Source organism: Podarcis pityusensis, assembly GCF_964106645.2.
Source record: "Podarcis pityusensis genome assembly, chromosome: 3".
NCBI lineage: Eukaryota > Metazoa > Chordata > Lepidosauria > Squamata > Lacertidae > Podarcis > Podarcis pityusensis.
Genome location: NC_138026.1, coordinates 30445216 through 30733573, shown reverse-complemented (window position 1 = coordinate 30733573; position 288358 = coordinate 30445216). Strand labels below are relative to the sequence as shown.

The window sequence follows — 288358 nt, the reverse complement described above, 5'->3', positions numbered from 1 at the left end:
GAGATAGCGCCGGAACGGCCTCACAATTGTTAGTGATCAAGCTGATGGCTCGTTGGAGATCGTTCTGCTATTGTAATCACAGCTCGCCTGCCCTGGCAAAGCCTATCCAGCTGCATGCCTGACCTTGCCTCGAATGAACTTATTCATCTGGGCGGTTCATATTCATATCACTGCATTCTTTCTCAGTAGAATTTCAGATGATGGAATCCCTCTCCATTACACTGACTTTGTAGTCAGTTGGCAAAGACTACCCAGAAGTCTAGAAGATCAGTGAGTTGGTCTTCAGAGTCATGCAGATAAAGGTTACCAGTCTCTGAAACAACTGGAACATGAACGCATGTTTAATATATGTAGAAGCCTCATGTTTCCAATCTTTATATCATCCCTTGCTTTCTGTTAATAGTGTCTTCTAAAAACCTGTATTTGGAGGCCCGCTGGCTTGGCCCCAGGACCATGGGTGCTGACATTACATGTACACACCAGCAGGCATGCTGATGTCAGACGCCCGTCGCGGTGGGTTTGCTGGTTTCAGGCGCTGAAATTTGTGGGTGTCCGGCCCCTACATTGGGATTTTTGTGGGGGCTGGGGAACTCAGGACCTCAGGGATCTAGAGCCTATGTGTCGTGGGCACCTTCAGAGTATGGTCAGCATGTCAATGAGGAGCAGGACCTTTACTGTGGTAGCCCCCAAGAAGAGGGTGCCATACATCCAGAATCTTGGGAACTCTACCCAAGCTTGTAGAAAGCCTCTCAGAATAGGTTATAATGAGTCGCATCATTTCAGGCCTTAGGGCAAGGATTCAAAACCTGATTATCCGAGAAGGCATTTTCTTCAGTGAATGGGCATTTTGCATATGGCTATTGTAACCAATCTTTTGATTTGCTACTGTTGATCCTGATGTTCCATTTTAGTAGTCTCTCTCTCCCTCTTTACTGTTTTTGATAGTGTGTTTTAGTTTTGAAATAGCTGTAATCCACTTGAGACTATAGGAAAATGTGGTAAATACTCTTAAATATAAAAATTAAACAACAACGTGATCTAGGGAGTTATTGAAATTGTGGGGATGAGTAGCTCTGCTGACTATCCCCAAAGGACCTTGTTTCTGAATGACACACAGAATTTGATGATGTATTTTCTCCTTTCTGGTGTATTTACGAGGCACTGAGTGAGAACAGATACAGATCTGAATAACTGTAAGCTCTGTAATGAGGAATCATATCACTTCAAAGGTTTCTATGACACCTATGGTTTCCATCTTTGTGCCACTTCTCGCATCTTAGATGGCTTCTTCAGGTGTCTGTTTCACTGTACATGAAGTCTGAATTCTACAAACTTACATACTGATGCATCATTACTGGTACACTTGTAGGTGGGGGTCTCACAACTGGTTACAGCTGCATTCTAAGTATATGTGCAGTTACCAACTTGAGTTTGTCTCTGTGTAATATGAGAAATGGCCATAATTATACAAGGTTTTGTTAACATTATGGCTAATTAGGCCTTGAGATCAAACAATAGCACTTGTATCTGTGCACAAAGCTACATAAAGAGGACATATGGTGATTTATTGCTGATAATTTCACTTTCATAGAATTCTCTCACCTTGGAGTTTTGCCACAGTGTAAGACTGAACACTTTCTGCAACTATTGCCACTTGTCTTGCTGTACAGCCACACATGCAGAGGGTTCCTCATCTGTAAAAAGGAACATACAACGGGAAACACCTTTGTTCAGGAGCAATGTTCCCTTTAGAAGAAGAAAATGAGAAACTTTGCACCGTTATGTGTGGGATCAGAATATAAGGCATGGCAGGTTACTATAAAAAGCGAACTTTTGGGAAACACAGTAACTCCCTGGTATAAAAACCCAGGTTCTGTTCCCAACATCCCAAAGTAGGGCTTGGAGAGATCCCTGTCTGAAACCCCAGGGAACTGCTACTAAGACATGTAAGTTCTTAGGCATCTATGGTGGAGGAGGAAACTATCATTAGCCTTAGCACTCCTCTAAATAGAGAAGACCCTAAACAGAGACAGACCCTAGCTCCAAAGTTTTTCTAGCGCAAGTTTGAACTTGGGAAACAGCCATACTTGGTTGAAATCACAGTTTACCTATCTGAACACGTTTTTAAGACGAGCGTGGAATTGCTGTGGCTGCGTTTTTCCTTCCAGTCCAAAGAGTCCTATCGTGGAGGATTACATCAATTTATTTCATAATTGGTCTGTGTTTCCAAGGTAGAGTGAAACTCAGCCAGGAGAAGACGGAAATCCACTCTGTGTGGCCAAAGCTCTCGGGGGTGGATAGATTGGCCTTGTGGTTCAGAGTTTCGCAGGATGGGTACAGAGTTTGTGACACAGCTGTAGCAGAAATATGTTTCAGTTCCTGGGGGGAGAGTATCACATCTTTCCTTATGACCAGTGAATTGTGCGTTCTATCTGGGGATGCCTGAAAGATTCAATCTTTGCAAATTCCAACCTGATCTGTACTTCCAAACCAATGTGATGATCTGAATGTAACTTTTCATTGGAAATGTTGCAATGCCATTCTCAATTCAAACTGCATGTGAAATGCATTTTTTTATTTTAAACTATTTAAATGTGATTTCTGTTGTGTGTGTGTGTGTTGTTTTTTTTAAGGAGAGTGAAAACATGTGAAAGTGTCATGGAGTGGACATGGGCAGATTCATCCATCCTGACTTTTGTCATTCCCTCTAATGGTGAGCTGTAGTGACTGATTGCCTATTACATGGAAATGCACCAGGCACACTTAAAATAAAGGAATTAGTTCCTGCATATTCCTTAAGCATGCAGAAATATATTAGACTGCAAGTTAAAAGAAATATATTTTTAAACAAACAAACATGGGCAGGACAAAAAAAATAAATTATGAGCTCCCAGGCGGTATGGAATGCTGATGACTGTTTAGCATAAAGAGGAGTCACATCTTCACCTTACATTTAAAGCACTGAAATTAGGTTTGAAAGAAGCATTTTATTGTAATCAATAAAATAGGATGGGGTTGCCGTATTTCAGCGATTAGGGTTGGAATGTTTGGGTGGTTTTCCACCCGGATGCTGCTGCCGGATACGTCCGGGAAATTACGGATGTATGGAAACCCTGAAATAGGATGTGGTGTGTGCTTGGTGAGTGGCTGGGGAAACCCAGCCAGATGGGTGGGGTACAAATAAATTATTATTATTATTATTATTATTATTATTATTATTATTATTATTGGTTGTGGTTTGAAAAAGTGCACACACCTAAAACAGTTGGCACCCTTGGCCTATAAAACCCAGATTGCAGGCAGATCATAGCCTTCTTCAGGTGTTACTTCACAGCAGGCATCAACATGTGGCAGGGGCAATGGAGACGATTCCCTTGGTTCCACCTCCTTCACCATCATTTTGTTATTATTATTTATTGAATACCTGGCAGTATCAGGGTGGTTCACAGAATAAAATCAAAATATAAAATTACCAAATACATAATCAAAATAACAACAACAACAACTCAATAACTCCCCCCAACCCCCCCCCCAGTACATTTTAAAAGGGCATAGGATGTCAATTTTTAAGCAAAGGCCTGCTTCAAAATGACTGTTTTTGCCTGGCAAAAGGTATATAATGAGGGCTTCAGGCGAACTTCCCTGGGGAGAGCATTCCACAGACAGGGAGCCACTGCAGAGAAGGCCCGTTCTCGAGTTGCCAACCTCTGGACCTCTCGAGGAGAAGGCACATGAGGAAGGGCCTCAGAAGATGATCTCAGGGTCCAGGTAGGTTCACATGGAAAGAGGTGGTCCTTGAGGTATTATGGTCTTGAGCCTCTGCCTTCCATCTCATAGAAGTATCTGCGGAGGTCAGTCAGCATTTCCTGCAGAATGGGTGGTGGTGGTGGGGTTGGGATTGGGGATCCGTGGATACGGATGCTTCAGACTGGCAGCTTCCATGAGTGACGATGGAGGGAAGGAAAAGGAGCTAGTCATTATGCTCCCCTTGTTGCCCAGCTTACTGTTGCTGCTCAACCTGAAGAAGGCTTGTGGGAGTCTATTCCACAAGCCTACAGGTGCGAGCGCTTGAGTAATGGAATGTCAGAAAGCAATCTAGCACTGCTACTGAATCCCAGTTGCTGGGAACCACAAGCAGGCTTATGTCCTGCTTGCAAAGTTCACCCAGGCCCCTGTGAGAACAGGATGCTGGACTAGGTGGGCTTTAGGACTGCTCCAGCAGGCTCTGCTTATGTTCTTAAAGACCTCCCCCACCACCAGCGGCTCTTGTTTTCCTCCTTTCCTTCACTTGTTGTTGTTTTTTTATCAGAGGCATTTGCCCACTACCAACTGTGCAGTCAGCTGGCACTGAAAAATCTAGCTCGGTGTTTGACATACATACCATAAAAGCCTATGACAAAGCTCAAACAGAACAACCATTTATAGAGATCAACTAGTTTGTTGGATTGCCCTGCAAACTGCAGTTTAATGAGCTGGAAAGTCTCGTTTTTACAAATGCTAACATTTAAAAGGACTAAAGGAACAGAAGGCTATATTTTATTGATGTTTTCCTGAATAAAAAACATATATCTCATTGACAGCCAGCGTTAGCCTCCCAATTTATAACATGCCTACACACCAAATGGCCACTTAATTTGAACATCAGTCAAAGTTGTAATGTCAGGGCAGGCTTTGCAGCTTCCTTGTACTGTAGTCAAAATTTTAAACGTGAAAATTAATCTCTCAGTAGTGTGCATATATATATATTGCATTGCTGTATTTAGTGTAATATTTTGCCTTTTTAAAATGTAAATGTAAGTCACCATCTATTTTATTAAGAATGAAAGCACGTGCTCAGATTTAAATGTGATATGAGTTAATTGAGAAATAGCTCTGTTATTTGCGATGCTAATTAAGTGTCAGATTTGTCTGATGTGAGGAGTTGCCATTGCTGAGTTGACCTCAAATAGCCCCAGTGGGAGATGGATAGTTAGATGCCAATACAACTCCAGAAAGTGAGTCTTTTCATCACTTGTTTCTGTTCTGTTTTCTCATTCCAAAGAATGAATAAATTGTAATAACTCTCATGAAGCCATTACTGCACACGTCTGCGGTTGTGTCTGAGCAGCGGTGGAAAACCTGTGGCCCTCCAGAAGTTGCTGGTCTCCAATTTCCATCAGCTCAGCTCAGCATATAACCAATGGGAAGGGATGATGGGAGTTGTAGCCCAACAACAGTGGTATATTCTTTTATTCTTTAACCCACCTCAACCAACTGTTGTATCAATACTGGCAAACCAAAGTGAATTTGAATTCTATCTCATCATGATGAGATACAGAGATCCCTCTATTTAATGTTAAACTCCAAAGGTAAGCAATGTGTTTTAGGCACAATTGTTGTGCTTGCCTTTTTTGTGCTTTGAAATAATCAGAGATAAGTGCTAAGGAGGAATGATCACACACGGTATGAAACTGTCATCACCTGGGCATCTAGAGAGAGATCTGGGTCAAGAGGAACTCCCAGATTTGAACTTGCATTTTTAAGGGGAGTACAGTGCCACCCAGCACAGGTTGGAGGGAGGAAATAATGTGTGCAAACGCTGTAACCAAGCTCAAAGGAGGTTTAAGCTTGGTTTTTGCTGGGGTTGAAGTCTGAGAGGACAACCCAAAGACACACTCAAAAAATGTGGGTCTCGAGGAGGCACTTAAAAGAAAAGAGGCAGGTCACACCACATTCATTTGTCCAGTTTACACCACCACATTTCAAGAAGGACAACACTGACAAAGTGTTGTGTGTCTAGAGGACAACATCCAAATTTTACCTGGGTATATGTTTCACCCGGACAACCCATTTAAATTGGCCACCAATTTAAATGGCTTGTAATAGCAACTCCACAAGAGAGAGAATTCTGAGCACATTATGGGTGCATTCAGATGTTGGAAATATTGCATTATTATTGCTGATTATAATGTTGGCACTTTTGTCCCATTTTTTATTGTTCTTTTCACATTGCACTACCTGTTTCATTATGGAACTGTGGCGTTTGGACCAATATACTGGCTTATCTAGCTGAATGTCACATCGGTGGGTGTTGTGTTGCACAACAAACACATGTCATTGCTACTACCCCACCCTTTCTGCAGACATCTGCTTCTCTCCCCCCCCCCCCCCATGATTCCCCCATGAAAATAACAGGAATGAACTGTATGCTGCTATACTGCCCCAAATATTGTTCTTCACTCCTGTCATTTTCTGAGTCAAGGAGGGCTGCAGATAATTTTTTCCTGGCATCAAATCACATGGAAATGTGTGCTAGACATGTGTTATATTCCATTCTTCTGCCAAACTAGCAGTCTGAAAGCATACCAGTGTGAGTAGATAAATAGGTACCACTGCAGCAGGACAGTAAACAACGTGCGCTCACAGTGTTCTGTTGCGCCAGAAGCGGTTTCGTTATGCTGGCCACATGACCCGGAAAGCTGTCTGTGGACAAACACTGGATCCCTCAGCCTGAAAGCGAGATAAGCACCACACCCCATAGTTGAATTCAATTGGATTTAACTGTCCAGGGGTCCTTTACCTTTACCTTACCAATATTCCACTACTTTCCCAGGAGTGGAATTTGCGTTGTATGAAAGTTCAAAGATAATGCAAAAATTAACAGCCAGGGAAGCAGTTGGGGAAATGGAATAAACTGTCATGTGAATGCAACCTGTAATTATGGTCACATTCACACAATACATTTAAACCACTTACACCTCTTTTAACAATCATGACTTCCCCACAAAGAATCACAGGAACTGTAGTTTGTTAAGGGCGCTGACCTCACAGATCCACAGTTCCCAGCACTCTTAACAAATTACAGTTCCTATAATTCTTTCAGGAAGGCCATGACTGTTAAAGTGTGTTAAGAGTGCTTTAAAAGTTTGGCATAGATATTTTCTGCCTTTCTTTCTTTGAGGATTACAAGCAAGGGAGAGATGTATATAGGCAAAGGAAGTAAAAAGGCCCATTATCGCATAGAGGATTCAGACTTCCTAAAAACATTTTATTTTTCAAAGTCTGATTGTTGTGCTTGCCTTATTTGCATCTTCCAGTATTGCTTGTGATTCATTGCTCTTCCCTTGCTCCCATAAAGAATTCTGCTATGCATATCTCCAGCCATTTAAGTGTTATTAAATTGAGGAATTTATTTGTGGAGTGTACCATAATTATCAGTACTAATGGAACTGCACCTTCATTCTAAGTAAGGAATGTTTGCTCAGGCACATCAAGCATCCACTACAAAAGCAATTAAAGAGTTTGATGTTCACACAGTCGAGTATTAATATTAATGTGTGAAAAACCACATTCAAATCATTTAGAAGTGGTGATGAAAAGCCTCCGGAAAAGAAACAGATGAACAAAGCAGGGACAAGATTATGGCTTTGCTGAAAAATATTAGAAAAGGGAACTCTCTGAGCAGCCTCACCAGGGATAGAAGGTCCTAAAAATCTAAATGTATGAATATTATAAAAAAAGTAGTTTCTAGGTGTGATTTTTTCTGCTATAAAACATCAAATTATGTTGTGAAGTGTGTCAAGATCTAGCTCTAATATACACACTGATTTATTTTTAAGAAAGCTGTTGATGTCAAGAAGTCCCTTTACGGGTGATAAATGTAGTGCGGTATTTGAAACCATCCTGAATAATGAAATAGTTACTGACCACAAAGTGCAATAAGGCAGTAACAGGTGAAATAGTGGTTTGATGTCGGGTGTGAAGCCTTTCTGACAGAGACTGTGTAATGTTGGTGACCAGGGAATACAACTGTATACCAAGGGCTTATCCACACCTACCTCTCCTCCACTCTTGCCAGGCATGGTCCATGCATTAAAGCTCTGTGTCCAAGCACACACACCCCTTTTATTTTTTTGCTCCAGAGCTTCCCCCGCAAAAGCCCACTCTTTAAAGCTGAATTGGAGCAAACATCAATCTGCAGGAATCCCAAATTGCTGATTCTTCTGATTGAGTTTTCATGGGGAAAGCTCTGGGGCAAAAAACAAGAGCCCTCGGACACAGAGCTTTAAAGCCCAGAGTTGTCCCAGGATAGAGTGGGGCAAAAAGTAAGTGTGGACAAGCCCATACCCTCCAAAATTTATCCAGTGAAAATACGGACTTCCTATTTAATAATAATAATAATAATAATAATAATAATAATAATAATAATATTTATACCCCACCCAACTGACCAGGTTGCCCAAGCCACTCTGAGTGGCTTCAAACATATATAGCAACATAATTTAACATCAAAGGGAGACATTGTTCCCTGTCTCCAGTCCTATGTGCCACCCTTACACTTAGGCTAGGGGAAGGAACCTGTGACCTTCCAGATGTTCTCAAACTCTGGTTCCTATCAGCCTCAGCCAGTTTGGCCAATGATGATGGGAGCTGTAGCCTACCAAATATTTGGAGGGTTAGCCATCTCAGCTTTAAAGGTAAAGGGACCCCTGACCGTTAGGTCCAGTCGCAGATGACTCTGGGGTTGCAGCGCTCATCTCGCTTTATTGGCGGAGGGAGCCGGCATACAGCTTCCGGGTCATGTGGCCAGCATGACTAAGCCGCTTCTGGCAAAGCAGAGCAGCACACAGAAAAGCTGTTTACCTTCCTGCCGGAGCAGTACCTATTTATCTACTTGTACTTTGATGTGCTTTCGAACTGCTAGGTTGGCAGGAGCAGGGACCAAGCAACAGGAGCTCACCCCATTGTGGGGATTCGAACTGCCGACCTTCTGATCAGCAAGCCCTAGGCTCTGTGGTTTAGACCACAGCGCCACCCGTGTGCTTTAGCTCATGGCTATTTCACCAGAACTCTGAGTTGCCCGGCAGTATATATGCAACTTTGGGTGACTGATGACTGCTTACCATGCATAGACCAGGTGATTTTTTCTCCTCATGCGTTCTTAGCTGGGGTGTGTTTCATTATGTCCAAGTAGGGTCAACTATTATGTGTCTGGAGGCCCCTTTGTCCCTCTTATATTGGCTGACAAAAGGATTGATTTCGTATTGTTCAGCTAAAGAGATCCTGCTGACTTCGTTTATCGATCAGATCAATACACCTGCGGGCCATTTCTTTATTTGCTGCTTTGTATACCACAATGACACCAGTTCTAGTTTGAAATTACCCCCCTCCCCCCAAAAATTGTATCTTGTATCTGAATATTCTCTTTGTGCGTCGTGGCTTATCTTTCAGAGCTCCTGCACATTTAACAATCTGCTTTCCTTCAGTCCGTTTCATCCCACAAACATAAAGTGTGTGTGTAAAGGCAAGTCTAAATGCAGCCATGTTGGGCAAACCTGTAGCACAACAGAAGTGGGGAACATTGTTGCTAAGAGAATGATGGCATTCCCATAGCAACAGCACTGCAGCTCTGTGTTCATGTGAGATGGATATATTAGGTGAGAAAGTTTAATAGTCCAGGGCAGAATTGCATTCCCTTCCACCAAAGCATCTTTTCTTGTTAGCACCAAGCACATTTGTGCCTTATGCTATAAGCCAGTTGGTCAGCCCTGTGTCTTAGCATATCTTAACAAGTTGCATAAATTGTGACGTGACTTCTATAGTGTCTCCACAACGCTTGCAGTTAAGTAGCTTTCCCCCTTTGAAGCTTCAATATGGCAAGCTTGGGTGGGTCAGTGATGAGTTGTGGGTTCAGCCATTCATCAACTTATTACAGTGATATCTTAATGAACTCGCTTCAGAGCTTGCTTGGGGATAACAACACTGATGAATCAACACACAGAACGGGCTTTGACACATGGGCTGCATTTTTGCACTGTCAACTGAGATATTGTTGTGCTATGGCACTGTGGAATCCAGGGCCAAATTATGGTTCAAGTCACTTACTGGAGAAGTCAGGGAGAAATTGAAAAGACCTTGGCTTGTAATAGTTAAGTCATTGGGCTTGCAGAACATATTCAATGGAACTTCCGCTCCTTCTCCTCCTGGAGCCAGTGTTGTGTAGTGGTTAAGAGGGGTAGACTCGTAATCTGGGGAACCAGGTTCGCATCTCCGCTCCTCCACATTCAGCTGCTGGGTGACCTTGGGCTAGTCACACTTCTCTGAAGTCTCTCAGCCCCACTCACCTCACAGAGTGTTTGTTGTGGGGGAGGAAAGGAAAGGAGAATCTTAGCCGCTTTGAGACTCCTTCGGGTAGTGATAAAGTGGGATATCAAATCCAAACTACTCCTCCTCCTCCTCCTCTTCTTCTTCTTCTTCTTCTTCTTCTTCTTCATTTTCTTCTTCTTCATTTTCTTCATCTTCTTCGCCTCCTCCTCTGATACACCCCTCCATATCTATTCTCAGGGTTCCCCCAACCGCACACAGCAGATTCCAGAATGGGGGGGACACATGGGGGAGGGGAGTGAGGGAAGCTTATATTGTGCTTGTGAAAGTAAGTCCAGTCATGCAGTGATTTAATTGAATCCAACTAGTTGAGTGGGATTCAACCCCTTATATTGTGCTGTTCAAGAAATTAGTTGCAACATAAAATAACAGGGCCCATTTCAATTGTGCTTACCAGTGAGGAGAACACTATCTAGTGTACCTTCTAAGCAAGCAGTCAGGGCTGGAACACAGGTTAGATATCTCCATAAAGAGCGATCAACACTTAACCTGTAGTGTTTATGTGTATGCTTACCATATTGAGTTTGGCTATGATGTTATGAATCCCTATACCTCCACCCATGACTGCCAGGCTATGCTGAAGGGACCTCAGTTCTCACAATATGATGGCCAAGTTTGGAAGTATCCTAAATGCTACCTGGAACAGGCGAGGATAATGTTAACTCTTCCCAGGAAGGAAAACTTCATGGGGACTGCAATATGTGCTCCAACTTTGCCACTGAGCGCATGACCCATGCAGCTGAGAGAATCTTATGCAATATCAACACAACTAATAGACTTGCAGTGTTTATGACTGCTCCAAGAAAATCTAGGAGGATGCTCCAAGCTGATTCCAATCCTTTCTCTAAATTTGCCATCCATTCAGTTCCATGAAAAAAGAAATAAAAAGATTGCGATCTTTCCACTGCAGCTGGTAAAAAAGAAAAAGATTACACTTGAGACCTTTTAAATCTCATCTGACATGGTGGTGGTTGAAATGTCCTTCCAAATGCAGTTTGCATCCCCTGCCCCGTACAGAATATAGGCACACACATATATACAAACATACACACATATACTATATTTTCGCTCCATAAGACGCACCTAGTTTTTAGAGGAGGAAAACAAGAAAAAAAATATTCTGAACGAAACAGTGGATGTATGATTTTTGTGGTATCCATCTCACAAATGTCATGGACCTTCTGAGTATGTGTGACTCTCTGTCATCCACTTTAAGCAAATCACCTTCTATCCCTCTTGTTAAAACTTTCTTTCAAAAGAGGTTGAAGGTAAGCCAGTTGGTGGTTTAAATATTTTAAAGCTGCCAGTTAAAAAGATGCTTCAGTGCATAATCATTGCATGTCGTGCTCAATAAATTATAAGTCTGTATCTTATAATCCACAACAAGGAAAGGTTCATCTGCTCCACAGCTACATTGCAACCTTATGGTTTATTACTCATGCCCTTGGCTGTATCTTTTGAACTCCTCAGGAACCAGGGCTGTCATTGTTCCCTGGTTGAATTAAGAAATCACAAGATTGCCAACACACCCAAGAAGACTTGTGACAAGATAGAAACAGGTTGAATTCATTAAAATATAACAACCATAGAATCTGCAATCAGAATAATTGAAGCAAATTAACCAAAACCAATGAGGTTCTGGCGGTGAGGTGGATCGATGGGAGCATTTCAACTCTCCCATCTTCTGAACCAGCTGTCAGCCACATGCTGTGACCATGCAGCAAGGCCTGAGGAAACTCTTCCCCCTCACTTTGTGCTCTTTGGGTATATGAACTTGACATACTCACAATGGTCCCATGGGTCAATGTTCAACCCAATGCACCTGACAGGCCCAAACACCACCCCAGCTCTGATATTACTTTGATATTTTCCAAAATCCACTCATCCACCTGGGCCAAATGCCAATTAGCCAAAGTATTTTAAAATGTAACAGCAATGTATTAAAATAGCATGCAAGCAGCAGCCAATTTAAAATGCGAGTTATATTATGCTAGTAAATAGGTAAGTTTTCAGGTGGTGCTGAAAGGTGAACAACGATGGCACCGGTTGTATGTCAGGGTAAGCGAGATTCATAACCAAGACTCTATCCTGGTTCACTGCACAATGAACTTACCTGACTGACTCCAACTACAAAAGTTGAGGCTGCAGAACAGACTCTTGGGCTGGGTATTGCTTAGGGTTTTTGGTTGGGGTGGTGGTGATGGATGTTGTTGCTGTTATTGATATTATTATTTTTGTATCTTTATTGCAGATGCTATTTTTTATGTGGAAATTGTTCAGTTTGGTTGTGTACTTTTTATGGATGTCTCCTTTATTGTTTATGACTACTTTTGTTATGTCTGGAATTATGTAAATTTTAATATGTTGCAAGGCACCTTGATCATGGTTTTAACTTTGGAAAGGCGGCATACAAATAAAATGATTGGTTGAAGTAACCAAACCCCTAGTTCTTCAGGGTTTTATATTTTCAAGTCAACACCTTGTGTGGTACTTGGCAATATATAGACATCCATGGCAGTGCTTTCAACACTGGCATTATGTGATTCCAACTTACCGATGGCTGCATTTTACACCAGTTGGAGTTACCAGACTATCTTCAAGGGTTACCCCACATAGACACAGGTGGCACTGTGGTCTAAACCACTGAGCCCGTTGGGCTTGCCGATTGGAAGGTCGGCAGTTTTGATCCTCATAATGGAGTGAGCTCCTGTTGCTCTGTCCCAGCTCCTGCCAACCTAGCAGTTTGAAAGCACACCATCGCGAGTAGATAAATAGGTACTGCTGTGGTAGGAAGGCAAACAACGTTTCTGTGCACTCTGGCTTCAGTCACAGTATTCTGTTGCACCAGAAGCAGTTTAGTCATGTTGGTCACATGACCCGGAAAACTGTCTGTGGACAAACGCGGCTCCCTTGGCCTGAAAGCAAGATGAGCGCAGCAACCCCATAGTCGCCTTTGACTGGACTTAACCGTCCAGGTCCTTTACCTTTTTCATTTTTTACCCCACAAAGAGTGCAGTGCAGTAATCTAATGGATAAGGTTACCATGGATTACTGTGGCGTGTGTGTTTGTGTGAGGTCTATACAGTCGTATCTCCGCTTAGGTATCCCTCTGGTGACGTAAACTTCAGGATATGTAAGCGGCAAACCTGGAAGTATATTTCCAGGTTTTTGCCACACGCACATGCGCAGAAGCGCTCTACTGTCAAGCGTGCATGCGCATAAGCGGTCTCCCCGGTTGCAGAAGCCTCAGGATCCGACTGGAGCTCCGGAACAGATCCCGTCCGCAACCGGAGGTACCACTGTATGCATAAATAGTGTGAGCACACACAAACCTTTAAAAGCTCAAAAATATTTAGGACAGGCACCCCTAAATTCGGCCCTCCAGATGTTTTGGGACTACAACTCCCACCATCCCTGACCACTGGTCCTGTTAGCTAGGGATGATGGGAGTTGTAGTCCCAAAACATCTGGGGGGCCGAGTTTGGGGATGTCTGATTTAGGACAAAATGTACTCACGGGAAGAGTTCAGTGCATTGACAGCCACAATGAAGGTGGCATGCTTGCAACCAACTCAGCAGGGACTAGCAGTTGTAAGGCACTCCTGGATCATGGCAAATAAGCTGTTTAAAGCATGAAGTCCCCATAGGTTAACTCTTTCACAGTCAATAAGTTGCACGGGCCCTAGGCTTATTCCTTTGGACAGACAGTCACCACCCCCTACCCCGGAGCTGACAGAGTAGTCTCTCTTTTTAGATCTGACTCAGGCCCTTTTTCTGTGAGTCACTGCACATCATTTGTCACTGCCTCACCACTTCTGAGCATTTGCCTTTGGCACCGGGGAGATGGCTGGGTTGAAAAAAAAAATATGATGAAATAACTGCAAGACAAGTGAATTATTCAGGGATTTCCATCCCCTCCCTTTGTTCTAGACTTGCCTAGAATGTAATAAGACAGGAAAAGTTAGGTGTCTCCCTCCTTACGATAGAAAGACTTAGTTCTTTTTTTCATGGAAACATTTGAACCCGGGGCACCCACAATTTTCAGTGTGGCTACTGGGCAGAAATCTCTGCTGGGTCTGTATTCTGGCATGCTGCTTTGTAGGCATAGCATGTTCCCAAACAGGGCATGATGTGCTAAAGAGAACATGTGTGGACTTCAGCACATGGTGACCACAAGTACATGAGTACTTCAGTCTGTAATTGAAATGAAATGTGGGCTGACAAAAATACACAGCTGCTGTGGTTGTTAGAAAGTTCTCGAGTGATGGATTTCCTTCAAACTTGTGGTCTGAGCAATGACTACCTTTAGGTCTGCATAGGACTTTCCCCCAAGGTCAGGTTTACCAATGAACCTTTTGCTAGATATGAGGGAATCTGTCATTTTGGTTTATCTCCATTTCTCTTCTCTCCACCCTCAATCTCAAGTTCAGTTCTCCTCATGTCTACATCAGCTTGTGATTTTTAATTTTTTTTTTTATGTCTTCATAAAAATCACCAGCATTTTAGAGTGAATTTATTCACACACACACACACACACACACACACAGGTACCTTTGGTTAAGAACGTAATTTGTTATGGAGGTCCGTTCTTAACCTGAACTGTTCTTAACCTGAAGCACCACTTTAGCTAATGGGGCCTCCCGCCACCGTCATGCCACCGCCACACAATTTCTGTTCTCATCCTGAAGCAAATTTCTTAACCCGAGGTACTATTTCTGGGTTAGCGGAGTCTGAAGCGTCTGTAACCTGAAGCATCTGTAACCTGAGGTACCACTGTGTGTGTGTGTGTGTGTGTGTGTGTGTGAGAGAGTGTGTGTGTGCGTGTGTATATATATATATATATATATATATATATATATATATATATATATCCTAATATATACAACTTTGCAAAGAGTTGTTGTTGCTGCTGTATAACCCATGCTTCACCAGCAGATCCCAAGGTGGGTCACAACAATCCAAAATTCATTCTCAAAAAACTGAAAATAAATGACAAAACACAGGAATAGTATGAGTCCTGAAAACATGCATCTGAAGTATAAACGGGCAAAATGGGTAGCACGTGTACCTTCTGCATTCACTAATACACCTCTACTGTCCATCACAGCCTAGTGGAGAGGGAATTCCACAAATAATGCATTTTTGCAAGCTGTTTTTTACAAGTATATGCTCATCACAGACTAGGGCCAACTTGTGCATGAGAGCCCCTTCATGCTGAATGTCGTATGAGAGCTTGTAGCTCATCGTTAAGTGTATCTGTGACCCCCTTTCCTTGAAAAGGATTGTGTGTGAGGTGATGTATGATGGGCATAAAGAGGTGTGCTGTGTTTCATCCTTTTTGCTTCACCCAACCAAGCCATCCCTTGGTATTGCAAGACCCATAAGAAGAGCCAATGGCCCATCTAGTCCAGCACCCTGTTCTCACAGTGACCAACCAGATATCTATAGAAGCAGGACACGAGCACAAGAGCACTCTTCCACTCCTGTGGTTTCCAGCAATGGGTATTAAAGTCAAGGACATGAGGCAGGAGTTGATAATGCAGGTGAGCTGTGCACAGGTGAGCTGCAAGCAAGCTGCCGGCCAACTCTGTGGAGGCTCCTTTTATTGACACAATATGCAAACCCAGGCAGATACATTTTGGGCTGTGACCTTTACACATCTTCCAGTCCCGAGATCGTGGGGTGGTACAAAGTTATTTTGGCACCTGTTTCCACTGAGTCATTTCCCCCTTGTACAGTGTATGACGAAGGAGACAAAGGTCTCAGAGACAAAGGTCACAGACAGGGCACTGCAGACTACTGAGACCGCAAAAGGTTAGACAGAGGGCATGATGTTCAGACAGCTGTGGCTTTATCTGTGAGGGGGGAGTGTGCTCCGCACCCCAAGGTCATGCGTGCAGGCAGGCTGAGGCTGCTTGTGGTTGGGGAGTGTGCTCTGCACCCAGCGATCATTCCTACAGGGTATTTAGGAGCATATTGCTTCCAACCGTGGAGACAGAGCATAGCCATCATGTGTAGTAGCCACTGACAGCCTCCTCCTCCTTGAATTTGTCTCATCTTTTGGAGCCATCCTAGTTGGTGGCCATCGCAGCATCCCATAGGAGCGGATTCTGCTATGCACCGCATGCCTGTGTGTAATGAGCATGCATTTGTGACTCAGCCCTAAGCTGATCTGGTAATGTAGTCATTAGTGACTACATTATCACATGAGCACTGTTCCACAGCATTTGATTTTTTCATTTACATACATTCATTCGAAAACAGATGGGTTTATGAAGCAATTCTATATCCTCCCACCACGCTGACGAAGAATTCTACGAAACAGTAGTCAATATCCGGAATCACTGTTCAGTGTTGGACATAATATTTGCTGGATACACAAAGTTTCACAGCTTATCCTTCATTGTACAAAGTCTGGTACCTCACTTCATTTGAAAATTTTCAGAGACTTTGAGACTAAAGATTTCATTTTGTACTTGTTATGGTTTGAAGGAATTCTATAAAGAACATGGTCATCGTGTTGCCTAGACATTGCTGACTAAGCTGATCTGGAGTAGGGCAGAGGGAACCCGGTGATGATACTGCCAAAGCCTTATGAGTAATGGGAGAGAGGAGACTGAGAGGAGATATGGTATCCACCTTCAAATATTCATTCATTCATTCATTCATTCATTGAATTTATATACCGCCCTATACCTGGAGGTCTCAGGGCTGTTCACAATAAAATCTCAAGGGTTGCCACATGGAAGAAGGAACAAGCTTGTTTTCTCAAACCAGTGGCTTCAAGTTACAAGAAAGGAGATTCCGCCTAAACATCAGGAGGAACTTTGCGACAGTAGGAGCTGCTCAACAGTTGGTCTCCCTCTGGAGGTGGTGGACTCTCATTCCTTGGAGGCTTTGGAGCAGATGTTGAGTGGCCATCTGCCATGGATGCTTTAGCTGAGATTCCTGCATTGCAGGGGGTTGGACTTGGGGGTCCCTTCCAACTCTACAATTCTATGAAATAGCATTGGACTAGACAGTCTTTTTGTCCCTTGGAGCTGTGTGAATATGACCCTCTAAGACTGTGGCCTTCTACATCCCTGCTTGGGAGTTATATGGCCCATTAAAGTCAATGGGAGTTAGAAGACATACATAGAATTGCACTATGGTGCTATAAAAAAAACCTGCAGTAAAAGCTCTCAGAAGGTTCACTGTTGCATGAGAATTGAGGAAGTAGCAGAAGTGGGACACTCTCTCTCTCTCTCTCTCTCTCTCTCTCTCTCTCTCACACACACACACACACACACACACTTACCTTCCTGTCTTTATAGACAGCCAAGCAGAAAACAGTATCATATCTTCTGTTTTGGAGCAGTAGTTGTGAATTTGCTCCTTGGAGATGACAATGTGTAAAACTGAAAGTTGAAAGTAATTTATCTCCCTTTGCACTTATTTGAGCTAATACCTTGTTCTTGCTAACTTAGGTGGTTGGAAAAATAGAACAGAATAGAATGGCTGGATACACTTTTCACCATTTTTCTTAATATAGATTTTTTTCTCTCTCTCTCTCCTTCTAATGGAGCCTAGAAGACAAGGGAGGGAGGGAAGGAGAAAGAGAGAAAGATTTTCCTGGAATTAGAGAAAACTTTCCAGCTTAGTTGGGCCCTGCTGTAGAAAGGCATTTTGGGTAATACCACTTTTGCTAATGGAATTTGAAGACCATGTGGAACAATTTCTTTCTTTTTGCTGTCCTCTTGAGAGCAGAACTTGTCAAAGAAGTAAACCTGGTTTTGACAAACAGTTCCCATTTCAGTTATGCTTTCCTTGGGTTCATTTTTTGACCAAAGTTATGTACTGGTCATTTCCACAACTTTCTTACAATTTATCTTTGCCTTGCTGTTTTTCAACTTAACAATGGACACTTAACTCTTTCCCAATATCAATGGAGCTTAAAAGCACCCTGTTAGTTGTATCGTGCTTGGTATTAATTAATACATATTACAGTCCTGGGCTCAAAACTTCCACCAAACTATGTGGAGGAATTCAACTCTTGTCTTTAATCAAAACTGAGATGCATATTGCTCCTTTTGCTGAAGGGATCTTGAGTTAAGGGGCAGAGCAAGGTGGGTGTGGTGGATGCAGTCTGCCCTGGGTGTCACCTCACCTGGGTGACAAAATCTGTGCAGTGCTAAACATTTGTGAGAGACACTGTTGGTTTAGCACGCACTGGCTTTCCCCAAAAAATATGAAATAAAGTCAAACCATTAATAATTTCAATGTGGGGTGGGTAACAAGAAATTTTCCGCACCGGGTACCACCTAATTTTGCTTTGCCACTGCTTAAATCAATGCCAATGAAGAACTTTAACGGAAGGCTGTTTCAGTAATGAAGTTCTTCCTTGGCTAGCCATCTGCAGCATTTGAGTTCTGAAGTGCTTCCCTCTTCAGCAACCAAACAATAGCGCCAGCTACAACTGCAAATCAGTAGTGCAGGATAGGTTCACTCGATGACATAGAAGACAGGGAGGGATCCCATGATGTGTGGTGGGAGGGCATCCTGGTGGTGTTGGGGCATCAGATATTTTGGATCCTTCTCTCCTACGGCAGAGAGGAAGGTCATACCTTAGAGAGGGAGATATGACCTTGTAGGGCCCCAACCAGCCACTGTAGACCTCACAATGGCCTTCACTGTAATGACATTGGGGTTCAACGTTGGTGGGGAAATATGCATGTGCAGGAGCAGTTCGAGAGAACGCTTGGATCCTACCGACCTAGTGAATTCCCATTTCTCCAGCATTGCCTCCAAACAGGAGACAATATATACCAGCATGAGAAGTCATGCATGTATTTCCCCTTCTGGAAGCAGCTCCACATGAAACACCTCACTGGTCTCCCTGAAGTCTCTTCTCAAAATTCATGTTTTTCTCAGGAGGCCTTTGGATTACCTGTCTAGTCCAGGGATGGGGAACCACGTGGTCCTTTGGCCAATGTTGAGCTACAGCTCCCATTATCTGTGGTCATTGGCCATGGTGGCTTGGACCGATGTGATTTGGAGTCCAACATCATCTGGAGGACTTTAGGTCTCCAGCCCTGCCTTAATCCCTATATGTAGTTGTAACTAATACAAAGTACATATGGTTGAAATCATTACATATTCTTTTCCTGCCTGTCCTTGGCTCACTTTCTCGCTTCCTCTGCTGTTTATCTGTGTCTCTGTGTTTCAGATTCTAATTCCCTTGGAGTTTTAGATCTGTCATATCTCTTCTTTGTAAAAGCATCACAGTCAAAGATCAGCAAAGAGAGACAGTGTGGTGTAGTGGTTAGAGTGTTGGACCAAGACCTGAGACACCAGGGTTCGAAACCCCACTCTGCCAAGAAGCCTACATTGAGCCAGTCACTGCCTTTCAGCTTATGCTCTTTCACAGGGTAGTTGTGAGAATAAAGTGGGGAGGAGGAGGACTATGTATTGCCTACTTGAGCTACTTGGAAGAAAGGTGAAATAAAAATAAAACAATAAATATATTATTGTTGTTGTTAATGTCTCATGAATGGCATAATGTAGAATATGTTGTGAACTATTTACATTGTAAGGTGGGTGTTGCTTAGCAAATAGACAGTCAACATGCCAGTCCCATTTGCTTTCTAAGTAAGTTGCAGCTTCTCTCTGATTCTACTCCAGAGTAGCTTTTGATCTGAAAACTCTCAGCAAAAGAAGTTCACATGCATTTTAGAGGTCACTCATAAAGCCTGTGGAGGAGGAAACAAGCTTATGCTATCTGACAAGTATGCAGTGACTTTTCTTTCATATTCCCGCGGGGCTTAATCTTTACTTTTGAATCTTGAAAGCAAGTTGGGAACCAAACTCCACAACCCATCACAGAGCAATTATCCTTGGTACTCCAACTCCCTTGCCATTCTTTTCTTGAAAGCTTGACTGACTGCTCTCTACCTATGAATCAAGCTGAGTTCACCTTGAAGCCAGCCATTCATCGATGAGTTAGAAAATCAGCTTTGGAGACCGGCAGTTGTGGGCTTCAAATGACACATTTGAAAACAAACAAGTTGGGTTTCAGGTCACTGAGAATGGAAACTGCCATGGAACAAACGGCTTTATCAAAACCAAAAACGATTCCTTCTGCCCCAGATGATGAGTCTTCTTCAAAGACAAATTGGAAACAGAATTGCTTCAACCAAACAACTGCACTAAGGACTTGTCCACTCTTACTTCTCCTCTGCTCTTTCCAGGCACATCTCACAATTTATCATTCATCCAACTTCAGGACCTTCAACTGTTCATGCAGAAGAGGAAGATAAATCTGATACCATCTGGTCTGAATCTTTCAGGGGAGCTTCCTGCTGGTTATTTGTTGTGCTCCTCAGGCATGTTTTTATCAGCATCCTCAGGACATCATTGGGGATCAAAATACCCATCCCCATATTCTCCCTTTTTTAATCTGTATTTTTCTTTCCAGAGTAAACCCGATAGGGTCTTTTTTAAGCCTGTCGCAGTGCAAAGGAAACACAGTGCAAATGGGTGGGGGAAAGGGAGTCTGAATGAGCCCCCTTTCTCAGGGGTGGAGCAAGCTGGGGGCATTGGGGGTGGCCCACCCCATGTGTCCTCACTGAGGGGGGTGACATTCTGTGTGCCGCCCGCCCGCGATTCCCACCTACCCCGAGCCGTTGGGGGAAGGGGGTCAGTTATACCGGCGGCCTTCATCCCATCCCCCTTCCTTTTGACAGTCCTGCGCTCCCGTGTGACTGGAGGAGGCAGGAAGGGAAATGACGTGAAGGAGGCTGGTGAGCAAACAAGTGAAGGATGGAGGGAAGGAGAGAAGAAGAAGCTCCCTCAAGTCAGAACCCAAACCCTGTAACCCTAAAAAAGCTTAACAACTGTGGTCAATCCTTCCCTAGAAAAATCTCAACATCTCCAGGCAATAACAATGGGTAGATCACAGTCAGTATTTTTATATTGTGAGTAGATCGCAGTCTCTTGGGAGTCAAACTAGATTTCAATGTGTGGGGGGGATGACAAGAAATTTTCTGCACCGGGTACCACCTGGCCTTGCTACTCCACTGCCCTTTCTGTGCTCCTAACAACTCCTTGATGGGCAGCTCCCCTGCTAGCCTGAACCTCCTGATCTTGGACTCACAAGGTGGAATTTTAAGTCACATGGCAAGCCTGGCAGGAAGACGCAGACACAAAGTAGAATTATCCTGTTGCAGAAGATGTTCCCCATTGCTTCTCTGCATGAGTCATTGCCATGCCAGTATTGATACAGAAACAAACAGGCAGGTAATAATTCCTTCTGGCGGCACTCTGAAAGGGAACCTTTTGAAGCTGAAGTGTGCCTCCAGTTTGAGCACAGAAAATAAAACACACCTCAGCTGCGAGACATTTGGAAAACACCAACTTAGGCTAATACTTGCTAAGCATCCTGCCATAAAAGGTACGCTTAGGCATTAATTATGGCATCAATTATATATAATTAATCATCAGCATGACTGAATAATATTATGTTAAAAATTCTTCCAGGCAAAATAGCAGTAATGGTGCCACAGAAACTGGCATATTTATGGTGAAACTGAGATATATCATGAGCTTTAGAACCCAAGGCAACTTAGATTAGCATTTGAATGCAAAGTTGTGTGTGGACATGGATGTCGAACACTGGGAAGGAGCATGGCTATATTTTCAAAGGCAAGCCTGAATCTGTAAGAAACGAAAGTCCTCCAAAGTCTTAGTTATAAATATTTTAATTTATGCACATGAAACAACAGATGACCATATTTCATGCCCCCCTAGTCACGGGCATCTAGATCTGCAATTGAAATGCATAGATTGTACATTGTAATGCCACACTTTCTACCTCACACACTCAACTGCTATTGCCTTTGAATTAAATTACCAGCAAGAATATCAGTCTGAGCAATCTTACTGTAGAATTCCTGCAAGGAGTCAATCTGAACTGTCTAAAAGAGGAACTGGGTATAAAATGGTAAGAACTTGGCCGGATTAAAGTATATGGACATTATAAGATAAGACATATTCCCCTCTTTACACGATTCATGTAATCGCTCCCTGTTCCTGGTCTTAGCTTTTGTGAAAGTAGGAAGATGTGGTTTTGGTGCAGTGGACAGGGGTTGGGGAAAACTGAAGTCAGCATGTGAATAATTAATACTGTATCTCCTAAATACGGGATGTTATCATACTGACATGCAGGCAGTTCCTCCAGTTGGAACTGGAAGTGGAGAAGAAGAAGAAGAGTTTGGATTTGATATCCCGCTTTATCACTGCTCGAAGGAGTCTCAAATCGGCTAACATTCTCCTTTCCCTTCCTCCCTCACAACAAATACTCTGTGAGGTGCGTAGGGCTGAGAGACTTCAAAGAAGTGTGACTAGCCCAATGTCACCCAGCAGCTGCATGTGGAGGAGCAGAGACGCTAACCCGGTTCCCCAGATTACGAGACTACCACGAGTTAACCACTGTACCACACTGGCTCTTGAAGAGAGAAGAGAAATTTGGCAGGAGCGAGCAAAAATTAAGGGTCGAGAGTTGGAGCACTTTAAATGAGGAACTTACAATGCAAAAATGGGAGCAAGAAAAGAAATTGTTGCAGATCCAGGATATGTGGTTGAACACAGAACAAGAGAGAGAGGAGAGTTCCAGGAAGTCATTGGATTCAGACAATCTAATGAAAATATTCAGAAATGGTGTGGAAGATCACACCATTTGCAGAGTTTCCCAAACCTGGGTCTCCAGCTGTTTGGGGGCTTCAACTCCCATCATCTCTAGCTAGCTGGACCACAGGTCAAGGACGGTGGGAATCCCTGAGAACTGAAAGAGGCAAAGGAGCAACAAGCTTATTATGGAAGAAAAATTCCACAATGAACTAAATGCTCATAGTAAGAGCACACAAGAATAGGGTTGCCATATTTCAAAAAGTGAAAATCTGGCCACAAAAGTTAAGCTGGGGTGTGGTGTGGCAAAGTTGTTGCGCTTCTTTTAGTTTTGCTAAAAGTTGTTGAGCTATTTTTAATGAAATTAGTCAAAATCAACACTTCCAACATGGGTTGCCATACACCTGGATTTTCCCGGGCATTTTGGCAATTTCCACCAGGACACTGTTTCCAATGGCTGAATCCTGGACGTATGGCAACCCTACACAAGAAGAGCCTGTTAGATCAGGCCAATGGCCCATCTGGTCCAGCATCATGTTCTCACAGTGGCCAGCCAAGCATAACAACACTCTCCCCTTCTGTGGCTTCCAGCAATTGGTATCCAAAGCATGCTGCCTCTAACCACGGAAGCAAAACATAGCCTCCAACTTGGTTAGTAGCCATTGAGAGCTTTGCCCTCCATGAATTGAAAGCCACCCAAATTGGTAGACATCACTGCTTCCGGTGGGAGTAGCAGTATCAGGTTCATGCCTCCGAGTCACGGGCCTCGTGATGTTCTGCCATTGTAATGTGTGCAAGAGATGGATTGGAGTTGCAAAGCAAAGGGTCGATGCAAGCTGTAGAGAGACCTCTGAAAGGGGTGGACAAAGGTGACAAAGAAGCACAGGATTGTTTGGCTCAGACAGAGCTTTTTAAAATATTTCTAGGTAATCTCAAGAATTCTAAGGGTGGTTGATTACTGCCTCTTTTGGGAGCAAATTCCACAGTTTAACTATGCACTGTATGACAAAGAACTTTCTTTTGTTTGTCCTGAATCTTCCAATGTGCACCTTCATTGGATGTCCCCAAGGCAGGGGTGCCAACTTAAATAAAATATTGGGGGGCTCCAGGTAAGCCCTGTCTTGCTTAATTGATCATATGATATGGTGCATTCCCCACATTTGAATGGCAATACCTACCAACTTTGGGGAGGCCTAGCTTTGTCAGAGGCTGGTCTAGATCGGAAGATGGTGGAATGCAATTGCAGGGAGATCAGCTCCTAACAGAAGAGGAGGAGGAGGAATATTCCCCCCCTCCTTTTCCAGCGTATCCAGAAGCAGAGAGACAGGCAGACACAGAAGCTACACAGTTGAGAGATGAGCTACCCAGTTATGAGATAGTAGCTAAGCAACCAGAAGGGAGGGAGCAGCTGGGTGATACATCCAGATAAACCCCTCCCTCCCCCCTAACTTGGAGGTCCAAGCATGTCAGAGATCAAAAGAGACACGGAGGGGGGGGGACTTCCTGTTGGCACGCTTCTTGCTGCAGAAGTGGAGAGGAGTCAAAATAAGCAACTGATATCCTTGCGGAGGGTTGCCTGTTTGTGCTTGCAACTTAATGCTGTAGTAAGGTAAAGGTAAAGGGACCCGTGACCGTTAGGTCCAGTTGCTGATAACTCTGGGGTTGCAGCACTCATCTCGCTTTACTGGCCGAGGGAGCCGGCGTACAGCTTCCAGGTCATGTGGCCAGCATGACTATGCCACTTCTGGTGAACCAGAGCAGCAAATGGAAATGCCGTTTACCTTCCCACCAGAGAGGTACCTATTTATCTACTTGCACTTTGAAGTGCTTTCAAACTGCTAGGTTGGCAGGAGCAGGGACTGAGCAACGGGAGCTCACCCCATCGCAATGCTGTAGTAAAAGACTATAAATCTACCAAATGCTCATTAATTCTTATCATTGAGCTACCAGAAGGGAGAGAGGAACTCCCGTATTTGATAGCCTCCTCAAATATTTTATGGGGAGGTGAGGGGTCCTCAGCCCCAAGGAGTTGGCTCCTATGCCCCAAGGTCTAGTGTTATGAGTGATGGACAAACACGTTTCTCTATCCACATTCTCCATGCTATGTGTAATTTTATAAACTCCTATTGCGTCACCTCTTACCCATCTTCTCTCTAAACAAAAATCCCCAAACATTGTAACCTTTCTTCATGAGGGAGTCACTCCACTCCCTTGATTCCTTTGCTTGTTCTTTTCTGAACTTTTTCCATTTTTACAATATCCTTTTTGTTCTTATCTTGCTCCCTTTATGAAGTGGCATTAGGGCTAATATCCAGCTTAGTTTATATCACCTTGCTGGTAAACCCTAATATTCTGTTTATATTTTGTTGGCTGCGGCTCACCGGGTCGATGTCTTTGAGCGGGTGATTCAGAAAATCCAAGCGTTGTTGACTACAGGATGACAAAGATATGTGGGTGCACTATCCAATGCCATTTTCCATCAGACAGTGAAAACTGTGTGCTTTCTGTTTGGCTGGATCACTGCCAATTGCTCTCAGTATTTCTTTCTTGATGGTTAATAGCTAATTCAGAACCCACCATTGATTTCACCGACTGCATCAAATGACCTGTTAAGGTGAGTGGCTATTACTTAGCAACCACTGCGACAACTAATTAAGTCGTACAATATCTTCTGAAGTTCAGAGTCAGTGTTGGCAAAGTTCAGCCTTCCTCAAATGCTGAAGTGCCCTACCCACCTTTATATATATCCTGGTTAATTGTTGCCAACAGAAAATTACATGCTATGAACAAAAACATTTTAACTCACACACAAATTAGAAAAGTGATGTGTGGTTCAGGAGGGCTGAAATCTACTTAGTTTCCCCTCTCCCCATCAGCAAGACCCGTTCATGAAGGAGTTTGGCTCAGAGGACAGCAAGTGGCAGTGTGGGGTGGCCCACTTGTCCTCACCTGAAGGTCTCCAAAGCAGCAGGCGTTTGTGACAAGTGGAGCAGCGCAGATGGACTCCATTGCTCTCCTGGTTTCCTAACACCATGGGACATTGCAGAAAGTGTAAGGCAAGAGAGGGAATTCAAGGACTATTTGAATAAATATTGTAATATAAAAAATTAGAAATTACTTGAAAGAAACAAATAGGCCTAGAATTAAATTAAATTATAATTAAATAAATGGGATTTAGAATGTTAAGAAAAGTGAATAAGATGGACTATAACTGGAAATTGTTTTAGTTTAATAATGATATTGGAAAGCTGTTACCTTTAATTACAAGGAAACTCAGAAGGGAGGGATTTGAGGAAGTCAACCAAGATGTTTAAAAGGTTGGATTTGTGAAGAATTAAGTTTGTTGTTATTGTTTATCTGTTTATTGTTTCCCCCTTCCCCCCTTCTTTTTCTCTCTTTCTTTTCTTTTCTTTTTCTGTTTTTGTGTATCATTTTGCTTTGTGGTTTGTGTTATCACTGTGGAAAATCTAAGAAAAAAAATATTTTTTTTAAAAAAAGAAAGTGTAAGGGAAGAGGAGTGAGGAGGTTGGCATGGTGCTGTGGTATAAGTGTCAGGTTGACACAGCTATGCTGAGACCTTCCGCAGTGCCAGGTCCCTTTCCCTCTGTCTTACCACTCTGTCTTATTCCACCCTGATAAACTCATTAATCCAAGCAGTTTCTGGAAAGTTGGCTGGTGGATTTAGCAATGGATGCTGAGGTCTATTCTGCCAATGATCGGTTTACTTTATAGGGATGGAGAAATTTTGATGCTCCTCATTTTTAAAGTGAGCTGAGTTAATTCATCAGTCCCAGACTTAGTGGTACCTCGGGTTAAGAACTTAATTTGTTCTGGAGGTCCGTTCTTAACCTGAAACTGTTCTTAACCTGAAGCACCACTTTAGCTAATGGAGCCTCCCACTGCTGCCACACCGCTGCTGCACGATTTCTGTTCTCATCCTGAAGCAAAGTTCTTAACCGGAGGTAGTATTTCTGGGTTAGCGGAGTCTGTAACCTGTAGTGTCTGTAACCCAAGGTACCACTGTACAGTATGTGAATTGAAATGCTGTTATCATTGGGACAACCCACTTTTTGGAATCATGTGGTGCAGTTTCAGTTTCTTTCTTTATTTAAAAAACATACACGGAAACATATATTTTAAAGTAAAATGCATTGGTAAGTGTACAAAAATGCTTACTTCAGAGGAATACAAAATGTATACTTTAGAGGAAAGTGTGTATGAAGGTGTTCTGTGCATTTCTTTTTTAAAAAAATCATTAAATTATATCATGAGATGAACCTGCAATTGAGCAGATACAAAATTTGCATGGAATGGCTGATCTGCCTATCCATAGTCCTCAGCAACCAATACAGTGGTACCTCTAGTTGCGGACACAATCTGTTCCAGGTTGCCGTTCTCACCCCGAAAAGTCCACAACTAGAGTGGCGCTTCTGCACATGTGCGAAGTGCGCATAATGCTTCTGCACACGTGCACGGGGAGAAACTGTTTGCCACGTTCGCAACCCAAAAAGCCGCATCGTGAAGCAAATGCAACAAGAGGTATGACGGTAAATAGCTCTCTGGATCTCTCAGTTTTTATCTACAAAGTGCTCGGCCTCTACAAGGTAATGAAATCAACGGACAAGAAGCTGACGGCGGTATTGAAAAGCTGTTGTTCATATCGCTGGGTGGGTTATTTTCATAGATTGAGCCCCAAAATCTGATGCTTCCAAGAAGGGCAAGGAGCATTGGCAGTGGTTGGTAGCAATGTGAAAAATATTTGATATAGCACAAGAGATTAAAATGTGCTGCAGGAGAAGAAGAAAACAATGTATAAAACATTTCCCTCCATCCTTAGGGACTACTTCAGATGCACATAAACAGGGAGCACTCAGGAATGATTCAGATCTGTGCTTGACAACCCATTTAACATTGCTCAGGCGAAAGTGTCCCCATTACCTTTGAAGCCTGGGAAGCTGGAGATGATGTAAACATGAAATTATAACGAAGAGCATGGAGATGTTTGGGCATCTTTGCACCGGCACATATTAATGCCACAGCAGGGTCTGTTGAACCAATGTGACTATGTCTCTGTGTGGGTTCTTTTTCCAATATTTTTCAGTTTTTTCTCTTATTTGTTTCTCTTATTTCTCTTATTTGTTACCCTATTGGTAACAAATAAATCAGATTTTCAAGCAGAACTGAAATCATATTATTCTTAATAAGACAAATAATGCCAGACTATATCGGACTCGATTTCATTATTTGTGTGTTGGCAGATGTGTGTGAAAGTTCGCAAAGGGCCATTTTCACCAGCCTACTTCATCCCGCTTCGAGTCATCTGGATTTCAATAGGCGGCTCGTGTATGACAAAATGAAATTTAAAATACCCAGTGTTCGGTGGATGGAATAAACATCCCCTCTGCGCATGTACTGCATCCTCTGGGTATTTGAACACGAAAGATTAACTTCATACATAAATTAAATAGAGCCATTTGACATTTCAAACAATCCCCAGTTGTTGTGCCTTGTCACTTAGCGGGGCATGTGTAATAAAAAAAATAAACAAATCATTAACTTGTTAGCTGAATTAATTGAAATGCGAAATGTTATTTTGTAAAGTTCCTTCTAACTGCCCTGAGAATCTCTTTGTGTATTTGGCTACACTTTGAATGATTCATGAGAAAACTTATGCATTTGATGTGTGGGGGCGGAAAGACTCATTTCCTTCCTTATCATGTTCGTTTTATATGACTATAAGTGATGGCAACAGAGAGTTGCTTTCATTGATATTAAAAGCTGGAAGAAAGTTGCACTCAACCCCCAAATTTCCTCCCCCCCCACCCTAAAATGAGAAAATAGAAAGCCTTTAAGCTTCAAATACATTAAAATGCAACAAGCTGGATTTGTGAATGTGCGTGTCATTTACAAATTGGCTAGGCATTTCAAATAGACAAGATCCTTCTGAAGCTCATACTTAGCTTGGATTTGCGCAGCCCATTTTCTGCCTATTCCCTGAAGTTGTGGAGGACAAAGCATGATTCCCCTCCAAGGACTAGTTGAGATCTGTAGGTAGCATTATAGACTACATTGGGCTTAAATATAGTCCATAATCCCTGTGTTGCTCTTTTCATCTCTGTAAGGAAGTATAGATCTTTCCTGCCATTCAGTCATAGGTCTGGTGGTCAGAGTCAAAAGGGAAACAAAGAATGGAAAAAATGAAAGAAAATAAACAAAAACCCATGAAGAGGAACAAGAAACAGCTGGAGATCAATGCATAATTGCAGGGTGGAGGTGGGCAGCCCCTGCCCTGTCTCCATCTACTGGCTTAGCTTTGTGTAGCCCTCAGCCTAACTTCAAAAGTCTTCTGCTAGCCATGAGTTCAGACCTCTGGCTAAAGTAATCACTCGCTCCTCCTGAAGCCTTTGGGGAAAAGAGGGAGAGAAGAGGGTGATAGAAGGAGAAGGAGATGGGGGCAGGGGATGGCACTGCCCACTACTGCCTTGAGATGGGTGAATCTCTGGGTTTCAGTTTCTCAGATCAGCACTCCACATTTCCACATTAGTTTCCAGATTTTCTTTTTAAAGCCCTCATGAAAATTCATCAACATTTTAGCGCAAATTTCTCCCCATCTGCACTTTTCTGTAATCAGTTTTCTCTAATGTGCACATTTGTTTTTTTGTTTGCAAAGCAATTCCCCCTAATATAATGGATTTTTGTGTGCCGTTTTCAATAATGTATACATTTTAATGAAAAATGCATTTTTGCATATATTAATTGACTGGAGAACCACATTGCAAAATTCAGAGAAGTGCTGAAGCTCGTCGCTTTTCAAATGTTCAGTAAAACTGGGATCACAATCTCTCTATGGTGGGCCCTAGTTGTGTCACTAGAGAGCCAGTGTGGTGTAGTGGTTAAGAGCGGCAATCTCATAATCTGGTGAACCAGGTTCGCTTCCCCGCTCCTCCACATGCAGCTGCTGGGTGACCTTGGGCTAGTCACACTTCTTTGAAGTCTCTCAGCCTCACTCACCTCACAGAGTGTTTGTTGTGGGGGAGGAAGGGAAAGGAGATGGTTAGCCGCTTTGAGACTCCTTAGGGTAGTGATAAAGCGGGATATCAAATCCAAACTCTTCTTCTTCCTCCTCTTCACTGGCATGGCACGGTCTGGTTGGAACTAGCTGGCACCTGAATGGGCATATTTCCATGCCAAGACTTCTTAAAAGGGTCAATGACTACCCCTACCCAAAGGTTTATAATCTCAAGAAAAGGGCTTGGGGAATAAGAGGGTATGAAGAAATCAAATCATACACAGAAAGAATGGAAACCAGGAACATTCCTTTAGTATCTTTGGTCCTGCTCAACTTCTCCCTAGAGTGTCTTGCAGTTTAGCCAAAATATCCTTAGGCCATAGTGCATTTCCTTCCCTCTGTTAGGTGAGTTAGGATCTGTGAATATTTTCCATTTTGCCAGCAGAGCATCTAGCTGATTGGTTGTCCAACCAAACATTGAAATGTCAATGGATAATCCATTTCCCCAAGATATGGTCAGTGTGCTAATGCTGTGAAGGTCAGGCAGATAACCTGCCACAGATATTATTTTTGGTGCTTTACTTTACTGCTTTGTTTTATGATAACACAGCTCCTCAGCGTAGCTTCAAGGTTGAATACTGTTGCTTAATAGGAAATTGACAAGCAAAATGTGAGCAGCAGGTTCAGATTCTGAGAGCTGGCCATCCATGAAGTGATAAGTGAAATCTACAACATCCCTACAACTAATGCATGTGCGATCTGCTATGGTTCACTAGGCTTCCGGTTCAGAGTGCGATTATTTTCAAATGTATATTGATGGGCAAACACACAGGGCAGGGAATGGTTCAGTGATCTGTTTCTGGAATATAGGACAGGTTGTGTGGCTCTCATTTCAAATACAGATCATGGTTCAGAGATTCGGTGCCTGCCATCTATCTGTAGTACGACATGAAGACAAGTAGTCTATTCAGCTCTTCATGTTTTGCTCTTTACTTTGCAGTAGGCCATAATTAACACTACAGCCAGCTATTTTAGAAGAGCTTGAGAAAGTGTTACAAAAATATTATAATATTCAGGGGATCAGTCAGCCCTAGGTTTCTGGCTACAATGGATCACTCCTCTGAAACACCCACAGATCTAGCAAATTTCTGGCAAGGGTAACAAGGAATGAACTTGAACAAATGTCACTATATACATTTTGTTACAAAAATTGATCACCCTGCACCGACTCTCTGCTGAAATTCCAGGGAGTTCCAGGCTCTCACTCAGAATCTGTGTTCCTTTGAGGAAAAGGTGTGGTGGGGACTGTTGTAGCTTTAAGAAATATGATTTATCCACATATTTACACCTGTGTTTGGATGGAGAGAGTCTTGTAGCATGGTCCTATCAAGAGGGTCTTTCCCCCAACAACACTTCAGCACTGGAGTTCAAGGCATCTCTCCCAGCCTGCCTTCAGCCAGCCTGCCCAAGATGGATCTCTGTCTTTTTTCTCCTCCTTCATCTTCCCAGCACACCTTGCTAAAAACACTCTTTTATTGTCACACCCACACCTCACACCCAGTTACTTTGGCAACGTTCTGTCTGCCGGGGGCCCAAGATTCCTCTTAGATGGCCCATCAACACCTTTTGTCATGTTAACACCTCTATCTTAGGTGAGGCACTGCCTCGGAAAGGAAGCTTAGCCTGTACTTTTCCACTGGCCTGAAATCTTTCCCTTCAGTATTCCAAACAATCAAAATCCTACCATTTATTAATTTCCAGGGTTTAGTGGGTCCCATCCCCAAACCTATACCAATATTTTGTTGTGGCTGGGAATGAAGACAAAGAGAAGTGTTACATTAGGGCTGTAACCGGCTGCCTCCTGTTTTCCATGGGGGTCCATGCCATCATAAGTACTAAGAGTAGCAGATGGAAGCATCCTAACATTATGCAGAGCACCAGCAGTTTATGTAACTTCAGGACACATCTACATGGCACTGATTTTCAGGGATTGGGTGTGCACATGCCAGATGTCACAGAAGGGGAAGCGTGCAACATTTTGCATTTCACCTCCAGAAAGGTTTTACGCCTCTTTGCTTTTTTCAGACCAAAGAAGGCGGCAACAGAATGAATAATACTTTTCAAGAGACAAATTGCCATTGTAACGCCAGGCAGGATGAAGTGTTAATTATCACATACAAAAGGGCACAAGGCAACCTGTAATTAAAAAGGAGGAGAAAGAGGGCAGCTGCCATGTCAGTGCGGGCAAAAAGCAGAAGAGATGCTGGCCTTTGTGTCAGCGGGAGAATTTGTTTGCAGAAAGAGAAGAAGAAAGGAAGGAGGCGAAAAACACATATTAAAATGAAGTAAGGAAGAGAGAGAGAGAGATCCATTTGAAGTTTCATGTCTGAAGAAAGTTTCTAGAAAATACACATCATAGCTAAGAAAAGCAGACTACCACCTTTTTTCTGAACCCAACCCATTCACCAGAAACTGACAAAGAAATATTCACAGATGTACAACACATTTCTCCCTCCCCCCCCTCACACACACATTCACACATGTACCACATGCTACTCAAAATCGACATTAACACTTCTTCACATCTTGTTTACACACCCACGTCCAAAGCACCCCCCCAACAAAGCACCCCCATTGAATTTGCTCCTTTGAATTCTATTGAAGGAGAGGAATGGTGACTGTATACATAGCAGAGTGCTATGGCGCATGTGGGTCACAGCTCTGAGTGTGCTTTTGTGCACATTCATCCACACGTGAGCACTTTTAGTTGAATCTAAATGTTTCCCCTCCATGCTACTGGGTGGTGCTTGATGGAATTATTTGCATGATGTGCTGCTTTCCTCTCTCTTCAATTAGTCCTTGCTTACCTTCCCTGAGTTCCAGAAACCTGAGGTCCACTGTGGGCCTGTTTTTAACCTGTGTGTATGGCCAATTTATTTTCCTGCATATCAGGCTTGCACAAAAAAGCCAGCAGAGGGGTAGGGGAAGGAGATCTTCTGTCTCCTTGCTCCTTGCTCCACCCCTAACTGAGACCAGGGTGCCTCCTGTGCCCAGGATTACCACCTCTGCTCAACAGCCACCTTGTATGTCCTCCCCCACAGCCCTCATGGTGCCGGCTTAAGCCAAGCTTTGGAAAGGAGGCACAAAGTTGCATGCTAGAGCCCTTCTTCCTCCTTTCCAAAGCCCAGTAAGCATTTCCCCAGCTTTGGGAAGGAGGACTCTGACTCTGTTGCCACTCCAACGCCTGGTATTCAACATTTAAAAAATCAAGATGTGCTTGCTAATCACATTGTTAACCCAACATGCAGTTAGATTCTAAGTATAGTGGTACCTCTGGTTAAGAACTTAATTCGTTAAGAACTTAATTCGCTATTCTGGAAATTTGGCCATGGGTGATCATTCACCTTTGGGTGGTCTCTCTTCACATAACCTGTGTGCATTATTTCCTCGTACAGTGGTACCTTGGGTTAAGTACTTAATTCGTTCCGGAGGTCCATTCTTAACCTGAAACTGTTCTTAACCTGAAGCACCACTTTAGCTAATGGGGCCTCCCGCTGCTGCCGCCACACAATTTCTGTTCTCATCCTGAAGTAAAGTTCTTAACCCGAGGTACTACTTCCGGGTTAGCAGAGTCTGTAACCTGAAGCATTAGTAACCCAAAACGTTTGTAACCAGAGGTACCACTGTAACTGAGGGATGGAGCATCTGATTATTCTCCAGCAAATGTCTGCCTGAGCCGCAAAGGCTTCTCAGCAGAGTCACAGAATAACGACAGCAATGACGGTGCAGAAGATGGATTCTGGTCCATCACTGGGTGACACAGTAATGGCACTGGCAATTTTGACAGTAACTATTTAGTGCCTTAGTGGCCGTGCATCCTGGTAGACAGAAAGAAATTGGTGTGAATTGGGAGGGGGGGGGAGAGATCACAACAGATGAATGCCGGCAGCAACAAACCATTGAAGAGATTTGTAGATGGCGTAAGAAGCTATGTCCTCTAAAGTGACCAAAAGCTTTCGGAGGGTGCTACAACCAATGCAGGATGCACCTGGATGCCATATGATTTTGATTTTAAAAAAGAAATAAAAACAATCAAGTTGTGTATACATTTTATGAAATAAGTAAATAAATACGATGCCTTCAAAATCACACTGTTGCGCATCTTCCTCCTTCTTCTTTCTTTTCCAAAAAAGGGGAAATTGGATCCCCCCCCCCCCACTTTTCATGTTCCCCTAATAGACAGGTCCTCGTAACTGTTTTTTACAACACTCCCTGGAGGTACAGAACCAGTGAGCTAGCCAGATACAGGCACTGCTAAGGTATGAAAGACAGGGGGAAGGGGTCATCCATAAATCACATTCTGTAATAGGGATGCTTGAAGAATCCAATCTTTGAGAATTCTGTTGTGAATTGACACAAGCTGGGCAAATTCATGAATTAGAGTATCTATTCCTCCAGTTTTGCCCTTCTTCAAGCTGTCAACTTTTCCATTTTCTTGCAAGGAATCCTATTCGGAATAAGGGAATTTCCCTTAAAAAAAGGGAAATGTTGACAGCTATGAAGTGCTGTGATGCCGGTCTTAAAACATACCAAAACACCCACCCTCTATATTTTTGCTCCTTACAGGTAGAGGATGTTTTTGAGCTCCAGTGTAATCAGAGGGGAAAGAGCTAAGCTGCCTTTCTCCCTCCGGTATTCCTCCACCTTTATCCATGGTCTGTTTAGCCTTTATCTTTATTATTTTCACTTAAGAGCATACATGCAAGATTGGGAGGGAGACAAATCTAACTCCTTGGAATGCGTAGCTTGAGCTTTACATGCGGACTTTGCAATGTCAGGAGCTTCTAGACTCAAATCAGTATCCGTAAAACCCCGTTGCTCCAACCCAAAAGGGTGAGAGGAGAGAAACAGGTTCACATTGGGTCAAGAGATGAAAGGCGCAAAGAGCAAATAAATAGCTAATGATTCAGTACAATTTCCTTCTGCTGCTCCCGGTTCGGTTGTGCTGATGTGCAATCGAGCGCCATAAAACCAATGAACTGTCCACTGGTGGCCATTAAAGCTCTCCCCAAACAACATCTCGTGTCCGGCTAATGGCCAAACATACGTAATAACCCCCTTTGATTTTAAATTAAGCCTCTCTGCTCCTCCGGGTTCTGTACTTTGGGGATGCATTGCTGCCGTTGCCGCTGCTGCTGCTGCTGCCACCACCGGATAATCAGATAACAATTTCTCAACACTTAAATGGCTGTGCTTAATTAATTAAGAAAATTGTTTATACTGAGATGATGCATAAAGTGCAAATGAAACAACTGGCCTTGTAGGTTTCGGTAGTTCATTGGATTCCCCTCGGCTTTATTTAAAAACACATTTAAAGAGACATCACACAGCATTCGCCCTTCCCCACTGCGTCTGAAATTGACACCGAACATCAGGGAAACGTGGAACTCTGCTGAGCGCAGTTTTCCATTTAATGCAAATGGTTCCAAGTTAATTTCTAAGCCTACTTGGAAATGATGCCCTCCAAATTCAATGTCTATCAGCCCTCAGTTTTCAGATACTGGGGGGGGGGGGCTGTGCTTATCAGTGACACTTACCTATTTAATACTACATCACATATGCAAAGCCTGAGCTATGGCTTTCAAAAGAGGATCTGGGTTTGAGCTCTATCTCAGTAAGAACCCAGATCCATGGCTCCATCTGGGCCCAAGTTAAGGAACGTGCAGTCTGCTTACTCTGTGATGTTTTGCCAGGCTAAAGTCTGTAGTTTTTCAAGTATGTACTACTAGTATTCTGATTCAGATAGTCACTGGTTGGCAGTGAAATCCATATCCTAGAGGAGGCAGGCATGCTTCCCCCTTGCATCCCAAACATAACATTTATCTCTTTATTATTTTTCCTTAGATTTATACCCTATCTTTCTTCCAACATGGTACATGTGGTTCCCAAGAGATCTCCCATTCAGACAGAAACCAAACCCTTCCCTGGTCAGGTTCAGCAAGGTGGCCATTTCACGTACCTTCAGACAGTATTCTGTGCTCTACAGGCATTCCACACAGAGACCCATGCATGCAGAGACTAGATTTGCACAATTTCTCCATCTCTAGATGAGGCAAGAGATCTCAAAAATCATGTCCATGGGCCTCTGTGTGGAGCTGCCTTCCCCATATGTTATGGGGCATGGTTGTGTGGTGGGCTACATCCTGATTTTCCAGCATATTGATGCATTTTTATGTTGTTTTATGTTGTTTCCAGCACATGAATGCCTTATGAAGCTATTTTATCTGGTGTGCTGCTGGTAGGTTTATCTTTTCTAGTCTTGATTGCAATTTATTGGAGTTTTGCTTGCTGCATCATCATCATCGCCAATTGCATATGTATAATACACATCATATATTTTTATGTATTGTACATATGTATCTGTGAAAGGCCTTGAATCATTGCCAATAAACAAGTAGCAATCCTTCCCAGTGGGACCATTTAGGAAAGAGAGTGATTATCTTCCAATACAGTACATTGTCAGTGATCTCTCTTCAAAAACTCTATGCTGCCTTCTAGTCTTGGGGAACAAGAAAAGAGTCAACCCAACCCCCAAACAAAAGAACACGCAAAAACACAGTTTTATACAGTTATGCTTGCACAAGCCCAATCTCTTATCAATTTCTTCCCTACTAATTGCGTAGTAAAATGCTGCAAAGTTATAAAAGCTTGAAATAAGGTCAATCAACTTTCTTAATGGTGTAGAAAATATCTACTTTCCAGAGGGGGAAAGAAATGACCAGGTTTTTGCTATCGCTACATTTTCCTCATTTAGCTAAGTGATGCTCGTGCTAAGTCAAGTGCAACTACACACTTTTTATGGTCACCTGATATTGAAATGAAGCAGCCAAAAGGAAGCTGTGACCCAGAGGAACTTTCTTGCTGTATTCCATGCTACAAGCCCCTGCCCTTCTATTGAACACCAATGGGCTTGTTTCCAAGTCCATATGCTACTCATCTACGACGCCAACCATCCTTGCTGGCTAGGACTACTGGGAACAGGAGACCCATCATCTTCAGGGTCACTGGTTCCCCATCCCTGCTATAAGAGTTCGACTAATCTCATGTGGTGACATACCTTTGGTTGCTGAGTCCAGGGTCTAGAGAGCTGCTTTGCATTCTTTGACCAGAAAAGGGAGCCTGAGCTCTTGTGCTTCCTCCAGCATTTTGGCAGGTGCAGTTTGTCATGCAGTGATGGGAAAAAAGCTGCATCTGTTCATGTTTCCTCTTTTTCACATATTTTATATGCACAGGGGTCATGTATCTGCTTGCCCTCCTTAAAAAAGCCAGGTGTGGCTTTCCCCCCTCTCATCACAATTTTGCAATAATGAGAGAAAGCAGGACTATCCCTTCTGTGCAACACCTGTAAAGGGGAAAAGGCATTAGCTTGGGCTTTGGAAACCCTACAGTTTGTAAAAAAATTGTCACTGCAGAAGTTGTCAGATGATGTCACAGGGGAGTGAAGTGCAGATAAGAATATTAATATTAATTAATTATTTATTCCCCAGCCACTCTGGGCGGCTCCCAACAGAATATTAATATTATTAATAATAAAGTGATAAAACATCAAACATTAAAAACTTCCCTAAGCATAGCTTCCTTCAGATGTCTTCTAAAAGTCAGATAAGTCAGATACTTGTTTATTTCCTTAACATCTGATGGGAGGGTGTTCCACAGGGCGGGCGCCACTGCCGAGAAGGCCCTCTGCCTGGTTCCCTGTAGCTTTACTTCTTGCAGTGAGGGGACTGCCAGAAGGCCCTTTGTGCTGGACCTCAGTGTCTGGGCAGAACGATGGGGGTGGAGATGCTCCTTCTACTGGGCCGAGACCATTTAGGGCTTTAAAGGTCAGCACCAACACTTTGAATTGTGCCCAAATCCCAACCAACAGGATTGCAGTCACCCAATGGTGTCCATTCACGAGCTCCTGTTTTTCCAGAGGCAGATTTATGGCAGTGTGACCGTTTTTGTCACATGGGTACTGAGCCTTGGGGCCCTGCAAGACATCATAACTATGACATGGTGAATTGAGCAGAACAGAAAGTGAGAGGTGGTGGCGGGGCACATGCCAAATTTTGGCCTGTCCCTGGTTTGCCTTGTGGGAGATCTCCTTCCTATCGTTTCCCCTGCAGAGCCCCACCCTCAAAATCTCCAGAACGTTGGGAGACCTTCTAGAGCAGACTTGGGTGGGTGGGCAACTGGAGCATCGGGAGGAGAAGGTGGTGAAGGGACTGCTGCATTGCAAGCAGAGGCCTGCACACACAACACTGAATTCCACCTTTTGCTCCATATGTTGGTCTCAAAATGGCTGCTGTTTCAGGTTTCCATTCTTTGCTGCTGTCCCCCAGTACTGGTAACCACTAGTGTCTTCAACACTATGCTGATGCTGTCAAAAAGCAGCTAACTGATGTTATCTTTTGTTTTTGTGTTAAGTAAGAATTCAGTGCCAGAGCTCTCTCTCTCTCTCTCTCTCCGCCCCCCCATGTAACAAAGCCACTTCCACTTTACAGAGGAGATGGGGTTGCGGGTTTCATGGCTCCTCCACGTGCACGGTGGGTGGAGGCCAGCCCCGCGCAATTGAGGGGATTCCCGGCTGCATCTTTGCCACCCACCAGCTGTTCCTGATTTCCAACCCCCTCCATAAGGTTTTCATTCTTTGACCTTGCTATGGACCTTGGTTGGTCGCCGTTAAGGGGCCTGGTAGGAATTTTTCCACTTGGCAAATTGGCACCAGCCACTTGGTTTTCGCCTACCTCGTAGCAAATCACCACAACTTTCTGGGTATTGGCGGTTATGCATTGTATTGTTATGTAGATGGAAGAGGATGGGAGTGCCATCACTTGCCCCACATATTGAAGGGTAGTTCGTTAAAGGATTCTGGGGGGCATGGCCATGTTTGAAGCCTAGGGAGGTTAGGACCTAAGGCATGCCCCCTATTGGTGACCCCGGGGGAGTTCCTCCTTGATGTGCATCAGCAGGACTCCCCTTACTGGTGGTTAACCCTTCCTGGACTTTGAGCAGATGGGCTGGAGTCAGATATAGTGGGTTAGGACCAATGCCTAAGCCAATAAAGTTGTGGCCTTTTTTTAGCCCATTAACCTTAATAATTGCGTCATGTGTCATTATTTCCACCTGGGGGGGGGGGGGTCGGGAACTTGCCACGCAATAGAGGTCTTCCGAGTGACCTCTAGCTCTGAAATATTATGTAGCTTGTGCATAAAATGTGAGTTATTAGCACTGTTTCGGCACTGATGCTATGAACAAGAATGGTAACTGTTATCAAGTTATATAGAATCTTACAATGCTGACAGCGGGTATGAACTTGATTCTGTTGCATGGATAAACTGGTGTGAATCTAGTCAGTCTTACAATATTTTTGACATCTGTTGAACATCCAGGGAAAGAAACCGCCTCAATCATAAAGCACTCAGCCAGGATTTTTTTTCCTTTTAATTCCTCTCTCTTTCAGGAGAGCTTTCAATAGGAGACACATATTGCTTGGCTGCATTTCTTTTGTTTTTTAAGCTGTTAACAGGAAGAATTGTGAGTTGCAGCTGTTTAACTTTAAACAGAGATGAGGCAAACGCCTCCCCCAAAGTGGGAAAGAAAGAAAGAAAGAAAGAGAGAGAAAGAGGTGGTTGTGGTGGGGAAATCCAGTTATTTCCTCTGCTTCCGACCGCATTGCTGAGAAATTACAGGTGCAGCAAACAACCATATCAATCACTCTGATACTTGTGAAAAATTTAACAGCATCAAGCTTTTTAGGCACTGCTTTATGGTCGTAGCCTCACAGCAGTGTTGCAAAAGGGTAATTTGTCTTGGCTAGCAAACCGAAACTCTTCTGGAAATGTAAAGCTGAGAGAGAAAGAGAGGAGATCAGACAGTGAAAATAATGGGTGCACTATAAAATGCTGGGGCAAAGAACCCCGCCTTTTTGGTTTAGGAGATTAATTGCTGCTCATAAACTGGTCAGTAAGATGCACCCAGAAATGCATTGACACAACAGAGTACCGGCAAATGTGTGTGTGCTCAGGAAAATTCTCCTAAGTAAAGTCTGCTTACAAAAAAACACACCTTTCTATATACCTAACACACCTGCTGAATATTCCCGGTTACAGATGTTGCGTGCTTCCAGCTGTTTTGTGGGTAAGATTAAGGGGTGGAGGGGAGGGAATTTGAGTCAGTTCATATTTAAAGATGAACCCATGTACTTCACACTTTCTGATAAATTCGCGAACTGAAGCACAGTCATCCCATGAAATTTCCACTTCTCCGAATTCTGCAATGCAATTTTCCAGCTAATGCATACAAAAAAATGCATATATGAGGTGAAAGTGTTCATAGAAAGGGATAAATGCATGAAACTAACATACGAAAAATGCATTCTGTTGCACAAAATCGCCATACAAAAATGTGTGCATTAGGGAAAATTGCATACAAAAATGTGTATATCCACATAAAAATTCATTATTATTATTATTTTCAAAATTTGAATTCAGAAATATTAACAAATATTTTTTTTGGGGGGGGGGGGTTAATGCAACATTTCATTTCGGCACAACCCATGTGCTGGTTTGTTCCTGAATTTGAATGCTCACCTTTTGCTTGGCCTCTGAGGCTTGATTCCCAAGTTGTTTGGAGGGCGGGAGGAGAGAAGAAAGAGGAAAGAGGAGAGAAGAAAAAGAGGTGGGACAACAAGGGTAGGGTGTGGATCTGAAGAACGGAAATGTGGGATCCTGCAGATGTTGTTGGACTCCATCTCCCATCAGCCCCTGCAACATCTAGAGGGTCACATGCTTCCTATCCTTTGTTTAAATGGAAGGAGGTAATGAATCCTTCTCCTTAGGAATAAGTGACAAGCACATATGCACACCATAGGGATGCGGGTGGTGCTGTGGGTTAAACCACAGAGCCTAGGACTTGCCTATCAAAAGGTTGGCAGTTCGAATCCCCTGATGGGGTGAGCTCCCGTTGCTCGGTCCCTGCTCCTGCCAACCTAGCAGTTCGGAAGCATGTCAAAGTGCTAGTAGATAAATAGGTACCACTCCAGCGGGAAGGTAAACGGCGTTTCTGTGCGCTGCTCTGGTTCGCCAGAAGCGGTTTAGTCATGCTGGCCACATGACCCGGAAGCTGTACGCTGGCTCCATTGGCCAGTAAAGCGAGATGAGCGCCGCAACCCCAGAGTCGGTAACGACTGGACCTAATGGTCAGGGGTCCCTTTACCTTTACATATCCACACCAGGAACTGGAAGAGAGCTCATATGGGGATTAGGGGGGAAAGCAACATACATGGAATGTGAACTAGTATTTGCTCAGGCAGCTTTATAGCTATCCCAGGGTGATGTTGCAATTTGCCTGTGACTTCAGGGGCCTAATTTCAGTCAGATCTTTGTTCCTCACAGGATGTCACAAGGCTGAACTTTGACATGCATCAAGCCCAATTTCATGGGGGCAATGTTTGCGCTGTGTGTTTCCATACTATAACTGACAAGGTCATCTGGCCACCTGCTGGGAAGATTTGCCTGGCTTTATTGACTCTGACCAATCCAAGGATGATGCTTGCTTCTCTTTTATCAGCTCATATAGAGATGTCGGCCATGCCTTAAAGTTTCTAATTAAGTGTGTCCTAGAGTCATTTGTAGGTATTTATGGCTGATATAAATGACACTGAAAATGTCCAAGAGTTGCTACTTCCAAAAATAAAAATTTCCAGAATCAAGAAGTCAGCAGTGTGGTAATTGGCCCATCAGGACAAGGGAGTGGTGCTGCGTCAGACATAAAATATCATTTGGAAAGGAAGTGGCCAGTATTTTATGCTGATGTTATTTAAAGAGATTATTTTATGTTACTAGCGATGCTAGTGACCTGGGCCCCAGCAAGGATAATCCCATCTCTTACTTGAAATTGGCAATATTGATTCCATTCTCACAAATTCTGGAACTTTAACTCATCCCCTTCCCTTGAAGAGGTCAATTTTCTGAACAACCCAACCCAATGTGTATTTCCTTAGTCATGGCCATATGTTTATTTGTATGCAAAGGAAGTCCTCCTGCTTTCAATGGGGCTTTATTTATTTCCTAGCATGTGCAGATAATAGGTTTCCAGTTCAAATTTTGAACTAACTTTAGCACCGTCACAAATGTATGTTAATGGCTGAAATATGGCAGCCAGTTCCCATCATCCCTGGCCATTGGCTCATGCTGGTTGGGGCAGATGGGAGTTGAAGACCAGCAACATCTGAAGACCCCATGTTCCCCGTCCCTTGGCTAAGGGATCTCTGAAGGGTAATGGGTGCACCTCAGATTGTGAGGCAACATCTTTAAGCGACGTTAACTAGCGATTGCCATTAACAGAAGATTCTTGAATCCAGTGAGATTATTTGAATGAGGAAAAGATTATACGGCAGGAGGAGACGTAGAGTTACGCATAGGACACCATTGTTTGCTCATGAATTCTCAGTAGATTCACTACTGGTTAAACTTTCCCCTTAACCAAGCAATTAATATAACCACAGCAAGAAAATGAGGAAGTACAAAATCACCAAGCATGTTAGTACAGCAAATCTGATGTATATCTGATTTCATAATGTACATTTGAAAGTATGAATAAATTGCAGCAGCATAATAAGCATTTTATTCCCAGTCTACTTAATAAAGGGTTTCTCAGAAGAGAACATTGGGAAGCTAATTTTTAAGCTCTTGTTAGACCAAACACAATGCAGTGACCGCTGCTGTGTGAATGCAGTTAATGTAGGCATGTACTGTACACCGGTATCTCGGGTTAAGAACTTAATTTGTTCTGGAGGTCTCTGTTCTTAACCTGAATCTGTTCTTAACCTGAGGTACCACTTTAGCTAATGGGGCCTCCTGCTGCCACCGCGCCACTGGAGCACGATTTCTGTTCTCATCCTGAAGCAAAGTTCTTAACCCAAGGTACTATTTCTGGGTTAGCGGAGTCTGTAGCCTGAAGCGTCTGTAACCCGAGGTACCATTGTAATGAAAATAGGAGGTGGAGTGGGACCCTCAATTTTCATTGGGGGCCACAGCAGAGAAAAAGTAGATAAACTTCTCTCCATTCCTGTAGGAAAAATGCTGCGGGGGGGGGGGGAGAGCTGTGACTGCATAACCTGAAACCTTCAACAATTAAAGACCATTAGCACAGAGTAATCACTAGCACAATATACTTCTGTGCCATCTAGGGCTGTTTAATTAAGTCTAAGGCACTTTCAAGACACTACTAGGGTTGTCAAAAAGTAAAAACTGGGACAACCCAAAAGTTATGGAGCTTTTTTTAGACAACTCCCAGAGTTGTTGAGCATTTTCTTTTTTTACAAACACCAAAAGAAAGGTGATTTTTCAATTGACTTACCTAAAATCCAGGACAAAGCGCCACCTTTCAGAAGTTACCCTCGGACGTCAATTCTGCCTTTGAAATCCCGAAAACGTCCAGGGAAATCTGGACGTATGGCAGCCCTGAGTTAAAAATGCAGAGACACTGTTAATGCCTGCTTCCAGGGCATTGTTAACACAGAAGTATTTCAAAGAATATTTGTACTGAAAGGGTGAGAAAGAAGACATTGTATCATGGTGACCATCTTAAATCGTAACTGCCCTAGACCTCATACCTATTTTAATCCTGAACAGCACTTGTTTCTTCACATTTTCTATATCTACTTTATTATTGGGCTGCCAGGTCAATGCATGGGGTTGTCATGTGTTTGGATTTTTACCTCTTGAAATATGCCAACCCTATCAATGCACCCACATTGATTATTTTATGAAGATTGCTGTGAAATGCATATAAAGTGTAAAGATGCTGGAAGTATGTGCTATAACAGAGCAAACATTACTTTGCATGCAATATATGATTCTGGATAGGCAAAGAATTGTGAGTGGCAAACATTTCCGCAACAAGAAGTGCATCAAAACCATGAAACACAATGAACTTGAAAAAAGTTTAATCAGCTTAATAAATTTGCTGCAGCTCCAGCTGTTCTGCCTTCTCTGTCGTCTTCATTTCTTATTTTTTAATGCTTTTATTAAAGATTTTCTTGGATTACAAATTTGAACCCTTTCTCCTCCAGCCCATTTGACATACTATAGCATTTCTGGTTGATGTCTGGCTGCTTGACTCTTAAGAACCAACTTGCAACCACTGATTCATTTGATTGCAGGATATTTGCTGCTCTGGAAATATGCTAAACAGGAACATGTTTTCTTCTAATGCTACTTTTGCATTATTAATGTTGCTGGGCTGCAGTTTAATAAAGTAATTAATTGCCAATTAACCAGCAGATTTTTTTCCCCCCAGGAACATTCCACTCCCATCAAAATCAACGAGCTTCCTCTGTTAACTTAATAGCAAGCTGGAGGAACCTCCGTGCCCTCTTGTTCCCTTATGTCTCTAACTTCTGGATGTTTTCCAGAAAGTTCTTTTTCTTGTTCTAAGACTCAGTATATACTAAAGGTGGAGAAAAGTTTCAGTTCACATTAATTCACAGTTCACGGACATATACGCAGCTCAGAATGCAGTTCCCAATTGGACCGCACATTTCACTGAATTTTGTGGTGCAGTTTTGGCTCAAAAAACGCATACAAAATGTGTATTTTGTATTACCTTTGTTGCATTAAATATATTTATATATTAAGTGAAAAGCATAATAAATTGATTGAAATGCATATTTTGGAGGGAAATGCAAATAAAATTGTGTAAATAAAAATGTATTTTTCTCCCTGTGTGTGCAGTCTTGTTTTGTTTTTGTTTTTATTAAAAAGCACCCACAGAATATAAGACTGAATTGAGTCCATGCAAAATTGACACGGAGCAGAACTAAGATGATCTGTTCATCCATAGGACATAAGTGTTGACATTTCCATTCCACCTTAAGGAACAGGCATGAGATTGTTGCGTGTCACATGTCTGTTTACACTCCAGCACAGTATGCTGGGAACTTCCGTTTGTGTGTAGCTTTTGCTGTTCTCTCCAAGACGACATGAGAGAGAGACGACATGTTTCTTTGTTCTGATTTATGTTTAATAAATCTGTAGCTGTAGCATGACTTCACATGCCTCATGCCTACTTCTGTGTGCACAGTACACTCTGCTAACTGCGTGCCCTGGCTTTTAAAGTCTGGGTCGCTGATTTATGTTGGAGCACGGGCCGATGGAAGGAGACGTCCAAGCTGGGCTTGCCAGCTGGCCTCTCGCCCCTCTGCATGTTGACAATAAGTGGGTATGATTTTTACAGAAATGTGTGTGTGTATTCACATCTTAGTTAGAAAAGCATGGAACTATCACATGCAAGATCAAGTGTTTCAGTTTTGAAACCAGGAAAAAATGTATTCATACAGCCTCAGGGATCTATAAAACACACACCTGTTCAGGGTCCCCCCCCTTAATTTTATAGAAATTGCTTTGCCAATAATTCGCTTTCCTGTAAAACATTCATGCTTTTATTCCTGTTTACGGCACCCCTGACAACACAGCGACCATAATCACTTGTAAATTTCCCACCTAAACCAGCACACCTCAAAGAGCATTCAATCTTTCCTGTTTCCCATGGCAAAAGATGAACCATTCAGATTTTTGTCTATATTAGCTGATTATTTACCATCCTGTTCCACCCTGTTTCTTTTCTTTTTTTAAAAAGAATATTTTTATTAAAGATTTCTTCATTTACAAAAATGTGTGCATTGTCTCTTTTTTCAACGTGTTTCCAACACTCAAGGAAGGCAATGCTAAAAGCCACCATAAATCTAGGAGATAAAATATTTCTGAAGATATGATACATGAAAATACAAATGCAATTTACAATAACCCTGTATCAGATCAGACAACACCAAACAAAGGCACATACATTGATTAAAAAGTGGCTCCTAAATAAAGCAACGTGTTGTATTCTGCCATCAAAATTTTAGTACAGTTGGCACATCATAAGCAGTGGCTATGTTGAGACTTGATTGGTGTGAAGCATTGTACATGGAGCTGCCTCCCAAGAACATTCCAGAACTTCATCTGGTTCAACATGCAGCTGCGAGGTTTTTAACTGGATCCAGTTTTGTGGCGCACATAACTTCTCTTCTTTACCAACTTCAGTGGCTGCCCTGTTGTTGTTTTTTCTGGGTGCAATTCAAAGTGCTGGTTGTCACATTTAAAGTCCTAACAGGTTTTGGACCAGGATATTCAATGGCTACCTCCTCTAGCATGGTCCTTCCTGTAGGATTGATAATGCAAAGTTTGTGCAAAATCTGGAGGCTTTCGTTTTGTGAATCCTCGGTGGGAGAGCAGGCTTACCTTAATGCAGACACACTTGGTAAGGAAAAAAAATAACAAAGCAACTTGCCTCAGATAGGATATAACTTTCTCGTTCTAAACAAACTAGTCAAGACACAAAGAGCTGTACTTTTTGTGTGCAACAGGACTGGTGCTCCTGATACTGTAAATAATCATTTGTATGTTTGCTGAAGTATGTTTGCTTGCCAGAGCCAGCATCCGGCTCCACTTGGTGGACCTTGAGGTTCTGGTAGAAAGAAAAGTAGATCTCACATGCCTGAAGCCTGACTTAGACTATCTTGCTATCCCCCCCCCCCCATTGTTTATTGATTTACTTATTTATACACAACAATCTAAATTCAACAATCACACCCCCAGCAGAAGTGCCCAGTATGTATTAAACCTTTAAGTCATTTCCATTTTTAAACAAAGGTACCATTCTACAAGTTACCATGGGTTGTCAGAGGGCTGTTCTATAATCATGTTCTATCGATGTTGCTTATGTAATAAAACTATGTCATGTTGATTGACAAGTAGTGGTTTTCTTGTCTGCTCAACTCTCTTGGGTATGGGCTGTTAGTTTGTCCATTAATATTCAGTCCCAAAGTTGTAAGTTCCAGATCTCAAACATTATCTGTATTTTGAGTCTTCTAATACCTTGCAATCGTAAGCCATGCTCTTGCTATTTAAAATCAGCAAAAGGATTGACACAGATCAGCATATGGCCTAGAATCATAAAATTGTTGAGTTGGAAGGGATCACGAGGGTCATCCATTCCTACAGCTTGCAATGCAGGAATCTTTTGCCCAGCATGGGCTCAAACCCACAACCCAGAGATTAAGAGTCTCATGCTCTACTGACTGAGGTATCCCTGTCCAACACTAATAGCCTCCATCTGGAAGCAGTGTTAGTCCACTACCCACAAACCATCTATTCTGGAAACCTTGCTGCTGTCCTATGGATTTCAGTTTGGCATGAGAGAGACAGATCTGGAGGGAATGTGGTATGGATTACAGTTATAATGACCTTCTATCCAGCATGAAAAATTTAGTAGTAATTTTGGATCTTGCCAAAAGCTGAATGGCACTTTCCAGATGTGCTTAACGCTTCACAGGAGCCATTCACAGCTGAGCCATAATGTCATCTTTTTCGCACCTGGGATGACGTTCTGTTCTGAATAACTCACTTCAGCTAAAAAGCAGCCCTTGATGTTTCCTCACACAGTCTACTTATAAAAAGATTAAGCAAGATAACCATTATTCCCCCATTATCTCCCCCTATTTTCTACCTATTGCAGTGTTTATACGGAATGTCTCCTACTAATTTTGCTAGCATGTTATGCCCTCCAGCTCCACACAATGTCATCAGCAGCTCCAGAAATGACAGTACTTCACTTAATGAGGGTATGCTTTTTCGTTTTCGTTTTCTTTTGGGATGCAGGAGGTGGGTAATTTTCCACACCATTTATTGTTTTGCCTTTTGTATGGAATTTGTATGGAATTAATAGGAATGAACTGCCTGTACCAGTTTTGATACACAAGGTTCAGAATTAGTTATGACTGACTGGCAAGGAGGTGCCCTCACCACAAAAGCAGGAGGGCTTGCTGTGATTGCCGATACAACCATCACAGAAATGTTTTCCAGGATGATGTGATTAGTTGGGGATAAGAAAGTATGATGTGAACAGGTTGCTTCAATTGGTCGTTTTGGTGACGGACAGATCTAAGAACATAAAAACAAAGGAAGAACCTTCCTGGATCAGGCCAATGGTCCACTATCCTGTTCTCATAGCGGCCAATGAGATGGGAAGTCCAAAATAAGGACCCCTTTGGAGTCAATATATAATGATGATGTAGCTTTTGTTGCAGTAACTTAGCTTCCAAAGCCAAGCCATGTTTGCTGCCACCGCCACCACCAGTGAATCATAGTAACTGTTAAAAGACCCCACCGTATCACTGTGGTTCCTTGTATGATCCATAACATGTGTGACACCACCTCTCTTACTTCACTGAAGCCTCTTAGAACACACCTCTATCAACTGGCCTGGACCCTGAGAACATCATCTGAGGCCTTCCTTCCTGTGCCCTCACCAGAGAGTCCCAGAGGGTTGTGTCAGATGGCAATGGTGGTTGCTAGTGAGTAACCAGTCAGGACTCTGACCTGTCTTTTACAGGTTTTATTTTGGTGCAAAACTATTTACAGTGCAGCACCACAAGTTCATGTCTGCCTCATGTCTGCCTCATGTCTGTGAAATCGCTAGCAGAATTCAGGAGTGGTCCTTTCCGGGTCCTCCCCCAACATAAGAGCTTAGTCACCCCCAGCCTTTTCCTTCTGTCTTTGCCTTTTACACCTCTGCACAGGGTGGGTGACGGAAGAGGTGTGCTTCCCGGTGCTGAGGCTCCCAGCAGCATCCTCTGGTCCCTTCCCCTCTTCCCCACTGGAGGTGTGGCTTTCCCCACCACAGGAAGAGGAACTGCTTCACAAGAATTTCGGAGGCTCCCTGTAACCCAACTGCCCCCCTGCTTCTCTTCCCTGTTCCGATGGCAGTCCCCTGACAGGTTGCAACACGAGAATAGGCCTTTTCTGCAGCGACTCCTCGCTTGTGGAATGCTCTCCCCAGGGATGCTTGTCAGGTACCTTCTTTACATATCTTTAGGCACCAGGTGAAAACATTCTTCTTCTCCCAGGCCTTTGACTGATTAAACAATCTTTGGTCTTTGTGTCTATGGCGGAGGGGGTTGTTGTTGTTGTTGTTGTTGTGTTAGGCATTTTGTGTTTTCATACTGTAAATTGCCCTGTAATCTTTGGGTGAAGGGGGGGGGAAAGATGTTTGATTCAGTCCAACAAATAGATCCACTTGTGCATTTCATCTAATGCCCTATTTCATTACACCACACCGGTTCTCTAATTCAGCTTCAGTGGGTCTGCCCCGTAAGTAAGTAAACATTAGTTGATTCCATCCCGTGGTAAGTATGCAGCCTTCATTTCTCCTGCCCATTTCATACCCTGCATACCATGTTTCAGCAATGTGCAGGAAGCAGAAGAGCTCTGTTTCCTTCAGCAGTGCACAGAAAGGGTCTGTGAATGATTGATGCATCTTCAGGTCCAAAAATTTCCCAACTAGCCGCAGAGTTGCAAGTCTCACAGTATCAGCGTTTGATGTTCCATTTGTTAGCTAGATTGTGCTGTGAACTGGATAAACTTTTTTGATCCTTCTCCTCTCCTCCTATCTCTCGCGGACCCCTGCTTTCCCTGCATCGAACTTATGCATCAAATAGAAGCTAGAAATGAAATCCGCCTGCATTGAGCGGCTTTTGTTGTCAAGGGCGTGCCTACAATGTTGTGTGTGAAAGAGAGAGGGGTTGAGGAGAAGAATGTGCGGAGAAGTGGGAAGAAAAACATATACTTCTCTTTCTTTTCCTCCCCAAAAAGGCTGTTTCTTCCGAGTCTGCTGTTATTTGCATAATTTACCATGGCAGCCATTTCAGATGCTTTATTAATAACCTTTTAAGGGAGACAGAACCACTCGTTCTGCATAACTTTGGGTTAGAAATCCCTTGTCATGATTAAGTTGTTGAGGCTGAAAGCAAAGGGTGAGTCATTGCAAAATGGAGAATGCAGAGTAATCTGGTGGCGGAGGGGGGGGGATGGAAATTATGTGGTGGGAGGGAGGTTTAATAGAAAACGGTAGTTTTCAATTTTTGAGACAAGCTGACTGTCACAGTGGCTGGTAACATAGAATGGGGAGGATTATCCATCAAAATCTCTTTTAAAATGTTCTTCTTTTCTTGCGGCAAAGGCTCGCAAAAAAAAAAAAAAGGTATTGAGGCTAGAGCTAAGAATCATGTTTCCAAATATCATTCGGAATTGCTTTTTGCCTTGTTTTGACAAGCTTATCATTATAGCAGTGTGGTGTAACAGTTACAGGCATAAAACTCAATGGAGCTGCATACATATTATACCTTGAAAGCTAGGGTTGCCATATTGCAAAAAGTGAAAATACAGACAGAAAAGCTGTTGAGTTTTTTTTTGGGGGGGGGGGTTTGCAGAGTTGTTGAGCTTTAGTTGTGAAATCTCAAAATAATTTACCATAAGTTTTTGAGCTGTTTTTAAGGGAAGTCACCAAAAATGACATTGCCGACGTGTGTTGCCATACATCCAGATTTTCCTGGACATCACTGTGATTTCCACCTGGACATTGTTTCTGGACGTATGGCAACCCTACTTAGAGCACATTCAAAAGCACATTTCCCTCTCAAAGAATTCTGCTTACAGTGGTACCTCGGGTTAAGTACTTAATTCGTTCTGGAGGTCCGTACTTAACCTGAAACTGTTCTTAACCTGAAGCACCACTTTAGCTAATGGGGCCTCCCGCTGCCACCGTACCACCAGAGCACAATTTCTGTTCTCATCCTGAAGCAAAGTTCTTAACCTGAAGCACTATTTCTGGGTTAGCGGAGTCTTTAACCTGAAGCGTATGTAACCTGAAGCGTATGTAACCCGAAGTACCACTATATTGTTGTTTGTTAAGGGTTGCTGAGAATTGTAACCCCGTGAAAAGTGAAGTACAGGGCCCACACTCTTTGAGGGAAAATTAACATCAACAACAGTAACAACTCCTGTTCCACCAAAAACGCCCCCCCCAACAAAATCCTAACCCAATATTCTGTTCAGCCACTTCAGCTTTTGTAGCTGGAGTCAGTCAGGGCTCCACCCTCCCAGGCCAGGTGGAAAGAGGTTAGCAAGGCAGGGAGCAGGTCTTCCAGGGCTCACAACCAAGATGCTCTCTATAGGGTACCTCACCCCAGCTGTTTTTTTGTTTTCCACACAAGAAAACCTGAGTATCACAGGAAAGAAGAATGCAAGGAGTGGTTTTAACTAAAAAAATCCACAGGAGGGGAAAGATTTAAAAAGACTTACCCCTCTCATATACTATTTTTCCACTTGAGCTTGAAGCTTCCATGGCTGCGGTGAAAAGGAAAAATGGCAGGCGGGGGAAAACCTGGCCTGCTTCTTATTTCCGATAAATATTTTGGGCTCTCAAGTTAGTTAGCAAAATATTTATAGACATAGAATGTATGGTTTCCTCCAGTACCAACTGTTAGTATAATTAGAAATAGTCCTTTGAAGAATCTAGTACTTGCCCAGTAAGCCAATCTCTCATTTATTGATGCTCAAGGCTTGCACAACCACACACAAACGCATCACCGCAAACCCGAAAGTGGCACAAGAAGGGGTGTGAAAATGGCAAAAAATGGTGCAAAAGCAGTGTCTGCCAATCCCACGAGCCTTTGCAAGTGCAATTCCAAGAACCCTTGTACTGAACTTTGAGGACTGTGGAGAGTTGGAGTTTCAGCAAGAAGGGTTGGAGAGAGCGATTGTGTTGTTTGCAGGCTTTTTCAATGGCGTTCCCAATATATGCGACTTCACTTAAACGCATGGTACCTCGGAACGTAACCCCTGTGTAAATTGAGAGTTGCCTGTACTCATAATTCTCACAAAAGAAAGAAAGAAAGAAAGAAAGAAAGAAAGAAAGAAAGAAAGAAAGAAAGAAAAGTCAAACACAATTTTACCACACAAAGAAAAATGGTGACAAAGTACCAATTGTCTACCAACTTTCAGAAACCCAGAACTATTGGCTAGGGGCATGTTTCCTAGCTGTGTCTTTTATCAAACAGAGAATACTGTGTTTCCATCCATTACCCTTGTACTCAAATAACTAAAAATAGTAATAGCTGAACAGTTTTTACTGAAGCTTCCCAAACATTCTTCTTTCCTGCAGAGATCAAACACAGAACATCTATAAGGGTTAAACAGGAAATAGAAAAGGTGTATGTGACCGAGAGCAAATCCAGAGGGGAAAAACGTTTGTATTTTTTCCAAACAACAATTGCAAAATAATAAAATGTACTGGTTTATTCCCCCCCCCCCCAAAAAAAATCAGGATTGAAATTGTGTACTGAAGTTTGCCTGATTCTTCATTACTGATATTTAGTCTTCTAAATAATGTCTTTCGACAGGCTATGATTTGAAACTACACAGCAGTTTATGCCTCTCTCTTTTTTTAAAAAAGAAGTCTGCTGGCTGTTGTTTATTATGTATTATGTAGTTATGTATGGTTTTAATGTTCTTATTCTTCTTTTAAATGTGCTGCTATGGGTGCCGTAGGCAGATAACACAGCTTTCAGAGAACAGAGTTTTAAATAAATGATAAATCTGCATTCTATGAATGCTTTTTCTTTCTTTTTTTAGCTCCAAAGTGCTACAACAGTGCACTGGAAGGGAAATGCATTGAGCCAGCCTAAATTCGTAATCTTAGGGACTAGAAACATAATTCCCCCCACCCCAGAACAAAAGGTAAAATGTAAATTGTTGCCTAGAAGCAAGATGCTGTTAACTGTTACTCTGTAGTCTGAAAGTTTAGAAAGCTGATAGTGCACTTTGTGAATTTACTCTTTAATTAAAAGGCTTCAACACTTTTGTAATTTTGCAGAATGGATGATGCTTGTGAAAGATAGATTATAATAAGGTTCAGCAATTTACCTCCAAAGGCAGCGTATCAGTATTAATGAATATAGCACACTGGGGTATGAAAGTATTAATGTCTCCCATTTACAAGATGTGTTAGCTGAAGAACTGAGATGTTGTATTATTAGCTCTAAGGCACAAAGCAAATTATTGTAGCCATGAACAAAAGTAAAGGTTCAGAGGCAGGGTCCGTTTCTTCCCACAGTAAATGAGCAACAACGAGCAACCAGAGGAAGCAACATTTACCCCATAAGCCGAGGATTCCCCCAAAATGTTGATCTGCTCAACTTTCTTTCAGAGTTTAGCTGCTCTGTGAGCTTAATTGGCCTAGAGATACACTTATTTGTGTTCATTCCTTCATATTCATTGCTATGTCATCTATGTCTGGGCTACAAGTTTCTGGGCAGGAATAGCCTAACTTCCATTGTTAAGGTTCAGATAACTTCTAGGTTAGATTACTGCAATGTGTTACACTTGGGACTGCCCTTGAAGATACCGTATTTTTTGCTCTATAAGACTCACTTTTTCCCTCCTAAAAAGTAAGGGGAAATGTGTGTGCATCTTATGGAGCGAATGCAGGCTGCACAGCTATCCCAGAAGCCAGAACAGCAAGAGGGATTGCTGCTTTCATTGCGTAGCGATCCCTCTTGCTGTTCTGGCTTCTGAGATTCAGAATATTTTTTTTCTTGTTTTCCTCCTGCAAAAACTAGGTGCATCTTGTGATCTTATAGAGCGAAAAATACGGTAGTTTGGAAGCTGAAATTGCTGTAGAATTCAGTGGCTAGATTGCTGACCAGGGCAAGACGGTCTAAACATAGAACACCAAGCCTGCCATGACTGTGTTGGCTACCAGTTAGTTTCCAGGCCCGGTACAGGTTTTGACCTATAAAGCCAAATGCATCTCAGGACTCCAGTACCTCAAGGACCACATCTCCTCACAGGAACCCACCTAGGGCCCGAGTTCTTTATCAAAGGCACTTATTTGCATGCCCTCTCTTCTTAGTGATAGCTTCTCGTTTGTGGAATGCTGTCCCCAGGGAGCCATGCCTGGTGTCATTACTGTTACTAGGTGCCATTTTTATTCACCCAGGCCTTTGAGTCTTAATTTTATTATTGTAATAATAATAATAATAATAATAATAATAATAATAATAATTTATTATTTATACCCCACCAATCTGGCCAGGTCTCCCCAGCCACTCTGGGCGGCTCCCAACAGAATATTAAAATCATGGTAAAACATCAAACATTTAAAGCTTCCCTAAACAGGGCTGCCTTTAGATGTCTTCTAAAAGTCAGATAGTTGTTTATTTCCTTGACATCTGACGGGAGGACATTCCACAGGGCGGGCGCCACTACCGAGAAGGCCCTCCGTCTGGTTCCCTGTAACTTCACTTCTTGCAGTGAGGGAACCGCCAGAAGACCCTGAGAGCTGGACCTTGAGCTGAATGATGTGGGTGGAGACGCTCCTTTGGGTATTAATGTTATTATTATTATTATTCATTTCATTTCCATGCTGCTTTATATTGTTTAATGAATCTTATGTTATTATCTTCTTAGATAAGCCCCAGCCAAAGGCATTTTTGGCCAAAATGTGTAGGGCACATAGAACTCATCCCAGTTTTGGTATCTGTGAGATTCATTTTTTCTTTTCTTTTTTTGCATGTCATCCTCAGATGCTTGCTGGTTTTGGCACATATTTTTCTTCTTTTGGTTTCCTAAGAACTACAGTGGTACCTCGGGTTAAGTACTTAATTCGTTCCGGAGGTCCGTTCTTAACCTGAAACTGTTCTTAACCTTAAGCACCACTTCAGCTAATGGGGCCTCCTGCTGCTGCCACGCTGCCGGAGCACAATTTCTGTTCTCATCCTGAAGCAAAGTTCTTAACCCGAGGTACTATTTCTGGGTTAGAGGAGTCTGTAACCTGAAGCGTATATAACCTGAAGCATATGTAACCCGAGGTACCACTGTATCAATGAACTTATTTTCAGTCTGTTTGTGCCCATCGTTCCCCACTGACCAAGTCTGGGTCTGCCACAGGACTTATGTGGAGGAGCAATGCCTTGTGGACTTCGCCAAGAAAAATCCCAATTCATAAATAAAGACCGTAGCCTTCGCTTCAGGAGGTCCCATAGCATAATCTGCTGTGCATCCTACAACAGCGTGGGCCAATTTGCGGGGCTCAGTTGCTTTCTGATTTACAGTACATTTGCCTAGGATCATAGCCTTGATTAATCATCCATGATGATTGTTCCAACACTCTCAGACACTCTCAGCTTCTGCAGCTAATGATACTTGGCTGGCTTTGCTCCATCCCACTGATGGGTCTCCCTCACAATAACCTTCCTAATTTAGGAGCCAGTCCAATTCCCATTAAAGTCAATGAAAAGGCTGTAAATGACTCTTAATAAGAATTGGATTGGATCCTAAACGATGACCCTTTGTTCCGGGCTCTTCTGTGCTCATTCTCTTCAGATTCAGCAGCTCCTGAGATCTGTTGCTGTTAACTATAATATGCTAGCACCTCTTCCCTCTTATTTTCATAAAATGTTTACCACATAGGGCTTCCACTTGGCATGGCCCAGGGTTTCTCTCTCTCTCTCTGCATGAATCCATCCAACAAGCTCCTGGATGAACCGGCTTGTCAGTTCTCGATGAAATAAGAATGTGTGTGGTGCCAGCAGCAGATGTTAATGGGTTTGAAATGAGGAGAGGAACTCTGAAATCTGTAAAACCTTTTCACAAGGAGGACAAAATGCAACAAAATGTGACAGCAGGGTCCTCTCTGTTCAGCTGCTCCATTTCACTCTGTTTTCTGGTTTGGGGCTGTATTCTGGTTTCATTGGGCTGTTTGGGGTTTCATTTTTTTGTCGCTGTGGGTTAAACCACAGAGCCTAGGACTTTCCGATCAGAAGGTTGGCGGTTCGAATCCCCACGACGGGGTGAGCTCCCATTGCTCGGTCCCTGCTCCTGCCAACCTAGCAGTTCGAAAGCACGTCAAAGTGCAAGTAGATAAATAAGGTACCGCTCCAGCAGGAAGGTAAACGGCATTTCTGGGCGCTGCTCTGGTTCACCAGAAGCAGCTTAGTCATGCTGGCCACATGACCCGGAAGCTGTACGCCAGCTCCCTCGGCCAATAAAGCGAAATGAGCGCCGCAACCCCAGAGTCGGTCACGACTGGACCTTATGGTCAGGGGTCCCTTTACCTTTTTATGTTCCCCTGCACCCTAAGAATTTTGTACTGTTGAAAACCTTGTGATTCTCCCAAGCCTGCTGACATCTCCCTTTTATGCCTGGGGCTGTGTGCACTCCATACATTGAAAGCACATGCCTTCCCCAAAATAATCCTGGGAGTTGCAGTTTACCCCTCACTGTAGTTTCCCCTTCACCACTGGTGTAGTGGGGGGTGCAAAATTGTTAGGGGGCACAAAATGTCAACACCCGGTTCTGCCTCAATACAGTCACACACTTCCGTCACTGGGCTCTGTTGAAAATGGCTTCTCCAGGCAAACTAGGAGGTGACCCATCAGACAACAGAACAACTCTTCTTTTCTTATCTTATCTCTACAGCTGTGTTCTGCTGGGTGACACAGACACCACTAGACAGTTGAATGTGCATGTGTACTGTGTCTGTTTCCCTCCCTCCACGTGACCCTGGGCACTGGCAAGCCATGCTACGCCACTGTGCATCACCCTTAACAAACTACAGTCACCTCCAGCCAAAAAATGCATCACAGGTAGAAGGTCTGCCTAAACCCACAGCCTACCTAAACCTACAGTACTTTGAAACACGGTCCTGGAACTTCAGTTTGCTGAAAGAGAATAGGATATGATCCTTCTTTACCAGGAAGGACCCAAAAGCACTAGCAGACTGCACACATGCTCAGCCTAGGAAGAATGCTACTGGGAGACAATATTTGAGTTGGAGGTAAGAAACAAGTACAGTGGTACCTCGGGTTAAGTACTTAATTCACTCTGGAGATCTGTTCTTAACCTGAAACTGTTCTTAACCTGAAGCACCACTTTAGCTAATGGGGCCTCCTGCTGCCGCCGTGCCACCGGGGCACAATTTCTGTTCTCATCCTGAAGCAAAGTTCTTAACCCGAGGTACTATTTCTGGGTTAGCGGAGTCTGTAACCTGAAGCGTATGTAATCTGAAGCATATGTAACCTGAGGTACCACTGTACTTTCTCCATCTCTTGCCCTCCATGCCAGCAGTATTTTGGGATGGAAGAAAGCACCTGTTCGCACCGCAGCAGAGAAAAGTTTTACGGTGTACTGCTTCTAGCTTTTCAATCCAAGCAAACCTCCATTCTTATGCCTATCAGATCAATTAAACATCCCTGACTTCTTATATAACTTTTGGGTTGTTAAGACTGAAATGCTCATCGCTCACTGCAGTTTATCTACTGCAGAGCTGAAATTAAAGGGCCTATCTCAGACAGGCTCGTTAGTTAAAAGCAGGCGCAGTGACTTTGCTTGCCAACAGAATCTGGCAATAATCTTCTCATCCTGCTCTGCCTCTAAGGCTAAAAAAATATTGTAAGATTTACCATAAATCGGAAAGCTACTTACCTGATCTCATATGCCACAAAGACAGACTTGATCAGCCAATGCAGTCTAAAGCATTGGAAAGTTGCTTCTAGAAAAAAACTAGTCGCTAGTATGATCACAGCTGTGACACTATCTATAGTTTGTTTCAATAGATCAGGGACATGAAACTTCCTGCTATGGGGTCAATGTCACTGCATCTGAATTTCATCTCCTCCTCTCGTTTTTGTTGTTTTTTTTGCTTTGGCACCCCCTGCAGTGTGACGCCTAGTGCGACTGCACCGGTCACACTACTCTCAAACTACCTCTAGCATGATTCATTCTTGTGCAGAGATCAGCTGACATTTCCCTGCTTTCATTCATATATATACATTCATTTTTTCTAGAAATATTTTGACACAAATACAATTTCCCGACAAATGTATGTATTTTGATTTCACCTTACATTTTAAAATTTTATAGCCCTGCATTTCCTTCATTACTCCAATTAATAATGACTCCCTAGTTATCTTTTAACATTAATTTTAACGGTTTGGTTTAAGTTAATCCTGCTAGTGGATTTAAATATATACAATAACATTTCAGATAATCCACAAATCTTCCCCAGTCTTTTATAAGGGTTCCCCGCCCCCCCCCCCCCCTGGTTCCTGATTGCTTCTGTAAGTTTTGCCATTTTGGCATAATCCATTAATTTAGTCTGCCACTCCTCCTTGGTTGGTACAGAATCTTCTTTCCCTTGCTGAGCATAAATCATCCTGGCTGCGGTCATGGCAGATATAAACAGACATTTACCCGCTTTCCAGCTGGATCCATGAACCATACACCTATTATTATTGTTGTTGTTGTTGTTACTGTTATTATTTATATACTGTCCTATACCCAGAGGTCTCAGGGCAGAGCACTCTATTATTATGTATGGGAGTTGCATGTTTCCTTCCAGACCACTATTCCAGCATTTGCTGTTTGTTTACCCTGGTCCTTGCTCACAAATAACTTGAGTTCAGGTCTTGATTAGGCTGCAAGCTGGGATCCTGAAGAGCAAAGCAATGACCAATCAAATGCACAAGGCAGAAATGTGCTCAGACTTCCTTGCCCCTGTAGTGGTGAATGCATATATGTGTGGACAGCCAGATGGGACAACATTGGGGGAAGACTCCTGCGATGGATTGTGCCCTGACATTTTTTAAAATGGCCCTGTAATCTGAGGGTCCAGAGAATGGTTTGAAGGCACCTGTTGTTTTGCCATGTTTGAAAAGAAGCAAATCCGGACCTAGCCAGCATCTTTGGCTATATAGGAAATCCTATATAGTCCCATGTCTGGGAATCCCAAGTGACTTGTGCCCATCTCCTTCCTGGGTGTGGTGGGGGGAGGGGGGGACCAGATGCAATTATAACAAATAACCAGTGTGTCCCCCCCCTTGGGGTGCTCAAGGTTATGCTGTACCCCCAAAATGTTAAAAGTATAACAACCTCATGATAAATACTGGCGTTTTCTTCTTCTTCTTTTTCTTTTTAAAAAAGCATTGCAAATAACTGTAGCAACCCTAATATTTGCACAGTTAAATGCCACAAATCTAGGAGCAGATTTTAAAGCTTTTCCAATAGGTGGACCAAATTTGCCCTTAAAATTAATAATGATGCAGCTATCCCTGCAGAATCAGCAGAGGGAAGGCTGGTAAATTGCCTCTTTTAAAGAGGCCATGCATAATGTATCACCATGAAAGAAGGCAGAAACCTGGGAAATTTCATTCCCATATTAACCACGGTAAGGTCACTTACCTCATTACACCTTCCAAAGCCACAGCTGTCTTTTCTGGCTCAGACCTTTATATTTCCACATCTCCCAGTCTTCTAACTTCCACTTTCAGTACTTCGGACTGGTAGCAAAATGTGGTGGTTGTGTGTGTGTGTGTGTGTGTGTGTGTGTGTGGTGGTGGTGGTGTTGTTGGAGGGGAGTTTAAAAGGCCTGGGGCTGATGGGAAAATGAGGTTAGCAGTCCACTATACCAGTGCTGGCTATGCAAAGCAACATTACCATCCACTGGGATGAGGGGGAGGAAAGGCTAGAGTTGCATGAAGAAAGTCTTGCTACTGGTGATAACAGGGGGAAAGCTAGGGATTTATATTTTTGGGGGAGGTTTCCAGGGCAGATTGCATTTGCCAGTGATGTAGACTCCAGCAATGGAGGCTGGTGCATTGGGGCAAAGTATGCACTACCCCAACAACTCCAGCCTGCCTCCAACTGCCTGCTTTCTTCCTTACAATACATCAGGGCAGTGCCATTGTGTCCTTCTCTGGCACCCATGGAGTGAGCACATGGGCATGGGCGTGCGCACCAGGCAGGACCAGGGGCTGGGTGCAGAGGGTAAACAATACCTGCCACACCAGCCCAACCCTCACCAACAGCTGGGCATGGGGCATTGAAGGTTCACAGGGCCAGGCTGTACCACCTGCCTATGCAGGGGGGAGCCAGGCCAGCCAACGTATCCCCCCAAAGCTGGCCGGGTGGGGATTCACTGAGGGAGCTGGGGGGGGGGGGCGGCAAGGCCAGGCTAGGCTCCAGGGCCCAGAGACCCCTGGCGGCAGGCAGGGCGGGGATCCATTTGTGACACCCCCTCAAAATCATGCACCCGTGTCAGGGACTGGGCAGATGAGGGGGAGTGGTGGTGACTGCCCCCCTGAGAAGCTTCCAATCAGGGGGTGAATGAAGGGAGTATCGACCCAGGTTCATGGTGGTGGGAGACAGGACACACCCCAGAAGAAGAAAGGAGCTGGGGAATAATGGATAGTGAAGAACAGGCATGAGCTAGCAGGTTTCACTAGCCCTGAACAGAATCAGATGTGTTAGAAACAGTCCAGCAGCCAGTTGACATGATGTCTCTCGAGAGTCTGATAGTCCTTTCCCCAGGACCAGAAGTTTCATCCATGTCACAGAGCAGAAAGCCAAACAGTGACAGAAGGATTCCCTTAGCAGCCACCATCAACAGCAGGAGGGGTCTGAGAGCTAGAAAGTTAGGTGCAGGGGAGTGGAGTGGGCACTCTGGGCAACAGCTCAAGCTTCTATGGTCTCCGTGTATCTCTGTTTACTACTAATAATAGAGCTGAGAAGAAGCTCTCTGCATGTCTGCTCTCACTCAGCAGTCAGCCAAGTGAGCTGTCTGAAGTCTTCCTTGTGACAACCTGGGACTATGGTCCCCCTGGCCCACCCCCACACTTCGCCTCTGCATCAGGGAGTGGCTCTGTCTGTCATTGAATGTGACTTCACCTACTATTGCTTTCTCTAGCTTCTCCCTTACCAGTCCCAATGGCCACCAGCCATCATTGCACTTCAGTGCTGTGACAAGTATGAAAGCATAGCCGGTACTGGGGTGGGGTGGGGAAGAAGAGGAGAGAAAATCACATTCAAAACTTTGGAGTGGTCTGAGCAGCTAATTCAGACATAATCTCCATCCCACTAGTCCTCAATGCATATGTAGTATTTGGTTGCAGGACTTACTTTGCTGTTGAAAGGATACATGAAAAGCCCACCCTTCAATAATACAATTGCACACTTTAACATTTGTTTTTGTTGTTTTAGTTCAGTCTTTTAATCATGTCCGACATGTGAGAAACTTTTTGCCCTCCAGAGGTTGCAAAAATCCCTCAACTAGGTTAACTATAGTGAAGACTCTTAGAAATAACTAGATACGTATTTGTTGTTGTTTAGTCATTTAGTCGAGTCTGACTTTGTCAGACATGGACCAGAGCACGCCAGGCACTCCTGTCTTCCACTGCCTCCTGCAGTTTGGTCAAACTCATGCTGGTAGCTTCGAGAACACTGTCCAACCATCTCGTCCTCTGTTGTCCCCTTCTCCTTGTGCCCTTAGTCTTTCCCAACATCAGGGTCTTTTCCAGGGAGTCTACTCTTCTCATGAGGTAGCCAAAGTATTGGAGCCTCAGCTTCACCGTCTGTCCTTCCAGTGAGCACTCAGAGCTGATTTCCTTAAGAATGGATAGGTTTGATCTTCTTGCAGTCCATGGGACTCTCAAGAGTCTCCTCCAGCATCGTAATTCAAAAGCATCAATTCTAAATATACACAAATGGAACAATTGCAAAAGCTCCCCACTTTATGAGAAGGTGTGTGTTAGAATGCTAGCATCTCCTTTTACACGTTTATGGTAAAGTGGATAATATATATATTTTCCCCCTTTGTATTCATCTCTCTCTTTCTGCAATTAAAATAAATAAATAAGATGGTAGTCTGGAATGTGACATTCCTTGTTGTTCAGTCTCATCAGTCCCTTGAATAGGAATTTTATTCTCCCCCACCCCCACCCTAGCTTGTCGGGACAAAAAGAGAGGTTTCAAGAGATACTTTTCACTAGCAGTGGGATTTTATGTAAAGCATAAATCTTTGTATGCTGTTTTCCATAGACTTCTCTGCCCAATTCTTGCTCTCAGTCCCAGCTGGTTCTCAATTCAGTCAGTAGGCAGAGGGAAGAAAGGATTAAACAATGCTTTACTTTGCATTTTCTGACTCATTTGCTTAATGACTAATCCTTATGTGAAACCTAAAGCTATAATTTTGTTGAATGCACAGTCTCTCCTTCACATTATGCATACACCCTCCAGACCCAGAAGTTCATAACCAGAACCCTGTATGATTATTTTAAAACTTAAATCAGTATTGACCTCCAGGGACCAGGGGAAAAAACCAACCATTCCCCCATAGAATATTGTTCTGAGATTCCTTTTTCTTTCTTGGTGGCTCCGGAAAGATGTCAGCTGGGAGTCTGGGCAGGATGGGACTTTTGCCTACAAGCTAAGAGATATGTATCAAATCTCAAATTAGCAGCAATTTGCTAGTCGAGATTGGTATCTCTGTTTGTTAGATATTGTAGTGGATTCCAATACACGCTGTTGCATTTCTGGGGGCTGCCTTCCTGCTATTTGCAGCTGTGTGAATTGTGCCTGAGTGTTGACATTAGGGGAGGTAGGGGAAAGCCAGAATGTAGATAAGGATTCTGGAAAAAGAAAACCAAGTTAAAAATGGAAGAACTTTCCCATGTGTTTTCTGGGAAAACATTTCAGACATAGGGAGCTGTAGGAGAGCAAGAGCAAAACCTGTTTAAATCAGGCATGGCCAGTTTCTATTCACAGGGACCACACTCTTCTCCATAGAATAGTCCAGGGAAGACCTGGCATCAGCACACAACATGATGGGACAAATATTGTGGTCCTGTGTCTCATGACTAATGCTGGCCTCCCTTTAAAAGGAAAGTACAATTTTTAAAATGAATTTATTATTTAAAAACATATCCTTCTGTTCTGTTCTATATACTAATGCAGATATCCTCTTGTCTCACATATAATAAAATGTAAGCAATAGAACACAATTTAATCAATCGGACTGCATCCAGTACATCACATTACAATTGCTACTTTAAGAGTGATCCTGCTTTGAGGGTGGTCTTGCTCGCCTCCTTGAAGAAACATTCTATTTATGGTGAGATGGAGATCCAGGGCGATAGGAAGGGCATGAGGAATGTGTGCTTTCCATTTCCCACTGCAATATCATTATGTTAGAAGCTGCTGGGGGCAGCGTTGGGTTATCCAATCTACCATCCTTTTGAAAGCTCTTAGGTCTTTGTGACTGACAACAATATTTTGGAACCCTGCAGCTGAGAAGGATGGGGATATATATACACCCCCCCTTCTCACTTACACAGAACAAATACTCCTTGCGACTCACACTTTTAGTCATCTTTAATGTTGCTCTCTCTCTCTCTTTTTGTTCTCCACAGAGTTCAGAAACATTTGTGCAAGGATTCTATAGATGGAGCAGAAGGAAAAGGCGATTTTGGTTCTCCTCCTGCCACAATTTCTCCACCACCTGTTGTCTCCTTTTGAACATCCATCATTATTCGGTAGCAGCATTCGCTGATGAAATTAAAAGGAAACAACAACAACGACCCCTCCCCCGCTCCCCAAAGTGCACATTTAGCCAACGAATCCTGGATTAAAGGACAGATTAATTGTTTTATCGACGAGAACGTCTGGAATTGATATTAGCAGCTTGTGACATGGGAAACATACTCTGAAAATAAAAATATGAAGCACCTGAAGAAAATGGAATGCTTTCTCATATATATATGTGCAATCCATCAACTAAATAGATCATAGAATCATAGAGTTGGAAGGGACCCTGAGGATCATCTAGTCCAGCCCCCTGCAATGCAGGAATATGCAGCTGTCCCTTGCGGGGATCAAACCTGCAACCTTGGTGCTATCAGCACCACCCTCTAACCAACTGATCTATGCAGGTGCTGCCATTTATCAGTCATATTTACTATCCTGTACTAATTCCCCATCCCCCAGAAATTAAGAGCTATTTGCCTCACTTTAAAGGCAAATAAATGCATGTCACTCTAAGATTTCTAGAAAAAGTTTTCTAGAAAAACCTCTACCTAGTCCAAACTATTTGGCAAGGTCTGTTAAGTCAGATGTGGTTTTGGGAGATCTGTGATCAGATTTCACATGTCTTAAAAAGTTTAATAGCAGCTACAATGTGGTGGTGGGGGGATGTTTGTGTGTTCCCCACACACCATTTTCCTTCAGAGAATTAGCACCATTCCTTCTTGAAGCTGCAGTTGGTACATAAGGGGAATCATGCAGGTGTTGTTGTTGTTGTTTAGTCGGTTAGTCATGTCCGACTCTTCGTGACCCCATGGACCAGAGCATGCCAGGCACTCCTGTCTTCGACTGCCTCCCGTAATTTGGTCAAACTCATGCTGGTAGCTTCAAGAACACTATCCAACCATCTGGTCCTCTGTCGTCCCCTTCTCCTTGTGTCTTTAATCTTTCCCAACATCAGGGTCTTTTCCAGGGAGTCTTCTCTTCTCATGAGGTGGCAGGTACCACGGGTAAATTGCACTTTGTAGGGGATATTTCCATCAGGAACATGGTCTCAAGACAAAAGATAGATACTCTCCTTCTGACTCAGTAGAAGGAGTTCCTATGTGTGCGTGAGAGAGAGCACACTGCCCAAAAAACAGAGGGGAAACATGCCTCCTCAAAATGTAGTAGAGAGGCTATGGTTTTCTGGGAAACAGCTTGGGGATGTTCAGCACAATCCTAGCCAAGTCTACTCAGAAGTCTAGGATTGCAACCCAAGTTAATTTTGAGATCCAGTGACTGCTACTGTTTCATAATACCCCCAGCTCCTTTCCTTGCGCAATGTGTAACCCACTCTCTTGTGTTTTCTTGAGTGGGCCAGAGGGAGCATAATGGCTTTTCTCGCCATTGTCCTTTACTTTTGTCCTTGGGTTCATTTATTACCGTTAAGCACCCTCTTCATCAGGGGAATGTGGTGGCTTTTTGCCTTCCTTTCTCTGATAATGTGTTCATTTGCTTTTTAGTTGGAGAAATGTCACTATGTGGTGATGATTAAATCGGAGATTAAATCAACACAGTCAAAGATAGCAAGCTAGTCTAGGGAGATAAAAGCACACTGACGCTTTGTGTTCATGACTTTTGCGTAATGGATGTGTGGCCCAAGCCAAGCAATCAGAGAGCTGGGCAAAACGGTAAACACAATACCTTGCCTCTCCTGTCTGCAACACTTCACTCAGGAAATGAAGGCGGCTGGTGATTTTCTTTATTACTTGCATATAGCGGTGTACTGGAAGAATTTGGCAAGACAATATCAGCAAAAGAATTGGGGTCACCACCAGACACCACATTCCTAAGAAATTTCCACTGCTGAGACAGATGATGAGACGGGAGAGCCATCTCTACTTTGGGATGAGGCCTCTACAGCCCCCCTCAGTGTCCACTGGGATGGGACTCAGCGCCCCCTCCCAATCTTGAGGGGGCAGAGGAGGTCTGGCAGGATGTTGCCCCAGGCTGTGTGGCATCGGGAAACACTGTGCAGCCTGGTGGGATGCTGCCCAATGTGGCACAGCTTGGTGGCAGGAAGCATCAGGAGACGTCACTCAGACTAGCGTGGTCTGGTAGGCAAATGTCGTCTCAGGAGGAGTCTGAGGAGGCCTCTCCTGATGCGACAATTGCCACACACACACACAAAGCTCAATGTCTGTGATGTCACACTCACGCACACTGAGTGCACGATGTCAGCCCCCACCCCCAACATCAGTCACGAGTTTTGCCCAAGTTGTCCATGCACCAAAACAATATATGGCATATGAAGCAAAGAAGCAAGGTAGTGGAGACTGGTCCTTTAAGGCAAAAGGGGCACTGCCCCCACCAAACTCACTCTCGTACCAGTCATTCCCACCTGCTCGCCTTCTTATTTGCACTGAGTCCAGGGGGTGGCGCTGTGGGTTAAACAACAGAGCCTAGGACTTGCCAATCAGAAGGTTGGCGGTTTGAATCCCCGCGACGGGGTGAGCTCCTGTTGCTCGGTCCCTGATCCTGCCCACCTAGCAGCTTGAAAGCACATCAAGTGCAAGTAGATAAATAGGTACTGCTGAGGCAGGAAGGTAAACGGTGTTTCCGTGCGCTGCTCTGGTTCACCAGAAGCGGCTTAGTCATGCTGGCCACATGACCCGGAAGCTGTACGCCGGCTCCCTTGGCCAATAAAGCGAGATGAGCGCCACAACCCCAGAGTCGGTCACAACTGGACCTAATGGTCAGGGGTCCCTTTACCTTTACCAGGGGGTGGCACTGGCTGTCAGTGAGGAGGAGGATGTTGGGGGGAACTAGCATTAGTTGGCTCTGCCTGCCATTGGATCTGGTTCCACCAACTGTTTGCCTCACTGCCTCCTCTTCCCTCTCCCCATTTGGAGAAACCTTTAGTCATGCAATTCTTCCACATGCAGTTTGAAGCAGTATAATCCAGGAACTAAGAATCTTGAACTAAGCCTGTGAACTTTCCCCCTTCATTTGTTTGTACATATTTTGTGTGAGCAAAGAAGAGACAATATGTGTGTGAGAGAACCAATTTTAACCATCTGCAGGTAGAGTTATTTTGCTATAGTTTTCTGCTTGATGGTACATTCCAAAAAAAATCTTAACCATGGATGAGTGAAGAGGGAAAACTGTATGTTGCTGATCTTTGCAACCCTACCCAGAATTATTTTTGCATTTTCTGTTTAGCCAAATGTAACTAGTTTTCCCCAAACCAAGCCAGGTCCACCCCTCCCCTTTAAAAACTTTTGTTTGAAATGCTGCAGAAATCTTCTGTGAAGCTGCCACCCTAAAGGTTAATTTATTCACTTTTAGAAACAATCATTCTGGGTCAGTAATTGGCATGCCTACCTAGAGAATGATTAGCTCAATTAAAAACAAAACAAAACAGATTGCTTCTTCTTATAAATGAATGTTTCACAGTCTTCCTTCTTTCTCTGTGTCGGACCAATGAAAGATTTGGCTAAATAGCAAAATGGCTAATGAGGGATAATTCCTATGATCCCTGCCTTCCCCTTCTGCCTGAGTGATTATGAATTCAGCCATAACGTTTTCTCCAAATGTGCAAATGTGAATCTAGTTTTGGGTGCATTAAATGTTGCACTCAGAACTTGGGAATTGCAGCTGTTCAAGGGATCATTTGCTTCAAATGTGCTTCCAGTGTACAGTGTGATTGCAGCCTATGTTGCCCTCTACCCATTCCCAACAAAAATTTGATTGGAAGCTCCTTTGGACAGGGACCTGTGTTTTGCTAACATTCAAGCATAGCAATACATGCAAGTAAAGAAAATCAGTGTCCCATGATCAGGAGCAGAGAGAGAGAAAAGGCTTCTAACCCTTTTCTGCCCACTGTTTTCAAGCTCCAAACCAGAGGTTCCCAAACTTAGTTGGCCTACTGCCCCTTTTTCAAGAAAATAAACTACTCAGTGCCCCTTGGAAAGCTACCTTCTTTAAGTAAACAAACAGAAAGATGCACTAACAAATTGGCATGCTTTTATGTACAGTGGAACCTAGGTTTTCTAGCATCTCAGAAGCTGAATGTTTTGGTTTTTGAATGCCGAAAATCCAGAAGTAATTACTTCCATTTTCGAATGTGCCTCGGAAGTCGAACAGCTTCTGAAGAGAAAGAGGCAAGAGCTAAGTCAGAATGCTCCGAGTGTTTTATAAGTGAATAAACGTAGATTAGCCATAATGCTGAGTTGCTGAGGTCTGTTACGCAAGCTGTGAAGACTCTGTGGATCCCTAAGTGTGCTGATGTCTCCAAGGCATCGGTCGCTGTGATATTCAGGCAGAAGAAAGCATTTGAAGCTCCTGAACGATTGACCAGGAGGGAGAGAACATGCCAGTCGGGCATGTGTCTCTGCCAGGGTCCTACTCGAGAGTAGGACGGCTCCTGACACTGGGGTGCATTTTTCAATTTTCTCCATTGAAATTGCCAACTATGCATTGCACCTCAGTTGTTGAACGTTTCAGAAGTCAAACGGTGTTCCAGAACGAATTATGTTTGACAACCAAGGTTCCACTGTATCTATATTTCTACCAATGTCCTACAACATAGTAAAGAAGGATGTTGTAAACAGGCAGGCAAGCTGTGAGCCACTTCCTAGGCCTGGTTGAAGTAGAAAAGGGTTTACCCAAACCCGGGAAAACTCCTCACCTCCAGCATGACCGCCAGATCCAGGAGAGGCGTTGCCACTGTCCCACAATGACGCACAGCCTGGCAATAAGCATCATTACACAACAGATGAAATACGTAGGAACCATTTTTCAAATTTGTTTTCTCTTTTTTCCTTTCTTTATGCTTCCATCGCCCCCTTATTTTTATTCAACACCCCCCCAGTTGCACCTGAGGCGACTGCCACCCCCTGGATCATTCCAGCGCACACACCTGGGGGGTGGTATCACCCACTTTGAGATAGATTGCTCCAACCCTTCCCCGTGTTTGGCCGATGTGTGTGAACACACCCTAAGAGAGCCTGCAGCAAATTGTCCTGTCACAAGCAGTAAGAGTACTTGTCATGCCAATGGGTCCAGTATTTCTCCGATGAAAGCAGGGACACCTTATTCAGTAGTAGTAGTAGTAGTAGTAGTAGTAGTAGTAATAATAATAATAATTATTATTATTTTTATTATTTATACCCTGCCCATCTGACTAGGTTGCCCTTGCCACTCTGGTAGGGTTGTCATACTTCAAAAAGTGAAAATCTGTACAGAAAAGTAGTTGAGCAGGCTATGTCTGGGAAATTCCAGTACAGTGGTACCTCGGGTTAAGTATTTAATTCGTTCTGGAGGTCCGTTCTTAACCTGAAACTGTTCTTAACCTGAAGCACCACTTTAGCTAATGGGGCCTCCCGCTGCCACCACGCCACTGGAGCACGATTTCTGTTTTCATCCTGAAGCAAAGTTCTTAACCCAAGGTAATATTTCTGGGTTAGCGGAGTCTGTAACCTGAAGCGTATGTAACCTGAAGTGTATGTAACCTGAGGTACCACTGTATATATAAAAACAAAATAAAGCTATGTAGAGCTGCCTTCAGATATCTTCTAAAGGTTGTATAGTCCTTGGGTTGGGGGAGTTGCATAACTTCATACTCTCCAATGTTTCTCTGATGGAAATAGGGACATCCTAAGGAAAAGTGGGACATTCTGGAATGAAACTAGAAACTGGGAAGGCTTCTTTAAATCCGGCACTGTCCCTGGAGAAGAGGGTCTGCACTTGGATGGTCTGCGTTAAACCTTCTAGGACCTGAGAGACTCTCCCATGCTTTGGTGTCCTGGCAGGGCAGCAAAATATGTGTTTGGCAGCTCGCAGGGCATGGTCTAATGCTCACTTGCTCAATCAAGCAGACAATTAACTAGCATGTCGGCATGTCAGTCCTTTGTGGGACAAATAAAGGCACTTAGTGTGCACTGAGCCATCCCGATGGACAACCCTGCAATTAATAGTTGTTTTGCATATATTTGTAAGGTGCCCAGATGTGCCAGAAAGAACTCCCTGGGAGCCTCAGGAATGTTTCAGTGTATTCCGTACACACACACACACACACACACACACACACACACTGGGTTTTCTCTCTGTAATTACATTTTGCAGCCAAACAATACATGGTTTATTCGGCGCTTGTTTAATTATTTGCCGATCTCCTCCCACAAATGCATTTGGGGAAGTGGTGACACAAAGTGGTCGCCGGACCATTGGCACAAGCAAGCTTCAGCATTCCGTTTACGCCTACTTGGATTATTAGGCAGGCATGACGTGACTGATTGATAGAAGTGTGCAGCAATTTGGCTGTTGTTCTAATTAAAATTTTTCTTCTTCTCCCGAATAGCATGTGTGATGGACTCAGCTTTGAATGTGAGAAGAAAGGAAAAGGGCACATCTGGGAGCATTCAGAATCAGTTTACAGCCAGCATAGACTGGTCTGGGGCCATGTTTGATTTAAGATGGCCTCAGCGTGCCTCATTCCATGTGAACATAGGAATATAGGGAGCTGCCTTCCACTGAATCCGTGTAGCCAGGGGAGGAGGAAGGGGGGTGCGGTGGGGGCGGGCCACCACAGGTGTCACCACTGAGGGGGGTGACAAAATGCTGGGCAGCACTAACCGTGGGGCCTGCAATGTGCCCAAGCCATGCATCTCTCCTGGGAGTGACACGGTGGCTTGGGCACCCGCAGGCTCCTCGCTGCCCCAAATGGTCCACTTTCTAGGCATGCATCTGAGTGGCTTCCAACACATATAAAAACATAATAAAACATTAAACATTTTTTTTAAAAAAAACTTCCTTATACAGGGTTGCCTTCAGATGTCTTCTAAAGGTTGTATAGTTACTCATCTCTTTGGCTCTAGGGTCACATGCAGTCTAACACTTCTCTGATGAAAATAGGGACACCCTAAGCTAAGGAAAAGTGGGACCTTCCAAGATCAAATCAGAAACCAGGACAGCTTCTGTAAATCTGGGACTATCCCTAGAAAATAGGGACACTTGAATGGTCTACAGTTAAGGATATGTCCTTCCAGTCATCCAGGTCTGTACACCCCCAAGTTATCAAGACATGAATTTTTTGTGCTGGACTGGGCTAAACTCCCATCTCCCATTTCAGCTGGACTCCAGTGCTAGCTATCCAGATGCCCTGGGACAGCTCATCATTGAGTGAAGCTTCTTGCTAGTCCCCGGCATTGAGCAGTTGGACGCATGTGCTAATCAGAAGATTCCCAAAAATCTGATTCAGTTTGTCTCAGCAGTACATGGCTCTCAAAAGGGCATGAGACCGAGAAACTATGGAAATTTCAGCAGCGCATAGCTTGATTTTTCCATCACCCACACCCTCCCAGTACTTCAAATTCCTGCCTATAGCAAATCAGGCCATTATCAAGATAAACAGCCTCACTTTTGACTCTTGTCTGGTTGCCACAGAATAATAGAAATTTGTTACCGTGCTACAAAGACAAGGCCTTAAACATTATTGTTCCCTTTCTTTGGTACTTATTTGAATGTTAATAGCATTCTATATCCGGATGCAAATGCTCAGAAAGAGTAAAAACCAATATATTTGAATTTCATGAAGTTCATTTCTGCTCTCTGGCAGCTATCCATAAACTATAATCTCCCCACGTTGCCATCTCTTTGACTTCATTTTCAGGGTTCCCTTTATATATATGACTCTATACCTATCATTATGAGTATCAGAATGACACTCAAGACCCTAAGTACTTGAGTAGCATACAAATCACATGATAGTGATTTCTGTTTGCTTTGGAATATTACTATGGTCTCGTGGTGGGAGCAGAGAGAGAGGGAGTGAGAGCAGTGAGAGAGAAGACTACTCTCTAGTGGGATAGCACATGGCTTTCCCCAAAGAATCCTGGGGATTTAGTTTGGCCCTTGCAGAGCTACAGTTCACAGCGCCCAGGATTCTTTGGGAGAAGCCATGTGTTTTGAATGAGCCTCTGTCTCCATATTGCAGCAGAGGAATTATGCATCACTTCTTCGAATGTTGTTATTCTGTAATACTGTGCAGTATATGTGAATATCCAAGTTCCCTGATGATCACAAGACTTGTTAGGCTTCCTTCTTCCTTTCCCTCTTGGGTTGCCTCCCTAAGGTAAAATGGAGGACCTGCAACTCTTGCACCATTTTGTGCTTCTATGTGTGTTGGCCGGGCACAAGAATATATCGGTTCCCCTTCCCTCAGTTGTAGCTCTTCCATTACATCTCCTTTTGGCTTAAAACAAGAGCACTGCTCCATATAGGCTGCAATTCTATAATCCAAGAGTTGGGAACTGGATCTGGCTGATGGGATGAATCCTCAATCTTTCCCCTACGAGCAGAGCCACCCACCTGTCAATCACCTGATTTCACAATGACCCTAGGTGACCCATTTTTACATAGTGCACTCTCCAGGTCCCCTGCCTCTGCCCCTCACACTTCAGAGTCCTGACAGTGTCTGACATTTGCTGAGCTACAGAGTGAAGGTTCTGGACACACCTGTCTGGGGAGGGAGTTCCACAACTTAGGGGCTGCCACAAAGAAGGCCCTCTTCCAGGCCACCCCACAATGTGTGGCAGAACTCTCTCCTGAATTCATACAAGGTAAATCCAGGCATCTGTTGAAGGAGGGTTGGGAGGTCAAGGAGATGTTCACAAGTCCCACCTCAGACATCTTTGCTTGAATCACTACACATGGTACGTCTACGGCTTTCCTTGTATTGACAGGGAGCATTTACTAACATTGATTTGAATGTAAGTAGAACCTCTCATGTGGAATCTTCTGCCCAACCAACCCATGATCCTGAGATTAAGAGTCTCACGCTTGACCAACTGAACTATCCCAACTTCCCCAACCGAACGAGCCATTGTGTTTATGTTCAAGTCAACACAAGCAAAAGCCCACTGCAGACCTTCCCCACTGAGCAAGTCAAAACACTGGGGGCAGGGCTTAAAGTGCCTTTGCCCCACCCCTTCCATGGATTCAAATCCATGGTTTAACCATGGTTTAACCCACAGAGCCAGCCACGTCCCCAGAGAAGTAAATCCTACAAAGGAAAACGGGCCCTGCTCCTGAGAAAGTGGTGCGTATAATTTCAGCCTTCAGTATTCATTTCATAAACTCATGGACCTGTAGAGTTGGAAGGGACCACAGGGGGTGTCCTCTAGTCCAGTCCCCTGCCATGCAGGAATATTTTGCCCCACAAGGGACTCAAACCACAACCCCGAGAGATCCAGAGTCTCATGCTCTGCCAATGGAGCTATTGGGTATTTTTGTCTGAGTAACATTCCCCCAGCCCGTGGATCTGGTTAAAGCCATCGAGTAAGAAGTTGCGCCAGGTTCTGCAGGGCCGGTTCCCAAAAAATCGAAATGAACAGACCATGCGGCGACTCTTGAACTCAGAAACGAGGCAGGGATTTGTCACACGGTAATTAGAGCGTTTTAATAACCTGGTATATGACACTTACACTGCAAAACATTTCAAAGCGGCGGCGGCTGTATTCCTTTAGAGTGCTTTGTTATTAAACAACAGCTGTTGCTAAGTAGGCAGTGTGAATGATAATAATGGCTGCTGATTGCCTCAGCCTTATTGTGGCAGCTCAGTTATTGGTTGCATTTCTGTATCCCTAAGAGCAGCTTATTGTTTGAGGTCACCATTTACATGGTAATTCTTTTGTGTTCTCTGGTTGGGTGGGTGTATTAAAGAGGAAACAATTGACCTCAACCTGTCAGTGGGTGTGAGATTGCTAACAAGGATTAAATTCCATGCATACACAGCTAACACATCCCCTTCCCTCCAAAGTTCTCATGGGTGCATTGATTTAGCATGAGCACTGACAAACCCTCCAACATTCCTCCGATGAAAATAGGGACATTTCTCACTTGCCGGCAAATGACCCTCTTCAACCCTCCCATCGTTTTTTTTTGGTCCCCTCCCTGAAGAGCATTTCCTATCAGAAGGGCAAGTGCTACCAACAGGACACAGCACACAAACCCTCCACCCAGTGGCAGAGCTTCATGCTCCGGCACCGGGGGGGGGGCAGAGAGCAGGCGGGGGTGGGGCTGGCGTGCTACCTGGGGGTGGGGCACGCCAACCTGCAGGGCATGGTGCCCAGCATGGGTGGGCAGCAGCGGTGGCACCTTACCGGGATCGCGCTGCCGGGGGTGGCACGTTCCCCCCCACTTCTCTTCCTCCTCCAGTGCCACCACCGTCCAGAGAAAATCTCTTAATTCCTGTTTTGTGTTTTGTTTTGTTTTTGTCGTGCGTTTTCTTTTCTTGATTTACAAAAATAAAAATGCACACCAATAAATAAATTTTAGAAAGGGGCAAGATTAGTTAAGGATGCACAAAGCATTTCTTCTTTTTTAAAAAAACAAACAAACCAAGACTCTTTGTGCTCCTCTCCTGTCTGCTCCCCCTTTCTCATCAGATGTACTGATGTTAGAGGCAAAGGCTGGGAAGCAAGTGGGTGTCAGAGCAAAGACCAGTGGACAGACACCTTTTCTTCCACACCATAAAAAACCCCTAGATTTTCAGCCACATTACTACTTAGAATCATAGAACTGTTGTGTGGGACGGGACCATGGGGATCATCTAGTGCAGCCCCCAGCAAGGCAGGAATATATAGCTGCCCCCTATGGGGATTGAACCTGTGGGCTTGGTGTCATCAGCACTACACTCTAACCCAGAGGTCTTCAACATTTTTGAGTCCACAGCTCCCTTGACCAACTGCGTTCTTTCTGCAGCTCCCCTGCGGGGCTCAGGAGCCCAGTTATGTTGCCCCTTGCCTGCAGAGCTGGCAGCCCCTCACCTCTTTTCAAACACCTTCCCTTGGGGAGTGTTCCCTCAGCCTCCTCTCCTCTCCCCTGGCCAGCCCCAGAGGCACCATTCTCCTGGGGAGCTTGGAGCCAGGGCTGCTGCAACAAACAGGCATACAAGCCTTTAGGAGAGAGGCGCGAGAGGGCATCAGAGGAGGGGGAAAGGAAAGAGGGGCAGAGGCTGGTGTTGACCATGGCATCCCAACAATCATTCAAGGCACCCCAGGGTGCCACAACACACTGGTTGAAAATGACTGCTCTAACCAACTGAGCTATCTACTACTTGCTTGGTTTGCGATAAAATTCATCAAGAGGAACAAAGAGGAAAATGTACGTGATGCTAGATGATGGTTGTTTGCTTTCCTCACATGTCAAAGAGTACAGGAGAATATCCAAAGAATGAACAACTTTGAGTTTCATGAATGTGATATTCTTGTCCCTCCTGCAATAATAAAGCATTGGTTGATTGGAAGACTCTGCTTATGCCATCAAACCCAGACGACAAGTTAGCTTAATATTTAAAAGGCTGACATCCCCACTGAAATTCTTCAGGTTAACACAGAAATCTCTGATTGGCGCAGGTGGGATTTCACACAAGCTGTTATCCCCAGATAATAACCCTTTAATTTGCTCCAATCTTGTTTACACAAGCAAGAGACTAATTGGAGACTGATGTTTATTAAAAGGGAGGGGAAAAAGAGAGACCCAGGTTAATTACAGACTCTTGACATGAAAGAGCCATTTAAGGAACAACATGTACATTTTTTAAAAAAGATAGCCTGTTCCCTTTAATTCTGTCACTTCATATAGCAACTAGTTGCTGAAATGCTTTATAAGTTAGAAATATGATGAAAATGGTGATGATTATGATGTATAAAATACTGAAATATTGAAGGTCACAGTATAATCAAACAATTAAAGTGATTCAAGATACGAAAGGAGTATGATTCACTCCACATGTCATTAAGGGCTTTGGATAAGAATATTTGATTTTTCAACACCCTCCCCCCTAAAAAAAACCCCTCACATTTATTCCAGATGTAAATAAATTACCTGTGAACTGTTATGCCTTTCTAATTAAAGACGACTTAATCCATTCCACCTGGTACCTCCCAGATGGAGAGGTGAGACTTTTCATTGGCTTTGCCAAGTGGATCCTTTCCTGGGAGAACCGATTCCTTCAGTGGTTGTGCCACCTGGCCATGATGTAATTCTCCAGATTTGCATCTTTTCCTCTTTCCTCCCCTAGTCTTTCTTACTTTTGTGTCTTGAATGTTACCTTGTAAGTCATTTTGAGGGGAGCCTGGCTATTATATGCTTTCAGAACTGTTCAGTTCTAAGGGTGGGTTCCAGATAGTGCCCTAACACTCCTAGAGGGGGAGGAGGCAATTTCTGCTGATTCGATCTCCTTCGTGCGATCCTGAGAGCCACCCCACACCCCATAGCAGGTCCAAAGTGTTTGGAGGCTCCAGAATGTGGTGGGAGGTAGTGTAGGCGTAGAGGGAATTAGTCTGTGGTCTAAATAACTGATTGGAAGGTTGACAGTTCAAATCCGTGCAATGACCTGAGCTCCTGTTGCTCTGTCCCAGCTCCTGCCAACCTAGCAGTTTGAAAGCACACCAGCACAAGTAGATAAATAGGTACTGCTGCAGCGGAAAGGTAAACGGTGTTTCTGTGTACTCTGGCACTTGTCACAGTGTCCTGTTGCACGAGAAGCAGTTTAGTCATGCTGCCCACATGACCCGGAAAGCTGTCTGCAGTCAAACGTCGGCTCCCTTGACCTGAAGCGAGATGAGCACCGCAACCCCAGAGTCAAGTTTGACTGGAGTCCTTTACTTCCCCCCCTTTTTTACCTTTTCCACTTGTGGAGGGTTCTGTGGGATCAAAATGTGTTCCGTGAGCACAAGGGTAGCCACTGGTTTCAACCCTACATAAATAAAATTGTAGTGGACAATAGGAATGAGAGGGTTACCCCATTTCATTTCTTTACCTTTCACTCTACGGAGCCTTCCACTCCTCCTAAATTTCAGTTTGATAATGTCTAAAAGTAGTTCCAGAACTACTCGGTTTGCTATGTCTTTCTGTTCATTTGTATCTCTCCACTCTACCCCCACCTCTCTTATTAATGTGCACATATGCATTGAAGAAACACTGGGAAATAAACCATGTCAGATGTGACTGCATACATGGCTGGCTTCATATTCTTTTCGTTTGGTGTTCTACTGATGCAAACAAGTGCACGTGCCATTTGGTAATGAAGAGGGGAGGAAACGCAAAGGAGCTAGAAGTTGTGGCAAACCGTGCAAGAACAAAATTATGCACAAAAGCCAATCAGACTGACAATTGAAATAATTTATAAATATGAAAATAAACAAAACAGGGAAGCTAAGCTTGTAAGCTGCCTTGAGTGCAGTGAGGGGGATAGGCAGTGCATAAATACATGTTTAATAATAAAAAAATGTTATGAGTTTGGGTGGGGTAGGCTGTATGCAGAGACTCTTCTAACCCCTGGATCCGGCAAGTGCTAAAATATAAGCAATATTCCTGGTGCGGTGATAGCCCAAGTGATGGGCTACTAAGGCAACAAAGGAAGTAGATCTGTGCCTGATGGGAAATAGCTTTGCCACCCTCCTTCAACTGGCTGGTAGTTAGAAAAAGACAAAGGCCAGAGTTGAGAGTTCAGCGATGTGAGTAAGATGAAAAAGCAGCAAACTGGAGAGAGAGAGAGATGCTTGTTATGTATTCAGGGGTCTGTGTTTGCCTGACATTGAGTCTGGGCTAAGGATTCTGAGCTCCTGTGTTCTGATTCGATACATAATATCCAATCCAATCACAGAACATTTCAGGATTGGGGCCTCTGCCATTGGCCCTTAAACTCCGAGTCACGATTCACAGCTTGGAAGTATAGACAGCCAATCACGTTGGGAGTATGTAGTTCAATAAAGGTTCTTGCTGTTATCACTGTGCCTTGCATCATAGGAACTCACCTACACCTCATTGGTGATGAAGGTGGGATGCAGGGCTAGGTACGCAGCCCTGGCTAGCTTCCGCAAGCTGAAATTACTGCTGGGGAACTGTCACCTCAGCTGAGCTGAAATCACTGACTGCAGCCACAAGGCAGATCACTCAGAGCAGACGTCAAGGCCACCCAGGGCCACATCAAGGCATTTGATGTCATGGTCCCAGGGAAATGGGACTCCTATGCCACCCGGCTTGAGTTCTTCCTCACAGCCAATAAGGTGACTGACCCCTGAACTGTGGGGGGGCCTACTGCGTTCGAGATTGCTCAGGCCCCAGATACAACATTTGATGCAATAATGCTGAAGCTGAGGACCCACAGCCACCAGAGACTGCCTGCCCACATGCCTTCTACAAACACAGACCACTGAATAAATAACAAGGCTTATTTGCAATGTAGTCAAACCAACAATGCACGTTTGCTAGATAGACACATGATAGGAGCTGAAGTTCACAGAGTTTTCCTGTAAGTTTGCTGGAGAGGACACTGAGACCCACTTTCACTGTCCTCAGTGACTAGGAAAGGACCAGGGCCGTGCTTAACATGTATCTTGAAGAGACAGGAGTAGAAATAACATTCGATGAAGCAGGCATGTATTTCATGCCTGGGTGTGTTGGCACACAAGTACTAAAATGAGTCCTTTTGAAGAAGCTCTTAACTAATCTGTGCAATAACACTTCTTAGTCAAGAGGACACTCCACCAGAAGCAGAAACTAGACTGAGGAGGTAGCAAGGCCAACACTATAATCCGTCTCCCAACAAATACTGAGTATGATGTAACTAACCAGAGCTAAGGACCTTGAAGTCTTCTTGACTTCAGCGGGCTAGTCAAGCACAAAGCTAACTCTCTCATTGGAACCTGTGTGGAAAGTGCTTGTGAAATGATTTGGCTGGATTGTCATGGCCTTTGCTTGCAATGACAACTGCTTAAGGTCTTCTTAATCACCTCTGCATTTTCAGAGCCTTAGAAATTGTCTTAGCTATAAGGTTACAGCAGTTTTCAAAGTAGTTCAGCTTCATCAGGCTGCCCACAAGTCCTACTGTTAAGAGAGAGGGAGGGGGGAGGGAAATGTTCTCTATTTTTTCTAGGTTATGCATAATTTTACAAACTTCCACCAGGTTACCCCTTACTCGCCTTTTCCCTAAAATACCAATGCAAGGTATTAGTGTGACTCCTGAGTTAACTTACCGGTAATATGTGGGCCTCTTTTCATCCACTCCAAAAGTGTAAACATTAAAAAATGGAATTCCCAACATAGGAGAGCATCTTATAGACTCATTTATCCAAGTGCCCTGGCCGAGATAAACAAATGGTTGCAGAAATTAAAATGAGAGATAAGTGGGACTGATATTTGCCGAAAGCCAGAATGATGTGCAGTGTTACTTTCAGTTAGGAAAGCATAAATCCCACAGTGTCACACATTCTAATATACGTATTAAAGAAGAAGGGTGTTCTACGGCACTGTCAGTGGCAGCCCCTGAAATAATTGGCTTTAAAAAACAACAGCAACCTATCACTTTTATTATTGGTGGGTGGGGTTTTTTTAGGGTTAACACCCTTTGTGGAAGCAGGGGGCACTGCAGTGCATGCAGAACACCCTTCAGTGATACAGACATCCCCATATACTTCGAAGAGGGGATAGCATTGGACCCAGAGAATTGCCTCTTTCTCTGTAGAGAGTAGAGAAGCCTCTGAGCAGAGGAACTCCACATATCAATTGTAGCAAACAGGAAGTACTGGAATTCAACGTGTAAAGTTAAAGAAGTCCCACTGTGAAGGGCACAACCTATGCAATAGAAAGTCCTTGTTACTGAGCTATGAGCAACAGACCTCATTAGATTATAATATTCTGGTTATGATTTGATAGATGGAAGATAGGGTGCAGCAGAAGAGGAGAATCAACAACTCCATGGGTAAAAAGGGTGGGAAATTGGCAAAAATAAGAGAGAAGATGAAATTGCGTTTTGACTGTATATGTTAAAAATGCTGAAACTTAATAAAATATATTTTTTTTAAAAAAAAGAAAGTCCTTGTTATTGGAACTACTCCCCACAATAATAATTTATTGAACAAGAAATCTCAGCATTGTAAACTCATCCCCATCAGGTGTAATTCACCAATAACTTTGTTCAAGGACTTGGAAGTCTTAAATCACTCAGGTTGCTTATCCAGATAAATAAATGGGATAATACATTATCTTTGAGTTCTAATCATCTGCCTTGCGTGCTCCAGGTTTCCACCTTCAAGTTCAGTGCACTGCAGTTGAGACCCTGCATTTAAGTTCTAAAAAGAGAGGTGCTGAGTTAGTTGGCCAGCCAGTCTAGCAGGCTATGCCTTCTGATTGGGAAACTCCACTCCCTAAAACCCAAATATTATGGGGAGAAAAGCGACTGTAATTACCTATAGAAAAAAGTATTCTGCATGTAGTCAGTCTACTGTTATGACCTGGTTCCGAAAACAGGTTTCAAGGCTTAGCCTAAGTGGCATCTGGTCGAAACAACGCCTGAGATTTTTCCTGTTTGTCCCACACCTCTCCCTTTAAGTCAGGAAGTGGGAACCTCTCCCCCGATGTTGTTGGACCGCAACTTCCATCATCACAAACATTTGCCATGCTGCTCAGGGCTGATGGGAGTTGGAGTCTCTCCATTTGTGTTTCAAGTTGTTTTAATGGTCCTTGGGAAACCTGCACATCTCCTAATAGAATCATTGTCCCAAAAAGAGGGCTAAACCAATCCATAGCCACAAAGGGCTTATCCACACTTCTGGTTGTCTTAGGATTTCTAGACATGGGTCAGAGAAGTTTTTCTCCCCCCCCTTTTTCCCCCCTTGCCACACTCTCTGGGAAAACCTCTGGCATCAAACCACAGAGGTGCAAAAGTATCAAGCCACAGAGGTGCAAAAGTCTTAAATACAATGTTTGTCCTGACATGCTTTAAGCCATAAATGCTGTTATTCAAAGGCATAAAGTTTAATTCTCTCTCTTGGGGCCGAGCCACATAACAAAATTAGGGAATCTATGTGATTGGGTCACCTGACTACCGCTTTCCCCACTTTAAAGCACCCCATCCTCTTTAAAATAGAACTGGGGGAGCATTTAAATTGTTGTTGTTTTTGTATTTGTACCCCACACATCTGACTGGGTTGTCCAAGTCACTCCAGGCAGCTTCCAGCATATATAAAAACCTAATCAAACACCAAACATTAAGAACTTCCCTATACAGGGCTGTCTTCAGATGTCTTCTAAAGGTTGTATAGTTACTTACCTCCTTGATATCTAATCCTTTCCCTTCACCCTGTTTCCCAATCTGCTTTTCCAATGAAAACTGGACTGCCTCCTCCCATCTCCATGTATCTCCAGTGTACGGATCATGTCAGGTGTGGTTTATTGAACTACAGTCAGGGATGCCGGTGGTGGTGTGGTCTAAACCACTGAGCCTCTTGGGATTGCCTATCAGAAGGTCAGCAGTTCAAATCCTTGTGACGGGATGAGCTCCCATTGCTCTGTCCCAGCTCCTGCCAACCTAGCAGTTTCTAAGCATGCCAGTGCAAGGAGATAAACAGATACCACTACAGCGGGAAGGTAAATGGCATTTCTATGCGCTCTGGTTTCCGTCACGGTGTTCCGTTGTGCTAGAAGTGGTTTAGTCATACTGGCCACATGACCCGGAAAGCTGTATGTGGACAAACGCCAGCTCCCTCAGCCTGAAAGCAAGATGAGCACCACAACCCCATAGTCACCTTTGACTAGACTTAACCATCCAGGGGTCCTTTACCTTTACCTTCTTGAACTACAGGAAGGGAGAAATGTTCACACCTGAGTTGTCATAAGCAAAAGAAAGCATTTCTGGCTGGGCAAGCATCTGGATTAATTATCTTCTATCCCATCATTTTTACACCTTTGCAGATTGTGGTCTTAATATTTTAAACAATGGCATATTGTTCCTCCAGATGGCTTTAGTACTAACGCACTGGAAGTCTTGTGCTTTTGTTTATAGGCAGTCAGATTCTTGGTTCTGGCCACAGGCAAGTCATTAACTCAATGCAGCTTCCCATCTGCAGAATAAGAAGCAGAAATGACCTCTCTGTTTCCACAGATGATGCCCTGCCTCTCTATGCATGCAGAAACAGGCTACCACAACCTGCATAGCTCCATAGCTGCTGAAGCCCCATCACAAGAAAACTACATCCAGCAGGAGAGCCCAGTATCTACCCACCAAAAGTGTGCAGAAGGAGGGGAGAGGAATACAGCAGCCTTCTCATGCAAATCAGCACCATTGCTGATGATTTGACTGGTCTTCCATGTGTGCTGTCCTCGGTCCTGGATGGTGGGGGAATCATCATCATCCATTTATTAATCACCTGCTAAACAGCCACCTCAAGGCAATTTACACATAAGATTATTAAAAGCAGTCAAATACAACAGATACATTCAAAACTCCAAGAAGTACAGACTTGTCTACTGGAAGGTGGGTGCACTGCAGCCCACTGCTGCATGCAAGCAGAGCTTTGCGTGGTTGATATCTGCTTTTAAGAAGAATATCTTATTTTGTTGTGAGTTTTAAAATATATATATTTTATGACTTTGTTAGCTACTTGGAGCTGTTTATGTGAAGAGTGTCACATACTCTTCACATTGGCTCCCAGTATTTTTCTAAGCACATTTCAAAGTGTTGGTGTTGACCTTTAAACCCTAAATGGCCTCAGCCCTGTATATCTGAAGGAGCATCTCCACCTCCATCATTCAGCCCAGACACTGAGGTCCAGCTCCTAGGGCCTTCTGGCGGTTCCCTCACTGTGAGAAGTAACGTTACAGGGAACCAGGCAGAGGGCCTTTTCGGTAGTGGCACCCGCCCTGTGGAACGCCCTCCCATCAGATGTCAAGGAAATAAACAGCTATTTGACTTTTAGAATACATCTGAAGGCAGCTTTGTTTAGGGAAGTTTTTAATGTTTGATGTTTGATCATGTTTTAAATATTCTGTGGGGAGTCACCCAGAGTTGCTGGGGAAACCGAGTCTGATGGGCGGCATACAAATAATAAAATTGTTGTTGTTGTTCTACAATTTTAAAATAAACAGCTAGAAGAGAGCAAATTGCCCCCATCCAAGTAAATACAGTAGTTTCGATGATCCAGTGAACAGCAATGGAAGACAGCAACTTGAAAACACAGTGGGAGGAAACAACCTCGCAGCATTTCAATCTGCTAATGGGAACATGCCCTCTGTCACGACTAGCTGTAGCTGGATTGACATCAAGGGCTACAAAGCATAATTGGAAGTGCAGAGAAGCTGTCAGCAATAATGCTTGCAACCCTAATCTCTTACCTACCATTTCCAAACCAATAATTATTAATTTCAAGATGGACTATTCCCATAATGTTCTTCTAAGCTTGACTGAAGACATCAGTAAATGGTGCATTATTAGAAGGCCAATGCTATTCTGGAAATTTGGCCATGGGTGATCATTCACCTTTGGGTGGTCTCTCTTCAAATAACCTGTGTGCATTATTTCCTAGTACAGTGGTACCTTGGGTTAAGTACTTAATTCGTTCCGGAGGGCCATTCTTAACCTGAATCTGTTCTTAACCTGAAGCACCACTTTAGCTAATGGGGCCTCCTGCTGCCGCCGTGCTGCCAGAGCACGATTTCTGTTCTCATCCTGAAGCAAAGTTCTTAACCTGAAGCACTATTTCTGGGTTAGCAGAGTCTGTAACCTGAAACATATGTAACCTGAAGCGTCTGTAACCCGAGATACCACTGTACTGTACTGTACTGTACTGTACTGTACTGTACTGTACTAACTAGAGGGGGCAAGGAGACAATAATGGATTGATAAGACAAGGAGGGTATATTCAGATTACTTCCTACAACAGCGGCTGACTTTTTACAATTAAAAATAATAATTGGTACACAGCAGGCAGAAATCAACATTTTGTTGGCATGGAGATGCAGCGTTAAACAAGCTTCAGCTGGTTGAATTTCTGATTGTCAAACAGCTGTTAAAGGCACAGAACCCCCACCTCACCCCAGCCTGCAAGAGACTCAAGGTCAACTTCCTTTAAAAAGAGGGTCTCCCATGCATCAACCCATATCTGCAAGGTATATGAAAATTCCCAAACACTTCGCAAACCAAGCAGAGGCCAGTTTAAAGCAAGTATGCTATGATTCTCCCACACAGATACCAGAAGGAGGAAGGGGGAGGAAATCAAGGGTGTGAGCTAATCTGGTGTTTAACATTATTTTTAGACTCTGAGTGTGGTGACCACCTAGAAAATATGTCGAGCTGGATCTATGTGCGTTCTAAATGCATATTCTGGAGAGCACCCCTGCCTTAAGAGGGTCTCTCATGCAGCTTAACAGAGGGGAGCAAATGTGTGCTTGTAGCTGCCCTTCCATTTAACAGGCTTTCCCAAACTTGGCCCTCCAGCTGTTTTGGGACTACAGCTCCCATCATCCCTAATTAGCAGGACCAGTGGTCAGGGATGATGGGAACTGTACTCCCAAAACAGTTGAGGACCCAAGTTTGGTACACCACAATTTACAGGAATTGGGGAGGTTTGTCTGCATGCCACTTCAAAACCCTGGCACCAATCCACACATACATGGGCACCACTTGAAGACACATGACTTGCATTTTGAACGTGTGAATGACCCCCGTTGAAAAGGAATGTGTTTCAGGGTGTGTGAAAACTCTGCCTTGGGTATGGTTTTGTGATGGCTTCTTAGCGTGTGTTGCAAGCAGTGAATGATAAACATGTGGTGGGAACATGGACCTCCACCTTCTCTTGGTCTTCCTAGCTGTATCTGCTTTCCTCACTTTGCTAGGACTTTATTTGTTTGCAAAAATACCGAAATGTGGGAGCATGCTAAGTACATGTAAAATAAATGGGCAGAATAATGAGCTCCAAAGGGGCTAGAAACTTGCTTTTGTTAACAAGAAGATTAAAAGTTGGGAGTTCAGGGATTGTGGTTCACCTAGGAGAGCAATTTCTCCCCCTGGTAGACCAGTAGTGGATCAGCAGCTCCCCACCCCAATGTGCCAGGGGCCAGAAGTATATTTGGACCTTGAAGTATCTCATCCAACCTGAGCTGTGGAAGAATCATTGGGGACCAGCAGCTGATGGCCCACAGAATAGCACCAGTCCATGGACCACCACTTTGAGTAGCACCATAATAGATGACACCATATGTGAACTGAGTGATTTTACCCAGTTACTAAACAGATGCTCTTGTATTTACATGTCCTACTGGTATTTTACACATTCTTCTGATTTTCTCCCCCGGCAAGTTAAATACCAGGATTTTCTACCGACTGAACACTGAAACTATTTCATATCTGCCCTCACACCCATTTTAGTTTTCAAATATAATAATAGTAATAATAATAATAATAATAATAATAATAATAATAATAATTTATTATTTATACCCCGCCCATCTGGCTGGGTTTCCCCAGCCACTCTGGGCAGCTCCCAACAGAATATTAAAAACACGAAAAAACAGCAAACATAAAAAATTTCCCAATATAGGGCTGCCTTCAGATGTCTTCTAAAGGTTGTCTAGTTATTTATCTCCTTGACATCTGATGGGAGGGCGTTCCACAGGGAGGGAGTTCCACAAGCCCTCTGCCTGGTTCCCTGTAACCTCACTTCTCACAGGGAGGGAACCGCACTGGACTGAACAATGGGTTGAACGATGGGTGTGGAGACGCTCCTTCAGGTATGCTGAAGAATGATTTTCTTTCTTTCTTTCAGCATTTTGCCAAAAGTTATCCGTTACCCATTTCACATTTTTTCCCCAAAGGCTGAATTTTTAAAAAGATTCCTGAAGGCTAAGAGTTTCTCATGTAAAAAATTATATTTGTGAAAAATAAAGATACAGGGAGCTCACAGAGAGAAGAGGATGGAGCCTATATGAGAGGCAGGTTTTTTCTCAGGGTGGGAGACCGAGGAAGGCAAAACTCTCTTGGGTGGGGAGTGGGAGAATTCAACTCTCTGAATTTGTGAAGGTAAAATAGTGACCAAGGGCTACATAGATATATTTATAATTTTGTGTTTTATGAGAATCATATGAAGGTTATTATTAATGCATTGAACTTTCTTTTTCTCTGTTTAATATACTGTTTATTATTTTCCTTTTTAGTTTAGTTTGAATTTTATGGTATATTAGGTTGAAAACCTTTAATAAAATTGTTGTTGTTGTTGTTTTTTAAAGAGAGTTTCTGATGCCTGCTAAGAAAAAATGTATTTAGGCTAGCCTTCCTGAATGTGTGATTTTATTTGTTTTTAACCTGAAGATTTATTATTATTATTAAGCAGCATATAAACACAGTTAAATAAATAAAACACTGGGCTAACTCATTTGATCTTGAGGCAGTGCAGACAGAGGGAAAATGAGCTGCTTAAGAGGGCCACTTACCCTATTAAATGACACAACCCCATTAGCTTAACAGATCTTTGAATAAGACTGGATCACCATAGTCAGCTCCTTAATTAGCAAGAAAGAAACAGCTTTGTGCTAATTTTGCGACCTGTGAAAGGGCTTTTTGCTTGTTAGGCTCTAAAAACCAACAGTCCAGGAGGCAGCAGAATCCACAAGAGTTTGCCTTGTGAGCCGCAAAATTTCAGTCACCCAAAGGGAAACATAAAGGTACAATTATGAGGGATCTAGTTAAGGGATTAATTTCTAGGAGTGCAACTGGATTGTTCCAGTAGCAGTGCTATTAGGTTTCAAGCAGCATGTGCTAAAAAGAACACCCACCCCCCTCAAAAAAAGATCTTTGTAGCAGGAAAGAAAGAAGCCTTCACCAGTTATTGCCTTCCAAGGCTGCAATAACCTTATTGATTCCTATGAAGTGACAGACTGAAGTTTCTTTCTGCATCACTATAGACTTATATCCACTGATTGTATTTGACAGATAATAAAGGCAGAGATTTTTATTTTTAACAAAGATCTGGTTCAGTAAACAATTCCCTGAATAGCTTAAGTTTATGGTCACCCTCCAGATAAGGTTTGAAAATGAAATATTTTAAAACAAGCAATCTTAAATTTTTACTGATGTGACTTTTTTATTTTTAATCCCATTAATAAGAAAGCCTTGTAAAGATCTCCAGTGGCACTGAAACTTTACTTAAAAATGGGAAATTCAAATCCAAGGAGCTGCCATATCTAGAAATTAATTTTAATACCTTGCATATGGAAGAATTGCAAATTTAGAGCATGATCATTCTCTTACTGTTGCTTTCTTCAAAGAAATAAAATTCAACAAAATATAATTTAATCAACTAACCAACCTAAGGCATGATCCAGCCAAAGTTAAACATCTTACAAGTTTTATTTCAGGGGGAAACATTTAACATGCGCTGAACTCCCCATGTTGCGATAAATGGAATTATTTTTATTTATTTATACCCCTTTCCCCCTGACAGAGACTCAATGCTTATCTTAATGCTCAATTCACAATGCTTAACTTTGCCTGGCTGAGTCAGCAATCCAATTTCTTGCTCTCCTGAATAATCTAGTTCCTTGTTTTGCAAGTGGCCAGGAAGCCATGTAGAGGGCATGAATATAATCAATCATTTGGGAAAACCAACACCCAACACCCTCCCCTCTCCCCACACACTATGGCTGACATATTATTTCTAAGCTAAAGGCCATTATGTTTGGTGTGCAGGGAGATAAAGGTAAAGGAACCCCTGACCATTAGGTCCAGTCGTGACCGACTCTGGGGTTGCAGTGCTCATCTCGCTATATTGGCCGAGGGAGCCGGCGTACAGCTTCCGGGTCATGTGGCCAGCATGACTAAGCCACTTATGGAGAACCAAAGCAGCGCACGGAAACACCATTTACCTTCCCGCCAGAGAAGGTATCTATTTATCTACTTGCACTTTGACGTGCTTTTGAACTGCTAGGTTGGCAGGAGCAGGGACCGAGCAACGGGAGCTCACCCCGTCGCGGGGATTCGAACCGCCGACCTTCTGATCGGCAAGTCCTAGGCTCTGTGGTTTAACCCACAGTGCCACCCGCGTCCCGGTGTGCAGGGAACTCTTCCCCAAATCCTTGTTATACCCTTAGAGAAGTGGTTCACTGCCCTCTCCAAGTGTCCTAGCTGGCGATGACTAGGCTATGCAGGCCAGCAGTGGTGGACAGATCTTGCACCCATAAAGCATGAGACTTATAATCTCAGGGTTGTGGGTTTGAGCCCCACATTGGGCAAAAGATTCCTGCACTACAGAGGGTTGGACTAGATGAGCCTTGCGGTCCCTTCCAGCTCTACCATTCTACGATTCTATGATCCATTGCAACATTACTCCCAATTAATTAAGCACTTTCCTTCCACCCCCATGGAATGAATTGTAGCAATCCATTATATCAATGAGTGGCTTTTTGCTGCTGCTTCTTTTTTTTGCAGAGGTTGCAGTTTGTATCATCAACATCTTTGTGCCATTTATTGGCCACACACACACCAACAAACCTGTGGACAAAATGTTGCGGTATATGTTAGAAGTGGGGAATCTGTGACCCTCCAGATAGGGATGGACTCCAACTCATCCCTAGTCAGTATGGCCAATAGTCAAAGATGAGCAGTTGTAGTTTAACAACACCTGGAGGACCTCATTGTTGATATAGTGACTGGGTCAACCCAGTCAGATGGGAAACATATAAATTATTATAATTATTATATTGAGCAATATCAGAGTCATACTCAGAGTAGACCCACTGAAACCAATAGACTTAACTTCTATAGCAACACTGATTTCAATGGGTGTAACTCTGAGTATGCTTCCCATTGAATATCACCCACCATATTTAATGGGGTTAAAATCCAGCCTGCAAAAATTGTAATACACCAAGGTGAATGAATATATTGTAGCTTCCAAGATGCCTGACAGCTTCATTGCTTTTTATACAGCTCCTGATAGGATGCCACCATGCACAGCCAGAGGGCTTTGTCTGGCTAAGCGAGTCACAAATTGTGCAGGCCAAGGCTAAATGAAGAGATATAGTCCCATTTCAATGCAATTGCTGCATTGCTGCCATCTTGCAATCTCTTTCTTAGCTGAAGTACAGGGATTTGGTCATAAAATGCTCACAGCATTCAAACATGTGCTTAACTTCTAAGCGTATGGAAATCTAACTTAACACAAACCAGGGTATCCCGATTTCTATTGAATTAGTGCCAATGGGGTAAAAGTTAAGCCACTGGAACCAGATCAACTTGTCTGGATGTGGAACAGAGTCAGGCTGACGGCTCAGTCAAGTCTGTTGCTTTTTTATTATACGTTGAAAGTTGAGCATGAGCAGAATGGCTTCTTCAACAAACGAGCTGTAACACTAATTGTGCACAGGCTCAGGAGAGGCAAAAGACGGTGCATAGTTCGAATTATGGTGGATACGTAGTTCAACTATGGTGTTTGCTCCTGCAAGTCGTAGAGATGGCCATCAATTTGGATGGCTTTAAAAGAGGACCAGACAAATTCCTGGAAGATAATGGTCACTAGCCATGATGACTGCATTTATCTCCTGCATCGGAGGTCGTATGCCTCTGATTACCACATGCAGGGGATTTTAAGAGAGAGAATGCTGCCGCACTCACATCCCATAGACATCTGGTTGGCCACTATGGGTATAGCATGCTACATTAAATGGATGTTTTGCCTCATCCAGCTGGGCTCTTCTCATGTTCTTCAATATATGGGAGGCATTTTTAACTGAGGCTGCAACACACATGAAGGAGAGGATTAACTCTTCCCTCCCCTGCCATGGTCTTGACAAAGTTTGCCCCAGGTGCTATGATTTACCATAGGGACCCCTTCACTTTCTCCCCTAAGGCTAATTACAACATGGGTGGCAATTATTTTTCAGGGCTGCAGCTTGGAAGAGAAGGGTTACACCTCCACTTCCTGCACCCTGCGGTTCTGGTGAAAATTGTCGTTCCCCCCTCCCCACACCTAGTATTATAATTTTAGAAAACCACCCAGATGTGGGTGGTAATCACACACAAAGTAATGTCTAGTTTGACCCAAAGTCAGGGCTCATCCACACTTGCATAGTCCCATTCCTAGAAAGTACAGGGCTGAGCAGTTTTCCATTTGCCCCATTGCTTCCCTCTGAAAAGCCTTCTTCTTTAGCAAAGAATCAGAGCAAGCATCAAACCACAGAAAACCTTTCTGCTGTTTTCTCCGATTCAGCAGTAAAGAGCAGTTTCCTATTCAGCTTTTTCCAGGGGAGAGTGATGGGACAAGCAAAATTGTGGACAAGCCTCCCTTCTCACGTGTTTTCAAAAAGTAAGCAATGTTGGGTACAATAGCACAAACTCCTAAGTAAGTGGCAATAGAACTGCAGGCTGCTTCCACACCATACATTTAAAACATATGACTTCCCCCCAAGAATCATGGGAACTCACCAAACTACAGTTCCGAGCTCCCTTACCAACTCCCAGGATTCCTTGAGGGAAGTCCTGTGCTTTAAGTCATAGTCTCATTCCAGCCATATGCCACAGGGTCAAATAAGTCAGTTGTGAGAATCATCCTGCAAATCTGTTCCATGACAAAGACAGGAGCCAAAGGGATGCTTGGCATACTTGTGGCACATTTCCCATTGTATTTTTCGCCATGTGATGAGTGACTTTCAGGGGAACTCTCATGAATGCACGGCTCTATGTAAGCAATAATTATGTTCTATAACCCCAAAATGACCACAAAGAAGGTCAAGCATGCCATCCTACAAAAGTATTCCCTTCTCTGCATTTAAACAGTACAATATGCAATGGGCACCCAATATTCCTTCTATCTGCAATTCAAGACTTAGCATGCTGAAACCAAAGTTTCCAAATCTGTGCCACCCACACAGAAGAGGGAGGTGGCAAGCAGCAGACATGGGGCAACCCCATGTTTTTGTTGAGGTAAAAAAATATTTATGGGATAAACCCAATGAAGACTAAATGGGCATGAAATGCTGATTGATTGATAAAGGTGAGTGGTTGTGGAATGGAGCGGCTGAGACAGAAAGATGGAAGAAAAGACACATATATAACATTAGAACCACTTAATTGTCTGGATGGGTTACTTCCTAGTGCTGAGCTAGTTTTTAAAATGTCCTCAGGTATGGAAATGAGAGCCACCTATAGAAATCAAGACAGAAATCCAATGTTATAATGCAGCTGGGATGGACCAATGTGTTCATACCACCCCCCTCAAAAAATAAGAACTAAGGGCTAGCCCCACACAAAAAAGGCCAGTGACAACTGAGCACGCTCAGTGGACATGAAATGCTGTTGAGGAGGGGGGTAAAAAGTCTGGAACTTTCCACCATATCAATATCTTTTTGTAGGGTTCTACTTGTATATAGCAATCTTAATTATCCTTGTCCCATTGTTTATGTAGCCAAAATGGTACCATTCACACATGAAAAGGAGGGGTATGAGCAGACTTGGGTTTGCAGAAGCACAAACACTCTTTCATAGAAAAGTCTTCAGAGGTGGAACCCCCCCAAAAAAACTGCAAAATGGGGACTGAGCCATGCTCAGTGGGCATGGAATGCTGATTGACTTGTGTACACAATGAGATAAAACTGTGTAGAAGAGGGAACATAATGGAAGGAAGGGAACCCTGAACAGAAGCATTCCGCAATATATCACAGGTGGCATCCAACATAGAGTCAAGTAACTTCTTGCACAAGCAGAATGACTTCGTCTTTTGTAGTGGGACGTACCCCCTTCTCCTCCTTCCATAAGCTTGATAAATTTGTCCCAATGGTTCCCCCAACCATCTGGAACAGATCTGGAGACATTACAAGAAATGCACAGGAGGAAGAGAGGGGCAAAGTCCCGTTGTGCAAGCAAAAGTTGTTCCACTTAAGGGAGGAAACTAAACTAAATGGTTTTATCAGAATAAGCAGAGATTATGGGGAAACTGAAAGAACCATGGGAGGGGAAAGAAAGAAAGTCGGTGAATGCATTATTACAATGGTGGATATTCGATGCTGGAAATGCACATTTGAAAACTTTAATTAAAAAGGGGGGAGGAGTTTGGCACAGCTCGTTGATGCAGGTCCCACTTGTTCAAAATTGCTAGCAGGCTGTGATCCACATCACCACATAAGACAGCATGCATGAAATGCACAATACACACTTCTGATCCTCGCCGCATTTACAAACGATCTTTCCAGCAATTACTTAGAAGCTCCATCAGAAGATTCCTAGGACTGAAAGCTGAAATCCTATGAACTTAGCTGGAAAACAGCCTAACAAACAGCAAACCCCTATTGGAAAAATGACAGGCATCTCAATATACCGGTGTGTGGTACTGCAGCAACCTCATGCAACCATACAGATATTTCTACTCAGAGGGAGGAAGGTACTAGACTGCTACAAAGCTGCAACAGTTCAATAACTCACAGCATGCATGCTTTCTGTTTCAAAGCCACCTGAGGGATGTAGCTCAGAACATCTGCTGTGCATGCAGATGGCAATATCCAGCTGGTACAACAGGGCGATGCCCATCTGAAAACCTGGGGAGCTGTGGCTGTCCCAGTAGACAACACTGAGATACACAGACCAGGGATCCTGCTCAGTAAAAGAGACACCTTCCTATCTTCCTAAAATGATATGGAATGGGAAGGCTTCTGCTGATCTTTATCATAAGATCATTGCTGTCCCCCAGTGGCTGTCATAGAGTTCGATGGTGAAGCTTGCCAGCTATCTAGTCTAATATCCTGCTTGATTCAGGACAGCAAGAAGCACAGCATTCCAGCAGATATCTGTCTCTCCTCTGTGACATGCAGAAATACTTCTCAGAATACTTCAGTTTCTGAAGCTATTTAAGCACATAACAGTTATCCCAGGACATAGCTGGCTCAACCTCAGTCGATGACAGTCACACATTAATGGGGGCAGGAGATAAGGAGTTTTCCCGTCTTCAAGTTTTTGCACACTCATCAGGGAGCAAGGCCTGGTTCACATGTGCACACTCAGGCAGAAGGTGGCTGAATCCAGTGACAATTGCATGTGTGAGGAGCTGTCGCAGAAAGAATGCCAAAATAAAACACAGATCTATTGCCAAAAATAAGATATTAGTATCACCTCAAACACAGTGCTTTGATAGTCCTTTCATGTACTCCCTTGCCAAATGTAGTTCACATGTCGGCTAAGTAACCGGTGCATCTCTGCTCACTCAAAATTGAAAAACATTTGTGTTTTTCAAACAGCGACACATTTTCGTATCTGCAATGGCTCATTCGCCCATGCAAGTCAATTGTGTGTTGCTGTTATGAAGCCACACGCGTGTATGAATCAACAGCTCTGCCCCATTTAACTCCGTGGGATGTGCGGAGGTCAAAAGCTTTTAAAAAACTCCCACTCTTAGTTTTCTTTTAACAACTTCATCAGACTATATGAAAACCACTTACGCAGACGGCATTAGAGTAATTGTAACCTCTCCCAACAGATGCTCAGTGCTGACCTCCCCCCTCCCCAGCACATCCACTGTTCACTTCTATAACAGTCCAGGAAGCTAGCCATTGGGCAACCAATGATACAGTGTTGAAACAAGACTTCCTAGGATGCTTGTCAGTATCAAAAAAACCCCAAGCAATATTGCATAAAAGAGGGAGTGATTGGATTCAGGAATTTCAATGTTCTCTTCTCTGCTCTGTTTGAGAGAGAGTGTGTGTGTGCATTACTATTATCTTCAAAAATAAAATAAAATACTATCATCCACAATAGATTTTATATCTACAAAATATGCAGGTTGGTACTGAATACAATTGGAATGTATGGGACACTGGATTGCAGAATATTTTATTATCTTTACATTCCCGGCTTCCTTGTCCGCACCAGAGTGTAATGCTAAACAAACCGTAATAAGGATTTGACAGGGAAACAAATGAATAAGCTTTCCCTCTAGTGTTGGGATACATTTCCCAGCCTTATAAATGTAACCAAATCAGGTTTGTATACACTGGGTTTGACTTCTGAGCAAACTCAGCCCCAATCTATTTACAGCTTTGTCAACGTGGAACTATAAATAATGAACAGCTATTGTCTGAAATGTACTCACCTCCCTCTGCCTCCCTGTAGAGTATTCTTGTGCAGGCAGAGAAGAATATAGCAACTTGCTGTTGAAATGGAATACACAAGACGAAACGGTTAAATCGGCTATGATAAGGTGGGCACAGGACATTGGGCATAATATCATGTTTGAGGACTGGGAGAGGTTGTGGAATAATGGACTGAAATTTACTGCATGTAACGCCCTGAAAGAAAATGTAATGAAAATGATTTATAGATGGTACATGACCCCAGTCAAACTCGCTAAAATTTACCACCTGTCTGATAATAAGTGTTGGAAATGCAAAGAATGCGAGGGAACGTTCTTCCACCTCTGGTGGACTTGCCCTAAAGTGAAGGCGTTCTGGGAAATGATCTATAATGAACTGAAAAAGGTATTTAAATATACCTTCACTAAGAAACCAGAGGCTTTCCTTTTGGGTATTGTCGGCCAAGGGGTGGTAAAGAAGGACCAGACATTCTTTATGTATGCAACAACAGCAGCAAGGATACTTCTCGCAAAACATTGGAAAACCCAAGATCTACCCACACTGGAAGAATGGCAGATACAACTGATAGACTACATGGAACTGGCTGAAATGACCGGCAGAATCCGTGACCTGGGAGAAGAGAGGATTGAGGAGGACTGGAAGAAATTTAAGAACTATTTACAAAAGTATTGTAATTTGAGTGAATGCTAAATAAGATGCTAGACTAAAACAACTGAGCACCACTAAATTTAGAAGTTTTTTTAAGAAAAAAAGTAAGACTGTGAAAAATTAGCTCCTTTTGAGAATTATATGATTACGAAATATAGAAGGGATATAAGAATTTAAACAAGATGATAAATTGCTGACAAAATGTTTTAACGATGAAAATGGGAGCGGGAGGTGTGAGGAAGTCCAAAGAAAATGTGAAAATATGTTAAGATCGATGTTACATTGTTTATTATGTCTATTTTTATTGTAAAATTTAATAAATTGCTTTAAAAAAAAAAAAAGAATATAGCAACACACAGTGCAAGTACTGTAGTTGTACAACGGCTGGGTAATATGCAGGAGATCAAAGCTGCAGAGGTCCACAAACCCCTTAAGCATAGAAGGCAGAGGACTAACCAGCAGAAATCGTGGAAGTTCTCCCACTTGGAGCAATGTGCATCAAGTACTGCAGTACATATTTTTCTTTCGAGAATGGATCTGGCCTCCAGAAAAGCAGGCAAGTCACCAGCTCCCAACTCCTGACACTCAACAGAAAAAGGTCAGTGCTAAGTATTGCAGAGGGCAGCATTAGTGTACAGGGAACACTGCAGAAGCAGATCTGCAAAATTATTCGCACAGGTAACTAATTGTGCAGAGGGACTGCAACCGTGCATTGCAGTCCTATGCAAGCTGATTCAGTGGCCCCACTGAACACAATGGGGCTTAGTCACAGGAAAGGGCACATAGGCCAAAAGTATTTTAACACCCTCACTTTCAGTGATGAGAGGGAGGCATCAACATTTATGCAGAATCCTGTCATCACAAAACCAGTTGCAGTTTAAGGCCCTGGGTACATCATTATTTTAAAAAGTCACACACAAACACCCTACAGTGTGTACTCTAAACATCTGTGGGAACTTTGTTCCTTTGCCCAAATCTATGCCGCTTTATTTCATTTCTCACTTGATTATGGGCGCTCTCTTTTTGGGTACCAATCCAAGGCTCAAATCCTATGCACACTTACCTAGAAGCAAGTCCCATTGGGGCTTCCTTCTAGTAGACATGTCTAGGATTGCACTGTGAACCTTGCTTCTATTGAAACTGTGGGTGATGGTTAAAACTAGATTACCTGCAGGCTCTTTCCATCCTGTAGTTGCTGGGCTCCCATCAGCCACAACCAGTGGTCAAGTTTGCTAAGAGTTCTAACCTAACCACATCTGGAAAGCATGACATTGGCTATCTCTGTTGGAGAGGGGGAAGGCATGCAAGGGCCTCATTATAAATACCCTTTAGACTCCCTGAAGGCCACCTGTAGAACATAAAAATGGCCCCACTGGATTGAGCCAAAAGCTCATCTAATCCAGAAATCTGTTCTTACAATGGCCAGGCAGAAGCATATGAGATGTCAACATGCAGGATATGACCACAGTAGTGGACTCTCAACTTACAATTACCAGCATCTGGTATTCTGATGCACCTTGTCTCCATCCCTGAAGGTAGACCATTGAGAGCCAGTGTGGTTCACTGGTCAGAGCATTGGACTAGGATCTGGGAGAACAGGGTTCAAATCCCCACTCACTAGATGACCTTGGGCCAGTCACTGTCTCTCAGCCTAACCAATCTCATGAGTTATTGTGGAGGTTAATGGAGGAGGGAGAGAATCGCTCACACTTTGAGCTCCTTGTGGGCAATAAAGAAACAATAATAGCCTCATTCTTCATTAAAGCATCCTCCCACAGCCTCTTCAAACCAGTAAGTGGAATGGGGTGGATCCTAAAAAGGTAAAGACATTGAGCTGGTTTCTCTCTGCTCCTCTTCCTTCCCTGTAATTGTAGCACTGGTTGTATGGCTGGCCACCAAGGAAGAACTACAGCGTTCAGCATGAAACTCAACCCTCGCTCCTTCTCTGCTTGGTCCAATAATCTGACACAGAATGACACCCTTGAAGATCATACTAATTAAACTGGAGTAAATACCACCACTTGGCTCTGTACACTCACAGTCATTAACACAAATTAGAATCTCTACTTCACCCATGAGCATCCACTAAAAGCAGGAAAGGAAGGGTAGAATTACACCCCCCCTTTTAAAAGCAAAACACCAGTAACTATAGGGTGGTTGATGGTGTTAAAGAGGGTTGAACAAAGGTTAAATAGAAAGTCCCACTGAGTTTGAACCCGTGCTTAGTCACAGATGATTTGAGCATAGGATGACAGCCATACAGTGCATATTTGCATATGCTTACTCAGAAGTAAGTCCCACTGTGTTCAATGAGACTATGCACACTTCAGAGCAAATCCCAGTGAGCTCAATGGGGGTTTACTCCTGAGTAAACGCACCATGCCCAGAACCGCTGTTAAATCACCTTGGAGGAAAAAACCACACACACCTTGAGTCAACCATCAAACCCTAAGAAATCAGCTAAGATAACCAAGGACTCCAGCATTTGCTTATCAATAATAAAATAAGTATATATAAAAAAAATCTCAGCCACTCTTCTTATGGATTAAAGTCATGAACGCTTTTTTTAAAAAAGGGGGAGAAAAATCAATTTGAAATTTTATTAAGCACGCTGGGAGCTATGATCAACATCGATAGCCAGGAGTGACTTTGTCCGCATACTTTTGCTAACTGCATCGCTCCTCCCTCCCACCCCCCGCCCGCTTTTCCGCCGCCCGCATCCTCGTCTTCGATAGGTATCACTAGTGTGATCGTGTCAGTCGGAGGCGAACCGAGCACTGGCCAATGAGAGCCGGAGGAGCGGCGCTGGTTTCGCTGGGAATGTTGCCATGGTTTTCCCCCTCGATGGAACAGAACGGAAAGGGAAAGTGGGGCGGGGGAGAGCGAGAGAGAAAGAGGGCGGCCACCCACGTGGCGGGGGGACGAGTCCGGGTGGGGCACGCCGGCCGGACCAGAGCTGGCCTCTCCCTGCTGTGACCCCCCACCCACCCAGGCGCCCCCTTTTCACTCTTTGCCATCCACGATGGCCAGCTCTTTGATCACTCTCAGTTTGCCGCTGGCGTCGATCCTGCGCTTCTCCCTGATTAGGTCCTCGAGGCTCTGGAAGCGCAACGTGTGCACCTGGTTGTCGGCCAGGTGGATCTTGAGATAGTACTGCTGCTCCCGGGGCTGGGAGCCCGAGGGCGGCTGGAGCTCGCCGCCGGCTTTGAACTCCCGTTTGCCGAAGCGGCACCAGGCGGCGAAGCTCTCCGAGTTCGTCCAGCAGATCTCGTGGCTCTTTAAGCCCAGGTGGCCGCAGGCGTTCTGCACCACCAGCTCCGCCACCAGGGGGCGGTAGCGGTACCAGCTACTCACCACCCGGCCCACGTTGCCAGCGGCCGCCTCGTACAAGCTGTCCTGGCGAATCTGGCCCTGGTGCAAGTGGATGATCTGCCCGCTGCCCACATAGACTGCCCAGTGTGGCGGAGGAGGAGGGTGGTCGGACGGCCCCAGGTACAGCAGCTCCAGCAGGTCGCCCGGCTTGCACAAGGCAGGCAGGGCCGCCACCGGGTAGACGCTCAAATCCCCAGCCTGGGGGTCTCCGCTCACCTTGGAGAAGATGCATTCCTGGCCGCGGAAGGCGGAGAACTGGGTCTCGCTCAGCACCAGCTGCGGAGGGTGGTGGTGGTGATGGTGGTGGTGGGGATGATGGTGGTGGGTGGGGGTCTCTTGGACGGGGCTGCTGGAGCCTTTCACGCTGTACTTGTCCGGCTGCCCTCCTCGCTCGTCCAGGTCCTCTTCCTCATCCGAGAAGAAGTAAGCCACCCCGACGCGCAGCTCGTCCTTCTCGATGCCAGAGGGGTCCCCGGTCGGCAGCTCGCTGTAATTCAGGTGCGTGATGCGATCCAGTTGATTTCCCATCAATGACAGGGCGAGGCGAGAGCAAGAATCGCCGGATCTGAGCGAGAGGGGAGGGAAAGAGAGAGAGGGAAAGAGAGGAGTGAGAAAGAAGAGTCCGCGCAAGCAGCCCGCGCAGCAAAACGTCAGGCGCGCACGCCGAAAGGGATCAGATGAGGTCGCTTCTCCTCCGCGCCTCTGCTTCGTCGAGAAGAGACGCCGCTCCCTTTCTCTCGCTTCTTTTTCCCCTAACACACCCACCCGCCTGCCTGCCTGCTTCAGCCGCTGCAGGCCTCTCGGAGCGCGCACGAGCCGCTGCCGGGCCCCCCGAGGTGGCTCGCAGCAGCTGCCCCGCTGCCTGGGCTACCCCGCAGCCTGCAGCCGCGCGCTCGATCCTACGGATCCCCGCGGCGGTGCGCAAAGGCAGGGCTGCTCGGGACAGCGATCGCAGAAGAAACAGCCAGGCGGGGAGTGCAGGGCACGGAGAGTTGCTTCCCCTTTGTCTCCGGCGCTCCTTTCCCCGCCTCTCGCTTCACTCCTCCGAGGAAGCTTGGCAGCCTTCTCGCTTCCAGTTGCAACAATGTGCCGCTCCGGAGCGGGAGAGGCAGTGGCGCTGCCCTTTCCCCCCTTGACCCCAAGCGATGCCTTGGCCGTGACCTTCCAAGCAGCTTAGCCCCGACGGGGCGGATGCTGGGGAGGAAAAAATAAGGAAAAAAGAAATCCTTTCGTCTGCGGTGCTCGCCCTCTGCGTACCCGGAATCGCCCAGATCCTGCCAAAGCCCCCGAACTCCTTTAAAGTCCTCTGGTCGCCATGGGGGCTGCCGCTGCGGACGACGAGGAGTCGCGCCAGGTCTTCCTCCTCCTGGGCACCCGCCGTCCAAGGGTCCCGACTGGCATGCGCGCCCGCTCTCCCTCCTGCGCCCTTTCCCCTGTCCGGTCCTTCTCGGCTCTGGTCTCCCTTCGGCAGCACCGGCGAGTCTAAAGTAGCAGCTGCTCCGGATACCAAGGCCCGCCCTTGGCCGTGCTCATTGGCTGCTAGGCTCCGCGCGTGGAAAAGTCGAGCCATCCTCCGGAGTGTCAATCATCCGCGCGGCAAGGGTGGGATGCCAGACGCCCGCCGTCTGCTCGCCTGCGGCAGCAGCAGCAGCGAAGCCCCCGGCTGCCCGCCTGGATCTTTGCGCGCCCGGCTAGGGAGGTGAGGGGCTGGCGGGCCTAGTGGTGGCAGCGGCGTGTGGCGAGCCGCTTGTGCTGAGAAGGGAAGCCCCAGCCTCCGCCCCGCCCCCCTCGCCCCTACGCGGTATCCTCCTAAATAATGGATCTGCGCAATGTCACGACTTGCAGACGCTTGGTTATCAGCCGTTGTGATTTTCCTCCCTCTTTATCATCGATGCTTAGATTTGGGGAATGGAGGATCTTTTTCTGTGAAACACCTGACACAAAAATTCAAACCCGCAACCAGCTGTTAAATCAGCAAAGGGAAAGCTAATTCCCTATGTGCCTTTGCCAAAATGTGTGCATTAAATTTAAATGAATGCATCTTTGGGAGGAAGTAGGACGTTTATTGCCCCCATGAGAAAAGCTGTTGGGGGCTCCTAGAAAGTGTGTCAGAGGTTAGGGGGTTGCAAACCCCAATTGCTGCAGAGACAGCATCCTGGTGCCAGTTCACCATAGGAATGGGAGAAGTGGACAGTAAGGTTTATAACCCTGGTACATCTCATGCCATTGTAGATTTCTGTTGGTGTACCCATTGCACTTTACTTCTGGCAATTGTGTTGTATCCACAGTTTTCTGAGGATAAACAATGGAGACTGGGGAATCACAGTTTTGCCCCATTGAATGTGGCAGGGTTGCTCAGTTACTGTGGGGAAATATCTCTGAGGAAGGGAACAGTGGCACTGAACCCTAGCACATGTTGGCTTCCTCATTCGCTTCTGCAGAGAGTCTTCTTAGGCAGCCATAGCTTAGTGGGGACGCCCAAGCTTTGTTTGCTGAAAGCTCCAGGTTCCCTCCATGGAATCTCCAGAGATGGGGAATACTCCTATCTGAAACCTACAGAGTCACTGCCAGTCAGAGTAGGTAATGCTGAGCTGTGTAGGAAGCCTTGTCACTTCTGCTGATCCTTTGGCCTGAACTTTCAGTCCTCACCTGAACCAAAGTTGCATCTGCTCACATCCAGCCTCCACTGTCCTTAACTGTCACTTCCCTGCTTGTTTGTCTCTGCTTGCTCACCACCGTATTTCTGTTGTAAGCTTCTTGGGGCAGGGACCATATTGCACCAGATACATTGGTTGCACAACAAAAAAAACTATGGTATCCACGTGTGCCCATCTGCTGGGCCTGTAAGGGATCTGTGCATTACGCCATGTGCTTTGTGGAACAGCCTTGAAGAAGTGAAAGGAATCTTGGTGAGGCGATTCTGATGCCAGTGGACTGCCTGTGGCTGCAATCTTCACACCGCTTTCTTTGGATCACCCTCTCCCTCCCTTTGAAACAGATTAAGCTTCCCTATGGGGGCAAATCCTTTGAGGACCTCGGCATGTGTGGCGCCTCATTTTGCAATTAGTTCCATGTGTCAATTGTTCTCTCTCTCGTGGCTTTCAGTGGATGGAATGCCTTTGTATGTACTGCTGGCATCTCATCAGGCACTTGCTTCGTTTAGATTACTGTTTTAATTAACTCTGGAACACAAGTGCTGTCGGTTCGTCCCTGGCACCCAGAGCTGCCAGATAAACAGGCTGCGTTTCAGTGTTAGAGAGGTTCAAGGTGCGTACAAATGGGCTGCTTAGCCCTTAGATTTTGGCTCCCGTGCGGCCCTCGTTCTCCTCCCATCCCACTGAGCGACTGTTTACTTGGCTTCCCAACTGCAGCTGCCTTCCCAAGATGCGGCACCCACGAGCTGCTAATTAAAAGCAGTGCTCTTGTAACCCTAGAAAGAACATCTGATGACAATAGAAGGACACATTCTGCCTGCTATCTGCTTGTTCTGTTTAGATCACAAAGGAGTGAGGAGGAGTATATAAAACAGGCCCATGTGGTGACTTGCCCAGCCTGCCACTACCCAGCTAATACCTAACCCTAAGCATGGAATTGGAATAAAGAGAGATCCAGCATGTGCCCAAGTTCCCCATTCACTTCAATGGAAGATTGTTTCAAGTTAGTGGCTATCCTGTGCCCATTTCTTTGGGAGAAAGCTCTATTAGGCTGTAGCCAATTAATCGTATTCGTGGGATAGCTCAGCCAGTACCACATGAGACTCTTAATTTCAGGGTCGTGGGTTCAAGCCCCACGTTGGGCAAAATTGTCCAGTGTTGCAGGGGGTTGGACTAGATGACCCTCACGCTCCCTTCCAACTCTACAATTCTAAGAATGAATGGACATTACTAACTCAGGTTGAAATTACCGTAATGGACTTGACTAACTATAGTTGCATACAATCCTTTGAATGCTAATGGGGTTACTTTTGAATAGGCAAACAGGCGTGCCTTTCAAGACTGCAATCCTATATACATTGACCCTAGAGTAAATCCTATTGCACTGAAGAGGGCTTGTTTTAGAGCAGACGTGCATAGGGTCACATTGCCAGGGTCTTTCCCAACCATAGTCACTGTTGTAGTGATAGGTTTGTCTTCACAGCCGATCTTAATATACAAAGTGAACTGCTGTCAGGTAGACTCAGGCTTTATAGCTGTACAGTGGTACCTCGGGTTAAGTACTTAATTCATTCCGGAGGTCCGTTCTTAACCTGAAACTGTTCTTAACCTGAAGCACCACTTTAGCTAATGGGGCCTCCTGCTGCTGCCATGCTGCCGGAGCACGATTTCTGTTCTCATCCTGAAGCAAAGTTCTTAACCCAAGGTACTATTTCTGGGTTAGCAGAGTCTGTAACCTGAAGTATATGTAACCTGAAGCGTATGTAACCCGAGGTACCACTGTAATAGTTTGTGGGTGGTTTTGAGGGCTGGAAATGATTAGCCAAATCCTATGGGGCTATAAAAGAATCTCAGGCCTTATAAATGGAAAAGTGAAATAAGATTTAATGTACACCTGAGGATAGGTTGTTTGCTTTCCCCTTAGGATTCAGTACCCACAAACACACCTATTTGCAGTTAGTCTTATCTGTTTTATTTATTTATTTATTTATTGCAATTATTTCCCACCTTTTCCCCAAGCGACTCAAGGCGTCGTCTGTGTTCTCCACCACTCACTATTTTATTCTCCCCAAATCCCTGCATGGCATTCAGCTGAGTTTTACTCAGCCATTGGAATGAATGCAATCTAACCTTGTCATGTTCGTTAATTTCCACCGTCTATGTTGTGTAAAACTTAGCTGAACGCCACCTTCCTGTGAGGTCAGTTAGGTTGGGAGACAGTTACTGGTCCAAGAGAACTTCATGGGTGAGCCAGGATTTGAACCCTGGTCTCCTGGGTCAGTTAAGTCTACCAGCTCCATCCGGTACGCAGGCTGAGACCCTACCTGCCCGCGGACTGTCTCGCGAGAGTGGTGCATGCTCTGGTTATCACTTGCTTGGATTACTGCAATGCACTCTACGTGGGACTACTTTTGAAGGTGACCCAGAAACTACAACTAATAGAGAATGTGGCAGCTAGACTGGTGACCGAGAGTGGCCTCCGGGACCATATAACTCCGGTCCTAAAGGATCTTCACTGGCTCCCAGTAAGTTTCCAAGCAGAATTCAAAGTGTTGGTGATGACCTTCAAAGCCCTAAAAGGCCTTGGCCCAGAATACCTGAAGGAGTATCACCACCCCCATCATTCAGTCCAGACACCTCCTCCTAGGGTCTTCTGCTAGTTCCTCACTGTGAGAAGCAAAGTTCCAGGGAACCAGACGGAGGGCCTTCTTGGTAGTGGCACCCTCTCTGTGGAACACGCTTCAGATGTCAAGGAGATAAAGAACTACACAACGTTTAGAAGACATCTGAAGGCAGCCCTGTTTCAGAAAGTTTTTAATGCTTGGCGTTTTATTGTTTTTATATTTTCCTGGAAGCCGCCCAAAGTGGCTGGGAAAACCCAGCCAGGAGGGTGGGGTAATAATAATAATAATAATAATAATAATAATAATAATGGCTTCTGTGGCAGGGTTTCTAAGGTGTGCTGATTATGTCTGCAAGTGCCCCACTATGCCTTGGATCACACTGAATCATCAAATGGGTACCCCTTGTCCCCCAAGGCTTCCATTGCAAGGTGAAAGTACATTCTTTGGATCAGGATTCAAAGTTGCCAGTGTCAAAGCTAAGCACATCCTTTACAGTAACAAGAAACCATGTTCTACCACCACTGTCAGACTGCCTCTCAATACCACTTGCTGGGAATTGCAGGTGGGCAAAGCGCTGTCATACTCATGTCCTGCTTGTGGGGTCCTTCGGCATCCGGTTGGCCACTGTAAGAAAAGGATGTCGGACTAGATGGGCGACTGGTCTGATCCACAGCCTTGTCTTATCTTCGTGGTGAATTGGAAGTGTGGGGTGGGTAGCACGAGTTTAATTCAAAAATAGATAAATCAATAAATAGTGGCGTGCTTTGAAGGTTTGGCACATTTCCAGACGCAAGAGTCTTACTGGTGAGATGCTGCACATTGAATAGAATCTAAGAGTTGGAGTTCATTGTGTCCAGCCACTGCTCAATGCAGGATCTGCAGTGCAGGAAACAACTACAGCGTCCCTAAAAAACAGCGGCTCACCTTCTGCTTAGATGCCTCCTGTGCTTCATTCTGATGTGACGTCTTCCCCAATTTTTCCATAACTGTATTCTCCATGACTTAAGATGTTGCATGGAGGAAGAGCAGATAGTAAAATGATTTGCACTGGAATGTATTCCTGAATTATAAATTAATCTTCTTATTACCTGAAAATGTTATTTCAGGGTCTTGCCATGACACCTGTGGCAAAAGCTGAAGTGAGATGTTGCTTGTCTCTCGTTTTCTGTGACCACCAGTCCTGCCGATCATTAATCCAATTCTGCTCCCAAGACGCATTAGCACTCCTGCCTTCTTTACTTTCTACACCCACATCTCACATGTGCAGGTTATACTTCCCACGTTGATTGATAATCGAAATGGAGATCACATAGCATGCTTTACTAAACAGCTACAAGCAAAAACAAACTGAAATATATTCATTTTTTTCCCTTTTCTCCCAGGAGAGAGGATACTGTGAAGAAAGCCACGTCAAAAGGAAGACAATAGATGTAAGGAGAAAGGGGTGCAACTTCATTTCAGCTCTCTGTTATCCACCGTGTCTCCCACATAATTTTGATTGCTCAGAAACATATCAGAACCTTACCCCCCACCTCCAGAAGTTGCAGGAACTCACACCAACTCCAGATCCAGGCCAATGTTTCAGCCCTCTTCCCACTGGACTGCAGTAGCATAGCTCTGTGTTAATAACTAACAAAATGGCATCCTATTGACTTAAGAAGAGGAGTTTGGATTTGATATCCCGCTTTATCACTACCCAAAGGAGTCTCAAAGCGGCTAACATTCTCCTTTCCCTTCCTCCCCCACAACAAACACAATGTGACATGAGTGGGGCTGAAGAGACTTCAAAGAAGTGTGACTAGCCCAAGGTCACCCAGCAGCTGAATGTGGAGGAGCGGAGACGCGAACCCGGTTCCCCAGATTACGAGTCTGCCACTCTTAACCACTACACCACACTGGCTCTTAAGCCCTTCTCGTGCACAGATTTCTATAGAACAGGCCACCAGCAGATATATCTCAAGAGTAAGCTGGTCTTTCATTAGGGAACGCCAAGATTCCCTACTCTGACCTTTTGTATGGTGGGCTTTCTTTAAAATAGTGTCTCATTTAGTATGGTAGTATTTCTTTACTGCCCCAAATCTGAGACGTTTACTTCCAATGAGTTTCCAGATCTTCCCAAATCAGGGCGTATTCAGAAGAACGGTTTGCCAGCTGAAACCTTCAGGGGAGAGTCACCTTGCAATGACTTTGCTATATTGAAAATAAAGAAGAAAATTGGATAGAATTATGTAATGGTAGTGCCCTGGTTCTCAGTATTATTTCAAGAAGACATATGGAGTGGGCAAGGAATACCAATAACAGGGGGGAAGATGTCATATTTTTGCGTTGTGATAACTGTAAACTATTTTCAAATCATCACACTTTTTAGCAGAAGAGAACAGGACAAAAATCATTTCAGGGTTTCCCCAAGACTTCCCCACAAACTCATGCATGCATATACCACCTGCTAATTCATCACAAATTATTAGAACGCTGGCATTATTAAAATTATTTTTGCTTTGAAGAAAAAAACCCCCAGTGTAAATTCTGGTTGAATGGATTTTGTTTAATCTTTGACCTTTGTTTTCACTCAAAATACGGATAAACTTCACATTCTTATTGGCATGGAACTGGAGAGGCCGAAGGGCATAAACAGGAGCAGTTTAATGAATTTCTATCACTCTAAGAAGCCTGCTTTTTAAAAAATAAAAGAACAACAATAATATATTGGTAAGAAGGTTTAAAACTATGATAATCAGGCCACATCACAAGAATATAGACTTGTAAAACATTACCAGCAACAGAAGGCTTTCCAAACCATCTCTTTTTTTAAAAAAAAAATTGCCCTGGAGAGCCCCACATTTTTGGGGTACCATTCAGTGTGACTATTACTCATTTTCTCGGCAGACACTCTGTCGTGTTCCAAGCCTGCTTGCCTCATCTTTTCTCAACTTGCAAGGAGAGCGATTTCACTTGGGTGTGTCGGCAACGCTGTTGAATATCCACATTGGTTTTGCAATGCCAGAGCACGCTTCGAAATCTTCCTGAACCTTCAGATTGACTCAGCCATAAGGAGTGAATGCTAATTTATGGGAAGGTATGGACTAACCAGGAAATCAGGTCACAGTTACATGCCAAAGTTGGCAGGTGACAGTGGGGGGAGGAAAACCTGTGTTGCGCCAGGAGATCAGGAGATCTTGGTTGCTGTTTAAATTGGGGAAGGGGAAGAAAACCTCCTCCCTATTTTAAAACCAGCTAGAAAAGTGTTGCCGGCTGGCGAGAAAATTATTCATAGGAGGCTGCAACAGGGCGCTGCTGCATTGGGGGACTGTATCTGCATAAACATGCCTCGACAGAGCAGGGTTTGCTCCTGCCCGCTTTGGATATTTTGTAAACGAACAGATCGTTCTGTCTGGGGTTGTTTGTTTTTTTTAATCCAATGTAAATCCTTAATACTCCTTTTGTCCTTGCTTGGAAACTTGACAGCAAAGCTTACCCTGGGGCTCCCTACCACTTGTGGAAATGCAAGGCATGAAACATTAGACAAGAATGAATGGAAGAAAGAGGAACCTACTGGATCAGCCTGGTGGCCCAACCACTCCAGTGCCTTGTTATCACAGTCGCCAACCAGATGTCAAAGGGAGCTGGGGATGGAAGTATCTGTCAGCCTCAGTTTTCCCCCTTTCTCATTTCCCCAGTCTTCAACCAAGTCCAGTTCTCCACATTTCTGCAGCAACTGGCTAATTTTTTTTTTTTTTTAAACTCTCGTGAAAATTCATCAACATTTAAGCGTGAATTTCTCATACATTTGTAAGCAGTTTTGACTAATGTACACATTTTTGCAAGCAAAACCACGCATGATATTATATTTAATTTTAATGCACACTTTTATGCGTTTTGGTAAACACTGGATAGTTGGAGAACTGCACTTCAAAATTCAGATTAAGTGCAAATTTTGAAGAATGCCTGCGTTTCAATTCTCATATTGTTTTAGAAAGTGCAAATTTCATATTTCCAGCTTCAAATGTGGACTGAATTGAATTTCATATTAAATTATTATTATTATTATTATTATTATTATTATTATTATTATTAATTTTGCCTCATTTACAAGATAGACATGATGTGCTTAAATTTTCTTTTTAAAGATATATTCCTGCACAAACCTCCACCCCATCCCACCCCAAATTTTAAAAACAAAAACAGTCACTCATGTTTTGAAATGTTGATACGGCAATCCAAGTTCAGACTTATTATTTTGAATAAGTAAAGTGGAGTAGCGCACACTGAAGTATTCAGAGCCGTACTTCAATCCATTTCTCTGAGCTAAGCAAGTTATCAAAGTGCTTGCGGTTATAGTTCTCTAATCCATTTTTGCAAACCAAGTAGAATATGTAAGTATTAAAAGTCAATGCAACTAGACGTTGAGGCTGCTGCTGCTGTCATGGAAAGTCTGGAACTGAGTAGCCACCCTAAACTTCCTTTAGCTTTGTGTCCTCTGATCATTTCTGAGTCTAGTCGAATGGGCAAGTTTTGTATGGATGAAAAGGATGCTTAGCCTCAAAGCTTTTATCCATTTGGGAATGATTAAGTAGATGCTGTTATAACTTTCATGAGGTTTAATTGATTGACAGTGCAATCCTACTCATGTCTAGTCAGAAGGAAGCCCCATTAATGGGGTTGCTCCCAGGTAAATATGTATAAGACTGTATCCTTAGTGTTGCAATTCAGTGATAGGCTGTACCATATCAGGCTGCTGTCTGGGGATAAAATATTTGAGGGCTCCTTCACACAAACCATCTCTTAAGCACGCTAAGCAAGCATGTAAAGGAAAAGGCCCTAAGCAATCCCTTTCCTTCTCATATTTGTTCTCTGCCTGTGAAGCAGGGAGGGAGAGCATTTAAACATTCCCTTCCCAAATGCAGTTTGAAATAATGCAGCTTAGCAAAACTTGGTTTTAGTTCTGATATCAAACCTAGGTCACATCCATACAGCACATTCAAAGCAATATTTATTAAAGTACTTTAACAATCATGGTTTCCCACAAAGAATCATGGGAATGGTGGTTTGTTAAGGATGCTGGGAATTGTAGCTCTGGGAAGGATCTCCTAACACAGCCTTTCTCAACCTGTGGGTCCCTAGATGTTGAACTACAACTCCCATCACCCCTAGCTAGCAAGGCCAGAGCTCATGGATGATGGGAGTTGTAGTCCAACAACATCTGGGGACCCACAGGTTGAGAACCGCTGTCCTAACAGCTCTCAGCAGTCTTAACAAACTACAATTCCATATATGGTGGCGTAGTGTGTGTAGATCCGCAGGGGCAGTTGCCCCAGGTGCAAAATCGTTAGGGGGTGCAAAATTTCAACACCTGGTGCTGCCTCAACACAGCTTCTGTTACTGGGCCCTTTGAAAACGGCTTCTCCATGTGAACCAGGAACTGACCTCTCCAAACAACAGAGCAACTCTTTTTTCCTTATGTCTGTGACTGTGCAGAGGGAAACTGCATTGAATGTGCATGCATACTCCACCTGTTTCCCTCCCTCCCACCTCCCCTTTGAGTGGTCCCGGGCACCAGCAACTGACGCTACGCCACTGACCCCAACTGTCCTGATTAGACTGGGACATCCCATTTTGAGGGGCTGTTCTCTTGCATGGGTCACATGACTTGCACAGGTGTACATCCTGGAAGATGCGCATCCTGGTTTCCAGCCTCTTGTTGGAAGGTTTGCTGTTCCTAGGATTCTCTGGGGATGACATGACAGTTAAAGCAATATTAAAGTGTATTAAATGTACTGTGTGGATGTGACCTTACACAAAAAGGTTTGCCTTTGCTGAAGTGGACAAGCCACCTCTGCAGGAACACTTTGGTTCACCTACTGCAGGCATGGCCAAACTTGGCCTTCCAGCTGTTTTGGGACTACAACTCCCATCATCCCTAGCTAACAGGACCAGTGGTCAGGGATGATGGGAACTGTAGTCCCAAAACAGCTGGAGGGCCAAGTTTGGCCATGCTTGACCTACGGTTACCCTGTCTTCTGTTACACATGCGTGAGTTGTACACCATGTTCAAAGTGGTATCATATTGCTTTAAATATTTGGTGTGATTGTGGCTTTATTCTCTATGAATGTGTCTAAAGTTCTCTTAAGGCCATCTAAGATACAAACAGCCCGCAACTCTGCTCTACATTGTTGGCTTATGTTGGCTTGGCAGTGAGCTGAGCTGTTCCAAAACACACATATTCAATCAGTCAGGAAACAGTTCAGTTGATTCCCTAAGCAATTCAAAATTATGACTTTTCCTGGGGCAGCCCTTCAAACCAGCCCGCTAGGGAAACCCATGAAGATGTTTCTCTTGTGCTTTGCCTAGGGGCCTACTTGGAAGAGCTGTCCCTGGTAAAATCGCTACTGTGTTTTATGGTACAGCACGACAACCCAAACAACAATGTCTCAGGATGAAACTCAATCAGTGTCTTAATAAAATTATGTTATAAAAATGCAAGTATTCATAAAGCTTATATTTGTATACTAGTGTATAGAATGGAACACATTTTGGATACTTTGTGCTCAGGTGATTATTTTTTACAGTTACCACTAAAGAAAGGCTTTTCGTTTCCCACCAAAACATGCTGAATTGCTGTATCCCATAACTTCCAATATTTCTCCAGTGAAAATGAGACGTCCTATTCAACAACTATTGCTATTGCTATTGCTATTGTTATTAGGCAGCTTCCAATGTGTATAAAAACATAGTAAAACATTAAACATTAAAAGAACTTCCTTGTACAGGTCTGCCTACAGTGGTACCTCTGGTTACATACGCTTCAGGTTACAGACTCCGCTAACCCAGAAATAGTGCTTCAGGTTAAGAACTTTGCTTCAGGATGAGAACAGAAATCGTGCTCCGGTGGCACGGCAGCAGCAGGAGGCTCAATTAGCTAAAGTGGTGCTTCAGGTTAAGAACAGTTTCAGGTTAAGTATGGACCTCCGGAACGAATTAAGTACTTAACCTGAGGTACAACTGTATTGCACTCCATTTCTGCTTGCAGGTTTTCTACTAGTACCTGGCTGACGATGGTGAGAAGAGGATGCTGGATCCACCAGCAATAAAGAGAGAGAGAGCGCTATGTTTTTATTTTCAGCTCACTACCGCTTTCTACAACAAACATGGCCTCTTCCTATGTCAACCAATGTAATAGATGCATGTGTAAATGCTCACTGGTCGGTTTTCAATTTCCTGCTTGGTTCTTGCTCCTTTACCACTGCCTCCCCCCCCCCCGCTCCTTTAGGCATGCTGGGTAAAATACCTTTTTGAGTTGCATAAGTCATCGGCTGTTCGTGGATTTTGCTCTTTCGGTGTACTGAGAAGAAGCCCCATTATGCACAATTTTGGCTGAAAAGCTGCAGGCGTCTTGAAGTTGCATTGTTGCTCTGTTAGCTCCCTGCTCTGCCTTCTCCTCCTTTTCTGACTGTAATGGGATCCTTTATTAAATCTTTCCTCTGTAATTGTGTTGCGGCATAATACCCCCAATTTGTAATATGTATGACTTGCCAGCTGCCCTCAAGGACCCTCATGAAAATTGCATGTTTCATATGATATGAACGGGAACTCCCCTCCCAACTTCTTACTTTGAACAGACATTTATTTTTGGTCCCCAACCCCATCCTTTCATCCATGCCTCTTTGATTTCCTTCCCCCAGCTTACTGTCTCCAAAATCATCTTCTAAATATTATAAATAGTAATACATGACTTTTGGATTGAATAACAAGGCAGGGGGAAAAAATTCAATCTCAGTGACAGTTGTGTTTCATAAAGCCCTCAGAGCTGGGCTTTCAAGGTTTATGATGTTTGCAGAACCTTCCGACTGATTTGTTGAGCTGAATTCAATATGAGAGTCATTACTCTTGGTATAACTACCATTTTTGCTGAAATTTGTACTTTCCTCTTTCAGACAGAGGTCCTTCATGGAGCTAGGTCATCCCAAACTCCTAGCTTTGTCTGAATTAGTTGCCTGGTTGCTTTTCTGGGCAGCTGTGTGCTGACTGCTTCAGGACCGGATCTGTAATCTTGATCTCATGTTCTGAGAGGAAGATAGATATAAGGCATTTTCAGGCAGTTGCCTGAGCACACAAATGCTGTATTCTTGGGCAGGAGGCAGGGGAATGGATGCATGTCTTGCCTGGAGTGTCCCTGCACCCACAGCTTAGTCCCTGACCATCGGCGTGTGAGGTGTTGATCTGCAAAGACTCTCTGTGTGCTTGGGTACCCTGGTATCTGGGCAGGGGATCTGTGGTCATGCAGAGACTTTTTCCCCCAGTCTCAAACCTTTATTGGCATGTAGACAAAATTCCAAAAGGTTCAGCACCATAAAATCACACAGCAAAATCTGCATCTAACAATTAAAATGTTGTTGCATAACATTCACAAATCCTTACTGCATGTTGCAGAAGCCTGGCTATTATCTCCATCCTGAGTAAACATTAGGAAGGCTACCTTACAGTCATCTGACTGCCACTCCCTGCTAACAACCAACTGATTGATGGACTTAGATCAAATTGTCTGATACAAGGGGCAATGCAAAAGAACACGCACAACTGATTCTATATGATTCTGTCCACAGGGGGCATAGTCTCTATTTGAGTGGTATTTTCTGGAATCTCCCCTGATGGTAGCACATTCAGTCTTGCAAGCCTAGCATGAATGTCCTTCATTAATTCAGGTTGGTCAAGTAGTAGAGATACGTTGCCATTGACTGTCCACATCCTACCACCCCCAAACTTGCACAGAATGCTGTTCCTGATTTGGCTACTAAGTTCTTGAAATTTGTTGATACTTCGACTCATATTCAAGGGAATGTGAGTACAGAGCCCTTGAAGAGCTACCTTGCTCATTATGTACAATGCAAATGGAGACAATTGGGGTATGGATATAAGGTCACAAAAGTAGATTGCAACCATGCTGCATGACTGGAGAGAAACCCACAGCAGCTCTACAGCACACCTATTTCAGCCGCTCTCGACATGGCCATTATCCCATCTGAAGCTTCTGTGAATTGTTGCAATGTTGATTAATGACCTGCATTGAAATGGTTGCTGGATATAGGACCTAGCAGCATTGACTAATCGCACAAAGGAAATCTTCGCGGGGAGCTTGTCCTTGGCTTGCAACAATGCATCTATGGAGGCCTGCTGAGTCAAGTGACTACATCAAGCAAATGCTGCACTGTCAGTGCAGACCTCGAGTGACTGTGTTGCAGTGTTAGAATGAAATGATGTGATGCTAATACATGTCTGCAGAGGACAGCTTACAAAAGGAAAGGAAATGGAACCACTGCGGTGGGAGAGGTGAGACTGTCAAGAGTTATGTGTAGTTATGTTTAATCTGGGTTAGAGATAGGCTTTCAAAAAAGCTAAGGACCAAATGAATGGTCGAGGGAAGGAATCACCATGCAGGGTGGCAAAAAATAAAGACATGCTCTATCATCAGGATGGAACTTTGTGTGGCTCTGTGGAATTCATCGAAAAGAAGTATTGGGAGACAAAAGACACTGCTTAGGTTTTAAAGGACTCTCGCATCTTGGTTTACAACATGGCAGCTGCAGGAGTCATCATTTCAGCTGATCCCCAAAGGAAGAGTGATGCATGCATGTGGTGTTGTGGTCTGAACCACTGAGCCTCTTGGGCTTGCTGATCAGAAGGTCAGCAGTTCGAATCCACGCTACGGGGTGAGCTTCTGTTGCTCTGTCCCAACTCCTACCAACCTAGCAGTTCAAAAGCATGCCAGTGCAAGTAGATAAATAGGTTCCGCTTCGGTGGGAAGGTAAATGGTGTTTATGTGCACTCTGGTTTCTGTCCTGTTGTGCCAGAAGGTCTAGCGCCAAGGGCCTTCGGTTCCCTCACTGCGAGAAGCCAAGTTACAGGGAACCAGGCAGAGGGCCTTCTTGGTAGTGGTACCCGCCTTGTGGAACGCCCTCCCACCAGATGTCAAAGAGAACAACAACTACCAGACTTTTAGAAGACATCTGAAGGCAGCCCTGTTTGGGGAAGCTTTTAATGTTTGATGGACTACTGTATTTTAATATTTTGTTGGAAGCTGCCCAGAGTGGCTGTGGAAACCCAGCCAGATGGGCGGGGTATAAATAATAAATAAATAAATAATAATAATAATAATAATAATAATAATAATAATAATAATAATTATTATTATTATTATTATTATGTCATGCTGGCCACGTGACCCGGAAAGCTGTTTGTGGACAAATGCCAGCTCCCTCGGTCTGAAGCGAGATGAGCGCCACAACCCCATAGTCATCTTAGATGACTTAACTGTCCAGGGGTCCTTTTCCTTTACCTTTACCTTTTACCTTACTGGTGCAAAATGTTGTGCAGTGCCACCTTATGTGTGAGATCCTATCCAACTCAGCAGCCCAATCCATGCTGGAAGGTGTGGTTTAATTATGTCATTTAATCTTTTCATCACTTTGGGCTTTATTTGTGCCTGTAGCAAAAAGGCAGTGTCAGGATAGGCAATTATAAAGACAAGAAAAAATTTCTTACAGTCCTTTTTTGTTTCAATCCTTACAGAGAGAGGCTATAGAACACAGCCTCTTGGATAATGGTGTTGTCCTGAGTGAATCTCCAGTCCCGTTGTCTCTCCCACTTCCTCATTTGTCGTCATCATCTATGGGTGCCACTAAGTGCCCTCTGTTTTTGAGCTCTTTGTTCTCCTACTTTTAAGGCTCGCTGGGTTCTGGGAGATGGAGGATCTGGAATGCTTTCTAATGACAACATGTCAGCCAGCTGCTGCTCTGGCTCTCCCATGATTTCCAAACTTTTGTCCTCCTCTTGCTCTGAGCTGCGACCTCCCTCAACCCCCTGTTGTAAATTTATACTGTCTTCCTCTTCCTGCTCCCTGGAAGGGTCAGGATAGGTAGGCGGTCTCCACCACTCCTCCTCTGCCCAGTCCCTGACAGGCAGCCTCTATAATGGATGTGGCAGGGAGGGGAGTGACTTGCATGTCAGTGTGGTGAGCTGAACCACAGTTTGCACCTGTGATCGAGGCACTCTGATGACTCCTCTGCTATAGGCACATCCTTTTATAAAACAGTTGATTACTATACTTACCATTTACTGCTTCATGCCAAAGTAGGCTTCTTAGTGGTTTGCAAGTATAAAAACCAACACCACAAACAATAAAACAGAGACGTCCACAGTTAAAACACAAACAGCATTAAAGGATTCGCTTCCATAATGAAAATGTGCAATAGAATAATCCCATGACAGCAAGAAAGGATTGAAACAAAATACCAATCTTGTACCAATGAATACAGGCCAGTCCTATGCATGTTTACTTGCACTGTGGAGTCCTGCTAGGTTCAATGGGATTTACAGTATACCCAAAGAGTAGAGAAACTTCATCTGCAGCATTGGCGTTTTCTAGAACCACAGTCCATTTGTGGGTCACAACTTGTGGTGTTTGCACAAGGCTCCCGGTTGTTCCACGGACTATTGACCCTGCACCACCACAGCTTATCTCTTCCTCTGCCACCAACCAGGTTTTCCTGGTAATATATTCAGACTCAGTCAGGTTGTAACGTATTAACAAAGATTCCAGTTTATTGTGAACGCAAACAAGTTTTAAATACTTTGAAACACTGTAATCCGATTCACTCTCTCTGTCTCCCCTCTGTCTCTAACTCACTCTGACTCCTATGCCTCCCATCCACATAAAACCAACTGAACTAACTGCCAAAAACCCCTGTGTTGAGCCTTAAACACAGTTAGGCTCCGCTCCCGGGCTTTCTTATTGGTCAGCCTATTAACCCTTTCTCTCCCCCCCCCCAGTACGACAGCTCCATAATGAGTGGGCAATTGCCACACAACTCTTTTAGCTACAGTGGTACCTTGGGTTACATACGCTTCAGGTTACATACGCTTCAGGTTACAGACTCCACTAACCCAGAAATAATACCTCAGGATAAGAACTTTGCTTCAGGATGAGAACAGAAATCGTGCTCCAGCGGCGCGGCGGCAGCAGGAGGCCCCATTAGCTAAAGTGGTGCTTCAGGTTAAGAACAGTTTCAGGTTAAGAACGGACCTCTGGAACAAATTAAGTACTTAACCCAAGGTACCACTGTATTTTGTGTCCAGGGCTGTCTTAAGCATATGCGTCTTGCTGGCTTGGTCGTCCCCGAACTTGCGGTGCAGAGCCGCCTGCAGCAGAAGAGCCCGCCACGGCGCTCCGGCTGACGGGAGGGCTCTTCCCCAGACTCAACTCTCGGGCCCCAGACTCTCAGCCTGGCGCCCCTGAGAGCCCGGCAGCCGGGTGCCCCGCACCCCTAGCGCTTATGGGTAAGATGGCCCTGTTTGTGTCAAACACTTAAGCCACTGGCTGCAGAGTCAAGGTTACATGTGACAGCAGTATTGGCTCTGTAAAACATATTGTTGTGAGCCTTGGCAGGTAGTGATAGTGAAGCACTTGGGTTTGAGAACTTGAGTACAATGGCAAGTTTTAATTTGGAACTCCCATGCTTGTGTGTTTCATTGTATTTTAATGCTGCCTCTTTCATCTTTAATTTCACCAAGGGATTCTTCTGCGATGCATTATTAATCCCTGTAACAACACCTTTCCTTTCTTTCTCTTCACAGTTAGACATGCACACAGAGAGAGGTCTAGTGGAAAGCATAATGCTCCTTTGCACAATTATTCATTTCAGTCTGAAATCTGGGGAACTTCTGTAAAGGAAGCAAGATGAGTAGCCAAATGAGAGCATTTTAAGAACTACTGGAATAAGCAGTGATAATAACAACACACACACACACACACACACACACACACGGCAAATTCATTTCCTTAGATTCCATGGCTGAGTATCTTGCAATGGAATGGCACTGCCAGTCAATCGCTGAGGAGCTTATCTGCAATGGCTGGGGCTGAACGCTCAACATTCTCGGCATGCGTGGTGTTTCAACACAAGCTGCCATGGGAAAATATTCCTCTGTCATAAACAGAAATGTGAAGTGCCGTATCTGGACACTTTCTGCAGGGATTTGATGAAGATTAAGTAGAGAGCAATTCCAACGAGATGATGAGCTGTAGGAGAGGCAATTAAATGTTCCACTGATTATGGTTAATGGGGCCAATTAGAGAGTGTATTTTGAAATCCAAACGTCCATGCCATTAGGAAGAGAGAGAAGGAAGAGGGGAAGAAAGGAAATAGGATAAACAAATGGCTGCATGAGGACCATCAATAAAACTGTGTCAGTCTTCCAGAGGCCTTTTGAATCCTTCCTCTTCCCTGTTCGTCACACTCTGCCCCATCTCAGCCAATGCTCAATCTTCCTTTGTTACAATTTTGATGGCCTTCCATCCAGTTTTCTTCATGGACAGCCCCATTACTATAATGCCAGAGAGCTGGCTGTCTCCATAGATTTCGTGGAACCACAAAAAATGAAAATCTGGATGCAAAAGTGAGGGGTTTTGTTTGTTTTGTGTAGATGCAAATTTAGAATTTTTATTTATTTAAGATGCATGTCATCATAGCGAGAAAGACTGTGACCAGGTGAATAGTGTGTCTGCCCTGTCTGTTGTTTATGGGTGACTTCATGGCCTTTTCTATCTTTTATTATCGTTCTTTATCTTCAATAGATAGATACAAAGATAAAAGGATAAAAGCACGCATATACACTGCTTCATGCACTGTCTCCTATTGCATTTGGACACACTGAAGTTTTCATAACTGCATACATTCTAGCTGGTTCTCTTTTTTTTAATGCCCGATGGATGAAAGGCAGCAGCATTGAGAAGGCCTTTTGATAAGGAAGCTCCCCTCACCAGGTTGGGACACACTTTTTTTTGTTACACATTTGGAATTCTCAATGAAAGCAGTGAGGCTCTTTCAAAAGAACAAACCAAACGCCACTACTCCCGATTATTCTTCCTATATTTGGCTTGCCCACCACTGGAAATTTCCGCTGTCATCATTTCACCATTCCAATTAGAGCTTAATATTTAGAGGCCTTTTAAAGAAAAATATCTTTTTAGTCTACAAATAATTTAATAGTAGCTTTTCTTAGCAATCCAATTATCCCAGAAATGTTTGCATAGTTCTCTGAGAATAGGAATTCAAAGAAAATTAAGCAGCAACCGTCGTCTGGAGCCCTCGATATAAATTAAGTAGGGATGTGCAGAACCTCCTTGAGAAATTTTGCTAGACTTACCAAAGTTATTTTGAATTAACAGGGTTGTTTATATTCAAATTACATAGTCATTTATCTACTCTGTTGATTCACCTGAGGTTGGAAGTTGCCCCCACCCAAAAAAACCACTTCAAAGGTAACCTGGTGAGAGTTTTGGAAGGAGGGGGGCACTTCTGAGAACATTCAGTTGCCATCAAAATGATTTTGTCTCTCCTCACATATTTTGCTTTGGGCCCTGAAACACATGCTGTGAATTAGTTTGCACAGAAGCTGAGCTTTTTGTTGCTTTAACTATAATGAAATTGATGTCAAAGTTGCTTTAACAACAGATAAAGTGGGGTGTCCCAATCCTAATCGTGACCATGGCATGCATGGTGGGGAGAGTTAATGCTTCCCTTCCTGAGGAGGGTCAGAGTGTGACCCAGGAAGAGGAAATGTGGCCTGGGGAGACTCTCGACTTGGAGGGCCACTTTGGGTTCCTGGGCCTATGGGTGGCCCTGTGCTCTAAACCAGAAGGTCAGTGGTTCAAATCCCCATGACAGGGTGAGCTCCCGTTGCTCTGTCCCAGCTCCTGCCAAGCTAGCAGTTCGAAAGCACGCAAGTGCAAGTAGACCAGGCACCCCCAACCTTCGGCCCTCCAGATGTTTTGGCCTACAACTCCCATGATCCCTAGCTAACAGGACCAGTGATCAGGGATGATGGGAATTGTAGTCCAAAGCATCTGGATGGGGATGCCTGAAGTAGATAAATAGGTACTGCTGTGGCAGGAAGGTAAATGGCATTTCTGTGCACTCTGGTTTCCATCACAGTGTTCCATTGCACCAGAAGCAGTTGAGTCATGCTGGCCACATGACCCGGAAAGCTGTCTGTGGAAAAACGCTGGCTCCCTCGGCCTGAAAGCGAGATGAGCACTGCAACCCCATAGTCGCCTTTGACTGGACTTAACCATCCAGGGGTCCTTTACCTTTTTTACCTTTTTTCCTGGGACTGAGGTTCCCTACTCCTTCCTCAGGCGAAATTTCTGTGGCACCTCTAATGGCTCATTGCTGAAAAATTAAACATGAGGATATCAACCACCAATGCTCCCCTAATGAACTCGGCTGTTGTAAGGATGTAGGGCTACATTGTAAAAGACACATAAAATATACAAGGCACCATGAACATTTAGCAAATGTTTGGCCTATCATCACGCGCAGAAGAGCTGCGATACAGCAAACAATAAGGCCTTCCTTGTTACAAACAATGGCACAGCAGTTTTGCAAGGAGCTCTGTTTATTTTAAGCATAAGAGTCAGTGACAGAAGCTGATATAACTAGTCTAGCAGGCTAATCTGGAATTGCTCTCAGAGGCTCTGTAATTGGTTTACATGAACAGTGCCAAAGACTGTTTTGAAATGTTCTTTCATGCTTTTAATCTCCAGTCTTCAAGTTTTCTCGCCTGCCTTGAAACCTGAAGCAGGATCTAGACTTATACAGGAATTTGGAGGAGGCAAATGCCAACAGGGGTGGGGAACCGGAGGCCCATGGGCCAAATGTGCCCATCAAACATTCTCCAGATCACACACCCTTCTCTCCAGGCAATTCTAGCTCTTCTTTGTATTCTGAATGTTTGTGCCTGGTTGGAATGTATCACTGAGCTCAGACAATGCCTCTGGCTTGTCTGGATTGAGTCTAGAGACAAGTATATGAGTGTACATAGAAACTAGGTTACTATGCAAGTATAAAATTTGCATTTTTGCCCCACCCACATTTGCCTCTGGCTCCACCCACCACTGACATGCAGTGCTTGGAAGATTGCCCACAAGGGAAAGCAGCCTACAGGCTGAAAAAGGTTCCTTACCCCATGTGGACACAGTCATTGTTTTGGCCTTGTCATCTCTGATCAAATAGGTTTTGTAGTTTCTGAAGCGCTTCAAAAACCTACAAGGCCTGCTTGGCAGCCTGAGAAGGAATAATGGCTCCAACTAGCTCCCTGGAAATCACTGCATGTATTTGAAGGATGAGTAAGCATGCCTAGGCAGGGTGTAGCGTGGGTTGCCAGTGCCCGGGGCATGGCAAGTGTTGCACCACCCAGTGGACTGGGCAGCAGTCAGTCCCTTTGCCAGCCAGTGTCTAATCAGGGGTGTGTGCCTGGGGGTCACAGCACTCTGGCCACCCCACTGTGGCTAGGGTCTGGTTAAAAACAGGTTACAGTCATGGGATCACCTATACTGGGGCAGACTTGAGTAATCTTCCATAAAACCTTGTGCCCCCAAATGGATCTTCTCAGTTATGGATCTTCTCAATTTTATGCCCTCTCATCTCTCTGTGTGGGGGAACCACCCATACTGCCCTAAATCCAGGACTGAGCTATTGCATGTTATAATGTGTTCTAAAATGTTTTTCAGAAGGTATGTGAATTCCTGTGGAAACTGGCTTGGATGGTAAGTTAAACATTAGCCAAAGCAATTCTCAAATAGTTGTGGTGGGCAAGATCCCAAGGTGAAGGAAGTGCCCATTCCTTAGCTCTGCTGGCTCCCTTCTGCCAGGGTGGAAGATTATATTTTCTCAATCTTTCCCCACTCCCACTGACTCCAGTGAAAATAAACTATGCTAGCTCTATTGCTCTGGGGCTATTTTGAGCAGAGGAGGGGTAGTGCTGGAAAGGTCTCCAGCATCTGGTGGTGTTTCATCTTACAGCCCTCCAAGGGAGCACAGAATTGCTTCCTAAACCTGGAATCCAAAAAAACCCTCTTATTTGGGAACAAGTCCCATTGAACTCAATTAATCATGCATAGGACTGGGCTCCGCTGGGACAGTGCAGCAAAATGCGACTCAGAGCAGTTCTAATTTGGAAAAACCCCAAACAGGTGATGACTATATCTGCTACTTCTTAGCAGGAATACTGCATATCCTTGTGTCCTCATTGCAATTCAAATGCCTGTAAGAGCAAACATTAAGAATCGAAATCAAAGAGAACACTCTCGCCTACCCTAGTGGTAGTGAGAACCTCTCTCCCTCTCTCTCTCTCCTGACTAGACTGAAAATGAAGCAGGGCCTCTGCTACAGCAGGTTTTCTTTGAGTAAGGTTGCTCAAGCTCAGGACTTGGGAGGATGTTTTAACAAGAGGCTATGAAAGCCACGACTTGCCTGAAGGAGATAGTTAGGAGCCTCTCCGACACTCTGCACTGGCGAAATGATGGCAGCGAATCTCCCCAGGGGCTGCAGGAGACACAAGTCAGAAGCCTGTTTTTTCATTCTCTCTGCGGTTTCATCATTTTCTCCCTAACTTTTTTCTTTCTTTCTGCAACAGTAAATAAATATATACAGGTTTTGTTTTGATTACCTGACTGTCTCCAAAATAACTGGGTTGCTGTCTGAAAGGGGAGGGCACCAGTTCAAGTTTCTGGGGTGTTTTTTATATGTGTGTGATGGAAGAGAGAAGATTTTTAGCAAAGTTGAAAGGGCTGCTCTTGGGATTATTTAAGATTAAAATGCAATTAAATTAACATATTTTAAGACTGTGGTCAATTCACATCTCTATACCTTATAATAGTTATCCCAGTTACCAACACACAATCAATCACCCCCTTAAAAAAAGTATTTAAGATACTTCAGTATAAAGATGGATTTCTGTGGCCCTTCAGGCAAACTCCAATTCCCATAATACTTGATGATTGGCAATGCTGTCTGGGGCCCATAGGAGTTGGGGCACAGCAACATATGAAGGGTCACCCCATCCCTACTTTAGTAGAAACACAGTATGTTTTTCTGAATTGGTCCAAACACCATCTGACGTCACTCTGGAACAGCACAGGAAAAAGAATAGCTGATGCTGCTTCCCATACCGACTTCCTGGAGGTTGACAGTGGTGGTGAGGGAAGTAATCATGTAGATTGCTAACCCCATGTGATTGCTTCTCAAAGAAACATGAGATCCAGTCATATGGGAATTGCTCCCATTAACATATAAATTGTTTCTCCCTAGTAACTGGTGGTAAGGTAAGCCAACAATACTATGGACTGTTACAAAAGGACAGAAACAGAGGGTGAGAAGTAAGGTAAAGGTAAAGGGACCCCTGACCATTAGGTCCAGTCGTGACTGACTCGGGTTGCGGCACTCACTTCGCTCTATAGGCTGAGGAAGCCAGCGTACAGCTTCTCGGTCATGTGGCCAGCATGACTAAGCCACTTCTGGAGAACCAGAGCAGTGCACGGAAACACCGATTACCTTCCCGCTGGAGCGGTACCTATTTATCTACTTGCACTTTGACGTGCTTTCAAACTGCTAAGTGGGCAGGAGCAATGGGAGCTCACCCCGTCGGGGGGGATTCGAACTGCCGACCTTCTGATCGGCAAGTCCTCTGTGGTTTAACCCACAGCGCCACTGCTAATCCAAGACTGGGCACACACTAACCCATTTAAAAGGGGGGGGGCAGGATGTAGTTTTACCTCAGTCCAGAATTGTTCATGCCATCCACAAGATCCAGCCATCCACAATGATGGGTGTGGTTACTTGGTATATGTTTGAAAACTCTCTCCTTGATTAGATTATCCATGCATTTTGCTCCCTGAACACACCCCAGGTGAATGAAAAAGGAATCAATTATTGTGAACTTGATACATGCCCATCCACCTCTCTGGGCAAGTCCCTTTTGCCCAGGCTGCCTACATCTGTTTTCATCTATTTCCAAATGGACATGCAATGGGATAATGCAGAACCAATCTACAATGAACTTTTAATTTAAGGATGAAACCATTTTCAGGGGCGAGAAATATGCAATAGATTCAGTGTATCCCAAACTTGCGTCTCCTGCTATTTTTGGACTACTACTCCCATCATCCTTAGCTTGCAGGACCAGTGGTCAGGGATGATGGGAATTGCAGTCCAAAAACAGCTGTTCTCATCAATTCTCCAGCTGCACATCAAGCTCTGGTAAGCAGACATTTGGTTGCTTCCCCACATGTGAAATTGCTCCAACCACTTTTGGATTTCCCCACCAGGGGCATGTGGCCCCTTGGAAGATTGTCCACGAGGGCTGAAGATGGTTCTTTAGCTCTGATATGGACCATTGGCCTGATCCAGCAAACCTCCTCTCTTCTTCTTCTTCATTTTGTATCAGATTCATTCATTCATTCATTCATTCATTCATTTGGAGGTGGCAGGTGTGAGCATAATAGTGGCAATTCCAACTTTTATCCTTATCAGGCCGTGACTTTAACTTGTGTCCAGATTCTGAATTTGTGTGCAAAGCTTCTGTGAGTACAGAGTAAATGCAGCCAAATGTGGCAGCACTTTGTAGTGAAAAATCAAGATTTGGGGACATCCCGGGGTTAGGATTGCCAACTTTTTAACCTGGCCCCAGTTTCTATGTGTCCGTAAGCAATTTGACCTGCATTAATTAGCAGGCGATGACTCTACCTGCTGGTTTCTGCTGAGCAAGCTGCTCTTAAAAACATATGAGCAGGCAACTCCCCACCAATTGGCAACTGAATTGGTAGAAACTGAAATCGCAAGTCCCCAAGCTCATATTTCACAGCCCAAACAGTAAAGTGAGGTGACTCCGCCAGCCTTTGTTCCTTTTTTTCAAGGATTTCCATGTTAATTTCTCTTTTTCATAGTACAGCTGCGTTCAGCTCTGAATGCCCTAGTTATATATGTGAAATTATTCAGCTGAATCTTATGCACTGAATTGCTAGCTATTATTGGATATTCTGTTTCAGCTATGGTGTTAGATCTCTCTGGGTTGCTTTGGAACGCGAGCTCTGGAAGACTGTCAAATTCACTGTGAAGAACTTGGTGGGAATGACTTAAAGCTCGCTAGATGGTCAGGGCCTCCCTACTGTTTGGGTCTGTGGGATTTTCCTTACTGTGAAAATCTGTGTGTGGAGTGTGTGGGTGTTTGGGGGGAGGGTGTTGTCAGTCGTTTGGATTTAGCAACATCTGGCGAGTCCAGATCTGAAGAATGATGCAAGGAATCTTGCCTTAAGGTGCTTTCCAGTCTGCTGCCTTGCGAGGTATACACTCATTCCTCCTTTGCAGCACGTTTGCTACGATCTGTATCACAAAATGCTCCACAGAATTAAATCATTTATTAGATCATGGAGAAAACGTGTGTTTTCAAGCAAGGCTCGTAAAGATAAGAAAAGCTGATGAGTCTGCGTTGTTTCTTCGCTGCCCACTTTACAATTGCTTGTTTTGCCATTGGCATGGCCAGGCATCTAATGTGGTTAATCATATATTTGACCCAATGGAAAGGGCTGGGGCTGGGGTCTGAGTTCAAAACCTTCAGAGCTGATTGCTTGTTCAGCAGCATTTGGCTATGGTCCTAATGTCATGGGATGGTTGGATGCAGAGGAATGGCAGGAGGAACCAGCTGGAGAACCACCAAGGGAAGAAGGTTCAGAGTCTGGGAATTGGTGGTGGGACAATGATGAGTGGTCAGAGGGAGAAGATGGGGAAGAGGAGGTGTTGGAAACTGAAGAGGGAACAGGGCTTAGTGAGCTGGGAGAGTCTGTGGCAGAGAGGAGTCCAGAATCAGAGGCAGAAGCTGAAGGAGGGGAGGTTGGAGACCAAGAAGCAGAGATGAGTCCAGCTGGTGAAGAGGAATGTAACAACAAGCTACAACAAGCTCCCCTCCCTCTGGTTTCCCAGAGCCAGGAGAGGCATGAAGAGATCGGTGGAGTAGTTAGCTTCACTGTGAGAAGTGAAATTACAGGGAACAAGGCCAGGCAGATGCCCAGGGAAGCTGAGAAGGACCCTTGCAGAAACGTGTGTGTGCGTGCAACAGTAGAGGGATAGCTGGAAAGCTTAAAGTCCGCCACCACTACACAGGAGATGGATTGAAGAAAAGGAAATAGGAATTGGCCCCGCCCCATAGCTTGACCAATTGCAGCTAGGCATGGCTAGGAGCTAGGTGGAGTCATAGATCTAAAAAAAAGGTGTAGACTTGCACACACTGACCAGCTTCCATTTTAACTTGAAATGTTCATTTTGGGTTTCTCAGAAGTACTAAAAGGCAAGATGCAGGTCGGGGGCACACTCTGACTGAAAAAAAGCACTGCCTATTGCACACCTCAGATACTGACATATGCTTCAGCTATTACAATGAGTATTCTGCAGCTTTCCAGGGCTACCAAAATGAAAGTTAGTTCCTATTCTTTTTTCTCTCAAGGCCCCTCCCTTCAAAACTATTATGTCAAACTATTACCTAATATGTTCAATTACAGAATACATTTTCTTGGGGATTTCAGAGGAGTAAAATCCCCAGGCTGCTACCAATGCAAGGCCTTCCTTCTTTGCAATAAATGGTGTATTAAGAATCTTGATGCCACCAATAAATAACTTAAATGTGGCCTTTAAATCCTGGATGCCTAACAAACCCTGAATTTGTCTGCCCCTGAACTACATTCATTTCACAATAAAGAGATTAAGGCAGCAATCCTATGCACACTTAATTGGAGTAAGTGACACTGAACACATTGGGGCTTACTTCTGAGTAAAAATACACAGGACTGCACTGCACATTTGAATCTTCAAACTATTTCTTCTAGAAGAAGGAAAACAAGCCTCTCCCCCCCCCCCCACTCCTTAATTGAGCAGATACAAGAATTTGTGTCCCTGAGTAAGTATCAAACCGTGGGAAATGTCACTTTTAATGTCACTTTTAACCTGTCCTGTCCTATTACCTTTCTGAAGAAAGCAAGAGGAATGCAAGTAATTATCAGTATAATTCATTAATTTTCACTCCAAGTGATATTCTGAACAGCTCCTGGGTCCATTTACATTACTTTATTTATAATAAATCCTCCCTCCTAGCCCAGTCTTTGATAACTCCAGGGTCGGCAGAACACATCTGCGCAAAAGTTGACAGGCCCAGTTTATTATTTCTCCCCACACTCCTAACAGACCACATATACATGGCAATTAAAGATAATTCAGCACTCAGATATGAACAAAGGAAATGCTAATACGTCTGTCGGAAATGGCAGCTTAAAGAAATAAAAGAGGGGAAACATCAAACAATGGAGTCATTCTCCCAGCTGTGTGGTGTGTGTGTGTGTGTGTGCTTTTTTTCAGAATTTGTGAGAAAAGAACTAGCCATTGCCTGTCTAGGTCCCCCCACCTCTTTTTGCATTTCTTCATTTTTAAAAAGTCTTTTTAAAAAAAATAAAAATCGGTTGTCTAAATTCCACTCTCGTTTGACATTACTCAGAAAGGATTTCACACTCCTTTGGTGGTTGAGAAGTTGAAAGTTGAACACAGATCTTCCAAGTTTCCCTATTTTCCAGGGACAGTCCAGGGACTCAGCTACATTAATCAAAAAACAACGTTTTGAATGTGTTATAAACATGCAACGTCAGATGATGCTGGAGAGTAAAAAATAAATAAATAAAACTATGTGATTTTCCATAGCTGCCCCAGTTTCTAATTTGATCCCAGAATGTCCAGCTTTTCCTTAGGAGGTCCCTATTTTCATCGGACAAATGCTGTAGGGCATGTGAACATTTTCAGTATTATTTTTGGAAGCCTGAGACTGGGGACAGAAGACTGGAAAATGTTCTAATGGAATGGAGTCTGGTGGGAAGGGTTTCATAATGAGCAAAATTCTGTTGTTGAAACAACCACTCTGTGTACCCACTGAGTATATCTGGTACTACAGGCAAACTGATTTAATAGTCATTTCTTCTCTCCCTTCAGGAAGTGTTGGGAATTGTAGCTGCCTAGGAGGTGGCTAAGGATCTCTTGCAGAAAATCCAGCCACTCAAAATAAAATAAATAATATTCATCATTTCATGTTTCTTTCTTTTTAAAAAATTGCTTTATTAATTTAACCAATAAAATACTATCAACTTCAACTTTTTCAAAACAAAAGAAAAAGGGAGGTGGGAAATGAAAAAGAAAAGAAAAAGACAGATCACAAAAAACAGATATTTTCCTTTTATACAACTTCTTTCAGGGGTACAAACCAAGTTCTTTGATAATCTCTACATGTAATGCCTAGAAAGAATTAACTTTAATATTTATACTTTTCTACTTTACATTTTCTTTCCATTCCTCTATACTGGTTTGTGTCCCTTCTTTGTACAAGAACAGTTTCAGGTTAAGAACAGACCTCCAGAACAAATTAAGTTCTTAACCCGAGGTAACACTGTATTCTTTGACTTCCATCTAACTCTTTGCAGTTTCTATGCTTCCCTCACTTTAAAATAACCTGTATTCAATTGTTGAGATAAATGATCTTTCCCTTAAATCTGTGAACTATCCAAGGCACACCCAGCTATTATTGTTGGAACCATGCTTCATCAGGTAATTTTTATAGCAATCCCATTCTTTTTTAACCTTTTCTCCAGAGTGATGGTTTCTTTTAGGGTTTTGTTTGTGCCACAAAAGGACTCTTCATGTTGGGTTTCCATGTTGCTTTGGTAGTAAGTGAAAATGTCTATCACATGGATAACCCTGGATCATCTGAGTATTTCCATCACTACCACCACACCTGCATCAAGACCATTGACACTGGTTGGGGAAGTACCCGTGTGATTCAGTTGACCCATACGATTGCTGTTTTTATACCTTAGTGATAAAATGTGGAATAGTGAGCCATGAAGATGTAGGCTGTGTGCTGCAGAAGTTGTCGCAAACTGGGTCAAGCAGCAGCTAATGTAAACTAGGTCGATGTCACAGCATTCAAGACTTCCAGAAATGGCACAGCATTTGGTGCTGGCTGGCAGGACAGTTGAGGGGTATGCATTCTGTTCTCTTCTTGCATGGTTTTCTGTATGGCTCCATCCCTTGGCAGGCCATCTTTTATCTTCTTTAATTTTTTAATTTTTTGTTACAAAGGATCCCTGCTAGCAGATTTATTGTGGACAAGGGCATGGTTTAGGGCAGAGATGTCCAACTCCCAAGAGACTGTGATCTACTCCCGGGGGGGGGGGTTCAGGTTTTTAGGGGAGGGGAGCTTAGAGTTGTTGACTTTTCTTAGGGTGAGCTTCCCAAAGTTGTTGACCTTTTCCAACAATACAGTCGCTAGCAGACGAAAGCAGCACTACAGCAGACAACAAAGGACACTGAATGCAGTACAGGAAAAGACCGAGGGGGGTGGAGACATGATTCTAAACAACACGAGTGATAAGGATCACACGATTGACAACGATTGACCACGATTGACCACAATCATCCGGGCACCAACTTATTGATTTAGGGGTTTAGAGAATTAAAAAATACTGCATATTAAGCAAAAGTTGGGCATATTGCTTCGGCATAGGATCTCCATCAGTCTTGTTAGTATGATATTTATTTAGAGAGATACCAGGATGCTTGGGGAATCTGGATATATACGAATTCCAATGTGAACTGACCTGACCAGTCCCAAGACTGCTGTGCAGATTGGAACATAGTTATCCACCAACTTTTGCACTTCCTGAGTGCTCTGATACATTACTTGGCAGTGCTATTTTTCTTGAAAAAGAGGTGCCAGAACTCACCATGAACGCTTCCCTTGATTTCTTATAATGGCAATGGCGCCCACACTGAGTTCTGGCTAGAAAAAAAGTCCTGGTTCTTGGCTATACACACACACATGAGAAACAAAATAATTTTTAAATGAATATTTTGAGAGACAATGCATTGTAAAATATGCATTTAAATTCAAATTTGCATGTGCGTCTTTGTTGCCATTGTTGCTGTTTTGTTGTCCATCTTTTTAAAGACAGATTAATGTGGAAACAACAGCACAGAAAGCATTTCTGGGCAAACACGTATGAAAGTGACACAGAACCAAAATGGATTAGTTGGCCCACTCCTATAGAAATAGTCAAAACTTGTTGATTGGCATTAGAGAGTAGCACGGAGCTACCATTAGGAGATAAACCGAGTGAATAAGCCAAGCCCATTAATGTTAATGACAGCCTAAACCACTGATAAGCACACTGGGGGTTTGGTCAGCCTGCGTTTCCTAATGCCAGAGATGTTAACTAACCATACTATTGCACATGAAGCCTCTAACAGATTCCCCTGGCTTGATACACATTTCAGCGATTGGCTTGAATCATGTAACCGTTGCAGTTTCATCCTCCTCATTAATATAGCTTAGTGAGTTTTGAAGTTTGCTGGATAGGCAGGCAGGCAGGCAGGCAAGCAATCAGTATCAGTCCTGAAAATGTTTAATGTACCCAGATGAGCTTTGAAAAGTGCTTGCTCATTAAACTGCAGATTTTTCCATAGGGCTGAAAGGAGACTGGGAGTGTTCTTGTGCATTAGATGTGCGGTAGCATTAATAGGGTGAAGCTGCTGCTATGGAAACTGCCTTTGGACCATGTATTAAAGAAACAGTGCAGTAGGCTTGCCTAACTTGGGAATGTCAGGTGTAGATTCTAAGATGCCTTTTGGGTGGAGAGGGAAGAACTGCCATAGCTTATTTCTCAGAAACCCTCTTTAATTCATGTAGCAAAATTCCACAGTGGAGTAAAACACAGGGAGCCAGTGTGGTGTAGTGGTTAAGAGCGGTGGACTTATAATCTGGTGAACCGGGTTCACTTCCCCACTCCTCCACATGCAGCTGCTAGGTGACCTTGGGTTAATCACACTTCTCTGAAGTCTCTCAGCCCCACTCATCTCACAGAGTGTTGTGGTGGAGGAAGGGAAAAGGAGATTGTTAGTCACTTTGAGATTCCTTAGGGTAGTGATAAAGCAGGATATCAAATCCAGACTCCTCCTCCTCCTCCTCCTCTTCTTCTTCTCCATTAGGGGCAATACAGGATTCCTTTTGGTGTACCGACCTCCCCGCTGCACCAAGGATTCCCTGTCCGAGCTGTTTCAGGTCATGGTGGATTTTCTCCTGGAGACACCTAGTTTGGTTGTCCTAGGGGATTTTAACATCCATGCCGACACGACCTTACAAGGGGCTGCACGGGACTTCGTGGAAAGCATGGCCTCCATGGGGCTGTCCCTGAATAAGTTTGGCCCAACTCATAGTCATGGACATGCCTTAGACCTGGTGTTCACCTCTAGTGACGTGGGTGATCTGACACTAAGTAGTGAAACAAAAGAAGTGCCATGATCACTTCCTGGTGCAACTGGACTTCTCCGCAACCCTTCCCCTCTGCAGGGAGGTGGGACCAATTCGGATGGTCCACCCCTGCCACTTAATGGATCCAAATGTTGATGGCCTTTCAGCTGATTCCCTGGTGGCCTGCTGGAATGCGGAGTTAACCAGGGCTATCGACTGTCTGGCTCCGAAGCGCCCTCTCCGATTGCATGGAGCCCGGACAGCCCCGTGGTTTTCTTCGGAGCTGAGGGCGATGAAACAATCGCTGAGACGGCTAGAGCGTCGGTGGCAGAAAACTCACTCCGAATCTGACTGGACACAGGTTAGAGCTCAACGTCGAGCCTACCAAGTGGCGATAGCGACGGCGAAGAAGACTTTCTTCACTGCCTCTATTGCATCTGCAGAAAATAGTAGCAGGAGACTCTTTCAGGTGGTTCGCAATTTAACGGAACCACCTTTACCACCAGGGCCTTGTAAAGACCTCAAGATCTCCTGCAACAATTTTGCAAAGTTTTTTGCAGATAAAATCACTCATATTCGGAAGGAGCTAGACACCACCGTGGGAGCAGGGCTGGGGCGGGAGAGTGCTAGAGCTCTGTCTGGTCAAGTTGCATGGAATCAATTTCAATCCGGTACCCCCGAGGATGTGAACAGGCTGCTTGAACGCATGAAACCAACCACCTGTCTCCTTGATCCTTGCCCATCCTGGCTAATAAAAGCAAGCCGGGAAGGGCTGGGCGATGGGTTCTGCGGGGTGGTGAATGCTTCCCTCTGTGAGGGAACATTCCCAGATCCGCTGAAAGAGGCGGTCATTAAACTGCTTCTTAAAAAACCATCTTTAGACCCGTCCAGTATGGCCAACTATCGCCCAGTCTCAAATCTTCCATTCTTGGGCAAGGTGATTGAGCGCGTGGTTGCTGAACAACTCCAGGCACGCCTGGAGGATGCGGACCATTTGGATCCCTTCCAATCGGGATTCAGGCCTCATCATGGGACTGAAACTGCCTTGGTCGCGCTGGTTGATGATCTCCGGCGAGCTAGGGACAAAGGTGAGAGTTGTTTCCTAGTTCTGCTGGATCTCTCAGTGGCCTTTGATACAATCGACCATAACATCCTTCTGGACCATCTAGAGGGGCTGGGAGCTGGAGGCACTGTTATACAGTGGTTTCGCTCCTTCCTCCTGGGCTGTGTTCAGAAAGTGGTGGGGGGGGATGAGTGTTCAGACCCCTGGGACCTCACTTGTGGGGTGCCTCAGGGTTCCGTCCTCTCCCCCATGCCTTTTAACATCCATATGAAGCCGCTGGGAGAGATCATCAGGGGGTTTGGACTGGGTGTCCATCAATATGCAGATGATACCCAGCTCTACTTCTCTTTCAAATCATAACCAGTGAAGGCGGTGAAGGTCCTGTGTGAGTGCCTGGAGGCAGTTGGAGTATGGATGGCGGCTAATGGATTGAATGGATTGAAGTTGAATCCTGACAAGACAGAAGTACTGTTTTGGGGGGACAGGGGGTGGGCTGGTGTGGAGGACTCCCTGGTCCTGAATAGGGTAACTGTGCCCCTAAAGGACCAGGTGCTCAGCCTGGGAGTCATTTTGGACTCACAGCTGTCCATGGAGGCGCAGGTCAATTCTGTATCCAGGGCAGCTGTCTACCAACTCCACCTGGTACGCAGGCTGAGACCCTACCTGCCCGCGGACTGTCTCGCCAGAGTGGTGCATGCTCTAGTTATCTCCCGCTTGGACTACTGCAATGCGCTCTACTTGGGGCTACCTTTGAAGGTGACTCGGAAACTACAACTAATCCGGAATGCGGCAGCTAGACTGGTGACTGGGGGCGGCCGCCGAGACCACATAACACCGGTCTTGAAAGACCTACATTGGCTCCCAGTACGTTTCCGAGCACAATTCAAAGTGCTGGTGTTGACCTTTAAAGCCCTAAATGGCCTCGGCCCAGTATACCTGAAGGAGCGTCTCCACCCCCATCGTTCTGCCCGGACGCTGAGGTCCAGCGTCGAGGGCCTTCTGGCGGTTCCCTCATTGCGAGAAGCAAAGCTACAGGGAACCAGGCAGAGGGCTTTCTCGGTGGTGGCGCCTGCCCTGTGGAACGCCCTCCCATCAGATGTCAAAGTGATAAATAACTACCTGACATTCAGAAGACATCTTAAGGCAGCCCTGTTCAGGGAAGTTTTTAATCTGTGATATTTTAGTGTATTTTTGGTTTCTATGGATGCCGCCCAAAGTGGCTGGGGAAACCCAGCCAGATGGGCGGGGTACAAATAATAAATTATTATTATTATTATTATTATTATTATTATTATTATTATTGAAAAATTTGAGACTTTGCTCCAGACAAGGCCAGGCGGATGGATTCATAGTGGGAACCTAAACCATAATTCATCTGCAGCCTCCTCTGTTAGACAAGCACCTGCAAGCTTCAGCTGACTCAAAAGGAGCCTAGCACATCAAGGTAAATGTTGGGGTAGCTGCCAAATCCACCTTCTTGGCAGAGACACAGTTTTGAGGACCAAATTTTGAATCCAGGCAGTCTCTCTGCTTTCCACACTCCTGTACTCTCAGAGATCAGATTTCCCTGTCTCCCTCCTACAATATTGCTTTTTTAACCAAGACTACACATGTGTACTCACCTGGATGTAAACCCTGCAGAGCATCAAGAACAGACATAGGCAAACTCTGGCCCTCCAGATGTTTGGGACTACAATTCCCATCACCTCTGACAACTGATCCTATTAGCTAGGGATGATGGGAATTGTAGTCCCAAACATCTGAAGGGCCAGAGTTTGCCTATGCCTGATCATGAATGACACCAGCCCCCAAAGGATGAACATGTTAAATCGGTTATGATAAACCGGGGAAAGGAATTAGGACATAACATACAAAGGGCAGATTGGGAGAGGCTATGGAGAACAGATTTGAAATTCACAGCATGTTGTACTCTGAAAGAAAATTATATGAAAATGATGTACCGGTGGTTTTTAACTCCTACTAAGTTATTCAAAATGCATAGAACAAGCTCCAATATTTGTTGGAAGTGTAAAGAAAAGTAGGGTACCTTTTATCATATGTGGTGGCCATGCAAGATAACAAAATCTTTTTGGGAATTGATATACAACGAATTGAAAAAAATTGTTTAAAATAACATTTGTTTTTTTAAAAAATTATATTAGGAATTACAGGTCCTGATATCCCAAAAGACCAGAAAAGACTGTTTATGTATGTGACAATGGCTGGAGCCCAAAGATGGAAAGAACCAACAGTTCCAACCAAGGAATAATGGCAAGCCAAACTGCTGGACTATGCCAAAATGGCAAAACTGACTGGGAGATAAGGAATCAAGAAGATAATGACTTTTTAAAAGAATGAGGAAAATTTATAATTTACTTAAGAGACCATTGTAAACAAATAAAAACATTAGCTGGACTTTAACTTGTAAAGAAATGAAAAATATGGATAATTTAGAGAAATGAAAACTGGAGATAGTAATTATATGTGGTTTTAGAAAAAATGTTTGAAGGATCCATGCAGGAGACGGGGGTAAGTTTCGAGATTCAGAGAATCTCATGTATGGATATGGTGAAAGCTTTTTCACTTTATTATTTTGAATTATATTTTTTTGTAAAAAAAAATAAACAATTTTTTTAAAAAAAAGAAGAATGACCCTACATGGGAAATTTTCACTACATGGAGGAAAGCTTGTTTGCTCCATTTTTTTCAAATTGTCCTGTCTGGGCAGTGAAAAGGAGCCTGGATGTCAGGGATGGGCATGATGCTTATGACTGTACACTGCGGGAAAGGCGGCTGGAGTTTGGGAAGTGAAATCACCTAACAGCTATGTTATTCCTCCCCCCCCCCCAGCATTTTAGTGCAAATTTCTTCTGACAAACCAATTGTTATGCAATTTTTGCAAAGCAATCCCCCCCCCACCATATAAATTGCATTTGCGTGTGTTACTTTAGGTGATATCATTATGCAAGCTTTACTCCTAGTTGCTGCATTTTGGGACACATTACCGTACTTTTCCGTCTATTGGACGCCGTGTATAAGACCCCCCCCCCCTTATTTTGGAGGACTCAATTTTTAGGAAATGAGGGGAGATGGCCCAAAGTTGTTGAGCCTCTTGCCCCCCCCCCATGCAGCTGCGGGCAGGAAACACTCCCTAGATCATTTCCCATGCACAGGTAGGGAGTTTCCCTCACGCAGCAGCATCGAGGGAAGTTGCGCTCCAGCCAGCCAGCCGGTTTGCTGGAGGGCAACTTCCCCTGATGCCGCTGTGCGTGGGAAACAATCCAGGGAGTGCTTCCCGTGTGCAGCAGCATTGGGGGAAGCTGCCTGCCACCAGCCAGCGCCCCCAGATTGCTCCCCGCTCACTGTGGCACCGGGAGAAGGTGCACACCACTAGCCAGTGCCCCCAGATTGCTCCCTGTGCACAGCAAAATCTCCCCCCCCATGCCACTATTGGTGTATTGGACGACCCCAGTTTTTTGACATGATTTTTGTGTCAGAAAACCTTGTCCAATACGGTAATTGTTGGGAAAACTGCATTGCAAAATTCAGAGGTGTATGAATTTTTGAAGGCTGGCTGGGTTTTGGTTTTCAGATTGGTTTAGAAAGTGCTGCTTTGGTAGGTTCACATTTGAAAGCAAGATGAAGGGAATTTCTGCCCCATCCCTATTACTGATGGGTCATTTTCTGAGAAATTAGCATCATCTCACCTTCTGTTGCTTTAGCCTACGAGGGTCGGCATGTAAGAGAAGTAATGATATCTACAGAGACAGGGCAAGGGAGGAGTCCTTCAGAGATGGATGCAATGCAATCTACTGTTAATATTGCAAGTTAGAGGTGTGGCTGGTTTGGATTTCTAGACACACACACAATGCTTCACATTAAACACCCCTAAGATCACATCAAGGGTCAGTCTTGTTCTTTTCCCCTCTGATCCTCTCCTAGCCGCAGATCCAGCAGTTGTGCTCCACTGATCTGCAAACAGTTGTGTTGTACTTTAAAGGTTTTAAGACTCCAAAAAGGCATTGACATCCAAATCGAGTGTAAAATTTGCATATTTAGAAACAATTTCTATAGCATGCAAATTAAGCTGTTCAGATATAGGGAAATGGAGAAGGTTAGAGGGAGCAAAAAAACACCCTTTCAAGAATCTGCTACATGAAATGATTTCTTAATCTTTCTTCATAGTAATGCCAGCTCTGGGATTAAATCTACCAAATGTTTAAATGTTGAAAGATATTGAAAAGAAAACCTTTTGACTGTTATCTCTTTTTCCCCCCATGAGGAAATATGGTCAGTAGGAAACGAAACACCTCATTAAAATTGTACTAGCTAATTCACAGAATGTCATTAAAAATTTAGCAACTATCCTTTTGTGTGTGTGAAGTACTTTCCCGTATATTAATTATCTAATCACAACAGATTCAAATTGATTAATAAGCCATGGGACCTGTGGTTCCAGTCTATAGAAAAAAAGCCCATCTGGTTTCAAAGTGTGTCCTTATTTCAGGAACTGCATGCTGTCATAGGGTCTGGCATTATTGAGAAAAGTGCAGGGCAATTACATAGCAGGTTAAAAACTGACTATTCGCTGTAAAAAATAAAATTGCAGAAAAAGAATAAAACTGGAAATAATGTTCAAGGTCCATCCAGATTGAGGTTGAATCCTGACAAGACAGAAGTACTGTTTCTGGGGGACAGGAGGCGGGCAGGTGTGGGGGATTCCCTGGTCCTGAATGGGGTAACCGTGCCCCTGAAGGACCAGGTGCGCAGCCTGGGAGTCATTTTGGACTCACAGCTGTCCATGGAGGCACAGGTTAAATCCGTGTCCAGGGCAGCTGTGTACCAGCTCCATCTGGTACGTAGGTTGAGACCCTATCTGCCCGCGGACTGCCTCGCCAGAGTGGTGCATGCTCTGGTTATCTCCCGCTTGGACTACTGCAATGCGCTCTACGTGGGGCTACCTTTGAAGGTGACCCGGAAACTACAACTAATCCAGAATGCAGCAGCCAGACTGGTGACTGGGAACAGCCGCCGAGACCATATAACACCGGTCTTGAAAGACCTACATTGGCTCCCAGTACGTTTCCGAGCACAATTCAAAGTGTTGGTGCTGACCTTTAAAGCCCTAAACGGCCTCGGTCCAGTATACCTGAAGGAGCGTCTCCACCTCCATCGTTCTACCCGGACACTGAGGTCCAGCACCGAGGGCCTTCTGGCGGTTCCCTCACTGCGAGAAGCCAAGTTACAGGGAACCAGGCAGAGGGCCTTCTCGGTAGTGGCGCCCTCCCTGTGGAACGCCCTCCCACCAGATGTCAAAGAGAACAACAACTACCAGACTTTTAGAAGACATCTGAAGGCAGCCCTGTTTAGGGAAGCTTTTAATGTTTGATGTATCATAGTATTTTAATATTCTTTTGGAAGCCGCCCAGAGTGGCTGGGGAAACCCAGCCAGATGGGCGGGGTATAAATAATAAATTATTATTATTATTATTATTATTATTATTATCTCCGAACCGCATTCCCCCACTTTCTTTTACCTCCCCTTTTTCATTTGAGTTTTCCTGTTTATACTGGCTAAACATGTAAACATCCTAAAATATATCTGTTTTTGTTGGGGAGTTGCTTTTACAGAGCCTTTCAAGTTCTGTGTAGAAAGAAATTGGGAGGGGGGTTGGGGAAATGAAATGAGAATGGTGAAACATACATACCTGCGACAAATAGTTTCATTTTATTGGTCAGCAAGAATATATTAAAATTAATAAAAGGCCAATTTGTAAAAGGCAGAAAAGCAAAAATGAAGGAAAGAGAGACGGTAGGATTCAATGGTTGTAAGATAAGACTTTAAAATTCATTGCTCCGATTGTACTGAATGGGGTTTTCTCCCAGATAAAGTGGGGTTAGGTTTGCAGCCTAAGTTTCCCAGAGTAGGGATACCTGGTCAAAATGCCTGCTCTAGTAACCTTCCAGAGTTGCCAGTTCACAGAATGTGGCAGCCACAGGTGTGCATTGCTATGCTGTTCATAAGCGATACTCAGTTTATAGGTGATGCCAATGGGAATGGGAGAAGCAAGCATTCCCTCATATCCCATTGCTGGACCCCTCTAGATACAGTGGTACCTTGGTTCCCAAACGGCAAAACCCCAGAAGTTGTAGTTGTCAGCTATTGTTTCCAGGGCGCCTGCACCAATCAGAAGCTGCATCTTGGTTTTTGAACATTTTGGAAGTCAAACGGATTCAGTTTGACGCTTTTGTTTTAGCTATTTATTTTGCGTTTTTGTTTTTGAGGCTTTTTCGGTTAATTTGTTTTTGTGACTGTGTGGAACCCAGTTCAGCTACTGATTGTGTGACTGTGGAAATGGATAAAAGCCCCCCATCCAAACAATGACTATCATCAGTGCAGGTAAAAACTAATAATAGTTTTAATTTTTATCATCTACAATACTGTCTTATTTATTTTATAGTACAGTACATTTATTATTGCTTTCATTTTATGGATCAATGGTCTCATTAAATAGTAAAATTCATGTTAAATTGCTGTTTTAGGGCTTGTTTTTTAAAGTTTGGAATGGATTAATCCAGTTTGCATTACTTTCTATGGGAAAGCACTCCTTGGTTTTGGAACACTTTGGTTTTGGAACAGACTTCCGGAACAGATAAGGTTTGAGAACCAAGGTACCACTGTACTGAAAACTAATTGTCTCTTTCCCATTCCTTAGCAATTATATTCTGATTCTTCCCAGATGGGACCAGCATAGAACAACAGGATGAAGCTAGCTGCCCCTTACATTAATAATAATAAAACGACAATAAACGGAATACTAACATAAGCCTGCTATTCTAGGCTGTTCCTGCCACCAAAATTAATAGGATTTACCTCAGAGACATCTGGAAGGATGGAATAATTTGATGTAGCGTATACAATTATTCCTCTTTCAGAAATCTAACAAGCATCAAGAGAATTCAGTCAGAAATGGGAGCAGAAATGGCCTCAATTCATCTGTCCATCAGGAGCGGGAACTTGTACCATTTGAGCAAATGCAGGTGGTCTTCATTATCATTTTCATAAGTCTGCAAACAGTACCGAAATAATTGCATTGTTTTCTAAATTGTTGTTGATGTATCCCTTCCACTGAGATGCGTTGACATCAACTACATAAAGCTTTGGCCGTCGTGTATAGCAAAATGAGTAACGCAGATTGTAAAGGTAAAGGGACCCCTGACCATTAGGTCCAGTCACAGACAACTCTGGGGTTGCAGCGCTCATCTCGCTTTACTGGCCAAGGGAGCCGGCATACAGCTTCCGGGTCATGTGGCCAGCATGACTAAGCCGCTTCTGGCGAACAGAGCAGCACAAGGAAACACCGTTTACCTTCCCACCGGAGCGGTACCTATATATCTACTTGCACTTTGACGTGCTTTCGAACTGCTAGGTTGGCAGGAGCAGGGACCAAGCAACGGGAGCTCACCCCTTCGCGGGGATTCGAACCGCCGACCTTCTGCCTGGCAAGCCTTAGGCTCTGTGGTTTAACCCACAGCGCCACCTACGTCCCATGACACACATTGTAGCAGGGGCAAACTGTAGCGGAAAGGAAACAGCACTGTTTGTGATGAACACAGGATGGACTGAAAATTGCTGCTTCACTGCCCAGTGCAGTTTTCTCTCTCTCTTGATACCACCACTAACACCAAAGGAAAGTGAATTGGCATTTGCCCACATCCCAACCCATATTCGCCAAAGAAACGAAGTGGGAAGGAGCTTGTGCTTTCTCCCATGACAACAGTCTGTACCTGGTGAACAAGGTTTATCTCAGAGTGTCAAAATAGTGACTCTCAGAAATCTAGCCTGCTTTTCTTGCCTCAGCTGCTACAGTTTGGATGTTTCCCCAACATCTCACTCCATTAAGCATTCTCAGAAGGCCATGGGTGTTTTTGAACGATTCAGCAATTTCAGCAATCAATCAATAAGTAAAATCAGAGGCAGTGGGGAATCTCTGCAGTGAAGTTATATAAGAAGCTAAGAAACGAAACCTTTGGCATTGTGGAACAAATGTGTTTCTATTGGTTTTGTAAAGCTAGATGTGTTTATTTCCATGAACTACTTTTCCCCCTGTTTCATTGAACAGAGAAAGAGAGAGAGAGAGAGCGAAATTGTTTCCCAAGTGAGCTGCTTAGGTCTCTGTACCTGCTCTCAGCTGCTCTCCAGACCTATAAACCTGTGGTCCACAAGCGAATAGCTTCATATTCTAATCCAGTCAGCTTTTCCAAAGCCTCCTTTTGATGCGGCAATAAATGCATGCACAGCTTCTAGCAGAAATTTCATCTCATTTAAAACACACACACACATTCAAAACCCAAACACCTTATGGTGTTTCTTTATGTGTGAGCACTCCCCCCCCTCAATTAAAAGTGTGGGGGGGGGAAGCTTGGCGAAATGTGTAGGCGCTAACAAAACAGTAGTGATGAAAAACACACAGTAATGCAGAGGGAGAGAGAGAGCAGAACTTGATATACACATGTCTTATGAGGGAAACAGATGGACGTACATATGGGTACTGCCATATTTTATCCAAAGCAGGGTTCATAAAACTCATAAAACAAATCTTAGTGCAGTTGCTTCCAGAAGGAAAAGAAAACGCCTGCTTTCTGTTTTCCCAAAGAACACACCTATGACTCTTGGGATGTTGCTGAAATACAGCTCCCATCAGCCCCAGCTAGCAAGGAATTCTGGGAGTTGTGGTTCAAATTAATGGTGCTGGGTGTTGTTAGGAAGCCCCTGTTCCCTTCAGAGTCCTCAGAGTGAGTTAATAGACAACCCATCTTCCCAGGGAACTGTGGGAATCGCAACTTTGTGAGGGGAACTCTCATCACAATAATACACACACATTGATTTAGGCAAGAGAGTATAAATTACATTATAAGCTGCATATTCAAAACAGTTCTCCCACCTTCCCTGCTAATCATAAGGATCTTCAAATCAAGAAAGTAGCTAATTTTATGACAGAGCTGGGGGAGAGTGGCTGGCTCACATTTTGAAGCATTGAGAAGGAAGGCGAACGATACATGAATCAGCTCTGCCATACTCATGTTTCCCTTTCTGTCTCTGGGTGCGGACTTTGTGGAGGCAGTCCTACTTCCCGTTCATAAGCCCAGAATCCTCACAACTCCCATTCACATTCAGTACACTGCAAGGTCAAAATCCCCGGCTCGAGCCTGACTGCTGAGTTAACAAGAATTGCCTTTGAGACGTGGGTACGTGACTGCTAGTAGCTAGATCCGAACACAAGCTGATTTCCCAGAGGCCACAAAACATCTGCTAGATGATAAAAGCTTTTAGGTCACTACCAAGCCAGAAGAAAAGATTTCAACTAGTACTTAGGGTAAAAAAATGAGTAACAAATGCAACAACAACAACAACAACAACAATAATAATAATGGTGATGGTGAGGTTGATGCAGCGCTAAGGTGAACATTCCATCAACACAATAACTTCTGCCTGTACAACAGAATGTTCTCCTCCTCTCCTTCCCCTCTGTCTGTTCTGGGGGTTTCCTGGAGCAGATTTGGGGAGGGTGACAGAGGGAGGAGAGGAAAGGCAGGGAAAGTCCTATGGTGTAAGCAGAAATCTTTGTGGTGATAATTGTTAGAAACTGAGATATGAACCCTAGGTGCTAAATGGCACCTTAAACCTAGGTTATAGACACAGCAATGGAATGTCTAGGCACACTTTTTTACAACAAGAATACAAAGCTGAAAATGAATGAACTGCAGCTAAAATATTATGTTTGTTTTTCACTTTGCCTAGTCCTTCCCCTGCCCAGCTCCCTAATATTCTCAAGGAGGTTTCTTCACCAGTCTTCAGAGAGTAGCTGGAAATGAGGGAGGCGGAAAAAGGTCCTCTTTTCCTTCCACTCTGCAGTTTTAATCTGAAATCTCAGGTGCAGTACTATGCCCAGAGCTCAGAAACTGCTCGCACTAATGAAATTCCCTGTCGCAAAATGCGCCTAGATCAATAGGAGTTTCAAACACTGGTGGTGATGGGATTATTTAGCAGAATACTGCCTGCCCAATAAAAATAATAACTGTGGTTATGTTCTGATCTGTGCATTAGTCTGCCTGATATGCCAATTTGCTTAAAAAAATGAGGACCAAACACAATTCTCTATTCCTACTTGTGGTGGAAACTATTGCAATGATCTCCTTTCTCAACAAGCAATCGAACAAGGGATCCAGTGACTACAATCTAAGATGGGCAAACCTCAGAAGTCCTTTCTGACATGCAAGCGTTTAATTAACTTTCATTGTCAATTTAAAGTCTCCTTGTGGAGAGAGAGAGAGAGTTAGAGAGAGCTGGGCAAACTTTTTATGCTCCCCGCTGTCCAAACCAGTGAGTAATTGCGCTTCCGCCTTCTGAGCACAGGACAAAAAAAACCTCTACAGAAAACCTTTTTTGAGAGCAAACAGCAAGAGCCAAGCCTCATGGTCAGGTGGGGATATGTTATAGTTGCAAGGTCACTACTTGGAAAGTAAGGTCAAGTTTCATTGCTGCTGAAACACCTTGGTACTACACATGATACATGTGGAATCAATACCTCTGGTCACAACACAAGGGCTGTATTCACATTGCGCAGTCTTCTGCACACCAAATAGTTTTATTTTTCTATGGAAGGAGGGCAGAGGAGATTTGTTTCTGCAAGAAAATCTCAGACTAGTATTTATCAGGCAATGCGACTGTATTGCAGTGTGTATAGGAAAAGCTCACATTCCCCCTTTTTCACATTTCCCCCCACCTCCCAAAAACTATAACATCCTATTGATACCTGACCCCACCGCACTCACCATTCCCCCTCACCCTCTTCCCCCTTTTCTTTCTTCTTCTTCTTCCTAATTGTTTAAACCAATTCATGAACCAAGAATTGACCACTAATAATGAAATATATGCTGTAGATATTTTTCAAAAAACAAACAAACCCATCCTAAAGGAACGCTCTGGAATATAATGTTGACACCATTGTCCTCATGTTTTTAATTCCCCCTCCCCATTCCCATGAGGCAAACACAGTTATCTGGATCCCACCCTTACTTTGCATTTACACGTATTTCTAAAAGCTTCTACACACTATCAAGGAAGAGTGACGGAGTGGACTTTTCACCCAACCAGCTTCAAAATATCAACAGAGAAGCTGTTTTGTGCAGCACTTAAGACTAAATGAGTCTTTAGTCCTTCTGGCATCTCCCTCTAGTTTTCTGATCCTTAGAAGTCTGTTTCCTTGCTTTTGGTTACATTTGCCATTTCCCTTTTCCACTCCTTCCTCATAACAATTAGTATATATATTTGAACCCTTTCTCCTTAATGATCTCTAGTGCCGCTGATAAACCTGCAGTGCTTAAGCATGCTGAAAGTGCATCTGGTTTATTAATGCTTTTCAAGTTAGATAATCCCCACGCTGCTCTGAAACAGCTACCTGATGAATTCCAAGCGACAAAGAGATCAGCACCTCAGCTAAGCGCCTGATCGATCCGCTGCTTAATATGCATGAATTTGCATTGCATGTTGACCAACCTTCTGATTTAAGGGAAGGAAACCCAAATTGCAAGCCAGAGAGAAAGCTCAGTGCGCACGTGGTATAAAATTCCAAAACACAAAATAGGACTGTTTGTTTGCAACCTCTCTGATTTTCTGTAGACCTATTATGTGAACTCTGGAAAAATAAAAGAAACATTAATGTTTGCTATCTGTTCCAGTAAGAAACTAGGGCTGGATCTAGACACATTAAACAAAAAAAAGTTTCAGGAAAATGCGTTGTAAACCTCGTAATGGGAAATCACATTGGCCAAAGACGGAACTCTACAGCACCATCTGGTGTCACAGTGTTATAATGTATTTAAAACGTTTTTTCTTTACTAATGTAGTTGAGTCCTAGGTGATATTTTTTGGGGAGGGGAGTCTAACATAACCTCCCTAATTCACACACACCAATGCAAAAGCCAACTATTACCTTTGGAAGTCATATTTTTTCCCCTGAAGTTTGCTTTGCCGTTTTCCAACCACCCAAAAGTGAACAAAAAAATGTGTGTGTTAGGGAAAATACATACACAAACACATATCTGTGTTAGGGACTATTAGGGGAAATTGCTTGCAAGAATGTGTCTGATGGGCAAAATCACATGCAATAGGATAAATGTACACTTTTTTTTCTTTTTTTTTGGTGCCGACTTAAATAAATTGCAAACTGTTGTGGAACAGGACAAACTGAGCTCAGGATGGGGGCGGGGGGGAGAGAGACCAAAACTGACAGATCCATCTTTTCTAAGCTGCTTGCCACATTCAGAAGATTGTGTTCTTGGGCTTCATCTATGTGTATTTATGAAAATATGGTATTTAAGGGTATTAGCTGTTTATTTTGCCTTTAAGAGCACACTTTTTTTAAAAAAAAAAGTGCTTCATATGACCCACAGACTTCATCTTCTATATCTTCCATCTCCTTTGGATGCTGCAAATAGAGAACATCTTTAATATATCACCCACATACTGACCATACTACAGTTATACAATGTACCATATACAGCAGCGCTGGCAAATGAACATTTTTATAGTCATTTGTTTCCTGTCTTCCATTGCTGCCCTGCTTCCAGCAATATATAACTAAGAAAAATAGTCTGCAGAGGTGCATTCATTATAAGGGCAGCACTGCTTGCATTCTGTTTGAGTTGGCAGATTTAAAGGTGCAGGTCATGGGGTGGGTTTTTGCACCGGGGGGGCGGGTTGGGGGGGAGCAACCTGGTTAGAATTTCCCTTTCTTCTGTGGCCGCTTGACACTGACTTGTTTAATTTGCGCATTTTCATGGCCATATGCACAGCGTTCCCTATAGACTTAGGACAAGCTTTATGTGTCTCAAAAGAGCATTTCAAGACTGGCAACTCCATTCTTATCAATCATATTATCAGAGAGCTTGAAGGAACTAAAATGCCTTTTAGTCCAATCCCTTGCCAGTGCAGGCAATCCATCACTGCTAGGTAGCCATCTCGTCCCTGCTTAAGGACCTGTAATGGGTTCACCATCTTTTGAGGGAGGTTGCCTGCTGTTAGACAGCTCATAAGATCAGGTAGTCACCTGCAACGTTTAATCAAATTCATTGTTCTTTCTTTTTTTGCCATTTGAAACCACAGCTGTGAATCCTGGAAGATCTGCTCCAGCCTTGCTAGCTTTATTACACCTGGCCTGAGAAGGCAGGGCCTTGACTGACTCCAGCTACAAAAGCTGAGGCTGCTGAAGAGTCCCGAGACCACATTGGTTGTGAGTCCTGGAAGACCAGCCCCTGCTTGGGAGGGTGGGGCCTTGACTGACTCCAGCTACAAAGGCTGAGGCAGAAGAACAGACTCTTGTGTTTTGGGATATATTTTTTTGGAGAGTGCATTGTTGGTGTGTTTTTTTTATTCCAGTTTGTGATATCAATTTTTTATATCCTCATTTTTAGATACTATGATTTATGTGGAAATGGTTTAAACTGGTTGTGTATGTTTTTTGATGGGTCTTATTTATGGCTTATGATGACCTCTGTTATGTTTGTAATTATGTACAGTGGTACCTCGGGTTACAGACGCTTCAGGTTACAAACACTTCGGGTTACAGACTCTGCTAACCCGGAAGTAGTACCTCGGGTTAAGAACTTTGCTTCAGGATGAGAACAGAAATTGTGTGGCAGTGGCGGCGCAGCGGCAGCGGGAGGCCCCATTAGCTAAAGTGGTACCTCAGGTTAAGAAGAGTTTCAGGTTAAGAACAGATCTCCAGAATGAATTAAGTTCTTAACCCGAGGTACCACTGTAATTCTTTCCTTTTTCAGTGTGAGATTGCGGTGTGAGTTATGTGATTTACCGAGGAGAACATCCCGGAAAATGCGTGTCCCTGTTTTTGATCTGAAAAAGTTGGATGGTATGGAATTTGAGTGCAGAATCATGGCATTAAACAAGCGAAGGATTATACTGTTAGGCTGCAAACCTCGACCCTTTTGCTAGGAAGTGTGGTACAATTGGACTGAGTGGGTGTTCCAAAGTTCCAGACTGGGCTGCACATTTCAATGCTTAGCATGAATGGATGGATGGATGAATAGATCCACAGCTGAAGTAAACCAGCTACAGATTTGCTCAGATATGGGATCCAGATTTGTATAAAGTTGGGAAACTTGCTCGAGGTTGCACAGTACATTTTGTTGTTAGCGTTAACAGCATTTTGTGGCTTGCGGAATGACTCAGTGAAATGAAAGTCTTATCACAAGCTGTCTTTTTGGCATTGACATACCACCTAAGCCGTGGCATGCCTCTGTCAATAAAAAACAGAATGTGATATGCCTAACAACTCACTGACAGGCTTTCCTTAGCATTCCACACGGCTCCGTCCTTTGATAGTTTGTGTACTGTGCTATTCTTTCGCAGATGATAACTGAACAATATTAAATTCTCTGTCAACTTCGCGGAGCCGTGGTGGGAAGGGCTCAGCTTAGAGCTAGCAGGGTGTACTGGACAGAGCACTGGACCTTTGTCTGATGAGGCCAGAGTTCAAAGCCCATTCACTCTTAAGGCTCACAGGCTGCCCTCCAACCGACCAGCTCACTTACCTCTCACTGTTGTGGTAAGAATAAATTAGAACAATCATTCATGCTGTGCCCAAACCCTTAGAGGAACAGAAGGATGCATATGTGATGAAATAATTTGAATTTTTAAAATAATAATAATAATAATAATAATAATAATAATAATAATAAAAAAACATTGTTCTTGAATCAAGGAAAGCAAGGGAGATTTTCTCACCACCCCCACCAACACCTTTCTTATCCCAGAACCACCAGTACATCAGATGGACATCATGAATGTAACCCAATGAAACTTAGAAACTACTGCAGCGTATTGGCTACAGGAGCTTTGTTTTAAGAGCACTGATGGTCTTCATTTTAAGGGCATTGATGTCAATGAGAAAGTTAAGCATATATCCAAATCACTCCCACTGAAACGGATGGGGATTAAGGTTCCAGTCATTTATCTCTAAGTTTCTTTGAACCTCATGGGGATTTACTTCTGAGTGGGCATGTAAAGAACTGCCGCATCCAAGCCTTTGGGGAGGTGGGTCAAAGTACACCTCACTCTACTTTTCACTGAAGAATTTACACCAAAGAAGACCTGTAATGTTGTTCTTACAGTATCTTGCAATCTGCACAGTAGCAAATAGAGACTCTAAACCCAGCCATTTACCACCTACTGTTTTCTTTCTGTACACAAAACATACCTGGGACAAAGCAATTACCCCAAGGCACTTTGTTTGTTCCAACCCATTTAACACATTGGGGTATCCCCCATGGAAACCTCCAACAATACTGATCCAGAGAGGCAGATTTAAGTGCCCAGACAAAAGGTTAAAATGAATACCCTTAAATGAACCGGCGACAAACAACTATAAAATCGATCAATTTTTAAGGCTGTACGCAGTTCCCTGCCCAACCAATTCACCCTGAGGTTCCAAGCTGGAGAGGGGGGTTAATTAGGCTGACCCACCCTGGTCCTATGGTTTTCCCAGTAGTGATATATGGAAGTGAGAGCTGGACCATAAAGAAGGCTGATCGCCAAAGAATTGGTGCTTTTGAATAATGGTGCTGGAGGAGACTCTTGAGAGTCCCATGGACTGCAAGAAGATCAAACCTCTCAATTCTGAAGGAAATCAGCCCTGAGTGCTCACTGGAAGAACAGATCCTGAAGCTGAGGCTCCAATACTTTGACCACATCATGAGAAGAGAAGACTCCCTGGAAAAGACCCTGATGTTGGGAAAGATGGAGGGCACAAGGAGAAGGGGACGACAGAGGACGAGATGGTTGGACAGTGTTCTCGAAGCTACCAGCATGAGTTTGACCAAACTGCGGGAGGCAGTGGAAGACAGGAGTGCCTGGCGTGCTCTGGTCCATGGGGTCACGAAGAGTCGGACACAACTAAACGACTAAACAACAACAAAACCCTGGTCCTATCTGGCAATCAGTCACCCCACTTTGGATCTAGTACTGAATTATTTCAGGGATTATTTTTTAATTAGGATTTTTTAAAAATCTACAGGAGAGGGAGAGGGCTGTGGGAAAGAGATGTTGCATCTCCACAACACCCCCAAAGTAGGGGGCAAGGTGTTCATGGACAAGTCAAGATTGGAAGTCGATGTTTTGCCAGTCCCAGACTAAAATTCTAACTGCTGCATTCGCATTGACCCTCTGGCTATACTACATAGTTATAGTAGTAATATGTCCTGTTCGCTTGGGGGAGGGGAGAGTGGGAGTTTTGCTTTGGCTTGCTTTAAAAAGGTTAATCTTGGCAGTGTCTCAGCTGCAGTTTTTGACAACTAAATCCAGGTTACAGAGTAAAATGTTCCTTTCCCCCAGGTGTTTAAAAGCAGGTCCCCAAACACTGACATTTGAGTCAATCTCAAATAGATCTTCTAAAGATCTGCATTGTACAATCCGCACACACTGCAGATCTTTCAGAAATGAAGACGATAAGGAACTTTTTTCCCTTCAATCAATACCATTCATTCAGAAAACGCTTAAGTCTATGATAGCACAAAGGAGCTGCATATTCATGGCCCCATTATGGAGTGATAATTCCCTGTCATTAATGGCTTCAGCTCTGAATTGCCAACTGTATGTGATGAATGTTCCTAATAAGAAAATCTATTTCCAGATCTAGCGAATGAGACACATCATCACCCAGGCCTATTGTAGAAAGAAGGCATTACCAAAGTAGACATTTGGTAATGTTGCGCTCTTAAGTACTGTTTAAATATTTGAAAACATATTCAAAAAGCATTCATCTCTGGTAGCTCTCCTCTTTTCACTACCTCCGACGGATTGATTTTTATCTTCATTTACTTAAATCCCCTATGATTACACAATGATTCAGAGCTTTCTCTGTGCTCATTCATAGTTTGCTGACTTTTGGATGACACATTCTGTTCTCAGCCGTTAATCTGAGTCCCAGATTCGATCAGTGCTTAGCTTGCAAAATTTACACTATTATGAATATGTGGCTATAGATAACTTGGGTACTTGAAAGCTTGCACTGGCTGCCCATACAGTGTCAGGTCAGGTTCAAAGTTCTTATATTAATTTACAAGGTCCTTAACCTGATTCCTTATCAGTGGCATGTGGTCAATGGACTAAGGGTTAGTCCCCTAAATGTTTCCCTGATGCTTCCTTCCCCAAGCCCAGGAAGCTTCTGATTGGTTTAGGGAGGGAGGAGCGATGCTCTGATTGGTCCAAGAGTCCTCCCGCCACCTTCCCAAAGCCCATCCGGCTTTAGAAAGGAGGTAGGAGGGCTCCAGCAACCTGCTCATGTGTGCGACATCGCCGCCACTCCAAATTGCCCTCGCAAGCTGGTGCCTCTGGCCCTAACTTCATGCCAATGTTCCTTATATCTCTTCCCAATCACTGAGGTCTTTGGGGAAGTCACTGTGTTGTGTAGCTATCACAAGCCATGCACCACAGGAGCCAATTCCTAGGGGCCTTGGGGGCTTCAACCGCTACAATAAAATCTTTGAGGGAGCAGGGCATCCACAAAGTTGATGGGCATTCTCATTCAAATGGTGTGTCATGTGATCAACTGTGCAGGGTGGGGCTTACCTGGTTCTCCACAATATTTTATTCAAGTTGGCACCCCTGCCATGCATTCAGTAAAAGTGCCTAATTTTATTGAGCGCCCTTCTAGCTGAGGTCAAACAGGCCCCCTCCCTACTTAACTTTGAGTGCTGACTGAAGACTATTTATTTATTTATTTATTTATTTATTTCAACAGGTATTTTAACTGCATGTTAACAACTGATGTTATCATTTTTCATTGTAGAGCTCCTTGTACTCTGCTTAGTGACTATTGGAATCAGTTAGTATATAGATGTGGGGGATGGGGGGGGGAAATGATGCTGCTTTATTTAACATCCTAACATCACCCCAGCTAGCTTAATATTGCCTACCCCAGGAATCTAGTCCTGCAGATGATATTGGACTCCAATTCCCATCAGCTTCAACCAGCATGGCCAATAATCAGAGATGATGGGAGTTCTAGCCCAGCAACATTAAGAAGACCCAATGCCAAGTCTTCACTGCCTTGGAGCAGTTCTCCAGCATTTCACATGGGAGTTTTTCTGAACTCTGCCTCAAGATTCCAGGGACCTTCATGCCAGACAGATGCTCTATCACTCAACCATTGTATTTCCATCCTGCCCTGCCACGTCATTTGCAACAACAGAGTGTAGAATTGGGCTGGACTCCATCTTGGCTGCTGGTTGGTGGGGCTAAGAAGGAACGCTATCTTGCAATGGGATTGGTGGAATTGGTCTCCGGAGTTTTGCCTTCCTCTGAACAATCCTACAATGTCATTGTTGATGCTCCAGCTAGGGCGGTTTGTAGTGTTGTGACACAGCTTTGGTGTATCTGTGAAAGGGCACGAAGGCACAAGCAGGTTCCTAAAAGCCAGTGTGGTGTAGTGGTTAAGAGCGGTAGTCTCGTAATCTGGTGAACCGGGTTCGATTCCCCGTGCCTCCACATGCAGCTGCTGGGTGACCTTGGGCTAGTCACACTTCTCTGAAGTCTCTCAGCCTCACTCACCTCACAGAGTGTTTGTTGTGGGGGAGGAAGGGAAAGGAGACTGTTAGCTGCCTTGAGACTCATTTGGGTAGTGATAAAGTGGGATATCAAATCCAAACTCTTCTTCTTCTTCTAAAAGGGAGTTTGAGGTAGGCTCCCCACTCCATTTCACAAGAGAGACCCCCTATCCTTAAGGGGCTTCAGGGTAAGGGATACCCCAGCTTTTAAAATCCATGCCAAAGTTGTTAAACATCTGTTTTCAAAAATATATAACGGCAAGTGACATTAAAATAAAATTTCAGTACAACTAATGCCATTTCTCAAGGTGATTTTGCACACCTCAGCCCTGCCAACCTTTTGGTTTTGGGAAACACAGAATCATAAAATTGTAGAGTTGGAAGGGACCCTGAGGATCATCTAGTCCAACCCTCTGCAATGCAGGAATGTCCCATATGGGGATCAAACCCACAACCTTAGCATTATCATCACCATGCTGTAACCAGCTGAGCTAGATCTGAATCTTCCCCCTCCCCCCTCCCACTTTTGTTATTTCCTGATCTTCTCATTCCCATTAAGAAGAATTTGGAAGATGACCCCAGTCCTTCCTGTGTAAGTCTACCAGGACAATGTCATTGCACTGGAAAAAGAAAATCTGAGATTCACTGTTCCAGAAGGCTACTCTAATCAAGCTAAAGTGAGATACAGATTTAAGTTATACTGCAGATATATCTATTATACACGCCCACGCTACACACATCCATGCCACGGAATTATTAATGGTTTGGTTCAAAATCATTCCCATTTCCCGCAGTGTACGGAGACAGGCAAGAAGCATGAAAGCTGCCAAGTAGAGCAGGTGGAAAATCAAGTGTGAAATTGGCAATTTTTTGAGTCACACACTAAGAACTGGGCTTTATTGTTAGACATGAAGTGACAGCAACGGCCGTGTCGAGGTGATGCTCTTCATGCCGTGACTATTTATCATGTCTGGATAAGAGGGTTAACCTGGCTTTGTAAAACGTTCAAGAGATTATTATTTAATTGACAAGGGACAAGCTGTGATGAAGGAATGGGTTATTGGTTAGGCCAATGGTTCAAGAACATTACCATGAAGATGGACAATCAAATTTTCTTGGGGTGTGGGTGTGTGTAATAGCCTAAATCAGTCATCTTCAGAGTGAGGATAGATGAAACTGGTGGTTCTTGATTTCTCTCCTTTCCCTCATCTCAAGTTCACTTGTCCCCATTACTGCATCGGTCTGCAGAATTCAAAAACGTCATCATGAAAATTCGTCAACATTTTAGTATATGCTTATCCTAACATACACATTTTTTTGTATGCAGTTTTGCTTAATGTGGACATTTGCTTAATGTGGACATGCAATTTAGATGAATGTACCATGTCAAATTCAGTATCACACTATTACAAATGTTCCACCAGCAAAATCATTTTTTCCTCTGCTTGCCTGATGAAACGATCTCCCCTCTTCTCCCACTGTGTGCTGTTCTGAGGGTTCTCTTGACCTCTCAGAGTGGAGGGAGCAGACAGGAGGAAGAGCTGTTGTGGTACTAGCACTCCTTGCCTCCCACTAGTGCAGCTATTTTCTAGAATCTGGTCCATTGCATTTAATGCCATTTTCACTAGCATATAATGTCCACTTAATGTCCATTTTCCACTATTTTCATTGACTATTTTTGCACTACTTTATGTATATGTGTAGATCCCTCCCCCCTCCATACACCTTGATATTTTTTTTTAAAGTGCATCATAAAATTTGGAGCTGTGTGAATTTTAAAGAAGAAGAAGAAGAGGAGGAGGAGGAGGAGGAGGAGGAGTTTGGATTTGATATCCCGCCTTTCACTCCCTTTAAGGAGTCTCAAAGCGGCTAACATTCTCCTTTCTCTTCCTCCCCCACAACAAACACTCTGTGAGGTGAGTGGGGCTGAGAGACTTCAAAGAAGTGTGACTGGCCCAAGGTCACCCAGCAGCTGCATGTGGAGGAGCGGAGAAGCGAACCCAGTTCCCCAGATTACGAGTCTACCGCTCTTAACCACTACACCACCCTGGCTCTCCATCGCTGTTTCCCATTGGTGTCCAGATGAGTGGGTGGGAGGCAGCCCCACTTATGGTATCACCACCAGTGAAACAGAGCAGAAAGTCCTGAAATGGGAGAAGGGAAGGGTAAGTGATGGTTTTAGCCTGGGATTTGCTAGGTTCTGAGCCAGTCTCACTGTCATTGCCAGCCAGGATTGAGCATAATCCAGATACCTTTTATTAAAAAACCAGAATCCTTTCTTTTAGGGATATTAGGGCACAATATACCCAAAAAACCAGAAAAAATCATTTATATTTGCAACCATGGCTGCCAGAATGTTTTTTGCACAGAGATGGAAAGAAGACACTGTCCCAACAAAGAAAGAATGGCAAGCAAAGCTAATGAACTATGCAGAAATGGTAAAACCTATGGGAAGGTTAAGAAATCAAGAAGAAAGAATGTTTAATGAAGAATAGGGGAGATATGTGAACTACCTAAAAAATAGTAATATTGTAAACAACTCCACACATTAGCAGGACTAATTTAAAATCAAGCAGTGAAAAGGTGACTTTGGAAGAAATGTAGAGAGTAACAAATAAAAGGAGTTAAGGGGTTTTGAAATCCAGATATAGGTAATTGCTGTGCAGGTTTGGGACTGGGGTTGGTGCTAGTGCAAAGGCTGGATTTGATCGTCCTACCCTCGCACCTTTCACCATGGCTACTATGAGTGGACAGACAGAGATGCCACACATTCATCTTTATGACACAGATTGCCCAAACTCAGAGTGTTAGATTAATAATGAAGTTGATAGATCAGTGCAGGCTGCGACGCTCATCTTTGTTTACAGCATGGCTTCCTTGGCAGGTACACATGGAAACAGATAAACAGAAAGTTCTGGGAGTGGGTGGTTTGATAAGCTTCTGACACTGCTTGTGCAGCATATGCTGTTGTACTGTAAGTAGCTAATTATGTGAGTTATGCAATTCGGCATCCATCAGTGGGAAGTGGATGGCAATCGAAGGAGGGTTAGTCGTTCAGCCCCTCCTGTATATACTGAGTGGTCATCTTTATAAAGGGGGAAATACATGCAAAACATCTGTACAGTCAGAGGTGAGAAACAGGAGATACTGTGCAACCATTTCTACTCTGTTTTTGTAGCATCAGTTTGCAGACCTCCCAGACTGGGGACTTGAAGCACACATGTTAATAAAACAATCTTAAATGTATAATGTAAAATATTTGGGTGGGGGATTAAGGCTTGGATCGAGAGTTGCTCTTCTGTGAATGGAAGGGCTTTTCTTTGCTGAAGGAACTGCAATCCAGATGAATGAGAGAATGATTCTCGTTCAGCTACAGGGGTTACAGGAGGAATGGTGAAAGGGCAAAAATCTCCTTTTCCCATCACTGGCAATGTTCTGTGATCACCAAGAAAACTGTCGGACCCGAACCAAAGTGAAAAATAGCAATCTTATCTCTGCCATCACCAGAAGGCAGAGGCAAAAATCATAGCAGTTAAGGCTACAAACTTATCATAGGGCCACCCGCTTTCCTAGTGAAACGCTGACTCCATGTTGAGGACCACATGGTTGGTCCCACCCTTGTGGTTGCAGATCTTTAAACATTGTAAACCAAGAGAAAATTACCGTAGATTCCATGGTGGCCTGTAGTCACGTGTAACAATCACCCTAGATATTCTTTACAAGGTGTGCTAGGTGTTAAGGCCCTTAATGACTGATCTAATCAAAGCCTCTTTTCTTCTTCTTCATACAGTAGCACAAAAAAGCATGATTTCTGCTGCCCTGACATTCAAACAACTATTTTTGGATATTGTAGGCAATGAACAGCTGCTTCTGGGATGCAGGTGATTATCTGAGAAAGCTGGATAATTTATAACCAGCAGTCTTCTGTTGCAGTGTTTAGCCCTAAGTGTATCAATGGGGAAGGAATTACAACAGAGTTGCAATTTCTTTGAATCCACTTTTTCCTCCTTCTCTTTTTGTAGCAATCAATTGACATCGTGTAAGCAACATTAACCTGCAAGGAAGATTTTCCTTCTTGGATACACTTCTTTCCTCTATGCCAAGAAGTGATTACTTTGTCTCCTGCTTGAAAAGAGCAAATGTGTTATTTGTGAGACGCTGCAGGTGGAGTCTGTGTTTAAATAGCTCTTATAAGGAAACCTGTAAGTCAGGTAGAACTTAATAGTTAGGCTCCAATTCCTATACTCACCTGGGGAGCAAGTTTTGTTGAGCATAATGGGACTTACTTCTGAGGAGAAATGACTAGAATTGTCGTGTCTTGTGTGGCATGTGAGATAGCATTCAAGAATGGAAGTTGGAAGAGCCATCTAAACTAGCATGTAGATATGATACATACACTTTTATTTGAAAATGTTAGTATCATCTGTCATCATTATCCCAAAACATTTTTTTTTTTAAAAAGTAAACATCAACTATACTTAACTAAGTGGGTAGAGGAAAATCTAGGGACTGTACGAAACAGGAAGATTAAGGTCTTAGCCAGGCATGGCCAAACTTGGCCCTCCAGCTGTTTTGGGACTACAATTCCCATCATCCCTGACCACTGGTCCTGTTAGCTAGGGATGATGATAGTGGTCTCAGCAGTGCTATTTTTCTAGAAAAAGAGGTGCCAGAACTCACCTTGAACCTTGTTCTCTTACAATAGGAATGGTACCCACCTGAGAGGTGCTGTAACTGAGTTCCAGTGAGTTCTGGCTGAAAAAAGCTCTAGGTCTTAGAGCAGGCATAGGCAAACTCGGCCCGCCAGATGTTTTTGGCCTACAACTCCTATGATCCCTAGTTATCAGGGATAATGGGAATTGTAGTCCCAAAACATCTGGAGGGCCGAGGTTGCCTAAGCCTGTCTTGAGAGAGAGAAATCATCCCAACTATCATAACAAACAAGAGGTGAAGATTTCTTTCTAGTCAGTTTATCAGCACAGTCCTAACGAAACATTTTTTAAAAAATCATTTGCTTTTTTACAAGCTGAAAACTGGGGTAGTCAACGCATAGCTGTCAACTTTCCCCTTTTTAAAAGGGAAATTCCCTTATTCTGAATACGATTCCTTGCAAGAAAAGGGAAAAGTTGACAGCTATGGGTCAACGTGCCCTGTAGATGCAGTTGGATTATAACTCCATCAGTCCCAGCCAACATGGCCAATGGTAAGACACAATGGGGGGAGTTAACAGACACTACATTGACTATCCCTGTCCTATACTATGGAAAATACTTTCTGAAATGCAAAGACTTTGCAACTTTCTGCTACTGTCAAGAAGAGGTTCTGAAAACACCACATGTCAAAGACGTGGTTTGAGATCCAGAGCAGCATTCATGTCCTGGTCCTTGCACCTGATTTTGTTTAAGGGCTGCCCCAGATTATCTGTAATTGAGCATCCATCCTTATTTCCTTGCACAAACATTACATGGATATTAGACATGTCCTGTCTGTTTTGTTTTATTTTCTTTATTCTGGCCATTATAAATAATAGGGCAAAATATGTATATTACCAGTAGTGTAGCTTTCCATAAACACACATTATGCATCTACACACTTAGGGCATGAGTCTTGCAGTAGTCACATGTGCTCATTTTTGTCTGCAAAGTCAGGTTAGGTTCAAACACCAGTGATGGACACCCACCAAAACCTCAAATCCATGTCTATAGTTAATGTGGATGGAGATAAGCTTCTGGATGCATGCCCTCATCCACTTCAGAATCAAACTCCATGGATGTGTCTGGATGTGTCTTTTTGATGCAGAATCAAGAGGCAGATTTCTACCCAGAGCCTCCAACTGGTCTCTGTGAGCACAGCTGGGCTAAGTGCACAAGCTTCATGATTTGTGTGTGTGTGTTTGTAAAAAGCAATGGTGAAGTTTAAAATGAATCAACCCCCTGCAACGGTTAAATCCTACTTATTTTGCCCATTCGGAAAAATCCAGATAGAATAGCTGCCCTAGTATGCCCGTGTTACAATGCTCTTAACATAGGTTATTAAACCAGTTAAACTTCTCTTTAGCATTGATGTAATGATGCAAATAAGTTTCGAAAGCACAATTAGCACAGATGCAACAGAAGTGAGGCAGCATTAAATTTCTCTCTGAAGAACCTAGGGGCACACAAGGCAAAGATTTGTTCCATGACTGAGTAACTGGTAAATACATTTCTGCAAACTATCTCATGCTATCCAGTTTGCTAGTTTAAAAAATAAAACCCTCCTCTTTTCTTTTTCTTTTTACTATTTGTTGCTTTTGACTATAAGAGGAGATCAATCTTATTCATATCTACTCACAAGTCCTACTGGGGCTTACCTTTGGCACGTGGGCATAGGATTGCACCCTTAAAAATTAGTAGCAAATTGCTCATTAATAATTCTTGGTTTAGTCAGCTTAAACTGCCTGCAGGTCCACACCTGACTAGGATTGGTTGTGTTATGATGAGTAGCTTCACAATGACACCAAATGAGCCAACGCTTCTCTCAATGGAGTATCCTTTCCCCCAGCCAGACATTTCAAAGCAGAAATCTGTTGCTTCTTAATTAAGATAGTGTCTTAGTGATTTGAGGAGCCAAAGCACTGAACAGACCAAGCAGTAAGAGGAGAATAATTGCTGCCATCTTTTACATTCTGGAACAAGCAATAATAACATGGTTCTCATCTGCAACTGGCCTTTTTCGAATCCACTCGCCCTTCTGATTGTAGTTACCGGTAACTGTGCCCCTGTTCTACCAGCACAACCCAATCACGATTGAAAGGTGCCACCCTAAGCATCCTTTCCAGGGAGCGAGTTCTCCTTGCTCCTGAAAGGAATTAGTTTTGAGTAAGCAGAGGTAAGCAAACATCGCTAAGACTGTCATGCTGTGCACATACAGAAAAGCAGCTGTGTTAGTTCATGTACCATACACAGTTATTTTGGAGTAAACCCATTCAACACAGTAGGACTTCCAAATAAACATGAATTGGGCTCACTGAAATAATACAATGTTCAAAATTGAAGCACTTACACCTCAACGATGTACATGATGAAAAAGACTCATGATGATAATATATGGATGAACCATGGTCATGGTAGGACATATGCATCCACTAATTTCCTCATGTGAAGAGATGAAGACTATGGAAAGTGGCAGCGGCAGCGGCAGCGGTGGGGGGGATAAGCCACTAAAACTTTTGGTGCCTTTCCTGAAAAAAGACTTAGACATTTGCTTTTAAAGCACCCAAAAGGATTTAAACCTACTTTACTATCTGATTATCATTAGCTGCACCACCTTCAACTGGAAGCTATAGCTCAAAGAGAGTTTTCAAATAGCTCTCCTTGGTAATGTATTTCTGGGGGTGGGAATGCTGTTGGGGAAGAGGGAAGCTATTACAGCTAGCAAAAAGAGAAAATCAAGACGAAGAGGAGGAGAAAGAGTAAAAATGGAGAACCAGGGCAGAAATGGAACCACCAAGGCTACACAAACTTGTTGCTTGAAGACAGCAATCCTAAACCCTGGGAGTAAGCCCAATTCAGTAGACATGTATAGGATTGAGATGCAAAGGAGCATTTTCATTTAGTTGCTTCTGCAACATTTATTTAGCCACACGCATTTGAAGTTGTGCTGTGAGTCTACGCAGCATAGATCATGTCAGCCTGGTGCCATCACTGTCTGTTTTGTACGCAGCAGGCAAAAAGCTTCTCATTCCCTCAAGTCTTTAGACCTTAATCTTATCTTTCCATGGGATTGGATTGAATTGGTTCTGTTATTTTATATATATAATTGGTGCATTTTAGGTAGCTTTTGCTCTTGTTTCTACACTGGTTTGTGTAAGTTGCTTTGAGTTCACCTCAATTATCATTGCTATTATCATCGTAGTCCTAACAGTGTTACAAGCCACCCCAATGAGAGACACCAGGGTTCCAGCATCTACCAAGGGTTCGGTTTCCTTGGAATGAAGATCAGTAGAGACTGTGGTGGTTTTAGGTTATATGGTTTTATTTAGACATATATACAACCTGCGCAGGGTAGGGGAGGCCCTTCTCAGCATTGATACCCCAACAGATCTTGCTTCTCCATTAGTCACAGCTTTGGATCCAGCACATCTCCATGTCTCCAGCTTGCTTCCAGCTCAGTTCTCACACACCACTCTGCCCGTTGTTCTCCTACGTAGCAGGCTAGGAGATGGGGGTGGAGGAAAGGCCCACCTATGAGCCTGGAGGGCAGCATCACTTAGTTGTTGCTCGTGCAACTTAGCTCCTTCTTTTGGGATGCTGATGAGGACACTTAAGTGGCCAGCTAAGGTCATTTTCTTACAATAGTGTCTGACTATTTTGGCAACCTCCTCTGTTAGATCCTAACCCAGACTGGGTACAGAATCCCAAGAATTGGAAGGGACTCAGGGCATCCTCTAGACTGAACCCCAAACTCACAGCAATACAAATTGAGCTTGTAGAAGCAGATTCCATATTCCCATATCCTCTCAAAACAATTCTCCTACATATGTGCATTTTTAGAAGCAGACCTGAGCCTTCATCTTACCTTCCCAGTTTTGGTTTTTATTTAGACTGATTTCTTTATTTGCTTATTGACACTGGCTGCAGTCAAGCAAATTACAAAACAAACAAGTCAGCAAGCCTGCAAAGCCTTTGCCAAACATTCACATTCACTTTATTTGATTTGCTTTAAGTTTAAACCCGCCAGTTTCTGTTTCTTCTCCTCAATGCTGTTTTCCTTCTTCTTTTTTTGCTTTCACTGACCTTGCCCTCACTTCCCTTCTCAGGCATTTAGTCTTATTGTGGCAATCCACATAATTTTGTTTATGGCTGTTGTTAACATCATCCCATCAGTCACAGCTTTTTGACACCTCTAGCAATATAATGGGAATTGCTACCACCAACCAGATTATGTCTCCAGCAGAAATTAAAAACAAACAAACTTATATTCACTTTCTTTTGGAGAAGGAATTTTGCTACTCCAGTCCAGATTCCAATATATTTTTGTATAGTAAAATGGATGTGTATTATCAGTAAAATAATGAAGGTTTCAGTAGAGAATTCTCTGGGATGAAGATTACAAAGTGCTTAGTATTTCAAATATGTTAAGTGGAGTACATTATGTACAATATATAAAAAAATCAATCTCAACCAAAACACAACCTTAAAACAATAAAAAACCAGTATAAAAGGATACAAAAACAAATAAAACAGAAGTTCAGGGGATTCATACAAATAAAACAACCTTATGGGTCAAATCAGGCTATCCAAGATGTCTGAAGCAGCTAACAGTTGAAGGAAGGGCATTCCACAGCAAAGGGGCAACTGCAGAAAATGCCCATTTTCAGCTCACCGCCTTATGGCATTCTGCAGGCTGTGGTACAGAAAACTGTGAGCACTTAAAACTCCTTCCCTGGATGTGTTTTACTCTGAATCCCCCATTCTGCTGATGTGGTCCTGGAATAATGGCTAAAGGGAAAGAGAATGAATAACACACTTCAATTTGCCTACCCGCCGTGGAAAAACGGGGGGTGGGGAAATGCCACTAATCCCTATCAAGATCAGCTAATAATTTCTTTCCCCTGGCCCCTTTAAACAAGATTTAATTAAATGAGCCAGCTGCAATGGACTCTCAGTCTGCAAAGAACCAAAATGAGTCCAGATTCCCTTAAGTTTAAAGCAATCCCATGCCCGTGTGCCAGATGTTCGGATGCGACTGCTTTGCTTGAACTTCAGTGTTTCTTTTAGCACTGCCCTTGAGTATTACCTTTCTCTTTTTTGGCCCTCAGACCCAGAATTGGGGAGAATAAGAAAATGTCCCTCCTCCTCCTCCTCCCCATCGCCTGCTGTCATCTGCTATTAACATATTCATCAGAAAGCAATGATCAAGATGATCTCAATGATGGTGTTTTCACTGCAGGTGAATGACACCTGAATAATTTGAGCAGTGCTGGTCTGTAAGTATTGAATTTGAGTCTGGTGTAGGGAGAGGACCCAGGGAAGTTTCAGATACAGTAAATCATGAGGAAGGAAGTAGGGAAAAGGCTAGAGGGAAAGAGAATAGAAGAGTTCAGTTGGATAGAGGTGTGTGAGCTCAGTTAGATGGGGCTGCACTCCCCTTAAGTCCATAACTTGGCAGTGCCTGCTGTGTTTTACTAATCTCACCATTGACCACTAAATTGTGGAGGACTACACTTCTGGACCACCACAAGGTGTGATCTCTGACTGCTGGTCCACAAAACTGTCCTTTTACTTTCCAGTTATCAGCATATGCAGGATCCCTAATCTCATACAGTGGTACCTCGGGTTACATACGCTTCAGGTTACATACTCCGCTAACCCAGAAATAGTGCTTCAGGTTAAGAACTTTGCTTCAGGACGAGAACAGAAATCGGGCTCCGGTGGTGCGGCGGCAGCGGGAAGCCCCATTAACTTAAGTGGTGCTTCAGGTTAAGAACAGTTTCAGGTTAAGAATGGACCTCCGGAACGAATTAAGTACTTAACCCGAGGTACCACTGTACACCACTGATTAATAGCAGAGCTATTTTTCTAGAAAAAGAGGTGCTGGAACTCACCCTGAACACCTGACTCATTCTCTTAGAATGGCAATGATGCCCACTTGAGAGGTGCCAGAACTACCTTAGAGGTGCCAGAGCCGAGTTCCTGTGGGTTCCGGCTGACAAAAAGCCCTGATTAATAGCATTTGCTCTCCTTATCCTTTTATATCTCCACTGCCATCATTTCGGTTCAAATAAACAATGCCTGCATTCACTTTTTCTCACATAGCATCGCTGAGTATATGCATCAGGGGACTAATGTCTGAAAGTTAAAACAAATACGGTCTATTATAATTTATTAACGCGTATTGTGATATCAGAGAACAGGTCTGTTTGCAGGTGGATTATATAACAATACTTAGTTTGATCTCTGTTTAAAGATGCTACAGTGGCTTTCTAGTTTCCACTTTTAAAATATACCACTGGGCAATTATCTTTTCCATCTCCACCCCAATTTAATCACAGGCTGTTCACCTGAAATATTCTCTCTGGTCAAGGTTCTCTCCCAGCTGTTTGATTGAGTTCTACTACTAAAAGCTGAGCTTTATTGTAACTATCATTATTCAAACCTTACATGTTACAAAATCACCTTAGCAACAGTGTTTCTTGGCAGGCTGCCAACTGAACCCTTAATCCAATGTATCTCTCTAGCTTCAGTTAGGTATAAAAGATCAGTTTTCCTCACCCCCATCCACACAATTAAAAATGGACATGCCCAGCAGTGTTTAGAACAGAACAACTTTCTTATGCTTAAATTGATCCTTCGTTTCTTCACAGAGAGCTTTCTGGTGTTTTGTGAACACCATCAGTCCATTTAATGGGCTAATGAAGGCTATTCCCTCAATGTTCATGGATGGCGCCAACTTCAGAGTAGCTGTTAACATGACATTCTGAATTCTGATGTATCTATACTACATCACAGCAAGCTCCTTCAGGCAACCTGTCCAAAATTTTGTTCTGGATTTGAACTCACCATCTCCTTAACTTCTCTGACCTATTCGTTTGATGGTACACAAAGTGGAAAAAAGGGACTTGCTTGTGTTTTTTTTAAAAAACCTCATCTATTCACTTTAAATTGTATTTCTCCTAGCTAAACTATATTGCAAGCCACCTTATGAAGGCTTTTTGATTTGGAAATTAGGCTACGGAGGCCTAAATAAAATTCCAAAATACATTGCCATGTAAAGTGATGATGACAATGAAGAAGAACAAGCGCTTGCGAACCTTGGAAAGACATTGTCACTGACCTACCTGATGAAGAGGTGTCTCAGTTTTAGACTTCTGGGATCTGCTGTTGTTGCCATCTCAAGGTCCCCCAACAAGCACCGATGCACCATAGTGACCCAGAACAAGAATTATCTCCTTAGACCTGGATAAAATTGTGTTTTGAGGATATACTCAGCCCAGGGATTTGTTTTAACACCACAACTGAACTCACAAAGCCCCTACCACCCCCAATTTATTTGTTGAAGCAGCCTATGGTTTACGCCAGGCAAAGGCAAACTCGGCCCTCCAGATGTTTTGAGACTACAATTCCTATCGTCCCTGACCACTGGTCCTGTTAGCTAGGAATGATGGGAGTTGTAGTCCCAAAACATCTGGAGGGCCGAGTTTGCCTATGCCTGGTTTACGCAGATGGGCAGAACTTTTAGGTGTTGCTATAGTCAGTGCCAATCTAATATGCTTGTGTGCCTGAAGCAAAGCCCTATTCTGCTCCCCCCTCCCCAACCTTGCTAGGGCCAACATTTTAAAATGTCTTCCTGTACCATGCAAACAGCAACCCCTGCCTTCCAGCTATTTCCCCTCACAGTGCAACCTGAGGTTACTTCACCTTGGGCCAGTCCCTAGTTAAACAGCTAAGAGTCAGAAAACATCTCCAACATGCTGCAAATGACCTCAGAATCTATGACTACATCATAGTTGACCTTCTGCCTGCCCTTGTTTAGATCACGTCCAGTCAGTTCGCTGGTTCTATGCACTGGCAAATGTTATGAATAACAAAACTTAGCCATTGTTTAGGTGTGTGTATCAAACACACACACACACACACACAGAATAAAACTTTGTGTTGATAATATTGCTACAGGTATTTATGAAATGCAAAAAAAAATCACAACTAGGGATGGGGGGGGAAGAAATTTGATTGTGTTTGCATTTGACAAGCTGCCTAATTGCCAAGCACGAAACCAAAACACAGCTGTCGTTTGAAAGTCACACTTCTCCAAATGTTGCAGTGTAGTTCTCTAGCCAAACAGTACAAAAATGCATATATTAACCAAAATAACATACAAAAAAAGCATTAGACTGGAGAAAATTGCTTGCAAAAAGGTCAAAACTGTATATAAAATGTATTTCTTGGGGCAACCGTGTAGAAAAATGCTGATGAATTTTCATGGTGTTTTTTAAAAAAATGTTCTTTCTACTCTTTTCAAAATATTAATATTTATGTTTATATCAATATTTTTATTGAAAGCGTTTCAATTATAAAGAAATAAAGTGATACAAAGGAGAAAAGGAGAGGGGGGAAGTGAGGGGGGCAAATAATAAAGATGTGTATAAGAAAGAGAGAGAAAAAGAACAATATAAAAATGCAATGTAATATACTCCCATACATTCTTATACAAAGTGATATAGTGCTATTGGCCTGATACATATGTAGATGTTAATAGCCTACTAAGGTAAAGGTAAAGGGACCCCCTGATCTGGGGTTGCAGCGCTCATCTTGCTTTACTGGCCGAAGGAGCCGGCGTACAGCTTCCGGGTCATATGGCCAGCATGACTAAGCCGCTTCTGGAGAACCAGAGCAGCACACGGAAACGCCATTTACCTTCCCGCCGGAGCGGTACCTATTTATCTACTTGCACTTTGACGTGCTTTCGAATTGCTAGGTGGGCAGGAGCAGGGACCGAGCAACGGGAGCTCACCCCGTCGCGGGGATTCGAACCACCGACCTTCTGATCGGCAAGTCCTGGGCTCTGTTGTTTAACCCACAGCACCACCCGCGTCCCGTTAATAGCCTACTACATTCTGTGTAAACTCATTCCAAATGTCATACTTATCTAAACAAAGTCCACATCTGTAAGGAGTCCGTTCATAAGTTGCAAGTGTTGCCATATTATCAGAGCATTGATTAAAGGGTATAATATCTTTATTCTTCCAGTTCATCAGTATCAGTCTCTTGGCCACTATTAGGGCATGTAGAATCCATTTTCTACCTGTTGTTAATTCTCGTTGTTAATTCTCGTATAATAGGTATATGGTTCAAAAGAATATTCTCCGCTGAAAGATTTAACTTTTCCTGCACAGGTCAGCACTTTCTCCCAAAGCATGGTAAGCAGAGAATACTGTACAAACATATGTTTCAGGGAGGCATTGTCCTTGCCACATCTCCAACACAGAGCTATCTAAGAAAATTGTTGAAGAAAGATGGAGGATTCAAAATTGGGAAAAGGAGAAACCGAGAGAAACTGAACGTGACAGATTCATCCACCCCAAGCAATCCAGGCTTGTACCATATGCTGCTGTTGAAATTTTTACCCAAATCACTTTGTCCTCTGCCCACAACTGAAATCTAAAATGTGAAGTCTGCCAGTTGAGACTTTTTTCCCTTTCGGTCTCATGGTGACCTTAGAACAAATTGCTTCTTCTTAAAGAGGTGTTCACATCCCCAGGAATTAAACATAGCTTTTCAGAACGCTTTACAAGTACACGAGAAACTGTTCTGAGACCTGCTTTCCAAACAGCAAGTTCCTTTTATTCCTTGTTCTTCTCTTTTCCCCTCCCTCTCTGCTCTTTTAAAAATCATTACTTCATTTAATAGCACATTAATGGAATACAAGATAACAGCCAAACAGCTCAATACCATGAAAAGTAACACACTCAAGGTTAAATGTCCATGACCTGGCAGTTATTGTGTTTCGAGGGTTTAGCTCAACTGCCACTGTGTGAAGGCTTGAAAAGGAGAAGGCCTTGGAAGGCAGGCAGAGTCTGGAGGAAAGAAATCACTCATGTGCCATTTAAATAATAGATAAAAAGCAAAAATTCTGAGGGGCTGGTGTCAAACAACACCTTAGCCAATCAATGGAAGCTCCATGTCACTGTGACCCCCTCTCCCCCGGTAAAGAAATGTTTAGAACTGCATTTATTTAGAGGTTAGAAACTGTGACTCCTCCCATGTGCCATTTGAAGAACTCATGTACAGTGGTACCTCAGGTTAAGAACTTAATTCATTCTGGAGGTCCGTTCTTAACCTGAAACTGTTCTTAACCTGAGGTACCACTTTAGCTAATGGGGCCTCCCGCTGCCGCATGATTTCTGTTCTCATCCTGAAGTAAAGTTCTTAACCTGAGGTACTATTTCTGGGTTTGCGGAGATTGTAACCTGAAGCATCTGTAACCCAAGGTACCACTGTATTCCCCACAGGGGTGCCAACCTGAATAAAATAGGGGGGGCAGGTAAGACCCCACCCCACATAATCAATCACAAGATGCGGCACATGCACACCATTTGAATGGCAATTCCCATCAACTCGGAGGAGGCCCTCAACTATTTTATGGGTGGATGAAGAGAACCTCCATGTCCTCTCCTTCAGATTGAAGTGTGTTCATCTGCACCCCAGTCCTGTCCTCGGAGGACTTCCTGCCTCTGCCTCTTCTTGTTCACTCAAGCCTCCTGTGTCTCTACTTCCCAGCTTCCTCCCTCCTCTGATATGTCTTCTGTGTTCCACCACGACTGCCCTGGGTCTGAGCCTTCTTCTTCTGTGGCTCCCGCAGGGGGTTCCTTGGCTGGAGCCTCCTACCACTCCTCATCATCCAACCAGCTCCTGATGTGGGATTTTTATATGATCCAGCAGAGCTATTCTGATGTTCTTATTGTTATATATTAGTGTTGCTCCAGCAACATACTGGTGGGGAAATTAGCAGCCACCAGGCAGTAGCTGCCAGCGTTGGACATCTCCAGCTGCAGGTCATCAAGTACTAAGGAAGTCTGTAGAAGCATGTATGTGATCTGGCCTCTAGAGCTGAGTAAGACATTGATCTCCTCTGACCTTCCTGTCCCCCATGACAAAATACCTTCCATGTAAAATTGCTGCCTCCATCCAAGGGATAAAGGCATAATGATGTTGTAGTATTGTAAGAGTGCAGTAAGAATCTTATATGACTATAATTCTATTCAATTATATGGAATAAAAGTGTCAGAATAAAGACACATAATCACTGTTGGTGGAACAACACTGGTTTACACATCTGACAGGTCTGGGGTTGGATTGAGGTGGCAAAACCCTGGATTGTGTGGTTACTTATTAGAAGTCTCAGGTGTTTCGGGCTACTAAGTCATATTCAGAGTGTACCTGTCAAAATTAATGGGCTGAAGTTATGCTGCAATCCTAAACTTATATACCTGGGAGTAAGCCCCATTGATTCAATGTGTCTGAGTCAACAGGGTGAGGATTGTGCTGTTGGTGGCCAACATGAGTCAATTGATTTGGATGGGTCTACTCTGAGTATGATTTAGTTGGGTAGAACCCTTTGTATATGGTGTCCCACCAGAAAGAGAGAGACAGAAATATCCTATAATTTACTGAATCATTTTTACATTAGACAGAAATAATAATAATAAAAAACCATAAAAATCCACCCTACCTGAATTGCTTCAAGCCAAAATTCTACCAATGTGTAGTTTGGTGCCCATATCTGGCAGGGTTGAAATGGTGCCTCACCCCCAACCTGCAGTGGCGTGATCGCAGAGTACCCCATTAGAGGGATCTAGCAGAAAGTCTCTGTCCGCAAGCTGTGATTGACAAATGGGCCATAGAGAATCCTCCAGCAGCATGGGAGCGTCATCCACATAGACCTGCTTCTTAGGATAGAGCCAGCATCCCAGGACTGACCCTGTTATGCTTCAGACTTCCAGCAGGGAGCTGAGAGGGATACTCGCCCAATACTTATGTCAAAGCCTACCTACATCTGAAATCAATAAAACTGTGGCCAGTTAGAATCCCAGTACATTGCCGTGTCCAGTTATTCATCCTTTTACGTTGGGCCTTGCTTCCGGGGGGTGGGCGACACTGCAAGTGGAACCACCCTTTGTATATGATGACCCACCAGAAAGAGAGAGAGAGAGAGAGAGAGAGAGAGAGAGAGAGAGAGAGAGAGATCCCCTAATTTACTGAATCCTTTTTACATTAGGCAGAAGTTATATATATATATACACAGTGGTACCTTGGGTTACAGATGCTTCAGGTTACAGATGCTTCAGGTTACAGACTCCGCTAACCCAGAAATAGTACCCCGGGTTAAGAACTTTGCTTCAAGATGAGAACAGAAATCGTGCTCCGGCGGCAGCGGGAGGCCTCATTAGCTAAAGTGGTACCTCATGTTAAGAACGGTTTAAGGTTAAGAATGGACCTCCAGAACGAATTAAGTTCTTAACCCGAGGTACCACTGTGTGTGTGTGTGAATATATATGCTCATATCCCCTCTTTCTGTTGATCATTGGACTTAGTGGGTCTTATTTCCATGTAAACAGGCCCAGAATTTAGCAGCAAACAATAGCAGGCGAAGGTTTCAGCAACAAACAAAAAGGAAGCCTATATACTATCTGCAAGAAGCACAATAGTTTAAAAACAGAGATATGTCAATCTAAGCATCATCGTCACCATGCTCACCCTCGTTTAACTTGCTGGCTGCTAGGTTGTGGCTGCTACTCCTCATTCACTCAGTCGTATAACATTTTGTTTCAACTTGCTCCCCTTTGCAGTCTTGCAGCTGCCAGCACCGCAGCTTGCAGACACAGATATCCCCGAAGACTCTTCAGCCTCTGTTTACCATCACAATGCTTTTGTTTCTTTCTTTTCATGATATGCCCTCTTCCTGACACCTGGATTCTAGGCAGGATCTCCAGACATGCCCGTGTTGCATCTTAGATTATTAACTACCCCCGATGCTCCTGCGAATAAAGCAACTGAATAATCACAGTGTATGTGTGTTTGTGCATTATCACTTGCTATTGAATAATTGAAATATTGGGAGGGATTCCCTCCCCCCTTCAGTGTAGCTACATTTTTGCATTATAGATCAGCTGACAGAAGATTTACTCCTTTCCCTGCTTTATATCTAGTATGAAGCCTTGCTTATTTCTAATAAAAATATGTTGCTGAAATGAGCTGTTGGCAGCCAGCTGAATTGTTTTGGAGATCTGACAGCATGTCAGATATTGCAACATATAAGTGCTAGGAGCAAATAACAATAACAATAACAATAATAATATATTGCATATTTTTCAGGACTGAAAGTGTCTGACAATATCCCAAATAATAAAACAAGAGCCCTGAAAGACAGCTCTTCAAAGACAAGGAGCCTGCACTGTTAAATGTTTGCCACTCAGTCAGTAATGATATCATTGGCATAATGGCCTCCAATTTTTGTTCTGTGTTTTTTGTAAGTACACTGGTACCTCGGGTTACAGACGCTTCAGGTTACAGACTCCACTAACCCAGAAATAGTACCTCGGGTTAAGAACTTTACCTCAGGATGAGAAAATAAATCGTGCAGCTGTGGTGCAGTGGCAGCAGGAGGCCCCATTAGCTAAAGTGGTACCTCAGGTTAAGAACAGTTTCAGGTTAAGAATGGACCTCTGGAACAAATTAAGTTCTTAACCTGAGGGACCACTGTATGGTGCTACCAAAGTTTGGTTGTATGAGAAGGCAGCTGTTGTGAGCTACATCCCTCTTCCATGACTTCCTTTCACCAGTTTCTTTACTCGGCTTATAACACTAGTGCCAGATATGTCATTTGGTAACGCTTGTTGCAATATTTGTATATTTGCTCTTTTCTTTTGCTCAATGATACTTGTAAACTGAAGACCAGAAATAAATGTCTGAGTTACATGAGGTCTAGTGAATGCAGACAACAACTGTTTGTTAGGCAGATTGACCACACAGCTTACAATACCTCTAATGTAGATGCCTCATAATTCAAAGTGTTGGTGCTGGCCTATAAAGCCCTAAATGGCCTGAGCCCAGTATACCTGAAGGAGCGTCTCCATCCCCATCATTCATCCTGGACACTGAGATCCAGTGCCGAGGGCCTTCTGGTGGTTCCATCACTGCGAGAAGTGAGGTTACAGGGAACCAGGCAGAGGGCCTTCTCTGTAGTGGCGCCCGCCCTGTGGAACACCCTCCCATCAGATGTCAAAGAAATAAACAACTATCTGACATTTAGAAGACATCTGAAGGCAGCCCTGTTTAGGGAAGACTGATGTTTTAATGTATTTTTAATCTTTTGTTGGAAGTCACCCAGAGTGCCTGGGGAAACCCAGCCAGATGGGCAGGATATTTATTATTATTAATTATTATTATTATTATTATTATTATTATTATTATTATTATATAAAGCCTGTAGGAATGTTACCAGGGGTTCAATGGATAGTGTCCAGGCTTGGTAGTAAACATTATTCCTTCTAGCCTGTGGGAATGTGGTTAAGAGCACTCCTGGGCACATGCAGAATGCTTCCCCACTTTACACTGAACAAGGGACCCTGTCCTTGGTAGAAGGGCACCTAATAATAATAATAATAATAATAATAATAATAATAATAAATTTCATTTATATCCCGCCCTCCCCAGCCAAAGCCGGGCTCAGGGCGGCTAACAACAATAAAATAGTGCAACATTCTAAAAACATTTCATTAGAAAAATTAATTAAAATCAAATTGATGGCAACCATTAAGAGATCATTACGACGAAAGCCCCCTCAAACCTGAAAGTGGCCCTGTGCGATTTCACCGCTGCCCTCCCTAAAGTAGCATCCTGATGGAATCTGCTTAAAAATAACTATGTCCTATATTACACTTCTTGTTTGCAAGTCTCATCATGGCAACTCATCCTTCCACAGAGAATTCAGATGCAGTCCTTTCAGGTAGCGCAGCCAAGAATTCGCAAACAGGAGTGTCTCAGATCTACATGGCATGAAATAAAGCTTCACCAAATGAAAATCTGAATCCATCCATTTAAGGTAGTTGATTTGCTTCTCCTGCATCATATTCAGCTGGACACATGTTCCATTAAGAAGCTGCTCCGAAAAGATTTGCATTTGATTTATCGGGATCCATTTCACTGTTATATTTGTAAAGGTAATTTAGGCAAATCAATTGAATTGAATTACAGAAATTAAACTAATTAGGGTGTTAGGAAAAACTTAACTAAGCAAAAGGTGAATAAAATGAAAATGAATTATGCTATTAAAATCAGAAGTCAAGTCCTGAAAGGGTAAACACCAATATTATGTCAAATATCTGTGAAGCGGTTAGAACTTTGAAATAGTGTTAGCTTGTTTCAAAATCCTATCATGCGATGCTATAAACAGGTTTTTTGTTTTGTTCTTTTTTTAAAAAAGGCTATCAAAAAGTAATAGTAGGGTTAAAGCCCTGCTTCTTAACTAACCAATATAGGATTCCCCCCCCCCCTCGTTTCCTTTATAGTAATTGCCTTGTGGAACTAATTGCCTTTTATGAGACAGGTTTTGTTTTGTTTTGTTTTGAATCGCAGCTTTGGGTTACTTTCAAAGTCTTGCCAGGGGAGGGTGGTTGTGGTTTTTAACACTCATGCACAAAAACTGGCTTTCCTTCTGGGCTTAACTCAAATAGTTAAGCCAACCTACCACCTTCTCTTTATCCAGGTAAGCGGAAGTTCCCAAGAAACCTCAGAAGATCTATCCTTACATTTCTGAATACTTCTAGCCCATCTCCAGATCTCAGTGTAGCATTATCTGATGAAGGGAGCTCCTGACAGGTTGCAACATCAAGTTACTAGATCTCAGCGAGGAGAATTCAGGTTGAAATCTCCACTCATTACATGGCAATGGGGAAAATTTCCCTCTGCACAGAACAAAAATTGGAGGCCATTATGCCAATGATAATTTTTTTATTATTATTATTTATCCACCTGTGAGCTATGAATATTAGGTTGATGATAGTTTTGCAACAGATTTTGGGTCCATTGGGAAGTGTGCTTACCAAATGGAGCTCACAGGTACATCTCCCTTTCCAGAAGAAAATGCCAGCAGAAGCTGGCTATGGGTAGTATTGATTGGGTGGAGCTGGTCACCCAATTGATTGGGTGGAGCTGGTCCTCTTCCTCCTACTCACCTCCCTGAAATAATTTTCACAAGGGATCACAGACTCAATGAAACCACAAGAACACTTCTGGTTCCCAGTTGAAGATAGACATGCGGCAGGCAGGTGCATTTTAACGGGTGAGGAAAACACATTCGGTTAGGAACTGAAAGCTGCTGCAGCAGCTTCCTGACCCCTTCAGCAATGTCCCTGCCATGCTGAATAGGAAGCAATTTGAGGCAGGACCTACAAGAAACAAGCTTACAATGAAAAACACATTCTCTTTGAAAAGCAACGCTGATGCTTTGCCAAGCCACAGTAAACAGACTGGCTCCACAATTCTGTTTTGGGCAACAAAAGACCCACAAACCAGGTCTGGGGAAAAAGGATGGGGGAATAACTTGAGAAACCAAAGATGTTTTTTCTAGATTCACCATAAAAGAAGGACTGGATGAAGATGGCCATTCCAGACTAAACAGCTAGTGTAGAAGTCATCAAAGGCATCAGAGAGGGAAAGAAGGATAAGGACTGATGTGTAGATCTGCCAGTGAATCTATATTATCCATCGGCAGGTAATATGCCTGCAACTAAGGCTGAAAAGAACCCTGATTTGGATCAAATTGCACCTACTACCATTCTGGCCATTGAAATCAATGGGACACAAGGTACCTGATGTGACTAATTTGCTCAAGAACAACAAAAGATTTGCCTAAGACTCAATAGCAAAAACCGTGCCTCTTGAAGAAGGAATTTTGACATTAGTGACTCAGCTTTTTCAGAATTGCATTGGATATGTAAAGATGTACCTATAACCTGAATCTATGCTAATGCAAGAGGGGGTAGAAAAACCTAATTTCCCATGCTTCAATTTGACAACATTCTCCAATCAGGCATGCATTTTTCTTTGCCTGTTGAAATACTGTTCCATTTCTTCCTTTTCAGATTTTAAAAAATAAATAAATAACTGAAGGCTATTCAACATTCATTTTAACATTAAGCGAGCAGAAAGGCAGGAGAATAAAGTACTGTAACAGATTTCATCCTGATGGCTATTTTGGAATGCCAATAGCAGCTAAATATTAGCCAGGAAGGGATAAAAGACTTCTCTGCTTCACTAGGTATTCCAGGACCACTCAATGAGCCAACTGGTTCAAAGTTTTATAGGTAAAAGCATTGCTGGGTAATCTCTCTTGAACATGTCTGTTCCCTCAGCAGGTTCAACGATGACTGTGGCTTCACTGTGTTGTTCTGCTTTCCCCACCCCATTATATATAGTTTAGGGAGGGACTGAATGTGAAATAACTCGTCACCTGAAAAGTAGTCCTCCAGCTTACAAGAATCCTTGGAAACTGTGTTGCATTTCAGAACATCTTATATGTGGGAAGCATTGCTATTTTAGCTCTAATACATTCTTGTTCTACTATACCAGAGCTTTCTAAACTTTTCATGTTGGTGACACACGTTTTAGACACGTATCATTTCGTGACACAGTAATTCAGTTTTACCAGTAAACCAGAGGTTAAACTAACCCCTTTCCAGTCCCCAAAGGAAAGCAGGGAGCATTTGCATGACACACCTACACACTGCATCCGACACACTGATGTGTCACGACACACAGTTTGGAAAGCTCTGCACTATACAATATTCATGTGGGGGGTTTTTTGGGGGGGGGGTAGTAGATGGTTTTAGATGACTGAATTAGCATGTGACAGAATAGAAGGATTTAGGGCATTAGTCCAGTTGTCACTGGCTAGCCTTGTACAAAGGACATATTGTGTTGGAGAAGGTGACACCTTTTAGAGGTGTGGGTTGGCTCTGTGTGTACCTCAGATAACATGGAGAATTGGAGTGATGTGAGTAATGATTTTGTGTTGGATAACACCATGAACATGGCAAAAAAGTTGAATCCACAACTTTTTATTTTGGCTTCCTCTATTTTGCTAAGAAAACTCTGGCACAGCGTTTTGCTGGTACAACTTAGAGATTTTCTAAAATTAAGTTTGGAACTAGCTCTTGCTCAGACTACTGTTTTTGCCTCTGTGACCACACCACCAAGCTTATTGATGTGCTCAAGCACATGATTGCAGCAACGTTTTCCCACTTGGATTTAATCAATTGACACATGCAGATGTGTACACTGGTAACCCAGCAAGAAAAAACATGAATCGGAAACCATGACAAATGATGCCTGAGCATGACCTGAACCAAGCCTGGTAAGTATAAATGGGTAAATCTTTACCAGTGGGTTGTATCCAACTAAGTTGTATGCAGTGTATTCCACTGAAATTAATGAATCCTTATTTATGCCCATTATTTTCAATTAATCTGCCCTGAATAGGACTGACATTGGCTGCAGCTGCAAGTAATTTCAGAACCAGGGAAGAATTTCACAGGAAGCATTTCATGAGCCTGGTGCTATATCCATGGGTGTGCTTTTCTGTCGTTTTCACTGGGATCCATGATATAATGAACCCCGATCTCTCTGTGTCTTGGAGCAGGAAGAGCTGGGACCAAGCTGTCTCCAGCTTCCCTCCCACCCTCTGCCCCTTAATTTGGTTTTTCAGAAGAGTGCTGGAGGCGGAAAAGGCTGCTTCTTAGCCCAAGGACTTACAGACTCTTCATTCGGGAGATCATATAGTTACATTTTTGCCAGGAAAACTAGAAGCTATAAAGTTGGGAAGCCGAGTGCTCCCTCCTGGGAAGAATCAACCTGATACCAAGTGAAGATGATAATGAGGTTCAGCTTGCCCTGAGGCTTCACTGAAGTCCAGCCCTGCAGCAGGAGCTAAAGCAACAGCTGCTGTCTGATGTTTTGTTTGGATATCAATTGGACAATTAGTTCAATTACGTTCATCTCTCTAACACTGCCTCCAGCCCCAGCCCCACTGACTGCAGGAATTTTCCCAATGAATACCTCTGTGCAGTAATTCGAAAGCTGGTAACAGTTCGGATATTGTATTGGTTTTGATCAAATAGAGAAATGTGAAAATGTGGCCTCCCTAACAGGAGGAAAATTACAATTAGCTAATGTCTGGAAGATTGCAGCTGTACGCTAATTGGAGCAGATGCTGAATTCCCTGATCTTCTCTTGCTGGTGCAGAGTTTGATTCTTACTTTGTGTGAAATGCAGGCATTTGCTATGCTATATTGTTTGATACCGGAGGCTTTCGAAAAGCATAGATCCCAAAATACCTTGCTTATCCAATTTCTCTAAGATGTATGGCTCGACAGAAGTGGCACGATATAATTACAATCCTGCCTGACAACCAACTAGAGGAACTAGTTGTACTCTCTTGATAAAGGTGGGTAATAATTCTAGACACCACATAGAATTTGCACTACTTGACTATTATTCCAAAGTGAGATAGATACTGTATTTTGATTTTCTCCTTCCAAATCTCCACCACTGAGCATCAGAAACAAGCCAGCAGTAAAACAAATTGTGGGACCAGGTGTTAGGCTCACCATACCCCAACCCATATAAATAAGAGTCCAATATGACTGGTTTGGGGTCAAAAAGGCCATAATTTTATTGCATACAGATGAAAGAGGTTTGGCTTGGGCATGGGACAGTCTAAATCAGGCATAGGCAAACTCGACCCTCCAGATGTTTTGGGACTACAACTCCCATCATCCCTAGCTAACAGGACCAGTGGTCAGGGATGATGGGAGTTGTAGTCCCAAAACAGCTGGAGGGCCGAGGTTGCCTATGCCTTGTCCAAATACTCTTTTGATAAAGGTGGCTAATAATGCCAGATACCACATAGAATTTGCTCTACTTGACTATTATTCCAAAGCGACACAGATTTTGAATGTCTCCTTCCAAATCTCCACCACCGAGCATCAGAAGCAAGCCAGCGGTAAAACAAATTGTGCAAGACAGAATTCACTCTTTAGTAGCGAAAGCACAGTCTACAGAGACCTGGCAGACGGTCAGGCCTAATGAGCACAGCAACTCATTCTTGGTAGGTCTTGCCCCCATGCTGTGATCACCAATAGTCACCATGGATTTCTGAAAAATAAGTCATGTCAGACTAACCTGATCTCATTTTTTGATAGAATTACAAGCCTGGTAGATGAAGGGAACGCAGTGGATGTAGCCTACCTTGATTTCAGCAAGGCATTTGACAAGGTGCCCCAAGCTATTCTTGTAAAGAAGCTGGTAAAATGCGGTCTTGACTATGCTACCACTCAGTGGATTTGTAACTGGCTGACTGACCGAACCCAAAGGGTGCTCATCAATGGTTCCTCTTCATCCTGGAGAAGAGTGACTAGTGGGGTGCCACAGGGTTCTGTCTTGGGCCCGGTCTTATTCAACATCTTTATCAACGACTTGGATGATGGACTCAAGGGCATCCTGATCAAATTTGCAGATGACACCAAACTGGGAGGGGTGGCTAACACCCCAGAGGACAGGATCACACTTCAAAACGACCTTGACAGATTAGAGAACTGGGCCAAAATAAACAAGATGAATTTTAACAGGGAGAAATGTAAAGTATTGCACTTGGGCAAAAAAAATGAGAGGCACAAATACAAGATGGGTGACACCTGGCTTGAGAGCAGTACATGTGAAAAGGATCTAGGAGTCTTGGTTGACCACAAACTTGACATGAGCCAACAGTGTGACGCGGCAGCTAAAAAAGCCAATGCAATTCTGGGCTGCATCAATAGGAGTATAGCATCTAGATCAAGGGAAGTAATAGTGCCACTGTATTCTGCTCTGGTCAGACCTCACCTGGAGTACTGTGTCCAGTTCTGGGCACCACAGTTCAAGAAGGACACTGACAAACTGGAACGTGTCCAGAGGAGGGCAACCAAAATGGTCAAAGGCCTGGAAACGATGCCTTATGAGGAACGGCTAAGGGAGCTGGGCATGTTTAGCCTGGAGAAGAGGAGGTTAAGGGGTGATATGATAGCCATGTTCAAATATATAAAAGGATGTCACATAGAGGAGGGAGAAAGGTTGTTTTCTGCTGCTCCAGAGAAGTGGACACGGAGCAATGGATCCAAACTACAAGAAAGAAGATTCCACCTAAACATTAGGAAGAACTTCCTGACAGTAAGAGCTGTTCGACAGTGGAATTTGCTGCCAAGGAGTGTGGTGGAGTCTCCTTCTTTGGAGGTCTTTAAGCAGAGGCTTGACAACCATATGTCAGGAGTGCTCTGATGGTGTTTCCTGCTTGGCAGGGGGTTGGACTCGATGGCCCTTGTGGTCTCTTCCAACTCTATGATTCTATGATTCTATGATCCTTCATTGGAGGTCTTTAAGCAGAGGCTTGATAACCATATGTCAGGAGTGCTCTTATGGTGTTTCCTGCTTGGCAGGGGGTTGGACTTGATGGCCCTTGTGGTCTCTTCCAACTCTATGATTCTATGATTCTATGAAGCAATACCAAGACTGAAAGTCCTAACTACAGCTGCCTAAGTCCTCTCCTGTCCAAGGCTTTCCCCCCAAAATCAGAGACTGCACCTGTGTGCAACCAAGCTCTCCTTTGCCCTTTTCATGCCTCTTCTTGTTCTGGGACACAAGTGGAGAAGGGAGTTTGTTGCAGCAGGGGGAAGAGACACCCATGAATCTCCACCAGCCTGACTCATCTCTGCCTCTTGGCCTCTCTGCTCCCTCTCTCCTGCTTCAGCTTCTGATTCTGGACTACTCTCTGCCACAGGCTCTCACAGCTCACTAAGCCTTGTTCCCTCTTCATCTTCTGACTCTTCCTCTTCCCATTCTTCTCTCGCTTCTCCCTCCAACCGTTCATCATCATACCACCACCAATTCCAGGGCTCCGAACCTTCTTCCCTTGGTGGTTCCTCAGCTGGTTCCTCCCACCATTCTTCTGCGCCCAACCAGTCCATGACACCGAGCATGCATAAAAACCAAAGTTAAACTTTTCCTCCTTGAAATAAATATCCCAGTATCCTAGCTTCAGCTTTAAATTATTTTGCACTGCACATCAGCTTAAAAAAAGAAAGACAATCAATGAAGACTGCCTTAGAGCTCCCTGGGAACTCCAGATTTTGTACATCTTGATGCTCTTCACAGAACTCTTAAATAATAAAAGACTTTCTCCTCTTTTTGGCAAGAAATGAACAAATGCTTACAGCCTTTCTTTAAAAAAACCCCCAATGTGAGCCATGTTTGTAAGAATCTATATTAGTCACAAGAAAAGAGTCTTCATGAACAGCTTTTGCCCGTTTATTAAAATTCTGACTCATTCGGATTTTTGTTTCTCAGAGTGCTATTGGCTCTTTAATTAAATATTCCCAGGAACATGCTTAAACATGCTCAGAAGGATGCTTAAACTTAAGTATGAGATGGGCTTCATTTTGCATGGTGATGGCAAATCCAGTTAAGAGTTTTGTATGTAATATTTAGTCAACAGTACAGAAATTTCCTACATATAATTCAATCCACCAGCACAATGATACTTCAAACGAATCTGTTGGGGATTCTTTCATTGTTATTTCTGCTTTGCAGGGGGTTGGAAGTGACCCTTTGTGTCACTTCCAACTCTACAATTATATGATTTGATGTCAAGGACTGGCTAGAAAGAAGGAATGGTGGGAGGCTACAGCTGGGGAACCGCCCAGAGATGCATCAGAGTGAGAAGGCTCCGAGCCAGGAGAATGCTAGTGGGATGCAGGAGACGGGTCAGAGGAAAATGCTGGGGGCAGGCAGGTGGGATGATGAGCAAGCAACAGTAATGAATGAGACTGAGGCAGATGAGGACAAGGAGGAGGCTGAGGCTGTGATAGATCCCCAGCCCCCTGCGAGTTTCACTGTTTCCTTCTCCTCTCCTACTCTGCCCCCAAGAATGAGGAGGGGGTTACATGTAGCAGAACAAAAGGCACAGAGAGCCCCTCCTTGAAAGAGTTTGCGACTGTTGGGTAAGCAGCCAGCTGGGGAGGAGCCTTAGGAGGAAGTGAGAGGTTCAGATCCTCAGCTCCGGCAACTGCCTCACTTGGTCTAGTCCTGCTGTGGGGTTTTGTTTCTCCAAATAAAGAATCTAACTTACTGCTCATCTCTGAGTTTCTGTGCTTAAAGGTAAAGGTAAAGGGACCCCTGACCATTAGGTCCAGTCGTGGCCGATTCTGGGGTTGCGGCGCTCATTTCGCTTTATTGGCCAAGGGAGCCGGCGTACAGCATGACTAAGCCGCTTCTGGCGAACCAGAGCAGCACACGGAAACGCCATTTATCTTCCCGCCGGAGCGGTACCTATTTATCTACTTGCACTTTGACGTGCTTTCGAATTGCTGGGTTGGCAGGAGCAGGGACCAAGCAACGGGAGCTCACCCCGTTGCAGGGATTCGAACCACTGACCTTCTGATCAGCAAGTCCTAGGCTCTGTAGTTTAACCCACAGAGCCACCCGCGTCCCTCAGCTGAACCAGCCCTGCATTCTATGAATCTGAGGTCCCCACAGTTAACCTCCCTGGGAGCACAAGATTGCTCACCAAACCAAACTACTTTTTAATTTAGTTTAGTTCAGGGAGCAATCTTATGTTCCCAGGGAGGAAAGCTGAGGGGCCGCAAAATGGCAGGAGGGAGGCACCTTGCTGAGGCCCTCCTCAAACCTAGCACCTATATTTCAGTTCATAGCCAAATATTGATTGATTATATCAAAGTACTCCTTCGCACAGCACTTTGCAAAAGTATGAAATCCGCTCCCTCAAGAAGCAGTGATGGCCATCAGCTTGAATGGCTTTCAAAGAGGATCAAACAATGGCTTTCAAAGAGGATCAAAGAGGATAAGGTTAAGCCACAATAGCTGTGTTCTGCTCCAGTGTCAGAAGCAGAATCCTCTTCATATCTCAAATGGAGAGAGTTCTCTTGAATTGAGGTCCTGCTTGTGAGCTTCATATAGGGTTGGCCACTGTGGGAACAGTATGCTGGGCTCGTGCCAATGGAGCCCCTCTTCTGCTCTTACTTCCGAGTCACCACACAAACAGGTTTTTCTAGGTCATGTACAGTTCAAACCAAAGAGAAACAGTTATTTGTTGTTGTTTAGTCGTTTAGTCGTGTCCGACTCTTCGTGACCCCATGGACCAGAGCACGCCAGGCACTCCTGTCTTCCACTGCCTCCCGCAGTTTGGTCAAACTCATGCTGGTAGCTTCGAGAACACTATCCAACCATCTCGTCCTCTGTCGTCCCCTTCTCCTTGTGCCCTCCATCTTTCCCACCATCAGGGTCTTTTCCAGGGAGTCTTCTGTTCTCATGAGGTGGCCAAAGTATTGGAGTCTCAGCTTCAGGATCTGTCCTTCCAGTGAGCACTCAGGGCTGATTTCCTTAAGAATGGAGAGGTTTGATCTTCTTGCAGTCCATGGGACTCTCAAGAGTCTCCTCCAGCACCACAATTCAAAAGCATCAATTCTTCGGTGATCAGCCTTCTTTATGGCTGATCGCTGAAGAAACAGTTACAGAAATACATAAAAAATATCAATTGAATATACTAATTACAGAGCAGCACTAAAAATGTGAAGGCAACGTGCTAAGTGTGTGCACCAAAGATACTTAACTTTGGAGATTACTTAACTTTGAGGGAACCCCCTTGGTATTTCTGCTCACTCTCAGTTCAACATGGTTTCTGTTTTTGTACTGAAAACCCCACTGAATTCAGCTCAATCTTCCATACACTAAAAGGTTTGTGGTGTACAGCCCTTTCTCTCAGTGGCATAACTCATTGCCTAACCTCAAAGTGGAGTATTTGCACTGGGGCTATAAGACTGTTGAACAGCCATTAAAAACATAGGATGTTATTGCAAACGGAGGGAGATAAATTATGATACCTGTTAGCTTAAAATGTGATTATGGTTATTACTGCGTAATCGATCAGGGATTTATTACTCCTCTCATACCCTATTACATACACAAACACGCAGACGCACTTAGAAATCAAGAGGTAGGATTAAATAACAAAACTTGACATGTTTTATGAGACTTTGCCTTTGCAGAGCCCAATGCATTTCATTTACAGCATTCCCTGCTGCCTGGAGACAATCCTGGTTAACCTCCTTTGGCAATGACATTGAGCCTGGGGTGGGGGGGTGGAAAGGCCTCCGTGTTCTCTGTGGCACCGAAGCCAAACAAATGCATTTTTAGTCAGTCTGGCAACTAAAACATGTGGATTTGTGCTGAGTTACATACAGGAGCTTTCAACAAGTGCAGGTCATTCTGACCTTTTCACTGCAGGCAAAAGAAATAACACTCCACAGAACTCTATTGTGCAATTTTTGGTGCGAGGTACTCCATGCATGTTTTGCTTTGCTGGAAGAAGGGGGATGCAATTTTTGCTGATCTCTCCTTTCCCCTTGTGTAACCTGAAAAGTTGCTCTGGATAGTGATGGGGCCTGCCAGAACAACGTGAGAGGGATCATTTTGGAGGGAAAGGCGGAATTGGCAAAAATCAATTCCTCCTGTAAGAGCCTCTGGCGAAGCTTTGTCCTCCTGTTCAGGGAAGAAGCACTTCCATCTGCCGACTAGGGTCCAACTTCATCCTTGAAAAGGGAAGGAGGATCCATGGGCAAATGCACTCCGTGCCTTTAAAGCACATTTAACACACACTTAAAGCACGTAGCTTCCTTCAAAGAATACTGGGAACTGTGGTTTATTAAGGGTGCTGGAATAATAGCTAAGTAGAGGGGTAAACTGCAGTTCTTGGGGTTCTTTGGGGAAAATTGTATGCATTAAATGTGCATTGGACATGATTTGAGTGAATAGTGTGAAACAGGAACCAGTGACATATCCTGCAGGTAGCAAGTCTCAGGTTAAATATTTGGCAATGCCAACTGAAAAACAACAACAATAAATTATATTGACTGTAATTAAATTGTCTAAAATTGAATTTAATATAATAAGGCTTTAGACTAGGCACCGGAGCTATCAAATGCTGCCAGTTGGAGTAGATAGCACTGGTTCTAATGGTCTGATTCAGTTTATTGCTTCTCCTTCTTTAGCTAGACTGTGGAACAGAGCTCCACTTCCAGAATTCTATAACACTGATGTCTGACACAGTTTCCTACCACACACAGGGACACATCCCCTAGGTAGGTTGCATGCACCACTCATCTAAATATCTGCATGTTTAAAATTGCCTTTTGCTGTCTTTCACTGAGTCTGAGGACTCAGCTACACAGCTGCAAATAAAACGTTTTAAATGTGTTGCAAAGTGCAATATACATATGTGACACTAGATGGCGTAAGTGAGCTATGCAAAATTCAATGTTTTCTCCCAAAACTTTTTCTTATGTAAAGCATTTTCACAGCGTTTTTAAAAAATGTGTGTAGATTCCACATGAAACTGCCTTACACTGAGTCAGCCTATTGGTCAGTCTTACGCTCCAGAGTTTCTGACAGGAGCCTTTCACAGCCCTACCAGGAGGTTCTGGGGATTGAATTTGAGACCTTCTGCATACAAAACTGTTGCTTTTCTACTGAGCTATGGACCCTCCTTGAAAGACTAAACTTGAGCCTTCTTTTTGATCCTTTGATAGTAGATTTAATTTCAGAAAAGCAGTGGGAAATGCTGTGCACTGGCACACCTGACAGCTTTGTTTGAGATGCACAACTGTATATATAATAAATATAATATAATATATAAAAACATCTTAGGGAATCTATTTGGCCCATATTGAAGCTAAACAAGGAACTCTTGATTCCTCACTGGCATTTAGCACACTCAGCAACAGCAGCAACAACAAAAGCCTTTCTGAATTTCAATGAGAATTAAGTATCTTGCAAATACTTAAGGAAGATGTCTAGCAATCCCCTGACAGTTGGATTTCAAGACTATAGGAAGGCATTAAAATGTGGTGTTATTTCTTTCTAGAACATGGTACTCATGAGAGGCTGTGGTGGTTCGTTTTTGTTTTAGTAAACATTCTTCAGTGGAAAGCAAGGAACAAAGGAAGCTGTCTTATGGCTCATCTATCTCTTGCCAACACTGCCTGGCAGTAGGAGTTGGTGGGGCAGTGCAGGCATTGTTTACCTGTCTTCTGAATACCTAGCATCACTATGGGTTCCTGCTGGAGGAGGAAAAAATATGTAGCAGAGTTCCCCAAAAATAGACCAGAGGCAATTGTACTTCATCCAGCAGAGCTTTACTGGTTCTGAAGGCAAATGAGCATAAATGGTCACAAATCCAATACAATCAGGATTGGCACAGTCCATAAAAATCCAGTTGCAGCAAAAAAAACAATAAAACTTACAAACTTATAAGACTAAACCTTAACACTACAGCATGCAGAAACAGAACGCTAGAACAAAGAGACAGAAGAGGAGAATAATAATAATAATAATAATAATAATAATAATAATAATAATTTATTATTTATACCCCGCCCATCTGGCTGAGTTTCCCCAGCCACTCTGTGTTAAAAACAGTACTGCGTTAAATATTAAACACTTCCCTGAACAGGGCTGCCTTAAGATGTCTTCTGAATGTCAGGTAGTTGTTTATCTCTTTGACATCTGATGGGAGGGCGTTCCACAGGGAGGGCGCCACTACCGAGAAGGCCCTCTGTCTGGTTCTCTGTAGCCTCACTTCTCGCAATGAGGGAACCGCCAGAAGGCCCTCAGCACTGGATCTCAGTGTCCGGGCTGAACAATGGGGGTGGAGACGCTCTTTCAGGTATACAGGACCGAGGCCGTTTAGGGCTTTAAAGGTCAGCACCAACACTTTGAATTGTGCTCAGAAACGTACTGGGAGCCAATGCAGATCTCTCAGAACCGGTGTTATGTGGTCCCGGCGGCCACTCCCAGTCACCAGTCTAGCTGCCGCATTCTGGATTAATTGCAGTTTCTGGGCCACCTTCAAAGGTAGCCCCACGTAGAGCACGTTGCAGTAGTCCAAGCGGGAGATAATTAGAGCATGCACCACTCTGGCGAGACAGTCTGCGGGCAGGTAGGGTCTTAGCCTGCGTATCAGGTGGAGCTGATAGACAGCTGCCCTGGCCACAGAGTTGACCTGCGTCTCCATGGACAGTTGTGAGTCCAAAATAACTCCCAGGCTGTGCACCTGGTTCTTCAGGGGCACAGTTACCCCATTCAGGACCAGGGAATCCCCCACACCCACCCGCTCCCTGTCCCCCCAAAACAGTACTTCTGTCTTGTCAGGATTCAACCTCAATCTGTTAGCTGCCATCCATCCTCCAACCACCTCCAGGCACTCATACAAGACCTTCACCGCCCTCACTTGTTCTGATTTAAAGAAGAGGTAGAGCTGGGTGTCATCTGCATACTGATGAACACCCAGCCCAAACCCCCTTATGAGCTCTCCCAACGGCTTCATATAGATATTAAAAAGCATGGGGGAGAGGACGGAACCCTGAGGCACCGCACAAGTGAGAGGCCAGGGGTCTGAACACTCATCCCCCAACATCACTTTCTGGACACAGCCCAGGAGAAAGGAGCGGAACCACCGTATAACAGTGCCCCCAGCTCCCAGCCCCTCTAGACGGTCCAGAAGGATGTTATGGTTGATGGTGTTAAAGGCCGCTGAGAGATCCAGCAGAACTAGGAAACAGCTCTCACCTTTGTCCCTAGCCCGCCGGAGATCATCAACCAGCACGACCAAGGCAGTTTCAGTCCCATGGTGAGGCCTGAATCCCGTTTGGAAGGGATCCAAATGGTCCGCATCCTCCAGGCGTGCTTGGAGTTGTTTGGCAACCACCCGCTCAATCACCTTGCCCAAGAATGGTAGATTTGAGACTGGGCGATAGCTGGCCAAATTGGCCGGGTCTAAAGATGTTTTCTTAAGAAGTGGTTTAATGACCGCCTCTTTCAGTGGGTCTGGGAAGGCTCCCTCACAGAGGGAAGCATTCACCACCCTGCAGAGCCCATCGCCCAGCCCTTCCCAGCTCGCTTTTATAAACCAGGATGGGCAAGGATCAAGGAGACAGGTGGTCGGTTTCACTTATCCAAACAGCCTGTCCACATCCTCGGAGGTAACAGATTGGTTTTATGACTGAGGGGGCTGTCGGCAAATTGCCATACACAAGGACAGCTAGTAAACTGCAAAGGGTTGAACTCCCGTGGTGATTCTTGTGGTAATCTGATGTGAAAATGATATATTACCAATAAAAAAGAGCATAATTTTGGGAATGCATTGAAATGAATACATAGTGTATAGCCCAAATAGATGATAAGAGGCATATTAAAAATTGGAAATCGGACCTTAGCATGTGCATAACGTTGTCTGGCTACTCAGAAGTACAATGGAAAAGGATCCACTGGATGACTACTTTTTTAAAAAGTCTGGGTAAGGGGTCCCATGGCCCTCCAGATCTTGCTGGATTCCACACCCACCCAAACACCCTTCAGCCTCAACCAGCATGGTCAGTGGTCTGGGATGATGGGAGTTGTAGTCCAACAAAGTTCAGAGGGCCATAGGTTGCTTACCTCTGTCTTTTGTTTTGTTTTTCAGAAATAAAAGTTGTGCTTGCTAACAATATTGTCTGTGGAGCAGTTCCTGCATTTAGGATCTGAGGCAAGATATTAATGTGCAGCTCAACTGTTTTCAGGAAAAATTGCAAATCTTCATTTTTCTTTTAATATATGAGAAAGCAACTTAAATTCCTAAGGTTCCCCTCTATGATTGTATGCCAATTTGAAGGCCATCCGTTTCATTTAACATTTGAATTATATCCCATTTCGGAACTTGACCTTATGGTGATTTTTGTCCCACTGGATAGGAGTTTGCAATGGTTGCTTTAAATTATGGATTAACTGTGCTATCTGCACAAGAGCACTTGGCTTTTTGTCTTTTTCTTTGCAGAATATCTAGGCTAAAGGACTACTGAAGCACTGGTGTTAATTTTGAGCACTCTGAGATCGAAAACTCTGGTGTGAGCCTCTGTAGCCTTGGATGCCTTTTATGATTGCAATTAGCTCCAATTTTCTTTACACGAGACTCCGGCGGGATATCAGACATGCACAAACTCTTTTCACTTCAAAGAACGGGCAGGGGGAATGATCTGCTGAGTCACAATCCACTTTAACTACTTTTGCGTAAACTGTTCTGCTCTGTGAAAGAGCCATGGTTAGTTCTGTGACAGAATACTTACCTTGTTTGCTGAAGACCCCAGGGTTTCATCCCTTGGATGTTCAGTTTAGTGGGGGGGGGGATCCTGTTGTAGGGTTAGAGAACAGACAGAGTAAACAGACAGCAACTGTATACCAATCCAGCGAATGGTCTCCTGGCTAGTTGTTTTTTAGCTGTGTCTATTAACAAGGAGTGGGCAGAATCCTGCGTGGTTGAGTGCCAGCACACTTTAGGAAGAATGAAGGTGGACAAAGAAATCAGATATTATAGGGGGTCGCCATTTCTGTTAAAATGGTAACCTGCCTTTTCTGTAATGGGTGCTATCATTTTGAAATCTGTTCTTATTGCATTATTTAATTAATAAAATCATTATTTACTTATTTTTATTATATTCTTGTAAAAGATGCTGTGTATACATACTGGATGTTGTAATGGATTGTGTTATTGGTTTCTTCTAATCTCATTTTCCCTCATTTTTATTTTATTTTTTACTATTGTATGAGTGATGGCCTTTGGCTAAGCAATAAGGATTTGGGGCAAATGGTCTTCCGCTGTGAACAGGCTCATGGGAACCTAAACAGAGAGCAAATGCGATGTAATGTAGTGCAATGTTTTTAGGGCAATGTCTTTCCCCCATGTTAGTCTGGGAAAGCTTAGTCTCTGAAATCACAAAGAGCCACTGTCAATTGGTATAGACTAGCCTTCCCCAACCTGATGAGATCCCGATGTTTCTGGATTACAACTCCTATCATTCTTGACCATTGGTTATGCTTTCTTCGGTTGATGGAAGTCAAAAACATTGAAGCCTGGAGCAGTCAATACTGAGCTAGATGGACCAATGGTCTCATAGATTCCTATGTTCTTATACTACAATGTCTTCGTACCAGGGAAGCCAGTGTGGTGTAGTGGTTAAGAGCGGTAGTCTCATAATCTGGGGAACCGGGTTCGCTTCCCCGCTCCTCCAAATGCAGCTGCTGGGTGACCTTGGGCCAGTCACACATCTCTGAAGTCTCTCAGCCCCACTCACCTCACAGAGTGTTTGTTGTGTGGGAGGAAGGGAAAGGAGAATGTTAGCTGCTTTGAGACTCCTTCGGGTAGCAATAAAGCAGGATATAAAATCCAAACTCTTCTTCTTTGTGCTTGAATGTGTTTTATAGGATTATTGGTTAATGCCCTCTGATTAACTTTGTCAATGATATTCTTGTTAAGTAGAGGAGGACTGCTTTTTGTAGAATAGTGGGGCCACCTTGATACTTTCAGAATAGCAAAGAAGTTCTAGAAACTTGAGGGAGAAAAGCAACAGAGGTAGCGTGGAAGGTGAAAGGATTAGAAAATAATTTATGAGCCAAGAATAAAGCAACTTAATACAGTGAGTACAGCTGAAAGGGAAGGAGAGAGAGTTTGAAACAACTGCTTATAAACACCTCGAGGGGGAACAAAAAAAGTACTATTTACAATGGAGGACAAATCACTCTTTTAACCAGTCAATGCAGCTTGCTTTAGCGTTTAGTGTTACTGTTTTAAAACAAGTTTAAACATGTTCTTGGGATGTATTCATTTCTGAAATATTAGCAGAGAGCTAATATGCAGGGGTGAGGGGTGGGGTTAGGTGTAATGATTGAATGAAAACCTGATTGTGCTCTAGCTTGGTTTCGAGAAGAAACCAAAGTGCACAGTTGAAATAAATGGGATTCAAATGTCACCACACTGGTTGGATCATGTCTATAATTAGGAGGGGAAAGAGATGAGCTGTGATAACTAAGATGTAAAAAGTTATTTAAAATAGGTCTGTCTTGTCTTTTCCAGAGCAGTCTCCAAGGTACCTTGAGCTAAAATATATGAAAAAAATTCATTGAAGCACAGGACTGAAATAAGGTTGGTACAGGCCATACCATTATGAGTTTAGAATATTCTATTATTAACAGTAGTATTAAAAGTACTAGTACTAGTATTAAAAGTACTGGTGTTAGTATTTTTACTAGTAGTACGTGTACTTTTACTACTATTTTTACTACTAGTACTAGTAGTAATATGTTCTTAGAATGTTGTTTAGGGAGAAGGGGAAATGTTTATTTTTAAATAAGATAGGTAATGGGCCTCAGACTTCTGTAGGATTTCTGTTATCTTGCCTTTAAGACGATCTGCTCCCTGATACTAATTGTGTGGTGTCAATATGCTGTTAAACAGTGATGAAGGAAAGGAATACTGCATATGTTCAGTGTGGCCAACCAGACACTCAGAGAAGACCCTAAGCAGGTCAGGAAGTAAAAAAAGCCTTCCTCTGATATTTACTACCACAAATATCCTGTGTCCAACATTTGGTATTCAATTGGATTCAAACTCTATGTGATGTTAAAGCATCTTCTTGTTTCATTTCTCCCATTCATTTCTCATAGGAGGGACTCTGGAAATGGGCAAAAGGTATTGCATGACAATGGCATTTGCTTAACAAATCAGTATATTCAGGGAACATTCTCTAGGGAAGGGGATACATGAAAAACCACCCAGCCTGAGGCATAAAGCAATTGGAAGCTTAGAGGATGTCAACCCTTTTTAAATTGCTTAGAAGTGTCCAGCATGTTTGGAATTTGGCACGTCTGATGCCTTAAGGGAGCACCTGACAATTCCCTACCATTTGGATGGAAAACACCAAAATTATAGGCATCAGAAGACAGTCTGGGTCTCCAGTGTACTCCATATAAAAATATAATGAATGAGAAATGAGAAACAAATGAAACAATGATGAAACTAATTGAGGAAGACAACAACAAATGGAAGATGAAATGAAAATTTAAAAATAATAAACAGAATGAACATTTTTTCAAGTGCACATCCCTAATGCATGCTGCTGAAGAGCTTGCACAGAATTTAATGGCATCTGGTATTCCTTTCCAGAGTGTATTGACAAGAACAATGTTGTCCCCAAACAACAATTTCTGTAGCCTGGTTGTCTGACTTCTTCCACAGCTGGGACACAAAAACTTACCCTCATCCTCTCTTCCTAAACTCTTATTTATCTTTTATCTTCCTCTTTTCTTCCTGTCTATCTAAATGAAAATGGAAGAGGAACGCAAGTTGATTATTTGAAGCGTCTTTTCTTCTTGACCTCAAAGAACAATATACCTGTTCTTCAAAATGTTTGCTTAGATGTTAGTTACAAATATTCCTTAATTTCTGCTGTTGCCATTTAAGAATGTTGATATTGATGATGATGATGATGGGATGCCTCATTGGGAGCAATTATCAGTTCTTTTTTAAAGAAAAAAGGGTCTGTACTCACAATGAAATTGTTACAGTAAGTGCCACACTTTTAACTTTTGGGGGGGAAATGGTGCTGGTACTGTGTACCCTTGAGTACCCCCCAGGGGGAATAAAGCACTAGAAATAATACTAGTACTATTTATTTATTTATTTTTGTAGTCGCTTTATACAGACTTTGTCTTAAAAATTCTGAATACAAATTCCTTTACTTAGTACAAAATGGTTAAGGCAGACAAAAAACACAACAACAAAAAATGGTTATATCAAGGAGCATTTTATGCTGATACCCTGTTACTTATTTCTTATCCTCAAAGGTTCCTTGTAGCTGATGCAAACCAAGATATTCTACAAAAAGGATGAGAGTCTTCAAATTAAAAACAACAACAACAACCATCAGAACAGGTTGGCAGCTTAAGCGTGAAGGCTTCCAACATTTTAATTCCACTTTTGTTTTCAATGAAAATCCACCTGTTGCTGGTAACTTTGGTGTTTTCCATTCAAATTGCATGAGGTTTGCAGATCCCCAGACCTTCCATGTTTCAAACAGGTTAGATCATTTTACATAGCAGTTAGAAGTGATGGCATTCAGACCGTTTGTGGATATTGTGAGATATCCACTAAGCCGCTTCTGGTGAACCAGAGCAGCGCACGGAAATGCCGTTTACCTTCCCACCGGAGCGGTACCTATTTATCTACTTGTACTTTGACGTGCTTTCGAACTGCTAGGTGGGCAGGAGCTGGGACTGAGCAACGGGAGCTAACCCCGTCATGGTGGTTCGAACTGCTGACCTTCTGACTGGCAAGCCCTAGGCTCTGTGGTTTAGACCACAGTGCCACCTGCGTCCTTAAACAACCTTAAAATGTCAATGACTTCCCTTCTTCTCTTTCCATGGTTCAATTTGCATATCCTAAAGCCCTCCATATTTTACAAAAACTAAACCATTCAGCATTCCATTAATACATCCATCAAAGCTTGTTTACACTGTTGAATTCATCTTAATGCTGCCAACGTTTTCAAGTGTACACAGTTTTCAATCTTCTTTAAATGCAAGTTTTTAATTTTCCATCAGTTTATGTTGCCATTCTTCTTTAGTTGGGACTTTGCTAGTTTTCCATTTTGGGGCTAACAAAACACAGGCCGCAGTAGTGGCATACATAGACTTTTTTAACACCTGGGAATTTCCATCTGAATTATCCGACATGTTGGGCTTTCTCGAGCATTGTATAAAATTCAGAATAATGGCCCCTGGGTGCTTGTCTCTGCTGCCAGGTAAACTCATGGCCAAGGGGGAAGTAAAGGTGGATATTCATTGAGGGCACTTCTCTGATGGCCTCCTTCAACTTGGAGTCGGCTCTGCACAGAAGTGATTTGTCTGGAGTAGCAGTGACATGAAGCAAGGATGGAGAGCCCTGCTTGACTTTTTAGAGGAACCTCTGTTCAAGCTGCTCTCTCTACGCAGCAATGTGTGGTTTTTGCAATTTACCGGTGATTATTGGGCATATCGTGGAGGTACTTAGACTGGGTAGTAACACATTCAAAAGAACGTGTTAATGGCTAGCTTGCCTTATCTTATCTGGATGCAGATAAGATAAATCAAGATACAATTGAAATCAATATAAAATTAGCCGGATATCCCCATGAAATTCTGCTTACAGGAATGCTTGAAGATAAGTTTGTTCCCTTTATTTTTGCTTTAAAAGAGCTGCATATCAAGATCCTGATATGACAAGCATTATATTACACGTCTTGCTACTAAATTGATTGGTGTAGCTTTTCAGATCTCAGTTCAGTTCTACCTTGGTATTTATCTCTATTTGTAGATAAAGACATTGCGGAAGGTATAATGTAACCAACTCTTCACAAAAGGCTGCTTTTTTTCTCTCCCTAGACTGCCCCCTCCCCCAGATTAGTTCGACTTAGGTTTCGAGTCTATTTTGCATGATAATTTTCATCATTCTCATAACTATGGGATGCACAATATCATTTTAACTGCAAGCTCACCGGGGAGTTATGTAACTGTAGAATGAGAAACTGGCTCCATTAAGAAAAATAATGTGAGGAAAGTACCAATCAAATGTATCACAACAAAACTGATGACATGTGTGTGGTGTCACACTTAGTGTTGGATTAGGGCCTGGGAGAAGGGACGCGGGTGGTGCTGTGGGTTAAACCACAGAGCCTAGGACTTGCCAATCAGAAGGTCGGCGGTTCAAATCCCCGTGACGGGGTGAGCTCCCGTTACTTAGTCCCTGCTCTTGCCCACCTAGCAGTTCAAAAGCATGTCAAAGTGCAAGTAGATAAATAGGTACCGCTCCGGCGGGAAGGTAAATGGTGTTTCCGTGCACTGCTCTGGTTCGCCAGAATCAGCTTAGTCATGCTGGCCACATGACCCAGAAGCTGTATGCTGCCTCCCTCAGCCAATAAAGCGAGATGAGCACCTCAACCCCAGAGTCAGCCATGACTGGACCTAATGGTCAGGGGTCCCTTTATCTTTACCTTTAGGGCCTGGGAGATCAGACTCTGAATGCATGCTTACTTTTCCTGCTTGCTTCCCAGGCATCACTTTAAATCCCTATGTCTGAGCGCTCTTTGGTTTTGCTTCAGAGCTTTCTCCGAGAACTACAGTTCCCAGAGTTCCAGGGGAGAAAAAAATAACTATTTAACCAGTTTAAGCCATCTAAAATGTGCTTATGCCCCGTCAAGGCAGTCTCATATTGCTTTGCCTATCTCCTTTCCCTTCCTCTCAGCCTTTCTTCTCTAATATGAGCTAGCTGGCTTCGGTCAAGACTGACCTCTTACCCTCCTTTCCTTATCTTTCATTTCACCAGCAGCTACTTGCTCTGGGCTGCTACTGAGCTTCTAAAGCAAGGCTTGATGAAGTGTCACTTCCAGGTCTGCAACTCTCATGATTTCCAAGCAACGTCTTGTGGTTACAAATGAAACAAAGTGGTAGAGGAGTAGATTTCTATCCTCCCCACCACAGAGAAAAATCCCTTTTAACAGACGGAAGGGGAGGGGGAGGGGATACGGATTGTCAGACAGAACATGACTGCCCCTGTCAAGCATTTCAGCAGCCCTTTGGGACAGAGAAATCCAATTCCAAATGGTACTCCTCTGGAAGAAAACTTCCCAATCGTAGTTAATGATTTCTGGCTTCAACTCAGGAAAGTTAACCTACAGCAAAAGTAGTAGCATAAGACTGGCCGGGTGGTGTCAGCATCATACTCAGAGTAGACCCATTAAAACAGTTGTATCTAAGTTAGTCATGTTATTTGATTTCCGTGGATCTACTCTATCATCTATCTATCATCTATCTGTCTATCTATCTATCTATCTATCTATCTATCATCATCTATTATGATCAATGATCAGTGCTTTTTTTCAGGAGGTATGCAGGAGGTAATCATACCCCTAAACATTTTGTGAACATTTGTACTTTTCTTCATTTACTGCATTTATTTTTCCCAATTTGAACTATAAAATGGTGATTTTCTTGAGTCAAAATGTAAAGGGTAAAGGGACCCCTGATCATTAGGTCCAGTCGTGACCGACTCTGGGGTTGCGGCGCTCATCTCGCTTTATTGGCCGAGGGAGCCGGTGTTTGTCCACAGACAGCTTCCGGGTCATGTGGCCAGCATGACTAAGCCACTTCTGGCGAACCAGAGTAGCGTACGGAAACACCATTTACCTTCCGTACTTGCACTTTGACGTGCTTTTGAACTGCTAGGTTGGCAGAAGCTGGGACCAAACAATGGGAGCTCACCCCGTTGCAGAGATTCGAACCGCCGACCTTCTGATCGGCAAGTCCTAGGCTCTGTGGTTTAACCCACAGCGCCACCCGGAGTCAAAATGAGAGTACCCCTAAACATTTTTTAAGAAACAAAAGCAGCGTCAGTGTCAGTGATCAATATTCAGTGAGTCTGTTCTAAGCATGATGTAGTACTACAACCCAGTAACAACAATGTTTTAGTAGGATTGCTTGTGTTATTTCTCAGGCACAAGTGTGCCAGAAAATAACAGTGCTAACAATCTGAATTGTTGTCTTTGTTTACGATGATGAAGATGACAGTGGCATCCAATTATTCTATTGCTGTTAAAATTATAATTTGGTTTCCCTCTCACAATGAGTTCCTGGGCATTTGAGTCCCTGGGAGCATCAGAAGCCTGTTTTCGGACACTGGACTCAAAGAGGAACTCCCAGTTCTCACGAGCAGAACCGTGTGATGGGTACATGAGTAATTCAAAGATGCAACACCCCTATAGAAACCAACAGTTCTCTTCCATCATCATCGTCATCATCACCATCATTTACAACATAAAATCACACTATAGAAAACACAAAAATACATAATGAAAATAAGAACAAAGACAACACAATAATCTCCCCCCCCCCTTATACAACACATTTAAAAGGCGTCGTTAAAGAGAATCATTTTTACCTGGTGTATAATGAAAGCGCCAGCCAAACCTTCCTGGGGAGAGCACAAATGGGGAGCCACTGCAGAAAAGGCCCATTCTCATGTTGCCACCCTCTGGACCTCTTATGGAGGAAGCACACGAAGAAGGGCCTGAGAGGATGATCTCAGGGTCCATGTAGGTTCGTATGGAGACAGGCGGTCCTAGGACTCAGCTACACAGCTGCAAATTAAATGTTTTAAATGTGTTGCAAAATGAAATATAGAAATGTGACACTAGATGGCGATAGTGAGCTACGCAAAATTCAATGTGTTTTTAAAACTTCTTTTTTTAAAAAAAAAGTATTTTCACAGCGTTTTTTTTATATGTGTGTAGATTCTACCCTTGTTGCATTCCTTCCAATGTGCTCCATGAAACCTGATGTGTACAGGAAAAGGTTCTACAATTTTTGGCTCTATAGCACGGATGGGGAAACTGTGATCTTCCAAATATCGCTGAACTGAGCTTCTCGGCAACCCTGAACATTGGTCACAGTGACTGAGGCTGAGTCCAAGAATATCTGGAGGGCCACAATTTCCCCAGCTCTGTCCCACAGTACATTTGGTTAATAATCTAATGCTTACCCCCATCACTTCTGCCACACTCAGTGAAGCACAACATATCAGTGATGGCTGATTTTCTAGTAAGTTTAAGAAAGTTTTCTTGTCCAAAAATGGTGCTGCAGTGGACAAGGCTACTGCATTTTTACCCTGCCCTACTAGATTGTGAAAAATAGCTGGAATTTCCCTTTAATTACATCCCTAGAGTGAAAAGCAGGCAAAGCATCTTGGGAGAGACATGCTCTGTGGGTAGTCAGTTTAGTTGCATTCAGGCAAGGGAAATGAGTCAAAAGAAAGAAAGTCACTAGGACTTCAGTAGCTCAACCAGGGTTACTGGCGTAATGGGAAAACAAAGGAAATCTATACGGATTCCTTCCCGTCCCTGGATAATAAATGAACCAGATTTGCTAATCAATTTTCATAATTGAAAGCGTTGCGTTCAGCTTTATTTATAGCCAAAGGTAACCACGGCCTCTGCAAAACTAGCTTGCAACAGATTTTAGCAGCCAAGTTTCTTTTCTGCATACATAGAGACTTCTGCAGCTCATGTTTTTATGCATGTTTATGAAGAAGGAAAGACCACCGAAATAGGGACAGAGCAATCTGCCTCATGCTGAGAATGCACCCACAGCATTCAATTAAAGAGCATTTAAAGGATATGATGTCATCTAAAGAATCCTGGGAACTGTAGCTTACCTCTCACACAGCTACAATTCCCAGCTTCCTTAACAAACTACAATTCCCATGCTTCTTTGGAGAAAGCCATGTGCCTCAAGTATGGGTAAATGTATGGTGTGTAAGCAGCACCTATTTGATCACTGGTCCATCTAGCTCAATGTGGTCTACACCAGGGTTTCCCAAACTTGGGTCTCCAGCTGTTTTTTGGACTACAACTCCCATCATCCTTAGCTAGCAGGACCAGTGGTCAGGGATGATGGGAACCATAGTCCAAAAACAGCTGGAGACCCAAGTTTGGGAAACATTGGTCTACACTCACTAGCAGAAGCTGTTGACTAGTACTTTTCTAGTCCTAGTCCTGTCCTGAGAGACTGGCAATTCAACCACATGCAACCCTTACCTAGATGAAAACAGCAGTTCCTCAATGATGCGTCCACCCAAGGACTGATCTTTAGATATCAGGAACACTGATAAAGGGGACGCGGGTGGCGCTGTGGGTTAAACCACAGAGCCTAGGACTTGCCGATCAGAAGGTTGGTGGTTTGAATCCCCGCGACAGAGTGAGCTCCCGTTGCTCGGTTCCTGCTCCTGCCAACCTAGCAGTTCTAAAGCATGTCAAAGTGCAAGTAGATAAATAGGTACCGCTTCGGTGGGAAGGTAAACGGCGTTTCCATGCACTGCTCTGGTTCGCCAGAAGCGGCTTAGTCATGCTGGCCACATGACCCGGAAGCTGTACGCCGGCTCCCTCAGCCAATAAAGTGGGATGAGCGCCGCAACCCCAGAGTCGGCCACAACTGGACCTAATGGTCAGGGGTCCCTTTACCTTTACCTTTACACTGATAAAGGGGTCAAGGAAAGGTTTGCTTTGTCCAGAACTACACACAGTGACCATGGGACATAGCAACCTTCTGAGTGGTGGCCCTGCTGGGTTTGTCCCACTTATATCGTTGGGGACGGCCCCTAGGGCAGTGTTCTCAACCTGTGGGTCCCCAGATGTTGGACTACAACTTCCATCATCCCTGAGCTCTGGCCTTGCTAGCTAGGGGTGATGGGAGTTGTAGTTCAACAACATCTGGGGAGCCACAGGTTGAGAAAGGCTGCTCTAGGGTCAACGCACATTACTGATCAATTAGCCAGTGGGTTGATTGATATACTGGATGCATACCCAATTCCTTCATTAAAACCAACTTATGCCTGTAAACAACAAAGTTCTGGTCTACTTCAACCCCATTTTGATGTCCTGTGTCTTATTTATATCTTGGGATGTTTTCTTCTTCTTCCTGGGATGGTATTTCTCGTAGAAGAATCAGCGCCTCCTCTGGGTGGTTTGATTCCGATGCAAGTGGAAGGGAAATAATTTTTTAAAGAAAGTACATTAAGGAAAAAGGAAGCCAGTTAAAAAGCTGCCCTCCTTTTGCCGTAGACTTTCCACACCACCACCATAGGATTCATCTCTTCTTATATTTATTATGGAAGCCTATTTCTTTTTAAACACATCTTGCCATTTGAAAAAAACCCCAGCATTATTCTACAGCTCAGGAAGAAAAAAAAAAAAAGTATGGAAAATTAGCTTTCCGTGTCAGTAATTTTAGAAACACTTGCTCCATTGCAAAATATTTTTTTTCCTAACTCAAATATCACAAAAGGTTTTAACCTTCAACAACATTTATTTTTAATGACATAAATGAAAGAGGGTGACATTAACACTTCAAAGTGGCACAGCCGATGTATTCCCAATCATGCTGTCAGAGAGAGAGAGAGAGAGAGAGAGAGAAAGAGAGATCTACAAACAGCATGCAGGGTGTGTGTGGGGGGGACCTAAAGAGTTGCTTTTGCATGTTACCATTTTTAAAGCATGGCTTCACTTTTAATAATCTCCAGTCTCCAAAAACCTCACATCATTTAGATGCTATTGCCATTCTCTTTCAGCGACAACTCTAGGCAATGCTGCAAAGCGTCGCCGATAGAGAGCTAAGTATTTTAAGTGGTGATTTTATTGCACCTCTTAGGCTGCATTCACATGGCAGTTTATTCCATTTTCCCAATGTCTGCCTAACCATTAATTTCTACGTTATTTTTCACGTGATTCAAAGAACACCTCTGGGAATACAGTGCAAGTTTAATACTCATTTCTGTGATATTTGCTTCCAGAAGGAAAGAAAGAAAACTGCTTGCAAATAACACAGAAACGAGTGCTAAGCTTGTGTCTCTATTCCATTATGTTTCTGGAAGTGGCTTTTACATTGTGCAAAAGCTCACCTGTTTTGCAGAAATTAACAGTTAGGGAAATGTCAGGAAAATAGAAGAAACTGCCGTGTGAATGCAGTCTTCTGCCAAAATAATAGTGTCCTTTACGTTAACATGAGAGCAACCCTCCCCAATTATTTCAGCGTAAATTCCACTGGAAAAGGCGGGACATTCAATGCAGTTCGCCATGCAAATGATATGTACAAAGGATGTGTATCATAGGGGGAAGTGTTCATAAATGTGAAAATAACCTAGAAAAGTGCCTTATATTAAGGAACATTGCTTTACCAAAAGAAAAAGAAAAAAGAAAAGTGCACTAGGTAAAATGCACACTAAATTGTGGATGGATATTTGTGAGGGCTTTATTTTTAAAAAGCACAAATTAATGCAGAGAACTGCATTTTATATTTGACAAATGAGAAGCAGCGAGTAGCAGAAATGGACAGATTTGCTCATCCTTTATTAGAGGACATGCTGGTTTCCCTCCCGCCAGCTCCTATTTGCTGCAAAATGCACTATGTACGGCAATCAGTACCTTCAGGGCAAACAGAAGCTGTGGTGTGGGGTATTATGTGTTCTGGTGGGAATTCTGCAAGAGGCTCCAGTCTGGATTGGGAGTGTGATTCAGATTGGGTCTCCATGTGGCTGTTTCACAGTAAAAATGGCTACCTTAAGCGCACCTTAAAAAAGAAAAAAAGCAATATGCAATTTGGTGCTAATACTATTTGTGTGGGCAGTGGGAGACAGGTGTTCTGATCCTATGGTTCGGCAGTAATCATTGCCTGGCACGACCCAAAGTGCAGAGCTATTCCTGATTGCAGGGAAGAGCCGCTCTAACTGGATCTGTTCTGGTTGTCAAGAAACGCCCATCCTAACAATTACTCTGTCACAGTTATCTGTGCCAGCTTTCACAGTTTGAATGGGAAGAAAGAGCAGGTATTTAGCAAAGAGGCTGGGCAGTTCTGCCCCCACCATAAACACATGTGAGTGTTGCAGCTTCCATTCTTCTGTGCTGTCATCAGCTTGTGCACGATGGACATTTCAAAATAATACAGCAGTTGCAATCACCATGTTCAACACATGGCCATGTGAATTGATTCTCAAAACAGTGTGTTCCTCAAACCTCCATCTTGTTGTCATGAAGGCAGAGTTTTTCTTTCTTTCTTTCTTTCTTTCTTTCTTTCTTTCTTTCTTTCTTTCTTTCTTTCTTTCTTTCTTTCGCCTTCACAACTGCTAAGTCTGGGGCTCTCCTTTTAAGAGCAGACTTCCAGAAAGGATGATTCTGGACAATCCTGACCAGAATTAAACCTCTCAGCAGCTCATCTGAACATGTTCAGACTGTAAATAACTGTGCTACAATAAGTAACCAAACAAACCCCTGTGTTGCAAAGAGAACGTCAGCAACGTCTAGGCAACACAATGACCATGTACATACGCAGTAGACAATCTTTTATAGAATTCCTTCAAACCATAACAAGTCCAAAATGAAATCTTTAGTCTCAAAGTCTCTGAAAATCTTTAAATGAGGCGAGGTACCAGACTTTGTACGATGAAAGACAAGCTGTGAAGCTTTGTGTGTACAGCAAATATGATGTCCAACACTGAACAGTGATTCTGGATATTGACTACTGTTTTGTAGAATTCTTTGTCAGCGTGGTGGGAGGCTATAGAATTGCTTCATAAACTGAAAATAAAAGTTTACAGACGATGACCTGAGGACAGGCCCCAATACCCCACAGTTCCTTAAGGAGTGAATAACCAGCCAAGACAACAGCATATAGCCACAACTTTTATTGGTTACAGATGTGACACTGGGTGAAGTCAAATTATTCTACTCCGGCTCATCTGCTGGGAGTGCATCTAAGGGTATACCACATCTTGGGGAGGGCTATGACCTACATCAAATAGGTACCCAGATGTTGTTGGACTACAAGTCCTATCATTCCTAGCTAGCAAGGGTCAGGGATGATGGGAGTTGCAGTCCAACAACAACTGGGGTCCCAAACTTGAGAAAGGCTGAGTAAACTAGCCCAGAAGCCATCACTGCCTGTAACTCCCACGTGAGTATACACTTGGTTGTTAGTCAAAGTCTGCTTCTGTCAGGGATAGGGAACATTTTCCAACTCAAGGATATATCTGCAGCCAGGCAAAATTTCTTTCTTCTTTGGCGATCACTTGTAGCTGAGTAAGATTGTCTTCCATAAATATGGTTTTAACAGTGAGTCCGTAAGTGACTGTGGAGGCCAATTCTGGATCCACACGTCTTTCCACGGGGGGACATAGGTTTCCAGACAGGGGTTGATCATGGTGAGGATTTGCCAAGCGTGCCTTCCTCTTAGCATATTCCTTCCTTTCATCCTGAGTTTGAGCATCCATGACACCTTTGGTAAAGGCTGTTCTCTAATTGGAGCACTCGCAGGCCAGTGTTTCCCAACTGTTGGTGTTTATACTACATTTTTTTAGATTTGCCTTGAGAGAGTCTTTAAACCTCTTTTGTCGACCACCAGCATTATGCTTTCCATTTTCAAGTTTGGAATAGAGTAGTTGCTCTGGAAGACGATCATCAGGCATCTGAACAACATGACCAGTCCAACAAAGGCGATGATGAAGAATCATTGCTTTGACACTGGTGATCTTTTTTTTCTTCCAGTACACTGGCATTAGTTCGCCTTGTCTTCCTAAGTGATGTGTAAAAACAATTCGGAGACGCTGTTGATGGAATCTTTCGAGGAGTTGGAGTGCAAAGTTTATACACTGCAGCCAGGCAAAAGTACTCCAATATTGTGTGGATCAGGGCTGGTGAGGCGTGTGGTTGGGTGTGGGGAATGGCCTGGGGAGAGTCCTGCAGGCTTGCCAAGGAGCCCTGGAGAGCTGCATTTGGCTGCATTTGTTCCTTACCCTTTCTCTATGTAATGCATGACATAACCCTGAGCGTGACTGCAAGTGGGACTTTATTTGCTACCATGTTCAAACGGATATATAGGAGAACACAAGAAGAGCCTGTTGGATCCACCTAGTCCCTCAACCTGTTCTAACAATGACCAGACAAATGCCCCAGAGAAACCCAGGCACAAGAGCACTCTCCCATCTGGAGGTTTCCAGCAAATGGTATTCAGAAATATTACAGCCTTCAACCATGGAGGCAGAGCGTAACCACCATGGCTAATAGCCACTGATGACCTTATCTTCCCTGAATTTGTCTAAACCTCTTCTGAAGCCATCCACGTTGGTGGCCATCACTTTCTCCTGTGGGAGGGAGTTCCATAGTTTAACTATGCACTGCATGGAGAAGAGCTTCCATTTATCTGGTCTGAATCTTCCAGCATTGCACTTCCTTAGATGTCCACGAGTTCTAGTATTATGACATAAGTCAACTGTGTTGTGTCTTTTACTGGTGCAGTGGTACCTCAGGTTAAGAACTTAATTTGTTCTGGAGGTCCGTTCTTAACCTGAAACTGTTCTTAACCTGAGGTACCACTTTAGCTAATGGGGCCTCCCGCTGCTGCCGCTGTGCGATTTCTGTTCTCATCCTGAAGCAAAGTTCTTAACCCGAGGTACTATTTCTGGGTTAGCGGAGTCTGTAACCTGAAGCGTCTGTAACCTGAAGCGTCTGTAACCTGAGGTACCACTGTATTTTATCTGAGCAGAGGACATGGCCTAGGCTTGGAAGGAGAAAAAAAAAATCTTCCTGTACCAACTTTCTCCATGTCATGCAGAATTTTATAAACTCCTATCATGTCACCTCTTGCTCCCCTTTCCTCTAAACTAAGAAGTCCCAATTACTGGAACCTGCCCTTATGGAGAGTCGCTCCATCTCATTGATATTTTTTTGTTGTTGCTATTTTCGGAACCTTTCCCAACTCTACAATATCATTTTTGAGGTGAGGTGGGAACATCAATATAGAACACACAAGGGCTGCTCTTGATTAACAGAACAATAAATGATGCTACTCTTAACTGGGCATTAAAAATCTATTAAAAATCTGCTTTTCTACAGAACCTTTTGGAAAGCATATAATGAGCTTGCAAGTGACTAAGAATATCTTGCCATCTGCCAACTATCTGTTTGCTTACAAATGACAGTTAGTGTCTCCAGTGCTATTGCCATCTAGCATTCGGAAGCTATTTTTTCCCTTCTCCAAACACCTTCTTGTGCAGACAGCAACCTTCCAGCAAAAGGCTGCAGGCATTAATAATAATCTTTCTTCCCAATTAGCACAGAACACATATCGCCATCATGCTGGCAAAGCCTGCGAAAGGTCACAGGGTAAATTCTGAAGAACAGAATTGCTCGCTTGGAGTGATCTGCTTCAATTGCCTCTATGAAGTCTTAAGAGAGATCACACACTCCGATGAGGTTCTGGTAAGTTCAGAGAAACAGTGTCACTGGGACCTGGCTCTATCTTTAGCGCTAGAGTCTCAAAATTATGTGTGTTGCGATAAACAGTCATGATCAGTAGCCATGCTATAATAGTGGCAGTCATTCTGTTTTAGTGTCCAATGATTTCTAAGGCAATGAGCATGCTAATTTGAAACAGCTTTAGAAAATGTAATGACCAGCCTGTATCTGTGCTCTCTTTCTAAGGAACACAGGGAGGCGTTCAAAGAACACTTGAAGACACAGAGCGGGCGTGGAGATGGCACTTGAATAAATGAGCCTAAATGCCTAGGTTGTCACTGCAGGATCACCGTGACCTTGGGCTAGTCACTGTCTCTCACCTTAGCCTACCTCACAGGGTTGTTGTGAGGGTAAAATGTGGAGCTCTGCGAGTGTGGCTTTCTCCCGATTGAAGTGCAGAGTGTTTGAGAACCAGGACATTCACAGGGAAACCAAAATGCTTGTTTCCAAAGCTCTTGTACTACCAACCTTACTGTATGCTTGGGAAACATGGACCACTTATAAACGCCATCTCCAACTCCTTGAAAGTTTCCATCAACGGTGTCTCCAAAAAAATCTTACACATCACTTGGGAAGACAGGCGAACTAATATCAGTGTACTGGATGAAGCAAAGATCACCAGTGTCAAAGCAATGATTCTTCAACATCAACTTCGCTGGACTGGTCATGCTGTGTGGATGCCTGATGATCGTCTTCCAAAGCAACTACTCTATTGCGAACTTAAGAATGGAAAGTGCAATGTTGGTGGTCAACAAAAGAGGTTTAAAGATTGTCTCAAGGCAAATCTAAAAAAAAAAAAATAGTATAAACACCGACAACTGGGAAACACTGGCCTGTGAGCACTCCACTTAGAGAACAGCCTTTACCAAAGGTATCATGGACTTTGAAGACACTCAAGCTCAGAACGCAAGGGAGAAATGTGCTAAGAAGAAGGCCCGCTTGGCAAAGCCACACCATGATCAACTCCCACCCAGAAACCAATGTCCCCCATTGTGGAAGGACGTGTGGGTCCAGAATTGGCCTCCACAGTCACTTACGGACTCCTTGTTAAAACTGTGTTTATGGAAGACAATCTTACTCGGCTACGAGTGATCGCCAAAGAAGAAGAAAATGTGGAGTAGAGTACCATGAACTCATTGCAGTGTGGTAAGTATGATATAATTGGTTTTATTAAAATTTTCAGAATGCAGTAAGATAATATCTGGCACAGATAGAATAATAAAGAGAGAGAGAGAGAGAGAAAGGAAAGAGGGAAAGACAGCAAGAAAAGAAAAAAGAACATGATGCTTCCATTTTTGCAGCCACACCGAAGCTTTTTTAAACATTTAAGTTTTCAAAGCACCCAGAATCGCTTTGGAGGTTCCCAGTCCAGTTCAGAGCATTTTTGAAAATAGCCCACTGTGATGGACAGATATTGTGGCCAATCATGGCTAGCTGGAGGAACAACCAACCAGGAGGGAGTGGAAAGTAAAAAAGGTAGCATTTGACAGTTTAATTGCCAGATAGGGCCTAGCTAGGGAAGTAGCTGGATGGTTATGGGGTTGTTAGGCAGGACAAACTGGTTTAATTTCCTTTGAGAAAGGAAGAGGGCTAGAGGCATTTTGCAGCAGGGTAAAGCAGATAGCCATTCTAGGAGCAATTGGATTTCTTAGAAACCGTCTTATAGTGGAAAGTTATAAGTTAAAGAAGTATTGACTGAAGCTAAGTCCTGTGGCTTTACTAGCTAAACCACTAAGCTTTTATCCCTCATAGAGTGCTTGTTCATACTATTCCAATTTGTTTCCATCATGCCCCATCTTCAAGAAATAAGTGGTTACAGGACATGCCCCCCCCCCCACCACAACCCAAGTCCTTGCTGCTAGCATGTGCTATCACATAGATAGAATGTCTGAATTCATAGTTGTTTCTGACAGGGAGTTTCTAAATCTAAATCACGAAGACCTGGCCATGTTACTTCACTCCAGACTTCACAGAGGCAGTTTGCTACACCTGCTTTGGCTCAGGCAAACCCCTTTATTGTCCAAAGGAGCCACAATTCGGTTTGTTTTTTTGATTCGGGCTCAGTCCGACTCCTTTGCACAACCCTTCTATATCTTGTTGTTCATTTCTGCGCCACAGAAGTTCTGTGACTAGCTGTTTTTCATGCTTTCAGTGGGCGTTCCTGGGCTTTAAGTGCTCCACAACAGACAGTATGCTTGATTACAGCTTACAAGTGGTGATGATTGAAACAAAATGTCACCCAAAGAGAATATCCAAGAATGGAAACAGACAATGCACCATCTTTCACTCTAATGCATTTTATTTCCCATTCCTGCTAGAAGCTGACTGATGACCTTTTGCACGGTGTGCTTCGTTTGATACCCACGCTGACAGAAAGAAGGAAAACTTAACAGATCCAGAAACATTTTGCCTCTGCAAGTTGACATCTTTCAAAAACGTGTGTTTTTTTCAAGACCAGCAAAGAAAGAAAGAAAGAAAGAAAGAAAGAAAGAAAGAAAGAAAGAAAAGGAAAAGAACAATAAGCTCTTTCCTGTCCGCTTCCTGTGGAGGTCCTTAGGCTGAAGTCAACATCTGAAACAACACATTTGTGTAATTTCAGAAATTGGTTCCCTACCCATTACACTGATAGAAGCCTTAGCATCTGCAGTTTGACATCACGGGAAACAAACCAGATCAAGTCAAAACAAAAATGCAGCAGGAGAAACAAAAGGGCACAGTTCTAACACGAAATGCACATTCTACATTTCAAATTATGGGAAATTCTGATTAATTTCTACTTCAGATTCCCAGGGATGTGGACAGCCAGGGAGCAGGGAAAAATAATCCTAGGGGGGGAAAGCTCCTTGACTGAATTGTGTCATATATTTTAAGGTGTAACATGTTCAAGCTCAGGCATAGGCAAACTCGGCCCTCCAGATGTTTTGGGACTACAGCTCCCATCATCCCTGACCACTGGTCCTCTTAGCTAGGGTTGATGGGAGTTGTAGTTCCAAAACATCTGGAGGACCGAGTTTGCCTATGCCTGTCCAAGCTGAATCCACAAGCTGCAGAGAATTTAGTTCTATATGCACCATTTGTAAAATCCATCCATTAAAATATTTCATGATTGGTTGACAGTTTTAAAAGGATGACAGTTCTGAGTCATCCTGAGCATTCAGCCTTTCTTTGAAGTTTTTGGGGTGGTGGTTATATATGACATTGAAATGCACCCTCACACTCTCAGTATCCAATATCATGCATTTTGAGCTCTTTGATGTTTTGTGAATAGTAAATAGACGAGTTATGATGGAATGCTGAAAAGGTCATTCTCTTCCCACTGATCTTCATTTCATGTGCTTTGTTAATTACTCTCATGGTGACCAAACATTTTCCAAGCAAGATCTGGAGAAAATCACATATCTCTACTATAGCAAATTGATGGATGAGCCCCTGAACTGTGGATGGAGGTTCACAGAGGTAACACAACCAATTTCATCCACGGTACCATGTGAATTATCTTCAGGAGAAGAAGAGGCCAAGGAGTAAACCCTACACAAATCAGGAGTGGATGGTGCCTTGCGTGCCTCCTTCTGGCAACTCACAATCTTGGGAACATGCAAACCTTTGGACTAGTGCATGCAGTGTTGATATTATCATTACTCTCATCGTGGCTGGGGAAGGGGCTGTGATGGGGTGAGAATGCGAAGGGCTTAGACGACCAAAAATCAGTCCATGGGCCTAAGATTTGCCCATGCCTGATGTAACACCTTCAGTGTAAGAAATAAGTGGGGATACCTCTTTAATGATATATTCAAAATATTATCAATTTTTAGAAATATACATGCTGCCTGGTTAATCAGGGGGTTAATCAAATGTTTGACTCCCATGAGAGCTAGTGGACTGTCCTTTCTTAGTGGTTTTTAAGTAGAGGTTGGATGGCTATCTGTTATGTACGATCAAGTTGAGATCCCTGCATTGCAGGCTGTTGGACTAGATCAGCCTTTCTCAAACTGTGGATCCCCAGATTTCATTGAACTACAACTCCCATCACCCCTAGCTAGCAATGCCAGAGCTCAGGGATGATGGGAGTTGTAGTCCAACAACATCTGGGGACCCACAGGTTGAGAACCACTGGACTAGATGAACCTTGGGGTCCCTTCCAACTGTATAATTCTATTATTCTATTATAATATAACTGATTAATTGACAAAACATCACAGCCTTGATAAGAGTCCTCTTTGGCAAAGTCATCCTAGTAACAAGGAATGTACCGCCAGCAGGAAACTCTGTGAGAAACTATTAAAATAAACACAATAAATCTTCTAATTAAGAACAGTAACAAATTAGGTTAGAGGAGCCTGTGCTGCTGCAAAAATTATTCTTTGTAATGAGGGCGAACTATAAAACCTCACACTGCAAGGTTAACTTCAAGTCTCAAGGCCAAAGGTGATTCATTTCACGGAATGATATGTCCACATAGTGTATCATGCAAAGACTGTTCGTACACAAACAGTAAGTGATTTACCACCACCACCATCTGGAAAGGTGTGCATCAAGTGAGCTTCAGGCATGGCCTGATTGACACTACAGCAGGGATATTTCAGAAAGACAGCATGCTTCCATTTCAGGAACCTACAAGCACATTGCAAATGCTACAACAAAACTGAAGCAGATTATTGCAGCACCTTGACGATGCAGTGCTTTTGACAAGGGATCAGGTGGATTTGTTGAACTATATAACCCATCAATCATTGCTTCTTCTGCCCAAGAATAGCTGCTGCTATTCTATCCTGGTCCCTAAGGAAAGCTACCCCCTCCTACACTTGGAATTGGGACAAGCTAGCAGGTGGTTTGGGAAAGTCTGGGTGGGCTGGGAGGTGGGAGGGAAGAATCTGACAGGTGAGTGGCATAAATCCACACAAACATACACACATAGAATCAGAGATCATAGAATTGGAAGGGACCATGTGGGCCATTTGAACATCAATTCTCCCCTAAAGGTATTCTGAAGTTTAACAGGGCTGCTCAAGGTGGTCCAATTCATCTTCAAGGTAAGCAGCCACCTGTTCATCCACATCCTTTTTCTTAAAAATAAAATAAAAGCCTAGCAAGATTTTGTGAAGACCATTGCTATAGGCTTGCTCATGCCCTTTTCACTGTAGTAATTAACGCCACTCCTGCTCGTTAGCAGGGGTGAATTTGCAACACCTTCTGTTTGGGAGAAGACGTGTGTTGGTGTCTCCCATGGATCTGTGGGATCACATGGGCAGGAGTGCCAAATAGAAGGGGAGCGATTAGGCTGCTATTTAAGCCCCCTCCACCTCCTTTATCGCCATAGCAGCGCCCACCCTCCTTCCCTTCTACAGTGTGGGGTGGTTTTGCTAGTCACCCTTTCCAGGGGTTGAGTTGGAATTTTTGGGAAAGCCCCTGAATGGCCCTTCTGTTTTTCATCTGCCACATTGAATGCTGCTCTAATCATCACTTGATGTATGTACTTATTTCATTTGTGTGGGCGGGTAAGAGAATTTAAGAACTTAATCGACAGGCACCCAGAGGCAATAGGAGGTTATGGGAACTCTAGAATCACTTCCAACAGCCTTTGGCTTGGATGGTGGGGCACTGGGGCTGTCTTTTAGGTCTGAGATGCACATATTGGTGAATTATCAACAGTGAGGCCAAGTGGTGCATCACTTAACCAAGGCTCACTTAGCAAGGAGGGAGAATTTTGTCCTAATTCCTGGCTGGGGAGCCACAGAATGGGGCTGTTTGCATTACAGTTGGAGTGGAGGGAATTCAAACCTACTTGTCTATACTTGCACAATTTGGTTTGTGTTTGGCAGATCTTCTGCTATCATATTTAAATAAACAGGACCTTTTTCACCTATCTCCTGGGAGTTACAGATTTGGATATTCCGCAAAAAATTGAAGGGTATCTTTTTATATGCCACAGCGGCAGCAAGAGTTCTTATTGAGGCAAAATGGAAGAGTATTGAAATTCCCTCTATACATGAATGGATCCAAAAGCTGACAGAATATGCCAAATTAGATGGTCTATCAGAAAAATAAAGAATAAATCAAAACAGGAATTTGTCTCAAAATGGGAGGTTTTCAAAGAATATTTGAAATAAAAATATAGTCGTTTAAACTCTGTTGCAGCATTTGAGGAACTTCAGTAATAGTTGCAAGTTAGACATAAGAGTGTAGATATATTAAGAAAAAGTTAAATGATGATAAAAGTGTGTATTGGCAATAAGTAATATGAAATTGAAATAAGGAATAGACGGGAGGTCAGGTCTATAGTGTTAAGACCAACTTATGTTTTATTGTTTGTTAAGAAAATTTTGTGTTTATTGTTATTCCTGTGTGTAATTCTGTATCAGTGTTTTCTCTTTTTTCCCTTTCCTGCTGTATCAATAATAATCATAAAAAAGACACTGATGCTTTGGTAAATGAGAATGAGCAATACAGTCTTTGTAAAAGCTGTCGAAGGCAAATAATTGGCATTTCTACTCCGTTGCTTAGAGTCTCAAATTACTTTCAATGACTATCAGAGCCTTTGAGAATTACTCTCTTCTTTAATTCTTCTACCTAACACTCTGACTGGAAAAGCCCCAAACAGGGAAGAAAGTGTGACGGCATTCAAGTTTATCCAAAGTACTAGAGTCTTAATTTAAAGTAGATTTTCAGGTTTCCAGTGCTGAGGATTTCTCTAGAAACTGCATGTAAGCCCTAAGAAATGTTCTGTTTGAATTCAAGCCCATGCATGCTGATCTGTTTCACCTCCACAAAACAAAACCCCCTAATAAAAACCATTGAGCAGGCTGGGCTTCGAACAGCAGCTCTGGTGTTACGAAAAAATAACCTTTTGGGATCCCAAAGCTGTTTTATCACCAGGGAGCCATCCAGACATGAACAAGCTGTTATATAAGAAGCAGTTTTGTAATTCTCTCCTATGTATTAAATGGCACTGTAGCAAATTTGCAAACAAGATTAAGTGAAGAGCTCCTCCTAAAAGACCCGTGAGTATTTAAGCTTGAATTATTCAAACTGCAAGCTAGCGGAGTAGTATCTGTGGCAAGGCCAAATCCTGTTAATGCATACAGACAGGACCCTGGGAATGGTTTAAGGGCACACAAGGCGATTACATTGTTGGGGCTAAGAAGGTCTCAGCCTGATTGGGGTCATGACGCGACATTGCCTGGCATCCTCTTGTATGTTTGAGGAAGAACAGGAAATGAGAATTCCAATTTCCTGGGTTTTGGGTGAATGCTATAGGAATAAGAAAATGCTATAGCTCAACAGTGTCTGGAAGGCCATAGCTTCCCCACCCGCATCCTTTCTCTTCTAGGATTGCCTTAAAGACCCAAGCAAGATGCTATCACACCTCACAAACAATAATCAAAATGGCAGCCAACAGCACCTGTGCTTCTTGTGTCAATTAAGGTAGCTTGAAGATCTCAAGAACAGCATAATCCTGCACAAAACTATAGACGGTTGGAATTGAAAAAGTAGTGTCTCTTGAACTTTTTCAGCCAGTGGAAAAATACTTCAATTCATAATTCCCTTTCTTTAGCGAAGTAATGTGAAGCTCAGCTGCCCTGTTCACTCTTCTCCTTTGACACAAAAGGTGTTTGTTTGCTAACTCTCCTTCAGCCTATTGCCCTGGGATGAAAAACTGTGAGTTCAAGCCTTTGTTTCAAAGCAATTTTTTAAAAAATGCAGGCCATGTAAGCTAGTATATCAATATATTGATTGGCAAGTATAGGTTTTTGCATAGTATAGGGATTCTCTGTTGAAGCTAACTGAAAAACCATTAAGTACTGATGAGACTGATCATAACAGGAAGTTGGGTATCTCCAGTTTTTAATGACATGAAAACGCAATATGCAATGGGCCAAAAATGCCACACAGTTCTTATTCCTACATGACACAACCTGCGGGTGCCTTTTGACAGAGTTCAATAAATCCCAAAGCTGCTAATGGGGCTGATGAGGACTGAAGAGAGAAGAAATGCCATGGTGCATCTGCAGCAGCAGCACAACCAGATGCCTTCATCTTCCCCAGCTGCAACAAAACATGTTTCTCCTCTGTTGGTATCTACACCCACAGCAGGCATAGCAACCTTCCAACAGTTTCCGTTTGACTTCACCCACAAAAGTGCACTCCTCCATAATCTCCTGAGGCAGATGGATACCAACTATTCCACCCTTCTTCCCAAAGGGGCCCAGAGCAGCAAGCAACAAGGTCGTGAAATAGCACAAAAAATAATAATATTTAAGAACATTAAAAAGTAAAGGGACCCCTGACCATTAGGTTCAGTCGTGGCCGACTCTGGGGTTGCGGCGCTCATCTCGCTTTATTGGCCAAAGGAGCCGGGGTACAGTTTCGGGGTCATGTGGCCAGCATGACTAAGCCGCTTCTGGCGAACCAGAGCAGCGCACGGAAACACCGTTTACCTTCCCGCTTGGAGCGGTACCTATTTATCTACTTGCACCTTGACGTGCTTTTGAACTGCTAGGTTGGCAGGAACAGGGACCAAGCAACGGGATTCAAACCGCCGACCTTCTGATTGGCAAGTCCTAGGCTCTGTGGTTTAACCCACAGCGCCAGCCACGTCCCAATATAACAGATACCCCTCATGAATTATATTTGACCCTAAGAGCTGCAGGAAAGACCACAGCACTAATCCTTGCATTTGCCATAAAGACCTCATTATAAACTCTCTGTAAACAGGAACCAGATCTCAGACAGACAGTGAAGATCACTCATCTCGCTTTATTGGCCGAGGGAGCCGGCGTACAGCTTCCGGGTCATGTGGCCAGCATGACTAAGCTGCTTCTGGCGAACCAGAGCAGCACACGGAAACGCTGTTTACCTTCCCGCCAGAGCGGTACCTATTTATCTACTTGCACTTTGACGTGCTTTCGAACTGCTAGGTTGGCAGGAGCAGGGACTGAGCAATGAGAGCTCACCCCGTCGCAGGGATTCAAACTGCCAACCTTCTGATCGGCAAGTCCTAGGCTCTGTGGTTTAACCCACAGTGCCACCTGCGTCCCAGGTTTTTGGGTAGTCAGTATTAATTAATTACATACCCGCCAACATTTCTCCAGTGAAAATAGGGACGTCCTATTCCATCTTTATCATTGTCATTATACTCTGCCCACCTCACTGGGTTTCCCCAGCTACTCTGGGCAGCTTCCAACATACATAAAAACATAGTAAAACATTAAACATTAAAATACTGTCCTATACAGGGCTGCCTTCAGATGTCTTCTAAAGGTTGTACAGTTCCTTATCTCCTTGGCTCAGGGGTTGCATAATTCCATTACCCTCCAACATTTCTCCAATGAAAACAAGGACATCCTACTATACCCTCCAACTTCTCCCCCGAGGAAAATAGGGACATCCTAAGGAAAAGCAGGACGTTCCAGGATCAAATCAGAAACCGGGGCGGCTTCTGTATATCTGGGGCTGTCCCTGGAAAAAAGGGACACTCGGAGGGTCTGTGATTAATTATTTTTTAACTTATTAAGTTTGTATACCGTTCCTCATTTGAAGATCACAGGGCAGTTCACAACATAAAAAATACCAAATGAGAACAAAAAATACATAATAAAAACAAAAACAACGAATAACCCTCTCCCACAAAAACATATTTATTTGTTAAATTTATTTATTAAATTTGATTGTGGTGTGTGAATGTTAATGATATTTGCTGTCTGCGTACTTGTAACTTGCTCGCTAAAGCACAACACTTATACTCTCTGCCTTTCTTTCCCAAGGAATAAGCCAGCTCTTTCTAACTCCTGGTGTGACAGGTTGTTTCTTAGGCATAAGGGTTCATTGTAAATGAACACATGTCCTAACTCCATGGAAAAGGTTCTATTCCTCTCAGTAATGATCAGAAATTAAGGATTTGTGAGAGCTGGTTCTGAGTGGATGGCTATCTTGACTTGCCTTTCTCCACAAAATATTTCTTTTACAGAGCATTTTTAGAGTTATTTCTTTTATGCTGTGCCGAGCAGGCAGCAGACGCAAGCTCTGTTTAGAATTTGTAGAAACGAAAATTTATTTAAAACCGATATCTCCTCCGTTAAATAAAAAAAGAAAAGCAAACTACCAATTTCGTGTGGAGTTTAAATTCAAGTTATGAGAAGAGTATCACCAGAAATCTAAACCTATTAGTATTTTGTGCCATCTTCACTTCATACGCCTATACATTTATGAAATATAGGCCTGTTTTCTTTGCACCAGGGAAGGATGATCCATTATTTATTGTAATAATCAGACGATGCCTCGTCTGCCTAGTTTGCAGATGGACATATTTCACATGACAGCTGCTCGAAACCGCTTTCCTCCAGCCTGTATTAGAAAAGACTGTTATTTAGAAATGCTTTTGAACAAAGCTTCCAGAAAGACAGGGATTGCCACATCTCGGGGAGAGCCACAACTGTTTCCTGTTTCATACATTTTTCAGTGTTCCACGGAGAAGCAGGGCATATTTCTGGTCCTTATCAGCTAGGCAGAGCGGTTTGAAAAATACAAATCCGCTGGAATATAATGATTACAGCTGATACTGACCTGCGGTAATATCACAGCAATAATTCCAGAATGTGCATGTTGCCCCTTTTATCTCATTCCGTGGCTACTGAATCATGACACATTCTGCAACCTCCTTTTATTGCAAACAATACACCGGGTGCATATGCACAAGCTGATAACTGTCAGCCTGCGCCAGCTTGAGACATCTGCAGTGCACATCTGCTGTGCATCTGCCCTGACAGCGTTCAAGAAAGGGGTTGGTTTTCTGGCAGCAGGACATTACCTTGTGGAAACAAATGCCTCCAATACAATCCGCTCAAAGGTCTGCAAAAGAATCGGACAAAATGGGCATCACAGAAATTCTCTCCCCTGGTTCAGAAATGAAGTTCACATAATGTTCCATTTGTTCCCTGGACGTAATTTGTGCAATCGCTCAGAACAAACTTTGGTCGTTGTTATGCTGGGAAACGACATATGGGATACAAGAAGCAGATCCGAATGCTGTCTTCCCATTCCATAAAAATAATAAAGGGCACATTTTTGCCAGGCGTTCTGAGGATGATGAAAAAACTAGGGGAAGATGGACAGCTAATCACAGAATGACACAACCTGTGTGGTTCCTGCAACATAAGGTTCAGGGTTTCAATTAGCCAGCTGTCCATTCATTCAGGATATGTCATCCCACCCCCTGCCCTGTTTTCTGTTCTCTCCCACGGAAAAAGACACTCAGCTTTCTGTGGGCATCGAGAATTCCCAGTTATAATCAGGCTGCTTTTGGGATCTTTTGTTTCTAAAGCATGTAATTTTGGGGTACTTCTCCAAACCTCTGGGTTCCCCCCAATCTGTCAGTAGCTACCTCTTGAGTATCAACGATGCTGTTGTGACTACGCAAGGATCAACACTTGTGGGGAGAGTTTACTGCAGTATAGCAGAGACATCACCTTGCAACAAAGGTCCGTATAGTTAAAGCTATGGTTTTCCCAGTAGTGATGTATGGAAGTGAGAGCTAGACCATAAAGAAGCTGATCGCTGAAGAATTGATGCTTTTGAATTATGGTGCTGGAGGAGACTCTTGAGAGTCCCATGGATTGCAAGAAGATCGAACCTATCCATTCTGAAGGAAATCAGCCCTGAGTGCTCACTGGAAGGGCAGAGCGTGAAGCCAAGGCTCCAATACTTTGGCCAGCTCATGAGAAGAAAAGACTCCCTGGAAAAGATCCTGATGTTGGGAAAGAATGAGGGCACAAGGAGAAGGGGATGGCAGAGGATGAGATGGTTGGATAGTGTTCTTGAAGCTACCAGCTTGAGTTTGACCAAACTGTGGGAGACAGTGGAAGACAGGAGTGCCTGGCATGCTCTGGTCCATGGGGTCATGAAGAGTCGTACATGACTAAACGACTAAACAACAACAAAACAAATGAACTGTATGGTGTATAACCTCCACAGCCTTGCAGCTAAACTTATTCATGAGAAAGACTTCTGCAGTAAACCCTAAGGGAAAATCTGTACCTGCCACCTTGCAGGACACCTTCAGGAAAAGAAAAGGCTAAGGAGTAAGCCCTACACAAATCTGGAGTGGAGTCCCTAAGACAGTTTGATAGCACCTTGTATATCTCCTTCCAGCAACTTCTGCAGCCAAGCTGCTGGTGCCAAATGTATTGGTTTGCTTTCCTTTGAACCACATCAAAGAGGCTGAGAGGGGGTTCTTGCCATCTGAGCAGCTCAGCAAAAATGATGCAGGAGACAGCAGATATGGGGCAACCCAGTCAGATGGGTGGGGTACAAATATGCCAATGCAAGTAGATAAATAGATAAATAGATGTGGTGGGAAGGTAAATGGCATTCCCATGCACTCTGGTTTCCATCATGGTGTCCCGATGCACCAGAAGTGATTTAGTCATGCTGGCCACATGACCCGGAAAGCTGTCTGTGGACAAACACTGGCTACCTCGGCCTGAAAGCGAGATGAGCGCCACAACCCCATAGTTGCCTTTAACTGGACTTAACTGTCCAGGAGTCCTTTACCTTTACCTTTTTTATTTATAATGATGATGATGATGATGATGATGATAATAATAATAATAATAATAATAATAGTTACTGGTCTCTGCAGCCCCAGCAAGCACTGTGATTCTCCAGCAGTTTGACTTCACCCTCAGAGGCATACTCCATTGTCTTTTGAGACAAACAGGCGCCAACAGCAACAGTTCACCTCACAGGTTGACTTTATGGATAGTGAGATTTTTCTCACAGGATTTTCTGAGCCTTTTCAATTGAATGAGCAGATGCATTGGCTGAATTTCTTCCTGGCACATACCAGGGCCTTGCCAAAACAGAAAGACAGAGGTGGCAACCTTGGTTTCCAGAGTAACAGCACAGTTCTTTACAACAGGCACAAATTAACTGTGACAGACCCTTCAACAGAGAGCCCAAGAGTTGAATGAGTCTCAAGGAATGGGTTGTAATTGCAGCTACTATTCCGATTAGCAGAAGTGTCCTATTAGTCCTCGTTTTTCTAAATTGAATTTAAATGAAAGGGAGGGGGCAAAATTTGCTTTCAATAAATAGACCAATTGTGGTTCACCAGTACATCAGTTGGAAACTGGCTTTGAACTCCACTTGAAAACCGTTCATGCTTATCTCAACTCAACTGTCTCTATTAGTCTCTTGTTTAGAATTTTTTTTTGTATGTGTATCTGCGTCCCCTATTCTCCAGTTTTCTTTCAAAAGGAATGTGCATCTGCTTCTCCAAATGCTGAACCAAAGTGGGCTGTTTACAAGGCAAAGTGGGTCTTCCCCCAAGGCAACTTGAAATAAAGTGAGCTGAAGCACCAAACTGCTTTAAACAGCTGCCATAATATATGCTTTACAGAACAGTCCCTGCTAGTGTTGATAGCAAAGCAGAGCCAAGTTTTGTAGTGCCATGCCAAATTTTCCTCCTTTTTGTTTTTTCAACCATTCTCCACCAATTAATGAAGAAAGAATTGCATTTGTAAATTATCAAGGTGAGCGCAAGAGAAATTTGGTGAAATTCTCCCTCAGGAGTGCAATATTTTTTTTGCTTACCTTACTTTTGATGTGTTTACGAGTGTCCTTTCATTCTACAACTCACCTTGCTAGTGCTCTTCTCAGACAGTTCAAAGAAAATAATATTAAACACATGGATTACAAAGCTAAATCTGTTTTATGGTGCCCTCTACTCAAATGTGGCTAGCCAGGTGGGGTGGAACCACTATGCTATCCTCCTGGCATGTGGGTCACTGTTACTTTCTGGGAGGGAGAAAGGGAGGAAGGAAACAGTACAGTGTGAATGGCAGGAGCACCAGATTGGCTCTGCTGACGTGTTTGCACCACATCAACCTCCCTCCAACCTCTCCCTCCTAGTAAGCAACAGTGGCCGACGTGCCAGGAAGATAGCATAGTGCTTGCACCCAATTGGTGAGCCACTCATTTCCTTCCTCCTCCCTTTAGGTTAGATTTCTACTTCAGTTTCATCTCATTCTCTTTAATAGAAAGGATTCTGATGAATAACCTGTATGAAAAGGTTGATTTGGTGGTTGGTTTTGCTGCTACTGTTGTATTACTGAAGGTTAAGTCACATTTAACAAATTTGGCAACATACTCTTAGAAAAAGCACAGGGTGGGAATTATTGCAAATGGAAGCCACATGGCAAACACACCCCAAAACAACAGCAGCAACCCTTGGCTGCTACATTAGTCCATCTCACAAAGCTGTATACATTTCCCAAAGAGCTTGTGGAATGCTTCTCCGTTCTCCCGGGCCATTTCCATTCTCTCTTTTAAAAAGAAACATTGATCATTGGCAAGCCCTTTTCTTATATTGGCCAAAAGGTATGAGCCTATTAAGTCAGCGTTATTAAGGTCGAAATATGATTGGGAAGGAGAATTGATTCCTGCTAGGTTTATAACCTTCTGCTTTTTATTGTAATTTACAGCTTGAAACATTTCATTACCCTCCCAGGGGAGCAATTCTTTCCCACTCCTGGTTTTATTTTATGCTGCAAGACTCACTAAGAGATGGACCAATAGCAGTGTGAGTGTGTGTGTGTGTGTGTGTGTGTGTGTGTTTGTGAGCGCGCGCGAGAGAGCATATATGTGTTGTGTGGGTATATAAGGATTTCCACAATACTGTTTTAGATGCCTGCTGATAACATTTCTGTTTCAGCAAGCCTATCCAGACACGTAGGGTTGTACCTAGCACTTGTCTGGGGCAGACCCACTGAAATTAATTGGCCGAGGTTAATCATGTCTCTTAAGTTCAATGGGCCTACCTTGAGTAGGACTAGCATTGGATGCAACCCATGATTTAGCTACATTTGTTTTAAACGTGCTGTTGATTTTATTTTCGTTTTCAGTGACAGAACTACATATATTTGTTTTTAATTGGTCTGCACATTTTATATATTTTATATATGACTGAATCTGTTTTCATAGAATTATAGAATTGGAAGGGACCCCAAGGTCCAACACCCCCCCCCCCCCCGAATCTGTACTCTACTTTGTACAGATGGACACACACACACACACACACACACACACACACAATGAGAGAGACTGTGCAAGCAGTTTAGACATTTTCTAAATAAATAAATAAATAAAAATAGAACAATTGCCAAGTGGCATTTCTCAGAGACATGCACATCTGTTGCATACTGTTGATTTCAGCCTCCACGTTAAAAAAATATTTGCAAGCCATATCAGAATGTTTGTGTGTGTGTGTTTGTGTTTTAACAGTGCACAATTAAGCAGTCAATCCATTTCCAGAAGAGTTATGAAGCTAAACACCTAATTTAAGTGAAACCATGTTAGACAATTAGTAAAGATCATTTGGATTAAATTACAATGATATTCCAGGCTGGGAGGAGGAAATCAAACATGCCAAAATATTCCAGTGACAAACATCCATTTTTTTAAAAAAAACCAAAAAAAAAAAAAACCCCCACACAAGAAATTGAAATAAGTCTTCATTTATTTCACCATTCAAACATCCACATCTATGAATGGGTGATGTTCTGTCACAATTTTATTGCATCTGAGAACTAACGCTTTCACATTTGCTTCCTAAAGTCACACAATCTTATATGAAGGCTTTACTCCTTCATTGCAATGAAATATGGCACTTCTATTAGTGATGCTTACTTTAGGCTTGTTCACACATTACACTAAACACAGGTACAAGCTGTCTCTATACATGTACAAGAACTTGTGTGAATGGGTGTACAGATGTTGATTTCTCCTGCTGACTTATTTCTGGATGCAGGGACACCAGTCATACACTTGTTCAAATGTAATGTGTAAACACTCTCATAGTGAAGGCACTTTTACATATGAAGACCTCAAGTGCTAAATATGACATGTGAACAGAACTAAATTTACCTAAATTTGGTAAGCCTACAGAGAGTGTCCTGTGAATGTCCTTCTGTAACTCTAGAATTCATAGATGTTCCAGTTGTTTTGATGTTCCATTTAATACACAACATCAGCACAGAGCAGTCAATATTCAGAAACAGCTGTTTAGAAATTCAATATGCTATATCAGAGCATAATTTATTTAACACTATATGTTGATTACATGGAGTGAGGGGAAGGAGAAATGGGATTGTGCCCAGCGAGACAAACTATCTAACAGCAGCTTGGGGTGGTGAGGTGGAGAGACTTGGTAAAGATGTTTGGGAGTCCCTAATGTAATCAGCAAATAATTTGCTCTGGCTTTAAGTCAGAAACTAAGGCGTCTTCACCATACCTCCTGAGAGCCTGGAGAATGCCAGTTGATTGAATCACTATCTTCTATATATATGGAAAGTGAGTGAAATAGTGGGTTTGATCCAGACAGTGCTTTTTTCTGGGGGGATACAGGGGTACGTGTACCCCTAAACATTTTGTGAATCTAATAAGAGAAGAAACTATTCTTCTTTTTTAATAGTTTCTTCTCTAGCACGGTGAATCGTCAGTTCCATTGCTACCCCCAATGGCGGTCTCAATTCCTGTCAAGGTGTTTCCTGAGTCTCAGACGGAAGCAAGCGTTTAATGTGTGAAGCAGTGTGGAATGTGGATGTGTAGTGTTTTCCTGATGAAAGTTTTGTCTCACTGAGGGGCAGTATTTCAATTTGAGCAGAATGTGTGTGTAAATTCATGGTTTTTGAAAGGAAAACATCTGGCGATGGACACTAACAGCAAGCAGAGGAATCAGGAAGATGCTAGTGCACACAACCAATGTGGAAGTTACTGTGAGCTGTCAGCTGTGCAATATGAGGTGATGCATGTTCTTTGTACTTGTGTCCATTTACTGTATTTATTTCCCCCAATTGGAACTATAAAACGGTGATTTTCTTGAGTTAAAATGAGAGTACCCCTTAACTTTTTAAGAAAAGAAAAGCACTAGATCCAGACCTCCCATAAGTGAAATTTCACTCATGGGACACTCCTACTGGAAGCAGTGAGGAGCCGGTTTCCTCCAGTTCCTCCTTCACACAATATCTCATGAGAAGCTGCTCCAGGGGTTGTGGGACCACTCCTGGAACAAGGAGAGAGGGGATTGGTAAAAACGACTTATCTTCCTCCACTGGAAGTGGAACCTGGACCCAAACCAGTATCTTTTGAACTGGCTATTTTTCAAAAGGCAAAATGTGAACACTTTCCGTAAGTGAAAGGCCAACAGGAGTTGGAGTTAGGCTAGAAACAGAACTCTGGAGGGAAAAGCTATTTCTGCAGCAAGGCACCATACAGTCCCCAGCTTAAGTTTGTATCAAGAAACCATTTTCCATAAGAGCAAGAGGAAGCTGGGGCAGCAGAAACTTTTTTTAGGTTAAGAAATGAGCCCTCTAGCTGAACTCCAACCCCAGCCAGAGTTACCAGTGGTCACAAATAGGGACTCAGCTACATTGGGTTTTGTTTTTAAAAAAGTGTGTTATAACACTGAGACGCCAGATGTTGCTGTAGAGTTTGATCCTTCTAAAATGTGGTTTTTGCATTATGAGCTTTACAAAGTGTTTTCCTGTAATGTTTTTTTGATGTGTCTAGATCCGGCCTAGCACAATAAATATTGATGGTGAAAAACACAGTGTTGCAAAATATCAGAAATGAGAATGAAAGAGAAAAGTAAAAGTCCACGTTTAAATCGGCATAATTTGCGAAACAGAGTATGATTTTAAAAAGCAGAAAGCAATATGAGGTGTTTTTTTTTTAAAAAAAATCAATTACACATCTCCAGCCCTGCCCTAGAATGCACATGGTTCTCCAGGGTCCTGTTCATGTTAGCATCAGTGGCGGTTGTTCCCATTGGGACTTGTTGGTCAGAAGACAGGGAGACCAACACTAGATGGAGCCAGAGGAATGACAGGGACAGCCAACTAATGCTAGTTTTATCCTGTCTGTCAAGTTCCACAAGGTCAACACTGAGGCTGAGAAGGAGGAAGCTGACAGGCAGTGTTATCCCCTGAAATGGTGGTAAGCAAGGAAGCAGGTAGGTGCAGGCTGACTGAGGGCAGAGGTTGGTGAGTCAGTGCCTTATTCAACCAATAGAGCAGCCTTTGGTGGTTAACGTGAATGTCAGAGGCAGGGCATCACTGACAACTCTCTTTGCAATGTTGTTTCTGGTCCCTGGAACTCTGCACAATTGGGGATTACAAACTTTGAAGGAGATTTAGAGGGCTTCTGTTGTCATTTGCAAGGGAGTTGAAGATTCACCCTTTGTGAGTGAGAGTCATTCTAGAAGCCAGATAGGAGATCTTTGGTGGACTCATCCCTGCTATAAAGTTTATCTAACAAGTGTGGGATTTAAATGGATTTTAATCATTTCTTTAGCTAGGGAGAAAGAAAGAAAGAAAGAAAGAAAGAAAGAAAGAAAGAAAGAGAGTAGGTTAAGGTAGGAGCCATTGCTGTTGAAGGGAGCTACTTAACACTCATTTAAAAATAATTATAAAAATAAATGCTTCTCACTCCGGGTCTCAAAACTAATTAAAAATATTGTACCCAAAAGATATATGGTCCAATATACGTGGAGAGGTAGAGACCTTCCTTGCATTAATCTTGAGCATACCAATTCTGCTTCCTCGCTACTCAGTAAAATACAATTAGATACTTTTACTTCTCTCTCTTATTTCATCAAAATGCTAATGAACTGGTTTTGTTCACAGTTTACAGGAAATTGAGCTTAACACTTTGCAGGAAATTGAGTTGTTTTAGCTTGATACAATACAGAGTTGGAGGTGTATTTCTTGCATTTTTAAAGTTCACCCTCGTTGCTAGCAGATTTAAAAGGAAACAAAACAGCGTGCCATTTGGATTTGCCTGACATTTTGTTAAAAAAAGTAAAAGTGGTATGAAATTCTATAAAACACCACGGTTGCTCTTTATTTCTTTGTAGGTGTGATTTGAATGCAAACGCCAGACCTGTAAAGACTTCACACATCGCTCCAGGAGAGCTGCCATGCCTTTGCTGTAGAAAGTGTACTCTCACAGAAAGTTTAATTAATGTCACTTTCTTTGTAATCTTGATGATGATTCAAATGGGAGGGTGGAGAAGATGGGTGGTGGTGGGGAAGCAATTAAAAAAAAATACTTATGGAAAAAAATAATGCCAACAGAAAAATGACCAATGGTTTTAAATACAATTTATTGTCATTTATATTGTTCTAATAGACTAGGCTAGCCTGTACAAACTGCTGAAGTGGAAGCAGCCTGAGAACCACGGCGAAGAGATATATATGGATATCTGTCACCATACAATAATTTGATATATTGGCATAGGATTAATTAAATGCTTGTTCATCCTGCTTGGGATATACTTCATAGAATCATAGAATCTTAGAGTTGGAAGGGACCCCAAGGACCATCTGGTCCAACCCCCAGCAATGTAGGAATCTGAGCTAAAGCATCCATGACAGATGGCCATCCAACCTCTGCTTAGAAACCTCCAAGGAAGGAGAGTCCACCACCTCTCATGGGTGTCTGTTCCACTGCCAAACAACTCTTACTGTCAGAAAGGTAAAGGTAAAGGTACCCCTGCCTGTACGGGCCAGTCTTGACAGACTCTAGGGTTGTGTGCTCATCTCACTTTATAGGCCGGGAGCCAGCGCTGTCCGCAGACACTTCCGGGTCACGTGGCCAGCGTGACAAGCTGCATCTGGCGAGCCAGCGCAGCACACGGAACGCCGTTTACCTTCCCGCTAGTAAGCGGTCCCTATTTATCTACTTGCACCCGGGGGTGCTTTCAAACTGCTAGGTTGGCAGGCGCTGGGACCGAACGACGGGAGCGCACCCCGCCGCGGGGATTCGAACCGCCGACCATGCAATCGGCAAGTCCTAGGCGCTGAGGTTTTACCCACAGCGCCACCCGCGTCCCTCTACTGTCAGAAAGTTTTTTCCAAATGTTTAGTCGGAATCTCCTTTCTTGTAAGTTGAAGCCATTGCCTCAAGTCCTACCCCCAAGAGCAGGAGAAAACAAGGATGCATCCTCTTCCATATGACAGCCCTTAAGATATCTGAAGATGGCTATCATATCTCCTCTCTGTCTCCTCTTTTCCAGGCTAAACATACCCAGTTCCTTCAAACACTCTTTGTAAGACTTGGTTTCCAGACCCTTGGTTACCTTGGTTGCCCTCTTCTGCACACGTTCCAGCTTGTCAATATCCTTCATCAATTGTGGTACCCAGAATTGGACACAGTATACCAGGTGTTGTCTGACCAAGGCAGAATAGAGTGGGACTATTACTTCCCTTGATCTGGACACTATACTTCTGTTGATGCAGCCTAGAATGGCATTATTTGATTTGATTTGATTTTGCTGCTGCATCACACTGTTGACTTCATTTGTATTTTCACATCCTTATTCATAATTGATGCTCACTATCTTCATAAGAGTGTTCTGGATCAGGTCACTTCTCGCAGTGACGGAACTGTGGAGTTTGGAACTGACAGGGTTAAAACTCACTGGTGTCCTGTATCTGGATCTGGGAGGAGCTGGGAGGAGCTCCATGCAGAGAAGTGCGTCACAGGATGTTGTTCTGATGCTCTTCAGATCTGTCTCTGCAACGGACAGAGAAGCAGCTCAACTTAACTGCTGTGAGAGTGCTTTTGGAAAGCACAAAGATGCCGGAATGCTCCGATGGTGTCTGATGGAATTTATTGCTCTGTAAATAAAGCTACTAGAGATAAGGACGGACTGTCTCTGGACTGATTTATCCCTTTTTCTCACACGGAAGCAGGACCGCTGCTACTCTGCAATTTCTTTGGCCAGGTCAGGGGAGAGCAGAGCCTACGCCGAGGAAGCGCTGCCTGGACCCAAAGATTTATTTCTCCAAAGGTTATGGAAGTTACGTGTTTCCTGACAAGTGTGAGAAGGGAGGAAGGCTGCCAGCCTTGAGTTGCTGTGATCTCCTGCCAGGAAGGGCAGTGAGGAATGCTGGTGATCGGAGCCAAGAGCCAAGAGGGAACGGCTGCTGCTTCGGACGACCAGTCTTGCTGGCAGAGTGAGTACGCTTGAAGCCCCAGGGGGGAGGAGATGGCTGCTCAGGCACAGCAGGGCCATGAAAGCTTTAACATCCCCTTCGAAAGGCTCAATGGAGCCAATTGGGAGGACTGGTCCAAGCGCATGTATTATTGGCTGGAGGGAAAGCAGCTGTGGGAATGCACACAGGCCGATCCAGTCGTGGCCGGGCCCAATGCAGCAGCTGCAGATGTGGAGAGGGCTACAGCAGCAGCAAAGAAAGATAAGAAGGCCATGTCCCATGTGGTGATGGCGATTGAAGCATCGCAGCTCCCCCATATTGATGGCTTACGTACCTGTCATCAGATATGGTCTGCTCTGACTAGAATACATCAGAGGACCACAGCTGGGGCAAAGATCCATGTGATACGTTCTCTGTTTGAGAAGAGGCTGTCCCCAGGGGAGCCGATAAGGGATCACATTGCTCAGATGCTGACCATCTTCAGTAAGCTGCGTCAGCTCAATGTGCCCTTCCCAGATGAACTTAAAGCTTATACGCTTTTAAGCTCTTTGGACAGGAGTTATGAGAACTTGGTTCTAACGATGGAAACGATGCCGCCACAGGATCTTACGATCGAATATATTAGCGGACGCTTGATTGACGAAGAATCAAAGCGCCAGAGGGCTGTGAAAGAGGGCGCAGGCTGCACCCCAAGAAAGAGCGGGGGGGGAGCAGCCAGGAGTGGCGAGGACTGTGTGAGAGCCTTTGTTTCCAAGAGATGCTATCGGTGTGGCAGCAACACACATCTGGTCCGCAATTGTCCGCTAGAGGCGCAGGATGGCGGCAAGGACTCTGGCCGGCGTGGAATGTCAACAAAGCAGGTTCCCAAGGCCGGTTCTCACCAGAGACGTGGGAAAGCAGCAGGCCAAAACAAAGACAAGGCGTCTTATCACCTCACAGCTGCGTTGGTCTGTCTGGGAAGCAGCGAAAGCCCTAGTCGGGGGGAGGCTGTGGCCATGGCAACCAGGAAGGACACTGACAGTGGGGGTGCAACCAACGCCATGGCATCTTTGGAAAACAGCCAAAGAGACACTTTTTCTTTTGTTGTCGACAGTGGAGCGTCGCATTGCCTCGTTAACTCCAGAGAGCTCCTGAGGAACTGCAAGACAGTTAAAACTGCACGCTCTGTTATCTTAGCAGATGGGTCGAAAAGACCGCTGACTGAATCTGGGTCTTTGTTTTGCTCTTTTCTAGGTTGTGAAGTGCCAGCTTATTTTGTCCCAGAACTTGCCCATTCTCTTTTGAGTGTGTCAGCATTAATGGCTATTGGAATTGATGTTCTGTTCTCTAATAATTTGTGCTCTTTTTACAGGGATGGGAAGAAGATCTACAGTGTTGAGAGGAAAGACAGGCTCTTTCTGGTGGAGATGCCCATTGAAAATGGGGCTGGTGGGAAAATGGGGCTGGTGGAAAATGGGGCTTGTGGAGAGTCCATTGATGATGCCCAAGTGCAGTGTGCTAATGTCCCACCACACCATGATTGTATTCACTTATGGCACAGGAAATTTGGGCACGCTGGGTGGTCACTTGTGCGGAAAGCAGCAATGAACACAATTGGGTGTAGGTTCAAGGCATGTGACAAATACCTAGATTGTCAAGCCTGTAAGCAATCAAAGGTCACAACATGCTCATACCCCAGGTCAGAGAGAAGGACCAGCAAACCTTTTGAACTTGTGCATGCAGATTTGTCAGGTCCCATGCCAACACCTTCTTTAGCTGGGTCTAAATGGGTTCTGATTCTGATTGATGATTTTTCGAAACACACTTGGCTGTTTACGCTTAGATGCAAGTCAGAAGCAGCTGCATTGATCAGAGATTGGATCACAGCGGTAGAGCTGCGTTTCTCTACCAGGGTGGTTTCCTTTCAATCTGATCGCGGGGGGGAATTCACAGGTTCTGCGCTGCAATCGTTTTTCAGGCAGAAAGGTATCACTCATCGATTGACTGCCCCCTACTCTCCGCAACAGAACGGGGTGGCGGAGAGGAAGTTTCGCACTTTACAGGAATCAGCGAATGCTATGTTGGCAGACTCGGGTTTGCCACAGCGCTTTTGGGCTGAAAGTTATAAGACAGCATGCTTTGTGCAGAACAGGGTGTTCAATTCAAGTGTAGGAGACACACCATATTTTCTGCTTCATGGGAAGAAACCGAAGGTGGACTTTTTCCACATTTTCGGTTCGCAGGCTTGGGTTTTGGTTCCAAAGGCCATGCGCAGAAAGGGTGAACCAAGGTCCAGGAAGATGATCTTTGTAGGCTATGAGCCGAGTTCAAAGGCGTGGCGTTTTGCATACCCTACTGGCAACCAGTCTAAGCTGCTTATTAGCGGCAGTGCTGAGTTTTGCGAGCAGAGTGGGTGGAAACGTCTTCACGGGAACCCAGATGTTCTGTTAGACTCAGGTGATGAGGAGGAGGAGGACGAAGCTGAACCTGTTGCTGAGGCACAGAGTCCAGAGCAGGGATCTCCAAGGCAGAGGCCCCAAACCTCTCCAAAAGGGAGTCCCAAGACCCCTCCACAGGTCTCTGTCAAGTCTGAGCCGAGGAGTGAGCCATCCTCGCCAGCAGAACCAGCTGTACGCCCAAAACAGCGCAGCAGGTCAGAGGGGGAGGTTTCTGACACAGGAGATGGTAGGGCTGATCCAGGTGAATCAGGCGCAGGTCCAGAATTCACGCTGAGGAGGTCAGCAAGGTCAACCAAGGGTAAGCCTCCTGAAAGGTATGAAGCCACTAGTGTTTGGGTTGGTGTGGCTAGGTGTGAGCCTGAATCCTTTGAGGATGTTCAGAAGTTGCCTCAGGCAGAAGCCAGCAAATGGCGTGAGGCGATGCAGAAGGAGATGAACTCAATGGAGTCTCTTGGTGTGTTCTCACTCACTCAACTGCCGGCTAACCAGCGAGCTGTTAGTTGTAGGTGGATTTACCGCTTGAAACCCACAGAAACGGGAGAACCACAGTACAAAGCGAGATTAGTGGCACGTGGATTCACACAGAAAAAGGGTGTCCACTTCACAGAGGTCTATTCGCCGACCTCAAGAGCGGAGACTTTGAGAATGCTTTTGGCGATAGCAGCACAGAGAGGTTGGAAGGTGAGTCATTTTGATGTAGATGTTGCCTACCTGAATTCAGATCTCCAGGAGGAGTTATACATGCTTCCTCCTCCAGGGTTTGAAGTCAGTGAGCAAGGCAGCGTGTGGCGGTTGCACAAATCCATCTATGGGTTACGCCAATCTGCCAGGAATTGGAATATGTGCCTACATGAAGCCTTAGAAGAGCTAGGTTTTAAGAGGTCTGTTGCAGACAGTTGCCTGTACCTGAAGGGGTCAGGAGAGACACAGGAAGTGATTCTTGTTTTTGTTGATGATATCTTAATGATGTCACAGATTAGTGAACAGGTGCAGAAGTTTGCTAGGGAGCTTGGAAAGCGGTTCAAGTTGAAGCAGCTTGGGGATGTCAAATCCTACTTAGGTGTTCAAATAGCGAAGACTGAGGATGGTAGCTTTTTGCTTTGCCAGAAAGGTAAGATTGCACAGTTGCTTGAAAAGTTCAGAATGTCTGATTGTGCAGGTGCCAGGTCACCCATGGAAGCTGGATACGCGAAAGAATGTCAGCAAGCAGAACGCGTTGTGTTCGAAAATACTGAAGTGTTTCAGTCAGCCCTAGGGAGTTTGTTGTACTTGTCTCAGTGGAGCAGACCAGACATTGCGTTTGCTGTCAATCTGCTCAGCAGGGAAGCATCAAACCCCAGTGTGCAAGCCTGGAATGGCATCAAGAGAGTTCTGAGGTATTTGCAGGAAACCAAAGACTTTTGTCTTAGGTTGCCAGCTCAAGGAGAAGTAAAGCTGACTTGCTTTGTGGATTCGGATTGGGCTAACTCTGAAGACCGCAAATCAGTGTCAGGCCTAGTGGTGAAGTTTGGGGACTCAGTAGTTGGGTGGAGGTCCCGGAAGCAAAGTCTCATAGCGCTTTCATCTACTGAAGCCGAGTTCAGTGCGCTATCAGATGCTTGCAGAGAGCTGGAGTTCTATGTGTGTTTGGTCAAGGAAATCTGTGGAGAGAATTGTCTGCCCGTTGTGGTGCATGAGGACAATCAACCTTGCCTCAAATTGGCTGAGACGGGGCAATTCAAGGCGAGGACCAAACATTTGGACATACGTTTCCGGAATGTATGTCAGAGCGTTCATGAGGGGCTAGTTGCTCTGAAATACTGTCCCTCAACAAAGAACCTCGCTGATGGTTTCACAAAACCATTAACCTTCCAGAAGCACGAGGAGTTCTGTGAGGGTCTGTGTATGGGGAAAGCATTGTTGACTGTTGTCTCCAGATGCAGGACAAGAGGGGGTGTGGAGTTTGGAACTGACAGGGTTAAAACTCACTGGTGTCCTGTATCTGGATCTGGGAGGAGCTGGGAGGAGCTCCATGCAGAGAAGTGCGTCACAGGATGTTGTTCTGATGCTCTTCAGATCTGTCTCTGCAACGGACAGAGAAGCAGCTCAACTTAACTGCTGTGAGAGTGCTTTTGGAAAGCACAAAGATGCCGGAATGCTCCGATGGTGTCTGATGGAATTTATTGCTCTGTAAATAAAGCTACTAGAGATAAGGACGGACTGTCTCTGGACTGATTTATCCCTTTTTCTCACACGGAAGCAGGACCGCTGCTACTCTGCAATTTCTTTGGCCAGGTCAGGGGAGAGCAGAGCCTACGCCGAGGAAGCGCTGCCTGGACCCAAAGATTTATTTCTCCAAAGGAACCACCAGCAGACCCTCAGAGGAGGGCCTCAGTGTCTGCTCAGGTATACTGGGCCAAGGTACCACCCCTGTGGGAAACGATTCCTTATCCCTCTGGCTGCACTGGTCACTAGATCTACTAGCGGTTTTTCTTTTTTAAAAAAAATAAAATAAAATTCTTTTGGTTGTGAACATCTGATTAAAGAGGTCAGGCTTCCTTCTGTGTGCTTCTGAAGTCAACTCTAAAGGAGGGAAAATCCATGCTCTTATCAGGAAGAGAAGAGATTCTCCCTGGCACTACACTGAAGCTCAAAAGATCACTAGAAGCACTGCAGGTTTGCTTGTCTCTCTGAAGTCAGCAAGGCTTCTGGGAGGCTTCACATCCTCCTCTAGGCTCAGAAGAAGGATGGGGTCTCTCCCTGTTGCTACCCTCTCATCAGCACAAAAGATGCCTTTGCATATTGGAATAGGATATACCTAGGTTTTCTAAGTTACTTCCCAGGGTTCAAAAATGTGCAGAAGGGACATAAACAAAAAGCTACCCATCTCATCCTTTTACTTGTAGAGGGGGACTGAAATGGCCACAAAGATGGACAGGGCCAGATTTAGGTTTGATGAGGCCCTAAGCTGGTGAAGGTAATGGGGTCCTTTATATGTCCAGCTGTCCTTAGTCAACAACAAATTGTTGATGTTTTTTGTGTTGAATATATCCTTTATGGTAATTTATGGACCTAATAGGTCTATACATGACACAAAACACTGTTGCTGTATGTAGGCTTTATTTTATTTGTTTTTTATCTTATATTTTGGAAATATACATCCAGGTTTTTTCCCTTTAAATTTTTTTGGGGGCCCCCAAGAGAGTGGGGCCCTAAGCTATAGATTGTTTAGCTTATACGTAAATCCAGCACTGGGGTCGGAGCCAGTGAACTCATATCAGCCCTCTTCCTAAGGTTTATATAAACCTTATTTTATTTGTAAAACAAAAACATTAGATGCTGCTACTCATATCTTGAGTACCAGCAAAATCAATCAAATAAACGGGATGGTACGGCTATCAGAAAACAAATAAGCTATGCTTAACCCAAATTCAGAACACCTGAAGATGGCTTTAGCCATCTTTTGTCTGTGTCCTCAGTATACCTTCTAAAATAAATTGCCCATTTTGCTAATATAAGATGTACTCTGCTATTCCTTACTTCTGTAATCTGTGGGTAAGCTTCTTTCAGTGTGAGAAATGCACATGGCTTCTGAGTGGTTTTTCTATTTCCAATGTTGGTCGTACCACTGATTGTTTGTCACAGCAGGTGCTTGTGAAATCTGAGATCTTCATGCAAGCCACGGTTCTCGCTTCGAATCTCATTAGGTCTGCAAGGATTTCCTCCGCTGCCATTTTAAGACTGAAACAATCGGCAGAGAAGTGCTCGACATCATGCCAGCTTAAACAACATCCATCCATTATTTCTTTTGTAAAAAAGAGAGAGAGAGAGAGAGAGAGAAGAAGAAGAAGAAGAAGAACATCAAACCTGAGAAAGATTTGGTTTTTTGGGGGGTGGAAATCAACCTCAAACGTATATGTTCATTGAGCTCTTTGGAGAAAAGGTGGGATACAAGTACCATAAATGAACCAGAGTGCGTTTTTTTGTAAGAAAAATCACAGTGACAACACAAAAGCTCGAATGGAAAAACTAGACTAGTGGAGGAATTGCCCTAAGAACAGCAATGGCTGGATATTACTAATCACCACAGATTTGTACTTGTGAGCTTTGAGACTAGAATTCTAGAAGACAGACTGGAAAGGCAGAATCTGGTTTTCTCCCACTGAATTCAGTAGGACTAAGGAAGAGTTCTCACATTCCTCTCTATCACTCAATGACCATAAGAATGTACATGCATGAAACAGCTGGCTCAGGCTGTGCACACTACATACATTTAAGGAATGCGAGTGGCGCTGTGGGTTAAACCACAGAGCCTAGGACTTGCCAATCAGAAGGTTGGTGGTTTGAATCCCCGCGACGGGGTGAGCTCCCGTTGCTCGGTCCCAGCTCCTGCCAACCTAGCAGTTCAAAAGCATGTCAAAGTGCAAGCCGATAAATAGGTACCGCTCCAGTGGGAAGGTAAACGGCATTTCCGTGCGCTGCTCTGGTTTGCCAGAAGCGGCTTAGTCATGCTGGCCACATGACCCGGAAGCTGTACGCCGGCTCCCTCGGCCAATAAAGCGAGATGAGCGTCGCAACCCCAGAGTCGGTCACGACTGGACCTAATGGTCAGGGGTCCCTTTACCTTTACACCCTCCTGCAAGAGAGGGAGAGGGAGAGGGAGAGGGAGAGGGAGAGAGAGAGAGAGAGAGAGAGAGAGAGAGAGAGAGAGACACTCCTGGGAACTATAATTTGTTAAGGGTGCTGGGGCTGGTAGCTATGTCAGGGTAAACTGTGGTTCCCACAATTCTTTGGGATGCGTGTGTGAATGTTGTTTAAATGTATGGTTCACAGGCAGCAGCATCCCAATCCAAGCTGCCATATTATCTCAATTTAAGAGATGACTGAAGGATTCTCTCTTTGCAAATTCCAGTATGAACCTCATATAGCACAAAAGGCAAACTTGTGTTTTTAACTATCCAGGGCAGCGGTCTCAGAGTAACCAGTCATGTAAGATTGGTGTTTTAGGCTAGATCTGTATAGCGTGACAAAAGAGCAGGTTTCCCTTTTGGATTTCACACTTCACAGAATTTTTTGGTGCATTTTTAAGCTTAAAAAAGGTACAGAATGCATTAAAAAGTATATTTTAGGACAAACTATATTTATGAATGTGTGCTTTGAGATAAAGCACATTTCTCAGATTTATGAGGAAAGACGGATTTAAATATGTATTTAAGCATGATTTTTGGCCCATTTTTTAATAATAAAAAATATCACGGACAGATTCAAAAATGGAAGAGAAAGGACTTTCAAATGAACAAATTTTAGACTGACAAAGGCTATGAAATCATTTATTTATTCATTTCCCTTAATGAATCATCTGTGAAACATTCTGAAGCAATTTAACAATGGGGGGGGGGGGAATCAACACTAAAAACATAGTTCAAACAAAATGCACACTTTAAAACATTTAAAACCATTTCAGATATGAAAACGATTTCCAATTTCAATCTTATCTGCAAGCTGCTGCCTTGACTCCCATCAGGGAAAAAGTGGGGTATATATACATATATGATAGACTTCTGGGTTGGCGCCTCTGGCAATGGCGGATTTTCTCCGATCGGGAGGAATCCGCTCCGTGGAAAACAGGGTCTGAACCGCCACGGCGAGGCGGAGACCCATCAAAAACCACAGGCGGGAGAAGCCTGTGGACGTGGGATTCAGCCGGCACCTTGGGTTTTTTTTTTTTAATAATTTTTTATTAAAGTTTTAAACAAATAAAAAAAGAAAAACGACACACACAAAAAACAATACAAAACTTAACAATAAAAACACAAAACATAACAATTAAAAACAAACTCTCTTTTCCATTTCCAATTTTAAATTACTTATTTTCTGGACTTCCTCATACCTCCCTCTTTTGTATTCCAATCCACATTATTTGTCCAGCAGTTTCTTTTCCACTTTTTTAATCCCAATCTTTAATTTAATAAAGTGTTAAAATATATAACTTCAACTTTTTTAAACCTGATCCTTAATCTTAATATCATATACATTTCTTTAAACATCTTTAATCTTGATCTTTAATCTTAATCTATCCTTAACTTTAACCTGTACAGCTGGAAACCACTTGTTTTCAGTCCAACATCACTCTAACATTCCTTAATTTTGCAGTGTTTCTGAAGATAGTCTTTGAATTTCTTCCAGTCTTCCTCCATCAACTCTTCTCCCTGGTCACGGATTCTACCAGTCATTTCCGCCAATTCCATATAGTCCATAAGTTTCAGCTGCCATTCCTCCAGCGTGGGAAGTTCTTGTGTCTTCTAATACTTTGCGATGAGTATTCTTGCTGCTGTTGTTGCATACATAAAGAAAGTTCTATCCTTTTTTAACACCATTTGGCCTACTATGCCCAGGAGAAAGGCCTCTGGTTTCTTCAGGAAGGTATACTTAAATACCTTTTTTAATTCATTATATATCATTTCCCAGAAAGCCTTAATCTTTGGGCACGTCCACCAAAGGTGAAAAAATGTACCTTCAGTTTCTTTACATTTCCAACATTTGTTATCGGGCAAGTGATAGATTTTCGCAAGCTTGACTGGGGTTATGTACCACCTGTATATCATTTTCATAATATTCTCTCTTAAGGCATTACATGCCGTAAATTTCATACCTGTGGTCCATAACTGTTCCCAGTCAGCAAACATAATGTTATGCCCAACATCCTGTGCCCATTTAATCATAGCCGATTTTACCGTTTCATCTTGAGTATTCCATTTCAGCAGCAAGTTATACATTCTTGACAAGTTCTTAGTCGTGGGTTCTAACAATTCTGTTTCTAATTTGGATCTTTCCACCTGGAAGCCAATTTTCCTGTCCAATTTAAATACCTCCATTATTTGATAATAATGAAGCCAGTCTCGCACTTTGTTTTTTAGTTTTTCAAAACTCTGCAATTTCAGTCTATCTCCGTCTTGTTCCAAAATTTCCCAATATTTCGGCCATTTGACCTCCATATTGACCTTTTTCAAGGCTTTCGCTTCCTCAGCCGGCACCTTTGTGCCCCCCCTACTCGCGGGGAAACCCGGTTTCGGGGATCCGGAGCGACGTGGGGTGAGTGGCGCGGTGCTTTGAATCGACTGCTTCTTTCACGGAGTGAAGCCGCGTTGCTGTTGCCAGAGAGCGCTGACTTTTTCCTGTGGACAATTGGAGCTTAAATAACTGTCCGTGAGTAGAACAGAAAATTGGAATAAGAAATTTCTTTTAATTTGGCACTGAAGTGGGAAGGTCTAAACAGGAAGTCTGCCTTCCGCTTTTTGTAAATAGATTGAAGCAAAGACACGGCAAGCTAGAGTTTAGAAAATCGTCTGTAAAGGATCAATTTTCATCATTTAAAATTACTGAACCCCCCTTGGAAGTAGGAGAAGAGGGGGGAACTTTTTCTGGACTGTTTAAACCTGCAGAAGACAAAGTAAAGAAAAGCAATTCTCCACCGTCCTGAACCTGGGAGCAGGGTGTCAGGACAGACGTCCTCGGGAAGTTCATTGACTATAGACAAACGTTTTTGACAGATAGTTAAAAGAAGAGAAACATATTGATTCCATTGTTCCCCTTTGCATCTAAAAGGAACAAAATATTGACAAAATATCTGAAAAATGAAACTTTGTTATTAGATCTGCTTTTTTTTTAAAAAAAGAGATGGATACAAATAGAAGCTTTTTCCCCTAGAGGGAGCTTGTGAAACTGTTATTAAATCCAAACTGGGGAGCTTTGCAGCTGCAATAGATTAAGATCGTGGGACCAGACTCTGACCTTCAACAAGAATGTACTCGGAGGCTCTGTTGCTTGCCTTTTGCAAGGCAAGTGCCTTATTGGAACAGTTACATGAGAAAATGGATTTGATGACTGTTGGGATCGGATATTTTGGACAGGTAGTGGGTACCTATATAGAACCCACTCAGGAATTAATTCAGGAGTGTGCTTTCACAGATCAGATGAGGGAGGAGGTTGTTGCTGGACCTCGTGAGGCAGAGATGGAGGGAACTGTGGCCCAGCAGGAACATGAGTTGTTGGACTTGACAAATGAACCTGGAAAAAGCCAGATTTGGAGAGATAGAGTTTTGTTTGGCTTGGAGATGGGGGGCTGGATAGACCCCCCCCCTATGCAGGGATGTTTTGACCTTTCAAGTCTGGCTTTGGGCTGGGAGGAGTTCGAAGTTGTGGGGGCCCTTAACTTTGGAGGGACCTTGAAACATGCTTTTAAATACCACATGGAGTTCAGTGTTGACTATGGAAAAGGGGCTGATCTGTCGAGAAGGGACAAAAATATTGTTAAGCTGGAGTCTCCCCGTGTGAAAGGAGCAGAAGACAAAGTAAAGTACAGGTATAAATATGAAGAAGATCTGTGGATGGGACATGGAAGAGATCTAAGGGCCTCGGACATAAGGTTACCAGGTTGATGGACTAGATGGATGGGATAGAAAGGACTGACAAAACCAGAGACCAGGAGGAAGAGACGTTGGATGAAGATTGGAAGAAAGTTTTAAACAATTTATTTAGGAAAATCTTGTAAAAGTAAAGAGTATTAGAAAAATGTTGGAATGAAATTATTTGGCTTTAGCAGAAATGTTAAAAAGAATTATGTAAGAATATGTCATGGTTAAGAGAATTTGGTATAAATAAGATTTAAGTTTTACGTTTTAGGGCTTTTTATGGTAAGATAAGGTTAAAATAGATTAAGGTAATTTAATGACAGAATATTATGAAAGATGGAAAGGATTTGCTGAGATAATTAACAACTAGAATACAAAAAAGGGAGGTGTGAGCAGGTCGATGAAACAAGGTAATGACAGTTAATGATTTGGGAATATTGGATCTGTTTTTAAATTTTTTGTTTATTTTTGCTTTTTGATTTTGATGTATTATGTGTTTTGTTTTTTCTCTTTTTGACCTTGTTTTTTTATTGATTTGTATTGTTTAAATGTTACTTGTTTTTTCCTTCTTTTTTTCCTTTGTTTCTTTGTAATCTTAAAATTCTCAATAAATATCATTTTTTAAAAAAAATATATACATATATGATAGCAATAATAAATACAGTACAGAAGTAAACTGGAATATAATAATTCTCTACTTGTTGGGGAAAAAGAAAGCTCTTCAAACAGGCCAAAACGACCATAGAGATAAACATAGACTGATTTGTCCATCCCTGCCAAATGCAATGTTTTTCAATAGTGGCATTTTTAGATGGCAGATTTTGCTGCCAGTCACCCAGTGATGCTTGCTGGGGGAGCCTTGTGAATGTATAAACCAGCCTTAAATTGTCTTAAGTTCAAGCATGCCAGGTAATGCACCACAAGCTTATCCCCAGCACCCAACAATTCTCCACAACTAAATAAGGCATGATTGTGTTCCCTTGCTTTACCTCACATGAGATATTCTTGAGATAAATCAAAAACTGTGAAGCAGTCTGAGACGTAATAAGATAAATAATACCCTTCTGATATATTGGTGGCTATTCCATTCTACTTCAACTTAGTTGAGATGAGAGGGGGGAAAGCAATTGGTCTAATGTTCACAAAGTAGCTTATGGCTCCAGGCTATCTCTGGCATTCCAAGTTCAGCCACCAGTTCAGCCACCAGAGTTTTGAGAAATTAAAAAATAAAGTGCGAGACTGGCTTCATTATTATCAGATAATGGAGGCATACAATTTGGACAAGAAAATTGGCTTCCAGGTGGAAAAATCAAAATTAGAAACAGAACTGTTAGAACCCAAAACTAAGATTTTGTCAAAAATGTATAACTTGCTGTTGAAATGGAATACTCAGGATGAAACGGTGAAATCACCTATGGTTAAATGGGCACAAGATGTTGGACATAACATAATGATGGCTGACTGGGAACAGTTATGGACCACAGGTATGAAGTTTACAGCATGTAATGCCTTAAGAGAGAATATTATGAAAATGATATACAGGTGGTACATGACCCCAGTCAAGCTTGCAAAAATTTATCATTTGCCCGATAATAAATGCTGGAAATGTAAAGAAACTGAAGGTACATTCTTTCACCTTTGGTGGACGTGCCCAAGGATTAAGGCTTTCTGGGAGATGATATATAATGAATTGAAAAAGGTATTTAAATATACCTTCCTGAAGAAACCAGAGGCCTTTCTCCTAGGCATAGTCAGCCAATTGGTGCCAAAGAAGGACAGAACTTTTTTTATGTATGCCACAACAGCAGCAAGAATACTTATTGCAAAGTATTGGAAGACACAAGATCTACCCACTCTGGAAGAATGGCAGATGAAGCTGATGGACTATATGGAACTGGCAGAAATGACTGGCAGAATCCGAGACCAGGCAGAAGAGTCGGTGGAAGAAGATTGGAAGAAATTCAAAGACTATCTACAGAAATATTGTAAAATTAATGAATGTTAGAATGATGTTGGATAGAAATTAAGTGGTTTCCAGCTGTAATGCTTTAAGGGAATACGAAAAATGGGTTGTTAATAGGTAAAAATCTAACGTTACTATTTTAAGACCAAAGATTAGGATAAACAAAGAGGGTAAGGATTTGCTGAACCAACAAATTGAACTGGAATACAAAAAAGGGAGGTATGAGGAGGTCCGGGAAACAAGCTAAGGAAAAATAAGTAATGGGAAAATTGAGTGGTTTTTAATCATTTTTATTTTGTATTTTGTACTTTTTCTTTTTTTTTCTTTTTTTTCTTTTTTATATTGTAACATTTGGAAAATCTCAATAAATATCTTATAAAAAAAAAAAAAAGTTCAGCCACCAGTGATATAATAAAGTAGAACAAAGGAGGGGGTGTGTGTGTGAGAGAGAGAGAAAACACCAGCTCATTTCTCTGAAAAGCTTTCTGGTACTCACGGGGATGCAGGATGGGCAGCACCAAATCAGAAATAAATACAGGGCACTCAATTGTTTTCCTGAACAACAAATGCACTCAAAATTCTCCTCCTCCCAAAAGGATCACACTAATTTTGTTGGGATGCACAAATACTATAATGCTGCAAAACGATAGACAGAGATACCTAAATGGTGTTTTTCTTTTTTCTGCACTGATGTGATAAATATAGCCGTGTGTGTGTGTGTGTTGTTGTTGTTGGTGGTGGTGGTGTCTGGGGACTCTACCCCAAGTGGTAACATAGTATCTAGTACCTGGGAACAATTCTATTATTATTACGGTATTTATTTTATTTAGGGGGAAAGCATCTAACCTCCCCGCAACCCATGGATAGTGTTTGAACAGCTATGTGACTCGCATAAAACGAGTGCTTGCGTTTGAGCTTCTGGTCTTAGAGGCAAATCTCACCGTGCTCTCCTAGCATGAATTCAAATCTGCTTTGGGATTACTCAGGAAACAGCAAACAGAAAGGTTCTCTTAGCATGCTTCCCAATAGCACTGCAAGGAAAGGAGCACAATATTACATTGAAGCAGATCTGTGTAAGAGAGTTCATCTGGGCAAGGGGATGGTTCCAATATGCTGAGCGGCCAGTACGCCAGGTCTAGGGCTGGTGCAATCATCGCTACCCTAATCCTCAGCCTGCTGCTGGTGGGACAACAGCAAAGCAAAATTGGTAATGAAAAAGGCTGAGCAACACCGACAAGAACACTGGAGACTCCACCACTTTCTGCTGCAGTCTACCACTCTACTGGGCATCCAAAGTCATTTTTTTGAAGGGAGGGGAAAATAAATACTCCAAATAAACACATAACTAGCATTCGTGGAGGCTGCTCCATTAGAGTGAATGGGGCACTTCCACACCAACCTCCATCTGACCTCAGCCAGCTCCTACCTGCCTATCTTCTTGGCTATATCTACTCCAGGGATGGTGTCGCCTGTCAGCTTCCTCCTCCTCAGTCTCCATGTTCCCCTTTGTAGAACTCAGCAGGGAAAAGGATGCGAATCAAACATGCTGCCTCAGAGTCCACTTCCTGTTGGCCTCCCTGTCTTTTGCCCTCCCTCCCAATGGGTACTGGCCACCACTGACCAACATCAAAAAACTGGTTTACCATTTGTGGTTGATCTAGTGGTTGCATGGTGGGAAGCCCTGGGTAGACTTGGCCTTGAGAAACTTGAATTCCAGGTCTAACCTCAGTTGGTTCTCAGTCCTGATCCATCTATGAGTGGACATGGCATCTATACAACAGGCTTCCACTTTTGGCTGAAGCCCTCATTTCTTTTCTAGACTAACTTCACCTCTCCAGCTGCTACAATCAACCTCACAGTACACTCTCAACTGCAGGCATGGTCAAACTTGCCCCCCCCCCCAGCTGTTTTGGGACTACAACTCCCACCATCCCTAGCTAATAGGACCAGTGATCAGGGATGATGGGAACTGTAGTCCCAAAACAGCTGGAGGGCCAAGTTTGGCCATGCCTGCTCTACTGCATTTTCCTGCATTTTCTATAGGACAGATCACTTCTCCACAACAATAGACCAGTAGGAAAAGGCATGAAAAAACATCCTCTAAACTCTACATATCAGGAAGCACCAATGAAAGGAAGTGTTGTTTTGTATAATGCAAAGCCAAAGATGGAGTTGCTTTAGAATTTGGCACTAAAGTATAACAAATTCTGCAGTCAACGGTATAATAATTTATTTGTTTGTTTATTAAAAGAACTGTACTGTGCCATTTCAATGGGATCGTTTTATTGCACATTTTAATTTTGGATGTCTTTATTCTGGGTGTTTTAATTATGCATAATTATGGATATTTCAAAGTTTTAATGGGATTGTTTTATTGTGTACTTCAATTGTGCATTTTAATTATGGATGCTTACGTTTTAATGCTTGTGTAATTGGTACTTGTACTTGTAAACCACTTAGAAGTCTTTTTGGCATTCAGCTGCATATACATTAACAAACAGCAAAATTAAAAACAGTGATCATAGAGTCTCCTTAAACCAAGGGGAATTTACTGCTCAAAACTCCCAAGTGTAACAAAATACCAAAGAACAATATTGGAATCTATTCTTCTTCTTTGGTGAACACTCGTAGCCGAGTAAGATTGTCTTCCATAAACACGGTTTTAACAATGATTCCGTAAGTGACATTGGAGGCCAATTCTGGACCCACACGTCCTTCCACAGTGGGGACATTGGTTCCCCAGCAAGAGTTGATCATGGTGTGGATTTGCCAAGTGTGCCTTCCTCTTAGCACGTTTCTCCCTTGCGTTCTGAGTTCGAGTGTCTTCAAAGTCCATGACACCTTTGGTAAAGGCTGTTCTCCAACTGGAGCGCTCCCAGGCCAGTGTTTCCCAGTTGTCGGTGTTTACATTTTTTTTTTTTTAAGATTTGCCTTGAGACAGTCTTTCAACCTCTTTTGTTGACCACCAGCATTATGCTTTCCATTTTTTAAGTTTGGAATAGAGTAGTTGCTTTGGAAGACGATCAGCAGGCATCCATACAACATGACCAGTCCCACGAAGTTGATGTTGAAGAATCATTGCTTCAACACTGGTGATCTTTGCTTTATCCAGTACACTGATATTAGTTCGCCTGTCTTCCCAAGTGATGTGTAAGATTCTTTTGGAGAAAGAGACCATGTTAATAGCATAATAAAGAATGCACTCTTTTTACAGTGCCAGAAAAGTCAACTGAAATGAATGAGCCCAACAAAATATCCTTACAGCACAGAGAGAAGTGTGAAGGACATTGCACAGCATCAGGACTAAAACCAAGAAGGTGCTGATCTATGCCAAAACTGTTGTTATTTCTTCTACGGCTGGCATGACACAACATTTTGAACAGGTCCTAACTCACAAAACTGGTGTGCAAAGGGAGGGGGCTCATAGGGGCAGAAATGTAGGACCTAGGCTGTGAAAACATTTGTCCAGAGTGAGAATCTAGAGCTTTACTAATAGATAAATAGAAGATACTGTATTTAACTTGATGGTTAATTACATCTTTAGAAGATTGGCCGAAGAGCACCAACTCTTAAATAAGCTTAAGTCAATATTCTGATTATCATGTACCCATGTTACCAGCAGCAACACAGACACAGACACACACACACACACACTGATTTTGGACTATTCCAAAAACTCTCAATCACATTCCTTTGTTCTCCAGCTAGCTTTAGTCCAAGATAACATTGTGAAATCAGATGATTCCACCCAACCATTCCCAATTATTTATTTATTTAGCTGACATTTTCACACAGTCCTTCGCCAAAACTGATTCCAGGGCAGTTCACAGAGTGAAAAATTGCAAATACAAATGCATAAAACCACAAATTCTGTATTGGCCTGAATATAAGCTGCACCTGAATATAAGCCACGCCTTTAAATTTGGAGAGGGAGGGAGATTTTATATTTTTAAAAAAATATAAGCCATTCCATTCCTCACTGTTCCTGGCTGCATACTGGGGGGAGGGGGAGCCAATTGTGTTGCCAGCAGCCTTTCCCCTTCCTCACGCTCTCCTTTCCCGGCCTTGAGGGAAAGGACAGGGGACTATGCATGGGGCAGGCGCTGCTTCACTGCGCTCCTGATGCTGTTTGCCCCATGCTCCTGGCTGCATACCGTAAGGTTGTGAATAAGCCACACTTTTCATGGTCGGAATTTGGGGAAAAAGTTATATTCAGGCCAATACGGTAACAGTGAAGCCATCAGACAGAACAAGAACAGCCATGGCTTCATGTATAAAAACCCATTTGAAGCTTATTTTGGCATTAAACAGAATAAAAAATAACAGTAAGGCACTGGAGTCTGAAATATGGTTCTGTCCCTGGATTTCCCCAAAGCTGAAGCTTTTGGATGATATAAAAGGAATAAATTATGGGCTTTAGGTGATTTTAAATTGATCTGTCTGATATGGTGAATTTACTTTGGCTTCAGATTGTGATGTGTAATTATTATATCATGCGGGTTGTATCCAGTGCTTCCATTGCACTCATGCAACAAACTTCCACTTGTTCAGTGGTACTTCCCCTTCCTCTCCTCTCCTCTACAGCCCTCTGTACACCTTCAAAATCTACTCCAGAGGTTTGGGGGACCTTTGGATCAGATTGTGTGGCGATACTAGAGAAAGGGGAAGTCCTGCTGGATATAACCAGTGTTGGATACAATACTGCATACGCTCACACATACATATGTTCTCATTCATTTTGTCCACTGTCACCCATGTTCCTAGTTTCTATTTATCCATTCATGCCTGTATATAGATGGGTAGCCGTGTTGGTCTGCCATAGTCGAAATAAAAAAATTCCTTCCTGTAGCACCTTAAAGACCAACTAAGTTAGTTCTTGGTATAAGCTTTCGTGTGCATGCACGAGAAACACCAGCACTTTTCCTATCTTTTATCTGTTGCTGGCCACCATTTGTCCTCCTCTGAGTATAGCAGAACCAGGATACATCATGACTTATGATGGTTCTGATGGTCATTCTGGGAGGAAATTGTGGCACCCACAGTTTGGCCAATCGCAGTGTGAGGAGCAGGGGGAATGCCGGTGACCTCCAAATCAGCCCCTCCAGAAACACAAAAGAGGGGAGGCAAGAATCTCTAAAATTGTAGGGCAAAGGTTATATTTTGAGAGCTTTCAGCCTAGTACTATGATTTAGACAAAGACATGACATACATAAGTACTAGGTGCTGAGGATAAAGAGGTGGTGAGCATCACCTTTGTATTCCCTATTGAACTTGGCTACTGATTTACACAGGTGTTGTTAACAGGCTTATTAAATGGGTTATATACAGCTTACTGGCAGGGCTCTAAAACACAGACCTGTGACATTGTCTCTGTAACTCCATGGGGCTGGGCTGCCCTGAAGGGAACACTTAGTACAGTTAGTTCACAACAAGCTTTCATGGGCTGCTTGTGACCTCCCTGAACATCTGTTAGAAATGCACTGCTAGAAAAAGAATCCTAGTCTACTTGGGTCTTTGCTCTGATCCAACAGGCAATCTATGAGTTCCTACATTTTTTTATGAAGGTTGCCAGCTTTTATTTCATTTCCCCCTATCATTCTCTGAACCAACACTTAAAATACCTGTTCAGAAGGCACAGGGAGAAAAAAATCCACGTCATCACCTACACTTTAGATGTTAAAATTGAGATGTTTAAACCATAAATCTTTTCATCCTAATTCATGCAGTTATATTATATGACAAACAGATTTATCTTGAACTGGATCTCAGTGATGTACTTGGTTTTGTCCTACATGCCCTTGCTCAGCAATATGTCACTGGGATCTCATTTTGTCAGAAGAAGTTATTTATAAACTATATATATATATATATATATATATATATATATATATATATATTCAGTGTACCTGTAAGCATTTCTAGCCTTCAGATTAGCTATGGACTTGGAGCTGCCTTCTACTGAGACAAATGACCTTTTACCCTCCCTACACTCTATATTTAGATCCTATTTTCTGGCATCTGTCCAAAGCCAAAATCATCATCATCATCATCATCATCATCATCATAAACTTTATTGCACTAGCCAAAGGCCATGGCATCATTCATAAAGGGAACAAAAAGAAAAGCCACAATAACCATAAAAACCATAAAAACATCAGGCACTGCAGATACAATAAACCCAAGCCAAAATCAGTTCATATTTTGTCTCCATTTTACCCCCATTCAAAGATATTGGGAATGCCTTCCTAAAAATGTCGAAACAAAATAAAATTCATTCCAGTAGCACCTTAGAGACCAACTAAGTTTGTTATTGGTATGAGCTTTCATGTGCATGCACATTTCTTCAGATACCTTAAAAATGTGTTAGTGTGCTGACATCTGCCATAGAGTTCATCAGGTTTGAGCCCAATGGTTCAAGTTCCAAAATATCGGTATGCCATAGGAATCTAGTACATATGGGAACAACCCTAGCTCAGTGGCACAGCTTCTTTTGCAGGCAGAAGGTCCCGGTTCTGCGAGAATAGAAGGAAAGCCCTCCTAGATCAGGCCAAAGGCCTATCTAGTCCAGCATCCAGTTCTCACAGTGGCCAACCATGTGCCTATGAGAATCTCACAAGCAAGACATGAATGCAACAGCACTCTCCTCTCCTGAAGCTTCCAACAACTGGCATACTCCCTCCTACCGTCTCCAGTTAAAAAGAAGTGATAGCAGACCTAGAATCATAGAATCATAGAGTTGGAAGAGACCACAAGGGCCATCGAGTCCAACCCCCTGCCAAGCAGGAAACACCATCAGAGCACTCCTGACATATGGTTGTCAAGCCTCTGCTTAAAGACCTCCAAAGAAGGAGACTCCACCACACTCCTTGGCAGCAAATTCCACTGTCAAACAGCTCTTACTGTCAGGAAGTTCTTCCTAATGTTTAGGTGGAATCTTCTTTCTTGTAGTTTGGATCCACTGCTCCGTGTCCGCTTCTCTGGAGCAGCAGAAAACAACCTTTCTCCCTCCTCTATGTGACATCCTTTTATATATTTGAACATGGCTATCATATCACCCCTTAACCTCCTCTTCTCCAGGCTGAACATGCCCAGCTCCCTTAGCTGTTCCTCACCTTCTCTTCATGAGATCCTAGAAAGCCACTGATGGACCAGGAAACAATAGTCTAGGGCAGCTGCATGGTTTAATGGATTTAGCAAACTGATTAAACTAATAAAAACTGTCAATCAATTTATATTATGCAGAGGTCATAGTCTTATGAACGGCTCTTTTCTGAGATTGTACTTAATGTGTGGGGTGGAGATAGCAGTGACTTGAAGATAGGTGAACATGGCAGCAGACACAATTTCCCACCCATAAACATATTTAGTACACATGGAAATTTCTTACTATGGCTGTTCTCTTACTCAGATGCAAGTATATGCAAATTGAGCCAATTGGTACAGTGGTACCTCGGGTTAAGTACTTAATTCATTCCGGAGGTCTGTTCTTAACCTGAAACTGTTCTTAACCTGAAACTGTTCTTAACCTGAAACTGTTCTTAACCTGAAGCACCACTTTAGCTAATGGGGCCTCCCGCTGCCGCTGCACCGCCAGAGCACGATTTCTGTTCTCATCCTGAAGCAAAGTTCTTAACCTGAAGCACTATTTCTGGGTTAGTGGAGTCTGTAACCTGAAGCGTATGTAACCCGAGGTACTACTGTAATTTGAAACTCCTACTGCTAATCTGTTAATACAATTTCTTAAATGGGGAGCATGTCTAATATTCTGCAATGTGTTAGTGATATGGTATGGATTTTACCTGTTTGAAGGATTAGCAATAAGGACTCTCACATGCATCGAAGAGCCAGACCTAGAGAAGGCCACTACAACCTCTTTGACATCACCACACTGAACAAGATGCCCTTGTTCCACAGACCCTCCAGGGATAAACAAAACAACCTCCACGTCCTCCTATCATTCCAGATCTTCTCTTCTTCTTTTCCTCCGTCTCCAAGAGGAATGGAGGATGGTAACTTATAATAACGCCATCTGAATTATACAAGTGTAGGGTGAAAAGGTGAAACAAACACTCCCTGGCGTAAGCAAGGGTCCAGGTAATTTCAGGAATATAGAGCAGCTTGGCAAGCAGATGAAAGCCGTGCTCTGTGAGAGCCATTGCTAAGAGAGAGAAAAGGAGCTGACCCATAAAAAAGGAGTCAGAGTTAAAAAATGCCACCTCTTCAGGAAGTGGAGCAGCACTTGTTATTGTTCAAAGCATTTCAAAACACCATCTTCCCCTCAACTGCTCGTAAACTTTAGCAATGAGAAATCAACTGTCTCTAGACTGTTATTAAAAGCAGCATTATTCCACTTTAACAGTCATGGCATCTCCCAAAGAATTCTGGGAGCTGCAGCCTTTTAAGGATGCGGAGAGTTGTAAGGCAACCCTCACAGAGCTACAATTTCTGGAATGGGTTTTTTTTTTTTTTTTTTTAAATAATAATCCATCCTTCTTCCCAGGCAATGCTTGGAATTGTAGCTCTGGGAGAGGAATTGGAGTGCCCCGACAACTCTCAGAACCCTTAACAAACTACAGTGGTACCTCAGGTTACAGACGCTTCAGGTTACAGACTCCGCTAACCCAGAAATAGTACCTCGGGTTAAGAACTTTGCTTCAGGATGAGAACAGAAATCGTGCTCCGGCGGCACAGCGGCAGTGGGAGGCCCCATTAGCTAAAGTGGTACCTCAGGTTAAGAACAGTTTCAGGTTAAGAACAGACCTCCAGAACGAATTAAGTTCTTAACCCGAGGTACCACTGTACAGTTCCCAGAATTCCTTGGGTAAAGCTGTGCTTGTCAAATTGGAATTCTCACATTTTAAATGTGTGGTGTGTTGTTATGACCAATAACCCTCTTTAGGCAATTGCTTGAATGCAGGAGGGTTAACATTCCAGCTGTGTAATTCTCTGCCTGTGGTGATCTGGCTGACCATCCCCGACTCCCCCCCCCCCCAATGCTGTTATCAATCAGGCGACAACTTCTTTGCCAGTCTGCATCCGTACTGTATTACAATTGTTTTTAGATGTTGTAATTGTTTTGCCCCTTGCGTATTTGCTGCCCAACAGTTTGTTTGAAAGGAAGGACAAGATATACAGTGGTGCCTCGGGTTACATACGCTTCAGGTTACATACGCTTCAGGTCACAGACTCCACTAACCCAGAAATAGTGCTTCAGGTTAAGAACTCTGCTTTAAGATGAGAACAGAAATCGTGCTCTGGCGGCACAGCGGCAGCAGGAGGCCCCATTAGCTAAAGTGGTGCTTCAGGTTAAGAACAGTTTCAAGTTAAGAACAGACCTCTGGAATGAATTAAGTATGTAACCAGAGGTACCACTGTACAGCAAAGAAACAAACTTAAAACGTGCTTGCTTGCTTGGGCCTTGGGCACAAATTTGGAGCAGAGCTGTGTGTTATGTTGCATTATGCTGATTTTAGTTATTATTCTATTCTGACTGCAATTTTATGATTTTATGCGGATTTTATGGTTGGCCATCCAGGGTCCATACAAGGGTAGGGCTGGACGATATCTGACTTTCAGCATTGTGATATACCACCAGCTAAACATCGCATTATGCCGATATATCAAAATAACTGAAAGAAGGATGAAGCTGTTTGCTGGTGCTGCTCTTGTGATTCGCTGCAGAAGGCAGGGGATAGCTGAGTTGGCAGAGTTAGCAGGAATTGAGAGAAGCATTGGCTGGCTTCATGTTTTCTCCCCACATTGTGATTTTTTCTATAGCACACACGCCAATATCCTGATATGGACTTCAAACCGGTTTTGGATGATACATTGCCCAGCAGGAGATATGTTACTATTGTTGTTAATAGGATTTCTTACCCACCCTTTGTGTCACAGGGCAGGTTACAACACTGTAAAAATATTTCTATCACTTAATTATCACAATATTAAAATCACTTAAACAATTTACAAGCAGAGGAATATTAATATTTATTATTATTATTATTATTATTATTATTATTATTATTATTATTTAGATTTATATACTGTCCTTCATCAAAAGATCTCAGGGCGATTTACAAGATTAAATAGAATGGTTCCTAATATATATATATATGTATTAGGTGTCAAAGACTAGAGTACAGCATATAATGAATTATATACAACAAAGATGCCAGGTACATCTCTGTGGGTTGTTTATGGCTTTAAACACTGATCTCAGCTCCTTGGAACCACTGAAGTGAATGGAGTAAAGTGAGGAGCTTGCAATGTCCATTTTTCTATTTATGGAAGTCATGAAGGTCATTACCACCTATGGTGCAGTTCTAGAATAGAAAGCTTGTGTCTTTAAAGGGGCTTTGGGCATAAATTAAACACTGTTAAAATCAGGAAAATACAGAAAGAAACAGAAAACCCAAGTTAAGTTTCCACTGCAGAGGTGCAAGAACTTCTTCAACACATACTTGTTGAAATGACTTTGAGGAATAAAGAGTGCTTCAGAGAAAGCTCAGTGGGCTGGAAGATATAGCACTCTCATTTTCTATCATCTGTGGGAGTCACATGGCCAGCATCCCACACAGAGCTTTGAAGATAAATTCTTCAGAGTCACCCCATGTTAATTAGTCCGTCATTAATTTAGATTAGTCAGATTAGATAATATGTTTGGATGTTGCTGGAGCATAATCTAATTATGTAAAGCATAATCTAAGTGCTGAGTAATATTATGCCGTTGGTTGGTGCTATTATTATATCTGCCCACATTAGCTAACTGCCTCGCTTGTTGTCTGCAGCAAATCTGGCAGGGAAATGGCTGAGCGTAGAATGAGCAGAAAAGCATTGAAACAGGAGGGGGGGGGGAATTATCAGGGACAGGCTTTCTTCATGATGGTTGTTGGACCATCTATACAATTAGACAGAGCTTTAAGGATGGAGGAATAGAAACAGTGAGACAGCTTGTTCTTTCATAAATGTTCCAAATTGGGCCTGTTGATTCAAGGCTGAAGCCTTTAAATGGCTGCTAGTATGCAGACAACTGAACTGCATTACTGGATCAGGAAACAGCCAATTTAAGAATCATTTCTCAGATTTGGCGATTCCCTGCAAGTGCAATGGCTCTGATGCACATAGGGAATTTCCCCACTTGCAGGCTCCCCCCCCCCCCCGCCCCATTCCAGGATAATGAATGTGATAGCAAAGTATGGCAGAAGTGAATGGAAATGAATGAAGAAGCCATTCACAAAGCATCAAAGACAGAGCACACACAAGGCTCCTCATTTGTAGTTCTGAGTCCAGAGGTCAGGCATGCCTGTGTCCTGTTGAAGTCAGCAAATTCCCTAACCACTGGCCATGTTGGCTGGGCCTGATGGGCATTGGCATCCCACAACTTCTGGTGGTTCACAGGTCCACAGGCTCTTAGGCATCCAAGAAGGATAGACGCAGCTTCTCACAAACAACCTTTAAACTGCTTGTTTCACCCTCTAGCCTCTGGGAAGACCTGAAATGACTGAAGGGTGTGGGACTGAGCTTGCCCAGGCACAGGATATGATCCAGATCCTGGCATATAGTATGTGAGGAGGGGTGAAGAGTTCAGATTGTTCCCTTCATTAGAATATGAGTTGAACACATAGAAAAGTCTCTACATACACGCTCTAGCCTCTATCAAGCTGAATAAACAGTATAAACACAACAAGGTTCCCCCTCGTCTTCCCACGCTTCCTCTTGAAGGCTGATGCCTCCTCCTACAGTGGTCAAGTATTCATTGCCATAGTGAATTTATTTATATACCACATTCCTCACAATTAAATCTGTGCCAAAAGCAGTTCACGCAAAAAACAAACACCTACAATATCACTGCAGTACAACATGCACACAAAGATAACCCACAATCCATTTAATTTACATAAACATTAAAGTAAGCATTCATAGATGAAGTCAAAATATCGATTAATCAACTCCATAGTGAAGGTTGCTAGGGCTGGAACATGGGGCAAGGCAGGTGGGGAAACCCAATACACTTTACCACAACTATGAGCTGTTTCCGGAACAACTATTTGGCCATGTTGATGTAGCTTGTCTTTGCTGTCAGTCACAACTGTCCTGAGCCTTGAGGTTTCCGTTTTTTTAACATTACTGGTGTTAAACCATCTAATGCACCTCAGGTGGAAGTGGACTGTGTAATAAATTCCTCCATGATTTTCTTAAATTAAAACAATTTACATGCCACTTAGCCACAATAGTCTCTAATACATTTACAAAGATACCGTACACAAAATAAAAAATGAGTTAAAACTACTTCAGATGTTTGTTTCACCTCCACTTCTAACATCATGTAGTAAACTGGGGGATCACTCACATGGAGGTCGTGCCAAAGAAGAAGGTAATATCATAGCCTATTGCCTAATAGCTAAGCACAACTTTGGATGAAGCCTCTCTCTGTCTGCTCTCAATAGGCCCCTTTCTTCCAGGGATCATCTTTAATCTCCCATTCCTATGTTCCCTGTAAGGAAGTGTCTCTGAATTACAATGATGACTACAGGGTGTAGTACTGCTATCACATTTCTCACTGGTATTCATCCCTGGAACTGTGATGGAATAGAAATAAGCCTCTGTTAAATAATTTCCAAAGCAACAGGAAATGAAAGAAAAGCCTCTTCATTTTTTATTGTCTTTGTTTTGATGTGGGGAGGGTCACCCTTACTTTGATCTGGGAGGTGGGGTCATTTTCATCAAACAATGAACAATAGCAGCTGTTGGGCTGAGAAACCTGGCTTTTCTCATCTGCTAGCTGCATCTAGGAGAGGGGTCACATTACACATAAATAAAGTAATTGAATCAATCAGCTTTTGTAATTGACTATGCACAGTCTTCAAAACTTACATATAAATATATTCTTGGAGGTTTGCACCGGGTTATTTATTGCTTGTTGTGTGGAAATAGGCACAGGGATCAATGTGTATTTTAAACAGGAACAATACGTAATAAACAATAAATAATGCATCTCTAAAATTGCAGACCTTTTCATCCCCCCCCCCCTTTTGCACAAAATCAATGTTAATGACAACTGTTCTAACCTTCATTATAAACTCGCTCAGGATGCTAAGGCTGTAATCCCAAACACATTTCCGAATAGAGTAGAGGCAGTATAAGAAATATGGTATAATACTTGGGAGTTTGCTATGCGATCTGAAGGGGCTTTCAGGTGCAGTGAAGTTAGGATGTGCTGAGGAGCTAGCAGCAGATTATGGAAGAATCCAAACCAAACCCCCCTTTGCATGAGGATGGGGTGGTGGTGAATAGGACTGAGGTAACTCTCTGCCCGTCTTGCTGGTTTCTGTTGGTTTCCCATTGGTCACCTCCTGCAGAGGGATGGCAGTATCACCCAATTGGCGCAGAGCTCCCTCTAATGATTACCAAATGGTTGGGTGGGAGGCAGCCAATGGGAAGACCTGAAATGACTGAAGGGTGTGGGACTGAGCTTGCCCAGGCACAGGATATGATCCAAATCCTGGCATATGGTATGTGAGGAGGGGTGAAGAGTTCAGATTGTTCCCTTCATTAGAATATGAATTGAACACATAGAAAAGTCTCTACATCCTTCTCCCCCCGAGCCAGGTCATGGGCCCAGTTCTTGCTGCTGTCACTCCTCTTTTTCTTGGGTGGAAAACTAAGTGTTTTGCAGCCAGTCATGTAAGATGAAAGTAGCAAAAAGTTTTTTTAAAAGGTAAAGGACCCCTGGACAGTCATGTCCAATCAAAGGCAACTATGGGGTTGTGGCGCTCATCTCACTTTCAGACTGAGGGAGCCAGTGTTTGTCCACAGACAGCTTTTCTGGGTCATGTGGCCAGCATGACTAAACAGCTTCTGGCACAACAGAACACAGTGACAGAAACCAGAGTGCACGTAAACGCTGTTTACCCTCCTGCCACAGCAGTACTTATTTATCTACTTGCACTGGTGTGCTTTCGAACTGCTAGGTTGGCAGGAGCTGGGACAGAGCAACGGGAGCGCACCCTGTCGTGGGGATTCGAACTGCTGACCTTCCAATCAGCAAGCCCAAGAGGCTCAGTGGTTTAGACCACAGTGCCACCCACATCCAGCTGTGAGGGGTGCTTTGTTTCCAGATGAAGGAGGCAGCAGCACAACAACTGGGCAGGCCAATGAGCAATGAAGGATGATACACTAGTACTGAAAGGACATCCCTCATCAGCTGACATTATAGACAGATGCTAATAGTAGCCACTCTGAGCACCTCTACTTTGGAGGAGGACAAAGTGGAGCTCCCAAATTCACAAGGATAAATAAATTCAGAGCAACCATGCACATCTTTATTAAATATATGGCATCTGTCTTCAGTTTAAAGTCCAGCATCACCGTCAGATTTTTTGGTGCATGGAAGTATAGGAAGAACCATGGGGTAGTTTACTAGAATGAATCCTGGAATTCGATAATGTAAGAGAAAGTTTCTCGGTCAAAAGTTGATGGGCTATTGACAAGCCTCATAAAACCTCAAACATTTCAGCATTTCTGCGAAGCCGTAGTGAACTCATCCCACGTCTCTGTCCTCCGAATGTCATGCTGTCACCATGGATTAACTAAAAATGACTGCCATGACTTTTGATAGAAAGTAATAACGCATTGTCAGCACACACAGTCATGGCAGAAAAGACGGAGTCTCTGTTGGCAAGACCTGCAGCTATGATGATTGCCTGTGCGACTGGCAGGTTTTCGTGCTGTTATGGAGCAAGGAAAACATTCAAACTGGAGGGGGAAAGAGCTGAAATGAACCAGAGAGCTTACACACCCACCCACCCATTCCCTCCCAGTCAGACTCTTCTCTGCTCAGGGTTGTAAACCTTATCCCAAGAAGAATGAAAGTTCCCATACTCTTCTTTGCTCTCAAACTTCTGGCATGCTCAGACTTTCAGCTCCTTACTAGTGCTTGGATCAAAGGTGCAGCATTTGCCGAGTTTGGTCCGTATTTCCTTCCACATACATATGGAGGGATATGCTTTAAGGAATAAAAATTTCCTGCAAGAATTCTATAGATGATGTTTATACTTGATCTTAGCCTAAATACAGATGACTAGCACAACCTCAGCTCATATATAGGAATATAGGGTTATAGGTGCAATAATTGGGGGGGGGGGAGTTTGTGTAGAAAAATGCATTCCCCAAATTTGCGGCATGAGTTCTAGAAAAATGCAACCTCTGTTCAACAGTGGGAGTAAAAATGTGTGGAAAGATTAAGTTCTGACTAAGTCCAACCAAATTTCACATAAGTTCATATCAGCCCAATGCTGCATGAAGCAGGTGGTGCTTCCCTATTATTTGACTTCCCAGCATCTGTAAATGAGGCATAATTTTATATGCCTTCTGCAATTCTCTGGGTGTAAGTAAGCACAAAGTAGTTCTCTCCCCACCTCTAATTATGAGACAATCATGTAATGGGCATATATCTGTCAAAGAGGGCAAGAGAGCTCAAGGTTTCACAGTAAAGGGTACCGCTAAATTTGGCTATTAAAAATTGGTGTCAGCACTAGCTTATGATCGGAGGTGCTACAGTTATTTTACAGTAATTGCTTTTGCTATACTCACATTACGTGACCACAATAAATATAATGGCTAATAAAATATGTCAGGCCCATAATGAAACAATGGAGTCCAAATAAGGGAAACTATAAATATTCCTATGTCCATGAAAAGAAAAGGATAGTGGGACTTAATAAAAGGAAGTCACGAATGAAAGTTTGGATTCCCTGCTGTTGGGGAGACTATAAAGAGTGAAGCAGTGTTTGCCTAACTCTTTCACACGCATGAATGTTGGAAGCTGCCTAACACCAGGTCTGATGGGTATTTGCCATCTAGGTCAGTGCTACCTGCTTTGACTGGCAACAGCTCTTGAGGGTCTCTGGCAAAGGTCTTTATCACTATCCACTACCTGATCCATTTAACTGGTACATAGGAATCCAGGGCACTGTCTTTCACCAAGCCTTGAAACTATTAGCTGTGATACAACAATGTATGGTAGCTTGCCGATCGGAAGGTTGGTGGTTCGAATCCCTGCGACAGAGTGAGCTCCTGTTGCTCTGTCCCAGCTCCTGCAAACCTAGCAGTTCAAAATCACACCAGTGCAAGTAGATAAATAGGTACTGCTGTGGAGGGAAGGTAAACACGTTTCCGTGTGCTTTGGCTTCCATCATGGTGTCCTGTTGGTCCAGAAGCGGTTTAGTCATGCTTGCCACATGACCTGGAAAGCTGTCTGTGGATAAACACCAGCTGCCTTGGCCTGAAAAGTGAGATGAGCGCTGCAACCCCATTGTTGTCTTTGACTGGGCTTAACCATCCAGGGGTCTGTTACCTTTTTTACCTTTTATGGTATCTATATACTAATGATAATTAAACCATTTGCAAGTATAGTTCAGGTTCATCTGGCTCAGCTTTGGCAGAGGCTGACCATGATTTCAGATGAGGAACATTCCCAATCCTGCCTGGGGATGCTGAGGATTGAACCTGGTACCTTTCTTGAGAAAAGCAGATGCTCTGTCACTGAGCCACAGCCTTTCCCTGGTAATCCCCGGGACTGAAGCAAGGACCTTTCGCATGCAGTTTCTTACGTTCCTAGGTGTGTTGAGAAGGGCTGCCCAGTTGAGAATTTCCTTCTTGTATGACAAACTAACATGGGTCAGCCATAGTGCAACCTGAGTTCTGAGGAAACCTCAACATATCTGAAGGAACAGGGATTTAACCTGACTGGGCAAAATATTGCAATCAAACGGCTGTGGGGCAGATGAAACCAGAGTGTAGTTTTTCTCTTCAGCAACTCTCGCTTCCCTTCCTGCATTTGAATGTAGGCTATAAACCTCCCCATACTAAGTCAGCTTGTAGGAAGGAGGCCTATAAAAACTTTTTTTAAACTCAAGGGTAATCTATTAAAAGAGGCTGTTTCTCCAAACAGCTGTCTGCTGGGAGCATGCTTCAGATTGGTGTACATCATTCCTCTGGAGCCTGAAGCAAGTCCTGGTTAGGCGCATGTGAAGGCTGCATCCTCTGTCTCTTTGCCTCAAAGCATCTTGTTTCTCTCAAGCTTCAGGGATGGTGTGCTTGTCTTTTTCTTTTCCTCTAGTCATCAAGAGTGCCTCCATCCATACTTTAGGCTGCTGCTGATTCACCTCCAACCATCTCAGGCCACATTGCACTGCAAAGAACAAAAGGCTTTGCTGAAAGTTTCAGCTGCGTATTGTTCAAAGTTCCCCCAGATTCTATGGATCATTGTGTTAAAGATATGGTGCCGATTTCTAGCACAGGAACCCTTGTTAGCTTATGGAGGCAGCCATTACTGGAGAAGTAAGCAGTAATAATCCAAACGGCCTGGAAAACATCCCAGATACTTAGGCTAAGGTCTAAAGAACTGTAAAAAACTAGTTTCTTGCATCCTAGAGAGGGAGGAGTTCAGGAGGAGAAAATCTTTGTCCTGTCCCCACCCCAATCCATGGCATATATTTTCACATTCTGCTTTGATTTTTGCATTGATAAGCAAATGTTGTTGTTGCTGTTGTATTTTTCATTTATGAATTTCTACCTGTGAAGAATATTGAAACAATTTCACAATACAATAAAAACATACGTCAAACAATTGCATGCCTAAAAACAGTTATAACATTTGTATAATTAAAAACAATTTAAACAATTGCACACAAACATATACAATTTCAAATCCAATACAGATACAGAGTGGTATCCAGATGCACCCAGAATATTAATTTAAATGTATTATTTTATCTCGAAGTCTCTCTCTCTCTCTCTCAGAGGACACCTTTAAATAAACATATTGATATATTTAAAGTTCTTAGAACAAGCGTAGTCAATGTGGTGCTCTCCACATGTTGGACTCAAAGGGTAGAATCGACTGACTGACTGACTGACTGACTGATTGATTGCATTTTTCCTCTAAGCAAGATGGTATATGTGTTTCTCCCCTTCCTCATTTAATCTCTACCTGTGAGGTTGGTTGGCAGAGGTTGAGAGGCAGTGACTGGCCCAAGGTCACCCAGTAGCTAAGTGAGGGTTTGAACCCTACACTGATACTCTAACCCATGGGTAGGCAAACTAAGGCCCTGGGGCCGGATCCAGTCCAATCACCTTTTAAATCTGGCCCGTGGATGGTCCGGGAATCAGCATGTTTTTACATGAGTAGAATGTGTCCTTTTATTTAAAATGCATCTCTGGGTTATTTGTGGGGCATAGGAATTCATTCATTATTTTTTCCCAAAAAAATATAGTCCAGCCCCCCATAAGATCTGAGGGACAGTGGACCAGCCCCCTGCAGAAAAAGTTTGCTGACCCCTGCACAGTATGCCACACAGGCTTTAAGTGGGGTGTGCATGCAGGGAACAAGGTCTGCTAATGCAACAAGACTGTTCTCTGTTTTGCTCACACATGTGCCTCCTAAACCTATTCAAGGGGGTGTAGGAGAAGGGGGGAGGTCCCATGACATCAGTGGACCTCATTCCATGCACGCAACAACTTGGTTGGATTCCGCTCCAACTCCCATCAATCTAATCAGCACAGCCAGTGGTCAGGGATGATGGGAGTTGTAGTTCAGCAATATGTGGAAGGCACCATGTTGGCTACCCCTTATTGCAATGAACTATATTGCAATATTTTGAGAAGTGTGGAATCCAGTGGATAGGTAAGTTCAAGAGGATCAAATTCCTCAAATACTCCCACATGGAGCAATTCCTCCACGTCCCATAAGTTTAAAACTGAAGGGACTTTCCAAAACAGTTTGAGAAATCTGTTGCTCAAGGAAAACAGAAAAACTTTCTGGCCTAAAGCAGCTGCATTTTGGATATTGGCCTAAATTCAACTGATATTTGAAGTTACATAGCAGGGGGACATGTTATTTCACACTGCAGAGAGATTTGTGAAATATCAAGTGGTTTATTAACGCTTTTAAATAAATAGAATTTCACCAAGGAGGCAAAGCATATATATGCAACAAAAGTAAAAAAAAAAAAGTAAAGGTAAATGATTCCTGGATGGTTAAGTCCAGTCAGAGGCGACTATGGACTGTGGCTTTAATCTCACTTTCAGGCTGAGGGTGCCAATGTTTGTCCACAAACAGCTTTCCGGGGCATGACTAAACTGCTTGTGGCACAATGGGACACCGTGATGGAAGCCAGAGTGCACAGAAATGCAATTTGCTTTCCTGCAACAGCGGTACCTATCTATCTACTTCCACTGGTGTGCTTTTGAACTGCTAGGTTGGCAGGAGCTGGGAGAGAGCAACCGGATCTCACCCCATTGCAGGGATCTGAACCGCCAACCTTCTGATTGGCAAGCCCAAGAGGCTCAACGGTTTAGACCACAGTGCCACCCAAAACCTATAACAAAGAGAATAGTTATAACTGGGTTTTGGTTGTTCCACAATAAGATAAGGGGAGTAAATGATTTCTCAGGTATCTAAGAAGCTTACATTTGGAAATAAAACACGGTTTGCTGTGTTGTACTGTGAACAGATTTCCTCACACTCACTAATGGACTTTGCCTGCCAGTAGCAGAAGTTCAGTTTCATTTATCGCTGTATTCTCTTTCAAAATTAATTGTGGTAGTGTTAGTTTCCTCAGTGACAGGGCCACAGATGTCAATAGTTGCAGTTAGTCTTCATCCAAGTGAGCAAGGCTGCCATAATCAGGTCATTAGTGTGCAGATTAGATTTTCCCATGACTAATAAAAAATAGTGCACTACAAATCATTATTTCTTCTAATCTTCAACGCCTAAACAAGAATTTGCTGTAACCCTACCAGGGGATGATGTGTGACTTCACCGTTATTAGATTAATGTAACACATTCATGTTCAATATAATAGCATTTCCCAGAGCTTTCCTGATGACTCTTTAATGTACAAGTATCATCAACAAGTAATGAATCAAGGCATCTGAGATTGTTTCTTAAAAACCATCAATTTGCATGCCTTAAACTCAAGGACAAGAATGACAAATAAAACAGGAAACACAGAGACTCCTTGGACTGTAAATATGTGATGAATGTACAGTGCACTAGCAATGGTTTGTTCAGAGTAGGAAAACTACATTTTCCTTTACAAAGCAAAAATAGCAAATCCACATATGCTTTAACACTGTTTGCTTTTAAACTGGAGGTCACTGTGGTCAATATGTGCTGATCCATCATATCCCATAGAGGAGCATAAAGTCTTCTTGGAACAACATACAACAGCCTGGTGCACACATAATGCTAAACCGTGGTGGCACTACATACACAAACTGGAATAGGACCCAGTGAATCATTGGATTTACACGCTCCTTGCTGCTCTCTCTTCCCATGTGGCCCGGGGAAGGACTTTTTTATTATTATTGGAGTCAGCACAGATTCTACTGGTTTTATGTCAACAAGGAGAATTCCATGTTGTTCCAGTACACCCAGGAGCCAGAATTTTATCTAGCTTGAGCAGTGAGAAGCATTTCACTGAGAAAAGCAAAGTTACAAGGAACCAAGCAGAGGGCCTTCTTTGTAGTGGTGCCCTCCCTGTGGAACACCCTCCCTTCAGATGTCAAGGAAATAAACAACTACCTGACTTTTAGAAGACATCTGAAGGCAGCCCTGTTTAGGGAACTTTTTAATGTTTGATGTTTTATTGTGTGTTTACTATTCTACTGGGAGCTGCCCAGAGTGGCTGGGGAAACCCAACCAGATGGGCGGGGTATAAATTATTATTGTTGTTCTTATGATTGTTATTGTTATTAGTATTACTATACATAAACTATGACTCTGCAAATATAAAGGCTTTCATTTCACATTCCATTAGGAGACTTCACCCTTTCATACATGACACGAAGAGAAAACCTGATCACTTACACAGAAAGTGGTAAACTAATCGGAGAAAGTTTAGACGTTCATCTGAGCCACATACGAGCTTTTCGGTGGGTTAAAAGACAAAATCCAGATCCTGAAAAGATTATGTGCAACAAAATCACTGTGAGAAATACTATGTGTTCTTTTAAGCTAGGTAAAAATTATTGCTAAGTGCAGACCATTTTGCAGGCTGAATTTAGTTTCATGGGACAAGGATAACATGATAGATGGGCAGAAACTGATAGCACAGGGCATCTAATGCTTGTTTCCCAAGTTGATCTTTGATTTGATGCAGCCTAAAATTAGGAGTATGGGAGGGGTGTGGAAAATGCTAAGGAAGCCACAAACACATTTCTTCCAAACAACCATTACCAACATGAAAAACTAGTTCTTTCATTCATACAAAAGCTGCCCCATTGACTCTGGCAGTACATAGAAGTGGAAGGTTGGTACCTGTAGGCCAGCAGTCTCTCAGGATATCCATGGAGGAACTCCTAATAAATCACACAGAAAGCCTGGATTCCTAAGAACACATTTTGGAAATCATTGAGCTATATGTGCATACCCTTTTTTAAAACAACAACAAGAAGAAAAAAAAACCCCAAGGGTTTCATAAATATCTTCATGTTTCTTTGCACCCATTTATAAACGTATGGAGTCTCTCATAAACATTCATCAATAAATAGCAAGAGAGTTCCCTGGAGTTCTCTGTTCCTGCATTGACTTCGAGAATAAAGACAAGTATTCAATATGTGTTTTAAAAATGCCTGTTTCCCTGGGCTGCAAGTAAACACCTGGCAGTCTTAATCGTTCTGGCAAGTCGCTGACAGCACAGACTCTTTCAAAAGCTGTGAAAGTTGCTGTCAATGCATGACTGTCCTTCATTAGACAGAACAATCTTGCAAAGCACTCAGAGCAGTGGGAAGTTCTAAGGGCAGTGCTGTAGTGTCTGGATTCCTTTTGAAGGAGAGGAAATACAGGACACTTAAGATGTCTGCAATATTTGTTATACGTGCAAATGTGCAATGAAACAATATTGGAAGCAAGGACTCACTCCTTGAACAGGTAACAGAGACACCAGCCCTGCATCAGATTTCCAGACTCTGTCCCAGGATGCTTCACCAGTCAACTCACATTTTTCCCCTCTCACCTCTCTGAAAACCAACAACAAATATGGCTCAGAACTGGTAGAATGCCACCTTCCCAAGCTCTGAAGGGTATTACATTCCAATGCATGAGAAAGATTCCTAGCTAGGTGTAAAGAATATTTCTTAAATACAGCTGATGAAGTCAGTTAGAGTAGAAGGGGGTCCACTTCCACTTAGCAAAACCTATGCTCTTGCTCTCGTCTTCTGAGTAATATCTTCAGAGGCAGACACAGTTGGTTCAGCACTGTATGCTTTGCTACTCATCCACAGTGATCAAGACATCAAACTCACAATACCACTCACACAAAGTGTCCTCTCTGCTGGTTAGTACCATTCTTCAGTGCCTCAGAGCAATACAGCACATTTTTGGAATCATGCTCATGTGCTTTTACAGATTTGAGAAAGGGCCAAGAGCAAACATGAGCTAACTGGGTCATTTCATAAAGGAAAGAGGGGTTTGCTATATGGTGCTTAGATCTATTTGATAAGTGTTTGTATGTGGTCTAAAAACATGCAGCTGCTCTTTTGTTCCTTTTTATAAGATCCTTATAAGAAGCACTTGGGTCTTGAAGAGTCGCAACTTGCTTTCCCATACCTTGCTGATTTCGTAGTCCAACTCTTGCATGTTCGTTCTACGCTATTCCTGCAGAATTTCTTCTTTAGCTGTGGCTACAGAGTCTTTCAACATCTGTGCATCCAAACAGTTTGTTGCAAATTCAATGCTTGTTGGGCAAGCGTCTACCTCATCAGATGCCAAGAAGTGGACAGCGACAGTACTGAATTGAATGTCACTTATACACATGGGAGCCAAAGGTTTAAATGAACAGACTGTGAAGCCAGAAAAGACATGTATGAACCAATCAGCTGAAGTCAACAGATTCAGTTAGGTATGCTTTAATCTGACAATAATATCATGACATATTATCACCAGGTATAGTTCAAAAGGCTGTGTAAGAAAACTTGCATGCCAGGGATAACTATCTTCAATTCGGTACGAAGAAAGAAGCTAAAACTCGTATTTGTTTTGAATGTTTGACATGCCATAAAACTGTGGAACACCTGTAAATGCCTGACTTTTACCCTAGGAAATAAGGGTCAAAGGCAGTGATTATCAGGCCTTAGACCTGGAATGGAGTCAATTTTAATCACCTAACCAAGCTTGGAGAAACACTAATGAAAAACAAAAGTGGCAGTACATCTGAGCATGTGTCATGTGCCATTCTCCTAACACTAACCATCCACAACCATCTCTTCTTATTGCAGTCTACAGTTCAGGACTTCCAGTTTAAATAATAAAATTATTATTAAATAATAATAATGTTGGAGGATATGATAGGATGTCCCAATTTTCATTGGAGGGCATGGAGTTATGCGACCCTAGAGCCAAAGGAGATAAGTAACTATACAACCTTTTGAATACATCTGAAGACATCCCTGTATTGGGAGGTTTTTAATGTTTGATGTTTTATTATGTTTTTATGTGTTGGAAGCTGCCCAGAGTGGGCAGGCTATAAATAATAAAATTATTATTATTATTATTAAAGGTGTGGGTCTTTTTGGAAGACATAGGTGCTAGTACACTTGAGATTGGAACAGAGCATTCCCATTTTTATTTTATTTTGTTGGGGTGCTGATATTTAAAATCTGACAGGATGAACTGCCCTCTTTTTTCCCAAGCTGAGCAAGAAAGTCTTAGGACTGGGATAGATGGCACAAAATCAGCAGCTAAAGCTGACAAGAACAGATGTTTGCTAGAATCAGGAAAGTGTGCGACAGATGTTAGAGCAACCATAAATGCATTTGCAGAGATTATAGGAACTGTATCCATTTCCTTATCTCTCTGGCAAGCAAAACAAAAAAAAAAGTGTCAGCATTTAATTCCCCTTGCTCAGTCAGATTCTTTCGCATTACATCAGAAGCAGTAAGATGGGCCTAAGAGCTTATGGCAAAGTAAGACTAACAAAAACTTCTCACTGGCACTGAGTCTGACATTCCACAGTGCTGTGCAAACATTAATTAAGTGAGCAAAGATTGCACATCACACACAAAAGTTACTTCTAATCTATTGCTAAAGAGTTTGAGTTCATGGTGGAGCCTGCGCTGAGCATTGCCGTTTTCTTATTTTTTGAAGGTGAATTACAAAGGTGAATTACAAAAGTTGCGAGCTTTTAAAGAGGTTTAGACAAATTCATGCAGGCTACTAGTGTATGGGGTGTTAGGGAAAGAGCAGTACCTCTGATGGGACACGTCATGCACCTTCTGGGGTAAGCTTGTCCACTGCAGGACCTTCTGCATATTGAAGACTTGCCCAGTTGAGAACAAAACTGAACCCAAGTATGCAGCCACAAAAATGTAAGCAGACAATAAGAAGAGGAGGAACAGGAAGAGCAAGTAGTAGTATCAGAGGATCATAAAAGAGAAAGAAAAACTTTAAATACATCAGCAGTAGGAAGCCCACAAGGGAGGCAGTGGGACTGTCAGACAACAAAGTCATAAGATTTGGTAAAGGAGGATAATGAGACTGAAGAAACACCAGGAGCCTGTTCTTTGGTTACTTCAGTACAGTGGTACCTGATGTTACATACGCTTCAGGTTACATACACTTCAGGTTACAGACTCCACTAACCCAGAAATAGTGCTTCAGGTTAAGAACTTTGCTTCAGGATGAGAACAGAAATCGTGCTCTGACGGCGTGGTGGCAGCAGGAGGCCCCATTAGCTAAAGTGGTGCTTCAGGTTAAGAACAGTTTCAGGTTAAGTAAGGACCTCCGGAATGAATTAAGTACTTAACCTGAGGTACCACTGTATTTAGGGATGCAGCTAGCAAGCACAAACCCATTCCCGTCTCATGCTTTCTCTAAATGTACATGAGACTAAAACATACATTTGAATGGGACTAAAAACTTCAGGACTATGTCACTGAAGTTGAACTGGAGGTTATGAGAGCCGAGGGATGAAATTGACACGAGACTGCTATTTTTGCTGGAACCTCTGCATTGTTTGTAATGTGTAGCTTCAGTAATGTATCAACTGTCTTGCTGGTTTTTAAACTGCACAGTGGCTTTTACCTATGGTAGCTCAAACAGTGGGTGAAATCTAGCATTGTGCGCAGTTCTCTGCAGTCCACCTCTTCTGGAGGGTCATTTCACCCTCTAGATTTTGGGGTATTTCAGGGCTGGCATGTGGAGGAGAGGGAGGGGGTATTATTGTATGAGCAGAAATCCACTACATTCATGCACAGAGACTATTGAATGGCTCCTGTTCTGAAACTGGGAGATGTCTACTTGCTGCAGCAAACAGATTATAATTATAACCAGTCATAATTATATAATCTAATAGATGGGCCGGTGCCTTATTACCACTTTTCAAAAATTTATTTATGCCCACTGAGCTTCCAGCACTCATTCTGATAATCTCCGAATAGCTAGAGTTATTTTTGGACTTCATTATTAAGCTGACCAGATGCACAGGAGGACAGAGGAAACAATCTCTGGTCCCTTTTATAGTTTTGTAGAATAAGGATTTTAACCTCTTGGAGCTTGTCATATTAGAGTGTTGAAGGGATGCAAAAGAAGCCCCTTCTCTCAACTTTCCCTTGTTCTGAAATTCTGAAGGGATTTTGCCCAGTCATTTGACTTCTTTCTGTAAACCAGGTTTTAGTGTTCAATAAAGGTAAAGGTACAGTTAAATCCAGTCACAAACGACTCTGGGGTTGTGGTGCTCATCTCGCTTTACTGGCCGAGGGAGCCGACATTTGTCTGCAGACAGTTTTTTCTGGGTCATGTGGCCAGCATGACTAAGCTGCTTCTGGCGAAACCAGAGCAGTGCACGGATACGCCATTTACCTTCCTGCTGGAGTGGTACCTATTTATCTACTTGCACTTTGACGTGCTTTCAAACTGCTAGGTTGGCAGGAGCTGGGACCAAGCAACGGGAGCTCACCCCGTTGTGGGGATTCGAACTGCCGACCTTCTGATCGGCAACCCCTAGGCTCAGTGGTTTAGACCACAGCACCACCCAGTCTTCAATAACAATATGTTTAATGGATAAAAGCCATGAAAGCATCCTACATTCCCAGTATAAGATAAAAGTCCTCACAACTGATAACTATATTGTCATAACCACTGATTTCCTGTAAACCTGCTCTTTCAGGGGAGTTCAATCCTGTCCAGAACTTAGGAACAGAAGAAGCTGAGTGAGACTACTGGTTGATCTGTTTCGGTATTGTCTACACTTGATCTGGACATCGCAGGGATTGAACATGGACCTTTGGCATGCAAGGATGAGCTCTATCGTGGAACCATGTCCCATCTCTGCATGGAAGTTCTAATAGTTGATATATTAGTAAATTTTACAATACAGGCATGCTGTCAGATACCATTAATTCTTTCCTATGTGCCTCCTGAAAAAAGAAAAGAAAATGCTCTGTAGGAAGAGTCACAAAACAAGTGGCAGAGGAGAATCATCTCCCAAGGCTAAGAGCGAGGAAGTTCACTCACTAGTCTCTAATAAAGCAGACAGGCTCCCCAACAACAACAACTCTTTCTCTGCACTTATATATTGGCTTCCATCCTGGCATTAACATCAGCACCTGAAAACAGAGGTTCGTTTCAATACATCATCCTCTCTCAAGAACTTCAACCATTCTCTTCAGCTATTTGTACCATGTTTACAAGGACATCTGATATTGTCTCGTTGCTCACTACCCTCAAACCAGTTGTGATAAATATTTTATTTCCCCCTTTCTGCAGTTTCTCCCACACTGGCATGCAAGCAGCCGCACTCTACTTTTAGTTACAACATGAACCAGACGATGCCAGGGAGCACACAGTCATTTCCACTCCTCACTCAGTTTATGAAGGACAACGATACAGAGTTTCATATATCCTTCCCTTTTCTACTTTTCCAGCTCTGCATCGCCTCGACAAAAACAACAGCAACCAATGTTAGCATAACATTGCTCAGTGCTATTTTTCTAGAAAAAGTGGAGCCGGAACTCAGCATGAACACCTCCCTCGTTCTCTTAGAATGGCAATGGCGTCCACCTGAGAGGTGCCGGAACTGAGTTCCCATGAGTTCTCCCTGGAAAAAAGAGCTCTGGCTATGTTAGAGATGCCACCCCTGTATTCCTCTATTACCACCATAAAGGTAAAGGGACCCCTGACCATTAGGTCCAGTTGTGATTGACTCTGGGGTTGCGGCGCTCATCTCGCTTTATTGGCCAAGGGAGCTGGTGTACAGCTTCCGGGTCATGTGGCCAGCATGACTAAGCCGCTTCTGGCGAACCAGAGCAGCGCACGGAAACGCCGTTTACCTTCCCACAGGAGTGGTACCTATTTATCTACTTGCACTACTTGCCGTGCTTTCGAGATGCTAGGTTGGCAGGAGCAGGGACTGAGCAACTGGAGCTCACCCCATCACGGGGATTCGAACCGCCGACCTTCTGATCGGCAAGTCCTAGGCTCTGTGGTTTAACCCACAGCGCCACCCGCGTCCCTAATTACCACCATACACCATCACAAAATCCGCCATCTTTTGTTTGCCAGGGAAATAGAACCTTTGAAATGGAGTCAGTGTCTAGGGCACTCTTTTTCATTTCTTTCATATAGCTATGTATATCTCTAGATCTCCGTTGTGCTGCTCTGGAAGAAGAAGTTCTATGTGATAATGTAAATAAGCTTCACTTGACAAATCTATTGGAAGTGGAGCAATATCTGCTCCATTGAGCTCCAGCTGACAAGATTACAGACTCTCCAAGTGTTCTTATTTTCCAAGGATGTCTCTGATTTAGAGAAGACATCTCAGTTTCTGATTTGATCCCAGAATGTCCTACTTTTCCTTAGGATGTCCTAATTTTCACTGGAGAAATGTTGGAGGGTATGGAGTTATCTGACCCCCCAAGCCATCCAAAGGCAATCCTGTATAAGGAAGTTTTTAAAAAAACTTTTAATGTTTCATTATGTTTTTATAGTTGCTGGAGCAACCTGGTAAGATATGTGGGGTATAAATAGTAAAATGGGAATGGGACGTCCCTATTTTCATTGGAAAAATGGTGGAGGTTATGAGATTATTGGCCTCTGATCATAGGAAGCAGGGAGAAAATTTAGGCCCCATCACAAGCCCTATCCCCAGATGAGGCACTTTCAATAATGACTGTCATTCACTGATAGGAGAAAACAATGAGCTCTTCACTTGAGGATATATCACTGAAGTAGAGGGAACATCTGTTAACCCTCATTCCTGACACGGGCAGCTTCTGCTGAGCAGTGAAGCATATGATGGCACAAAATGTGTCTCTGCATGCACAGAAAGTGACAGGCACACGTTGCACCTGTGAGGGGAGTCTTTGCAGTTCATAGGCTCTCCCTCAGCAGAATGACAGGTGCTTTGCTCATTCGTAATATAACAAAAAAGAAGCACACTGGAATGACTTCCTATCAAAGTGCACACTTAAGTTTAATGATGGCACTCAAATTAAAGCACTTCCTCTTACCCTTTGCTATCTTTGAATTATCCAGTTATCTGTTTAATTATCTTGTCTTGCTGACATTCAAGCTCTCTGTCGTTCCATTTATACCGCAGGTCTTTTTTATTTACTTTTCTACTTCCACCTTTCCAAGCTTGTATCGTTTCTGCCAATATTGTTTTTTTCCAGAGCTCAAGCACAACATTTCTTGCCAAGTCTCTCTCACAACACAAAGATCTACCTTGCACCTTTAGATTCCCTGATTTGGGAGGAGATGGGGCAGCCATAACTCCTCTTACCCATCACACCTACATTTCTAATTTCTACCCATTTCCCTGGCCTGCGATACAGCGTACATGTACTTCGAATCCTGAAGAAGGAAGGGGAGGGGCAAAGCCAGGGCATTAGGATGTGTGGAACATTGTGTGCTGTTCTGGTCTCCTCTACTCAATAAGTTTCAGGGAAGGGCAAGCAGAAAGTTCAGTGGGATGAAGCAGCCTTTCTCAGCCTTGGGTCTCCAGATGTTAGACTACAACTCCTATCATTCATAACCAGTTTGGCCAGAGCTCAGGGGTGGGAGTTGCAGTTCAAGGACATCTGGGGACCCAAGGCTGAGAAAGGTTAGGATGGAGCAACTTCTCTGTGAGGACAGGTTGCAAGCATCCAGGACTTTTTCATTGGGAGTGAAAGTGACTAAGAAGTAACATGATAAAGTTTCCTCCTCATTGTGCTTCGGCCTTTGCATCTGAAGGTGACATTGATTCCCTTGTTATCTGTTTTTACCATCTATTAAGTAGAGAGGAATACCACCATTAAACATGGAGGCTACCACAGTTAAGAGCTGTCCTGTATGAAAGTTACCATCTATCTAAACTAGAGGCCATCACTCCATCTTTGGAAAGCTAATTTCCAAAAGTTAATTACGTATTTCCTGAATTTATGGGAAATCAGCTAGTAACTTCACTGCCTAGCTCTGAAGTCTAGAGATGGAGAAACATAAACACGTTTAACTTTAATCCAATTTTGTGGGACACGCAGAAACAAAACTCACTGCAACCAACCTTACTCTGGGCTCTCCAACGTCTTGCACCACCACCAAAAACAAACAAACAAACAAACAAACAGATAAATAAATAAAGAATAAAGAACCTATCCTCACCATGCTGACACAAAAACTCTGCACATACACTAAGCAAAAGAATGAAAGATCACTACCTCCTTCTTTCTCCCACACTTCATCTCTGATTCTCCCCTCCCTCAACCTCACAATGTGTATGACAGCTGTATCTCACCCCGAATGTAACTGACCTATGGAAAGGACTCTATGAATTGAGACATTGTACGTACCCTTGTTAACTATGAAAATCCTTTAATTAAAAACAACTTTTTTAAAAAAGAAGAGGTGAACCTCAAAAAGTGCTATAAAACTTCCATCTTTTATTATTAGTGAAGCATTCTAGAGATTTTGCTATGCCTGGTGCATTTAGAATCTAAGCTATATCCCTTCATCAAAGGCAATAGTCATTCCTATCTCCTATATTATTTCATGCTTGTTTTTCCCGGAGACACTCGACGCCTGTTTATTTGTGGCATTCATTTAGTAAGAATGAACTGCAGCACAAAAACAGATTGTCACCAGCGCTTGTAGAGATCATCGCATGTGAAATTATTTCCTGCCAGGGTGCTGCATTTTCAAATCAGACAGCAACTGATCAAAAATCTTTGAGAGTCCTAAGCTGGCCATGTAGATTTCATGGTGTTTGTTTGTTAGCATGGCTTCCTCTGTTGGGTAAAATCGGGGTGATAGCGGTCGGGGAATGTTAACATAGAAGCAGTTGATCTATTACATTGACAGTGCTGATGTCTAATAAGAAAAGCAATCAGTCTCCCTGACCTTTGCTTTTAAATCTCACTTCCCATTAGAGATATTTCTACAAATTCTAACTGCATTTCAGTCTATTAGGTAAGAATTTTTAGACTGGGGTGGGTGGGGGGAAGCTTTCAAGTTCCACACATTGTGCCTTGGCTCAGAATTGATTTTCCTTCCCTGTATATGTATTCATCAGTTCCTCGGCAGCTCGTGCTGATTGCCTCTGCCCAGTATTCACATTTAAACAAGAGCTTCGTCCATTCACATCCCATCTTTCCTTTTAATTGGTACCAAGGAGGAGACATAATGGTAAACCTCCAACACATAGTAATTTCCTTGGCAATAAACAACTGTGATCAGGGTATAGAGAGATGAATGGAAGGACAGGCGAACGGACAAACAGACGGACACACACTTTTTGTGGTCTGAATGAGCATAGTTAAAGATTGCAATTTGTGGGATTTAAAGCACCCCATCATGTCTCATTAGAAACATTCTTGGTTGCTTTTATAACCATCGTTTTAAGAAGTATTTTCCCATTTGGAGTGTGATTTTGCCATGCTGCCTTTCTGCCTGTGGAGAGCAGGGCAGCTCCTCCTAGATCCAGCTGAGGAAAGGATCCCTTTGTAAAACCACAGGTTTCATCAGAACTGTGCAGCTGGTGAGTGAAGGATTCAACCCTGCAGTGCTTTGCAACCTTCCTGCCTGGCACTTAGCCATGAGCCCAGGTTCAGACAGCATCCTAAACTGGGCTTAAATCAGCACAGCTCAGGAGAAAAGAAAGACGGGGTGGAGCAAATCACTTGCAAACGCCTCTCTAAAAGGAAAGGGACCACTGAGCATTAGGTCCAGTCGTAACCGACTCTGGGGTTGCGGCGCTCATCTCGCTTTACTGGCCGAGGGAGCCGGCATACAGCTTTCGGGTCATGTGGCCAGCATGACTAAGCCACTTCTGGCGAACCAGAGCAGCGCACGAAAATGCCGTTTACCTTCCCACCAGAGCAGTACCTATTTATCTACTTGCACTTTGACGTGTTTTGAACTGCTAGGTTGGCAGGAGCAGGGACCAAGCAACAAGAGCTCACCCCGTTGCGGGGATTCGAACCGCCGACCTTCTGATCAGCAAGTCCTAGGCTCAGTGGTTTAACCCACAGTGCCACCCACGTCCCTTAAACTCCTCTCTGCTGCCCTAGTAAGCTATAGTTGGGTTTACCTATAAGACTAGGCCAAGGTAAGAGCCACCCACAGGGAATGAGGCACCAAGTAGAGACAAACAGATGTAAAATGCAACATAGCCTTGACATCATTTTCTCAGGACACTACAGCACCCGTGAAGTGGAGATACAGAACCATTCCCCTCTCGTCAAAGGATCCAATAAAAGCCATAAAAAGCCACACAACTTATTTCCTTGCTTTGTTTTGCAGAAAGAAACAACTATTTCACGTCCCCATTCTGGAATGCCTAGCCATTTCATAACCCACAAAGTATGCAGATAATAACTTAGGCTGCAATCCAATACTTACCTTGATCTAGGTCCACTAAAACTCAGTCAGGCTTACTTCTGAGTAGACATGCATAGAAGATTTGTGTGTGCATGTGCGTGTTGCAGCTTCTTCTTACTGACTTCTAGGAAGTATGAGATTCAGGAAAAAGGATGACAAAAGGTCATTAGGGCATGTGATACAGGCTGCCATAAATTGAACTCCAAAATAGTAAAAATGCTAATGCTTTAGATGTGTTTATCTCCCCCCAGCCCAGCCCCTGCCGCCCATTTCCTTCTTCAGGCAAGCATAGATTATTTGGTTCACTGTTTTAGTAAATTCCAATTACCCTTCCATGGACTGTTTCCTCTCTAGTATAGCAATAAACATTATTGTTATGAGAGTAATTGCAATATGTTGCCAATCTCACCAAAAGTACTCTACCTTAAAAACACATTTTGCAGATCCCACAGTGAAAGCCGGAGCACAGAGGTCCGGGCACACGTGAGTCAAAGGAGACGTGATATAACGTTGTATGTCTGTTTTACCTGATGATTAGTGTTTATTCCTGTTTACTGAAAAATAGGTTTGGAAAGCAGAAGGGGGCAAGGGCTTAGTTGCTTAACTCTTTCTCTTCCTGATTTTTGCCTGCTCAAAATTGCCTGCTCCAGTTGTTTTCATATGAATAGGCATCTGGTTGGCCACTGAAAACAAGGATGCTGTACCAAATGGGCAGGGACCCTTTATATCTTTAAATGGGGGAAAATGATAGCCTATTACCTTCCAGCTGTTTTGGACTCCATCTCTATCAGTTTTAGCAAGTGTGGTCCTTTCTCAGGGTTGTTGGGCGATGCAGTCCAAAAGCAGCTGATGGGCACCACGTTGAGGAAGGATGACTTAGTCAACATCTGCACTTTACATTTAAAGCAGTATCATAGCCGTGGCTTCCCACAAAGAATTCTGGGAAGTGCATTTTGTTAACGGAGTCGAAAGCTGTTGAGAGACCCCTGATCCCCTCAGAGAATTACAGTTCCCAGACTTCCCTGGGAAGAGCGATTGGTTGTTAAACCACTCTGGAAACTGTAGCTCTATGGAGGTCTCCTAGCTATTCTCAGCACCCTTAGCAGATGATTATTTTAGTAATAAATAATTTATTTATTATTAAATAAAATAAAAAATAAAAGACCAAAGCTCCCAGGATTATTTGGAGGGGAAATCTGTTTAAGGTGGTATGATACTGCTTTAAATGTATAGTGCAGATGGGTCTCTACTCCTTCATAGAAAGAAGAGTAGCTTGGGAATGATTTTGAGTCGGTAAGTGACATGAAGAGAAAGGATAAAATAGTCACCTTTCTCTGCTATGCCTCCTAGGAAACGTGCATACAGCTGCTTTTCATTGGAAAAATACACGAATGTCAATCTATCAGGGCAAAGCGCCACACAAGTGTGTGTTGCATCTAGTTTGTTCCACACATTTGCCAAAAACTGGTATATCTGCAACTGTGTTCTACAGGAGTGGGTGAACTGATGCTTCTGTAAATAATTTCCAGCACTTTTCCCCTTTGCACAAGGCAGAGTCACAGCTCACAAATTTCATTACTTCCCTACCATAAAATATTAAGGGAACAAAATACATCCATCTGTTGCAATGTAGATTACACAGAGTGTTATTGATGATGGGCTCTTCTATTGAAATGGGCTCATTTATCAGTTCTGAAATCAGGTTCTAGCGCATGGACTCAAAAGGATGTCACTGAACAGTGCAAATGTGCATCAGTATATTGAAATATTAGACTCAAACAAGGCTAAATCCATTGTCTAGAATGGAGCTATAAAACATAAAATAACTTTGGATGTTAAGAACAACCGGCTGGATCAAGTTTCTAAGGATGCAGCTGCAGGTCATCCTCATCTCCCTTTGTAACCCCTGCTCTGTAAGATAAGACGAATGTGCTGGATCAGGCCAATGGTCCATCCAGAGCAGCATCCAGGTCTCAAAGTGGCCAACCAGTTACCTGTGGGAAGCCTGCAGGCAAGACCTGAGCACAAGGCAACTCTCCCCTCCTGTGGCTTCCCATCACAAGCATTGCTGCCTCTTCCCATGGATAAAGAGCATAGCCATATCATAGCTAATAGCCTTATCATCCATGAATTTGTCCAATTATTTTTAAAGCCGTCCAAGTTCCCAGCTTGATAACACAGTAAGCGTAGTTAATTAAAAAGGATGATTTATTGTCAAAACAATCAGATAGCTCCGGACGGCTCTAACACAGTCTCCAACATCATCAGTCAAGATGACCCTTCTGGAGACTCCTTCCAGTTTCTAGAGAAAATGGCGAGCTTTCACATCTTACGTCTCTTGCTTTGTTTCCCTTCTAACAGCCTTCCCCTTAGCTGACTCTGGTGAGGGATTGGATCAGCCCCCCCCTCCTCCCTTTCTGACAAACTACTTCCGTCTCTGTTTGCGCCTGTTTGGACTTCCCGAGAGCTTTGGCTGGGTTCCAGCCCACTCTCCATCATTCCCTTATCACCGAGCATTCCAAAGGGTGGGGGAGCTTGCACTAGCTGCTATTCATCCTGCATGAAAGTTAACACTCTCTGTTCCTGGCTGCTTTCTTCTGTTGGCTGCAAACCTTCACTGGAAACTGGCTCATTCCTGACATTCACATTTCAATAGAGACGAGGTAACTTAGCAGTACTGGTTTTCCCAGTAGTGATGTACGGAAGTGAGAGCTGGACCATAAAGAAGACTGGTCACCGAATAATTGATGCTTTTGAATTATGGTGCTGGAGGAGACTCTTGAGTGTCCCATGGACTGCAAGAAGATCAAATCTTTCCATTCTTAAGGAAATCAGCCCTGAGAGCTCACTGGAAGGACAGATCCTGAAGCTGAGGCTCCAATACTTTGGCCACATCATGAGAAGAGAAGACTCCCTGGAAAAGACCCTGATGTTGGGAAAGATGGAGGGCACAAGGAGAAGGGGATGACAGAGGACGAGATGGTTGGATGGTGTTCTCGAAGCTACCAACATGAATTTGATCAAACTGCGGGAGGCAATGGAAGACAGGAGTGCCTGGCGTGCTCTGGTCCATGGGGTCACGAAGAGTCAGACACAACTAAATGACTAAACAACAACAACTTAGCACAAAGATTCTATGTTCACCGGCAGCTCCATGTTAAATATAACAGGCATGTCCACGCTTACTCACCTATGCTGGAACCACTGAAAAGACAACCTATTCCTGCACCCAGAGCTTCTGCATTCATTGCAGGTCTAACTTGTATTACCAAAATATTTGTTCTGCGTGCATTTGCAGTCAACACGGGATGTCAGCAAATCTGTTTTGTTCAAACATTCCTTCTCCTGCATCTGTCCCAAGGTTCGGAGCGTTAGCCAACAATTGGCCTCGGCACTAAAATAACGTTAAGAAATCTGTATACATGGGAGAGAACTAACACAAAAAGTCAACAGCAGCAAAGAGATCACTCAGAATTCTCCATTTGGTACTTAAGTTATGACACTGTATCAGCAGCCTCAATTTCCAAAGTAAATGATAAATAATGAAATGAAGCCTCCCCTTTTGAAAGATTTCCTTCCTGTCCCCTTCCCACCCTTCACAGTAAAGTACTGTATGAAGGAGCCAGTTTTACTACAGTGAACATCTGAGCAAGTATCAAGGTGAGGAACCAATTTCAGTCATGCCCATGGCAGGTATGGCCAAATGTGGAAATGGATGGGGCAACGTATTTGACTTTTAACCTTTGTGCAGTAGACTTCGTTCCAGCCATGCAAAACTCAGGTGTATTATACATGCTTCCTTCCAGGCAAGGGAAAAGCTTATCACAGTTCCAAGTCACATTCTAGGTGGGCAAAAGGAGACTGTAGAGCAGTGACAATGAGGAGAGCGGCCTGAGGGAGGGGTGTGGCCTGAGCCAGAAGTTGAGGGGCCCAGAAGCCCACATTGGGTGCCCAGGTCTGATGTTCCAAACCTCAGCTCTATAGTACAGGGGTACCTCGGGTTAAGAACTTAATTCGTTCTAGAGGTCCGTTCTTAAGCTGAAATTGTTCTTAACCTGAGGTACCACTTTAGCTAATAGGGCCTCCCGCTGCTGCCACACCACAATTTCTGTTCTCATCCTGAAGCAAACTTCTTAACCCAAGGTACTATTTCTGGGTTAGCAGAGTCTGTAACCTGAAGCGTCTGTAACCCGAGGTACCACTGTATTCTCCAGAAGAGGATGGTACTGGAAAACTCAGAAGAACTCCCAATTTTGCTGATTTTTAAAAGAAAAGGTCCCTAGGGTTGAGCGATGGAGAGACTTAAGAACAGCCCCCTGAGCACTGAGTGGGCCTTGATGGAAGCCTAAATCGCTCCCTTCTAGATAGTGTGAAATGGAGTGAGGGATAAGACCCCCGGGTATAGGATAGTATATCGTCAAGAACAACAACAGAATCCTACACTTAAAAAGGGATCAAACTAACAAACTGCACCAACAGCCCATTTAATTATATATTGTGACTGATACGCTGGGCTGCGCATATTCTGCAATCAAAACAATTTCATACCACAGCTGCACCCAATTCTGCAACTCATATTAGGCTGTTCTGAGAATATGCTTTTTATTATGTTTTTATCATGGATGTTCTGTAATGTGGTTTTAATGTTGTACACTGCACTGGGATCTTTTGATAAAGGACAGTATATAAATTGAAATAATAATGAGGAGGAAGAGGCAAAGCAGGAGGAGAAGGAGGAGGAGGAGGAGGAGGAGGAGGAGGAGGAGGAGGAGGAGAAGAAGAAGAAGAAGAAGAAGAAGAAGAAGAGGAAGACGTATTATTTGGGTTTCAAATGTTCTATGACTATCAGTACTTCCAAAGAATATATAAAGGAAAATCTGCATTTCACTCAAAGGTAAGAACCAGACAGAGGGCCTTCTCAGTAGTAACACCTGCCCTGTGGAACACTCTCCCATCAGAAGACAAGGAAATAAACAACTATCTGACTTTTAGAAGACATCTGAAGGCAGCCCTGTTTTGGAAGTTTTGGAAGTTTTGGAAGAAATTGGGTTGTCATTTTTGCAAAAATCAGTTAGGTGATATATAGGCCTTACTGTTTGATATTTTATTGTGTTTTTAATATTCTGTTGGAAACCACCCAAAGTGGTTGGGACAACCCAGTCAGATGGGCGGCATACAAATATTATTATTATTATTATTATATTATTATTATTATTATTACATTAATTATTATTAGGCCGTATCTGCAGCAGGCCAGAAACTAGGTCCCAGGATCAGTGGCCATTCCATGACTTGCTGTATAGTGAATAAACCGCTACAAGATTTCACTCAACCGATGGTTGAGAAGATGTGGAATAAAGGGATGGTGGAATTTGCTTCTAGACAAAGAAATCATATATTCTCCCCCTGGAGCTTTCCCTTTTCATGGTAATTGGCAATCCCAGTAAATATGATATATGTTGTGAAGTCAGAGTCATTGGCAGGTACTGTTAGTGACCTGCTGAGAGGCTGTTTCCATAAGCAATTATTATGTTCACTGACAGAGATAGGGAGCACTTTCCAAAGTCTCCTAGTCAGCTCTCTGAGAGGAAGAACCTGCCCTGCATTTCCGTGAAAGTTTTCGGCAAACATGGAATGCATGACTAAGAACAACAGAGAAAGGAAATGATGGGGAGCCTCTTGCTATGAAGGCTAGACAGCTTCCAAAGCTTGCATGAGATTTAAAAATTCACCACCATAACCTGGTGACTAGAAAGCTGTCAAGGAGATATGGTGGGCAATGCAATTCATAAGGACAGGTGAGGAATTTGTGCTATGTGGCGGAAATCTGATCAAAGGAAAATCTGTGGCTTGGTCTTCCATCAAAACAGGTATACCATTTTACAATAAAGGTGCACTAAAAAACCCACAATAAAAGCTTTGATATTTTTGTGTGTGCCATAAATAGAGCACTGTGACAAAAGATGAAATATTGTTCATTTATATATCCCAAGCAGTGAACGTTATCTACGTAAATCCTTACAAAGCTGTCCCTGTGAATTGCAGTCCTACTTTACATTGTTACATGTGCAAGATAATGAGCTATTCCCATTGCATGACGACTGTGGCTTTTGAGATTATCAACCATTATATTCTCCTGGAGACTGCCGGTGTGTTGGAAGTTAGAGGCATAGTGTCGTGGTGGTTTTGCTTCTACTTGCAAGGAGAATTCTGCTCAGTTTCTTCTCTTGGTTGAAACAAAGTAATAGATGCTATCCTTTGGGCTAAGTGGTAAAACTTTTTTTAGGCGTTCATGGTGCCGAAGTAGTAAGTGAATCACAATGAAAATGTTACATATTCTCATTACCACCGCTCCTTGTGCATTTTTCTAATCTATGGGTTGTGCTGAAGAAGATTCCAGCGAAACAGTCAGATTATCCGGGATCACTGTCCTACATTGTTATTCACTTACTACTTTGGCACCATACCATAAACGCCTAAAAAACGTTTTACCGCTTAGCCCACAGGATAGCATCTATTACTTTGTTTCAACCATAGACTTATTATACTTCTACTTTGAAAGATTGACAGACATGTGTTCATTTGATTTCAAATATATTAGACAATTTACAAGTGTACACATTTTGTTTTTGTTGTACTAAATCATGTATATTATGCAATAAGAATTGAACTGCTATCTAGTATACTGGTCTTCGTGTTGCTTGTATTGTTTGTTGTGTTAAGTTTGCAACACAAGGGTTTGTTGTTCTGTAACAGTTTCTTCTCTTGGGCTGTGGGGTCTTGGAGGGCTTTATCTTTTCCCCATGCTGTTTTTTTTTAGAATCATGAAGCCACAAAGAACTATCATCCAGGGAATTGGAGCATGGTCTCATCAATATACTGATGACACCCAGTTCTATCTTTCCATGCCATCTGAATCAGGTGAGGTGCTGAACTAATGTTTGGAGGCCAAAATGGGCTGTATGATGACCAAAAAAACTGAGAATGAATCCTGATAAGATGGATGGGTCTTCCTTTCAGGAATTGGGAAGAAGGCCTGTTCTAGAGGGACTTGCACTCCACCTGAAGGAGCAGGATTTGTCTAGGAATAACAACAGCAGCAGTTTATTACCCATTTCAATATGTAAAAACATTTAAGAGAAACTGTTTGAGGACCAGGTGGCTACAGTGGATTGGGGTGCCTATTGACAGCTACTGCTGCTTTGCCAGCAACGGGCTTTCCTGGACAGACATAGCCTGGATATGCCTCTGGACACTGAACTTGCCCAATTGGTTTCATCAGTGGGAATGGCTTGCTATGCAGTGATTGAGAATAAGTCCTTCACTGTAGTGGCCCCCTGTTTGTGGAACTCCATCCCTAAGGAGATGAAGATGGTCGTCACACTGATGGTTTTTAGATGGCAGCTCAAATTACAACTTATTCACACAGGCATTTGGGGAGAGGGCTATTTTTGCTGATGCTGCTGAACTCATTTTATTGGTTTAATGAATTTTTTACTGACGTTTAAATTAATATTTTTGAATAAATACATTTGTATTATGTGTGTTCATTGTTTATAAATTAGAGGAAGTCAATGTATAACAGATATGACTGCAATGTGTCCTGTCAGCACAAGGATTTACACTTGTGAACAGAACTACCCTCCCTCTTCTCCCCCCACAATAAAAAAGCAAAGTGAATAGCTGATGTTATTTAATCTCCCTGCAAACTTTGTGCAAAGGCAGATCAGAATGGGATGCTCAGCAAACAAGCTGTCTGCAAGTAACTTTCCCAAAAAATTCCTCTTCAAGCAGCCCATACTAACATCAAGGACAACCGTAGTTAACCTAACCTTTAGGATGAGCAGGAATCATGCTTATGAACTAACACAATGGATTTTGCATAATAGACCACTGTATTTGTGAGCACACCATTGTGTGTATGGATTTTATTGAGACACAGAAGCACCACCACTAGGCTTAGTGTGTTGCCAGGTGAAATACCATCAATAATGCTACTGAACTTAATTTCTTGATGAATTCCCCTCATCTATCTCCATGACAGAATCTAATCACTTATTTCATTTGGACAAGATAGCAAGGTGCATTTGAGTTTTCTGTCAACTCAATAAAGTTTGTAAGGGTGGGGGAGAGAAGCAGTTTTGACTGGACAGAGGCACAGTATTCTACTCAGGGGACTCTACAGGACAACATGTTAACATTTCTGATATTATTTGTTGGGTTGTTGTTGTTTTTTAATGAACACTCCAATGAATTATCCCTTGGGAAGCCAGAACCCTCTCTATAAAACATCAGTAAGACAACAAATTAAGATCTCTTCCATAAATCTCCTTAGTGTAAATTCCAATATCTCATGCATCGCTTAATCTCTCAAGTAATTGTTGTTTTCTCTCAGTGCCATACAGAAGGAACCATTTTTAAATGTCTCTCTGTCCTTGCAATTTCTATACCCTCCCCAGAAATGATGCTACATTTTGTGTGTGTTGTAGCTGTTTCAGACAGGAATGAATGGCTACCCCTCAGGCAGAAAGAATCTGTAAATTTAGCTTTGCATTCCCTCCCCAAATCCAATTATTACAACAGCCCTCCTAGGCAATGCTATAGTTAAATGTCTGTCAGTATTTCCATTAAAAACCCCTTCCTGCAGGAGTTTATAACTCAGGCACAGAAATTCACTCCAGGCTAGAACTTGTCATAGATGGTTTCAGCCCAAACATATCTTCTTCTTCTTATTCTTTTTCCAGACACTGACTTTTCAAAACATCTTCTGAACTATTTTTTTTAAATTCTCAGAAGTGAAAGCATAGCAACCAAGACAGTATGATCTTTTCCCCTACTCAAGTCAAAGTCAAAAGTCCTCCAAAGTTTAATGTCGGCTTTTGTAAATCTGATGATGTACAAGTATGTCCTTCCCTGTGTTAGTTTGTATTGATGCTTCTGTGGCTTTAGAAACAACCCCACATATTACAATAAAATGTTGCTGAACCCAGTACCACTGCAGGGAACTATTCACAGTGAGCGGTTATAACTCAGAGGCCTACAGAACGTTGTGTTGTGTGTTTTTTACACTACTGTTTGTAAAGGAGTTACAGTGGTACCTCGGGTTAAGTACTTAATTCGTTCCAGAGGTCCGTACTTAACCTGAAACTGTTCTTAACCTGAAGCACCACTTTAGATAATGGGGCTCCTGCTGCTGCTGCGCCGCCGGAGCACGATTTCTGTTGTCATCCTGAAGCAAAGTTCTTAACCTGAAGCACTATTTCTGGGTTAGTGGAGTCTGTAACCTGAAGCATATGTAACCTGAAGCGTATGTAACCTGAGGTACCACTGTAACTTGCTTCATAAATATGTTTTAGACTGACATAATCTCTTCTCATTGTATACATCTGGGCCATGATCCAATCAGGCAAGAACTGTGTTTGAAGCAGAATTGAATTTTCCACTAAAGTTGTTTCAGCTGCTGAAGAAGCAAGCCACCTTTTAAGTTGCTTGCCTCTTCAGCAGTATGACTAGCTGCACTGGAAATTGAACAGGTTGGCCCATCTGGATATTCTTACAGCATGAATAGAATTCATATCATTTATCCTGTTATAGTGCTACCTTTTCATGATAGATCTGATAACACTTGCCTTTCAAATACAGTGTGCACCATATACAAACCCAATGCTTGTAGCCTCCTGCACTATCATTTGAAGAGTTAACACACAAGAGATCGATTTAAGAAATATCAGTGCTGGGATGGGTGACTGTGTGTTGGTGATGTGGCTAAATAGGTCCTTTCCTCTTCTTCTTTTCCCAACTTTTTATGAATCTATCGGTTCTTAATATATATTACCATGTGAAACTACCTCAGTACTGCACCCCTCAAGTGTTGACATCTGCCCTGGAAGCAAGGAGCACAAATAACACATTGCTGTCAGGCAAAAGCAGTAGGAAGTAGTCACAACAATGCTATGTTAGGGCAATCCTTTTTCAAGGGCATTATGGGAAGTTTACATGGCCACCATGAAGTGTTCCTAAGGCCAGGGAGGATATAGCAGCAGGCCTCACCATGGAGTAGTTTGCAAAAGGCTTCTTCAAATCTGCAGCTGACCCTATCAGTAATACCAGTCCTAGCTTGGCAATTGTAATACTGCATGTCATATGTCAGTTTTGGGAATGCAGAGATGAATGAAAAGGAAGTAAAGAAGAAATGGGAAGCCACAGAATTGCTATTGTCAGTTTACAGACCACGGAACTTTCTTGCACTGTCAAGTTTAACTTTTTGAAAGACTCCTACTGAAAGACAAGGTCAGAATGCAATTTCAGGAAGAGAATAGGTTTTTCTGAACTCTGTCATCACTTCATTTTTGCTTCTATGCAAAGAAAATTGTATCTTATGTTGCGAGTCACACTACATTTATTCTCGGATAGTTTTTGCGTTGCAGTCGCCACCAAGCCCTTTCCTGTCAAAATGTTTACATCAGCTATGAATCCGTTACACAAACTAACTACAGTTCCAAGGCTGGGAAGAAGCAGATTTTCATTTCTGATGTTGGCACATCTTTTTTTTTTTTTTTTTTGGCTAGATAGCTCTGAAGCAAAAAATAATAAAGAACACAAATTCAAATAAGCTCCTGAATTTTAAATGAACCACAGTGCATGATCAATACTGTGCACATAAAACCACAGAATGCCTGCTGTTTGAAAGGGAGGCCTCCTTTCATGGTTTGGCCTTTGGTCATGTCGCTCTGAGGTTTTGAAAATCTAAGCTTTCTAACTGGACCTCAGAACTGGAATAGTCAATAGTCCCTGTCTAGTGCTTCTCTTATCACTCCACTTTTTTCAGATAGAGAACACAACTGGTTAAGATTTTCTTCCTTTGAACTGCCCACGTTACCTTTAAATCACTTTGATCTAGACATTAAAGGCACATGAAGCCTCCTGGCTCACAGCATTGTGTCCACTAAGAGTCCTTCCCTTTGACCCCCTCAAAAAGAACTGCCCCACGGATTAGTCATCACACTCTGTTAGTACAGGAATGCTTCAGTTGCAAGAAAAGCCTGGATAGCCCTGCTATGGCTTGCAGGGCTTAGATACTCTATCCATACTTTGGAAATAAGGGAGCCATGTGCCTTCCTTTACAGTGGACAGTAGGTCTATCATATGTCTGGTGCTTTGTCCTGGATCTTAGGGTTTTCCTAAAAATAGCTCAACAACTTTTGGTGGGGTGTCCTGGTTTTTATTTTCCCCTAGTGGCCAGCCCTCTTTTTAAGACATCCTCTAGTTGAAGGGCTGTCTGGTCCAAATCCAGTTTAAAGAAAAAAGACCATAAGAAGAGAGCAGGGACCTTGAAGACGTCCATCCATACCAAGCACCTGAGCAGCAGACCAAAAAGGTACACAGCTCACCTGGTCGCAGTCCTCTCTACTGTGATAACATGTACTGCATTTCTGTTTAAATTATACTAAATAGGCACCTACATCTCCACATAAAATTAACATATGCAAATCGGTGTCCTCTTTCTTTGTTGATGCCAAGGCTCTTTCAAACCCAACCAAACTTGGTTGTCCTGATATGGCTGCTTGTGGGCCTTAGTAGCTTGCCCCACCAAAGAAAGAAGGCAAACAGAACAGTCATCTACTCACTTCTCTTTCAGATTATGAATATTCTCCCTTAGTTTTTCAGCCTCAAGCCAGCTTGCTCGCGATTCTTTTGAACCAATAAATGAGTCTGTATACATAAAAGATGCCTGCCCAAAACACAAGTTGTTAAAAAAATAAGTTCACCTGTGCTGATAACATTGTTATAAATAATTTGAGGTATGTATTTTTTAAAAAGAAGTAACCACAGTAAGGGTTTCCGAAATATCCTAGTTTTATTTCATTTTTCATTTTTCAAGATTAAATATTAGATATACCCGAGAGAAGTGTCATGAAAACCTTGGTAATCCCCTTCTCAAATCTGAAATGGCAATCCTGACCCTTGGTCCAGGCTTACCAGTCAATATATTTTCATGTCTATTCGTAAGTAAGTTGTCTTTGCTACAATTGATGGGGCTTAAGGCAAGGTCAAGGTCAAAGACCCCTGGACGGTTAAGTCCAGTCAAAGGTGACTATGGGGTTGCAGCGCTCATCTCGCTTTCAGACCGAAGGAAACAGCGTTTGTCCACAGACAGTTTTCCAGGTCATGTGGCCAGCATGACTAAACCACTTCTGGCACAACGGGACACCATGACAGAAGCCAGAGCTCATGGAAACACTGTTTACCTTCCCGTCGCAGTGGTAACTATTTATATACTTGCACTGGTGTGCTTTTGAACTGCTAGGTTGGCAGGAGCTGGGACAGAGCAACGGGAGATCACCCCGTCACAAGAAGAAGAAGAAGAGTTTGGATTTGATATCCCGCCTTTCACTCCCCTTCAGGAGTCTCAAAGCGGCTAACATTCTCCTTTCCCTTCCTCCCCCACAACAAACACTCTGTGAGGTGAGTGGGGCTGAGAGACTTCAAAGAAGTGTGACTGGCCCAAGGTCACCCAGCAGCTGCATGTGGAGGAGCGGAGACACGAACCCGGTTCCCCAGATTACGAGACTACCGCTCTTAACCACTACACCACACTGGCTCTCAAGGATTCAAACCACCAACCTTCCAATCAGCAAGCTCAAGAGGCTCAGTGGTTTAGCCCACAGTGCCACCTAACCTGTCTTTGCTACAATTGATGGGGCTTACTCTTGCATAAGTGTGCGTAGGATTGTAGCTGGGCAGCATAATCCTTTCTTTGGCAGCAAGTTTAATAATTTACAACAGGGCTTGCCCTCAGGTAAATGTGCATTGTAGCATTCATCATATTTTCTAAATTTTTATTTGATTTTCAAAAATATAAACATACAACAAAAGCAATTCCGAATCCAAATGTCGAGATTGAGCTGAATCTCCTGACTTCCCTCCATCCCTTCCATGGGCCCTATTAATCCTGTTTTCAACTGCATATCACTACTTCTCCTTTTTTTTCATCTTTCTTACTTATCCATACATATAAGTGTGTTTAAAATCCTGCCAGTGTTTTAACCTGCTTACAATAATCTTGTATATACATTATAAACTTTTCCCATTTTTTTTTTTTTTAAAAAAATCTTGTTTTCTTGATTCCTGAGCTTCCCAGTTAATTTTGCCATTTCGGCACAGTCCATCACCTTGGTTTGCCTCATTGTAGCATGCATCAAATCATCATTTTTATTGCAATTTCAAATGTTCAGTGTTCTTCACAAATATTGTATTGTAATCCAGGAGTGGAGAGCCCCAAGCCTGGGTGGCCAAATGCAACCCTCCTGACCTCTTTATCTACCCCATGGGACTCTCTCTAAGCCCCACCCACTACCCAGAAGTACTTGCTCTTCTCAGGCCACACCCCTTCCTGACCACATCATTCTTGGAATGATGCTATACCTTTTGAGTGCCTTAACAGAGGTAGTCCCAACAGTCTACCAGGATCACAAAATAAGCCAAACTGAGAGCTGGATGCTGTGAGTGACAAAGTGACTTTTGCTGGGATACTTCTTCCTTTAGAGTGACTTCTTTGACTGTTTTTAACTTCACCATTGTGAAGATCTTGAAGGTTTTCACTCAGGACTGACATCTATTGCTTTTCCTGACTTTCACTTGCATCTTTAGAGATGAGAGATTGGTTAGAGGTGACATTCATTTCTCAGCTATTCCCCATGAAGCTAATCTAAATCTTCATGATGCTTGAAAGACCACCTCTATTTTCTTTATTTGTGTGTGTGCCTGTGTGCAGAAGGCAATTTATAAGAGTGATCATATGCGTTCTATATAAAAAATATATTAAACCATGACAGCTACATATATAAATTCAAACATCTTTTCCAAATCCAGTATTTTCACCTTGCACAAAGTATGCTTTCCAACATCTGTCTCACAACATTAGGCAATTGTGACGGGTGGGAGCTAGTGGTTAATGTTTCACTCGGCCCATAAAACTGGTAAAGATTACATCAGCAGAAAGAGAACTATAGTCTGCCCAGGAAATGCACTGAATAAGCATATCTCAAATCCTTTTTCTTCACCTATTATGAATTTTATGGGGATGACAGAAAATATTTCTCCCTCTAACCCTTAACACTCAACCTGTGTAATGAACCACAATGCTCTCCTATTCAAAAGCTCCCCTCACTTTAGGCATAGTTTGGTCACTCAGTGTGACTGACTGCTAAGTTAATGTGCAGCCAGTTCAGCAGATCACCTTAGACATTTGAATGGTCAGCTCACGCCCACCTGCAGGATGCAAGGAGGCTGTGAAACTGGTTTGGATCTGTCAGAGCAAACTCCATTTTGGAGGTACCCATAGTTTGGTGCCCTCCGTGGGTCCCTCCTACCTTGCCCCACCCACCCAATGATGATGGCAGCTGGCTGTGAATCATCAGGGAAACATCTTTTAAATCTCCCATAGTCTCGTAATGCCACCCCATTGCTCCAGAGCATTGTGAGGAATCTAGAATAGCAGCTCATAGACAACCGTCACACAGCACAGGTTCCCTAGGTAGCAGAAAGTGGAATGCATTGTGGGTTGGCAATGCTAACCTGACTTCCAGTTGCACACACTGTTGCTGCCTATCGGGAGGCAGAGGAGGAGGGAGGAGGCAGTAGCATGGCCACAGCTCCTCTCTGCCTCTTGGTAAGCAGTGGCAATGTGAGTGACCAGAGGTCAAGTGAGCAGTGCCATCCCACCAGGCCAACTCCTACTGCAGAGCAGTCATCAGCACCAGTTACCAAGTGTCTCTTGTAGATGCCAAGTATGGATGCTAGCTCTAGCTCCAGTGATGACTAACTTCTGTTCGGCTCAATTTGGAATCTGCTCAGTATTTACAATCTTGCCTGACAAGTTTTCAGAAAAAGGTGTTTCCCAAGAACCTTATCCTCCAAGCTCCTAACATCGGCACATGCACACTGAATGTACCTGATAGTGCTTGCTTCTGATTGTATTTTCCTCTGGAAATTTCAGTTTCCCACACCAGCTGTGAGAAATTCAGTTGTCACCCAGACAAAACAAATGCACCCAGGAAGACAAGAGAGGGGTTTAGCTTTAGACATGGGTCGTAACCATATAACAGATTTACAGAACAGCAACAAACCAATAAAGAGAGTAGATTTAGTTGCAAAAGTTACTCACTAAACAAAGGTCTCCTTGATTGGGTGATCTAGAAATGAAGTCCACAGCAGTCAATGAGAATTCAACCGAGGTTAAGGGATAAATTGCAGTCACATCACAGTCTTGGGCCCAGTCCAGTTTGTGGCATGGCGGGCTAAGGAGAGCTGGAATGTTAAGTTTGGAACTGGTTGAGATTGCTGTTGATAAATTTGGGGAGGGTGAGCTTTTATGGGGGGTTGGAAGATTTCAGTAGTGCAGCTGTTGCTTTGATAATCACATTACCATGAATCTGACAGAGCCTGCTTCTATGTTCCAAATGTGAAGAGCATTGAAAATAGGAATGGTTAGCTTACCCAAAGCTTAGTTATATGTAATGTAGGATGACTATATAAAAAACTAAAGGAGAGGTCTCTCTCTTTCTCTCCCTCTCCCTCTCTCTCCATGGGGACGTTACTATCATTGAGTGAGCTTCAAAAGTTGATGCCAAGGTTGAACAAAATTCACACGGGAAGGATTTGCCTGGGACATCGTATTTCCATTTAAGAAGCACCAGTAGGAACTGCAAACATTTAAGCAACACATGTTGCCTTTTAAAATTAAAAAATCCACAAGAACAGAAGGGATGCAGTGGGAGAAGAATGAAAAACAATAAATGGTTGGAAATGAATCCATTGATGAGCCAATGGATTAAAATAAATTTAGCCTTCTTTGTACCTTAGTGTTTAAATAACCACTATCATCTAGGTCATTCTGGATAATAGTTAAAAACTACCTTGTAGATCAGGGATGGAAAACCTCTACTCCTCCAGATGCTGCTGAAGTTCAGCTCCCACTGTCCCTAACCATTGACCATGCTGGTTGAGGCTAATGGGAGTTGGAGTATAACAGCATTGACAGGTTCAGAAGTTCTCCATCCCTGATATAGCTTGTAAACACCAATGAAGAAATCAAGCAATTCTTGCTAATTCAGGAGTATGCTGAAATATTCAAGCAAGCGCCTAGTTAGAAAAAAAGAAAGAAAATGACATTGAAAGCTAAAGAAACAATATAATGCCGAAGGTTGTCGGATTGTGCACAACACAAAGTTCCCGTAAATAGACACAGTTCCCCTGATTTTATAGCAGTATGCTTTATTAAGAAAGATCACATAGCAATTAAATTGCTTCCATTTCAATAAAATGTGAGTTTTATTTTATTTTTTAATTATATATGAAACCCAGACATTACAATTTAATCCTGCAGTTTCCTCCATCTGTGGAAGCTGTGCTGCATGCATGAAGCTTCCTTTACTTAAAAGAGCCTTGCCATTCTTTTCAGTAGAGCAGACGGACGTCTGTATAACATTCCTTTGTGCGTATCTGCTCCTTCGTTGGACTGAATGAGCAACTCCATGTATGTACTGAAATGCAGCTAGATCTCTCGGCTGGAGTGGTAACATCAACAGAATCAGATGACTGAAGTTACCCCAGGTAAGCCTATCTTTCAACTGTAGGTGAAAACACAATGAGGTTAGTAATACAATAACTGTCAGCACGCTGTCAGCGGCCCCCGGCTGGTTGCCCAGGAAAGTATAAAGACAAGGAAAAGTTTCTTGCAGTCCTTTTTTATTTTGAACTTTACAGAGAGAGGCTGTAGAACCCAGCCTCTTGGATAATGGCGTTGTCCCGAGTGAATCTCCACCCCACTTCTCTCCCACTTCCTCATTCATCATCATTTGGGGGCTGCTATGTGTTCTCTGTCTTGGAGTTCTTTGCTCCCCTACCTCTAAGGCTCGCTGGGTTCTGGGAGATGGTGGGTCTGGAATGCTTTCTAGTGACAATGTGTCAGCCAGCTGTTGCTCCGGCTCTGCCTGCTCCTCCTCTCCCATTATTTCCCAACTTTTCCCCTCATCTGCCTCTGAGCTGTGACTTCCCGCAAACCCCTGTTGTAAATCTATACTGTCTTCCTCTTCCTCCTCCCTGGAAGGGTCAGGACAGGGAGGCGGTTTCCACCATTCCTCCTCTGCCCAGTCCCTAACAATAACATTCATTTTTCAAGGACCGTCAGATGTTTTTGGACAGCATCACTGTCCTTGATAAAGGATCGCACCCTGCCTTTTCATACTGTTGCCTTTCATTTCAAGGTGGTTTTGCATGTGGATTGTGTCTGGTATAGTTGCAGTTTCATAGTAAAATATAATGTCTTTATTTATGAAAAGATGATATGTGTCGGAGGACTGGCTGTGGAGGCTAATCAATGAGCACTGTTAATGTGCACATAAAACATTATTTATGTTGCTTATTGCCTCCATGGATTTTGCATTGCACTTCTATTTCAAGGGCTCGGAATTTATTTTAGATCATATTTAATGTGTTGTGAATATGTGTTTGTGCAGGGTTAGAATAATTTGCTTCATATGTTATCGGATTTACAAAAGCTTTCACTGTCATTTCTTTCCTGATGTTCCTAAAGAGGGGCTTTTTGTTTCCTAGCTCTTTGTGTTTGCCAACATCTTCTTGAGGGCAGAACTGGCCATTTCTTGCAAATACGGGCGACAGTAGATTCCTCAGTATCACTTGAGACTCTTCCTCTCATTTTGAAAATAAAATAATATTTTGATATTATACCATACTGCACTGAAATGTTTAAATGTTTCTGATTGTCCTTTACCGCCACACTTGCCATCCTCTCTTGCAACACCAGTGTGGTGTGCCACACCCTTTGAGAACCACTGCCTTAGTGGAATTAAAATGAATGATATTTATTCATTAATTATGTTATAATCAACATCCATTCCTCCAAGGAACTCAAAATGGTATGCATGGTTCTCTCACAACAAAAGATGGCGACTGGCCCGAGGTCACTCAGTGAGTTTCATGACTGAATGAGAATTTTAACTTTGATCTCCCAGGTCCTAGTATGGTATTCTAACTACTACACCACACTGGTGATGAAATGAGATGTGTGGGCATACTTTCTCTTAAACATGTTTACAGTGCTATTTTTTCGGGGGGGGGGGGACACGCAGGGGTACTCATACCCCTAAACATTTTGTGTATCTAAAGGGTACGATGAATCACGATGCAGCACGGTGAATCGTCAGTTACATTGCTCCCCTGGTTGGCGGCCTCATTTCCTGTCATGGTGTTTCCTGAGTCTCAGGCAGAAGCAAGCATTTAATGTGTGAAGTAGGAGTTGGCATGGTGATTGGTCAGTTTTGCTGTTACCACCTCCAATGGCAGCTTTATTTCCTGTCACGGTGTTTCCTGATTCTCAGGCGGAAGTGAGCGTTTAATGTGTGAAGCAGTGTGAAATGTGGATGTGTGGTGTTTTACTGATGAAAGTTTGGCCTCGTGGAGGGGCAGTATTTCAATATAAGTAGGAAGATGTTAGTGCACACAACTTCATGCCAATGTGGAAGTTACTCTGTCAGCTGCGTAATATGAGGTAATGCAAGTTCTTTGTACTTTTGTCCATTTACTGTATTAATTTCCCCCGATTTGAACTATAAAATGGTGGTTTTCTTGAGTCAAAATGAGAGTACCCCTAAACATTTTTTAAGAAAAAAAAGCACTGCATTTTTGTCCTTTTCTTCCTTTAAGGAGCTCATGGTGAAAAATCTGCTTTACAGCACAATCCTATGCATGTTTGCTCAAAATTAAATCCCAGTGGGCTTTATCCAACAAAGTTCTGCTCTGAGTTCTAAGCTAAGTCCTGTCCATTGATGTTAATAGGTATGACTAAAGCTGGAGACAACCAAAGGAATTTGGTGGCACTTACTCTCAGTTCAGTGTCGTGGTACTGAAACCTACCTGACTCGGAAAATAAGATATGCACAAGTCCCCAGACAGCTCCCTTTTTATCTGCTTCTGACGATTACGTGCCTTTTGATTGCAGAAGCACTGTAGACACACACATTTTGTATGTCTGCATGACATTATTAAAAAGAAGCACAAACAGTATTTCAATATTAAATCTATTCATTAATAATACAGCAACAACAAAGTGCTCCAGGATAGTAAACATGCGCTGATTAATGGACTTCCTGGGTGTCTCTGCCTCACTCCATGGCTCAGCACACACCCAAGGTGTGTGTATTAATCAACAGTGCCGCAGAGGCTGACCTATTTTGTCGAACAACAGTCGGGCGGTGTGCAGCCCTCCTGCAAGCCTTCTTGTTTTCTCCCGTAGAATAATTCTTATTTGAAAATCAATATTAAATATCTTTTATTTGACATTTTCACAGCGTTATGAGTGAAGGTTCTTTTTTATTTCAATTATTATTTTAATCGTAGCTCCCTGCCTGCCCGCCTGCCCTGCCCCCACAGAGGAAAGCATTGAGAAGCTCAGATTTCAAACCAGAAATTGCATTCACTGGATCAACTTCAGAGATGACTCCAGGAAGACCATCAGGCATAGCCAGCAGACAAAGAGAATGGGAGTTGCAGTTCAGCAACCTCTGGAAATCACCACATGGGCTAAACCTTGTATGTGATAGTGGCCTACATTTATATGACTATGTGCAAAAATCAGCAGGCAGGTATCAGTAAATAAAGGGGTTTGGTCCTGTCAGCTTTGGCTAGGCTCATTGAAGTAGGCCAAGCTCCAGAAAGAAAAGTTGGTTGCAGAAACAAAGAAAGTCAATAGACTTGATGGCAGGATTTAAATAAACGTTCACATTACTAGTACAGTGGTACCTCGAGTTACAGATGCTTCAGGTTACAGATGCTTCAGGTTACAGACTCCGCTAACCCAGAAATAGTACCTCGGGTTAAGAACTTTGCTTCAGGATGAGAACAGAAATCATGTGGTGGTGGCACGGTGGCAGGCCCCATTAACTAACGTGGTACCTCAGGTTAAGAACAGTTTCAGGTTACGAACAGACCCCCAGAACGAATTAAGTTCTTAACCTGAGGTACCACTGTATTAGAACATGTTTAGAAAACAGTGAAATGTTATAGTGTATTTACTTTTATTTTTAGGTTTGATGTTATGTTATTGATAACTTTTTTCTGTTAGGAGATAGCAAAGTGGGTGAAAAGAGAAACAAACTAGAAGCGGAAGTTGGGGGAAGCCCAGGAGGGGAGGGAGGGAGGAATATATAATATATGTTATGAAACTGAGATGTATGTAATGAATGAAAAAGAAAAATGAATAATTTAAAAAAAAAAAAAAACAGAAAGAAAAGTTGGGAGAGACTTCAGCTCCTCCCTCCCCTCTCCTCAGAACTTTTCACCACTGCAGGAACCATGCCTCCAACCTTGCTGGCCCCGTAAATGAGGTCAAGGAACTGGAAAAGTATGTGGGAGGGAAGGAGTTTGTGAGCCAGGAATGGAACTAGGGCAATGTGAGTGGTGTCCAAACAACAGGTGCATGATCTTGGGAGTGTGAGCATAGCCTAAAATTAGAATAATAGAATCATGAAGCTGGAAGGGACCCCAAGGGTCATCGAGTCCAACCCCCTGCAATGCAGCAATCCTGGCTAAAGCATCCGTGACAGATGGCCATCCAATCTCTGCTTAAAAACTTCTAAGGAAGGAGAGTCCACCACCTCCCAAGAGAGACCGTTCCACTGTCGAACAGCTCTTACTTTGTACTTAATTGTTCAAATAGCAAACATTTCACGTATTCCTATGAATGCATGAAATGTTTGTTATTTGAGCAATTAAGGACAAAGGAAGAGCTTTTCGACAGTGGAACAATGGAACAATGGAATATTCAGCTTTATTTAGTTATCAAAAATCAATAATGATTTTACATGGATTTTTTTATTGTTTTGATTTGGGAAAATGGGGTGTTTATCGGGGTCTCCGTTCAATTAGACTGAACCAACTCCTCTTCATAAAACAATACTTGGAAATTATAACATTTCTTGTATAATTATAATTCTAAACCTTTGGTTCTAATTTAAATAGGTATTGATAGATAGAAATATGGTGGTGTTTTGTGTGTGTGCGTGTGCATGCTCGTGAGTAAGAGACAATATATGATTCACACCAGGTACATTTATAGTTAGTTATGGCACTGTTGTGAGTTCATGAGGGCTGTGGTGCCCCACCAAATCCATTTTGGTCCCAATAATAAGCGTGTATTGGGCGTATCCAACCAATTTGTTCTATCAGTGCAAGGGTTTCTGCTTGTGCAATGGAACTCGCCCCAACACTGGAGCATATTTTGGCATGGAAAGAGGGGAAATGCCATTGGGCAAGTAGAAATCCTTACACTGATGGATCAAGTTAGTTGGATGCCACCCATTATTTCTATACAGCACTTCACATGAAATTCAGTGGTGTTGCCTTTTTATGAGTATTTATTAAGTTCATTTCTATACTGCTCTTAATTAAAAAAAAAAAAAATTGAAATCACCATGACTGCAAAACAAATCAAACCAAAACTATACGTAGGTCCAATTACACCTTTTAAAAATATAAAATAGAAATGAAGCAAATATTCAACATGAATAACACCCCCTGAAGTTGGTAATCTCCCTGAGGAATATTGGAAACAAACTCTGACTTTTTTCTGACTAGGTAACAAAGTTGTCTGGAAATACATTCTATATAGTTCAGACATCCAGAGCTGTTAAGACTCTCTCCAACATCAATAAACTTTTGAGCAGCTATTTCCTGAACTAAGGCTATTGGAAAAGTTTTCTAAATATTTTATATATTGAGGTGGATGCTTTAATTATTTAGAAATCTACACAGAAAAGGCCCTTAAGCTAATCAAAGGTGAATTGCATAAATGTGTTGTCCATCTTATCTTGTTTTTCTTACAAACTGATTTTCATTTGCCAATTTCTTTCAGACTATAAATAGGTGCAATCAAACATCCCCATGCTGTCATTAGGCCCTGAAAAGGCATTTTTACCAAGATTTATCTTCTGCCCTCCAAAAGTGCAACTTTTTGAAAAACACAAGAAAATAACGAGGAATCAAATCACTAAGCCATACAATAAAAACTGTGAGTACATTGAGGATTGCTTCTCTCATTTGATATATTATGCACTCTTGCACATTTGTTTTATACACAAAATCTGCATTTGTTCTACTTCAATACATATTTCCTCAGTGCTAAGAACAGTCCAATGCTAAAAAACAAAAATCATTGCCATACAACTGCATAAACAAACACTATTCCTTTTTTATTAGCTCATTTCCTCCCATAAATAGCTGGCTATAGCTATGCAAATACCTTAAGCATCTTGTCAACAACTCTTTATTTGTCTGTGTGCTGGAGTAATCTCTGTTTGCCCTTTATTACCATAATGTTTGTCACTGTCTTCAGCCATACGGTTATGGCTTAATTTTTGAGGTAGCTGAAGTCAAGGGTAAAACCACAAGGAACTGAAACAGGGTAGATCACCAAACTGCACAACAAAAACCACACACACACACACACAGAGAGAGAGAGAGAGAGAGAGAGAGAGAGAGAGAGAGAGAGAACTGTGCACAAGATGGCCCTTTAGGACCTGTCCCAAGCTAATCCGTTTGTAGTTTGTTACAGAACACAGGATCAATTTATCACTAAATGAAAGGCTTGATAGATTCCACCACCCCCTTCCAGTAAATAATTTAAAGGGCTTCGGCCCAACATCATTATTTTATTCATCTAAATTATTTCCAACTTTTGATTTAAAGAATACTGGACCCACAGTCAAAGCTGGAGGTTGCAAGGACCACAAAGCCAGAGCAAGGTGCAGAATGAATCTGGAAACAGAGAGTAGGACACGACACAGAGTGAGGCATAGTGGTTAGAAGGTTGGCCCATGGCCTTGAAGACTAGGCTCAGTCATGAAACTTGCTGGGTGCCCTTGGGCCAGTCACAGTCTCTCAGCCTGACCTCTTCTTTATTATGTATTTTTTGTGTGTCTTTTGTGTGTTTGATGTTGTAACCACCCTGAGACCTGTGCCATGTGACTGATTATATGGGGCCGGGTTTACCGGGCCCCCCACAATATTTTATTCAAGTTGGCACACCTGGAAGACAATCTTACTCGGCTTTGAGTGAGCACCAAAGAAATGCCAGCCAAGTCTTGATACCCAAGATAAAGCCATCACTTCCAGCCCAGTCCAGCCCCTTCTTGCCTGCCTGTACCATTTGGCTCAGAAAGATGAGTAGCAGATATGGAAGAATTCAGCAATGAAAACAGCAAGAGCAGCCTATTCAGGTAAGAGAGGGAGAGAGATGTGTTGGGTTCTATGTGCATTCATGGCATGTTGACAGACCAAGAAGGAGAGAAAGTATTTTTACTATTCCGTGTTTTGTTTCTTTGGCCATATCATGCATGTATATTTGTGTGACTCGAAATGCAGCCATGACTCTGGCCACTTTCCTGTCTCTCCTCCATATGCTTTCTTGGCCATGAAAGCATTTCATTTGTGCAAGCCTAATCTCAGCTTCAGAGCTTCCCATCTGCAAAATGTTTCCTTGTGTTGCTTAATAACTGGCCACGCAATGCATATCCATGACTTGATCTGTGATGTGTGACTTGGCTCACTTTCTATCTGTTCTGCGTCTAAGTCATTGGCTCCCCTCTTGTGACATCTGGAGGATGTTGTGATCTGTAAGAGATTGATTTCATTTGTGGATAATATTGTTTAAAAGCAGGACACATGCAATCACATGCGATAACTGCATATATGCCTTAGGTGTATAGTGTTCTTGGAGGGCTCCCCCCCCCACACTACCTGAACACCCAGATACAGGATTTTATGAAAAATCCCACTGGTTGGAAACCTTATTTGAATACATGGTGCCTGTTACAGCATTACAGTGGTACCTTGGTTCTCGAACTTAACTCGTTCCGGAAGTCCGTTCCAAAACCAAAGCGTTCCAAAACCAAGGCTTGCTTTCTCATAGAAAGTAATGCAAAATGGATTAATGTGTTCCAGACTTTTAAAAACAACCCCTAAAACAGCAATTTAACATGAATCGTACTATCTAACAAGACAATTGATCCATAAAATGAAAGCAATAAACAATGTACTGCAGTCACACAATCAATCCATCAGTAGCTGAACTGGATTCCACACAGTCACACACACAAAAGAGCTACAAACACAAAAATACTAAATAAATAGCAAAAACAGACAGACCTCAGTGTAACACTCAAAATGGAAGTGTGACACTCAAAACGGAA

General features: G+C 43.2%; 1 protein-coding gene and 1 long non-coding RNA gene across 2 annotated transcripts; one reads left to right on the top strand and one right to left on the bottom strand.

Moving 5' to 3' along the window:
* Nucleotides 1–96218: 96218 nt before the first annotated feature.
* LRATD1 (LRAT domain containing 1) lies at nt 96219–98398 on the bottom strand. Its single transcript, XM_080998055.1, has 2 exons — nt 98262–98398; nt 96219–97569 (listed from the first exon to the last, which is right to left on the bottom strand). The coding sequence occupies exon 2, from the start codon at nt 97530–97532 to the stop codon at nt 96636–96638; it is 897 nt and encodes a 298-aa protein (XP_080854181.1). The 5' UTR covers nt 97533–97569; nt 98262–98398; the 3' UTR covers nt 96219–96635.
* Nucleotides 98392–106017, top strand: LOC308472856. The gene is made up of 2 exons (XR_013983780.1): nt 98392–98703; nt 103665–106017. It is a non-coding gene; the product is annotated as an uncharacterized lncRNA (long non-coding RNA).
* Nucleotides 106018–288358: the final 182341 nt, after the last annotated feature.

Bases quoted from the DNA above. Each gene is read 5' to 3' on its own strand.
- LRATD1 (XM_080998055.1), bottom strand. From the start codon at position 97,532: ATGGGAAATCAACTGGATCGCATCACGCACCTGAATTACAGCGAGCTG.